The sequence below is a fragment of the Panthera pardus genome, unplaced genomic scaffold (genome assembly GCF_024362965.1).
Source record: "Panthera pardus isolate Hobbes unplaced genomic scaffold, ASM2436296v1 HiC_scaffold_4, whole genome shotgun sequence".
Classification (NCBI taxonomy): Eukaryota; Metazoa; Chordata; class Mammalia; order Carnivora; family Felidae; genus Panthera; species Panthera pardus.
This window is the reverse complement of record NW_026526969.1, coordinates 18,678,837-18,906,134: the sequence shown is the minus strand read 5'-3', so window position 1 is coordinate 18,906,134 and position 227,298 is coordinate 18,678,837. Positions and strand designations below refer to the sequence as shown.

The 227,298-nt window shown below is 57.1% G+C and overlaps 9 protein-coding genes, 1 long non-coding RNA gene and 1 pseudogene across 25 annotated transcripts; 2 read left to right on the top strand and 9 right to left on the bottom strand.

Moving 5' to 3' along the window:
• Positions 1–6,070: 6,070 nt before the first annotated feature.
• Positions 6,071–9,013, bottom strand: LOC109278183 (uncharacterized). The gene is made up of 3 exons (XR_002085529.2): positions 8,015–9,013; positions 6,978–7,065; positions 6,071–6,869 (listed from the first exon to the last, which is right to left on the bottom strand). It is a non-coding gene; the product is annotated as an uncharacterized LOC109278183 (long non-coding RNA).
• Positions 9,014–9,680: 667 nt separating this feature from the next.
• Positions 9,681–33,101, bottom strand: LOC109278180 (brain-specific serine protease 4-like). Its single transcript, XM_019468253.2, has 9 exons — positions 31,299–33,101; positions 30,064–30,263; positions 16,438–16,656; positions 13,679–13,923; positions 13,133–13,159; positions 12,622–12,793; positions 12,105–12,382; positions 10,789–10,946; positions 9,681–10,129 (listed from the first exon to the last, which is right to left on the bottom strand). The coding sequence occupies exons 3-9, from the start codon at positions 16,521–16,523 to the stop codon at positions 9,899–9,901; spliced, it is 1,197 nt and encodes a 398-aa protein (XP_019323798.2). The 5' UTR covers positions 16,524–16,656; positions 30,064–30,263; positions 31,299–33,101; the 3' UTR covers positions 9,681–9,898.
• A 7,828-nt stretch (positions 33,102–40,929) lies between these two features.
• Positions 40,930–48,428, top strand: PRSS27 (serine protease 27). Of its 2 annotated transcripts, XM_019468260.2 has the most exons (6): positions 40,930–41,847; positions 45,095–45,121; positions 45,829–45,991; positions 46,892–47,163; positions 47,358–47,527; positions 48,023–48,428. In XM_019468260.2, exons 1-6 carry the CDS (start codon positions 41,799–41,801, stop codon positions 48,314–48,316), a joined length of 975 nt encoding a protein of 324 aa, XP_019323805.1. In that variant the 5' UTR covers positions 40,930–41,798; the 3' UTR covers positions 48,317–48,428. The 2 variants fall into 2 exon arrangements, with proteins under 2 accessions (XP_019323805.1, XP_053749803.1); XM_053893828.1 differs by lacking the exons at positions 40,930–41,847; positions 45,095–45,121 and having other exon boundaries at positions 45,729–45,991.
• A 3,915-nt stretch (positions 48,429–52,343) lies between these two features.
• On the bottom strand, positions 52,344–77,544 carry KCTD5 (potassium channel tetramerization domain containing 5). Of its 2 annotated transcripts, XM_053893829.1 has the most exons (7): positions 77,256–77,544; positions 67,105–67,213; positions 65,309–65,400; positions 63,314–63,409; positions 60,153–60,278; positions 57,584–57,642; positions 52,344–54,045 (listed from the first exon to the last, which is right to left on the bottom strand). In XM_053893829.1, exons 1-6 carry the CDS (start codon positions 77,505–77,507, stop codon positions 57,598–57,600), a joined length of 720 nt encoding a protein of 239 aa, XP_053749804.1. In that variant the 5' UTR covers positions 77,508–77,544; the 3' UTR covers positions 52,344–54,045; positions 57,584–57,597. The 2 variants fall into 2 exon arrangements, with proteins under 2 accessions (XP_053749804.1, XP_053749805.1); XM_053893830.1 differs by lacking the exon at positions 57,584–57,642 and having other exon boundaries at positions 77,256–77,543.
• Positions 77,545–83,221: 5,677 nt separating this feature from the next.
• PDPK1 (3-phosphoinositide dependent protein kinase 1) lies at positions 83,222–160,730 on the bottom strand. 6 transcript variants are annotated; one of them, XM_053893825.1, is made up of 15 exons: positions 159,629–160,730; positions 158,337–159,150; positions 121,723–121,989; positions 117,658–117,700; positions 117,251–117,388; positions 114,054–114,198; positions 113,202–113,299; positions 103,008–103,083; positions 99,313–99,381; positions 99,006–99,102; positions 97,348–97,521; positions 93,718–93,935; positions 84,863–84,920; positions 83,850–84,002; positions 83,222–83,542 (listed from the first exon to the last, which is right to left on the bottom strand). In XM_053893825.1, the coding sequence occupies exons 3-15, from the start codon at positions 121,930–121,932 to the stop codon at positions 83,426–83,428; spliced, it is 1,596 nt and encodes a 531-aa protein (XP_053749800.1). In that variant the 5' UTR covers positions 121,933–121,989; positions 158,337–159,150; positions 159,629–160,730; the 3' UTR covers positions 83,222–83,425. The 6 variants fall into 6 exon arrangements, with proteins under 6 accessions (XP_053749800.1, XP_053749798.1, XP_053749801.1 ...); XM_053893823.1 differs by lacking the exons at positions 158,337–159,150; positions 159,629–160,730 and adding exons at positions 124,091–124,159; positions 153,450–153,571; XM_053893826.1 differs by lacking the exons at positions 158,337–159,150; positions 159,629–160,730 and adding exons at positions 145,907–146,096; positions 153,450–153,570.
• LOC128774761 (L-lactate dehydrogenase B chain-like) lies at positions 89,484–90,539 on the top strand (annotated as a pseudogene).
• A 3,194-nt stretch (positions 160,731–163,924) lies between the features above and the next one.
• Positions 163,925–174,042, bottom strand: AMDHD2 (amidohydrolase domain containing 2). Its single transcript, XM_019468242.2, has 11 exons — positions 173,835–174,042; positions 172,921–173,057; positions 172,702–172,841; positions 166,827–166,881; positions 166,441–166,653; positions 166,271–166,359; positions 166,035–166,179; positions 165,853–165,960; positions 165,624–165,692; positions 164,521–164,622; positions 163,925–164,168 (listed from the first exon to the last, which is right to left on the bottom strand). Exons 1-11 carry the CDS (start codon positions 173,915–173,917, stop codon positions 164,080–164,082), a joined length of 1,230 nt encoding a protein of 409 aa, XP_019323787.2. The 5' UTR covers positions 173,918–174,042; the 3' UTR covers positions 163,925–164,079.
• A 150-nt stretch (positions 174,043–174,192) lies between these two features.
• On the bottom strand, positions 174,193–179,226 carry ATP6V0C (ATPase H+ transporting V0 subunit c). The gene is made up of 3 exons (XM_019468239.2): positions 178,991–179,226; positions 175,076–175,259; positions 174,193–174,926 (listed from the first exon to the last, which is right to left on the bottom strand). The coding sequence occupies exons 1-3, from the start codon at positions 179,067–179,069 to the stop codon at positions 174,722–174,724; spliced, it is 468 nt and encodes a 155-aa protein (XP_019323784.1). The 5' UTR covers positions 179,070–179,226; the 3' UTR covers positions 174,193–174,721.
• Positions 179,227–185,310: 6,084 nt separating this feature from the next.
• TBC1D24 (TBC1 domain family member 24) lies at positions 185,311–195,064 on the bottom strand. 2 transcript variants are annotated; one of them, XM_019468236.2, is made up of 7 exons: positions 193,991–195,064; positions 193,337–193,354; positions 192,703–192,861; positions 191,566–191,629; positions 190,507–190,602; positions 190,065–190,287; positions 185,311–189,695 (listed from the first exon to the last, which is right to left on the bottom strand). In XM_019468236.2, exons 1-7 carry the CDS (start codon positions 194,953–194,955, stop codon positions 189,541–189,543), a joined length of 1,680 nt encoding a protein of 559 aa, XP_019323781.1. In that variant the 5' UTR covers positions 194,956–195,064; the 3' UTR covers positions 185,311–189,540. The 2 variants fall into 2 exon arrangements, with proteins under 2 accessions (XP_019323781.1, XP_019323782.1); XM_019468237.2 differs by lacking the exon at positions 193,337–193,354.
• NTN3 (netrin 3) lies at positions 194,954–216,260 on the bottom strand. 6 transcript variants are annotated; one of them, XR_008419132.1, is made up of 8 exons: positions 214,781–216,260; positions 214,521–214,709; positions 214,281–214,430; positions 214,085–214,135; positions 213,878–213,970; positions 212,005–212,836; positions 199,794–199,878; positions 196,309–196,415 (listed from the first exon to the last, which is right to left on the bottom strand). XR_008419132.1 is itself a non-coding variant. In XM_053893959.1 (6 exons), exons 1-6 carry the CDS (start codon positions 215,706–215,708, stop codon positions 213,329–213,331), a joined length of 1,752 nt encoding a protein of 583 aa, XP_053749934.1. In that variant the 5' UTR covers positions 215,709–216,260; the 3' UTR covers positions 212,840–213,328. The 6 variants fall into 6 exon arrangements, 2 of the variants coding, with proteins under 2 accessions (XP_053749934.1, XP_053749935.1); XR_008419133.1 differs by having other exon boundaries at positions 213,878–213,952; XR_002085523.2 differs by lacking the exons at positions 199,794–199,878; positions 212,005–212,836 and adding an exon at positions 194,954–195,068 and having other exon boundaries at positions 196,296–196,415.
• A 5,686-nt stretch (positions 216,261–221,946) lies between these two features.
• TEDC2 (tubulin epsilon and delta complex 2) lies at positions 221,947–226,081 on the bottom strand. 3 transcript variants are annotated; one of them, XM_019468232.2, is made up of 10 exons: positions 225,990–226,081; positions 225,801–225,899; positions 225,562–225,632; positions 225,053–225,458; positions 224,598–224,759; positions 223,885–223,978; positions 223,594–223,705; positions 223,404–223,505; positions 222,765–222,952; positions 221,947–222,506 (listed from the first exon to the last, which is right to left on the bottom strand). In XM_019468232.2, the coding sequence occupies exons 1-10, from the start codon at positions 226,013–226,015 to the stop codon at positions 222,369–222,371; spliced, it is 1,398 nt and encodes a 465-aa protein (XP_019323777.2). In that variant the 5' UTR covers positions 226,016–226,081; the 3' UTR covers positions 221,947–222,368. The 3 variants fall into 3 exon arrangements, with proteins under 3 accessions (XP_019323777.2, XP_019323776.2, XP_019323779.2); XM_019468231.2 differs by having other exon boundaries at positions 222,765–222,955; positions 225,990–226,080; XM_019468234.2 differs by having other exon boundaries at positions 222,765–222,955; positions 224,598–224,651; positions 225,990–226,080.
• Positions 226,082–227,298: the final 1,217 nt, after the last annotated feature.

The following is a 227,298-nucleotide window of genomic DNA, read 5'->3' as shown; positions in this document are numbered from 1 at the left end:
ACCGAACGCGCATCCGGCGTTTACCGGAGCGCGTGCAGGGAAGGTGTGCAGTCTCGGGCCTTGGAGGCGACTGCCCTGGGTCTGTTCCCTAAGTGGCTCCCGGGGGGACCGTGGGGCTCTGTTCCCGTAGTCCTGTGGCCTTGAGCCTTGAGCTCAGAGCCTCGACGACCTGTCAGCAATGACCCCACTGTCTTCCCCAGGGCTTGCGGTTACAGTCTCTAAAAGTGACTCCACGGCGGGGCCTCCTGGGAAGAGCACAGGCCACTCAGGTTTCGAGTTCCTGGCCGCAGCCCCCAGACAGGTGCGCCCCGCAGCCCAGGCCGGGCCCGCGGGCCGTGGGGAGAGCCAACGAGGGGTGGCGAGAGATGCCCACCCACCTCAGCTCAGGTCTGGATTTCAGGGTCGTGAGTTCAAGCCCCGCGTTGGGCATGAAGCTTACTTAAAAAAGAAAAGACAAAACAGTTCCGCTCCCGCTGCCCCATCCGAGGTCTCCTACGAACACCTGCTGTTGGAGCCTTCCCGGGGGCCAGGCCTCATGACATCGAATCTCTGCTTTATTCTTATTTTACAGCTGAAGACACAGGCTTGGACCTGTTTTGCGCGAGGTCACTCAGGGAGTTAGTGGCCAAGGCGGAACTCAATCCCGGGACAAGTCCTGAGCAGCCCCTCGCGGCCGCTTCTGCCCTTTGCCGCCAGCCCCCCCTCCCCCTCTCCCCCCCACCGAGGAGACGCCAGAGGAGGGATACCTGGCCCTGGCTCCCATCTCCCCCAGCCAGCCTCTGCCCCTTCCCTGACCCAGTTCTCCCAGCCTGCGCCCCGTGCACAGCCAACCAGCCCCATCCGACACGTCCCCTCCACGCCCCCTCCCCACCGCAGGGCCCCGGCGCTCCCCGCTGAGGGAGGTTGCAGGGGTGAGGGGCAGCCTGGAGAGGCCCGGAGAGACTCCCCGTAGGGCTGTTGTGACGCCAGGGGAGGGGGCGGAGGTGGCCTTGGGGCCGACAGAGGGCTAAGTCCTATCTGGAAAGGTCCCCAGGAGGAGACAAAGGGCTGTTGGTTCCACAGGGCCGAGCCGAGCCAGAGGCTGCGAACTCCTCTGTGGGTTTGGCTGCCCTTCCGGCTTCCTGGAAGGAGGGAGGGAGGGCCAGGAGCAGGTCTGGCTGAGTGCAGGGACTGCAGGGCGGGGTGGGCGGGAGCAGGAGGCCCGACTTCCTTCATCGTTTGGTCCTGCTGAGAGTAAGCGGAGGCTGCCCCATTTTACAGATGAGCAAGCCGGGACCCAGGGAGGGGAAGGGTAGCGCGGGCCTTACCCGCGGTGGAGCAGGAGTCCGTGTCGGCCAACATAAGCCCCGGCCTAGACAGAGCCCGGAGCCTGCGTCCACAAACGAGGAAGCCAGAAACCCCCCAGCCGGCCTGTCCCCACCGGCCGGAGGTCAGAGTCCTCAGCGAGGGGCCTCGCTCGGCGTTTCCAGGGCCTCGTGTCCATCAAAAGCCTGCGGAGACCCACCCAAGACAACCAGCTGGCCGGAGGGATTTCTCTGTCAGCGCTGTTGACGGGGTCACAGGTTTTCCAGGGTAGGACCAACCCCCTTGGTTTAGAGCAGTGGTTCCCGAGTGGGGTTGGCGGTGCCCCCAGGCGACCTTTGGCGAGTGGGGAGACATGGGGTTGTCACGAGTGGGTGAGCGTTTCGGACATCGAGGGGATGGAGGCCAGGGAACTCGCTAAATATCCTACAATGCAGCACGGCCCTCCCATCCACACACGAACAAAGACCTCTCTGGCCCCAAACTGCAGAAGGCCAAGGTTGAGGACCACGGACAAGTTGCTTGGGTGTGCCCTGTAGCCCTCAGGTCTCCCTCTCACCCCACGGGAGTCGGATGGGGGTCCAGAGTGGGGTCCATCTCCCTGGAGGCCTGTGCCCGGACCCCGCCACGCCTTTGGGCAAGGGGCATTTTCTCTGCGCTCCCGCTCTCTGCCCCCAGCCCCCCGTGTCTCTGGGGCTTTCCAGCGGAGGAGGCGTTCTGCGATGTCGTCCACGATCAGTTCACATGCTGTATGAGGTTGGCAGGTATTTTTACTGTGGTGAAATACACATAAAATTTACGATTGAAGCCGGTTTATTTTGTATCATTTTTTCTTTTTAAGAATATCTAAGTTTGAGAGAGAGAGAGAGAGAGAGAGAGAGAGAGAGAGCACGCATGTGCACAAGTGGGGGAGGGGGCAGAGAGAGGGGGAGAGAGAGACAATCCCCAGGCAGGCTCAGTGTGGAGCCTGGGTGGCTCGTTGGGTTGAGTGTCCGACTTGCCTCAGGCCTTGATCTCAGAATTTGTGAGTTCGAGCCCCGCATCAGGCTCTGTGCTGACCGCTCAGGGCCTAGAACCTGCTGGGGATTCTGTGTCTCCCTCTCTCTCTGCCCCTCCCCCGCTCCGGCTCCGCCTCTCGGAAATGAATCGACGTTAAAAAAAACTTTTTTTAAGGTTATTTATTTATTTTGAGGGAGTGAGAGAGCGAGCGAGCATGAGCGGAGGAGGGGCAGAGAGCGACAGAGAGAGAATCCCAAGTAGGCTCCACACTGCCAGGGCAGAGTGGGACCACGCAGGGCTTGAAACCACAAACCCTGAGCTCATGACCTGAGCCGACATCAAGAGTAGGACGCTTAACCGACTGAGCCCCCAGGCGCCCCTGAAATGTTTCTCGTCTCTGTCTCTTTGTCCGAGGACCTTTATGTCACAGCAGCAGGGACATTCGAAACCTCCAACGAGAAAATGAAGGCCTCGGAGAAATCCAGCGCCTATAGAACCAGGGACCAGCCTCACAGCGGTTTGCACTTGTCTGTGGTCTCTGTGCGCCTGCGGGTGACCCCAGGCAGGGCCGCTGGAGCCCCGGGAATGAGGTGTCCGCGAGTCACCGGACCCCCTCCTCACCTGACACACCAAGACATGAGCTCCCGCGCTGCGGGCGGGAATGCAGGCCGGCGCGGCCACTCGGGAAAGCCGTCTTGTCCCTCATGAACTCGGATGCATGCCTCCCGCGTGCGCCCTCCATGCCGCCGCTAGATGGTGACCGAGGGGACTGGAAACTTCTACGTACACTAAGATTCGTGCACGATTGTCCAACTTGTCCACAGCAGCGCTGACACCGCCCCCCAAATGTTCGTCGGCTCGGACCTGGAGAGACAGCACCAAGTGTAAATAAAATGAAATACCGCTCGGCAATGAAAGAGGGACAAACTAGTCAAGTTCAAGTAACACGGATGAACCTCAAAATCCTAACACCGGATGGAAGAAGCCAGACGCAAATGAGTCCATATAGAGGATTTTGTTTGTAGGAAATTAAAACATTTTTTAACGTTGAGTTTTCAGAGGGAGAGAGGAAGATAGAGTGCAAGTCGGGGAGGGGCAGAGACAGAGGGGGACACAGAATCCGAAGCAGGTTCCAGGCTCTGAGCTGTCGGCACACAGCCCGACGCGGGGCTCGAACCCACAGACCACGAGATCATGACCCGAGCCGAAGTCGGACGCTCCACTGAACGAGCCACCCAAGCACCCCTCTATTTGCAGCATTTTAAAATGCGTTTAGGCAGGGGCGCCTGGCCGGCTCAGCCAGAGGAGCGTGTGACTCTTAATCTTGGAGTCATGGGTTTGAGACCCACATCGGGTGTAGAGATTTCTAAAAAAATCATGAACCTTACAAAATAAAAATAAAATGCATTTAGGGGTATAAAAGGGTTTACGCTTCATAAAGCGGACACCCAGCTGCAGAAGGTGCCTTTGGGGACAAAGAAGCAGGTGTTTGCAGAAGATCCTGCTTCAGCTGAGGACGCAGAGCGTGGGGGGAGGGGCAGGGCAGACGCCTTTCCACACCCTCGCGCACACCTGCTGGTGGTGTTGCTCTCCCATTTTCCGGGTGTCCCCGCGCCCCAAGTGCCCGGCGCCTCAGCACCACGCGGCACGGGGTTCTCCTGCGGGCTGGGAGAGACGCTTGTCCCCGGGAGTCCCTTCCCAGGGACTCCGACGAGTCCAGAGACGAAGGCCGCGCGGGACCGGAGCCCGGGGTCCAGGTGGAAGAAGGGACCGTTTATCCTGTGCTCGGTGCCCGCTTCTCATCGTCGCCAAGAACTCGGGCCTTTGGGCAGAAGTCCAGCTGTCAGCCTTCAGGAACATCTGAGTAAATTGTAACCACTTCCTCATCAGTGTACCGGCTCAGCCCTGGACAGACGTGTGTTGGCCCCGAATTGTTCCTCCTTATACGACACTGAGCTGTGCAGCTCCTGGCCCTGACTCGCCCCTGGGAGGCGTCACTAGTCCCGGGGCCTGCCAGAGGCCCACCAGGTACACGGGCTGACCAGGCGTGGCTGGCAGGTGCCCTGGAAAGACATTCAGCTGTGCCTCGGGATGGGCAGGGCGGCTAGGTGTTCAGGAGGTATGGAGTGCCCCTCCTTGCCTACCCCCCCAGGCACCGGGACCCACCCCCACTCCCCCACCCCCAGGCACCAGTGCCCCCCCACCTGGTCCCCCCAGGCACCAGGACCCCCCCTCCCCCAGGCACCAGGACCCTCCACCCCCACCCCAGCCACCAGGACCCCCCCCACCCCCACCAGGCACATGAGAACCTCCTTTGTCTGCTGCAGTCGGTGGGGGGCAGGGGTGGGGTTGTATAATCAGAAAGGTCAGGCTTCTACAGCTCTCCACACACCGCCTCTGGGGGCCAGAGAAAGAGAAGACAAAGGGGCCTGTGTCTGTGCTTGCAGTCAAGTTCGGCTGGGAGAACCTTCCTGCGCGCTTGGCTGTTGGCTCAGGCTCCTTCCCTCTAAGGGGCGGGGACGCAGGAGTCGAATGGGCCCCGAAGAGCACGCACGCAGCTGTGCACACGCACAGACACGGGTGGGCGTGAGGGACACGTGCGCACGCGCCGCACCCCCGGGCGGTGGTCATGGGGGGGAGGTGAGACCTCGGGCCTGGTGGGTGGAGTTGAGGCTCCCAGGTGGTTGGCTCACGGGGGGAATCGAGGCTATTGTCAAATGTTAAGCACAAACGCAGGAGGTAATTGAGGGATTTTGTTTACTTTGAATCCTTTGTGTCTCCTCCTCACTGCCTTCTGGAAGGGTTCTCGCGGAGACTGAGGAGCTGGAGAATTGAGCACAAGAACACAGGGAGGTGATTAGTGAGAGAGGAAGTCCCCAGGAGAGCCAGACTCTGAAGGGCTCAGCAGCCCCTTCCCCGGGAAGGCAGACGGGTGGGGGCGGGGAGGGACAGCGGGGCTCTGAGGGCCACTCCACAGGGCAAGGGGACATTCCAGAGCATCCCGGGTGTGTGTGACTGAGGCGGGAAGCCTTCTGGACGGCAGGCTGCTGTCAGCTTGCCCGAGGCGTTAACTAGAGGCTGCCCGGGGCTGGTCTGTCCCCTAAAGGACAGATGCCGCGGGATTGAGGGGTCTGCCCCTCACCGTCCGCTCCCTCTGCCCAGGGCTGACGGCTGCAGTCAGCCCTGAGCTCTTGGCATTGAACCTGGACGGGCCTCTCGGCCTTTGTCCATAGAATGTTCCAGCCACCTCTAAGGAGGGGAGGCGCCCAGGGGACACGGTGGGCTGAGTGGACTGAAAGCAGGTCCCCTTTGCCTTGAAAAGGTCGAGGGAGTTTACTGTGACACAGAGGGTTCGCACATGCCCCAAATCTGAGCCAGCTTCTGAGACACGGCCAGCTCCTGTGGGCTGTCCCTGTGTTGTCGGCAGGGAGCGGGGCAGGTGGCGGCGTGCTGCTGGCCAGAGCTGGGAGATCCAGTCCGAAATGGCCAGCTGGTGTCCATGGCGAACGCGGGCTGAGCACCTAGAGATTAGAAATCAGGCGGCTGCGAGGGGCCGGGGCCCTTGGGTTAGCGGAGTCACTGTTGGGCGGGCTACATCACTCACCCAACTCTTGGGACGCTTGTGAGAGTATCGATAACGTTAAGGAACAAAATCCAACCGAGTAAATTTGAAGATCGGATGGGCTTTATTAAGCGATTCAAGGATCGGGCAGCGGGGAGCTCCGAGCGGCACAAAATGGAGGTTTTTTTCCCAAGAAGGAGAGGGTGGGCAAGGAGTTAACGGCAAAAGAAAAGAAAAGATGGCGGCGGGCAAGGCCGCTTTCCCTTAGGTAGGGGCAGGGCAGGGGTCTGAGGTGGGTGGTGAGGCCCGGGCGCAGAGGCCCTCACTGGCGCCGACCAGGCCTTGTTTCGTTTCCGGGACAGGCTGGAAAGTGCACCCAGGTCAGGGCTCAGACTCCAGGTGGCAGACTTGACCTAAGTGACGCCATTTGGGGCCTGCGATTTTCTATTTAACAATAATTACATCACGACAGGCGTCGCCCAAGACCGTCCCGAGCACGGCGAGCAGGTGGGGAAGAAATGCGGGTCAAACCACTCAGGGCAGCGCGTCTTAGAGACTCCGGTCGCCTCCCACCGATGCTGCCGTCACAAACCCCACGGACAGGGTGACAAACACTCCTGTCGTCTCAGTTCTGGCTGCTGGGAGTCGGAGATGACGGGGGGTTGGCTGCTCTCCCGGTGGCTCTCAGGGGGCCCCTCCACCCTGCGTGTGCACATGGTCGTATCCATCCAAAAGGTGGTAAACGTGCACGTTTCCCTGACTTCTGGGAGCCGCTCTAACCAACTGGAAGAGCCCGTGGAGGAGGACCCTCCTCTCTGTGGCCTGTGGTTGGGAGCACTGGGGGGCGGGGTGATCGTGTGGGGCTGAACCCCTAACCCGTGGCCCCTGTCGCTGTCCCTGGGTGGACGGTGTCAGGACGGAGAATCCTGGGCACTCTGGTATCCGGGGATCGTCTAGTGTTCAGTGTGGGGACCCCTCCTCCCACGCTGGAATTGGGTCTGGGAACCTTAGAAAGACCGTAACCCACACGTTAATAAGATGCAATAATACAATTGTAAAATACAATAAAAATGAATAAAAAAATGGGAGGGAGGAGAAGACATAAAATGCATACCTACATTTTTTATAAAAATAACAGCAGCTTTTAGCCTTGTGGTGCTAAAGTGGCTGCTGGCTCTTAAGCATCACATGTACATCCAAGACTAGAAGAAGAAAGAAGAGGGGAAAAGGATGCCAGCTGAGTATGTCCCTTTTATAGGGAAAAAGACAAGTCTCCCCAAGAAAACATCGGACATCTGCTTCCCTCTCCTGGGCCAACACTCAGTCCTACGTGCTCTTGTGACCTTGTGGAAGCAGGTGCCTGACTCTTCCGGTCTCTAAGGTGGGGGGCACCAGGGAGGGGCGTTGGCCATGGCAGCAAGTCGCGGGGTGGGTGTTGGCCAGCTTGTTCTGGATGCCAGGGCAGAGCTGTGAGGTCCCGGGGGGGGTGGGGGTGGGGGTGGACGTCTCCTCAAGGGTTAAAGGTCTGAGGACAGAGCATGTGGAGGAACAGACATGCGCCGGGACCTCACAGCCTGCAGGGAAGACGTTCCCGCTAGAATGACATTTGTCACCTTGTCACAGTGGCCAGACAGCCCCGCCCCTGCCCTTGGGGAGGTAAGGGAGCTCTGCAAAGGTCTGTTCCACGAGGGAGGTAAAGCTGGTGGAGACACCTGTCCACTGGGCACGTGGGTGTGCCGGCCCCTTGCCACCGGCTCCTGGGACGTCCCCTTCAGGGGACAGCTGCAAGGGTCTCGGTCTGTGGCCCCCAGAGGCAGGCGGTGCCGGTGGAGACAAAGCAGTGGGTTCTCCCCCACCCAGAGTGGCGCAGATTTGGGGTGTGTTTCTGGGCCGAGGGCCTTCGCTGCCATCCTGGTGTGGACCGTGCCGGCGCGGGGCTGACTACGTTTGCAGCTCCGGGACCCCCCATCCTGACTAGGGAGGGGGTCACCGGACGTGCTGCAGCTGGCAGCCTCGTGTGGTTCCCCACGCCAGGGCCCGGCCTGCCCTCGGGCTCCTCCCGGAGGCTGGCAGGTGCCTTTGGGCTGGGGGGGGGAGGGGGGCGCGGGTGCCTGGAGGCTGATCGCTCAGCCCCCGAGAGCCCACCCTCACGAGTGTCCTGCCACCTGTGAGGCCGCTCCTCCACCCCGGCAGGTGTTTCTAGGCATCTCCTCCGTGGGGCTTCCATCGGATGACACGTGAGGGGGACCCTCTGACCACTGAACGGGGGCAGAGGGCGGGGTGAAAGATGCACAGGCAGGGGAGAAACTGGGGGGCAGAGAGCCATCGGCAGGAAGGGGCAGAGGAGGGAGGGGAAGGAATGGGGGAAGGAGCAGGGGCAGAACCTGGGGGCGAGGAACAGAGGGCGGATTGGGGGAGGGGGAGGGGGTGGGGAGGGGGCAGAAGGCGAGAGCTGAGGGCAGGGGGAGGGGCAGGCACAGGGCGACATGGGGGGAGGGCCGGGATGTGGATTCAGCGCTCACCTGAGTCCCCGCTCACTTCCTGTGATGTGGGAACCGGCAGAAGGAAAAGGCTGGTTCCCAGGGGGGCAGGAGGCCCGTTCAGTGTTTGGTTTTTAATCAAACCAATCCCCCAGCATCCGCTGCGATCTGGTCATGACAGAAGGGCGACCAAACTACAGGAGCAGATGTCCTCCCAGCAAAGGGTGCGAGGGTACCAAACAAACAGCGGGCAAGCCAAAACCCTGCGCTGCCCGCCGCTGCCTTCTCGAAGACTCACGTCGCGTTTCCAGTTGGAGACACGGTGAAAGCAGAGCGCGATCATCTCTCCTATAGCAGGACTGGACCTCTTCGCTCTAGAATTAATCTTTTTTTCTTCTAACGTTTATTTTTGAGGTGGGGGAGGGGCAGAGGATAGGAAGGGGGCTCTGTGCTGACAGCAGAGAGCCTGATGCGGGGCCTGAACTCATCAACCGTGAGATCATGACCTGAGCCGAATTCGGACGCTTGACGGACTGAGCCACCCAGGCGCCCTAGAATGAATCTCTCTGTGTGAACTATGTGAAGTTCACAGTCTCAGGTCAACCACAGAGCCCGGGTCCGCGTATCTCACTCACTGCAGGGAATCCCAGGTGGGCTGGGTCAGGCTCCAGATGTGGGGCCGGGGGTGGGACGGGGGGCTGGTCCAGGAGGCTAGGGCCTGGGCTGCAGAAGGGGGGTGGAGGGCAGTCCTGGAGGAAGGGGGTGTTTGCCAGCGGGGAAGTGGGCAGATCCCTTTGTAGCCTGGGACTTGGTCCCACCTGCTGTAGGCACAGGCCAGGTGACTCAAGCCCGAGGTGTAGCAGGGCCTGGGGACCTGCTGTCTCATCGTTTGGCTCCCTTCTTGGTTGGAGGACTCACAGATGGGCATTGAGTCACTCCGGAGCCAGCTCCTGGGGGCGTAGAGGCCCCAAATCCGGGAGGCCTGGTTCTGAGGGGAGGGAGGGGACACCCCGCTCTCATAGGGGCGGGCTTCTCCCAGCTAGCCCAGTTTTGGAAACACAACCGGCAGGTTGGGGGCCTGGACCGCCCCCCACCCCGGCCAGCACTCCCCCTTTCCACTGGCGGAGCCGGTCTCCCGGTCCGCTGGCCTCCCGCCTCCTTTCTTCCTGGTGGGAGGGGGGCACAGAAAGGAAGTACAAAGGCCAGGGGTCAGAACACTGAAACGCAGGTGGACAGGACGCCTGGGTCCCTGGCCAGGCGACCAAACTCATCCCGACCTGCCCCCATTTTAACCCCAAGCGTACCCTGCTTCCCAATGTCATACCTAGAAAAACAGCAACGGGGGAATAAATAATTTATTGAAATTGGAGGAATAAATAAGATATGAGGGCGGGGTACAAATAACTGTAAAAATTATTAACATGTATATATATACACACAGAGGCGCTCGCGCGGGCGGGGCGGGCTGCGAGGCCGCTCGGTGCCGGCCCGCGGGCGCCCCCCGGAGGCAGATGGCTTACTTACAACGGCGTGGCCGCCGCGTCTCCCCACGTCCCTAACGCGGGCCCCTCGGGGAGGGCGCGCCTTCCCCTGCGGGCCCCCTCCCCTGTGAGTGCCCGCGGAGCTGCGCCCCTTGCACGATCCTCATCACCCAGGAGCGGTGGGCGGCCAGGCTGATGTAGACGCCGGGCCGGTTGCGCTCGGCACAGCCCTCGCCCCAGCTGATGATGCCCGCCAGCAGCCAGGTGCCCTCGACCTGGCACATCAGGGGGCCCCCCGAGTCACCCTGCGGAGAGGGGGGAAAGTTAGGGACCCACGCGGGTCAGGGCTGGGCAGAGCCCAGGACCCCACACAGTGGGGGGGACGGACGGCTCCCTGGGGTGAGGGTCAAGGGGGCACACACACACCCCCCATGGTACTGCGACTCACCAGGGCCGGGAGGGCTAAGCTGGACAGGCCTTCGGGCTCGCTTCTGGTGAGAAGCACTTTGTGCCAGACCTTGTCCCTCACAGCCCCCAAGCCAGGGAGTACCGTTGCTTGCCTTACAGATGAGGAAACCGAGGCTCAGAGGGAAGCCCCGGCTTGCCCAGACTGGCATCCGTTGGCGGCAGACTAGGAATTGCAACCAGGACCCTCCGACGTCCAAGCCCGGGTGCTACCATGCTACCAGCCTGCCGCCCTCCACCGTGGTGACGGAGCTGGTGGGGACCAGGGCATGGGAACCCCCTGAGGAGGAGGCAGGCTCCCGGAGAGTGGGGTCTGGCCCGCCCAAGACGCTCAGTACACATTTGGTGCGTGGCCGCGTGGCCGAACAGACGGATGACTGAGCCAAGCAGAGGCCAGGTTGTGCAGGTGTCTAGGGGCACCTACAGGTCTCAGCTGATGGGGGCGGGGGGGCAGCGGTGGAGCTCAGCGGGACAAAAGTGGGGAAACTCAGGTGCTCACCAGACAGGCGTCCCGCCGCCCCTCCAGATAGCCAGCGCACAGCATGTCCTCGGTGATGGCTCCCTGCCCAGCGCCCCGCCAGTAGAGGCGGCTGCAGACTTCCGAGTCTATGATGGGAACCTCCAGTTTCTGCAGGGTCTGGGGGTGGGGCAGGGGCACTGGGGGCAGGGAGGACAGGGTCAGGCTTGGAAAGCCCTCTCTTTGCTGCCCCTCCGTTCTCCCTCAGAGGCAAGTCTCAAAGGTTAATGGATCAACTCCGTCAGTCAGACTCCCAAATGCCTGCGGAAAACCCAAATTCCGAGACTGCACACCTCTGGACCTACTGGGTCCGAACGTGAATGAGCCGCGTGAGACTCTGAATCTTTCACGAGTCCCCTGATGCCCACAAAACGGTTAGAACTGCTGGTCCCGGCTTGTCCTGCCCCAAGCACTACTGTCTCCAGCAGAGGAAGTGGACTGCCACAGAGGAAGTGTGCAGTAAACGATCCCCTAATGTTGAACGTTACTGGAACTTGAGGAATCCCCCACACTCTAGGGGGACCGCAGGCCCTAAGGTTGGTCTGTAGACCCTCCCCAGCTCATAACTCCAGTTCTCAAAAGAGCCCTGCAGGATGACGATGGGGAGGCTGTCTGCAACCTCAGACTCAGTGGGATCGCCAGACACCTGGTGTCATTTCCCTTGATTTCTTTTGGAATCTGGTTAAAATCCCATTTTTCTGACACTTTTTCTCACTCATTATCTTTCTATTCTATCACCCCCGTTATCTATCTACCCACCTACCTTTTTCTGCTTCTCTGCCTCTTACTTTATCTGCCTTGTGTCTCTAGATGATGTTTTCCAGACCTCCAGACTTGGTCTGACAATTAATATTGTCCAATTCTGGAGCCTACTTCCTTCTGGGAATTTTGCCTGCAATTACGGCATGCTGCCACCAGGGGGTGCCTGTTCCCACTTTGGAATCTCAGGGCTGTTTTACATTCACGTACTCAGCCAGGCCCCACACAGGCCTCCTTCCAGCCTTTCCTAGATCACTTAATAGCCTCGTTGATCTGGCTGTTGTTCCCTCAGAACACAGCCAAGATACTCTTTAACTAGAAAGGACCTAAAATTGTCCACCTAGGTTTCTGGGACTTCACACCTCTGGATCGCGGCTCACTTTTTCTTCCGTCTCTGTCGTCACAAGAAGAGTCTGTCTTTTCCCTTCTGCTATGCCTCTGGCTCCAACCTTTGCTGCCCACTGTACCTGTGGCTCTGAGCGTCTGCCACCCTCTGTCCCCATCCACCCCCTGGCCACGTGGCAGGGGAAAAGCCGCACCTCCATCACGGATACTCCCCCAGCCTGCAACCCAGCAGCGGGTGTTCGGCGGGAGACGGACGGAGGAGTCAGGCAGGCAGATGGGCAGGATTCGCTCAGAGAAGTGGATGGTGTGCTCCAGACGCACCAGGGCGATGTCTGCACGGGAGCCCTCTTTCCAGGAATACACGGGGTGGGACTGCACCCAGGCGATACCCACCTGCTGGGACCTGGGGCCAGGGTTCTCCAGCTGCCAGGCCCCCAGCAGCACAGAGAATCGGGACGGCTTGTTCAGGTTGCTGGGGGAAACAGGAAAGGGGGTGGGGTCAGCCAGGAACCAGGGGTGGTGGGGAAGGGTCAGGCAGGGAGTGTCTGGGGGTACACATGCGTTTGAAGGCCCCAAAACAGAAGCAGGTTCGCTCTCCTCTATGAGAGGCCCCAAGGCCGGACAAAGACCCGGGCGCTGGTGCCGAGTGGGGAGCCCAGGTCCGGGGCAGGAAGCCTGGGGCATCAAGTGGAGGGGACCGGTCGTACACACCCCTTGAAGCAGTGGGCAGCAGTGACCACCCAGCGGCTGGTGAGCAGGGAGCCTGCACAGTGGTGGGTTCCGTTCTTCTGGATGCTCACGACCCAAGGCCACTCGGCATCAGTGCTGTCCTCGCCGCCCACGATCCGGTTCAGCCGCTGGGGCTTCCCACAAGCTGGGGGTGCTGGCGGACGAGGGTCACATTTTCTGTCATCCAAGGGGCACAACGATCCTACCCTGCCCACGCCCCACGCCATTCGTTCCCCGGCCCTTCTCTTCCTCTCCCTCCCCACGAGCTGGCCACCCGTCTCCCCTCATCTGCTGGTGCTCCCCCCGCTGCCTGGGCCCCTCCCCTCCGAGTAAGAGTCTCTGCTCTGCCTCCTGGGCCTTCTTTGCTGCCTGCCTTCCTCTCCCGCTTGACTCCCCTCTGGCCCCACCGCCCCCTTCTGATCTGCTTACCCCACAGACAGACCCAGACGCAGCCCCTCCCCTCAAGCCCTCCCCCAGGGCCCCCCGAACTCACCAGGTATCCTGGCGGCACGGAGGGAGGCTGAGGGCAAGAGAAGGAAGGGTCAGGCCAGCAGAGAGGAGCCCCGGTGCCCGGGGTGTCTCTCCAGGGCGGGGCATTTCCCGGAGCCTGGGCAGGGCTGACGGAAGCCTCAGGCTCGGCCCTAAGCCGGGGCCCTAACCTCCCACCAGCTTCCTGTCGGGCAACCTGAGCCAGGACTCCATCCCACCTGCCTGGCACCTCTCACGGGGTGGGGGTGGGGGAGATGAGAGCGGGGGAGCGCACACCTGCCCCGGCCCGAGACCCTCTCAACCCCCGAGCCTGAGGCCTGTAACGACACTCATGGTCCCAAGAGCCGGGAGGGAAGAGGAGGCGGTGGACTGCAGCCTCCTTGCAGTCCTCTGCTGGCGGCCACCGGACGTGGCTGAGAGCAGGCGAGCACGAGGGGGAGGGGGAGACTGGGTCCAGGCAGGGCCCGGAGGGCCAGTGCTGAGTAGGGGGAGGGGAGGGGGTGGCCCTGGGGGACAGAGGAGGGAGGCGCAGAGGGGCCTCAGGACTCACCTGCAGAAGCCAGAAGCAGAAGGGGGGTTAGGATCCTGAGACAGCCTCCACCCAGGGCCGGGGGAATTCTGGAAACCACCATGGCCGGTGGGGGCGCGGGCGCGGCTGGGAGAGCTGTGTGCAGAGCTCCCCACAGGTCACCCCAGGTTTTATCCCGGGAGGTGGAATGCCGTTGGACCAGTCCCCCGAGTGAGTGAGTGGCTCGGTCTGGCCACCCCGGGCTGTAGGTCACAGGTGGGGCGGGACTGTGGGGAGGAAATGGGCCGTTAAGGGGGCCCAGGTGGGGGCTCTGGCTGAGATCCCTACCACCCCCCACCAGCAGTGGACTGGTTTGGGGGCCCAGGACCTGGGCTCCAGCTGTGGGCCCAGAATCTGGCCTCTGGAGGAGCAGGACCCAGGCCCAGTGGTGCAGGCCAGTGGCCTTGACACTGACTGGGATGGTCCCCAGTTTGTGTGGGGAAGGGAAGACTTAGGGTGTGGGGTCGTGGGGAGGTCCTGGGGCCTTGGGAACACGGGGCTGCCCAGAGGCTCAGTAACGGCTCCTCCCTCCAGGGGCCACTGTGACTCAGCCAGGAGGCCTGACCAGGCCCTGGGCCCTGGGATTCCGTTAACCCACTTCCCAGAAAGCCATGAATCAGGCCCCCAGTGGCCACCTGTCATGTGGGTCCTGTCACTCGGGTGCCCAACAACTCACCCCTCACCTGGACTTCGGGGAAACCCAGGCAGGTGCCCAGGTGGCCGACTGACGTGGCTGCCTGGGAAGGGCTGGGGTACCGTCTCCCACAGCCCGGCCCGGCCCCTGCACGCCTAAGGGTCAAAGGGCAGCTGGGCTATGCAGGAGCAGGGAGCCCGGGTGGGTGCTACCCCGGGGTCCCCCACCCCCAGAAGGAGGGCAGACGGATTCCGGTCCTAGACCCACTGCGTATTCGTCCTCTCATTCACACGATCAACAAACCTCGCGCTGGGAAGGGGTGGGAGACACAGCGGGAGGAGAGTGTACCAGGAGCCCCGCATCGCCACACCCTCCTCCTCAAATTCCCTCACTGTCCCCGCTCTGCAGCTGAGGAAACTGAGGCTGGGGGCGAGCAGGCTCGTGGTGACAGGTAGAGCCGGATTTGAACCCCAATCTGGAGGCGGGAGACTGGACCGTACCCGGTAGATCCCGAGGGATCTTGATCCAGGGGATGGATGGTTTTCACCCAGGGTCCTAGGAGCGGAGTGGGGTGGGCTGGGGCCTCAAGGGCCCGGGGAGGCACCTGACCTTGGGGGGCTGTAGGTGAAGACCGCCCAGAAAGCGGAGACCCGGAGGGCAAGTGGGAGCAGTGGAGAGGCGTGCAGAGGCGGGCAGGGGCGAGCAGGGGGGCTCACAGAAGAGAGGAAGCCGGGCTGGGGCGCAGGACAGGGTGCTGGCAGGAGCTGGGGGCCCTCCAGGCGGACACTCAGCGCACCCCGCTGGGCAGACCGCCTCAGCCTTTCTGGAGCGCCCCGGCCTGGCCAACATGTTCCTCCCCCACAGCCTGGGGGTAGGGGTGACCCCTGTGCTGTGTCCGCTCAGACCCTGGGGCTTTGACAGGTGGCAGGAGCCTGCAGCCGACCACCTCCCCGGAGCCACAAGGGATCGCTGGTGTGTTTTACTGCCCCCTTCCGGCTTCGGCTAGAAGGGCAGGAGGCAACTCGGGGCTAAACTACAGCCAGACGCCCCCTCTCATCAGGGCGAGCCCCCTGTCCCATCCTGCCCCAATACAAGCCAAGGATGGGGGTGCAGGAGCCCCGAACAGCCCCCAGCTGATGCATTATTCTGTCCCAGGACCGGGGTCAGGGAGCTGCCGGAGAACACCCATGCCAAGCAGCAAAGGTGAAGGGCAGGCTCTGTGGGTGCCCCCCCACCCCGCCGCCTGCTCACCACCCTGGGCCGTCTCTACTCCACGGCTAGCCCCAAGCTCCCCCAAACCGCTGCCTCCCTGAAACTAAGGTGGTTGGCCCTCCCCGGCTCACTCGACAAGCATTTACTGGGCCACGGCTGTATGTCAGATCCCATGCCAGGCACTGGGGCACCACGGATAAGACACAGGTCCTACCCTCGGGCAGCAGGCATCTCCCCGGGGGTGGGAGGCAGGTGAGCAAGTGATGATGGTGAAGGAGTCTCAGCACGGGGGAGGGGTGTGGGGAAGCACGGAGGCGGGCAGGGCCCCTGGAGGGCCACGAGAGGCTGGGTGCTGGGAGCTGTGACCCCCCGCCCCGAGGGGAGGGGCAGTGTCAGGTGGCCCAGCACACCCTGGGGATCTAGGATGGCCCCGGTGCACTCCGGGTCTCAGTGGGTGTTTGCCGAACGAATAAACAAGCGTGGCGAGGTGTTGGGAGGACTGTGCCAGGGACCAGCTGTCCCAGAATGCAGCCTCCCCAGTGTCCTATTACGACGTTTCCTGAGAACTGGGCCGCTGCCGAGGTCACCCGAGGGACAGACACGTGTCCTGAGATGTCACTGGTCCCCCAAAAGGGTGGCCAGGTAGAGGGCCTCCAGGAGAAGGAGCCACAGGAAGCCACAGGAAGACCTGAGAAGGCAGTGAAGGCTGTCGGGCACCAGCGCTCAGCAAGGGCCCCAGAGACCGGCTCCCCAGTTCCCAGAGAGTGGGGGCCCCGGCGTGACTTGACATCCACTGGAGACATTTACGGAGTGCCTACTGGATGCTGCAGCCACACCGGCAGTGCCGGCTGGGCATGTCCTCGCCTGGGCCCCAGGTGCCCACCCTGCCACCCACCCTGCCACCCGGCGCCTGTCACGCCATCGCAGGGCCACCGATGATTTGCAGCGAGCTGTGCAGGACGGAGAGGGCTGCGGACGCATCGCGCGAGTGGCAGGTGGGGCTGGCGGGGCTCAGCCCGAAGAAGTGGCACACCAACGCCATTTCACACCCGGGCGTGCTGGAGACACAGCGGCGAGCAGACCGAAGACCGCCCCTGCCCGCACGCTGGGGACGCTGGAGGAGAGGGAGAAACACCATCCATCAGTCGTTTAGTCTGACGGATGATAGAGTCACAGGGAAACCAAACCGGGAGGGGGACGGGGGCAGGGAGGATGGCGATCTCTCCAGCTGAGTCTTCCAGGTGTAGTCAGAGGTCATTCCGGCCCCGGGGAAGGTGCGAGCAAAGGGTCTGCCGGGTGGGACAGCAGATCGGAGCTGGGGCAGAGGACAGGCACGGGGACCGAGGGGGCCCGACCCCACCCAGTGGGCCTCCCTGTGCAGGGGACGAAACGGGGACAGGAGAAGCGGGGAGGCCGTTCCGGGGCCAGGGATCAACCAGCTCATGGGCACAGGGGCAGAGGCCGCCGGACCACCAGGGGCCCCGGGGGGTGTGGGGAGGGGGCTGACAGCTCTCACGGCGGGTGCTGGGTGGCACCTGGCCTGCCCCCGGGTGCCCGCCCAAGCAGGACCGGCACGCACGGTCACGGCAGCACTAGGCACGGGAGCCCCAGAGAGGAAACAGCCCAATGTCCATCAGTGGGCGAAGGGATAAGCAAGCTGTGGTCCCTCCACCCAGTGAGACACGTCACTCAGCCACAGAAAGGACGGACTGCCGCACACCTGCTACCACACCGGCTACGGCGCGGCTGAGCTGGCGGACGTCACGCTCGGTGAAGGGCCAGGCGCAAAGGGATAGATACTGCAGGGTTCCACTTCCACGAGGTCCCTCAAGTGCAGGCCCAGAGACAGGAAGTGGGGGCGGGGGCGGGGGCAGAGTCCTCGGGGAAGCTGGAAAGTTGTGCAGCTGAAGCAGGTGGTCAACGCCTCGGACCCACGCGGGCGCTTCGGGATGGTCACCACGGCAAATCGGGCGTATTCTCCATGTGAAAGAACGGGGGAGAAAATCTGAATGTCCTCTTTCGTGAACGCCGGAAGTGGCGGCACCCGTGGGCCCCCCGGGGCGGAGTGGCCCCCCAGCTGCGTGTGGCTCCGCCCACCCGAGCCCATCCTGCGACACCGCCGGTGCCCCGGTCTCCCCGGTCGTGGGCCGGCTGTGCCAGCCGCCCTCACGCGAGCCAGCGGAGCGCCCCAAGGAGCCGGCCGAACACGGGCTCCTTCCTCCAAGCCCGGCCTCAGTTTATCCATCTGGGAGGAGCACTGGTCGGCCCCACCCTGCCTGCCACCACCGACCAAGGGAGCACGGGCTGCTCGGGTTGAAGGGCTGGTGGTCGCGAGGGGCCCGGGGCCCCATGAGCAGCGTCAGGCTGTGCTGGTCTGCGGGCGAGGTCTTCCGGGCACTAACGAGGCCCTGGGGACACTCGAGGACACTGCTCACTGACCGCGGCTTCATCACTGGGGATGCCCTTCCCCTGGTCTAATCACACTCCCGAACTCTCCTAGCTCTCACACAGGGCTCCCTGCCTCTTGGAGACTTGGGTCCAAAGTGGCTCCAACCCCGTCTCAGTCCCAGGTCCCAGGTCCCACTCGGAGCCCCACCTCACCCGAGCCCAGCTCCCACACCCCGGGCCCCACATCTTCCTCACAGCCTCCTCAGTCCGGATTTATCCACAGCCTTTCCCTCCTTCAGAAAAGCTGGCCGTCCGCTGGATTTCTTAGAGCTGATCCCGTTTTCCCCTATTGACTCCTACGGTTCTCATGGAAAAGTAACCCGTCGGCCCGGGGTGGGAATCTCCGGGGAGGAAGGTGGCCAGTCCTCCTGCAGAAACGTCACCGGACGGCCCACCCTGGGGGCCAGAACCCCTCACCTCCACTCCCAACTTCCCAGGCTACACACGGCTTCTCTGGTTGGTGGAAAACCCCTCTACTGCCCCCCTTCTCCCCGCACAAGAACTTTGCCTAGTGGCTAAGAGTTGGTCACGGGTAAACTTGGAGCCCCCTCTGCTTTGTCTGTTTACCTTTAAAATAGCATGTTTGGGGCGCCTGGCTGGCTCAGTCTGTAGAGCGTGCGACTCTTGATCTCAGGGTCCCGAGTTCAAGTCTCACGTTGAACACGGAGCCCATTTAAAAAAAACAATTGCACGTTTACCACGGGGATGTGTTAACAAGGGCTCCGACTGGCTAGCAGGAGCTGATGGTGAAGCTGGTGGGAAGTTTGCAAGAGCTGACATCACAGCAGTGTCCTGAGACCAGCCGTGCACGACGGGACAATGGACATACCACCAAACTCGGCAAAGGCCACAAAACAGGCCTTCCTCCCCCCCCCCCCCAGACGCCCCACTATGAAGTTCTGCCCCGCATGTCCCTGAGCGTCATCCACCACCTGACCAGCTCATAATAAAGCCGGACTCCCCAGCACTCCGGCATCCCTCCCCCTCCCACCTGGGACCCACTGGAACCTGTTCTGACCACGACACCGAGACCAGCCGAGAAGGGCTGGGCACTTCTCCGCCACCAGGAAGCAGAGGGGAGCTCTGGGCTGGGGAGGGCCGGGCCCAGAGGAGCCTGCTGGGAAGGAGGACAGAGGGCAACGGGCAAGCTGGCTGAGCTGACTCGCTGGGTGCCCATCGCCAGGCTGGGCAGCTTCCAGTACTCGTGGTGATGTAGGAGTGACTCATGGCCCAAGAAGAGAGGGCAGGACCTCAGTCTCGAGGTCAGAAGTCATGGCCAAGGACTCATGGAAAGGAAGTGAATGCTGCACAAGATCCACTAACAGAGCTGGGACTAACAGGTGCTCCTAGCCCTTCCTCTGGGGGTTTCCTACCAAGCCGTGACTAGCCCCCCAGGTGACCCGCGTAGCCACGTCATGCCTGCGGAGAGGAAGCACGGAAAACCAGCCCCGGCCTCCCCCGCGGGGTGGAGAGCCACCTCCGACTACGTTCCGCCTCCCCCTCACCCCCCCCGGGGCAGTGCGTGGCTGCTGGTTACGGCTGACTGATGGCTTCTGGGTAAGTCAGTGTGGTTTCTCCAGCCAGGAGGACACACAGCTCTAGGGCCTAGGTCGGTGGCTGGGATGGGGACACCCATCCAGGTTGGGGGTTGGGGTGAAGGGAGGCCCAGCGCGCCTGGTGAGACACGAGGCAGCCTGCCACAGCCCAAGTCTGGGTGCTGAGGACAAGTAGGGGACCTTGAGATTCCCTGGAACCCCGACCCCCGGGGTCCCCATCTTAGAGAACGGCACCATCCCCCTGGGCGCTCCAGCCGCATGGCTAGGACCGTCCCTGACTCGCCCCGTGCCTCCCACCCACATCCGACTGGAGAGGAAAAACCAGCTGTCTGTAGACGCAAAGTGCTGTCTGGTCCGGCTATGTAGGATTTTGTTCATCAAGCAATTCTCCTTTTCTGTGGACACCAACTGGGTGTCCTCCACATTCACTCAATGCAGACGCCAACTGGAGTTAGCACAGACCCCACAGGGCCAGGGCTCGGCCCCATGAGATCCCCCCACTTCAGAGATGCCAATCCCAGGCGGTGGGTCCGCATCACCCACACTTCTGCCCGACCTGGCTACAAAGCCGGGACTCCCGGGATCCCCTCCTCGGGTTCAAGAATTTGCTAGGATCGCTCAGAGAACTCAAGGGAACACTTATGTTTACCAGTTTATTATGTAATAAAGGATCCAGGGAACAGCCAGATGAGGGGGGCATGGGGCAAACCCAGGAAGGATCCCGAACGCGGGAGCCACCGTGTCGTGGCGTGGGGGCGCGCCACTCTCCCGGCACGTGGATGTGTTCACCAACCCGGAAGGCCTCGGATCCCCACACCTTAGGGATGTTCACGGAGACCCATCACGTGGGCGTGACTGGTGCTCAACTCCATCTCCAGCCCCTCTGCGCCCCCTGGAGGATGGCGCTGGAGGTTGCAAGCTTCTAATCGCGGTTTGGTCTTTCTAGTGACCAGCCTTCGCCCGGGAGCTATCCGGAGCCCACCAAGAGCCGCCTCCTCAAACTAGAAGACACTCCGGCCACCCAGGAAATTCCAAGGGATTAAGGAGCCCAGGGTCAGGCACTGGGGGCAGAGGCCAGCATGTGTATTTGCAACACGAGTCCCTGACACGAAGCTTTGGGTCGCAGAAGCGTCCATTTCAAAGACATCCGTCTGGAACTAACATACCGCCAGCAGCCGCAACACAAAGCCGCTAGTTAACAGCTAGACAAGGGGCCGGGCCGCTCCCCTTGTCTAAAGCTCTGGGGGAGCTAGACAACCACTTGAATGACCCTACTTCTCTCTTCCCGCGCCCTCATTCCCGCTCTCGTTTTAAATTTGCCAATGGAGAGCGAGGCTGTTCGACAGCAGCTGAGCTATGAGAAGAGCCCAAGTGTCCATCGACTGATAAACGGATAAAGATGTAATATATACACGATGGAATATTACTCAGCCATCCCAAGGATGACACCTTGAGGCACCTGGGTGGCTCAGGTGGTTGAACATCCAACTCTTGACTTCAGCTCAGCTCACGATCCGAGGGTCGTGGGACCAAGCCCTGCGTGGGGCTCTGTGCTGACGGTGTGGGATTCTCTCTCTCCCTCTCTCTCTGCCCTTCCCTGTTCAGGCCCTCGCACTCCCTCTCCCTCAAAATAAACATTTACAAATAAATAAATACTATTTTGACAAAAAACAAAAAATGAAACCCTGCCATTCCCAATGACGTGGATGGGACTACAGTGTATTACGCTAAGCAAGTAAGTCAGAGAAAGACAAATACCGTATAATTTCACTCGTATGTGAAATTTAACAAACAAAACAGATGAACACGTGGCCGGGGGAAAGAACAAGAAAAAAGAGAGGGAAACAAACCACAAGAGACTCTTAAAGAGAGAACACACTGAGGGTTGAAGGAGGGAGGTGGGTAGGGGATGGGCTGAACAGGTGATGGGGATTAAGGAGGGCACCCGTTGGGATGAATTCTACTCCTGAAACCAAAATACATAAATGAATAAACAAAGAGACCCAATGTGGGTCTCAAACCCACAACCCTGAGATCAAGAGTTGCACCCTCCATCAGGCCAGTCAGGCGCGCTGTAAATTACATTTTTAACCTGTTACTGTTACATCGTCAGTGTATTTTGTTGAATGAATTAATGAAATCAGTTTACAAATTTGTACTTAATGAAGCAGGCTACAAATTCTGTTTTTCCCTTTCTGTATTATTTCTATCATACTACTACATTATTTTAATCTGCTTTTTACCTTTATTATTTTATCTAGAGAGAGAGCACTCAAACCAGTGAGCACAAGCTGGGTAGGGGCAGGAGAGGGGAGAAGGGGGAGGGGAGAAGGGGGAGGGGAGAAGGGGGAGGAGAGAAGGGGGAGGGGAGAAGGGAGAGGGGAGAGGGGGGAAGGGGAGAGGGGGGAAGGGGGAGGGGGGAGGGGGGAGAGAGAGAGAATCTCAAGCAGGCTCCACACTGAGCACAGAGCCCGATGTGGGGCTCGATCTCCCGACCCTGGGATCACGGTCTGAGCCAAAATGAAGAGTCGGATGCTCAACCGACTGAGCCACCCAGGTGCCCCAATCCGCTTATTAAATGTAACACATTTTGGTATCGCCCGTGTCCGTAAACTATTCATCCATAATATGATTACTAATACGATATAACAGTCCATTGTGTAAGTGACCCAAGGCCTGTCCTCTGATACCGGATATTCATTCTTTTCACTGTTGCATATGATGCTTCCGTCAACCACCTTGTTCACAAATCCTTAAGAAACATCTCTCATCTGTTCCTCACGTTGCAGCAAGAACTCGGCGCCCAGGAAGAGACCAGCGATACACACTCGGGGACAGAAAGGACTGTTTATTTCGCACCGGTGCTGGCCCAGCGGAGTCACCTCCAAAGGCTGAGCACCCGGACTCGGGTTTTACTGACCCTTTAAACGTATGTGCTTCCGGGTTGAGCGGGACTAGGACAGTCAAGCTTCTGGTTCCTGGCTGCTGGCTGCCATAAGGGGCAAGATTACAGAAGCCACAAGCATACAGGGGGAGAATCCGGCCTCGGACACCTGGCTGGCCCTTTTTTATCTGCTCTCACCCATTTTCCTTCTCATTCCCCGCTCTTGATTCTCAAGCTGCTGTAGCAGACTTAGAGAAAATCCGTTTGTGGGGGCCAGGGGGCCCTTTGCTGCCACGGGGGGAGGGGCAAAGGCCGTTCTGGCTTCTTCCTGCTGGACACGGATGTCGAGGGGAGGAAAGTGACCGCCAGGGTTCTTCGCCATCCAAAGGAGAGTAGCGACACTAGAACGCTCCATCTGGAGCATCATCTGGAGTGTTACAGCTTCCAGGCGGGAGGAAACAAACCTGGTTAGCGTAGTCAGAACACAAGGACCAAACAGGAGGGCTGTGACAAGCACCAGGAGAGGACCAGCTAAGGGAGGAGCCAGGATGCCCAATTCTACATGTTCCTCCGACCGTTCCAGGAGGAACCGTTCCTGCCTCGTTTGGTGATTCGCTCCCTTAACCTGTGGACCATACCTCCGACTGTCCCTGACTGGCTGGCACAGAAGCAGCAGTCTTTGTTCAGGAAGAGACACGGCCCTCCCCTTTCAGCAGTGGGAGGCCCAGCCCTCTTCTGTTCCGTAAGACTACCGCTGCTAGGGAGTCTACTTGGGCTTGTGACACCACCAGAGGTTCGATAACCCGTTCTGTGCCGTCTGTCGGGTCCCTGGACAATTCATGGCAGTAAGTGGGTGAGGACACGGTTCCTCCTACTCCGGTGCCCACCCCTGCCACATCCCTAAGGCAATCAGCAGGGGGATGACTCGAGTGGCTCTTTTTGAGCGAGTATATGCTGCCACGGGTACTCTAAGAGACCGATGTTGGGAACAACGTTTATCTTACGAGGAGGAAGGCCAGGGTACAGTGGCCGTCCAGTCAGCCGGCAGACATAGGGAGGCGTCCGTCCCACAGATAAAGAGAAGCCCTGGGAGGGGTCGACACCAGGCTTGGCTCGTAGGAAGATGACTGAGCTCCTGACTGTCAAGAGTTTGGCTGCACTGGCCGATGGTCAGAATGCCAAATGGCTCTGTTCCCCTCTTGTCTGTCAGGCAACTGGGAGCCACTGGGGGCAGTTCGACTCCAGTTGGTACAGGTCTCCCCGTGCAGGGCTCCGGGTCTTTTGGTAGCAGGGTAACATTTACAGGGGCCTGTGTTATCGGACTAGCTGCCTAACGGGTGGGTCCCGCGGACAAGCAGAGCCGGCAGGATTGGTAGCACCGAGGAGGCGATGAGCTGCGTTTAACCTCTGGTCCAGACGGGGACCTAAGGCAAGCGGTCTACCTGATTCATGTCCCCGCGGAGGACGACCCGACAGGCACGGGGAACATCAGGGCAGGTCGGATCGGGCAGCCCCCAGTAACGTTTCATTTTCATTCTTCCCGTCCAGTAAGTTTTCCCACTTCTGGTACAGGGAGTGACCCTCCTGGTATAACATCTGTCCGGCACGTGGGGGTACACAGTGGCACAGGGACACGTGGTAGTGTCGTCTGACCTCTGTGGACCGGAGGGTTGGGGCAGGAGTCGGGAAGGGCACAGGGGGAGGAGTGGCCTCTGTAGGAGGCCGAGCGGGGTAGCAGGCAGTGCAACCCCGTGCGTCTGTTACAGAAGTTTGGCCCTCATGACGACAGATGGGGTCCGGTGGTGGGGAGCACAGAGTGGCTCTTCGGGCCTTGGGGGACAGGCGGGGAGTGACAGGTCGCACATCTGCATGGCGGGAGCGAGCAGACTCTTTCTGAGCAGGTTAGGAACAGGGATATGCGCCACGGGGACGGGAGACAGGGCCAGCCCTTCCTGGGCTGGGAGACGGTTCTAAAGGCAGAGAACAACGTGCAGAGGACATCAATCGCAACTCAGATCGTGCACACCTAAGGAGAACGAGCCATCCTGACACTAGTGAGCAGGGGGAGGCTAACGGGAGTCAGTGACCGAGGCGCCCGTCTGTGGAGTAACTTGGGTCAGCCCTAAGCAGACAGCATGGCAACACATATGGCAAAAGAAACGGGCAGGGGATGACAGGGAAATTCGAGAACGACGTGCTGTAGGTCACTGAAGTCGCTTGGTGATTTCCTCAAGCTTCTGCTTACACAGAGCCCTCAGGGGTTGGCTGCAGGCCGCTTATCGGCGCTGTGCTCTTAAGGGTGGTCTGTAGAGGACTGTTCTGGCTCCCGAAGTTCCTTTCCATTCCAAGTGGTTGTCAGGCGACAGACGGGCCGCCTTTACTTGAGACTGGTGGATCCAGGCGGTTAGTCCTGCGACCTTGAGGGCCGTGGGCGTGGTTAGCACAACGAAATAGGGTTCCTTCCAGGTAGGTTTGAGTGGTTTCCTTTTCTTATCTTTACTCCAAACCGGATCCCCAGGTTTGTGGGATGTACAGCTATTCCACGGGAAATAGGTATCCTGTCCGTCACCATGTATGTATCCCAAATAGTTTTCCCTAATTCTTGTTTCCCGAGTTCTGTCAGGTCCCCCTTGAATTTGACTAGTGGAGGGGATCTTCCAGAGAGGATATCGAATGGGGAGGATCCGATTTTTTGCCCGGGGTGTACAGCGTATTTGGAGAAGAGCTAGATAGAGGTCGTATGTCTGGCAAATTAGTTTCCTGACGCAGTTTCGCCATGGCTGATTTAAGGGTCCGGTTCCATACGTTCCGCTTTCTCTGAACTCGGGCTGGTAGGCTGCGTGTAAGTTCTATCGGATGCCCAGGGATACGTTAGGCATCACCTCGGCCACAAAAGCCGGGCCGCTGTCTGAGCCCATGGTTCACGGCATTCCACGTCTGGGGATGATATCCCTTAGCAAGGCCTTGGTGACTACTCTTGCCTTTCCGGTGCGTGTGGGGTAGGCCTCCGCCCAGCCCGGAAACGTGCAGATGAATAGAAGAAATTCGTATCCTCCGCCGGTTCTCATTTCGGTAAAGCCTACCTCCAAATCTTTGAAGGGTGCCTGACCGCAGCAATGGATTCCCACGGGTCCAGTGGGGCTCCGTCTGGTGTTATTTTGAGCACAGAGGAGGCAGCGTTGAGAGACCGAGGCACAGAAGGACGGGAGCCGAGCGATTACATAGTAACAGCCCGATAAGGTTTCCAGGGCGGTTCTTCCCAGGTGGGGGAGCTCAGGCTGCTGGGGAACCACCTGGCGGGCTAGCGGCTCCAGTACACAGACTCTTTGGTCCGCAAGTACCCACCACCCTTCCGTCTGGCCTCCTGTTTCCCGCTGTGCCCATTCTGTCTCTTGGATCGTGTACCTTGGGGAAGCCGGCAGCTCCGGGGCCAGCGTGATTTTCGAGGGTGCCGTTCATTCTCCCGCTGCTTGTTTAGCTGTGGCGTCTGCCCGTCAGTTACCTTCCGACACGGAGTCCTTTCCCCTTTGGTGTCCCCTGCAGTGGATGACTGCTACCTCCCTCGGTTCCCAGACTGCCCTCAGTAGTTTTAGGATTTCTTCCCAATTTTTTCTTTCTTTTCCTCCTGTGGTCAAAAGTCCGTTCTTGTGTAGGGCCCCACGTGCAGGTAGAGTGGCAAGGGCATGGCACAAGTCAGCGTGTCTGTTGGCCTGTCTGTCCTTCCTGCGTTCTAGTGCTCTCATTAGGGCCCACGGTTCTGCTCTTTGAGCTGGTCGTCCTTGTGGAAGGGCCTCTGCTTCTGTGACCTCGAAATCAGAGACTCCTGCGTAACCGGCGTCCACGAAACTGCTGCCGTCGGTATACAGGGTGAGATTAGGATTTTGTAAGGCTCTGTCTGATACGTCAGGTCGGCTGGAAAAGACTCCATCAAGGACCCCTAGACAATCATGCTCTGGGGGCCCTGCCGCTGCAGGCAAGAAAGTGGCAGGGTTTAGTTTCTACGGCTTCCGATCTGATTCGTGGGACCACACAGCGGTCCCTGATACTGTCATCCGAGCACGTGTTAGCCAGTGTTGCCCTCGGGCATCTATCACGGTAATAACAGCACGGGGAACCTCAGAGCTTAGGTCTTGCCCCAACATGAGTGTGCCTGCTTCCTTGATCACAAGTGCGGTGGCTGCCAGGGCCCTCAGACAGGGTGGCCGTCCTCCCACAGCTGAGTTAATCTGCTTTGAAAGATATGCCACTGGTCTTGGTCAAGCTCCAAATTCCTGGGTGAGAACCCCCAGGGCCACCCCACTGCTTTCACGTACGAACAGACTGAAATCTCGTGATACATCTGGAAGTCCCAGGGCCGGGGCCTCTGCGAGTTTTGTTTTTATGGTTTTGAAATGCCTTTTCTTGATGAGGGCCCCAGAAAAGGGGTGCCCTTTCTTCCCCCTTTGGTGCCTCATAGAGAGGTCCGGCCAACTCCGAGAACCCTGGGATCCATATCCGACAGAATCTTACTGCTCCCAGGAACTCTTGGACCTGCTAGCGAGGAGTGGGAACCAGAATGGCACAGACTGCCTGTTTCCTTTCGGCTCGCAGCATCCATTTGCCTTGAGTAATTCTGAAGCCCAAATATTTAACTTCCTACGGGCAAATCTGTGCCTTTTTCTTTGACACCCGGTATCCCACCTCTGCTAGCGGCCTGAGTGGGGCCCTGGTTCCCTCTCAGCACTGGGTCCGCCTGGGACTGGCTGGCAGGAGATTGTCCACGTACTGGAGGAGGACACATCCTAGGTCCCGTCCCAGAAACCTGGCTGAGTCAGATGCCAGTGCCCCACTGAATAAGGCTGGTGGATTTTTTAATCCTTGCAGCAGTCTAGTCCAAGAGAATTGTTCATTTGCTCCTGTGGTAGGGTTTTCCCATCCAAAGGCAAATAGCGGTTGGCTATTAGGTGCTAGCTGGAGACAGAAGAAGGTGTCCTTTAAATCTAGACACGTGAAACATCCTGCCTCAGAGGGTATGAGTCCTAGCAGAGCATATGGGTTGGGCAATGCTGAATGCAGCCTGACGACTGCTCCATTTACGGCTCTTAGGTCCTGCACAGGGCGGTGATCATCTGTCCCAGGCTTTTTCACGGGCAGCAGGGGAGTATTCCACGGGGACTGGCATCGTTTCACCAGTCCCCATTTGAGTAGCCTGTCCAAGAGTGTCTGGATCCCCAGGCCTGCCTCCCATGAGATCACGTATGGGCATATTTTGACAGGCTGGGCCCCAGGCTTTAGGTCAATTAATATTGGGGAGGGTGGTTTTTTGCAGATGAGAGGGGGGTTCCTTCTGCCCAAACTGAAGGGAATTCAGCTTCTAGCTCGGGGGCCACAGTTGGCTCACCGGGAGGGGAAGTATATAATCTCCATTCCTCTTCCCGTGGAATCATCAGGGACAAAACCATGGGTTGGGCCTTTTCATTTAGGTGCTGTTGTGTCCGTGCATCCAAGGTGAAGGCTATTTGTGCGCCCATCTTGGCTAGGAGGTCTCTACCTAACAGTGACGGTGGGCAGTCAGGTAGATACAGGAATTCGTGAACTGCTTGGTGACCTCCCAGGTCACTGTCAGGGACGGCAAAATGGCCTTCAGGTTTGCATCCCAGTGGCTCCTACGATGGTGACTTCTCGACCCGACAGAGGTGCCACCCTGTGTGTCCCCGCACAGTGTTCGGCCCCTGTGTCGACCATGAAGTCTACTGTCTGGCCCCCCACCTTCATTTTGACCATGGGCTCATGGGGGCCCAGCTGGATACCGATCAGGTCGGCCTCGGGTGGTTCTGGTTGGTAGCATCTTGGTGGAGTAGAAGCTTTTGGTTTCCCTTTTTGGCGGCTGGGCCATTCATTTTTCTAGGGTCCACATTCCTTGCAGTAGACACGTTGACCCTATCCCAGTGGCGCCCTTCTTTTTTGTTCTTGAGCCCCTTGTGGTTTCCGTGCCCTTCCACAGAGGGTGGTCGCCCCAAGGCCGCGGCCAGGAGAGCTGCCTTTTGTTTCACTCTGCTGTCCGCCTCCTTTCTGGCAGCTTGGCCCCAATTTACAAAAACCTTGTTGGCGATTTCCAATAGTTCGGTGGCGTTCTTTCCACCAAATCCTTCCAATTTTTGGAGCTTCTGTCTAATGTCACTATGGGGCTATCCCACAAAGGCAGGAGTGACCATGTGCTGGTTTTTGAGGGCTTCTGGGTCGATGGAGTATAAACTCTGAAGGCTTCACATAATTTTCACAGAAGTCAGCCGGACCCTCTTCTGGCTTTTGACACACCTCAGATACTTTTGCCATGTTGGTAGGCTGTTTGGCCCCTGCTTTTACCCCTTGGAGGAAGGCTAGTCGGTATCTTTCTAGTCTGGCCCTTCCCACTTCTGTGTTCCTCTTCGGGCACAGCCTCCCGTGCCTAGGCCTCAACGTCTAGTTGTCCATCTGGTGCTTGAGTCGGGAGCCATCTTCTGGCTTTGGTGACAATTCGCTGGTGCTCTTCTGTGTTGAAAAGGGGACGCAGAAGCTGCTTACAGTTGACTCAGGCAGGGCGCTGAGACTGGATATGGACTCTAGAAGATCATCGCCTGCGGCCTCTCAGAGTTGGGCGAGTGTGGTGTTTCCCGGTGAGGAGGTCAGTAGTGGAGAACCATTGGTAGTAGAAAGGGTCCCATCGGGGCCTATTCCCTGTAGACCTGTCTCCTGCAATGGCATCTACATTGCCACTGGGGCCTTGGACCTTGAGCCGTGGACCTACGGCACCCTCCTACTGGTTCAGGTGTCCCCGGTGGGGGCGGACTGACTGCTGGCGGGGGTGAGACCGATGGGAGTGGACTGTCAGCCAGGCGAGGTTCCCCTCCCTCGACTGATGGGACTCTGGGGGCCTATGGTGGCAGAAAAGGAAGGATGTCTAAATTTTCTTCAAGGACGGGGGCGTTTTTTTCTGTCGTGAGGTCTTCTCAGCCCGTGCCACTAAGACCCTACGCTGTCCTTTACTGAACCCAAGGAGGCTTGACTTGGGCTATTTCCAGCCACTGATCGATGTATGGGAATTGATCCAGGTGGCTGGGGTCTCAAGTAACTACTTTATAAACAGCTCAGACTGGGGGGACATCTAGGGTGCCCTCAGGGGGCCAGCCTACACCAAATGCAGGCCATTCTAATTCAGAGAGGGTTCGTAATTTCCCGGGGGTCAATTTGACCCACAGTCACCTGAAAATCCCTTTTTAAAATTCTTATCACACATTCCAAAACAGTTGGTTTTGAGGAACCCCCCCCCCATCCTGGTATCCCAGATGGGTCCCTCCCAATGTGCGGTGTCGCAGGACAAACACGAGGGAAGAGGTCGCTTCGTCCACCTGGCCGCTCTCCTCGCAGGTACTCAGACGCCTCTTAACGTTGGCAGGTCAGTATAAACCCGACTCAGATCAGGCCTCGGCGGACCTGATTCTGCCTTGAGCCGTATGAGGCTGTCAAGGAATCACAGGGTAGGACCCACTCAGGCTCCGTGGCCGAGACCGTGTAGCACTCACACACACATTCAGACAGACTACAGACTTCCACCTGGGACTTCCCTGTCCTAGGGCGGGCCTGAACTCGGTGCTGGGTCCCCGGGGACACTCACCCGATCCGATGTCCCGTCCTGGCAGAATTTTCTGACTCCCCTAGAGTCCGTCTGAAAACAGCGGCGGCTGACTACTGTCGGGCCTGGTGAGGGTCGCGGTCAAGGTGGTGGCGTACCTTCGTCACAGGGCCCCGCGATGAGTGGGCTCTCCGTGGCCTCCCACAGTGGTGACTCAAGGGGCCAGCACGGCTGTCGGCTTCCTGGCCAACGCACCAAAAATAATACAGCAAATAGTCCAGCAAAGGACAAGCGACACACACTCAGGGAATTAAAAAAGACTATTTCGCACCGGTGCCGTCCCAGCGGAGTCACCTCCAAAAGCTGAGCACCCGGCTCGGGTTTTACTGACCCTTTATACCTAAGTGTTTCCGGGTTGGGTGGGACTAGTACAATCAGTCTTCCGGTTCCTGGCTGCTGGCTGATGTGGGGGCAAGCAAGATTACAGAAGCCAAAAGCAAGCAAGGGGAGTATCTGGCCTTGGACATCTGGCTGGCCCTTTTTTATCTGCTCTCACCAGCTTTCCTTCTCACTCAAGTTACATTCTTAGTAGGAAAATCACTAGCTTATAAACTTATCTGACATGTACTGTCGAACTCCTCTCTTTTCTAAAGACTTTTCTAGAGCTGTGTAGTGATTTTTTTTTTTTTCTGTTCTTTATCATGAAGAAATAGAACACAAATATTTTCCCTCGAATCGGCAGGGTTGGAAGGCCCAGTCTTTCTTGCCCTTAAGGGCAGAACTAATCCTCCAGCTGCTAAGGACGGGTGTCAAAGCTGAGTTCACCAGCAAGGTGTTGTGAAAGACGGAGCACCAGTGTGGAGAGAGGACAGGAAATGTGTCAGCTAGGAACAGGAAAGGGGAAAGAGTTCCCCAAGTCTAAGATGGGCGGACATGCAAACCTAGCAAAGTTCAGCGAGGGCGCCCCTCAAACACCCAGGAGCCCCAGGAAGCCGAAGCTTCCCTGGTAGAGCCCAGCTCTCACCAGGAGACCCCACTGCTCTGGTGACCACAGAAGGCTCACCTGATCAGGATCTGCCCCCTACCCAGGCCCCCACCTCCGCCTGCCCCACACCTGGGACCCCCACTTCCCTACGCAGGCACATTTTTAGCCGGGAGGCCCTGATAGGGCCCGAACTGAATGTCAACTACAGGTTAAACAGGGACTTCCCTAAATACCCTGCTCCCATAGCCCCCCACCCACCCCCACAAACTCTAGCAATTAAAAACATTAATACCTGTTGAGACGGGGGTGGGGGGCTCCCAGCCTCTCCCGCAAGCCTGTTTTCATGGTTTCAAACTGGTTGTTAAACATGTTTAATGTCGTCCCTGCACCTGTCCTGGTGGGTGGGGTGGGGAGCAGTGCAGGAAATGGATGGAACCAGGTTGAGCTGGGAGAATGGTTAATATCACCTCCATTCTCCTGCTTTCTTCCAAACTGGTTAACACTCCCATTCCTTCCCAGCTTGCTTACTATGGGCCCTCAGTCTGTTCTAGACCCACAAAGTGCAGGGCAGCCCATGCCGGTGAGGGCGAACACTGCTCTAGAATCCTGTGGACTTCAGTTCCGACAACTGCTGGCTAACATATGGCCTCACTTCCTCCTTATCCTGCCCAAAGCACAGTCTTCCCCACCGTACAGATGAGGAAATGAGCTCACAGACCGGAGCAGGGACGTACCAAGACCAGGAGCCAAATGCCCCGGGGATGTTTTAACACCTTGAGAAGCCCAGAGCATTCTTAGCTTTGAACCCCTGACCACACGGCACAAATCATATGAACGTGCACATCTCTCTACAGGGTAAATGCAACCACGCCTAACTATGTGCTTTGAGTAGCAGTTGGCTGGTGGACAGTAATAAGGTACTAATAATAAATCTAGTCTATTGTTTATTGATATATATATATAAATAACCACCTATTCGTTTCAATTTGGAGCTCCCTTTTCCTATTTGAGATAAGGATTGTTTTTCAGGACTCAGACGTTTTTATAAGCCCTGCTGGGCTACCAGAGGCTGAGACCCTGGTTTTCTCAGGGCGTGCCCAGCTCCTCCCCATCCCCCTGCCATATGATCCCCATTTTACACACAACCAAACCACATACAGGGTTTCTGTGGGTGCAAACAACAGAAGGCTGTGACTCATACTGGCTGAGGCAAAACAACCTGACTGTATTATTGCATGATGTCAGGAAACACCTGCCCAGGAAAACAAAAGGTGTCAATAACCTTACTCTCCGGCCTCACAAAAATCCATTGAAAACCGCCCCAACTTTCGACAGGTAGCATTAAGCCACAGCTGAAGCTCCAAGGCTCATGAAATCCTCACGTCACCGGGACCACAAATCCTGAGCTATGCGACCCGATCCTTACCCAACCCTAATTAAAAAATCTTGCATCAAAAAGCCCCCCTTCAGCCTGGCCCCAAACCTCAACACCCCAACTCTGCCCCTCCACCTCCTCTCGACTAACTACCCTTTCAGACAGTGCTCTCCCCGAACAAGAGAAGGAAGCATCGGACTCAGTTTTGTCTTAGCTACAGGCTGTTTCGACGGTATTTTCAGGGAGCCAGCGTTTGACTCGGAGGGCCGCGTCCGGTCAGGCTGGCGGGCAGCGCTGCCCTAAACGTCGCCGGAGCGGGGGGCACTGCGGGCCCCCGAGCAAGGGTTCGGGGCCAGGGGGGCAAGGGCAGCGTGTGCGGCAGAGTGTGCTGCACGAGAAGGGCGAAATGTCTTGCCCAAGGCCACGCACACAGGCCTGCGCCCCGGGAGCAGAAGCTGCCGCCCCCAGGCCTCCAGCTTCCCCGCCGGCCGGGCTTGGCCCTGGTCCGCCCCCGTACGGACGCCCGATCTCCCGGGCGCTGCTGCCTCAGGGTGACTCACGAGGAAGCTCCTGCCCCTCGTCCCTCCGCACTGATCCGGCCGGACTCGGAACGCGGGAAAAGACAAGCAGCCCCGCGCGGTGACTAATAAACGCTTCCCTTCAAACCAACCAGGCGCGCGCGGGACGCCCGGCCGGCGGAAGTGCGGCCGCCGCGCGGGGGCAGCCGGGAAGGCGGCCGGCCGACTTCCGGCCGCAGGGGCTGCCGGGTGCGCGGCTGGACCCGGACCCGCGCTGAGCGGAAGGGAAAGCGCCCCCCGGGCTCGGAGCCGAGGCGTCCGCCCCGCGGCCGTGGTGAGGGAGCGGAGCCCGGCGGTGCGCCTGCCGCCCCGGCGAGCCCCGTGCCTCCGCTCGGCCCGGAGTCTCCCGGCTCTTAGATGCTCCGCGCAAGAGGCCGAATGCGAACCATCAAAAATTGGGGGGGGGGGGGGGGGGGCGATGGTGTGCTGGCACCGGCTTGTCCGGAGTCGCTGGAGCCCCTGGTTACATTTTCAGAATTTTGCAAGCTGCCCGTCAGATGTTCACGATCTTTAAGAGTCATTCTTAAAAACTGAATTCTGTAAACTTACCGTTAAATAGATCACATTAAAAAAAAAAAGTTTTAAGGTTCATTTATTTCTGAGACAGCGCAAGCGGGAGGGGAGCAGAGAGAGAGGGAGACACAGAATCCGAGGCAGGCTCCAGGCTCTGAGCTGTCAGCACAGAGCCCGACGCGGGGCTCGAACCCACAAACTGAGATCATGACCTGAGCTGAAGGCAGGCGCTTAACCCACTGAGTCGCTCAGGCGCCCCGAAATAGATCGCATAAAAAACAAAGGTAGCAAATAAAAATGTATCCCTTACTAATAATTTTGTTACTTTTTACTATTATCTATATACTTGAGATTTCTGTGTCTGTTATGTCGGGGCGATGTGCTTGGTACATTTACTCCCAACTCCACATTCAACGACCTCAGCCCGGGAAGGTTAAGGCACAGGCGAGTCAGGGAACAAAGGAAGAAAGGGGGAGGTGGGGAGGGCTGTTGTAAACTAAAAGGCCCTTGGAGCATTCTAACTATGGAATCTTCTCATTGGCTAGGCTGTGACAGACCCTCCAAGGCCGGGCTGTGACATGCTCTCATTGGCTGGGCTGTTGCCAGGGGAGGAGAGAACCTTCGCGGTAGGGTAGTAAATTAGCATCCACCTGCGAGGTGTGAGTCTCCCTTTTGGGTCCGCTATTCACCCGTGACCGGGCTGAGACTGCCCCCTGCTGGCCTCCCGGCTCCATTTAAAGGAGGTTTCCTTTTATTAATTTTCACTGCACCCCCAGCTGACTCCCCCAGAGCTGGTCGTTAAACATTCACCAGCACACCACTTGAGTCAGACAATGGCCAGGATGGACAGACAAGTAAACAAGGCCCAGGTCTTTTTTGGACCAGCACAGGGGCATAACCACTTAATAAAGAGTGCCAAAGTCCTTATTCAGGCCTCATGCAGGTCCCGACTATGGTGCTGAATGCATGTTTGGAGAAGGGAGGTGGGAAATTATGTGCTACACGGGGCTCTCCGTTTCCCTAAGGTCAGCTTGCCTAATCCTGACCCTGACTGTGACTCTCCCCTTTCTCTAATTGTCCTAACAGCCTCCGCGGTCCGCGTGCAAGGCCTTGAATGCCAACAATCGAGCCTCCGTGGTGAACGTCAGCCAGGAAAGGATTTTGAATTGGGGTGACATAATCCAAATTTTGCTTTCAGATGAAAATCAGGCCCGTACGGAGGACAACTTGAGGACAGGAATGAACAGAAACCAGGAGACCAGCCTGTTCACTCAGGACTTTGTTCAGCACCCACGGTGTCCGACCTGAAGAGGGATGGGGTAGCAGATGCGCGTGAGCCACAACGCATGGCCCCAGGGAGTTCAATCTAATGGGGCGAGAGATAGTAAACAGACAATTACTGTGAGTGTGATAAGTGCTTTGAAAAGGGCAGGTCCAAGGGCCAAAGGGTGAGTCATTCTTTCTGGAGGGGGCGAGGCAGCTGTAACCCAGCCAGGACTAGTGGGGCTCGTAGGCAGAGGGAAGTTGTCAAAAGAAGGAAGAGGGTGGGGCTCCCGGGCTGACAAACCGCCCAGGCAAAGGCCCGCGTTGGTAGAGGGCCCGGGAGACCGGGCTAGAACAGAAAGCTAAGGAGGCGGCCGAGGGAGGTCGCTCGGAAGGCTGAACAGGAACGGTCAGCGGTGGGGTCAGGGCGTGTTCTGTATGATTCTCCGGTCACGAGCTCCGCGTCTGCGTGACGCTCAGCTTTTCATCTGTATCTCCACCTTCCTTCCGGGATGCAGCCAGAAAGGAAGACTGATTCCACTGTATGGCTGACGGTTCCTGACTCCACACCTGGTCCCCGCTGCTCTCATGCCCGAAACTCTCTTCAAACACACATAGGCTCTCTTTCTCTCTCTCTCTTACCCAGGGTTATTATCTAGCTGAATGTATGACTCAGAATCGTTCCCCCGAGATTCTTCTTTGTAAGCAAACTATAGGACAAATTCAAAACAATAAAACTGCCTTTGAATAGCTTTTACATTTATGTTTTTAATCTTTACGATATTTGCATAGTTTCCGTATTCCAAGGTTGTAAACACATTCTATATTTTCTTCCAATATGCTTATCGTTTAGGGTTTTAAAAACATTTTTATGAATGATAGTACAGAGATATGTCTGTACAAATATATTAGCTAACTTCTTCCAGTGATGTCTACTGAATAATCTTTTCATTCCCCACCGATTTGAAGTGACATTAGAATAAGCTACATTTGGGGCGCCTGGGTGGCGCAGTCGGTTAAGCGTCCGACTTCAGCCAGGTCACGATCTCACGGTCCGTGAGTTCGAGCCCCGCGTCAGGCTCTGGGCTGATGGCTCGGAGCCTGGAGCCTGTTTCCGATTCTGTGTCTCCCTCTCTCTCTGCCCCTCCCCCGTTCATGCTCTGTCTCTCTCTGTCCCAAAAATAAATAAATAAAAAAAATTAAAAAAAAAGAATAAGCTACATTTGTGTGTATCTGTTAGAATATACACAAATATATACAGAATGTGTCAGGAACACAGAAAGACTGTGTGATCTCACTTATCTGTGAAATCTGGAAAGGTCACATTCAGAGGAGCAGAGTGGTGGTTACTGGGGCTGGGGGCTGGGGCAAATGGGGAAGCATTGGCCAAAGGGTACAAACCTCCGGTTGTAAATGAATAAGTTCTAGGGATCTAATGCACAGCACGGTAAATATAGTTAATAATACTGTATTGTTATGCTTGAAATTTGCTAAGAGATTACACCCCAAAACGGTAACCAAGGGAGGTGATGGATGTGTTAATTAGCTTGATTTTCGTAATCATTTCACAATATATACGCATATGAAATCACATTGTACACCTTAGATACATACAATTTTTATTTGTCAAGCCATGTGATCCCTGCCCTCGCCCTGTCACCTGTCAGCACCTTCTCGGTTCACCCAGGTGTGCACGGTTTCCCTCATTAGAATTTCTCACCCCCGCCTAAAAAAAACCAACCTCTGAAAAGACCACCTTTGCCCATGAGACTTACGATGACCCTGGGTGACCTGCTGGATCCCTGTTCAGAATAAAGTTTCTGTGGCAATATTCAATCACCTGATATCAAACAGTGCAGAGGTCAGAAGGGTCTGAAAACAATCACAAGTGTTGTGAGAAACAGCGGAACGTATTTTGCGTTCAATTTTGTAATCAGCCGAGGCCTAACCAGGAGAACAGATGTCAAGGATCAGAGCCGTCAACTTCTATCAAGTGGCTTCTCAGAACGAATGGGCTGTTTTAGCTCCCGTTTGGGTCAGAGTCAGAGAGAAATTCCAGGTACCCAAGTGTCACATAATTTTTAGCCAGGGTGAACATTCTCATACAAACCAGTGAAATCCAGAGTGTTGGGTATCTTCTAAGAATTTAACACTTAAGGCTCCTAACAAGGTATCGGTTACTGGGAGTTTGGGTTAACTGAGCCCCCCAGGTGCCCCTTTTTAAAATTAATTACTTTACTAATAGTTTTGGGGAGTACCTGGGGAGCTCAGTCCGTTGAGCGTCCAACTCTTGATTTGGGGTCCAGTCATGATTTCACGGTTCATGAGTTCAAGCCCTGTGTCAGGCTCTATGCTGACAGAGAGGTGCCTGCTTGGGATTCTCTCTTTCTCCCCCGGTCTCTCTGCCCTCCTCTGGCTCTCTCTCTCTCTTTCTCTCCCTCCCCCCCCAAATAAACATTAAAAAGATATTTATAGGGGCGCCTGGGTGGCGCAGTCGGTTAAGCGTCCGACTTCAGCCAGGTCACGATCTCGCAGTCCGTGAGTTCGAGCCCCGCGTCAGGCTCTGGGCTGATGGCTCGGAGCCTGGAGCCTGTTTCCGATTCTGTGTCTCCCTCTCTCTCTGCCCCTCCCCCGTTCATCCTCTGTCTCTCTCTGTCCCAAAAATAAATAAAAAACGTTGAAAAAAAAAATTAAAAAGATATTTATAATTTTGGCTTTAAATGCTCCTGCACTGTAGGGGCGCCTGGGTGGCTCAGTCAGTTAAGGGACCGACTTCGGCTCAGGTCACGATCTCACGTTCCCTGAGTTCGAGCCCCGCGTCGGGCTCTGGGCTGATGGCTCAGAGCCGGGGGCCTGCTTCCGGTTCTGTGTCTCCCTCTCTCTCTACCCCTCCCCCGTTCATGCTCTGTGTCTCTCTGTCTCAAAATAAATAAACATTAAAAAAATTTAAAAAAAAATAAAATAAATGCTCCTGCACTGTAAAGAAATTAAGAGGAAAAAACCCCAGCATTTTATATTTACCAACATAATTTCCATTTCCATGGCTCCTCACCACTTTCTGAAGATGTGTGATTTCATCTGGGGTCATTTATCCTTAGCCTGAAGCCCTCCTTTAGCCTCTCTTGTAGGCAAGCCTATTGGCAACACGTTCTCTTACTTGGTATTCCGCCGAAATTGTGTCTTTCCTCCCATTCTTGGAGAATACTTTCATCGGATACGGGTTCAGTGGAATTACGGCTTGACAGGCATCACCGCCATCACCGCCACCGTCATCATGATGACGCTCCCCTGTGAGGATGTTCCATTGTCTTCTGGCCTCCACTGTTCCTCAGGAGAAGTGGGCACACGGTAGAAGCTTGAATGTTCTTTGGCTTCCCAACTTGCCACAGACAAGAAACAGGTTGGCAGAGAAAACCATTCACCTACAGACGTGGACATTTCCGATGGAAAAGGACGACTGATTCAGAGACCGGAGCCCAAAGCTTGGAGGGTGGGGCTGAGAGTCATGATGAACCGCTTCCAGGGATGCTAGACAAGCCACGCTCCCTGCTCCCAGAGTCTGAGACAGGAGTAGCAGGTGCCCGGCTGGATTTCAGAACTGCTACAGACCAGCGACTGCTATGTGGGGTGACTGATGACAGGTGTCCTGTCCCTTCCTGTCGCCGTGTGTGTTGGGTGGGCAGGGTGAACTCTAGTCCCTAGTTCCTCAGGTCGAGAGCAACCATGCCCGTGCAGCCTCGACAGCAACTTGAATCTGATTTGGTTGACAAGATCCTGGAGTTCAAGTTTGGCTGATGTCGTCACCGGATGAGGCTTCGGAGGTAGAGGCACGCCTTGCCGTGTGCTTACAGCGTTTGCTTCCTTTCTTAACTTTCCCCCCTGAAGTGAATGGTTGCTTTCGTTGGTGGTGTTCACTTCTTTTGTGCCTACCCGCACCCCCCCAACTCCCCGCGAGGTTAACCCCACGAGGGACTAGGTCAGTTTCCTCTTCTCCTTTTCCGCTGCGTCCCTCCCTGAGACGCCCGTGGTCCTCCTCTCTGGGACATCCCTTTCAGCTGTCATCCTCGGAATTCTGTTTGCCTTTCTCCTGGTTTGTGCCCCCTGTCCTGGGTCCCCCGTCTTCCTCTTCCTCAGTTTCCATCTTGTTTTGCTGGGCCACGTCCTTCCAGTTTCGGCAGACTGAGAAGCCCGCGAGGCGGTAAAGCGACGACGTCGGCATTCCTGTCGCTTGTGTCAGGACTTGGGGCACAGCTGTCACTGTGACGTCTCCCTTCACTGCTCTTCTGCGTTTCAGGTCTGTGTCCACGGCCCGCGTGTCCTTACTTCCTGGTGCGTTCCTTCTACAGTCAGAGAACATCTTTCCTCCAGGGGCTGCCCAAGAACAGTGCATGGGGGCTGAATTTTCTGAGACATCCTGGGTCTGAAAATGTCTTTTTTTGACCCTCACGCTTACTGACAGTGTGGTGGCCTCTGCTTCTTACCGACCCGCATCTTTCTCTCTCGTTCCTTTCTGTTAACAAACTCTGTCCTGTGGCCACATGGCGGCCATGTGACCAGCCTGGGGACTGGAGGGCGGAGTGGGCCCTCTAGAGCGAAGCAGAGCATCCTAGGGGTGAGAAGAGAGGGCGTCGGCACTCAGCCCCCCTCCCAGAGCATCGCAGAAAGTTCCCATGAACTGGGTCCCACCAACCAGGACCAAAGGTCCCATGAACCAACATCCTCTGTGTCCCATGGATCTAAGCTGGCTTCCCGTCTCCTGTTTTGGAAAGAAATCCACACGACTACAGATATGCTCCCAGCCAGTCACTGCTGAACTTCCTGCCACCTTTTCTTTTGGATGTTGTTGCTATTGTCTCAAAACTTAAATTTTTTTCCTTTTTTTTTTTTTTTTAGTTTCTTTATCGTGAGAGAGACAGAGAGCGCGAGTGGCGGAGGGGCAGGGAGAGAACGCCAAGCACTGTGGTCAGTGTGCAGAGCCCGACTTGGGGCTGGGACTCACAAACCAGTGAGAGCGTGACCTGAGCCAAAATCAAGAGTCTGTCACTTAACTCACTGAGCCACACAGGCGCCCCAAAACTTAAAATGTTTTCATCATTATTATACTTTCTACAAATCTCTATGCCTGCCCTTTTATTATTTTTTATTACAGTTTTTTAACGTTTATTTATTTTTGAAAGACAGAAACAGAGTGTGAGTGGGGGAGGGGCAGACGGAGAGGGAGCCACGGAATCCGAAGCAGGCTCCAGGCTCCGAGCTGTCAGCCCAGGGCCCGACGCGGGGCTCGAACCCCCGCACCGTGAGATCGTGACCCGATCTCACGACTTGACCGCTTTTTCTGTTGAGACACTGAGGCTGTTCTTCTTGGAATAGCCTGCCGGCAGTGAAGTCATCGAATCGAAGGGAACAACTATTTTGAAAAGCCGAAACCGCAGACCGACACCCCGACTCACAAACGAGCTGCGCCCACCCGCGGCCCACTTCCGCACAGCCCTGACCAACAGCATTCCTCCACCACCCGCCAAGTCGGCCGTGGCTTTGATTTGCATTTACCTGACGAACGAGCCCGGACCTTTCTCAGTAAAGCCTATTAGTCAAATCGGTCTCCGTTTGGAAACACTTTCCACCGCTTACGATTAGGCATTTTTGCCTTTACATCATGCCTCGTCGTCTCCTCCGCACCGAGCTGTGTGTGTTTCGTTTGCCTCGATGTCCCCCACAGCTGGAACGGTGTCGGGCACCGCGTGCGCTCAGAAAATACTTGCGCAACGAATGAACGAATTGGGGGTGACGCCCCCTCCCACCCCCCCGGCCCCCCAAGGGCGGCGGGGGTACTGAAGCGGAGAACTCGCGGCGGGGCCCCGCGCCGCAGCCCGCGGCCACCAGGGGGCAGGCCCGCGCCAACCGGCAGCGCCCGGCGGGCGGGGCCGGGGACCGGGGTGCGGGAGCCAGGGGCGCGGGGGCGCCGGGGTGCCGTACACCCAGCGCGCCCCCAGCCGGCGAGCCCGGCCCCCGCTCGCTCCCAGTCCACGCACGTGCCCGCTGCGCAGGCGGGGAAACGGAGGCAGGGCTCCACCTGCCGCCCGGCGTCACCGCCCCCCCCCCCCCCCCCGCCGCCTTCCCCCGTCCTCCGGCGGAGCCTGGTCGGGGGTGCTGACCCCGTGGCACGGGCCGGGAGTGGCAGCCCCAGCCCCGACTCCGGCTCTGACGTCAGCCCCGTGCCCCAAATAACTTCCCCCGGAGCCGCTTCCGCCGCTGCCGCACGTCCCGGAGCCCGGCCCGCCGCGCCCAGGGCAGGGGCGCCCGCAGACGCTCTTCCCCGCCAGGCCTTCCCAGAAGCCGCTTCCGCCCCGCCCGCCCTGGCCCGAGGGTGCCAGGAAGACCCCCGCCCACCGCCCGCACGGCAGGAGGGTGCAGCCCCGGAGAGGGGACGGGGGTCGGGGCCACTCTGGGGCGCGTCTCGCCCCGGGAAAGCACCCGTGAGCGCTGGCTGGGGTCAGCTAGGGAGGGATACTTCTCCCACGTCCCGATTCCCCACCCGCTTTGTTCCACACGCGCGGTGACCTGGACTTTTCCGCGTCCCCTTCCCTGTAAGCGTAAGCCACAGGCCTGGACTGTTTCGTTCACTGAGGCCCTGATACGAAGTAGGTGCTCAACAAATCAATGGCTGAACAAATGAATGAATGAATCAGGGAAGGTCTGGAAGGCAGACTGTTGTCAGCTTATGCGGGGCCCATGGTCAGGGGGGGTGTTATGGTTGGAATCCCAGGCCACAAGCAACCAAATGGGGCAGACACACCCTGGCCCCAAGACCCTAAGGTATTCTAGGGTGAGGGGTCTGGTCCCTTGTGGTTCAGGGGCCGGTCTGGAGGAGATTGCGTTCTGGGGCACCTCCTTCCGGAGAGGAGCTGGATGGGCCGGGCCGACAGGTCAGGCGGCATAGCCAAGCTGACACTCACCTCCAGCATAAAACCCCACTTCATGGAGCCCCGCACCTTGAGCTCGTGCTCACGGACCTCCCATCGCCACTGCCCCCTGCACCTGGTGCCCCAGCCAGGCTGAGAGGATGAGGCGGCTGCCAGCCGTGGCCCTGCTCCTGCTGCCGCTGTGGTTTGGTGAGTACTGGATGGTGCAGGAAGTCGTCCCCCCTCCTGCCCGGAGGGGCCCCCTCTGATCTGCCTGGAGCTCCAGCCAAGTCGCCTACTCCAGGGTCAGACCTGGGGCTGCAGCACAAGCCTCCCCTTCCTGCCCCAGCCGGGGTCCTGGGTCCAGATGTCCCACCGCGGGGAGGGGAGCGGGGAAGGCAGGAGAGGGGTGTGGGCACGGGTCCCAGAGGACCCTGAGGCCGAAACGTGGGAGGGGCTCTCCTCCCCCTGCCCCCACCTTGTCTCTGGTGCTTGTGGGCCAAGCTCTCGGTTTCCTGCTTCTGCTTCTTCTATTCTCAGCCTCTTTCCAGCCCCCAGAGAAAGACATGGGGCTGCCTGTGTGCAGCCTCTGAACTCCAGGCCACTGGGCTCCAAAGCCTCAGGTCACCATCTACTGGGCCAGGGCGGGGAAGGGTGGCCGAGCTGCCGCCTGAGCCTGGGAGCCCCAGGAGGCTGGTGGGGGCTCACTGGGGAGTGGGGGGCTAGGGGTGCAGGCTCTTGCTCTCACCAGACAGGGAGAGTATGGGGAGGAACAAACATCCCTTTCCCCTCTCCCAATCCTCGGTCAGGGTCAGCAGGTGCCAGCAGGGGCCCCCGCCTGCCAGGCCCCTTCCCACAGGGCGGGCTGCTCCCTGCCAGGGAAACCTTCCCGCATTCCTGGGCTAGCCCGGCCGGCCCCGTGCCACCTCACTTCCCTGTCCTGAATTCACCTCCCAGGGCCGGGCCAGGTCATCCCAGGTGCAACTCAGCTGGGGCTCCAGGCTTCCTACCAGGGGTCAGAGGACACCGGGGTGGCACTTCAGTGGGGAGGTCCCAGTCTCTCCAGGCTCCAGGGGGCTTCCCCACCCCTCACTGCGTGGCTGCCGCCTCCTGACTTCCTGGTACAAGGGTAACAATGTTCTTGGAGGGAGCCCGTCTTCAGTAAGGGTGTAATGCTCTGATTGCTCCTAATGGGTTGAGTAATCACGGTCATTGCCAAAGTGGAAACAGCAGCCTGCATCTGGCTCACAAACAGTTGTGACCAGGAGTTGTGGACTCTTTCAACGCCGGCCTCACCCCCGCCTCCTAGAACCTTCGGTCTCTCGCATCCTTACCAGCTGAGCCCCAACCAGCTACAGGGGCCTGGGGACCCTGGGCCCACACGAGGGGCCTGACATCTGGTGGCGCATCCAGCCCCAGACAGGGCGCCCACCCCGCAGAGCCCGGGCCTTCACAGTACCCCTTCCTGGTCAGCCCTGCCCCCACAGCTGTTCTGTCTCTCTATACATTCCCTGAGCTCAGGCCCCCTGGATGGGGGCTCTGCCTGGACTGAGCTCCTGAGCCTATAGGTTAAGATGAGACTATGACACTACCTCTGGAGCAAGGTGGGCAGAGCTCTGTGTGACCCGGCAGGAGGACGGAGAGCTCAGGAGAGGGAGCCAGGCTTCCTAGACAGACAATGCAAGTGAGGAGGGCTGCCCGGAGGAAGCGGCATTTCACTTAAGCCTCGATCTGGATTAGGACCTGTAGGATTCGGACTTGTAACTACCGGGAGGATAGGGCCTCCAGGCAGAGGGGTGTGGGTAGCAATCACTCAGAGGTCAGAAGCTTCAGCCTGTATGAGAAGCGGTTGCATTAAGCTGGGTTGAGGAAGCCTGCAACAGCACAAGAGGGGGTCCGCCGGGGCACAGGAGCGCGTACATGATCCTGGGTGTGGACCATGGATCAATCTGCATGTATGGGAAGGGGGCTGACTGTGGGGGAGAACAAGAAGACACTGGAAAACTCCCCCAGGGAGGGAATGAGCCTGAAGGAACGTTGGCGCCCACGGGGACAGGGGTGAATCAGAGGATCCTGCCGTCGGGCCTTAGGAAGAGCAGTGGGTCAGGTGTTTACAGTCTAATTAAATTCTATTAATAATATAGGTGAGGGGCTGCAGGGAACAGCCTTCCCAGGGAATATTTGTACTTTAAAAGGGCACCTGTTAACACACATCGGTGAATGGAGGGTCCAGGGTCGACTTCCTGTTCCCATCACTGGGCAGGCACCACTCTTGCCTCCACACGCCTGCCTGTGCCTGGTCAGGCCACCACCTGACCACCACTCTCGCCGTCCACCTCCTCCTGCCCCAGGCCCAGTCCCCTCCTGGCCCCTGCCCCCCCGCCCCCCAGCCATACTTCATCCGCCAAGCCTCATTCCCCACAGTAGGGAGCGCCCCACTCAGACTGGAGTGGGGGTCCTTGTAAAAATCTCCAAGGTCACAACCATTTCCTGCCCCTGTAGCCCCTCCCCTCCATGGGATTGGCTACCTCTTCTGGTCAAAGGGTCAGTCTTAGCAACAACAGCTGCCACACGCTCTAGTCCCCCCCAAAAAAAACGATCCCGCGGGGAAAACGCTGAGGGCTGAAGTAGGAAGAAGCTGTCCTGAACCCCCCACCCCAGTTCTTGCCCCCAGTGAAGCAGATACTCTGGGGGCGCTGGGAGGCTGGCAGGTATTTCTGGCATGTTGCTGACATGGGGCTGGGGTCTCAAGTCTGGGGTGAGGTTCCTGCAAAGGCCAAGTAGTGGGCCCTGTGCCTGTGTCCAGAGCCATGGAAGGTGATGGATCCTGGGGAGATGGGTCCCCGGAAAGTTTCTACTCTGACCCCTCTGCCTGATCCTTCACCGGGGTGGGGGAGCATGGCCCAGCCGCGTGCCTTAGGCTCCAACTGCACAACAGGAGGTGTTGGGTTCTTGGGGGTCTAGAATCTTGGGGGAACTGACCTGTGATGCTACTGGCTGGCTTCCCTCTAGTCCCCTGGAACCACAGACACCTGTGTGGCCGGGGGCCGGCTGGCTCACGTTGCAGCACTCCGTGGGTGTGAAGGTCACACGGCTCCAGCCTGCTCTGGGGGAAACTTCCAGACAGGGATAGGTGTAGGGTGTGGAGAGACAGACCCCAAGGAGCGGAAAAGAAGCCATGCTAGCCCCAGGCAGCAGAGCCAAGCCATGATGGGGGTCCCCTCACTGGCATCTCTCCCAGTCGGCTCCTGGGTGGCAAGGAGTGTGTCTGCCCTTGCAGATACGCTTTGGGCTTGTAAACATGGCAGGGCCCCTGACCTTTCTTGCCAGCTCCCCTGTGGACTGTCCTTCTGTGTCCTCAGGAGGCTGGGTGTGGAACAGAGGAGGTGGGCAGGGGAGAAGCAGACCTTGGCTTTGACAAAGATGGCTGATCACCCCCTTTTTTTCTCACCTCCAGGGACTCAGGGGGCCGAGGCGTCAAGCGGTAAGCATCCTAGGTCCCTGGATGGGGGGACAGGAGGGGGGGCTTTCCTGAGAGCTGCCAAGACTGGCCAGAGACTCACCCCCCCCCCGGACACCCCCCCCCCCCGAGAACGAGACCCAGAACCAGCGGGTGGGGCCTGGGGAATCCCAAAGTAAGGGAAAGCTGTAGCTCAGCAGAATTAGAGCCAAGACAGGAGTGGAGCAGGAGGGTCTGACCTGCAGATGTCACAGGGGCCCGCGGAGGCATGCATGGCGCACAGAAAAGGAGGTCAGGGGAAAGTGAGAGCAGAGAACCCAAGGACACAGTCCGAAGACCATTCTGCTATAGCAATAGCAGAGCCCCCAGGGTCACCTCCCTGTGTGGGGCCCTTCCAACACCTACTGTCCTCCCGGGAGCCCCTGTTTACCAGGCCCTGGGGTAAGACCCTTCCATGTGTTATCTGAACCCTCTCCACATCTCATGACCAGAGAGGGAGGTCTGATGTCACTGTTTCAGAGGTGAAGGGCAGGGGAACTTTCCCACAGCTGGGAGGGGTCTGCCTGTGTCAGAGGCTGACCGGGCACCCACGCCCCGAGGTCTCAGAGTGGGTCAAGGGCAAAGAGAGCTCTGGATTGGGCAGAAGATGAAAGACAGAGTGTGGGGTGGGGGTTGGGAACCAGAGGCGATGAAAGGGTCCCCAGCGAGCACTGCCCGGCCTTGTCCCCTAGTCTGCGGGCGTCCGAGGATGCTGAACCGGATGGTGGGTGGCCAGGACGCCCTGGAGGGCGAGTGGCCCTGGCAGGTCAGCATCCAGCGCAACGGAAGCCACTTCTGCGGGGGCAGCCTCATCACAGAGCGCTGGGTCCTCACCGCGGCGCACTGCTTTTCCAAGTGAGTCAGCCAGCCCCCACGCTCCCCGGCGCCTCGGGGCTCCAGCACCTCGGACAGCGCCGATGGTCTGCCCTCCCAGCGCGCGCCCGCGGCCCTGCCGGGAGGGGTCCACCCCCCACCCCTGGTGTCGCTAGCGAGGCGCTTTGCTAGGCCTGGGGCCCCGTCCCTGCAATGCTGGCAGGCTCATCCCACGTCCTGGCCCTCCTCCCTGTCCCCCTCCCACACCTCCAATCCAGGACACTCCCCTACCGACTGGGATTCCGGTTACAGATGAGTCCGCGGGCTGGAACAGAATGTCCCTTCCTCCTCCTCAGCCTAAGGTCACCCATACCACCCTACTATGAGCCACCTGGTCCCAGACCTTCAGGGTTTCCTGAGCATCTTGGCTCTTGCCTCACCGCAGGGCTGAAATTCTTTTACAGCCTTGCATCTTTCAGAAACGTAGGCTCAGAGCGAGTAGGTCGCTGGCCCAAGGCTCACAGGCACCGCCAGGCCCAGCCCCCAGATGTACCCTGTGGGTGACATCTCTTTCAACCCTTTCAGGTAGGGACTGTTACTGGCCCCATTTTACAGATGAGGAAACTGAGTCACAGAGAACTTGCTAGGTTCCTTGCCCAAGGTCATCTGGCTGGCCAAGGGCGGAGCTGGGAATTAAAGTCAGGAATTAGCTGCTTCAGCTTCTACACCCTTAACCCCTCACCTCCCTACACGTCCCCATGGAGATGACGTTTTTGAAGACCGTGTGCACAGTGGTCAGGCACTGGGGTGGGCCAGGAGGGAGGGACCTGCTAGAGGAGAAACAACCCCAGCCCCTCCCTATTTTGATTCTCTATTAAACCTCCCCTCTCTTTTAAGCCCTAGAGGGGCGGTCTCACACCAGCTCTCTTTCTTTCCCATCAGCACCTCTGAGACATCCCTGTACCGGGTCCTGCTTGGGGTGCGGCAACTGGTGAAGCCAGGGCCCCACGCCGTGTACGCCCGGGTGAAGCGGGTAGAGAGTAACCCCCTGTACCAGGGCATGGCCTCCAGTGCTGACGTGGCCCTGGTGGAGCTGGAAGCACCTGTGACCTTCTCCAATTATATCCTCCCCGTGTGCATGCCTGACCCCTCGGTCGTCTTTGAGGCGGGCATGAACTGCTGGGTCACTGGTTGGGGCAGCCCCAGTGAGGAAGGTAAGGGGGCAGAGCCGGGAGAGAATGGGGGACATTCTGTTGATACTGGCACACGTGGATCTCTCCTCAAACGGGCGGAGGGGGTAAGGGAAAGCCATGGGGAGCGGGGAGACGGGGGACAGAAAGAGCCGAGGGCCATGGGGTCCTGGGTAAGACTGTGCACTGAACTGCAGGCTGATTCCCCCCCTCCCCAGACCGCCTGCCCAACCCACGGGTCCTGCAGAAACTCACTGTGCCCATCATCGACACACCCACGTGCAACTTGCTCTATAGCAAAGATGCCGAGTCGGGCTTCCAGCCCAAAACCATCAAGGACGACATGTTGTGTGCTGGCTTTGCCGAGGGCAAGAAGGACGCCTGCAAGGTAGGGGCTGCGGTGGGCCCTGCCAGGGCTGAGCCCTGCTCCCTAGGCCCACGTCCAGCTGGGAGCCGGCCTGGCTGGGAGGAGGAGGCCCCCAGTAGGTGGGGCCACGGCCCAGACCAGAGCTTGGCATCCCTGCAGTGAGGTCCTGCAGAGGGGGGGGGGGGGGTCCTCCCCTCCTGCATCCCAGCAGTAGGGTCCTACTCCCGGACCCCACCCAGCACAGTCGGCATACTGGTCTGCAGTGGGGCCCAGGAACCTGCACTTTCAACAAGCCCCTCCAAGGTTAAATCAGGGCAGTCTGGGGGTGCTAGAGAAATGGGCACCTCAGGCTATAAAGGGAAGGACCGGCCGGCGGGTAGCAGCGGTGGGCGTGCTGGGCAGGGACACTCCTACAGGAGCTGAGGAGAGGGACGAAGGGAGGAGTGTGTGTGCACCTGCAGAGGCAGGCTCTGGGGGCCACTGTAGGCTCTGACAAGGCCCCTGCTTCCCTCACAGGGCGACTCGGGCGGCCCGCTCGTGTGCCTGGTGGCTCAGTCATGGCTGCAGGCTGGGGTGATCAGTTGGGGCGAGGGCTGCGCCCGCCGGAACCGCCCAGGTGTCTACATCCGGGTCACCTCCCACTACGACTGGATCCATCGGATCATTCCAGAATTACAGTTCCAACAGGCTAGGTCGGGTGGCCAGAAGCGGGGGCCCCGGAACCAGCAGCCCCTCGCTCCGAACTCTGCGCCCTGTCTGGCAGCCCATGTGGCCCTCTTGGTCCTTGTGGCCCTGCTCACCCTCCTCTGAGCCCTGGGGCCCATGGTGTACATTTGTAAATAGCGCTCCCGTTCTTTCCTGTCAAATATCCGGTTATTTTTTATTTATGTTCATCCTCCAATAAAAACAAAACCCAACCTCAGTGCCGGCTGCCCTTTGGTCCCTCAGGGGAGGGAGATGGGTTGAGGCACACTGGACACCTGTCCCTGGACCCCCTCACAGGCAGCTCCCCTGCTCCCACCACTGCCTCAGCGTCTTTACCAACATGGTCCTCGCCATGAGAATCATAGAGGGGCGCCCCTGGGGGCAGCAACAGATACCAGCAGGAAAAATGGGGCCCAGTGGAGGGTCCTAAAGGAGGTAGGCTATGTGGGCCTTGGGAGATCACGGCCCCCCCACTGCCTGTCTGAATCACCCCAAGTCCACACACTGCAAGGGCAGTCAGAGCTGTGCCAGGTATCACACAGGAGGCCTGGCCACTCCAGGACAGGGACATCAGCAGGACAGGCCCTCCTGCCCAAGCCCAGGCCCGTCCCCACTTCCTTCCTCCTACAGGACCCAGGGTTCAGGCCACACTAGCTGGGGTCGTCAGTGCTTTTGTGCACGACCCCCGGGAGCTCAGAAGTGAGCCAGAACCCCTCACCAGCCCCCAGGACTCTGCAGCCCACCCCTCCTTCCTGGCTGCCCTCTTGTGGCCTATCACCACCAGGAATCCAGCACAAAAGGTCTCCAGAGCTTGGGTCCCCAGCCGGCTCCGGCCCTGCTCAGGCCCGCCCCAGGCTGCCCTGGGGAGAGAGCCTCAAGTTAGCAGCCCGGCCCAGGTGCGTCCACAGCAGGACCCCCTGGTAGCCAGATGGTCGGCTCCCTCACGTGGGCCGATTCCTGAAAGGTACCTGCACTTGCCTGTGAGCTCGGCGGCCATCGGCTGAACGGGACTCCTAGGAAGGCAGGGCCAGGTGTCCTGCTGCCCTACGCACACACGTGCACACTCATGCAGATGTGCACACAACCCCGTGCAGACATACCAGTGTGCACACCCAAGCACGTGCATGCACACACGCTTGCTGGCGCACACACTGGGACGGCTTGCCTGGGCCTGGTGCCAGGAAGAAAGCAGACCTGGATATTTATGGAATGAATCAATAACCACTTAGCAAGCACCTGCTGGGGACCGGCCCTGGGGACAGAGTGGGAACAAACACCAATCCCCCTCTGTGCTCCACTTTGTCTGGGCGCGTCCCTGCCGAGCAGCAGGAAGGATGAGGAGAGGCTCCGGCAGGGCTCGCACAGCCCCCACCTCCCTGCTGGCTGCTCAGTGGCCCTCTAGGGACCAGGGCATTTGCGAGCTCCTTCTCCAGAGCAGATGGGCTACACATCCCTCGGGGAGGAGCAGCAGGTGCACTGAGGTCCCAGCAGGGTTGGGGCGACAGGAACTAGGCTGTAGGTGTCCTGAGGGCGGCCCTAGGGACAAGGTCTGGGTCGTCCTGGCTGGGGGCAGGGGCTGGCCTGCGTCCTGCAGCCTGGGAGAGAGGCCTGGGTGAACCCACCACCCCACTCTGGGGGTGGAAGCCTCACGCCCCGTGCGGAGTGGAGGTGGGGATGCTGCTTCAAAGTTAACTGGCCTCTGGAGGCCCCTGTGCTGTCTCTGTGCTGAGAGGCCGGGATGGAAGGGAGTGTGGAGACAGGCAAAGACCAGCTCCCTTCCAAGTAGGAAGGGCCACCTCACCTCTGCCTCCTCTAGCAAGCTGTTCCAGCTTTCTGGGGCCCAGGGACCCCTTCACTCTCCTGCCTCTGCGACAGGGCGGGGTCTGGTCAGGATCCTCTGGGGCTAACAGGGAGGAGGGGCACAGACGCCAGGATGGCCTAGCCACCCCTGTGACACCCCACCCAGTTGGGCTGGGAGGGCGAGCCTGGGGGTTCCTGGGTGGGACAGTGGCTAGCACGTGACCCTAGGGCACAGTCCCCACCCTCTGGACTCCCCACACTCCGGACCACCCAGCCCCAGGGGTAGACATTCGAAAGAGTGGAAGAGAAAACACTGGCGGAGATGAGGATTTAAAGGGAGAGCCGAGTTATTTGTGCAGGTCACATCCAGAGAACCTGCCTGTTGTCACGGACCATCTCCCATCCCGGGCGGGTGGGGGACAGCTCACACGCAACTCGTCACGTTGCCGCGAGTTGTGCCTCAGAGCCATCTGCCAGGGGGTGGACAGTGGCACCAGGGCCCCGGCAGGTGCAGGAAGAACACCTCAGAGAGCAGCTGGCACCAACACAGAACCTGTCCCCCTACCCAGGCTGGGGCCGTTGCCCGCAATGAAATACCCACCTTGAGGCAACACAGGGAGGAGGGGGGCAGCCAACCCTCAGCTGCAGTCCAGCATGGAGATCCACACCCCTGCGCGCATGATGACTGCCCTGGGGGAGCCCCAGGCCCTGGAGCATCTGTGCACGGGCAGGAGTCCACCCAGAGTTCAGGTGCTCAGAAGGCAGGGTAGGCGGGACGCATGGAGGAGAGGAAGGAAAAGGGGTGTATGTGCAAATCAAAGCCCCCAAAGCCAGAGATCGACTCTGCCCCTCTCACCCCACGGGCGGTGCATCCACACGCTGGTGCAGACGTGCGATTTGTCTCCAGAAGTGTGGCCGGGTGCGTGGTGGCGGGGCTGGAGCTGAGCTGTCTGCTCACAGCCACATGGGGGCCTTGGCACCCGGCAGGCCTGAGGGCACAGGCTCCCCAGGACCGACACACAGCTGCACCTCAGGCTCAGCCCTGTGCCTCAGTCAGGCCCGGTGACCAAAGGGCAGTGGGGGACTAGCCAGCCACTGCCTCCAGCTCTGGGGAGGATGGAAGATGCCAGAAAGACCTGCTGGGTGGGCGTAGGGGAGGGAGGCATGACAAGGCGATCAGGGGTGGTGCCTGCCCCTGTGCGGTGCCCCAGAAGGTTCTGGCTGGGGGCCCAGCAGCTGCATACTCCAGGCACCCACCTCCCTCTTCTGTCCGGCCCGCTGGCCTCCTGGAGCTACAGGGCTGGCTGCCCAGAGAGCTGTGCCCTTGCCCTCCCCACACCCCTGACGGCGGGCGGGCTGTGCCTACAGCACCAGGCTCACAAGGCAGAGCTTCCTGCCTGCCTGCCCAGTGGACCGCGTCAGGGCCCTCAGCCTCATGACCGGCGGTTTCCAGTCCTTCGCCTGGACAGGAGACAAGTTCGGGGCTTTGATGGGGAAGACGCAAGACCTTGGCAGAGGGACCTGAAGACACGTTCAGGTTCTGTTATCCCCAGAGCTGGAAAATGTCAAGTTCAGTCTGTGCAGAAAGCAAAGTCACAGAGGCAGAATCTGGAGTCCTGCCCCACGCGCTCCCAGTTGTGCACTGAGCGCCTGAGAATTCAGCACCCCCGCCCCCCGGGCAAGCAGGTCCCATTCCCCAGCCTGGGCTGGCAAGACAAACCCCAGGACCCCGGGGACCCCCGGCCCCAGGCCAGCAGCATGCCTGGAAGCAGAATGGACACTCGGACTCGGCTGGGGGTTTGGGCAGCCAGATGCTCCAGTATTTTGGGATCAAAGGCACCCCTCCCAACCTCAGGGGGGCGGGGCTGCAGCACAGGGGGCGGGAATTTCCCCCAAGTGTGGAGGGCAGCCCGTGGCCACCAGGGGGAGCCAGAGAGGCCGCACGCTGGCGGGACGTGCCCCTGGATGCGGAGAAATTTCCACACAGCTGGTGCCTCTGGCCAGGGTGAGAGACGAGACAGGTGAACACACTCAACGCCGCGAGGCATCAGTGCCTTAACAATGCCACTCGAAGACGATCTCCTCTCCCCGGGGATGGGGGCATGATGCCAGCAAGAGGTAGGGGAGGCGGCCGGGGCTGGCCTGGTGGAGGTGGGAGATGGGCACGTGCTGCTCTGCTGTGCCTTGGTCCTCGCCGGGCCCTCGCCAGGCAGCCAATACACAGGTGGCTCCGCCCTGGCCACTGACTGCGTCCAGGTCACCACGAGCCCAGGGCAGCATTTCTGCAGCAGCTGCTTTTCCGTACATTTTAAGACACTAACAGTTGTTCTGCTCATTCATAAATACACAACTTTATTCGCTATTTTCAGGGGAAACTTAGGCTGTAAGCTGATAAAATACGGATACCTAAAAAAGTATAAAAGTATAAATATCCCCTTAGAATAAATTTTAGTGAATTAAGTCTTAATATCTTTAAATTAAAAAACAACAAGCCTATCTATTATGTCAAGGTCACAAATCAAACGACGCTAAGTGGCCAGCAGGGCCCCCACAGGTACACCCGTAGGCCACTAAGGGGCTGCCCCCCTCCCTGGGGCTCACCGGGAGGGCGGGTCACGAGGACCTAAATGTGCCCTATAGAAAGGTTGCTATGAACGGTTGAAGCCAACAGTTAACAACATACAACAGACCTTACAAAAAGGAGGAGGTAAGTCCTGGGTGCTGGAGAAGTAGGTTAATCAGGTCATTGGCAAAGGAGAAGAGGGCACAGGCGAGAAGCCTCCAGAAGCATTGGAAACGAAGCATGTCAGAGCCTCCGCCCCACCCAGCAGCGGTCAGTGCGCACAGCGATCCTAGCAAGGAAGGCGAGAGCTGCACGTCCGAGCCAGGCCCCCCGCACGCGGACGGCCCCCACGGCCAGCTAAGGAAGGCCTGTCCTCAGAGCATGCGAGCAGCGGTTCCTACAGGGATTCTAGTGGCTCCAATGTCAGGTCGTGTGGGCAGAGCCCGTGCAGGTTGTGTGAAGTCTCAAACACCCCAGAAACACCAGAGAACTGCATAGTTAGACAAAGAAAATGAGAGAGCCGGCAAGAGAGATTTGTGATGCACTGTAAACATCCAATTTTCGGCGTGACCCGGAGTTTCCGCTCCGGAAGCCAGGTGGACAGGCCTCCCGCCCCGGCCTCCATCCCAGGCGAGACAAAGGCACTGACGGGCAACGGCTCCCCACAAGCCTGAGGGTGGGCCGCACGAGACGGACTTCTGCCTCCCTTTGAGTGACTTAACACATCGGTCCAAAACGCAGCAACACTTTCAGGCATTTCTAAAAAGTAAAAACGCTAGGTTGTCCATCCACACTCGGGAAGAAGGGGTGCAAAGTTCTCTTGCCTGGAAAATACAAATGGAGAAGCCTCGACTGTTCCAGGCAGGGTCAGGCCGGGGGAGCCGAGGCCCGGAAAGTAGTGAACACGCGGAGGGCGCCTCTCCCGGGAGCCGCTGGGGCTGCGAGACACTGCCAACCGCTCCCGCCTGGGAGGCAGGGCAGACTCCCCGACCCGAGGACCAGGGCCTGGTGCGCATGTGGGTGCCAGCGGGCACCCAGAGCCTGGGCCATGGCGCTGCAGCCGCTTCCTACCAGCAAGGCCCAGGCTCCACTATAGACTGTTTATGTAGCACCAAGAACGCTGTCCTTTAAATGCTCTTCGGTGATTAGGCTGGCTGGAAGCATCCTGCCTCGGGCCCATGCGGCACGCGGGATACCGAGCGGGGGCCCTGTGGGGACACCCACCTGGCCAGCACGCCTCCTCCGAGTGGGGATGCCGGGCCTCAGACAGCTGGTCCCGTCTCTCACCACCCACCTCAGAGGCAAAAAAGGATCCACACCCAGATCTCTAGAGAAATTGTCAAAAGCAGGTTTCTTCTCACGGCCAAGCTTCCTCGACATGGCAGATCGTTGCATCTTGGGAAAAGATAAAATGTTTCTTCAGCTGTCAACACTATGCTTCTCACATCCTCGAACCCCGTTCTTGCAAAATCTGAAAACGCCAAACACAGAGAGTAAGGACTCAGGTGCCGGACAGGGCTTCGGCCTGCGGCCAGCTGGGAGCCACCAGGCCCCAAAGAGAGGCGCCCTGCACCAGAAGCAGGGCCCAAGAGCCCCAGTCCACGCCCGGGGGGCCCCAGGGGGCCAAAGAGGCCAGCACGAAGGTCAGGGGCAGAGAAGGGCCGGGAGACCCCACTGAGGGGGCCGTCTCACGCACCTCTGGCCCTCTGCCAGGGGCCCTCCGGCTCTCCATCCTGGCCCACGGCAGACATATGTGCCCCCACCTCCCACACCAGTGGCTCCTTATCAAGGGCCCAGAGGTCCTCTGAGAGCCACCCCTGCTCTTCCCCGCCGAGGGTGCCAGGGCTTGTGGGATAGGCACCAAGTCCTGAGTGTCCAGTCTAGCTAAGTCCTGGGCTGCAGACCCGTGTATGACCAGGTACCGTCGGTCCCCCGACAGCCTGCTCCTCTTTCTTTTTCCGTGTCCCATCACAAACCAAGTCCCCTCAGTGTCCCCTCAACCCTGCACTAATCACAAAGCCCGGAAGCCTGAGCCCCCAGGACTACCCCATCACCCCCAAACCCACCAGTTCACCCTGCACGCTGCCCAGCAGGGCTGACATTTTGCTTCACGGTGTGCTGGCCTCCCTGTGACTGGACCGGACACCTCAAGGGTGCCAACCCCTCCTTGCTGCAGCCCCGCAGAGCCCAATGCTCCTCGGCCACGATGCCCGTCCCTGTGTCTGTCACTCCTCCTCGGCATCTCAGGGACAGAGCAAGGCCCCCACTCTCCCTCAGCCCTGGCATCTCTGCTTCCCACCCCCAAACCAGGCTGGGAGCTTCTCAAGGCCTGGAGCCACCTGGGGACAGGCCTGAGTCCTGGCAAACACCTGCGGAGCCGAACCCCACGCAGATCAGGTTGGGGAAGGGACTGCCCTGTGTCCCCAGGTGGGGGCTTCAGAGCTGGCAGACCTTGTGGTTTCGATCAATATGTACGGTATGGCTAAACACCAGATAACCACGAGAAACGTCCTGAGTCCCGGCCTGGCCCAACCCGGCCAAGGTGGGCACCGGAGATAGCCCACAGTGTCGGCAGCGTGAGAGCTAGCCTCCTGGAGGCATCTTCTGCTCGAATTCCGGAGCTTAGTGAGATTTGGCTCTGAGGACACCTTGTTTCTGAGCCCTGGACCCAGGCACAAGGTGGGACTGTGCCCCGGGAGGGGCCAGCCTGCTGGCACCAGGTCCACACGGCTGCTCGGGCCACGGAGTCTCCAGGGAGGCCCCACCAGCCCCCAACCACCTGCTCACAGGCCAGGGTGGCTGCCCAGAGCAGTGTGACCACAGGAACGGGGGCACCAGTCACTCTCTGTCACTTGTCCGGAATCACTGAGGAGTCACAAATTCTTGAGGGTCACTCCAGCCTGTGCCCTGGTGCCTTACATGCCCCTGCTGGTCCCTGGACCCGTGCCCAGCACGTCTCTGAGGGCTCCGAACACCCAGGAGGCATGCTCTCATGCTCTCCGGCCCACTGTGCCCACCACCCGGGACCCCGCTTTTCTTCCTGTACGGTGCACCTTCTGCTGTGATGGGGGAACAGCACCCCAGATTGAACATCCCTCCTCAGCCCAGAGGGACCCTGTCTGAGGGACACGGCCCAAGGAGGTGACCGGGATGATCGTACACACCCACTCAGCCCTTGCAGGTCCCTTCTGTTCCCAAGATGCTGGTCCCAGCCCCAGCCCCAGCATCTTTGCTGTTTGCAGGGCAAGCCAGAATCGGTGGGAGCCCATGAAGCACAGAGCTGCCGCTCACCTTGAGGGAGCCCAGCAGAGGAGAGGAGCATCTGAGATCACAGCGGAAAGGAGGAAGCCTATGCGACCGCAACGTGGCCCAGAGCAAGGTGACAACACAGGAGGGGCTGCCCCCACCAGAGTGAGGCCCAACTACCGCCTCCTAACAAGGATGGAAAATCCCTCCCAGGACCTGTGACAGTCACAGGCCAGGCCACCCAGCATGGGTTCTTACCTGGGCCGCCTCTCACGGACACCAGCTGTGTCCCTCAAGTCCCCGGCGGACGGGCCCAGGCAGGCTGACGCTGCTTCAGCGGGCCAAGCCCAGGCCCCTAGAGCAGCTCCCCGGGGAGGAGCAAGATGAACCGCGGGGGGCGGGGGCTGAGAGAAGACTGACCTCCAGGAGGAGGTGGGTGCAGCCAGTGCCTGGCCGGCAGGCAGGCTCCCCCATGCTCCCCCAGCACCTGCCCAGGCTCCTAGCACAGCTCGGCATCCGGCCAGGCCGATCCAGGAGCCCACGGCCCATGTGGCTGCTGAGCCCCAGGCGCGGCAGCTCCGAACAGGGGGCCACTAACACAAACTACGCGTGTGGTCTCAGAGACTTCGAGGAGGAAAGTAAGTATCTCCACGAGTTCTGAGGTTCTGCACGTACTGAATTGACAGTATGAGCACAAATTTGCCTTTCTTTGGACTTTCTCACCGTGGCTACCGGGGAGTTTGAAGATACACAGCAGACTTGCACTGCAGGTCGCCAGCCCAGACCAGGGCTTGCAAACTTTCCTTAAAGAACCAAATAACAAATATTTAAGGACGGGAGGGTCGAGAGGCAACACCGAGGATGTTGTATACTTATACGATCATCGAGAAAATAACTAAAGATGGAAATGCCGCTCTGAGTTTGCAATCCCCAGTCCAGAGTTCTCAAGGCCCGACGGCCAACCTTTCAGTGCTCGGCTGGCTGCACGCGTTTCCCGAGCTCTTCCCGGGTCAGAGGCTGAGGAGCCCCGACCTGTATGGCTTGGTCCGAGAATGGGGGCCCTGGAGGGAGCAGGGGAACTCCTTGGATGACACCTGGCTCGCCCACCAGCAACCTGCCCTCTCTAGGTGACTTCCTGTGCTCAAGATGAGGGCACAGAGCAGGTGGCCCCTGCTGGTGGTCAACACAGCTGGGTTCTAGAGCTGGGCAAGGGAAGAGGCCAGGAGACACAGAGACGTGGGGAGCAGCTGGGGGCCGAGGGAGCATTAGCGGAGCCCCTCATCATAGGACAAACGGAAAGAAAGTCCTCAGAGACTCCCCTCTCTCAGCATCCCTTGTGTGAAGTTCAGGGTGAGAGGCGCTGTGGGCTTTGGCATGGGGACTGAGGTCCACCCGCTAAGGCACAGCCCTGTCTCTGTGGCCCTGAAACCACGGCAGAGTGACAGGAGCGGGGAGCCAGGGTCTGGGTGCTTGCCAGCCCCCAGGAGGGGCAGGCCCATGTCCTCAGCCCGCTGACCCCCACAGCGAGGAGGTCCTGTCAAGCCTGATACACAGGGCTCTCGGAGACCCCAGCCCAGGTTCCAGGGCTACCCATGCAGATGTCTTAAAGGAAACAGATAGGCTGGCTCCACTGGAGATCTACAGTCAGTGTCAAGCGTGGAAGGTTCTCTGTCAACTACAGGTATGGGAAAAATGCAGCGGAGGAAGGGTTGGGGTCAAGGAAACTACGGTGAGTGGTCAGTTTCAAGGGTGACAGAGCTCACCATGACATTTACACTTAATCTGAGTCATCCCCATCGGGACCCGTCTCCTCGTCGTCGCTCTGGCTCGGCACGCGGCATGCGGCAAGGGAGAAGAAGAGAGGGCACCGTCAGTGCAGGGTGGGGTCGGGGGGCAGCTGGGGGAAGCCCACCCAGAGAGGCCGCGTCCACCCAGGGCGGCGGCACTTGGGGTCAGGAGCTCCCATGGTGCCATGTGGTGACGCACACACGAACCTGCCCCACGTCGGGGGTGGTCCTGGGCCCCGAACCCACAGGCCCAGACGGGCCATGGAGAAAAACAAACACATGGCCGTTTTCCCTGGGCCTGGCACTCCCCAAGTTCCAGAGTCTTCTTTCCCTCTTTTCGGTGAAGAACTGAACCGTGCCCAATCGAGGTCTGGCCTATGCTGCTGGCTCCAGAGAAGACATGACGGTCTAAGAACGTGACAGTGGTAGGGTCAGTTGGCCCGGTGGCTGAAGACTGTGATCAGGCAAGTGGGAGATCGGTCACTGATCAATCATCAGTTGATCTCGTCCAGTTCACCGAGACCAGTAAAACCTCTGGACACAGAGGTGGGGGACATCGCTGGCGGGCGGTGCTCCACATGCTACCACGGGTCCTGAGTCCACAGACTACATGAGGGAGCTCCGTGTCCACCAGGCCTCCTGGCCTCAGCCACCGCCCCCGTCCCCACGCATCCCTGCCGCGGGAGAGTTCCGCAAGTCCTTCCAGCAAACGTCAGATTGGCAGAGGGGTCCGGGAAGCCCTTGAACCTGCGGTCTCCACCCTCGTGTGGACTGCTGCCCTCACTAAGCCCCCGCTTGACTCCCATCTTCAGGACGCACAGCACCGCTGCCACCAGGCTGTCCCCCAGTCCGGCCCCAGTGGTTTTCCACGACTTTCTGGAGGCCCCAACCATGGTTCCGCCTCCTGGGGAGCTCCCGCCACTGCCCCCGTTTAGAAGTCACCGTGGCTGCAACACTTCAGAGCGAGGTATTTTTGGAGAGAAAAATAGGGCCACGTTTTCAAAAGCAGAGGGATTTGGGGTCATGCCTGGAGCTTCCTCATAGCACAGACGCAGCTTTCTGCAGCTGAAGCCCCGCCCGAGGGAAATGAGCTCAGGCGGCTGCCCTGGTGAAGCTCGGCCACGAAAACTTTTCAAGTTCAGAAATAAAACCTTCTAAAAATGAACAACTTACACAAGAACTCCGCCTCCTTATGAGGCTGGGGCCACCTTCCACCCCAGACTCCACGGGAGGCTCGTCCCAGGCCCAGTGCCACGGGGACGCTCCCTGACCCAGAGGCTGCCCTGGATCCCGCACACGAGCTACGTGCCGAGGCCGGGCCGTGGACAGGAGCCCCCCCTTCCGGACGCCCTGCGTCCCAGACAGTCACCCTGTCGTGAAGACACAGAACTTCATGCTGTGATGACCAAGCTGCCTCGAGCCCCGCGGAGATGGCCACTTCGGGAAAGCTAACATGCTGGGGGACGCTCTGCTGTCTGTTCCTGGGTCCACACCTCCACGGGGGCCCCTGAAAGGGTCACGGGGCAGTTCTGGGCCGGTGGCGATCCGGCCGGAGGCCACCCAGGCCACGAATCTGAGGAAGCCTGGGGAGTCCCCGGTTTAAAGTCATCCTGGCTGCGGCCCTTTCCTGTGCTCACCAGGGGTGCCGCCCCAGCCCGGCCCCCACCCGTGGCCGCCCACCCCCCAGGCTGGATGCAGGCCCAGGAGTCCCGCCAGGTGGTGCCAGCCTCGGCCAGTACCGGACTTTGCCACGAACGGAAGCATCTGGAGTCAGTGACCCCAGGAACGAGCCCAGAGGAGAGGCCACTAGAACCTGCCACCTCTGGACAAGGCCAGCCGCGGCTCCGGGCCACGAGGCTACCATGCAAACCCACAGCACGGTCGTCCAGGCATTTATCCCCTGGCCACATTGGCCTCTTTGGCAGGCAGAAGAGCCAGTGCCTGGCAGGGAGCCGGTGACAGTTTACAAGGGGCCGAGCAAGGCGACACTCCCGGTAGTCTGCTGCTTTCACCAGCCAAACGCGGCCCCCGAGACCAGGATGGATGTGGTTAAGGCAGGTGCCACTTGAGGCGGGGACAGGGGGGCGCTCTCCAGCCTGGACGTCCCAAGTCCTCGGGAAAACAACCTACAACGGCACCACTTAAAAGACAGACTTCCAGAAGCAACTCTGCCCGTTAGAAGATGTGCTGGCAGACGGCATGGGCCACGGAGTCCACAGGGGCTCGCCCCACGGGGGAGCCTGTGTTCAGAGACCCCTCATTCCACCACCTGTGACCCACAGGGTCTACGTGTCCCTCCTTCCAGAACTCTGCTTCTGACACGAGGGGAGAACTACGGGACTGCAAACGACAAGCACGAGGTGCACAAGCCTCCCAGCAGCCTGTGTGGCCGGGAGCGCGATACGAACCACGAGAAACGACAAGGCCCTAAGGAGACGAGCTCAGCTCTGCAAAGGGCAGCCTCCGTGGCCACAAGCCCCTCCGCGGGCAGGGAGCTACAGTGTCCACGGCTGTGCCCGGAGCCCGCCAGCCCGCAGTCACCTACCTTGGCCTTCTCACTGGGCTCACTGGTCGTGCCGTACGGGGAGTTGTGCAGTTCCTTGGAGACCACGCATAGGAATTCGGCCTGGTCCTCGCTCCCGTAGTTGTAGGAAGAGCCGATGCTGACCAGCTGGGACAGAGGAGAGCAGCGTGATGGGGTTGGAGCACTGCACACACACCCGCCCCTCCCCGTCCCCCCCACCGCCAGCAGGGAGACCTCGGCCCAGCGCCCACCCGTCCCCTTCCCCCGCCAGCAGGGAGACTCCAGACCAGCACCCACCCCTCCCTCACCAGCAGGAGACCCTGGCGCAGGGCCCACCCCTCCCCTTCCCCCACCAGCAGGGAGACCTCGGCCCAGCGCCCACCCCTCCCCTTCCACCACCAGCAGGGGAACCCCGGCCCAGCGCCCACCCCTCCCCCACCGGCAGGGAGACCCTGGCCTGGCACCCACACCCACGCTGAAGACAGCCGGCACTCGGGAGGTTAAGGGACAGGTCTCGGACGAGAGGTTTCTGACAAACTCACGGAAAACGCAGTCCCACAACATCCACACGGCACACGCGTGCACACACGCCGTCCCACAACACACCACGCGTGCCCATCCCTGCTGGGACATCCGGCTCCGTCAGGTTTCCGGTGGGGCCCCAGGAGAGGGAGCCTGTGCTGGGAGGTCACGAGGGGGCAGCGGCGGCTGGCTCAGAGCCGGCGGCGGAGCACACACACGTGAAGGGCTCCCGGGCGCCCTGCTCGTTCCTGCTGCGGCCACCGGGCCCCCTCCCGCCAGGGCCGTTAACCGAGGAGGGTGCACAGTGGTGCGGGGAGGGAAGGCAGGTGGAAGGGTCAGCTCAGGGGTGCTCGCCGGCACGCTGTGGCCTCCACACACCTCAGGCTCGGCTGGTGCGGGTGCCCCCCGACCGGCCGACCCGCCCGGCCCAGCTTAGCCCGGAGCCACCACAGGCTCATGCGCTTTTAAACGCAAAACGAGTCCAAAGAAAGCCTGACACCGTGGTGAGGTTTTCAAAGGCAGGGGCGCTACGAGCAGCACTGTGGGGGGAGGAGGACACGGCGGGGGCAGCGGGCGAGGCCACGCGGCAAGCGTACAGCCTTCGTGGCCAGACGAGGGCAGAGCAGGCGGCACGGTCTCCCTGCCGCTCCGAAGTCTGTTCTAGGCTCACTAACGTGGGGAGAGGTGTCCTACCGCCCGCGAACCTTGGGGGTACACGGCCCTGGGTGCAGACTGAGCTGCGGGCGTGTGGCCCCTGACAACGGTCTGCACGTTCTCACGAGGCATGCCAGCCTCTTCTGAACCTCCCTCAGATCCTTGTTCTGGCCTCACGGCCGATCACTGATGACCCAGGCGTGGTGGCAGGACCCCTCAGGGGTCGGGGCTCTCGCCCTACTTCTCCCCCAGTGTTTCCCGCTCCTGCTTCTGAGAAGTAGAGCATTTCTCATCGAACGTGACCGGTTCTGGAGTTTTGTAGGCAAGAACTGGGAGGAGGACATGCTCCAGGCACAAAGTGGGCAAAGCAGGTTAAGGTTCAAGGGGAAGAGGGGCGCCTGGGTGGCTGAGTCGGCTGAGTGTGTGACTTCAGCTCAGGTCATGGTCTCTCGGTTTGTGGGTTCCAGCCCCACGTCAGGCTCTGTGCTGACAGCTCAGAGCCTGGAGCTTGCTTCGGATTCTGTGTCTCTCTCTCTGCCCTTCCCCCACTCACGCTCTGTCTCTCTCTTAAAAATAAATAAAACATTAAAAAATTTTTTTCTTAAAGATTCAAAGGGAAGAGAGGCAGCTGGCCTGTGTGATGCAGTAGAGACCCACCCAGAGGGGTTAAGGACAGAATCCTCAGACTGGCCATGATGAGGAAGACAGAAGCCCGTGCAGGAGAGCTGTGCACTGGGCTCCAGGGGAGGGTGACCCGGTCCAGTGACTGCAGCCCCATCTCTCCAGCCCTCGTCTAGGCTGCATGTGAGGGAGGACACCAGGGCCAGTGGGGACTCCTGTCCCTGCAAGGTCTCTGGCATGAGTTTAACGAGGTCAGAAGCCACCTGGACCCCCAGCATGGGGCAGGGCAGGCCTAGTTCCAACATCGTCAGGGACAGAGAGCAGCCCTGGTGGCCCCAGGGACCAACCACTCACCCTGCTGCGCTGCCAGGCTGGAGAGCTGGCCCCAGGTTGGAGGGACGATGCAAACGCCGCACCTGTCCTAGTGACATTTAAGGGCGCTCTACAACATGATCCGCTGTTTCTAAAGACCCGCAGAAAAGATGTGGCCTTAATCAGAGGGGAGGCCGGGTGACGCTGTCATTTCCCACCCTCTCTCTGGGCAGGACTGCGCACCGTGGCCAGAACCCACGCCCGACAGAAGCTACTGACGGAGGAATCTTCCAGAGGCCAGAGGGGAGCCTGGTGAGTGGGGCAGTTGCTACGGGGGGCTGGGGGCCAGGTGGGGTCACAAGTCCCAACCTCAGCCCAGACCTGCCCGAGGGACAGGAACGTGAGGGCACCCGGGACATGCCCCGAGGCCACGCTGGCGCCGCGGCTACACGGGACGGGAGCCGGAGCACCACGAAGGAAGGAACACCCGCATCCTCACGTCAGGCAGAGAAAGTGGGGGACGTGGCTGGGCCGGACCCAGCAGCACCTTTCCACTCGTGGGCGGGATGGGGACTGGGGGCTGCAGGGCAGCCCCACCGGGAAGGGCATCTGTGCCAGCCGTAGCACACAGGGGCCCAAGCCACCATCTGGTCGGCCCTCAGGGGAGGGGACGCGAGGGGACAAGAGGGTGGGGCCAGGCCCACACACACCGTGGCTGTCAATCCCACACACGCAGGGAGAGGCCAGATGGAGACACAGAGAACGGCCCCCCGCAAAGGAGGAGGGGAGCGGGGATGGAGGTCTCTGTGTCGGGGTGGGGGTGGGGCTCCAGGAATAGCTCCCCCCCCCCCCCGCCCCACCCCCAGACACCAGTCCAATCAGGACAGGGCGCAGGCTGCGGCCCGTGAGGTGTCGGAGGACACGTGGGGACGGCGAACCACAGGCCACGGACGCCTCATGACTGGCCCTCAGGGCCAGCAGCCCGAGGACCCGGGTGGAGCCTTTGTAATTAAAGGTTCCACGCAGGCTGGTGGCAACCCAGCCTGGCAGGGGCGTGGCGGGGAGGGGCTCACCTGCTCGAACTTCCAGCCGTCAGACATCGTGGACACCATCTGCGTGAGCTCCTCTTCCTGACACTGGAGCACGCGGTACACGTGCTTCACCGGCACCTGGGGGAAGCAGAGCCGCAGACGAGTCGGGCCGCGTGCCCTCCGGCAGCCCTGCCCCGTGCGCCAATTCTGGGGACGGCCCAGCAGGGGACCCAGGCGAGACTGCCGCTTGCGCCCTCCAGCTCTCGGGCTCAGGCTGTCGGGCGCAAAGCAACCCCGAATGCGTCCGCCAGAGCAAAACCAACAAGCCAGACAGCTGCCGTTTTCCACTTCCTCATCCGCCTCCCCAAGTATTTCTATTTCTAAACTGCAAAATACAATGAGTCACGTTCCTGAAATCCCAAGAGCACCCTTGGCGGGACGTGGACACAAGAGGACACCGTGCGTGAGCGCAGGCAGCTGGGAAGGCCCGGCAGGGAGGCCCGGGGAGCCTCGCAGGACCAGCCTCGGGCTCCGCTGCCAGAAAAAGCTGTGAGACGCTCGAGGCGCTCAGCCCTGAGCCCTCCCTCCTCCCTCAGTGAAGCGGCTTCAGAAAACCGGGCCCACCAGCCGACGCACCCACGACCTGCACTGAGCCGCGGCCGAGGCTCGGTCTCGGGTGCTGAGAGTACCTCGGGGACTCGCCCGCCAGCAGCCTGTCCTTCCCGACCTGCTCCTCGGGCAGGAGGCGGCGGTCCCAACGGAAAGAGGGAGGACAGTGGGGGATGTGACCCGGAGGTGAGCACAGGGACGTTGAAGCAACAGCGGTCACACGGCCCCAGGCCTTGTGAGGAGAGGCTCCTCTACCGCGTCCCCCCACCCCCCGCAGAGGGGGACACAGAGGCAGCCAGGTGCCGGGCTAGACTGTGTCATACAGCTGGATGGAGGGGAAAGCAGTGGCCAGTGGCCGGAGATGACCAGGGAGCCTGTGACTGTGTCCTGCCCCCTCCTTGGATCCTTCCCGACTGTCAGGGCACCCGAGAGGCTCCCACAGGAGAAAGGACTGGGGACGCCGTGGGCCTGGGACCAGCCACTCTGAGCGGCCAGGTCATCAACAAGAGTCTGACGAGGGCCAAGCGCTCTAGCCAGGGGCCTGCAGCGCCCGGTGGGAGAGCCCGCTGGGGGAGGGGGAGCGGAAGGGTTTCATGCGGGCGGAGCCTCTAGATAACTGAGGCAGCTCCCACTCCACGGTCCAACCCCCCCACCCCCACCCCGCCCTGCCCACAGGAGCCGCTCACTCTGCCAGCCAGCGCGGAGCTGACACGACAGCAAACTAATGCCTCAGACCCTTCGACGCCTCCCTCTGCGCAAGATGCCGGACGCAGCCCGCTTCAAACTCTGGCCTAATGGGCAGCAGAGTGGCTGGACTGGCTCCGGCACTGCTGACTGGCCAAGTGCGCATGGGTCCCACGAGGGGATCTGCACCACCAGGCGGGCACACGGAGTGCTGACTGAGCCCTTCTCTCCCCATAAAAGCCAAGTCTTCGTGGAACCTACACTGTCCTGCAGGACCCCCACCTCCAGCGTCTACCCCTGAACTCACTGCCAGCTCCCCCCTTGCTTTCCCTCTGGCCACACTAGCCCTCTCAGTGGGCTGAGCACACGCCTGTCACAGGCCATTTGCACTTGCTGCGTCCCTGCCTACAATGCCCTAAGATGTCCACACACCCACTCCACACCCTCCGTGGCAAAGTCTATCCCCTCCCCCTGGAGTGGGGCTCCCTGAGGGTAGGCTGGGCAGGACTGGACACATGTGCCCAGAGTGCAGGCCACAGTGCCAGCCAGCAGCACCAGAGGAGGCAGCTAGAGAGCAAGCAATGAGGTGCTAGGATGATCGTGGAGAAAGACCACTGAGACAGGACAGCGCCGATCCTGGGGCCTCGCGCAGAGGCTGCCCCCGGTCGGCAAGAAGGGAGGGGTGCGAGCGGTGCCTACGTGTCAGGCCTTGGAAGCTGCGGGCAGAGTAGCCACTGGTCTTACCTGGGATGTTTTGCTGTCTCGTTCTCTAATTTTGTCCTTTACAAGTTTTATTAGTGAGGTGATGTTGTAAAATTCCGCTTCCTCTAACACTCCTGGAATGGAGAAAAATGCCTAGTTTTCACCAGACCCAGGAATAAATGTTTCACCCCTGTCCTGCCGTGGAACCACAGCCCACCTGGCCCGGCCACTGGCAGCTCCTCAGCCCGGTCCCTTAGGCTTCCTGTGGACACTGCTGCCCTCGGCGGGGCTCCCCAGGATCAAGGGCAGAGGGTGCGCTTACTGACCCTACTCCTGGCACGCGTCACCCCGGGTGGGCTGCTGGGTGCACAGTCACACCTGCACCTATTCCAAGCCTTGCACTGGGCACACCGGGGTGGCACTCTCTCCTACCCCAACAGCCCGTGGGCCATCTACTGCCCTGAATGTGTGGCCCAGGCCCGGCCGAGTGGCTTCGTGAAGGGCTGAGTCAGTTGGTACCTCAGTTTCCCCATTAAACTGGAAGACTGTGGCTGGCTGAGAGGGTGGCTCCCAGCCACCCAGGCATCCCTCGAGCTCCAGGAAGTTCTAAGGAACAAACCGAGAAGGCCCGGCTTCAAGATCGCTCACGGGCATTCCAGATGATGTGTCCCGGCCAGACCTCACTCTGTACAACGTGTCCCTGCACGGGCAGCACCAGGAGCTCGGAGTCAACTCCGCTCAGGCCCAACCAGGTCTCCAGGCAACACGGACAGGGTGGGGGAGGGGGTGGGCGGCATCTTTCCTCAGGGCTGCCCTCAGGGAGGCTGCAACTAGAAGGTGAGGCTGTTGGCCGGCCCCTCAGGCCTGTGCGTGGGAGCCGGGGGCTTCACGGCCTGAAGGGCAGGCGGCCCCTTCCCGCGCAGGGACGCTGGGATGCTACGCGTGCTGTGCTCGCAGGAGCAGACGGGCGGCAGCCGCTTGTCTGCAGCCCCCCCAGAAACAGTCCGTGCAGGGAAGTGTCGTCTGCAATTGTAGAGCTCCACGAGCAGAGCACAAAGGCAAGGCACTGCCACCGACACGAGTGCGCGTCCACGAGGGTCACCTCAAGAGAAGACGCCGACCCGGGTCTGGAGGCCCAGAAAAGAAACGACCCGGAAGCGGCGAGGGTGGAAGCAGCAGCCCAGTCCAGTGTGGGCGCTCGTCACGGGACCTCGGTCACAGCCGGAGCCAGAGCGCCCTGGACCTCGCAGGGCCCTCGTGACATTTTAAGCCGCGCGAACGGCTGCTCCCGGCATCTCTACTTGCTGCGACCGCACGGAACGTCTGAGCAGAGACAGGAGTCGGAGCCGAGGGCGCAGTGCTGCCCTGGAAGGAGAGCGCACCCAGACCGAGGAGTCCCCAGGGCTCCCACGGCGGGCGTGTCTGTGACCGCTGGAGCCAAAGCAGCGGTGAGAACTAGCGGCGTCCGTGGGGAGGAGCCCCAGCTCCAGCCACATTGCTAACTAGGCCCCTGGAGCCGCCCACGGTGGGGGGGGCGACCCGGCCCCTCAACTGTAGCAGGCCACGAAGTCTCCGCTTCCGGAGGAAGACAGGGGGAGAGGCAGCGAGCCGGCCCCGTCTCTCGGAGACACACGAGAGATGCTGCCCACGGGGCACATCTGTGAGGCCGCCAGGAGCCAGCGAGGGGACGCAGGCACCTGGGATTTCTGCGGGGATGGGAGTGCTCGGGGCCCAGCACACGGGGCCTGTGCCTCACAGGGCAGCTCAGGCTCAGAGGGGTCTGTGTCTTAGGTCGTCCTAAGGTCCTCCTGTCCACCAGGCCCCTGTCCCCAACTCACCCTCCTCTGCGAGGTCTTTGTTAATGACCAGCTTGCCGTGTCTCAGGTAGTTTAGCACGGGCCCAAAGTAGGTGGGGTCTCTGTCGATTAAATAGGCACCAGTTTCATCCTGCAAAGAACAAAGCATCTTGAGTCCCGCACGAGAAAGCAAGCGTCCCCACGAATGACCCCAGGCCAGGAGGCACGCACAGGGTTGCGGGGGCGTGGGGTCTGCGCGCGCCCCTTAAGCCACAGGCACACGGTGTTGAGGCTCCGCGCACCTCTGGCCATCTGCAGCCTCGCACCCCGGTCTGTCTCCACTCCAGGTCTGGGCCAAGTGAAGCTCTGTTGGTAGCAGAATCGCCTCGCCGTATTCAGGCGGCAAGGCGACCGCAGCGCCACACACACAGCGGAGGAGCTGCTCTGCCTCCTCCCGTCTAAAAGCTGTCCCAACACTCTCCTCCGGGGCGAGCGCCCACGGCCTCCTCACCTCGGGGAGGGGGTCAGAGGCAGGCGGAAGAGTGAGTGCGTGCACAAGCCTGTCTTCCGCTGCAAGGTGGTCCCAGAGCCTCCCAGGGATCTCTGACAAAGGAGCCTCGCCCCGTGCGGCAGTTCCGGAGTCTGTGAGGCCCTCACAACATACCGTTAGAAGGTGCTTCCCTCCTCTAGGTGGGCCCTGGCTCCTCCCGGGGGATGCCCGGGGCCTCTCTGAGGGTTAGGGCCCTCTGCCCAGCTGCCGGCAAGCTTCAACCACGGCCCGGACAGGTCCGCAGACACGCCGACCTGGCACGGGGGCGGGGGAAGTTCCGAAGGACACCTCCATGGAGTAGAGCCCACAGAGGCCCACCCAGAATAAGAGGCGTGGGGGCTATGCCTGTGAAAGCGAGCCACAGCCATCTGCGGGGGAGTGACGGCACCCTGGTGTGGGGACGCTGGGGCCCGGAGCCTTGCAGCTCGGCGGCAGGACCCGGGCCCTCCGCCCAAACTCCGGCCAGGACGGGTCACCGCTTGCACGCAGACCTCCCGAGTCCATCTTCGTGCTCCAACCCCACGCCGCCACCCCCATCTGAGAAGCACCTGTCAGACACTGTCCCAGGACCCCTGCCTCCTGTCTCTCTGGACCCCTATTCTTCTCCACGCAAGGCCCAAGGACCCAAGGTCTAGAAAGAAAGAGACAGTGCTGCCACAACACGGAATCAAGGGGGACTTGTCCCCACCCCCACCTTCAGGTGGGATAGAGTCCAGCACGTGACGTGTGCACATCACCAAGCTCAGGAATGATTCATCGGCTCGCTGCTACCTCAACAGACAGCTGGCAAGTGGTCGGTTGGGGACAGGGCACCCCAGGGAACCTCCCTATCACACGGGGCCCAGGCCTCAGTGGGGCCAGACTGTGGGCTCGAGGACCGGCATCACACCGCGCTTCCCCCACGGGAAGGGTGGGCAGGCTCGGCCCCTCGGCTGCCTCCACACGGACTCCCGCACGCCCGGCCCGGAGGGAAGCAGAGAGTCCTCCTCCCGAGCCTGCCTCGGGGGGAGCCCGCCTGGACCCAGAACAGCGGGTTCACTGACGGGACCCCAACATGCTAAAGAACAAGTGACCTTGTGTGGCAGGCTGTGCCCTGGGTAACCTGACGCCCGGACGTGCCACCCCCACCAGTGAGAGGCCAGCCTGTCCGGCCCCGCCGCTGAAGAGCGGCACTTAAGCACTTTCCCCCACGGAGTCCCACCAGGGCTCTCCGGACCAGTTTATTCCTGGGGGTTCATCTCCGTCGGAGGGACTCCAAGGGCAGTAGGGCGGGCAGCAGCGACAGGACGTGGGGCTCTTACCTGGGCTCACTGGGAGGTTTCAATTTCCACAGGAAGTGTGGGGGGCCCTACACCGAGACCCCAAAAATCCCCGGGGCCTTGATCTTGGGCTACTGCCCAGATGATCAGACTGACTCTCACGCTCACAGGCAGGACCTCCTCTGTAAAAACCCCGTGTCTGAGCAGCCGAGCGTGAGCAGCACGCTCCAGAGCTGGTGAGTGTGGTTGGGCCGTGGACAGGCGGACAGACCCTGGACACGGCGGCCGGCACGCTGACACAAGGGCGAGGGGCCTCAGCACCTCATGTGCTTGTGCTGGGAATGCGGCCCTGGGGCCTCTATCCTGTGGCAGAAATAAAGGAAAGTACAGAACACGGAAAGAGAGAACAAAACGAAACACCCCAATTCCGAAGTCTCAGGCTACTTAAGCAAAAGCCCAGGGAGAAGCATCTTGGCGACACCCACAACGCCAAGTGCGGGAGCGGCGCGGGCGCGGGCGCGGGCAGGACCCCGGTCTGGTCACACTTACGACAGGCAGCAGGGAACTGGAGCAAGACGTCAACGCCGGCTGCTGGCGAGACTCGCGGGTCCCCCGTCTCCTCTTTCTGTCCTGCCCTCCATTTATATAATGAGCGTGTGCTACATTTGTAGAGTGGTGAGGTTTGTGTTTTTTATAAAAGAGCCAGAATTAAGACTGCTTCTTGACAAATCATTTCCCTCTGTTGACCTTCCCCACTTCTCAGTGAATTAGCGTCTGACCTACTTGTTTAGTGCTGGCTTTAAAAATGTACATGTACCTTAAAGGCTTAAAACGGGGGAAGCTGGCCTTGGCTCCCGAACGGTACTGAGCGCCAACGCCCCTCAGGCTTTCAGGCCGCACACCCGGAGCAGGCGGCTGGCTGGTGCGCAGGTCGGCTGGGTGCCACTCCCAGCGGGCCCCCCCTCCGAGGCTGAGCCCAGCGTCTCCATGGGAAGCTGGAACCCTGCCTCCCTGAGCTTAGGCTGCTAGACCGTTGGCCCCACACGGAGAGGCTGCCGGGCCACAGAGATCATCAGGTCCCGGCCATGAGCCCCGTGCTCATAGTCATTTCCCGGAGAGGAGCCAGCGAGCGACCAAAGGTAGGGCCAAGCCCACATCACGTGCTCTCCCAGGAGACACCCAACCTGTAGTCCCTCAGCAGGGAGGCAGGGAGGCCGATCCTGCTTTGAAACCACCCGGGAGCCCCGCCCACCCCGTCCACTCCTTTCCGGGCCCACCAGCCACCCTTGGCTCACATTGCCGGATAGGAATCAATGCTCCGAAAGGGCCGGAAACACAGCGGGCCACCCAATAAACAGCCCCCTAACCTGAGGTTCTCCCTGCCTACTCTGCGCCCAGAAGCAAAACCTGGCTCTCAGGTTCAGGGCAGGATCGAACGCGCTGCCCAGCAAAGCACCGTGGACGAAGTGGGGGCCGCTCACCCCTCAGGGGTCACTCCATTGACACAACCACATGGTCCTGAAAATGGCAATGAGGAGCGAGGGCCAGGGGTGTCAGGCTCTCACACAAGACTCTAAATGGAGAATGATTTGGAGCGCCTGGGTGGCTCAGAAGGTTGAGCGTCCAACTTTGGCTCCGGTCACGATCTCGTGGTTGGTGAGTTCCAGCCCCGCGTCGGGCTCTGTGCTGACAGCTCGGAGCCTGGAGCCTGCTTCCCATTCTGTGTCTCCCTCTGTCTCTCTGCCTCTGCCCCCTCGCACTCTGTCTCTCTCAAACATAACATTAAAAAAAAAAAAAAAACATCGGGGCGCCTGGGTGGCTCAGTCGGTTGGGCGGCCGACTTCGGCTCAGGTCATGATCTCGCGGTCCGTGAGTTTGAGCCCTGCGTCGGCCTCTGTGCTGACAGCTCAGAGCCTGGAGCCTGTTTCCGATTCTGTGTCTCCCTCTCTCTGACCCTCCCCCGTTCATGCTCTCTCTCTGTCTCAAAAATAAATAAACGTTAAAAAAGAAAAAAACACATCAACGACAATAAATGGAGAATGATTCTGTTGACATGTGAGCGCTCTTTGGGGAGCACCTTCAGTCACCTTCACAACCTCCATCAACACCCCGGGAAACAGCGTCACCACCACTTGGGTGCAGGAGAGAACGCACAACCACCAAGACCTGAAGAGGGCGGGGTGTCCTGAGCTAAACCAAGATCAATTCTGTCAAATTTCCCAGTTGAAATCTAAATGCAAAAGCACAGAATCCTTCCTCTGAGCACAAACCTCTGTGATGAACCTTATTAGAAATACTTAGGTTTTACTCTTAAGTTATCCATTTTACGTGACTATTTCACACTCGTACATGAAACCTTCAACCCCTGCCCTCTTCTGTTTTGTTTTCTATAGTTTGTCAAAGTCCTGATCCCAAAGAGGCCTTAGACGTCCCCGATTACGAACGATGAAATGGAGGCACCAGACACATGTGTGAGGCACTGAAATTCACAACCACCCCCACCCCCGCCCCATGCCCAGGAGTGCCAGCTGGTTCTGATTTAGCGCCCCTTGCACGAGCCCCGAGATGCCCTGTGTACCCTGAGAGCTGACACACCCTTGCGCACGTCAGGGGAACACAGGAAACGCAGGACTCTGGACAGAGACAGGGCACGTGTGTCAGGGTCCTGGGTCATTCCGACCCTCGGCACTGCCCGTGGCGACCAACGTCCTCAGACCTCAAACTGCACTCGGCTCGCAGGGCCCTCCCCCCCAGGATGTCCCAGATGGCCACATGTCAATTCAACTTGGAATTTAGGATGACATACACGACTCACAAGAGCTCGCCAAGCAGCAAACCCGAGCGTTCGTGTGAAGGGCCCACCCACGTGGGTCCCGCCGGACCCCAGGGTACATGGGGATGCTCCCCCTGGGAGCAGACGCCGCATCCACCGTGCACGCAGAGGCGGGTGCCGGTCACGCTGGGGCAAGGGGATCGTCCTGGGCAAGATCCCGTGACCGGACCTGCCAGCCCGTGGGCCAACCGTCCAGGTCCCAGCTGCTACAACACTTCTGTCAGGTGCGTCCCTCCCTAGAGACATGCCGGCTGCAGAACACCTGCACGCAAACCCTCCACAGATGCCACGTTACTTGCTTTGGTGGTGGGCATGCGTGTGTTCACTATAAATCTGCTGGCATGAGAAAATCAACGAGCGACGGGAACAGGCGGGCACCATGACTCCCTGTGGCAGAAGCACCACACGGGAAGGACCCAGGGTCCCCGACCACAGTGCCCCCTCCACTGACTCGGAGGCGTGGCCGCCTCCAGGCTGGTCTCCAAGCCCCCGGGTGTCGGCCACGCCGTGGCCGCAGGCAGCACACTGCAGCCAGGGCGCCTTGCCGGAGGCTCACACGGAGCCCGCTGCGGCTCCGACAGCCACCGCCCTCCCTCCAAGGTGGCCTCTGCCCTCTGCCTACACTCGGCCCTGCTGGCAGACCCGGGTCAGAGGATGCCCTTCTTTCCTGCCGGGACCGAAGGGCAGGCCCGTGGCCCCTCCGCTGCCTCAAGCGACGACCACCTGGTGCACCGTGCTGCCTGCCTCTCCCTTGCCTGTTTCACAACTCCTACCTCCGCCTATGCGCTGGAGCTGGTCCAGCTCATCCGCTCCAGCACTGCTGCCACCCAACCCTGACTTGCAAAGATCCTGGAAGCCCAGCTGCTGAGGAAACGAGAACCCCCCGGGATGTGGACGACGGGAAGAGACACTCGTGTCGCACCCACACTTGGATGCCTCAAGCCCATTTCATTCATTGGGCTGGATGGTACCTGAACCCTGGAGCTGCGCTCTCCAGGCTCAAAGACCTCAAATTTCTTGCAAGAAAACTCGGTAGCTGCCCAGGAAGCTGTGTCCCTCCCCCATGGCACTGGTGGAACTGGGGAGCCGCCCTCTGGGGCCTGCCCTAAGATCGGCCAGGAGCTGTGGGGGGGGAGGGGGGGGAGCAGGGGCAGCAGGAGGGCCAGGCTCCCACACGCTGCCCTGGGAGGCCGGCCGAGGCTTGCGGTGGTTCCAAGAGTATACATAAGAAGCAAGCGGTAACAAAACAAGTTCTGAAGGGGAGGGAAAAGAGTTCTTTCTGAAAACCAAGCAAACAGTTAAGACTGCCACCGGTGCTCTCCGTCTACTGCAAGGAGCCCACACAGGAGCTGGGTGGAGGTGCTGTGACCTACACCCTCCTCCTGAACTCATAAGGCTCCTCCACAACTCAGGCTCAGAGAGGTGCACCAGCTTACCCCAAGGCCACACAGCGGGTTACGGTGTGTCCAAAGTCAAAGTCAGGCCCGAGTCCCCAGTCTACCTCTGCCATCAGAGAAGACACTCCGTCTCCCCAGCTCCATACCGAAATGCTCTGCAGCATGGGTGGAGCACCCTGGCCATATACAAACGTCCCCTGGTGCACAGTCAGCTCCTTTAATGGACTTTAAACACTGTCGGCCCGGAGCGTCCTGGGAGGGAGTGGCGAGCGCCCACTCACAGCCGACGCGCAAACAAACGGGCACCAGGGCCTTCCCATAAAACTCGATTTGCAAAATCAGGCAAGACACCTGATGGAGGGTAGTTTTTTGACCACTGCTTTAAAGCAAACTCGTCACCGTCCTGCTGGGCAGGAGCGACCACAGGCTGCATGTGCAGAAAGAGGAAGCGGTCCGGAGGGCCAAGCGTTTCCTCCTGGGCTGCCCTTCGTAGGCTGACAGCGGGGACAACCTCAGGCGCCGGCAAGGCAAGTCCTTTCTCAGGGCTCTCCGGCCTGGGCTCACGGGCTGGTCCAGGTCCGAGGGCCATCAGATCAGGTGCCCTGTGAAGAGGAAATGTGGGCACCACCAGCAAGCACCTGCTCTCCCCTGGGGGGAGGGGAGAGGCTGCTCCCAGCTCAAGGGGGGGCCCCTCTCGCTCGGGTCCCAGACCAGCCACAGCACGCGGTCGGGGCTAAGAACACGCTCAGAGCCACATCCTCAACCAAAGCGTGAAATGCAACGCACCCAGGTCTCAGGACACCCACTCAGGGCCTCAGACAGGACGACACAGCTGTCACCAGTGCCCGGGATGGTCTTAAAAATTTGGGGAGTTAGCCTTTCGCCTCTGATTTGGTTACACGGAACATAACCTGCTCTTTCCACTCTGAGGAATCCCCACTGCTCTTGCCAAGCGACTTAAGAGTTCGTACCTCCACCCACACCCCCGTCACTTCACCCTGTCTGTAAAATCCCTTCCACTATATTTCCAACCGAAACTCTGTCTGAAACTCTTGCCAACACCGAGTCTACCCGGAGTGAGCACAGGCAAAGAACTGCGAGTGACGTGTCGTCAGAAGCACTGTGACAAGCCCCACCCCTCCAAAACTCATCTGACGCCACAGCATCTGCAACCCCGGAGCCAGGACAATGGCCCCGTCAAAGGACAAAAGCTCATGTTTTCTCCGGGCCTGGCGCGGCAGCAGACACTGAACCCACCTCAAATCCTACTTAATCTGAGTGGTTTCAAACCACCAAGCAGCAGTATTTCCTGTTTCCCTTTCAACTCCTAAAGCATCTCCACACTGCAACAGGGGCTGATTCAGCTCTAAACAAACTCTAACCTGTTTTCAACAATGTCTCATGGGCCAGGTACCACGGAATACAAAGAGACTTAACCCAAATGAATCACACGTCAAGTATTTACAAAGCACTTCCGGGAAGAAGAATCACGCCTGCCCTGCCCCTTACAGGAGCCTGGGAGAAAGATGGCCCAGGACAGCAGAGCACATACCGAAATGAACACCCCAGACACAGCCCCGCCGGAGGAAACCCCAGGAGGAAGTGAGAATTCGTGCTCGGGCTGTCCGTAAAGAGAACGGCACGGCAGCAGTGGGCCCAGAGTCAGAACATGAGACAAGAGGGTAAGGGTCTGGAGTTCAGAAAGGGTGGGCGGTGGTCCCAGGCTCAGTCCTGAGACAGGGAACATGGATTCGGGGGGAGGGGGACCGGTCGCAGCCCCACCCCCCACTCTCCCCAACAACCTGTCTGTCCACATCTTCAGAAGACAACCTGTCTGTCCACCCTTGGTGCACATCTCCCACACGGCTTCCAAGCTCCAGGCACTCTCCCAGTGAACTCCAAACCCACGGGTTCCTGAAAGGTTCCCGGTCTCCCATTTCTTGGAACAACTGCCCTTCAAGTCTCCCCACCCAACGCCTAGCCACACACCAGCTTGCTGGAGCCCAGGAGCTCAATCGACACTGGTCAAACGCCCAGCTGGAATCTTCCACTTGGGCTGTGCTGACGTCCAGTCCTAGGGATATCTGCCAGGTATGCTTTCATTCGCTTTAACTACGGGCCGAGGGCTTCGAGGTTCTGACACGTGCATCAACATCCTGTTCCTCGTTCATCATGGAATCGCTGGCATCCCACTTCTCCAAACACCCTTCCCCTCCGCCCTCATCCTCTGTATCCTCGCTCAGAGTCTCAGCATCTGGGAGCAAATACGGGAGGCATTCTTTCATCGGAACCAAGAGGGGAAAAACTGAGAGGACCCAGTATCTTCCACATTTTCTTCTCTTTGAAGTAAAGGTACTCTACCACCGTGACCGGTGTGAATTAACACTACTCCCTCTGGCAAATTCCCATCATCCGTGACAAAAACTAACCCTTATTTGCTAACAACTACTCTGTGAGACAAAATCTGAATCTGCCGCTTCGTGTTCTAAATTTCGGTGTTACAATTTGGAAATGAGATGTGGTTGAGTGGATGATGATGACAGAAAGCAACATGGATATATGCTGCTAGATTAATTACCTCCCCCAAAGGACGATTATTACAGTCATGCATAATTTTTTAAGTAGTCTTGAGACAGCAAAATAAAGGGATGAATTGACTTAACTGTGCAAGCTATCGTTAATTGGGTCTTAATTGTATTAGTGAATAGAGAGACTTTGCCTCAAAAAAAAAAAAGAAAAAAAGAAAAGAAAAAGAAAAAAAACCCAGTGGACAAGAGCAATTTCAAATCTGATTCAATACACAAAACAGGAACTCTCGAGTAGAAATGCAAGTGAATGGCCACTGTGACCCACTGTTTTTAAAAAAAAACAAAAACAAAAACAACACAGTAAGACATACACCCATGCTATAAAAGGAAAATCACAGCAAACAAAAGGCTATTTCTACCCTGGAGATGACTGTCATTTTCTGGGAGGTCAATTCTCTGAGAGTGGAGAGCTCGGTCAACTAAGCAATGGAAACCGCTGGGGGTGGTGACAAGGGAGACTAGACTGCCAGCAACTCCAACCCTGATTTCTACCAACGACAAGTGGTGTGGTGGTAACTCAGGGGCTCTCGTTTCCTGATGGTAAGGTCATGCCACACCAAGGATGGTCTCTGTCAGCCTTCTTGAACCTGAAAAGGGATCTGAGTCCTTCTGGGAAGACTTATGCCTGGCAAACGTTGAGCTGGCGAGGCACAGAGCCCAGTGCAATTATGTAGGCTCAACTGAAAAGACCCAACAAAGTTAAAAGGACGTGAGCTGCCTGGGATAAACGCAGGTAACAATTATTCTTACAACAGAGCCTTTTCGGAGTTTCAATCCAGACAGCTCCTGAGAAGCTCTTCCTCGGCCACACAAGACTTACAGAGGTGATAGGATAGTTTCTGTATCGTCTGCACAGGAGTACGAACGCTTGCGGAGACGAAAGGCACGCTGCAAACCTAGAAGCTGCTATCCTTTCGGAAGAGCAGGGGAAAACAAAAAAAAATCCTACCTAGTCCCTCCTCGCCACCCCTTAACACGAGCAACATTTTCTGTGAAAAATTATTCGACGGGCGGCACCTTCTGAGTGTTGAGTGGGTGCACGTTGTGGCCGTAAACGAGGGAGCGCCAACTCTCTAAATGCAAGTCACCGGGAAAGGCAGGTCACCCGTGTCAACACCCCCACCCCACCCCCACCCCCCCCACGCCAACGTTAAGTCAAACGTCTGGAATGCGAAAAGATTAGAAGACGCCAGGGTCCTTCGATTCCAGAGCCAGTTAGTACACGAAGACACAGAAGAGAAGTTCACACACCAGGGGCAAAAGAACCCAGAGGGGGAAAGAAAGTAGGTCCACGGCACGGTCCGGGGTCTGGGAAACCTCCGCCGAAGAGAAGGCGAGAGAGAGGCGCCCGAGGTGCGCCGGCTGGGAAACCCGGAGGGTGGTGGGCGACAGGGCGCCGTCCTCTCCTCCCCCGGCCCAGGGCGGGGGGGGGGGGGGGGGTCGGGTGCCCTCGGGCCGGGCGGGTGACAAGGGGCGCGCGAGGCTCGAGACCCGAGGCGCGTCTCCTCAGCGCGGGCAGGGGGCGTGCGGCGGGCCGCTGCCAGGGCTGGCCCGCGCGGCCCTCACCTTGTCCGAGTCCAGGTCGGGGTCGGCCTGGCACAAACGGTACAGGAAGGACTTCGGGTCCCGGCACAGCGTCTGCCGGGTGGTGAGGAAGTAGGTGCCGCCGACGTTGAGCCGGACCCACTTGGACACGCTGCCGGGGCGCTGGGCCAGGGCGCCGAGCCCCGCGCTGCAGCGGCGGCACAGGCCAGCCCCCAGCCCCGCCCCGAGGCCGCCCGGGGCCGGCGGCAGCAGCTCGCAGTGATTCTCCGCCATGATCCCAGCAAGCCCCGCCACAGCTGCCGTCTACCGGAAGCGTCCAGTCTTTAATACCGTCCTCCGAACTCTGTCCCGCCCATGGGTCCGCCCTCGTAAAGCGCCCGCCCTTGTGTCACGCGGCGGGCGGAAGTTCCGGTCCGGAAAAGCGGCCGGCCGAGCCCCCTTCCGGCCGGAGCGGGGCCTCGGGCTCGAGGGGCTCGCCGGCCTCCGCCCCGCGCGTGCGGCGCGCGGCCGCCGGGTTCCGGGCCCGGAATTCTGGTCACGCCCGCGCCGGACCCGCGCCCCCATCAAAGAAGAGTTACGTCAGCGAGCGTCTACACTCTACATGCTTTTTTATTACAAGACTACCGAGCATACGTGGAAAATTCATCATCCAGTAACTACGTCTACAGCACAAATATTTGAAAAAAAGAGAAGAAACAGATTCATTAAATTATATGATTAAATCATTGACCAAATAGAAAATTTATATAATAAAGCCAGAAAAAAAGTTGTAAAATATAGTTTACAATAATTATTCACATTCAAGGCTGTACATCAATACATACAACAACGTGGCCCCGAACATGAATTCAATCCAAATAATTCATATATTAGATTTTAAATAACACAGACTGAACTAGAGGCCAACAATAGCCAGCAAATAACCTTATATAAGAATAAAAATACAAAAGTGTATATCCTAATATCATTGCATTATTTGTTTTCATAAGTTTTAAATTTTTGCTTTGCCTGTACATCACAGTTACAGCTACAGACCAGGTAGAGAATTTTATACATGTCCTAACTGACTGCCACCAACCTGAAAGACAGCTAACATACTACCGATTCATCCTATTTTGTGTTAAGGAACAGCTACAGCAGCTCTAAAAACTGCAAAAATTTTTGTCAATGTCCAATCAAACTTCTGATAACGCTAAAGAGGCTTTTCACCAGCAAAATGACCCCTTTTCGTAAGTCATTCTGCCAGATGGGTTAGACGAGGATGGATCACGCACACAAAAAAAGGTCTGCCTTCTGTAAAAAGTTCTCTGTACATGAAGTTTGGTGTTTCTTCGTATTTGAAGAAATGGGTTCTGTGGAAAATTCAGGTATACGTGTAGGCACGGTCAGTTGCCCATCACAGCTGTCTCAGCTACAGATAGGACTGCTCTTTCCTGGAACAGCTTCTTCCCCAGACCAGTTCTCCACAGGCAGCCTGATTCACAACTCTGCAATCTTGGACCAGCAGCCTGCGCCCCTCAGAGGCTCTGGGAGTGACTCCCGCCCTGATTTAAGGCACCTGTCACAGAGGCTGCCTGAGAGGGAAAGGCTACATGAGTCCCCATCAGTTCACTTTAGCTCTGGGTGAGATGAAACAATGTGGAAAGACCTATATGGCAACATCTCCGAGAACAGTGCCCTCACCACACTCTACGCCTCTTCACGGCAGCTGCAGCCTCCGCGGACCGGGCGGTGAGCACCCAGTCTGTGGACCGGCCAGGGCACAGGGGACTTGGGGTGTCAGAGGAGGGCAGGGAATCTCATTCTGCACAATCCAGCCATAATCTCTGGCGGACTCAAGCAGCACTGACCATGGCACCTAAAAAATCTCTCATGCACCTCTCCTCAGAATCAGTGGACCCCAAACTAAAGTGGAGAAATTAAGAATGAAACCAAATTGGGTGGTGTGGACTCGATGACCAGCAGACAACCTGAAACAGTGTGAGAGGTCCTTAAACCGTGTCGGCCAGGACAATCACATTCCACAGTGAAAAGGCCTAGCCACTGCACGCTACTGAACCGCTAAGACCTTCTTACTGAGTCCCACCGTTTGGAGAGAATGAGGGCAATGAGATTTCCGCAAAACCCAACTGTGTACGTGGTCTCTTTCAAGTAGAGAATTTGCTCTTTTACTGATTCCGAAAGGCCCAATGTACTGAGTGTACGAACTTGACTACAAATCATCCAGTAAGCATGTGGCAAGGTCAGTTCAACACTTTTCCTCTCAGCTGACTGTGCAGATGCACATTCAGTACCATTGTGGACACAAAGCGCGAGCTTCTGACGAGATCACGGAGCACTGGACAGCCGCAGCAGCGGGGACGGGACGGTAACTAACATGCAAGCATAACCAGAGTCTTCAATGAAGATAAGGAAATTAGCTTTTGAAAAAATCTGCCACAAACGGACCTAAATAAGGATGTCATTTTAGCATTATAAAAAAAGAAAAGAGCAGTCTTATTAAAACATTCTTTGGAACACACCCCTTACCAGAAACTGATTTGTTCAGAATCCTCAGGACACAACCAAGGAGGCTCTGCACTGAACTCTGAGCATCTAAGCATCAGATGAAGACGGAGGAAGGACTAAAAAACCACCTTTAAAACAAACTCCTTAACCCAAAAACATGACTTCTAGGAATGGGGGGGGAAGGGGGAGATCAGAGTCAAAATCAAAGATTTAGGAAGATATTCATCACAGCATTATTTAAATAGTGAAAAACCAAAAACCATCTAAGTGTTTTACAACAGGGAAATGGTTAGATAAATTATGATAAAATTTATAACCATTAAGCTCTACAATCACTGAAAACAATGTTTTTTTAATCATTGCTCACGACATGGAGAAATGCTTAAGATAAATTATCAAGTGAAAAAAGCTGAATGCAGAACAGTGTTTTATGTTCCCAGTTTAGTTTAAAAAGAAAACAAATGTGTGCATGGGGGGAGGGGAGAAGGTGGGCTATACACCAGAACGTTCACAGTGGTCTTTTCTGGGTTGGCAAGCCTACGGTTGATTTTTTTTTTTCCCGAAAACAAATGTTTTAATAGAATACAGAATCACCTGGAGCCCCTGTGACAACACGCGGCCCTGGGCGCGTATGGGCCACAAATACCACAGCGTGGCCTCCGGGGGCCGGAGCAGGTGCGGGTGCTGTGAGCTCTGGCGTGACCGTGACAGGCATCTTTCCCGAGCAGCTCTGCAACAAACTCCTGAGAGCCGAGGTTCAGAAGCGCAGGTGCAATGCAGTGCCATTCACCAGGTGGGGCTCTGTGCACCCGACGGGGCTGCAGGCTACCACCACCCACCACCCGCTCTCCTGGCGAGGTCCACACAAAGAGGGCAAGAGACAAGTGCACCCAAACCTGGCTTCCTGGAGTGCCCAGAGAGGGACGAGGACAGCGGGCTGTACGAGCCCACGCAGACCACAGCCCCGCTCCCTCCCCTCCATGCCAGCGAGGCCACACGGTGCGGGCGGGGCGGGCTCTGCTTGGCGGCTCTTCGGATTGGCACTTACACTTCCCCTTGCCCTCTCGCAGCGGGACACACGGCTCCTGGATCCATCAAACAGGGCATTTTCTTTCTCGCCTTAGGTACATCATTTGCATTTCCGTGTATGTCTGTGTACGTACTAGACTAACAGTTACGTCCACATCTTAGAATGTAAGGCACCTGCATGCCGGGACAGGAGCTCTAAGGACAAGCTGGATAAAACTAAAGCTAACACGAGTAAGCACAGGGTAGGAAAAGAGGAAGTATAGGCCTTAAGAGGGGGGGGAGGGGGAGGAGAAGGCTCTGAGTGAGAGGAGAAACGTAGCCTACAGGGAAGGGCTCAGCTGTCACTGGCTCAGGCAAGGGCAGTCACTTCAACTCTGTCAGCTGCGAGCTCGACCCCGAACCCCTCGTTCTCTGGTTTTGGAGGTTAAGATGGAGCTTGAGGGGTTAGCCCGGGAGGTAGTGGCGCCAACCAGGGAGAAGAAGGCAACGGCCGATGCGTCTCTCCCAGAGCAGCCCAGCTGAGTGCTCTTGGGAAAGCCCGATACCAGCTCTGCTCGGGTCCCTGTAACCAGATCCCAGGATGCTGTGCAGGAGCAGGCCCCTAACTCTCTTAACGGCACAGCCACAGAAGCGGTGTGCTGACAAAGTTAAGTTATCGATATGGGGAAAAAGCTGCAAACGGACTTCCTGAAAGGGCCAAGCGAGACGGACTTTCTCAAAAGCAGGTGAACACAGGTAAGCTTTTTCACAAGCAAGAAAGAGGACGACAGGAGGTTGACCTACGACTCCAGCCCAGAGCAGGGTCCTGCTCCCTGTGGCGCCCCAAGGGCAAGCACGCCGACACCTTGCCACCCACCTAGGTGGCACTTGCTTGCGCACTTGCTTGCTCACGTAAGGCTCGTAAGGCTCGGCTCTAGTGCAGAGCAGCGCACGCAGCCCGGGGGGAAGCCATCGGCAAACCTGGCAGCGCCTCTGCTCCCAACCACCACCCGCCCCCGCCTCCTGCGCTGCCCTGAGGCGGGACCGCCACAGCCACGCACTCCTCCCGGGCTAACCAGTTTGAGAAGAACCTCTTTTCTCTGGATTTGGACCGCTTGTCAACACAGGGCAGCGGATGTTTTTGCTCCAGATAGGCGGAGGGTCGAGGGGGAAATGGGCGGCGGGGGACGGTGGTGGATCTTTTCCACGGGAGCCTTCCGCTGGTGCCTTCCTGAAAGCCTAAAGGACACCTTCATCCCCTGGGGACAGAGGTGTGTCTGTGAGCAGCCTGCAAGCAGAGGGGCCTCCCCCTCTCCGACAGGGGACTGAGGATCGCCCTCCAGGGACAACCTGAGCAGGGAGAGAAATGCAGAGCAGTGACCACCAGGGACTGGCAGCGAAGAAAATCAAAGGACCGGTAAATCCTGGACCCCCCCATGGCGTACAGCTTCCTGCTGCCTCTAAGGAACACAAGGAAGAACCCTGAAACCAGGGAGCGAGCAGGCGGGATGCTCGGGCCCCAGTGTGGCGTTCCTACCCCTCGTGCAAGGCGAACGTTTTCTTCCAGGCAAGGTCCACATCTTGATGGGGACCAGATGACCTGGCAGCACGAGGCAGCTTTTAGACCCTCGCCACCGAGATGTGCAAGCGCTCAGAGTTTCGCCAGGAGAACGTTCGATCGCGACGGAAAGGGTGCATGTGGCAGCCGGGAGCCTGCTGGCGCCCGGAGTCTCTCGGCCCTACCGAACCGACCAAGGGGAGGCCTGCAAAGCTCGCCCTCTGAAAAAACTCTCGGGAGGAGCTCACCAAGCGGTGCCTCCCTACATCTGCCCTGCCACCCTGGCCTCACACGGAGCAGGACGGAGCCCTAACTCCTGGTGCGGCCGGGTGCCCGCTTCTGCCAGTGCTCTTTCCGGGCACGGGCCTGGTTTCCAGCCCCACAGGGCCACACCGCCTGGAAGGCTGTTCGGTCGGAACACCCCGCTGGCACCCTCCAACCTCAGCATCTCACCCCGACGGCCCGGGCCACGTCTCACCACCTGGAGCCTGCCCGCCACACGCAGCCCACAGAGCGAGCACTCACAGCCACAGAAATCTCACAGCCAGAGCTGCGTGAGAAGGCAAGCAAGGGGCCCTGCTGGGGCACAGGGGGGCATCAAGTAGGGACATGAGAAAGGGAGCACGCGGACCAAAGCCAAGAACACTCCCAGCCCGCAGAGACCAAGGCCAACTCCGGGCGGAGGGTTTACAGCTCCCTGCCAAAAGGGTTCTGCGACAGCCTCGGGGCGGAAAGAGCCCAGACACACACCCCGTCCCCTCGGCCACAGGTGACCAGGGCGTGTGGTGCAGAGCTGGTGACTCAAGTCTGTTCCACTTGCCCGGGAGGGAATCAGGCGGACGTGCACGGTGCCGGGTCCCCGTGGCGAGGAGAGCTTGGGGAGCCTCCACAGAGCACAGAGAGCAAGCAAAGCGACCCTGAATTCCTTTTCGTTATTGGTTTTGTTCTTTGTGTGGTTGGGTATTTTTTTCTTCTTTTCTTTTAAATAAAAAAGCTGCAAGGTTCCGCCGTCTGCGTCCCCCTTGAGATGGCTGGCAGGTGGTCTGGAAGCGTCCCGATGGCGGCGAGCCGCGCTGGGGCACGTGTCCTGGCAGCGAGGGCAGCAGCCTCGGACGTGTCACTGCACGGCGGCGTCCGGGTGGCTCTGGTACCTGTGTCTCCACACTTCCTGGATCTTTTTGCACCATTTGTGAGCATTCCCACTCGGGTCCATCAGGTAATACGTCCTGTTCGGCTGTGGAGACAAAACCGATTTAATGAACCCGAGGGAATCCCGCCAAGACCAGCACCTCGACCTGTCGTGTGAGAGAGCAGGAGACCGTCGTCCCGCTACAGCCACTGCCAATGCCGGTGGAAGCACGCGAGCATGTGGGGTTTTCCTTCCCATATGTGCAGCCCTCACCTCTGCAGGAAGGGTCACAGACCCCTTAGAAAGACAAGCTGGCCCAGCTCAGGGCTGAGCCGAGAACATGGGGCCCCCAGGACACAGGAAAGGGAGAAACACCAGCCCCTCAAAGGAGAACCCAGAGAGACAAACTCACCGTGTGGACAAAGAAGGTTTTAAAGTTCTTGGCCTCTGGTCGGAGTTCTTGTGACCACGGAATTTCGCCCTTCAGGACTTTGTTAACAGGATCCACATAATACAAGTGTGGCCCTTCTGTGAGCAGTAGCTGTCGTCGTCGTGCAAACAAGCCCTGATGCAAAACGAAAAGAGGCTGCTTGTCAGGGCCCAGCAGTGACACCTCAGGGAGGAGGTGGCACATACCGCTGCCCCTGAGGCCAGGCCGTCAAAGCAGCTCCGGGCACCGGGCCCACTGCCCACCACCCGCCCACGCACTCAAGACACAGCCTCCCCACCACGGATCGGCCTCTCGTGCCACACAGGCGCAGGAGGAATTGAGCGCCCAGCCTGCCTAGCCTTCTGGAGCTGGATCCCAATGTCCTCACTGGGCGTGCCGCCCCCCCCGCCCCCCCCCCGCCCCCCCCCCCCGTGGCTGCCACACGGGGCAGGGGCAGCGGCAGCACGGGCAGGCGAAGACGAGCCGACTCTGCTGGCCCACCATCACCGCAAGGCCCCGTGTTCCTGACGGAAGCCCTATCTGCTACACCGCACCGGGCGGCGTCTCTGGCACAGCCAGGAACGGAGACCGGGAGCCTGACCTCAGAAGGGCCCGTGTCGGCAGATGGGAGAATGTTGGTGGGGTCTGATATTTTTGACACAATCCATTTAATTAATCCATAACAAGGTCACAAATAAATAACAACTTGGAAAAACGATTCTAATGAAAAAATCAACAACTCGTGAGGATATGAAAACCCCGGTCCTGAGCCCGAAACGAGAGGTTGTATTTCTATTTTACCACAGCCTTCCTGTGTGGTTTCAAACGGCTTCCGCTGAGTGGCTGAGTCTTCCTTAGCCATCAAATCTAGAAATGCTCTTTTAGAGAAAGGGAACCAAGACCAAGGACGCCGTGTGCAACCGAAGGAGGCTAGGCCCTGACCAAGAGCAGACAGGGAGACGGGCAGCCGGTGGTGCGGCGGGAGTCAGGCTTACCTTTCGCTTATCTACCGGACCCATCTTTAGTATCAAGTTATTTTCTACAAACTGGTGCCTATGAAAGGAAGAAAGCAAGAATGAGACGCTTGCCCTGAGTCAGGGACGGAAATGCTCCCAACTCCGCTCAAAATGAACTTCCCGAGGGCATCTGTGAGCTTTGCTCAAGCCTCCTCACAGCCCCGACTCGCTCCGGTGACTCGTGAGGCCCAAGTGCGACGCACCGCGCAAGCGGGCCAGCATCCACTCCTGCCAGCACGGTCGCCTGCTGCTAACTCTCGCACAGCGGTATTCGCGCAGCAGCACACAGGTGGCGGCGAGGCGGCGCTGCAGACCCGTACCGTGACACACGTCCTCTTTAATGTGAACAAAGCTGAGGCGAACACAGAGGCCCCCAGAAGGGTGGAGGCTGCTGAGAGTCAACTCGGGATATTGACTGCTGGCCACGTGTTCCCTGCCCAAGCTGGGACCCCCGACTGGATACTCAGAAACCACCGAGTAGCCGAGAATCACAAATCCCTAAAATTAAAGTGCTGGACTCCGTCTGAGAACATCTTACTGGTAGGGGCGCCTAGGGGGGCGGGGGGGAGGGGCCTCAAGTAAGCATCCGACTTCAGCTCACGTCACGATCTCACGGTTCCTGAGTTTGACCCCCACATCGGGCTCTCTGCTGTCAGCACAGAGCCTTCTTCGAATCCTTTGTCCCTCTCTTTCTCCGCCCCTCTCCCAACTCAAGTGTGCGCACGAGCGTGTGTGTGCTCACATGCGCGCGCGCTCGCTCTTAAAAAAGAAACCTTAAGGGGCGCCTGGGTGGCGCAGTCGGTTAAGCGTCCGACTTCAGCCAGGTCACGATCTCGCGGTCCGTGAGTTCGAGCCCCGCGTCAGGCTCTGGGCTGATGGCTCAGAGCCTGGAGCCTGTTTCCGATTCTGTGTCTCCCTCTCTCTCTGCCCCTCCCCCGTTCATGCTCTGTCTCTCTCTGTCCCAAAAATAAATAAAAAACGTTGAAAAAAAAAAAAATTAAAAAAGAAACCTTAAAAAAAAAAAAAAAACTTACTGCTGTTTCTACCATAGTAACAAAGCACTCCTAACCCAAATACGGCAGGAATTTGGAAGAGAAAGCAAGAAACATGACTTTGACTTAACACACATTATTAGCAAGTATGCTTCACTTTGACTCCTGGGAGTTTCAAAGATGTCGTGTTAATGTCTAAAGGTTATATCTCTTTTGGTTAAAGTGAACGGTTGCCGGTTTCTGTTGTGTGTGACTTTACGGAAATTCTTGGTCCGGGGGACCTACTGGAGAACATAGCGTTTTATGTTTGAAAAGGCATAAAACAACTGTTACTTCAAACAGTGACAGTTTTACCATTCTGTATCTGAGCCGGGGCGCACACGGGACACCTAGTATGTGTGCGAGGCCAGCCAAGCTGGCAGACCAGTATTCTCCCACCAGGCTCAACTGGGCCCGAGAAGTGCCCCCAGACTAACCCAACCACACCAGCGCCCGCTCCAGAGCCCGCTGTGGCCCCAGACTACTTCTAAGGGGACGTAGCAGCATGTGGATTTGTAAAACTAAACAAAATTTTAACGAAAAAACTGGTCTATGAGGAAAAGCGCAGTACCTCCCTCTCAAAGTACTTAAAAACAAAGCCAACAAACAAAACAAGACTTGGAAGAGGAGATATAATGATCTCCTGCAGCACGGAAATACACGCATCAAACAGAAAGCCTCTTCTAGTCAACAAGCCCCAACACAGAGCAAATGGATGTGACATTCAGGACCACAAATAATACGGGGAGACTTGAATTAAATTACACTGGGTGTGGAGGGGAGCTCAAATTCAGCCCAGGCTTGTGAAGGATCCCACCGCCAAGCCCTCCGGGCAGCCGGGCCGCAAGGGCACCGGGCCAAGGGCGCCACGGCACCAGGGAAGACGAGCAGGAAAGAAGGAAAGACATGGCCTCACGGCATCTTCGCAGCCTCATGTGGGTCAACGTGAGACAGAATAAAATATTCTGGTTTTCCCCGAGCTTGAGAAACTAGGGAAGATTCTTGTCGAGGACAGTTAACTCTGATCCCAGGTCACCAGAAGCCCCAAAGCGATCCAGCTCCTGGCAAGGGAAGAGCAGGGAAGGAAGGGCCTGCAAGGAGGAGTTACTTTGTCAGTAGCGGCCAGGACCAGGAGAGCACAGAAAGCACCTCGGAATGCACACCAACCAACGTGAACAAGGAGACCGGCTGGAGAAACCTTCCGCAATCCAGGGTCAGCACGTGCACCGCACAGAGCACAAAGTGGCGGGAAAGGCTCAAAGCTTCAACAGAAAACTGAGCAAAGGACACAAGCTAGAAATTCCCAGAGAGAGTAAGCGACCTCGCCACATTCTCAACGGCCCTAAATAAACCAAAAGCTCCCCTTCCCGCATGCCCTACTGGGGTGCCCTGGCGTGTGTGCGAGCGCCCCGGGACAACTCTGGAAAGGGACGCTCCCGCACGGCACCGGTGCCTATGGCCCTGAACTCAAGGCCCGCCAAAAGGCAATCTGGAAATCGTGTACTGAGAGGTGAGCCCACTCCCGGCTACCGGCCCTCAGGAAGTAAAGAAAGACAAGGAGCAGGAGCACAAACGTCCCCAGTGGTGTTTCTGCACCAGTGAAACTGAAGTCACGGCACCGGCTCAGCCACAGAACATCGTGGCACTGCAGGGAAGCCCCTTCCTCATCCCCGTGGTGAGGACCCCACGGACACACCCCACGGATGGGCCCCGCCCGACTGCGCGAACCAGCACACACCTTCCCTGCCACACGTGTGCAAGCAGGAGGCATGGAGCCACACGGCCCGGAGGTGACAGCTGGCGCCGGTCGACTGGACCCAGTGGCTGCACTGAAATGAACCCGAGGCAAGACGCAGAGGGTCCGAAGCTCCATTACGAGCACAAGTGTCACAACCCAGTCGCACAGCGCGCTCACCCAGGCTTACAACAGGCTGCTGGGGATCTCCTTTGAAAAGTTTAAGTAGTTAAGGCATCGCTTTGAGTCTTTTCCTTCCAAAAGTCAATTCCCGCTCCCCTAAAAAGGCACCCCCAACTCCTGCACGAGGCACCTTTCCCCTCTCTGGCCAGCGGCACGTGCCCCTGCACCCCCGAGCCCGGGACTCTCGGAGCGCGGTCGGCAGGCAGGCGGGGCTTCACCGCAGCCCTGCTCCACACACGGGGACGCTCGTTTCTCGAAGGGTGACGGGGTTAAGACGCTCCTTCCTGATTCCACAGCCACGGTTCTCTCCTCCTCACACCAGCCCAGCAGCACCCCCCCATACCCTGAAAAGATCACTTTCGAGGATGCAAGCCTGAGGCCACAAGCAAGCCTGAGCCGTTTCAGTGCACGGTCGCACCCAGGAGAGCCGAGCAGGACTGCCAGGACCCCGAAGTGGCTCTCCTGACCGCCTCAGGAAGGCTCCCACACTGGGCTTTGACACAGGTGATGGAGGAACAAGTGACCGTGGCCAGCTGGCTCTAAAACACTAGCTCTTGGGACCCCTTCACACCCTCAAACTTTACAGAAGATCCCGAAGAGACGTCCTTTATATGGGTTTCAGCCACTGATATTTATGTATGAGAAATTAAGACAGAGACATTTTCAAATATTTATTTAATTCGTAAGATACAAAAATAAACCCATCACATACTAACATAAGCACCATTTTTATTCGAGAGTAACTTTTTTCCAAAACGAAGATAATTAACGCGAAGCATGAGCCTGCTGCACATTTGCCAAACCTCGTTAGCACGTGGCCTCACATCGAGAACCGGGGGCTCTGGCCCGCCTCCGCCTCTGCTCGGCCAGTGCGGCTCCTGCCAGGTCCGCTGCCGTGCGGAAGCGGAGTCCCCAGCAATGGGCGTTTCGGGCCCTGGGACCCTGCAGCTCATCGGGGCACCTGGCGCTCTGAACGGCTCTGCCGCCCTGACGCGATTTTACAGCGGCACACGGCACTCACCTGAAAGACGGTGGTTCGCTGGGTTACGATGGAGACCTTCTCAGTGCTGACAAATTCAACATATTACCATCGCTACTTACCTCCTCAAAAAAAGGCCTGAAGCACTGGGAAGATGGCAAGGTCACAGAAACAGATACCGTTTCCCAAAATTCTAATTCCGATTTTGTCACCGGTAACAAACACTGGCAGCTGTCAGTCTTGACAGGCTCATGCCGCTCACCTCCCAGAAAAAAGGGCCACACGGCCCAGTTGGAACGACCATCGTTCGCCAGTAAAACTCTGTGGTGAAAACGGTCTTCACGGAACGAGAGGGGGTCTGACTCCCGGCGCCAACCAACAGCCAAAGGCTCGGCCTGAGGCGGCTCACAGCTGGGTCGGCGGCAGAGACGTGTCCCGCACACTTCCCGTTGCGCTATGCACACGACTAACAAAACGAGAGTTCGGTGATGACTACTTACAAGTGTGGAGGGGTTCTTCCCTCGCCATGAGCGCGTGCTGGCTGTAGAGAGCCCAGGCGCTTGCGCGCGGCTAGGTGCCACGGCCTGGATTCGTGACCTGGCACCCGTGGCTTCACCCACCGCTGCCTCTGCACCACCGGCACACCTGTCGACGCGTTTGTTCCAGGACAGACAGTAAGAGTCACAAGATGCACTCCGGGCAGCTCCTGCGCCCTCGGAAAGACACGCCGCACGCCGCCGACTCGGCCGCCTCTGCGCGGCTCTTCTGGCTGTCTCTCCGCTGCCACGGCGGTGGCGCTGGGGAAAACCGGACCGCCACCGGTAAGACCATGGCAGCGGGCGTTGCCCAAGTTGGAGCGGCCTGTGCCGTCAACACTCTGGGAGAGTCTCTCGCTGACCAACTTGCCCTGGTCGGGATGTTTCGGAAGATGAACTCAAAGGAGAAACGCTGGGTCTGCTACGCGGGAGCTGCTTCCTTCGCACGCCTGAGACTGTGGCCGACAGAAGACTCGGTCACCGAGACCGGGCTTGCGGTGGTGGCTGCAGGGGTCTGTCAGCAGGAGGGAGAGGGACGGCTCAGTCTAGGCCAGAGGAGCGTGAGCGCCTTCAAATCCACCGTTCCACCTCTAGTCAAGCTGTGTCGTGACTGTGGTTTCCAACCCAGTGGATACTCTCCTACGTGACCTGGAAACTAAGCGGACCGCCCGGACACCGTCTGATGGGAAGCGGGTGTGATCTGGATTCCGTGACATTTCGCCATCTTCCAACTGAAACCCTGGCATTCATCCCAGCGGCAGCCACGGATGGATTCCGGGAGAACGTGGCAACTCTTCGTGTGGCTGTGTGGAGTGAACGTGGCAGACTTTTCTCTCCGGGAACCGAATCCAGGAACGGGAGCAGACAATGACGGTGAAAACTGGAAGAGACCTCCCGGGATGGCGGTTGAGGGTGTCTACAAAGTCTTCGAGCTGAAAGGATACAAACCGCGTTACTGGATTGGCGTGGCAGACCTCACTGAATCCGTGCTGAAAATCTATCCAGGACTCCTCTGGTGTCGACGGCGGTGAGGGGCACGTGTGGCGCTGACGAGGGAGTCTTCCCGAGTCTTCCCTGTGTCCTGAATGCCGGGGGATTAACCAGTGTTATCGACAAGGAGCTGAAGGATGGTGCGGTGCTCAGCTCAAGAAACGTGCAGATCATCCGTGGGACTTCAGCTTCCAAGCCGTAGAGATTCAACACGACGGTGGGATTAACTGCGAGCGTCTAGTTTTCATCCATGTGCAAGGATCACAGTTTGCTTTTCTCTTCCTAAATATGCGAATCTGGGCTCACAGACTCAAAGCCAACGCTTGGCTTAATGCTTGCAATACAAGCAGTATCTGGGGATTCATCCACATGTGAGGCAAAAGTACAACTCGCCGGGAGGGATGCAGCCATCTCTTTAACCCAGCGAGCCGCCGCGCCACGGCCTGTGGCGGCACCAAGCCTCTTTACCTGTCACCCAGTAGCATCCACGGCCCAACGCTCGTTGGTCTCTGAGCTTTCACATGCACTGCTCCAGCCTGGACAACGTGACTTCTCTGTAAGACGCCACAGTGGCTTTCTTTCTTTTTTTTTTTTTTTAAATGTTTATGTGTTTTTGAGAGAGAGAGAGAGACGGAGACGCAGAATCTGAAACAGGCTCCAGGCTCCGAGCTGTCAACACAGAACCCGACGCGGGGCTCGAACTCACGGACCGTGAGATCGTGACCTGAGCCGAAGTCGGACGCTCAACTGACTGAGCCAGCCAGGCGCCCCAACACAGTGGCTTTTTATTAATGTGTGGCACTGAAAGAGCTCCTTGTGTACAATTACAACACGAAATTCCTTTACTGTTAAAACTCCGAATGAGGGGCCACGGAGGCTGCAGCCCCACTGGCGCCATGGCAGGATGCCAAACATTCTGCTCAGAGACACGACCCGGAAGGTAATGACACCCGTGGGTACGCGGTAGCTCCTGCAGTCCGGCCCAGGTTCCGTGGGCGGCCCGCTCCCTCTCTCAGAGGCAGGGCCTCCTCTTCAGTCCCTTCAGACGTAGGTGGGGCTGCTATGGATCAAGAAAGCAGATCGTCTCCCTTTTTGAGGCGATGATTCCTACTTAAATGTGGAAGATAGGTGATAAACGTCCTTTTATTTTAGACTACATCATCCGAATCTAAAATAATAGTTTCAGGAGCGCCTGATGGCTCAGTCAGCTAAGCATCTGACTCGGCTTAGGTCACGATCTTACGGTTTGTGAGTTCGAGCCCCACGTCGGGCCCTGGGCTGACGGCTCAGAGCCTGGAGCCTGCTTTAGATTCTGTGTCTCCCTCTCTGCCCCTCCCCCAGCTCATGCTCGGTCTCTCTTTCTCAAAAATAAAATAAACATTAAAAAAAAAATTAAATATGGAAAAAGAATAGTTTCAGATAAAATTCAGAAATGTTTTTCACAAATTTTAAAATTTTATTGCAAAAAAAATCAGCAAAGTGTACTCAGATCCTGTCGGGTGTCTGTGTAGGCACAAGGAAAATTTCACAATTTCAAAGCAAGGATTTACTGGATGGCACGGAGTTACAGTAATGACAGCAGGTATAACTGACGACAGCCACTGAGTGCAGTAGAAATACTGAGAGTTCACTAAATTTCTAAAACTGCACCTACTTCTACTGTAAACCTACTTCTTCAGAAAATACAAAAAGAGCACACCGTCCAGAAACCGCGTCACCGTACAGCGTGGGGCCCCTGAAGAAGTGCAATGCCCGCTCACAGAGAACGGGAAGGAGAGAGCACACACCATCTCAGCGGTATCACACCATTAGCGGTAAGCCCTGCGCGACCTACACCGGGAGCCGCGGTTCCTAAGAACAAAGTGTTTGACAGATCTCGCGCTGGCCAAATAAAGGGTGCCTCGAAGCTCCTGCCGTTACCAGATTCCAAATAGGCCTGAACCTGGAGAAAAGGGAAGAGAAGCCGGAACAAAGAGAGGCACAGCAAGAGGCCTCGGCAGGGCCCAGAACCTGGACAGAAGAGCCTCAGGAAACGCCAGAGGCAAAGACACACAGTTTTCTGGGGAGTAACCCCGCGCCTGCAACAGAGCAAGCCCTCGTCAGGGACCCCAGCACGCACGGCCCAGGACGCTCCCGCACAAGCCGGCATGGAGGCGTGCAGAGAGTGTGCGGCCCGGCGGTGCTCACACTGCTTGGACCAAAGCCCCTTCCTCCCTGCTCAGCACACAAGCCTAAGCGATACCACCTGAGAAAAGACAAACTCCAGAGAAGTGTAGAGTATTCCAGTTGGCCAACATCACCGTCACTTTTTCTAGAAACGATAATTTCTAATGGTACAAAATCCCAGCTTCACCACGCGCTCCCCTCTGGGCCCTGCCTTCTCACTCCTCCACACTCTGGCCCAGCCCAGCCCTCTGATCGCCCACCTTCTCCCTCCATCCCCACTCCTACCCCTACACATCTCCCCACCCCATCCCCAAGGTGGACTCCCCTCTGCCCAAGTGAAAGGTGAAACCATAAAAACACATCAAGAAAATGTCAGGGTACAGACACTCTTCTCAACATGACTAAGGTGGAAAACAAAATGCAAACAGACACATGTAACTTGGTAAGAATTTGTAACTTCTATTCAAAAATACACACAACGTAACTGGAAAAGATAATGCAAAGATAACTGAAAAATGTGTGCAAAACAGGCAACAAACATATTCTTCACGTCTATGGTTCTCAGAAGTCAATTTCAAAAAGATGGAAAACGTACAAGAAGAAAAACAGCCAAAGGACATACAATACCTCAAAAAATAAATACAAATGGCCAACGAACACAGAAGATGATTGCCTCAGTAACCATACAAGTGCAAGTTCCCATGAGCCCACTTTTAGAGCATCAAACGCGTAAGGCGAGGCAAGAGAGCTGGGAAACAGGGGGTTCTGGGCACTGTGGACACAACGCATGTGCACACCGCCACCCCGTCTGCCACCCCAGGGCTCCACTTTTAAGAAATACCCAGGCACGTGGGAAAAGCTACAGGCAAATGACGATCTGCAATAGCTAAAACTCTGGAATGTCCCACACGCCTCACCAGGGGCGGTGGCCATCCAGTCTGCCACGAATCCACAGCATCGGATCACGGGCAACGGCAGGCCCGGCCCGCTCAACCCCAAGGGCTACGGCCCCGACAGGCTGAAACCCACTCATCCCCGGGCCCGACGCCTCCAAACACCCGTTTCAAGCTGGACCCTTTGAGGGCCCTCGTTTGCAGAGCACGCAAGGCAGCGAGGGAGGTGTGAGGCAGTGGGGGCTTCGGCAGGCAGCGGCGACGAAGGCCGGGCGCCCCGCGCCGGTCAGTGGAGCGCGGCTTACGCCTGCGAGCTCTTACCAAGGATTGCCGCTGGCCTGCTTCTCCAGCAGGAGCCTCTTCTCGTCTTGGGAAAACTGGAGGTCCAGCTCAAAAGAGTTAGTGTCCAGGTCATGGATGTACTGCTCGATGTTGCTGCCCGCCGCTGGCGGCAGGCCTGCGTCCGAGGCGGGCAGGCAGTGTGACGACGAGGACGTGGACACTTGCATGCAGCCAAACTGGCTCAGGAGGTTGTCGTACTGCAGAGAGAGGAGGGGAGAGTGACAGCCGTGCACCACTCCCCTTGGGCCCGCAGCCCACACCCTGGAGGTCCGGAGGCCCCCGCGGCAGCTCCGAGTCCTCCTGCGCTGGCCGGCGGCCACGGAAGCGGGCGGGGCCGGAGGCTGCCAGGTCTGGTCTTGCTCCTGACGGGCGAACCTCACCCCCGGCCTCCGAACCCAGGGAGGGGAGACCCAAGGCCTGGGGCCTGCTGACCTCTGCAAGGCCCGTGCCGCCCTGACCAGAGGGGCTAGGAGGAGGGACGGGTGGCCACCTGGGGGCACCCTCTTGTGAGCTCGGGAGCCCTCCTCCTTTGGCCCCGTGGTTCTACGTTGCTGAGTCTGTGGTTGTCACTGTATTCAATTTGACTCGATTCAATTCAACTCGACTGTGCTCATTTTTTTAAAAAAATTCCTTTTAACTGCAGCAAATATTCATTCATTAAGCTTGATACAAAGTTGTCTGCCACTCTGGACAAAGCCACAAACTGGTGGGGCCACAAAAATGGATGTACTCACAAATGTGCCGACCAGGCACAGCCTGTGCGCCCACACGCCCCTGGGGCGAGTGACAGGGCCAGAGAGCCCCTAGCGAAGACCTGGGAAGAGAGGTCACCCTGGGCAGCCTTCTCCCCACAGCTGTAGGCCCCACGCCCGAACCCCACCGCAGCCAAGTACGAGGGGGGAAAAAAGCCACTGCCAATGGCTAAGAGTCAGCGTATCTTCCCGGTGCCTCCAGAAAGGACCCGGCTGCCCCCCACAGAGCTGGGTCTCAAAGCCAGGGCCCTCGTGCAGACCCTGCAGCCTTGCTGCCCAAGCAGCCTTCTCCCTAGGGCTCACGTGGCACAAACAGCAGTCTCGGTCCCACCGTACCGGCTCCTGGCTGGGAGTGACACCAGGACACTCCCATAGCCCTTCACTTAAGGTCTTCTTCTGGCACATTCCCTGCTTCTGCTCTGTGAGGAACTCCCCAGGCCAAGACCGCCTCTGCGTAACATTCCAAAGTTTATACAGGCTTCCGTGAGCCACCCCAGGTGTCTCAGGGGGCTGCAAGGCCAGTGAGACGGCTGCCTCCATCATCTCAACTTCCGAAACAGGAAAACTGAGGCTCAGACCTGCCCCAAAGCCACACCCTGCTAGCTAGCACCACATCAGAACCGGTCCTCTAAGTCCTTCGAACGCAGCAGCCCCTCTAGTCTTGTCACGGAGCTGTAGGCTTCCCATCACCACCGCCGCTGTCTGGGTGATTCCTGTCTGGGGGGCTGCACTGCACTGCTCCCCGTGGAAAGCTCCAGATGCTGTATCTCAGCTCTCTGCTCTTCTCTCCTCAGCATGCCTAGGACAACCCACAGCACAAAACACAGGCCCAGAAAGAATGTGTGACAAGGGGTGACACTGGGCTGTGCACGGTAAGGAAACTGCCCCGGCTGGTCCGGCCCAGAGCACTTCTCCAGGGGCACCACACCCAGCACGCTCACTCCGGAGCCTAACCGCCAGCACTACCGTTAGCACCCCAGGGGGTTAGGGACACGCAAGAGAACCGAGTGCCTGCTTCTTCCCTCCCTGAGCAGAGACCATTCCCTGCTCCTCACCCCCAGATGGAAGCCCCCTCACTGCTGAAAAGGCCCCCAGACTCTCTCGGAGCCCCTCGAGGGAAAACTTGCCCCCGAGAGGCTGTCAACACCCGCAGAAAGGGAAGGCCCCCTCCTGTATCTGGTATCTTTCCAGGCTTAAGTCTTTTTCCAGGCTCACTTAAGTGTCCAAATGGCAAGTCTAGCATAGCGAGCGCTGCCCGAACCCCTTCCAAGGCAGCTTTTAAAGCAGAGGATGAGCCACTTAACAAAAAGTAAGCCATTAACAAACGGAGCTGGTTTTAAGATGGTACCACTCGAGTACCGAGAAGCCAGGGCTCTCAACACAGTGAATGCGATGAAACAGCAGAGGGCGTGCACGGGACACTCCAGGGTGTGCGCGCGCACACAGCTCCAGAAAGCGGAGCGCCCCGGGCACCGAGATCTGAGCCAGTCACAGCACGTACAGCCGCTTCAGAGCTGGCGGGGAGGGCACACCGCTTCCCCGGGACACCCCTGCCAAAGGCACTGGAGACCCCAACCCACCCCGACCGGCCATGGTTCGGGCAAGACGTCAGGCCAGGGGCAGAGTCCTGGGGCCGAGTCCCCGGCAGTCTGCACACATGGAGGCTGCGGGCAGCTGAGGCCACCTTAGAGGGCTTCCCACATCTGGCTCCCCTCAAGTCTGGGCACAGAGGATACTCGAGGATAACAAAAGGGTGATGTTTTATTTACAACAGTAAGTAAGAGACAGAAGAAACTCAGTCTCTGAGAGACGATACAAGTAATACTTTTGACTAAGCTCTGGGTGACTTTTACATAAAATCTCGAATCCGCCAATCAAATAAAGGAGAACTCGGTATGTGGTCACTGGTTAGGATAAGCCACAACGACAGAGGTTACACAATGAGAATGGATGATCGGTGAGAACAGAAACGTGCGAAATCCTATTTAAATACGAGGATCACAGTAAAGGGTGAGGAGGGAGCACAGGACTGCCGGTGAGCTGGTCACCCAAGGTGCGAGACAGGTGCCCTGTGGCTCACTGCACTCCTCTGCCCAGTTCCGTGTTTCGCACCCTCCAGAAGAGAAGCTCAAAGAACAAAGTATACCTAAGACCCCTGCTTCTCCCAGGCACTAAAAGCCAACAGTGACCAATGTCCATCCCGAATGCCATGTCTCCAAAAAGTTCAAAGCAGGAGCATCCTGGGCTTCTCTCGGAAAGTTAAGTATTCCAGAACGTCTGTAGACACCCGATCCTAAAGACACCGGCCAAAAGCTGAAGACAGAAGCCTACCGGGAGACTCAGAACCCCCAAGCCAAGGGGGACGGTGTGCAGGGTACTGCTCCCACAGCTACCGTCTCCCTGCCCCGACACCGGGCTCCAGTGTGAATCGTCCGGGCAAAAATTAACAACAGGAAATAAGAAAAGGAGACTGCCCTCACCCTCCGGCAGATGTGCAGGCGGGAGCCTCCTCGGCCCCGGCCCTGGGGAGAAACTCCGACCCTGGCCACAAAGTGTTCAACCACCAACAGGTCAATGCTGGCTTCCCCTCCAGCCGTGCACCCCACAGGCTGGGCTCCCAGGGCCCACGGCACAGACTCCCCGTGCACACAGCACAGCTGCACACAGCACAGCACGTGCGATTCCCCTCGGCTGGGCTGTTCCGGACACACACATACTCCCCCGACACCAGACACAGAAGCACACCCCCCCCCCCACACACAGACACACACCACACAGACGCACACAAAGACACGGACACACACGGACACGCACACACCCCCCACACCCGGACACTGCGTGCGTGCCACCGGCTTACGTTCCCGTAGCAGTCCTCGTCATCTTCCGACATGGCCGGCAGGTAAGCGGTGAGCTTCGGAGGCGTCTGATGCTGCAGGTTCTCCCACGAGATGGACTCGAAGAAGGGGTGAGCCTGCAGAGGGCCGTACCCTCCCATTTCCTCGCAGCCTAATCGCTTCGTGGCATCTAAAACCTGAAACAGAAGTCAAAACGAGTCAGTGTCCGGAACAAAGACTAATCCTGACCGACAAATTCTTTCTGCACGCTCTTCCCAATTCCCATCTCTGGCCACAGAATGGCCCCACGGCCCGCCCCGCCCCCACCCCACAGAGCGCCGGGGGGACGGCGGATTCACCCCCCGGGCGGCTTCTCCTCTCTCCAGCCTCTAGCCTTCCCCCCCGCACAGGTGAAAATAAATCAGAACTTAACGAATAACAACAAGTGTTCCTGGGGCGCCTGGGTGGCTCAGTGGGTTAAGCATCGACTTCGGCTCAGGTCATGATCTCACAGTTTGTGGGTTCAAGCCCCGTGTCCAGCTCTGTGCTGACAGCTCAGAGCCTGGAGCCTGCTTCGGATTCTGCGTCTCCCTCTCTCTCTCTGCCCCTCCCTCGCTCTGTCTCTATCCCCCAAAAATAAACATTAAAAAAATAAAAAATAAAAAAAAAAAAACAAGTGTTCTTTTTTTTTTTTTTAACGTTTATTTATTTTTGAGACAGAGAGAGACAAAGCATGAACGGGGGAGGGTCAGAGAGAGGGAGACGCAGAATCTGAAACAGGCTCCAGGCTCTGAGCTGTCAGCACAGAGCCCGACGCGGGGCTCGAACTCACGGACCGCGAGATCGTGACCCGAGCCGAAGTCGGGCGCTCAACCGACTGAGCCACCCAGGCGCCCCAACAAGTGTTCTTTAAAATACACAATTAAAAATCCCACAACAAGAGCCAAATGAACACATTGGCTCTCGTAACAAAGACACCCAGAATCCGTCTTGACGGTGAGCTATCAGAGACCAGGAACAGAATGCTGTGTTCTCCCGCCCACGCTTCATCTCCAAGGGCTCCACAGCCGCCACCTCCCAGACCCAGCCTCACGCCCCTGGACCCACAGAGCAACAACACGCCGCCGCGGATGGCACAGGCACAGGAGGGGCAGGCCGAGATGCGCTGACCCTGCTCCCCAAGGCCAAGGAAAGGGAAGGGAAGGTCTAGTGCCCGTGCACACCAGGGCAGGGACCCTGCAGGCTCTAGAACAATCACACATCCTTTTCCCGGGTACATCTGCCTACCTCTGCTATAGTACCTGAGGTGATCTTTAAAAGCTTCAGGTGGCAGATGTTAAAGTTGACATCCACAGATGTCACTAACGTTTGCAGCCACGTGCCGCTGGAATACACCCAGCTGCTCCAGCAACGAGTAATTTAAGTGCCACGCACGTTGACGAGCACGAGCAAAATGATACAATCATCTCCTGTGTTATTAAAGAATCAGCCATTTGCAAATTAAAAAGGGCTTATAGAGATGAGACAGAAGATACAAATCTATCTATAATCATTATCAATCCCAAGACCTCCTTTTGTTAAACACAGGGGCCTGCAGTAAAGCTCCTGTGACCACAAGTGCAGAAGGACTCAGTATGTGGTCATCAGATCATCTTACCAGAAGAAAATTCAAAACATTTACCAAAAGTTTTTCCACAAGGTCTCTTGCCTTAGGGAAGAATTTTTCAGGAAAGTCATACTCCAGCTTAATGATCTTCTGAAATATAAGATATTCATTTCTGTAAAACAAGAAAAACCATCACTTTGCACAGAGTACACAAACCTCCCCTTTCCCGGGACAGCAGTCACCCTCCCTCCCTACAGAGACACTGTGGTCATCGAAGGACCACGCGGAAGTCCCCTCTACCCTGGCCCAGCCCTGGGGGCTGCCCCCTCCCACCTCGCCGTCAGCTGCTACAATGGTTTCGGGGGGCGGTGAGTGGTCTTACCCCGCTCGAAAAGGCGGCAGTCCTGCCACAAGCTGATATATTATACATCCGAGAGCCCAAAGGTCCGAACTTTAAGGGAGGGGGGAAAAACACAGAAGAAGGACATCTGTAAAATTTCAGTGAGAAGCACAGTTCACTTCGGCCCTGTGGGCTCATACCACCCCACTTCGGTCTCTGATCTACTTCTCTCTGTTACGACCAGGTCAGCGTGAGGGTGGGAACCTGCTCGGAACCCTTCTTGGGAGGGGCCTCCCTGGGGACCCGGGCTCAGAGGACCCCACACACAGCAGGCACTACTGGGCCAGGCCACGCAGCCGTCCCCACAGACCCACCACGTCTGGTGGGGGCTACCTACTTCCTCACAGGGCCAACGTGGTCCCGAGGAGGGAGGAGAGGTCATTCCTGACCACAGGAAACACGAACACCGACGGAAAAGCACCTTCTACTAATGCAGGGGGAGGGAAGGTGGCTCGCGCCCCGGTCACCACAGGTTGGTACAACTGGGAATAAACTCGGATTCTCCCATAACTCACTTAGAGTTTACCTGTGGGACACAGACGCAAGCTCACGTGTGCCAAGGAGCCAAATCAGACAAACTACAGGATGTGCACAAAGCAACGTTTAACTGTTTCCCTTCCTGACCTTGCTGTGAAGAGCCCTGCCCCTCCTTTAAAAACACTCTGATTACACACTGAAAAAGAAACCGTTCTGGGGCGCCTGGGTAGCTCAGTCGGTTAAGCATCAGACTTCAGCTCGGGTCACGATCTCACATTTCATGAGTTCGAGCCCCGCGTCAGGTTCTATGCCGACAGCTCGGAGCCTGGAGCCTGCTTCGGATTCTGTGTCTCCCTCTCTCTCTGCCCTTCCCCAGCTCATGCTCTACCTATCTCTCAAAATAAGTTAACATAAAGACTTTTTTTTAATAAACAAAAAAATTAAAAAGAAACAGTTCTAAAATTCCCTAAGTCGTTTCCAGAGCCAGGTGGCAGGGACAGATCCCGAAGAAGGTGCGCTCCTTGCCTGTGATGTTGCCGCCCATTTCCCACCCCGTTCACGCTCTCTGCTCAGTGTCTGAGATCTACTTTGCATATTTCCCCTGAAAGTTCTGCATTCTATTCCCAGCTCAACACTTCAGAAGCATCCAGATGCAATATACCGCCCTCCCCCCGCCCCCACACCACCAGCTGCCTCCCCGTCCAGTCGTCCAGTCCTAGACCTACGAGGGCTCATGGGTTGCTGGATACAGCCAGCTTCTGGGGGACGCCGTAGCCTGGCATTCAGAAGATGGGGCTGTAGAGTGTGGGGGGAGGGCACTTGACAGGGGTTAAAAAGTACAACAAATCAGAAATCTGAGGCACAACATATGGATGGAGTGAAGGACGTTTATAAAATGAATCTATATTCTACCCAGTAACTAGATTTTACACTTGGTTTTCTCTACCGTTTAGGTCAAATGGGGATCCACACAAAACAAACGCAACAGAAAAGCATCGGCCCAGTGGGGGGGCAGCGGCCAGAGACGAGGTGCAGGGCTGCGGGCCAGCTGTCATCTCCAGGAAGCGGGACACCCAACAGGGCCGGCCCCTGGGCTCCCCTCGCCTCTGTGATTCATCTGAGTGTTCAACACCAGCAGCTATCTTACCATTTAAAGTGGTTTTTGAATAGAATAAAAACTCAAGGGGGAAGGCAGGGTAACATTTCTGGAAAGCAATATGCACCAAGGATCTTAAAATACGAAGTTAGACCAAGTCATTCCACTTCCTGAAATCCACAAAGAGGAACGTGGGGCAGCCCTGGTGCCCCCCGGCAGACAAGGGGCAGGAGCACCCTTCCTCCCGGGACACAGGATGTGCCGCACCTGGCAGACACGCCAGATCGTGCAAATAAATGAAAAGCACCTCTGAGTCCAATAATAGAGGAAGAGCTCAATGAGCTCCGTCAGACGCACATGCCGGAAGCACACGGCTGTTAGACGTCCACGGACGATTTCAGGGATGTGGGGAGGTGCCTGCTCCATGATCTCAAGGAGCAGGGCTCAAAACTGGTCATTTAGCAGGACTCCAGTTGAAGAGAAGTCACACGAACACACAGAAGACAGGCAGAAATAACTAACTGGAAGGACGCGCCAGATCACTATCTGGTGTCCATAAGCAGGATGCAGACTATGAGTGTTCCCGGTCTTTTATTCTCCACGTTTTCTAAGAGTTCTTTACAATACAAAGGTGCCACTTTTAGAATCAGAAAACTATTAACTATTTATGCATAAATACCACACAACTTAGACGTTTAAAAGCATAAAAAGATGCTCAACAACGTCTCCCTCACAGCACTCTCCCCGCGGCCGGGACACCCACCGAAGACAGTTTAAATGGCAGGCAAGCGAATGTGGGCAGACACCGTCCTTCCAGTTTCCACACAGAAGGCGGCCACGGTGTCTTCCTGATCTCTCCCGGTAGAACCCAGAGACCTTCCCCCATTGGCACTGAAGGGCTGCTTCATCCTAAGTGCCCCAAATCGAGGACAAGCTAGTCCTCAGGCAGCAGCGACCTCGGCTTTGAGAACCTGGCCACCAGCATCCACCACCCAGAGGGTTCCTCAGCCTCTGCGCGGGGGACACCAGGGGCCGACTCATTCTTGCTGTGGGGCCATCACCGCACCGCACCGCACGATGCTGGGGAGCGTCCACCCACCGGACGCCACTAGCACTGCTTCCCCGCTCCTGCCAAGCTGTGACACGGAACCGTCCAGACACGGTCAAACACGCTCCAGGGGGCAGAACCGCCTCAGCTAAGAGGCTCTGCCCTACATGGGGTAAAAGCTCAGAATGTGCTGACTGAATTAAAACAAAAACAAAGAACCGGGAGACTGCTAAGATGCCCACCGGCAGCATGTGAGCCCTGGGGCTCCGCCCCTCGAGAGTTCTTAACAAGCGGTCACGCTCAGAAACACAGGGCCGCCCCCAGAACCACTCACCCCTCTGCCGCCTCTGACAGTGCCATCTTTCTAGCAAAGGGGCCCCTCGTGGCCGTTACGGGACCCTGACGGCGTGGCCGCAGTGAGGATCCAGGGAGAAGCTGCAGCCACACAACCTATCGTCTGGAAGTGCTCTCCAAACTGAGACCCCAGACGCCACTGCCGCCTCAGGCCCACCCAAGATAGCCCCCCAGCTTCTCCCTGCTCCTGACCAACGGCACCCCACCCCCTCTCTCCCACTGCACCTCTGCTCCTTGTGAGCAGAGCCTCACTCGTGCACTTCTGATACTCAAAACTCAAGCCCCTGCCGGGCCCGACCCAGTTCTGAGCACTGGGGAGGGATGGCTCACGCTGGCTGTGCCCCGGCCAGGAAACCGCCTCCCCCACGCGATGCCTTCTGGGCCTCTTCCCACGGTCCGCAGGGTAAGGCCAGTGGCGGCACTAAGGACCCGAAGGCTCAGGGACACAGCTAGGAATGTGGACCTCCCGGCCCCACTCTCCCCCACTGAATAGTTGCTTCTGAAGGAACAAGATCAAATATCAGAGCGTAAAGCAACAATGGTCCCGGGAAGTGTATCGTGTAACAATAAAGCAGCACAGAGGTTGGTTATCAAAGGCCATAAAAGGCACTCTCTTAACTAATTAACTTTATATGAAAAAACATACGTTAATAGCCACTGTAGAGAAAAGAGAATATTCTGGATCAGATGAAAGCGGGTTACCTTTTACAGGCCGATTTCTCTGTGAGCAGCTCTGGAGACACATACTGGGCTGTTCCTACAAACGAGTTGGCCCTGGCTGATGAGAGGAGGGAAAAGGGAGAAAGGTCACGCTGAGACACAAAGCATTTGTCATCGACGCTGCACCCTGGACGTTCATCCATCAGGATGTCGTGGTTCACGTGGGCCTAAGTGGGGATCTGTCCCAGTACTGGCCCCCTGGTCACGTGGAATCAGACTAAACGGTCCCAAGAGCCTACTTGTCCAGGGCCCTCCCCTCGAACCCCCTTGCTGGACTCTCCGTCCAAGGCCGGCTCAAAGGTCACTTGCTCTGTGACAGCAGCCCTGGCCACCAGGGCAGCCCCTCCAGACCACCGTGGCGCACGTTCTCTGGGCACCTCTCACTGACCCGGCGGTGTCAGCTGGCAGTGTCTCGAAGAGAGAGGGCTTGTCCGTTTGGTCCACGAATGGTGCCTCAAACAGACCCAGGCACACGGCAGGCACAGATGGGACACACGTACACGTGGGAAAGGACTGGTCCCCTGAAGGCCACAGGCCTCCTTAACCAACAGCTCAGGGAAGCTAGGGGCTGCAGGTGGAATAAGACCTGGGAGTCCCGGCCAGGGAAGCTTCTCGATACCCCACTGCTGCCAGTACCGCCTCTAGGACTGTGCAACACAAGGATCACCAGGTTCGCCCACAGACTCAGAGGCTCAGTGGCAGCAGGAGCCTCTAGACCCGCTCACCACCAAACAGGAGGTCCCAATACCTGTGTCACCCCAGTGGCTCCCAAGGACCTCGGGGGCTCATCAGCAGCTGAGCAGCCCCGACCAAGCAGCGCCGAGGGCGCAAGTCTGCCCGCGCCACCACATTGCTCCGGAGGCACCCCCACGGGGTGTCCTCTGACATCGGAGACCGTGCGGCCACTCGGCCTTTCCCCGTGACCAACGGACACAGGACCGGGATTCCTGCACGAGAGGTGCCCACCGTCTGAGAGCAAAACGCTTCCCTCAGGAGCGCATGCAATGCTGCAACCCTTCCAACGGTTCCCTGGAGATGCCCCACCTCACCTGCCGTCGCCTGCTTTGCCACCACCTCCCACGCTGGCCCCACATCAACGGCACTCTGTACCCAGCACTGGACGGCTGCTGGCAAGGCCGTGGTGCTGCTCGGACAGGCCCAGGGAGGAGACCACCTTTCCCTGCAGCACGTTCCAGCACGGCCCCGTCTCCTAGCCCGGCACCCCAGAGCAGACAAGAGACAGAACACCACAGTCGAACATCATTTTGTTCTGGACAAATAAGCTGTGTGACCTAGCCTGACCCCTCTGCAGATCAAGCAGTTCTTTTTCTCAGTATCTTCAGTGATCCACACCAGAAAGTATTTGTCCCTAAGGACACATCTCCCTGAACCAACCTGAGAGGTAAAACCTCACACCAACACACCTACCACCAAATGGTCTCTAGTCTGCCAGGCCCCTTCTGAAACCAGGTGACACACAGAGCGGTGACCACCCCGTGCAGGGTCCTGCTGGGTGGGCTTACTGATGAGGGCCCCAAGTGCTCTACTCGGGTTGTCACATGGGGACATGTGGGCCCCCAAGGGATGTCTGGCAATGTCTGGAGACATTTCTGGCAGACACCACAGGGGAGAGGGAAGTCGGGGGCTACTGTCACCTAATGGCCAGATGCCAGGGGTGCAGCTAAGCACCCACAGAGCACCAAAAAGCAGGAATCCTCCAGCCCCCAAAGAGCCCAGATCTTGAGTGCCCTCTGTACAGCCTCACTGGGACCGCACCCTCCTATCCTCCAAAAACACAGACCAAGATAGAGCAGGAGCAGCCAGCTAGGTTCTGGAACATTCTGGAGCAGGGGGAGGTGGGGAAGGAAGATCAGCTGAAAGTGCCTTCGTCTTTCTTTCTCAAAATCGCCTACTCTGCTCTATGTTCGGTCCAGGGGAAGCAACCTTCTTCTTCTGCACTGACCACGAGGCTCTGTACTGGGCACATCAGCCTGGTCCTGACACAGAAGTGATTGGGGGTTACAACTACCTGGGACAAAACACAACAGACCTATGTTTGGCGTGTCTACAAAATTCTTGACGGTATATGGCTATAAGCAACACAATACCCGAATTAAAATGCAAAAAGAAACCAGGGCCCCTGGCCACACCAATGCAGCATATGGTCATCTGGACTGAGAGGCTCATTGGTCATGGTGGCCATCATATCCTGCTCACCATCCCTGGGGCTGCCTCAGAGCTGGAGGCGCTTGCCATGGGGGACTTCCTGACTGTTGGTCCAAAGGCCTCCAAGGGCAGACGCCCAGGAGGAAGACAGACAAAGCCAATGTGCTGGCTCTTCCCCATTTATCCTCATATATGGGCCCCGTCCTCCCGAGTACTGAAGCCCTAGAGCCAGCAGGAGCCCCAGAGGGAGGAGAGGAGAGTGTGAGAGCCTACCTGAAGCTGGTCCTCCTGCCTCACCCTTATCCCACCAAAGTGGTTCCCCTGGGCCCTGGACCCCCTCACCTGCCCCACCTCCACCCGGGGGGCAGAGGGGCTCACGGTGCCATCGAGGAGACCCAGCCCTGTTGCTTCCTCGGCCCTGCTCTCTGTAACTGGTCCCCTCATTAAGTTGTTTTCCTGTAGAGACGCTGCAGCCACATTTGCATCCTGCCAGGACCCCAAGAGATACTGCCAAGAACAGTGAGGTGATTCACATGAGGAAAAAAAAGAAACTGAGAACCAAAACCAAATGAATCCATTCAATGGTGCAATGAATCAAAGAAACGCAAACGAACACACAAAAGCCTATCAGATCAGCAGAGGCACAAAAGGAAATACAGTGTTGGCAAGGATTTGAGGAGACACACACTCACCGTGCTACCGGTGGCGATACGGAATGGTGTAATTTTCAGGGGAGCAATTTTCCAATAAGCATCAAAATCCAGAGAGCACAGGCTTGCGCTCTGACCCAGCAGTTCCACTCCTGGCACCTGAGCCTCAGGACGGATCCGGCAGTGACAGCAGGACCACACGCAACGCAATGGCCCTGGGAACCCTGCCTGGTACTTCACTGCCTCTCGTGTGCTCCCATCCTGCATAGGAGTCGTGTGCAGCTTCTGTCATTTGTCTTTTGTTAATGCTGCTATTGAAAAGTTCTGGAAATGTATTTTTGTGTGGAAAGATGTCTGTTATGCATAATTAACTAAATTAAATCCAGCTATCAAAACAGTACATAGTGGGGCACCTGCGTGGCTCAATCGTTTAAGCGTCCATCCCGCTCTTGATTTTGGCTCAGGTCATGACCTTAACAGTTTGTGAGTTCCAGCCCCGAACGTTTAGAGACGTTTGTGCCTCTAAATAGCTACATGATGCCCAAAATAAAGTCTAAAAGGGTCTACACCATCCCCACCCCCGCCCATGGCTAGGCTTCAAACAGTGACTCGTGATGTAATTAGGACTGTGTTGCTGTTTTACAGTCTCTGGGCCTGGGTCTGCTGGTCTCCCGTGACACCTGCTGCTCCCTATTACCAGGAGCCTGTGCCCATCTTCTTGAAGGCGGGACTCCAAGTCCCTGGGGAGGTGTGAAATCACCCCCTTGGAAAGGAGCTCTCCTCTAGTCCTGAGATGAAGGAGGCCTCTGGCATACGGAAAAGAACAGGACTGCCCTCAGAAAAACGTTTGAAAGGCATACAATAAAATAGGACTATAAATGACCAAAGTGTCAAAATACTGGGGTAGTGAAAGCGTGCCACAATGATGCCAGGCTCTCTGTATCAGCGCGGTAGGTCATGAGGCCCATCAGGTCTAACAACGCAGGAACTCGGAAGCAGCGAGGAACACACACAACAGAGCAAGACTCTGTGACAATCTGTTGCCCACCTTCGTAATTAAAGGAAACATTCAATTTCACTGAAAGGTTGGTGAAAATCAGCCACTTTCTCCTCCCCAGCTTCACGAGAGCCGACTTCCGTGTGTGACACGAGGGGAAGAGCCCCCAAGAGAGCATGAGAAGCGCAGAGAGAATCTGGTTACCTCCCCCAGAGGCTCAGAGATTAACCGAAGGCCAAACTGCTCCACCTATTGGAAAACCAGGCCCAGAAACCCACCGTTAGTCAGAATGCTGCCTATTCCACACCACTAACCCACTAAAAGTGGGCCACAGGGTCAGGGTAAAGAAGAGGGTCTTGAGCTGTGCTGCTGTCTCCACCCTGAAAGTGATTCAAGCAAAGTGACCAGCATCCCAGGCCGTGAAACACTCTGGCCACCACCTCGGACTCGGACGTGCCTGTGAGGAAGGACAAGCCCCAGGGAGTGCTCCTGAGGTCAGAGGACACCCACCCTCTCTGCAAAGCTGAGAGTGCAGAACTGCAGTGTCTTACTCATAAGCCCCCAAGTGAAGCAAGCAGACACACTCCCCAAAAGAGGCTTCCCTCTTGGACAAAAGATGAGCAAACTGAATACAGCAACACATCAACAGGAGTACGCACCACGACCGAGTGCCATTTATCCCAGGAATGCAAGGGTGGATCAACATACAAAATTCACTCAGGGGCGCCTGGGGGGCTCAGTCAGTTGAGCGTCTGACCTCGGCTCAGGTCATGATCTCGCAGTTCACAATTTCGAGCCCTGCATCGGGCTCTGTGCTGACAGCTCAGAGCCTGGAGCCTGTTTCAGATTCTGTGTCTCCCTCTCTCTCTGTCTTCTCCCACTCACACTCTGTCTCTGTCTCTCTCTCAAAAATAAATAAAAACACTAAAAAAAAACCCAAAAAAACCCAATATAGTACATATCATTAGAATAAAGAACAAAATCCACATGATATCTCAGTAGATTCAGAAAAAACATCTAATAAAAATCCAACATTCCTTCATGACAAAAATACATCACAAAGTAAGAAGAGAAAGGAACCTCCTGAACCTGGTCAAGGCGTCTATCATCAGCCTGGATGGTCAAAGACTGAAGCTTCTCCCGGAAGATCAGGAACAAGACAAGGATGGTCAATTCCATTCGACATCGTCCTGGAAGTTCTGCCAGGCCCGCCAGGCAACAAGAGATAAAAGGCATCCGGAGTGGAAAGGAAAAAGTAAAACGTATCTCGAATCACAGACGGCCTGATCTATGTAGAAAGTTCTGAGAATTCACTACAAAACAGTTACAACTAACAGATCCAGCCAGGCTGCAGGACACAAGGTGAGAGCACAAAAGCAAATGTATTTCTACACGCTTGCAACGAACAATGTGAAAGTAAAATTCGGAAAACAATTCCACTTACGATAGACTCCAAAATAAAATACTTGGGAATAAATTTACTAAAAAAAGGAAGAAAGCTTGACACCAAAAACTAAGACAGACTTTGGAAAGAAATTACAAGACCTAAATGGAAAGACGCCCCCCACGCCGACCCCACCCTGACCCCAGCCGGCGTCCACTCAGCACGACGCGTCCTACTCCATCGATGCTAGTGTGGACCAGAACTCCACTCCTCTTTAAGACGAATCCTGTTTAGCCATGTGCACGCCGGGCACCTGAGTTGTCTCCACTGTCTGGCTATCGTAAATAAAGCTGCTAGGAGCACTCCTGTACAGCGCTTCTGTGGACACGTCTCCACAGCGCTCAGATACATCTGCGAGAAGAACTGCTCACTTACAAGGGACGACGCTTAACGTTCTGAGGAACTGCCAGCCTTTTTTCAAAGTGACCGTACCATTTGACATTCCCACCTGCGCAGCACAGGGTTTCCATTCCTCCACGCCCCTGCTAACGCCTGATATCGTCTGTCCTATTTCTTTTTAATGCTTACCCTTGAGAGAGCGCCCCAGCATGTGTGCGCATGAGCGAGGGGGGTGGAGGGGGGAAGGGATCCAAAGCGGGCTCTACGCTGACAGAAAGGAGCCTGAAGGGCAATGGGCTCACTCGAACTCACAAACCGGACCAAAGTGACCAAACTGAACCGTGAGATCATGACCTGAGCCACCCAGGTGCCTCATTGTCTCTCCTTTTGATCACAGCCATCCTAGAAGATGTGAAGTGGTATTCAGTGTGGTTTTCATTTGCATTTCCCTAATGACACTTAGCACCTTTTCATGTGTTTATTGGCCATTTGCTTTGTCTTCTTTGGAGAAATGTCTATTCAGACCCTTTGCCTGCTTCTACATTTTTAATGTATTTTCTTTTTCTCTTTTAAAGTTTATTTACTTATTTTGAGAGGAGAGTGCGAGCAGGGGAGGGGCAGAGAGAGAATCCCAAGCAGGCTCCACTCTGTCAGCGTGGGGCCCAACACGGGGGTCAAACTCCTGAAACCATGAGACTACAACCTGAGCTGAAACCAAGAGTCGGACGCTCAAACAACTGAGCCACCCAGGGGCCCCAATTTCATTTTACTTCTTGTCTTATGAGTTCTTCAGGCACTCTGGGCTAAGTCCCTTACCACATACATGTTTTTTGGTTTTTTTATTTTTTATTTTTTTTTAATGTTTATTTATTTTTGAGACAGAGAGAGACAGAGCATGAACGGGGGAGGGGCAGAGAGAGAGGGAGACACAGAATCGGAAGCAGGCTCCAGGCTCCGAGCCGTCAGCCCAGAGCCCGACGCGGGGCTCAAACTCACAGACCGCGAGATCGTGACCTGAGCTGAAGTCGGATGCTTAACCAACTGAGCCACCCGGGCGCCCCACCACATACATGTTTTGAAAATGTTTTTTCCTGCTTCGCTTTCTGAATGGCATCATGGCACAAGTTTCCCAACTGGATTCAGTCTATGTTCCTTGTGCTGCCCGTGCTCCGGATACCGTATCTAAGAAAGCGCTCCCTGCCTAACTCATGGTCATGGAGATTTACGCTATGCCTCCTCTCAGAGTCTCAGCTTCTAGATTCTACATTCAAGTTCACTTCAGAGCTAACTTTTGTGTATTATGGTGTGAGGTAGGGGTAAATCATGTTTTGGGGGGTGCTTGGGTGGCTCAGTCGGTGAAGCGTCCGACTTCGTCTTAGGTCACGATCTCACACTTCGTGGGTTCAAGCCCCACACTGGGCTCTATCCTGACAGCTCAGAGCCCGGAGCCTGCTTCAGATTCTGTGTCTCCTTCTCTCTCTGCCCCTCCCCTGCTTGTGCTCGCTTGTGCTGCACTCGCTCTCTCAAAAATAAACATTTAAAAAATTTAAGTAAAACAAAACAAATCAAAAACTCCATGTATCATAGCTATGACTAAACAAATACCAATGTTGAGAAGACCAGAGTAAACCATTTCTTGATGTTAAGAGTTATATATGCTGGTATAAGTATAGGGACTTGACTTTCCCCTCTATCATGTGAACTCTTCTTTTGTGGTGGGTGGGGCTGTCCTGCCCACACTACAGTGGGGGAGAGGCAGAAATGCTGGGGCAGGTTCTAGAGTCCACAGCACACCAGGTGGGGGGGATTTGATGCCGCTCTGAGGGTCTGGACGATGGCCCTCCACAGAAGGTACTGCTGGAGTGAGTGACAGAAGTGACTTCGGCTCTGTAGCCTCCCCCTCCAACCTGTCTCTGGTCATCTCCCACTGCACACCTGCCAGACCTCCCCTCCTGTTTGGCGAGTGGAACCTCCATACCTGGCCGCATACCAGAAAGGCCTACACAGCTCACGACATGAGTTTCTAGACACAAACCCCAAGTCCAAACCTCTATGGCATCCCAAACTCCCCAAGTCTCTACCAAAGACAGCAAAAGCCAGTGACACAGCCACACACAAGGGGCTTGCTCTGCATGATTAAGTTGCCTCTGCCCAGACATGTCTGTGGGAGCTTGGTTAGAAGTCACAAGTCCTCTGTGCCATAAAGTCCTCATCAATCCCACATACCCTCAACAGCTGCCCTGCTGTTTCCTATCCTGCTCCTTACAGTCACAAGGCTACTAGGATGCCACAGGAAGCAATAAGGGAGAGACAGAGGGACAACCCACTAGGACAGAGGTCTGTGAAGAGACAACCTGCCTCTTCTAGGAGGGTAGAACGTGCTCACAGGACAGTTAAGGAACCTGGGCCGTGTCTCCACCAACGCACGCTCTCTGGAAGCCTAAGATGTTTTATGGAAATCATCTCTGCACAAAGGTTTAAAAAAAAAAGCTAATGCAAGAATAAATTCTAAGAGCCTGAACTACTTGAAACAGAAAGCGAGAGCAAGTCACTAAAACCAATCATTCACATAGTTACACGTTTTCCCTTCCTCTAGAAGGGTGGGAAAAAGCCAACTCATCTATACATACAAGAAACTGTCCCTGGTTTACAACGTAAGGACGTCTACACTTCTACTCCCAGAAAGAAGAAATGCAGGCTTATTTCTCCAATGCATTTAAATTCATCCCATTTTTTAAAATGGCTATAAGGTACCAGGACTAGCTTGTGCCAAATATCAGGTTGTGAGGCAAATGGACACAGAGGAGAAACAGCACAGACCCCGAGGTGGCTGGCTCCCAAGGCTGACGGGGGAGCCCCATGGCGGACGGTGACTTGTCTCATGGGAAGTGACACATGACGGGACAAGGACGTTTGGGGCCATGGCAGTTCCTGCTTGGCTCGTGTGTGTCATGGGCCACGCCTACGGTCATGGGTTATACCACGTCCACAAAACACGACCGCCGGCCGACACAATGTTCCTGTGCAACAGCAACGAGTCAGGTGGATCAAGGTTTTGGGGCATCTCACAAGCGCCCAGAGAACCTCTCCGAGGTGGGAAGGAGGGACAGGGAGCTGCAAAAAGAAGCTGAGTGGCACCAGGACTAAAATTTGTCAAGACACAAGAGTATCTTCCTCGATCACAAGTTCTGTTTCAGCCCCAAAAGGGTGGCGCTTTAAGATTCTCGAAGAAGGTCCCAAATCCGAGAGGCAGTCTTGGCGATTCAATGAGAGTCTGCGCAAACATCAAGGCACTGACAGGATCTTCCCAACAGAGAGTTTGAAAACCTGGGGCTGCAAAAACACCAGGAAAGGAAACAGAAGGCACCCTGTGGGACAGAACCTACCCAGGCCCAGGCAGGCGCAGTCAGGAGGAGGGGACCCCAGACATCAGCCCAGCAGCTGCCCTACGTGTGGTCGCCAAGCAGGCCTCAGTCCGACCTGAGACGGAGCAGACCTGCCTGGCTGAGCTGCAGGGCTCCTCGGAAGCCGAGCTGCTCGCGCTGGGGCCTGGAGCTCACAGCTCCCCTCCTCCACAGGAGGGCCGCTGCAGCAAAGCGGAGGTTTCCATCTGAATCTCCCTTCCGCCAACGACCCCAGCAGTCGCACCTGCTCTGGCCGCTCCCCAGCCCGTCCATCACAGCCCTCTCACGGGTCCCCACAGGGCCTGGCAGAGCTGAGCACACTGCCCTAGCCTCTCGGGCCAGGGTGGCTCTGTCAGTTACACTTGTCCTGACTCAAGGTTCATTTTCAAGGTCCCTGATTAACTTCAAGGTCCCCACTGGCTAGCTAAGACACTCAAGGCCCACTGTACTGTCAGCAACTCGTCTTCAGGTGATGGAGTGGTCACAATACGTAACCCGGCACCGGGAATCACCCTGAACAAACAGTGACCGGGATGGCTTGCAATTGTAAATGTGCACTTGACTAGCAGCTTCAAAATCAGCCCCTACTCGTTCTTTGAGTTCGTAGAACCTCACCATCATCGGGGTGCCTGGGCCACCACTGGCAGCTACACAGAGGAGACGGGAAGACAGGCAGATGGCGGGCACTGGGACGGAGACCGTGCTCTCACAGTTACAAGCCACAGTGCCACGGGAAGAGCCGGGAGCTGATCCCACCGACTCCACACCCCTGCTCAGAAGACCAGGAACAAAGCACCCTGGCATCTTCTAGGACTCGGAGTGGTGAGCCCCAGTGGACACCTGCAGGTGCTCACAAAGACCTGGGACGACAACGTGCAGAGTGGCTGGCAACCCAGCACCCCCTACTCAAGGCCAGGCAGACCAACCGCAGGCCTAGAAACCTAGTCGCCTCCCCCCACAGTCCAGACCAGACAAAACCGCCCAGACCTCCAGCGAGAGCCACCACGTGAGGCAGGGCCTTCCCATGTGAAAGCTTCAGCAACTATCTTACAACAGCACAGGTGTTACAAACATGTCACTAACAATGAAGACAGTACAACACAACACATTTCTAAGAAGTTGTTTTCGATCTCAAGCACTGAGCCAGGACCTGCTGGAAACAGAGCACTCACACACCTTGTTTACTCTCCGGGGATAAGACTTTCGCGGTTCCAAAATCTGTGATCTGGATGTGCATGTCTTCATTTAACAAAATGTTTTCCGGTTTCAGGTCCCTGTGAAAGCAGATTTTTTACACTTGAGGTGAAATATTTAAACAGTTACGCTCTTACACACTTTACAATTTTTCACTGAAAACAAAATGGACTGATTAACGCTTATAACCTTTATGGACCGACAACCAAGAATGCGAGTCTTTTTAAAAAGTTCACAATGAACAAATATTAACTGCACTTAATGAGTACCTTCAAATTACATCACTTCAAAAGTACGTCTATCATTTTCAATAAACTTTTTATTAAAGTGTAACCCATCATTTTTAGCCCATAAAAGGAAGATCTTTGAAACCTACTGTGGTCATCATTTCACAATATATTTTAGTCAACCATCCTGTTGTACACCTTTGATTTACACAGTGACGAATGTTGTTCGTTATTTCTCAATGAAACCAGAAAAAAGAGTTAAAATGATAAATCCTGTTAGATGTCTTTTACCACAATAGAAAAACGATCAGTAACCACAACAAAAAGAGCTCGTATGAACGCTTTTAATTTGACAATGTCAGAAAGTCATGGAAAATAAGATCAGAAATAAGTACGCACAAAAGCTATCAGGCAGGAAATAAAAGCACCCGGTCAGGATGGCTGGGAAGGCCACCCACCCACCCAGCAAAGACATCTGACCAACATCACCTGGGAAGTCTCATCAACTTCTTAAATCTCACAAGGAGGCCTCCCACCACTCCAGAAAATAAAGCAGAGCTGACCCTGGGGCCTGGGGAACAAAGCCCACAGGCCCCTGGCATGGTACCTGTGAATGATGCCCTTGCCATGCAAGTACTCCAGAGCCGACACCATCTCGGCCGTGTAAAACCGGGTGCACGTCTCATCGAATGAGCCAATTTTGCGAATGTATTTAAGTAGTTCTCCATTTTTGGCATAACTAAGACCAAAGTCTAAATATCACGTAGTTAAGGAAGAGTGCAAAAGTCATTCTTTTAAACTAACCTTATAGCCCAATAGGAATTTCTTAAGTTTCATTTATTTACTTGGGGACGGGGGAGGGGCAGAGAGAGAGAGACAGAATCCCAAGCAGGCTCCACATTCAGCGTGGAGCCTGACTCAGGGCTCGATCTCATGACTGCGAGATTGCAACCTGAGCCGAAATCAAGAGTCAGATGCTTTACCAACCAAACCACCCAGGCGCCCTAGAATATTTTTCATTAATGAAAACTGAAGGTACCTGTGTCTTAAGACAGCTGTCCCTCTTCAAGTCGGACCATGGCATGATCATACACACAGCTGCTGGGTGTGACAGGAATCCCTCGCCCCAGCTCCACGAACAGGCCCCAGCATGGGTTTCTCCCCAAGAACACAAAGACACCCATCCCTCATTCCGACTGCCACTTCTGGACACCACCATCTCCACAAAACACCCACGGGCTCAGTGAAGGGAAGCCACCAGAGACGGCAGACAGAGCCCGTGGCACAAATGCCTCTTTGCAGCCAGGGGAAAGGGCCCTCTGTCATAACAGAGCCTCCAAACCTGCATCACGACAGGCACACACTTACTGGGCACCCGCTGCTTTCCACGGTGTGCTAAGAGTCAACTCATGTAATGGTTTCTCAAATGCAAGCTCCTTTCCACATATAAAGCAATGTGTTTCATAAAGAAATGCCACTTTCAGAGTGCTGGGGACAGGGGTGACACCCCTAAACGAACCAACAGAAAGCCCTCTCCCCACCGCAGCAGCCCTTTGGTACTAGACCAGGTCACTGCTCCCCTGAAGACGGAACCACTGGGAAGAGCCCAGTGTGCATGTGTGTCCTGCCTGGACAGCCTCACCTCTCTCTCCTGAAACCCCCACCTCACCCCCAGAACAACCTGCACAGGAGCCAAACCACAGGTCGGGCCCGAGCCCCAGGTACTGGACCAGTCGGCAGCATCTGGTCTGGCTGCCAAGCACCCCTACCCCAGAAACCCTGGGGCCCCGGGGAGTCTGCCTCTCCGCTCACTGGCAACACCCCACGTGCCACTCTCTGTGTGGGGGTGACTTGGGCTCAGGCCTCGGAACTCTCCCCTGCTGAGCACGCTGTGGGGGGCCGACCAGCCCGCCGACACCCCTCCCACCCCCCTCCGACCCTCAGTTTGTGAGCTGCCCTGACTCTTCGCGGAGCTCTGCCGGCAGCCGCCCAGCAGCAGCCGGCACCTACGGATGCGTCGAAGGCCAACGCCACGCACACTCCCAGCCTAGCCTCTCCCTCAGACTCTTCCGGCTCACCTACAGCAACCCTGCGCACCCCGACTCTGAGGCCTCACGCCCGGAAGCCACCCTGACCGCACTGCCCCTCGCCCGGCTCACCTGCAAAAACCTTCACAGTGCAGCGCCGGCCACGGTCACGGCAAACGGCTGCTCTGCTCTAGCCTCTCCAGGCTCCCCGCAAACTTGGAAGAAAATCTGTGATTCTCGCCAGGCCTCTGAGGGAGGAGGAGCTGCCCCTGCCCAGCCTTTTCACCCCACCTGCACAGACACGCTCCTGCCCTTGCTCCGCCCGGTACTCGGGCCAAAGTCCATGGGTCCCCTCAGACCAGCAGGCTACAAAAGCAGCACCTTCCGGCGCCTTCTCACCGGGCCCTTACTACCTTTGTTCCCTCAACACATACCACATGGGCGCCCATCATCAGCGTGTGCTAACTCCTGCGCAGAATGCAAGCTCCGGGAGCGCTTCCCTTCTTGACCGGCATAACCCCATCACCTGGCACTCAACAAGAACTTCTCAACAAAAGGACAAGTTCAGCTGACAGTTGAAGGAGCCAGAAAATGGTGTCGAAGGGAGACAGGGATAGAGCAAAGATTCAACCCAGAAGAGTCTGTGTAGAAAGAAGAAAGGGGAAAGCCCGGGGCAGGGGGTGTGTGTGGGGGGGAACGGAACAGCCAAGCCCTCACATGGACCAGCTTTAGCGCCAGGCAGCTGAGGAGACCGGAGGGCAGGAGGGAAAGAGCTAATGTCAAGACTGAGGTTTAAGCCCGAACAAGTCCTGAAGCAACTACATTTGACAGCCTCCTTCTCAGTGGAACAGAAGCCAAGAGCATCTGCTGGGACTGAGGACAAGAGTCACTGGGACACATAGGGGCTGAGGAAGTTCTGGTTGGGAAAAACTACAGGAAAAGTCCATGGAGTGAGGAGAAACTGGCCAGCCAGACCCCATGATGGGCAGACCCTGGGACAAGCTAGACAACACAGTCGTGCCCCCCCCTACCATGGTGCCCTACCTCCCTGCTCCCTAAGCAGAGGTAAAAGAAGGGGGAAAGAAAAACATTGCCCCAGGGGTTAGAGAAGTCAGGGAGCAGGAAAGGCCCTGAGAGGAAACAATCAGCAGGGTGTGACAGCCCTGCCTGAGAGCCAGAGGCACTGGGGGATCAGAGCCATCCACAGGCCACAGCAGACTGGGGAGGGTCCATGGGGAGGGGGAGAGGAGAAGGCCTGGGGAGGGGAAAGAGTTTGGGTCCCTGCGGTTACTCCCTGGACTTCGCACTTGGGGGTTAAGCCTGGTAAAGACGTGCATTCCAAACAAACCCCACAGCCCTGGGCCAAAGAGAGCAGTGAGGGGCCCTGGATGTCCGAGATCCTTCTTCCTCTCTCTCACTTCCCTGCCTTGAGAAGAGACTTGACGGAATTCCAAGGAATAAGGGAATGCCTTTGAATAAATATCTAGCAACCACAGGGTTAAAACAGTAACAATCCTTTCGATACAAAGCTTATCAACAAAAAAACCTCAAAAAAGTTTGTGCTGATCTCCCTTGAAGTACATTCCACTTCAGTGAACGTCAGCGATCCCAGGGGCTCCCACAGCAAAGTGATGTGAATTCATTTGTACTTAGAATATGCCACCCTTGCTTGTCCTGTCCAGGGAGGGACGACTTGTGAAAATACACACTGGGGTCATGACTCCAAAATAGCACGGGGTCACTGGTGCAATTTCAGGTGCGACTGTTCAAAGGATACACAGCTTTTCATCATCCTGAAATGTGAAGTAAAGTTTAACAAAGAACGGGTGATCCAGGCGTGACATCACGTCTCTCTCTCTGGTTACATACGGGACCTTGTTCTCTTTGATAATGTGACGTTTCTCTAGAATTTTAACTTAAAGTAAGAGAGAAGCAAGTTATTACGATTGATAGTGGTGAAAACAAAACAAAACACCACACTAGAAACAAAACTCATAAAGGTAACTGGAACAAATTGAAGTTTTTCACAGAACATACCCACCGGCTCCGTGGTCTCTAAGACCACAAGTGCCTGACCCTGAAATGAGCACAGAACCTCCAGGCACTGGGCAGCCAGGTGGCCATGTGCCTGCAGGCACCCCGCCCTGCATCCCAGATGCGCGGCCCACTGGACTTAGTACTTACTAGCGTATTCCCTTGAGGTTGCCAGTTCTCGGGCCAGGACAACCTGGTTTCAGAAGAAAAGGGGGAAAGAGGAGAGAAAAATCACTCAATGAACCAGGGCAGTGAGTCTCACAAGTCACCCTGCAGCCGACAGAATGGGCTAACATGCCCCCACCATGAAATTACATTGAAATATTTGAAATTACATTAAAACGTATCTGGTCCTGTGCTAACAAATACAATGGATGTTAACAACAAGGTGAATATGTTCTAATAAACAGCAAACGCATATATCAATCAACTGCTTTCAGAAGGTTCTTGATCAGCTGCTAAGTTCCCCTAGTGCCATGAAGTACACATGCAGGAACATCTTAGACTAATGTAACCCTCACAAATAGTAGAAAGCAGCAGCAAATAATACCTCTAGAAGTGAGTCCTGGGAATTCCCTTAAAAAATAATTTTAAGAGGGGCACCTGAATAGCTCAGTCAGTTAAGCATCCGACTTTGGCTAAGGTCAGGATCTCGTGGTTCATGAGTTCAAGCCCTGCGTTGGGCTCTGTGCTGACAGTTCAGAGCCTGGAGCCTGCTTCGGATTCTGTGTCTCCCTCTCTCTCTCTCTGCCCCTCCCCCATTCGCACTCTCTCTCTGTCACTCAAAAATGAATGTAAAAAAAAGTTTTTTAAACAATTTAAAGAATATATTCTCAGTATATGTTCATTGTTCATTCTGCCCTGAATTTGGGCTTTTTCAAGTAACTGTTATCATACATTTCTCTTGATGCCCCTCTCAGGTACTGTAAACACTATCCTACCATCAAGGGCACAGGAAGCTAAACCACGAGTGGCCCACAGGGAGCGTCTCCTGGAAGGGTACAGTCACACCCCAGGCTGGGTTCTCTCAGTAGCACACCTAAGTCTTGTACTCAACCACCACTTCAGGGCAGAGAACCAAGAGGGCACAGCGTAACGTGGAAAAGATAGTTCTACACAAGCAGCCTCTGAGCACAACCTGGGCACCAACTCCCACAGGCCCAGCGAGGCCTGTCTGCCGGGAAGCTGAGGCAGCCTCCACCCACCCCGGCCAGCTGAGGCAGGTGCCCCTAAGAGGCCTGCACAGAGACATGGCCCAAGGCCCAGAGAGCAGAGGGAAACCTGCCCAAATCCTGGGAGAAACTCAGGAGGCCGTGGGCCGGGATCGTCCTACAGTATTCTCCGGCAGACGCACCAGAAGTGATGCTGGGAGAGCACTGCGTGAAACGCCCTGCAGTTATTAAGGAGAACAGGGTTAGATTGTACGACCTCAAGTGCAAAGATCTCAAAGATCTTTCTGGAGGAATGTACCTGTGTGGACTGTTCTCAGGCACTGGGGGGTTGGGGAGGGGCTGGGGAAAGACCCCTCTCCTTATGTTATGTGTTCATGAAATGTTAAATCTCTTCACAGGAGCATGTCCTAGCTACCTAGTAGAAAAGAGCAAGAAGAAACTATTAGTACTAACACTTAATGGGACCCTTTCTGAAGGAGCTATTTATGAAATCCTTCTGTTGTGTGAATTCAACATTTCACATGCAGGCCTCCTTATGGGCACAAGGCAGGAAGTATCCCTCTTCCAGAGAACAAGGCATGACGCATGCCCCCACGGCCCTCCGGGCTGACAGCAGAGCTAATCTGGACGTCAAGATCATCCCCAGGGGGCCAGGCAGCAGCAGGCCAGGCCTCTCTACTCTCCAGGGCCAGGCTCGGCCAAGAGCAGATCCTGCCCAGCCTGGGAACTGCCCCTTGTCCTCCACCCTCCCCTGGAAATCTAATTTTAAGAGGTCTCTATTTCAGGAGTGATGAGGAATACCTGAGGGTAGCACATATAATTTGAGAGCCAGGCTACAGGACTCCCAACAGTGCCAGGAAGGAGCCTCCAGCTCATGGTGCTCTTCTCTGGCACCTCCCTGGCACAGGGGTTCAAAAGGCACAGGGGTGACAAGAAGTACAGCTGGGGCTCTTCAACAGCAGGAGTGCGTCACCCAGAATGGACGGTGCCCACTTTTACCCACCATGGAAACCCGTGGACCAAGGGGAATTTCACAAGTAAGGCTTCATTTATTAGTCAAGATAAATGTCCATGAAGTAAAACTGAGAAAAGGAGAGAATGCTTCTTCTTTTACTGGACTATTTTAAGTAACCATGCAGAACACCCAAGGTTCTTTTCAAAATAGTTTCTTCTTTCTGAGAGGATCTGTGAGTACCAGAACTACTGGCAACTATGCTCAGAGTTAAAGATTTTTATCATGAGGGCACAATTCTTTCATAATTTAAACAGAAACTGCCAATAAAAAAATCTAAATTAAAAACATAAGGAGAAGGGTGCCTGGGTGGCTCAGTCGGTTGAGCATCCACTCTTTTCAGCTCAGGTCATGAGCTCACGTTTCATGATACTGAACACAGAGTCTGCTTGGAAAATTCTCTCTCTCTCTCTCTCTCCCTCCCCCCCCCCTGTTTGTCTCTCAAAATAAATACATACATACATACATACATACATACATACATACATACTTTGGAAGGGAGGGGAGGGGAGGGGAGGGGGAAGTGGAGGGGAGGGGAGAGGGGGGGAAGGGGAAAGGGAAGAGGAAGGGGAGGGGAGGGAGAAAGGGGAGGGGGAGGGGAGGGGGGGAGGGGAGGGGGAAGGGGAGGAGAAGGGGAGGGGAGGGAAGGGGGAGGGGAGGGGGAGGGGGAGAGGAGGGGGGAGGGGAGGGAGGGGGAGGGAGGGGGGAGGGGAGGGGAGGGAGGGGGAGGGGAGGGGAGGGGAGGGGAGGGGAGGGAGGGGAGGGGAGGGGAGGGGAGGGGGAGGGGAGGGGGAGGGGAGGGGGAGGGGAGGGGGAGGGGGGGAAGGGGAGGGAGGGGAAGGGAAGGGAAGGGGAGGGGGAAGGGAAGGGGGAAGGGAACCTATAAGGGGAGCAAAAGTTAACATTGATTAAATGAAGCTGGGAACATGGGTGAGCTATAATATTTCATGTTCTTTGTATTTTATAACATTTCATAAATGTAAAAAGACAAAAGGGGAAAAAAAAAAAAAAGACAAAAGGGAAAACACATTTCACCTGAAGTTTTTTCACAAAGGCCAGGCAAGAAAGCCCTGCCAGCAGGAGGCCGCTGCAGAGCCGCCCTGGCCAGCCCTGGCCATCCGCAGGGCCCTGCTGGGTCCAGGCACTCAGGCCTCCCCCAAGCCTGCACAAGTCCCGTCCCCCCCCCCCCCCCCCCCCAGGCCTCACCACAGCCACGTGGAGCTGCTACCTCAGCAAAGGGGCTGCTCTGAACCTTCATTCTTTGCTTTAAAAGGAAAAATGCCACAAGACAGGCACAGCTTACTCAGGTAGCAAACAGAGGTACCCAGCATGTGACCTGCTGGTGCTGATTGTGAAAATACTATTGCTGATTGTGAAACTGAGGCCACCAGAATGTGGAGGCTAGCAGGTCCAAAGGCTGCGCCGCTAGCAGCTGTCAAGACTGTGCTGTTTTACACATTGTTTTAAATAAAAGAGAAATAATAAAGGTCACTCAATGTTTCCCAAAAGCTCTGAAGAGACACTGATGCTGACACTTACAAGAGAAAGGGTAGAAAAACTTGGCAGGACCTTGCTAATGGGACACAAGGACACAGGATGTAACTTGTTGATGAATAAATTAGAATCAGAATAAAAATTAGGATAAAAATTAACTGCATTAAAAAAAAAAAAAACCCAAAAAACAAAACAGGGGCACCTGGGTGGCTCAGTCACTTAGTTGAGCATCCAACTCTTGATTTCAGCTCAGGTCATAATCTTACAGTTGCTGGGCTCAAGCCCTGGAGCCTGCTTGGAAATCTGTCTGCCTGTCTCTCTGCCCCTCCCCACTCACATGCTCTCTCCCCCTCTCGCTCTCAAAAATAAAATAAACATTAAAAGAAAAAAAATAGAAAGATCGAAAGATACCTTTCAAAGCTTTCATGCACAAAATCACGGCTTAGATATTTTAACCATGTGACCCACTTGGCGTTAGCCAGCCCCCAAATCACCTTCACAACAGGAGCTGAACCCCCGAGGGTGGCATGTACTCACTGTTGAGAAAGAGCCTTCACCAAGAATTTTCCCAAATTTGAAGTCTTCGGGCCGTTTCTTCCGAGGCTGTGGCGGTGGCTGTGTGGTGTGCTGCAGCGAGTTGGCGCTCGATCGGGACTCAGCCGCGGTGCTGTCCATGGTGGAGCCCTGTCTGCTACCACCACTGGGAATGCCAGGGGCCGAGCCGGACTCAGTCTGGGTCCTCACCATTGATGGGGACGGGCAAGAACATAACACCACGCTGGACTGAATAGGAACGGTGTCATACTGGTGGACACAGGAAAAAATGGTAAGACTCCAAGCAGCTCACTTCTTCTAAACATGTGAAGTGACGCGCTGACGTTGTTGAAACACAAATACCGCCAAGTACAGGATAAGCCATCTGAATTCGGCCGCAGGGTTCAGGCCACTGCCCTCCTCTCCCAAGGCCCTTCCCTGCTCAGATCCCAGCCCCCACCCTTGACCTGCATGCCCACCAACCCCACCATCCAGCACCTGTCCACCATCATCCCCCTCCCTCAGGGTGGAGTGAATGTCGAACGACCCCCCGCCACACACACACCACTGAAGCCAGTTGGCCTTCCCATCACTGCCAAGCCTAAACAACACCTGCAGCCAACCCATCCACAGAGGAAGTCAGTCCAAACTCTCTGACCACAGTGTCCCCATCCCAGAATTCCCTGCCTACTCACCCACCCGCACCTCATACAAGGCTGCATACACAGAAGGCATTCAATTAGGACTTGAACAAATAGACAGCTTTAACACTGCATCCCACAAATGAATAGAATTTTAACCTAGCAGTCCTAGAACATGGAAGCATAACCTCGTGGAAAGAAGAGTCCAAGAACCATCAACTACAAAAAACAATTTACAGTTGATAAAAATAAATATATAAGCTTCTCAAAAATACAGAAGTTGAATAATTGGTTAACAATTTGGAAAATATCTGGGGCACCTCAGTGGCTCAGTTCACTGAGTGTCCCAACTCTTGATTTCAGCTCAGGTCATGATCCCAGGGTTCATAGGATCGAGCCATGTATCAGGCTCTGCACTGGCAGCATGGAGCCTGCTTGAGATTCTCTGTCTCCCTCTCTTTTCTGCCCCTTCCCTGCTCACTCTCCTGCTCTCTCTCTCTCAAAAATAAACATTAAAAAACAAAACACAATTTAGAAAATATCTTATTTTGAGCCCAATTGCACACTCCACACCAAACTTACCTCCAAACCAGTTAAAGTGTTCTGTTTTTAAATTATCTAAACAAATTCAAAAATTTAACAGATTTTAAAAATTATTCAACGTCGGGGCACCTGGATGGTTAAGTGACGGAATCCGTTAAGTGACAGATTTCAGCTCAGGTCATGATCTCTTGGTTCGTGAATTCGAGCCCCACACTGAGCTGTGCTGACAGCTCAGAGACTGGAGCTTGCTTCAGATTCTGTGTCTCTCCCTCTCTCTGCCTCTCCCATGCTCACGCTCTGTCTCTGTCTCTCAATAATAAACGTTAAAATTTTTTTAAAAAATTATTCAATGCAGTCCCTATTAAAATAGTAGGTGGCTTCCTTGCAGAAATTGACAAGCTGATCCTAAAATTCATGTGGCAATTCAAGGAACCCAGAATACCTAAACAATCTCAAAAAAGGAACAATGCTAGATGACCACCTCACACCATCTGATTTCAAAACTTACTACAAAGCTACAGTAATCAAGGCAGCGTGGTCCTGGCACAGGACAGACAGAGATGGATGGGATGGAGTTCAGAAGCATGCCTAGACATCTACAGCCCAGTGATCTTCAACAAGGGTGCCAAGACCCTTCAGTGGGGAAGTACAGACTTTTCAACAAACGGTGCTGGGACATATGCATAGCCACATACAAAAAGAATGAAGCTGAATGTCTTTCTTATATCATATACAAAATTAACTCAGATGTGCCAAGATCTACATATAAGAACTGAAAGTATAGAACTCTTATTAGAAGACATACCAGTAAACCTTCCTGACCTTGGCAGTGGTTTCTTAGATATGTGACCAAAAGCACAAGCAACAATAGCAACAAAAGCAGATCAAAGAGACTTCATCAAAATTAAAAACTTTTGTGCTTCAAAAGCACCATCAAGAAAGTGAAAAGACAACTCATAGAATGGAAGGAAATATTTGCAAATCATGTATCTGGTAGGGGCTTGTATCCAGACTACATAAAGAACTCCTACGAATCGATTAAAACGCAACCGCGCGCGCGCGCACGCACACACACACACACACACACACACACACACACACACACACAGTTAACAGATAAGGGATCCAAATAACATTTCTCCAAAAAGATATACAAATGGCCAATAAGCACATGAAAAGATGCTCACCATCATTAGTGATTACGGAAATGCATATCAAAGACAGAGTGAGATTCCTCTTCATACCCACTAGGGTGGCTAGAATTAAAAAGATCAGAACAAATGTTGGTGAGGATGTGGAGAAATTGGGACCCTCACACACTGCTAGTGGGAATAGAAAACGGTGCAGAGAGAAATCTGGCAGACAGTTTGACAGTTCCTCAAAAGGAAACAGGAGCCATATAACCAAGCAATTCCACTCCTAGGCGTGTACTCGAGAGAAATGGAAACCTATGTCCACACAAAACTTGAACAAAAATGTTCACAGCAGCATGATTCTTAACAACCAAAGGTGAAAACAATCCAGATGTTCACCAATGGATAAATGGATGAACAAAATGTAGTCTAGCCATAAAACGGAGTATTGGGGCTTCTGGGTAGCTCAGTTGGTTAAGCATCGGACTTCAGCTCAGGTCATGATCTCTTGGTTCGTGAGTCTGAGCCACAAGATGGGCTCTGCACTGACAGTGTCACTGTCAGTGCAGAGCCTACTTGGAATTTTCTCTCTCCCTCTCCTTCTGCCCCTCCCCTGCTCATGCGTGCTCTCTCTCTAATAAACTTTTTAAAAAATATGGAGTATTACTCAGTCATAAAGAGGAAGAGCTGACACATGCTACAACAAAAATGAACATGAAAACCATGATGCCAAGTGAAAAAGGCCAGACACAAAAGGCCACATACTGTGGGATTCCATTTCCATGAAATGTCCAGAACGAGCATATCCATAGACAGAAAGCAGATAAGTGGTCGTCAGGGATGGCGGGGGGGCAACAGAGAGTGGCTGCTAAAGGCTCTGTGACAAAAACATTCTGGAACTAGGGGCACCTGGGTGGTTCAGTTGGCTGGGCAACCAACTTCAGTTCAGGTCATGATCTTGCAGTTTGTGAGTTTGAGCTCCGCATCGGGCTCTGTGCTGATGGCTTCGGATTCTGTGTCTCCCCCTCTCACTCTGCCCTCTCCCCTGCTCATGCTCTGTGTCTCTCTGTCTCTCAATAATAAATAAACGTTAAAAAAAACCCAAACATTCTGGAACTAGATAGTGATGATGGCTGTGTAACCTTGTGAATACACTAAAACCCACTGAATTATTTAAAAAGGTGATTGTATGGTATATGAATTATATCTCAATAAGTTGTTAAAAACAGTTGTATTACAGGGGCGCCTGGGTGGCTCAGTCGGTTAAACGTCAGACTTCAGCTCAGGTCATGATCTCGCAGTCTGTGAGTTCAAGCCTCGCGTCGGGGTCTGTGCTGACAGCTCGGAGCTTGGAACCTGCTTTGGATTCTGTGTCTTCTTCTCTCTCTGCTCTACTCCCCCACTCATGCTCTATCTCTCTCTCTCTCTCAAAAATAAATAAACGTTAAAAAAAAATTTTAAGCAGTTGTATTACATATGACTGCATTTATTTATACACAAGAACTCATTCAAATCTATTAATCATCAAGACTATTAGTCATCAAATCTACTAATCACCAAGAAAACTCAAGGAACCAAGAGATGTAAATACATGTAGTATTCAAAGACAAATGAAAGCAACCAAAGATAGCACTGTACGTTTTTAATTAGGGGAGAGGTTGGAAGATGAAAAAACAGGTAATAACAATGATTAAATATATTTACAACACACACAAACAGCAAGTGCTAGCCAGGCCAGGCCAAAACAAGAGCACTCCTGTAACTGCAGCTGGCACTAGTGAGCCCACGATGAGGTTATAATGCTTTTGGAAAGCAATTTGGTAATCCAGCAAGAAAGCAATGACAGAACAGCTGTCAATGAGATACAAAGAAATACTAAGGAGAAGGGAGTAAAAATAGTTAAAAACTTAGGTAGGCATTACGAAAGGATTAGAGAGTTTCAGAAAAACAACCAAGTTTACCCACAACCATAAAAAGAATTCTCTTTCTCTGGCTCTAAAGTGTTCTAGCAGTGACATCATTAGCCTCTCCACCACCAGACTGTTGTAGAATACCACAAAACAAACCCAGAGCACCCAGATTTATTTCTAGTAGTACTCCCCGTTGAAAGAACTCAGGACAGCACTTAACTCCATATCTTAGAACAGAAAAAAGAGAATCAATCGATATGGTACTGGAATCTGGGGCGCCTGGGTGGCTCAGTCAGTTAAGCGTCCAACTTTGGCTCAGGTCATGGTCTCGTGGTTTGTGAGTTCAAGCCCCGCGTCGGGCTCTGTGCTGACAGCTCAGAGACTGGAGCCTGCTTCGGATTCTGTGTCTCACTCTCTCTCTCTGCCCCTGCCCTGCTTGTGCTGTCTCAAAAATAAATAAATAAATATAAACATTAAAAAACATATATATGGTACTGGAATCCCTTGCTATGTCTGAAAAGGAGGTCTTCACATGTGTCTGTGGTAGTAAGGTGGGGGGGAAGCTGGCCTGGAGGGACTGTCACTAGCCAAGCTGTGACCCTGTAAACCCTAAAAAGAGATAAGTACAGGAAATCAGAATATTCCCAAACTGGGAAAAAACATGAGCCTGTAAGGATACACACAGGTGATAAGTGTATCAATGCTATAACTATAAAAGCAGGATGCATACGATTGAACACTTAATTTCATATATCTGAATAACTAAGGGAGCAGCGTGGCCATAGAGAGCTCTGTTTCTTGTATTATGTTTGTTCATAAAGGATAGATAAACATTTCCTCTCCTTTTAAACAGCGAAGGGAGACAGGGAACTATGAAGAAGCCACAATCCTAGAGAAAGTACGCCACAGACAGGACGGACAGGTGGGCGCAGTAACCAAGACTTCGCAGCGGATGACAGCTCAGCCACCACAAGAAGAGAGCTGAAGGAGAAGCTCCTTTTGAAATGCACCAAACACATAAAGTCAAAAACCAGACTAGACAGGACGTCCTGCACCCCAGACATAATGAGCACAGATACAGAGAAGGGAAGAGCAGATGGCAAGAAGAGGCAGGAGCCTGGGCAGGCCCCACAGGGCCGCATGAGCCCCTCTCTATGCAGCAGACCAGCCCCAGGAAGGCTGGCTCAGGCCAGGTCAGACACACACACACACACACCAGACCCCAGCTCCCAGACAAGGAGGCCCCATCACCGCCGGGGCTGCACCACAGCAGGGAGGAGGCAGGCTTCTTTCACGTACAGGTCTGTTGAGCATTAGAACTGCAGGCAAGGTGCAGGCCTACCTTAGGATGTTGAAGGTTCAGGTTCGGACCACTGCAGTGGAGCGAATATCACGATAAAGAGATTCAAACTTTTTGGTTTCCCGGTACATATAAAAGTTATAGTTACACTCTACTGGAGACAATATATTAAGTGGTAGTAGCGTTATGTCTAAAAACACAATGCCCATGCCTTAATTAAAAAACACTTTAGGGGCACCAGGGTGGCTCAGTCAGTTAAGCATCCAACTTCAGCTCAGGTCATTATCTCACGGTTCATGAGTTCGAGCCCCGCATCGGGCTCTGTGCTGACAGCTTGGACCATGGAGCCTGCTTCATATTCTATCTCTCCCTCTCCCTCTCTCTCTCTGTGCCCCTCCCCTGCTCACACTCTGTCTCTGTATCTCAAAAACAAATAAACATTAAAAAAAAAAAAAAAGTCTTAAAAAAATCTTTTATTGGTAGGGTGCCTGGGTGGCTCAGTCGGTCTGACTTTGGCTCTATGTCTCCCTCTCTCTCTGCCCCTCCCTTGCTTATGCTCTGTCTCTCCCTCTCTCTCCAAGATAGATAAACATTTTAAAAAATTAAAAATACTTGACTGGTTAAAAAAGAAAAAAAAAAAAGCTAACCATTGGGATGCCTGGCTGACTCAGTTGGTGGAATACATAACTGCTGTTCATGAATTCAAGCCCCATGTTGGGCAAGTAGAGCTTACTTCTTCTTTAAATATTATTTATTTTGAGACAGAGAGAGGGAGAGAGACAATCCCAAGCAGGCTCCATGCTGTCAGTGCAGGGCCCAATGCAGGGTTCAATCTCATGAACCAAGAGATCGTGACCTGAGCCGACATCAAGAGTCAGACGCTTGGGGAGCCTGGGTGGCTCAGTCGGGTTAGCGTCTGACTCCCACTTAGGTCATGATCTCATGGTTTGTGAGTGCAAGCCCTACATCAGCTCTGCACTGATGGTGCAGGGCCTGCCTAGTATTCCCTCTCTCTGCACTTCTCGTAAGCGCTCTCTCCCTCTCAAAACACAAAAAAAGTCAGATGCTTAACCAACCGAGCCATCCAGGCGCTCCAAGAAATGGATTTTTTAATGTAGTACATGGTACAAATGGGACCAGCAGTATAGGTCCTCTAGCTAGACTGGTAGCACCATTTATTTATGGCGACTTGCTGTTTTCAACGCTCCACAGCTTGACAGTAAGCCGAGTGTGCTTTACACATTTCATAAATACTCCATCTCACAAGAAGTACCAACGACTGGACCAAGCTCTGGGGTTCAGTCAGCCCCTTAACGGTTTGTCCCTATGAGCAAAGCATATAACAGAAGCATATCAAATCCAGTAGCTTCCCTTGGAGATTAGCAGGAACTTCTCTGTCCTCAGGGGCAGTTCGTGGGGAAGAATCATGGTCACCATGCTAAGGCCTATCGAGAACTAGGACAGGCCCGGACTGTCCTCACAAGCCGGGCCAGCGATACTGCGAGTGAGGGCTGTGCACACGGAGCCCTGGGGATTCATGGGACTCCCGGACACAACCAAGGTCACATGCTCCTTGGGTCATCCTGGGTGCAGACCCTCAGGCCTGGTACAGAGGAGCAGCCAGACTGCGTGACCTAAGGGGCACACGAAAGGGACGGAAGTGGGAAGGAGCTAGCACTTCAAACAGCAGAGCCCTGGGCATCACAGCAGCGCTGTGAACTGATCCGGCCACAGGTCTGCTGAGCAGCCACCACTGCCCTATGGGGCAGGGGAGCGGGGACTTCCGCCTGTCTCTGTCATGGCCGCCCCACCCCTGCACCTGTCCCAGAAAGTGTGTCAATCAGATCAACGTGGCTTCACCTAAATTCACCTGTGTGCCCAGGCTCCTGTCAAGCAAGACTCAAGGAAACAACAGGAGACACGCCCAAGACAGTGGCAAACAGTGCTTTTAATTCAAAACTGACAAGTGAAATAGTGACTAAAATCTCAAACATTATTTTTTTTTAATGTTTATTTTTGAGAGACAGAGACAGAGTGCAAGCAGGGGAGGGGCAGAGACAGAAAGGGAGACACAGAATCTGAAAGAGAATCCAGACTCTGAGCTGTCAGCACAGAGCCTGATGCCGGGCTTGAGCTCACAAACCGCGAGATCATGACCCGAGCCAAAGTGGGACGCTTAACCGATGCAGCCACCCAGGCACTCCTCAAACATGACATTCGTGAAGAACAAAATATGACAGGCTGATTCATGGACCTGGAAAAATGTAATTGTATACCAACACCTTCTGGACTCAATGACATTTCTGGCAAAGGCACAGACACATCTGTCACGTGGTTTGGAACACGGCCGGGGGATAGCCCAGGGCTTCTTCCCAGTAGGCAGAACCTTCACCCTGGGAGGTGCGGTAAAACAACACCCAAGGTCAGTGAAGAGTTTCCGAAGGGTCAGCGGCGAAGCCTGGGAGGGCGGGCAGCTCAGGCAGCAGGTGCCCACGACCACAAAAAATAAGGGGCACTGAAGACCTGGGTGTGACAGTTCCCCATCAAACTAGCTATGCTGGGGACAAAGGACCCCGATATCAAAGACCCTGGGAGGCTGGCTGCAGAGCACTTACCAAGAAGAGCACTCTTCAGCTCAGACTTCCTGAGGGCAAACTCAGCAAACATCCAGCCCGTGGACAGCAGTCCCCCCAAAACAACTACCAGGTTAAGTCAGACAAGACTCTGGTTACAAGCATGTGTTCCTGAGAACTTTCATCAGAGTGGTTTCTGTGATTGTTAAAAAAGCTTCCAGAACAGATCCTCAAAGGAGGGCACTGTCATCCCCTGGAAAGCATGAGTTTGTATCAGACCCCACTCAGCCAGGCCATCCCCAGGGGCAGGCCCCACCCGACTTGGCAGCCCTTGGCACGCACCTTCATCCGCTGTGAGGCTCTGTGGCAGGCTGCTGGCTAACCCGTGCAGCGTGCTGCAAGCTGATGGGCTGTCTTGACAGACAGGGGCCTGACCCTACAGACCCCATGACAGACCTGGCCAGGCACTGCTGAGGGAGGAAGTAGAGCACCATGCCGGATGAAACCTGCTTACTTCCTCTCCGCCATCCATCCGCATGTGAGGATGTTAGGTGCCACCGAAAATCCCCAGGCCACCTGAGCAGGTGCGAGAGGAGACAGCTGGTGCCATGAGAACAGATCTGAAAGTCCGGAGGTGTGTGTGTTTGATGTTACTGGTGGTGTTTGCTGGGGGTGGCAGAGTGAGACACGATCTGGACAGAAAACAGCTCCAGAGATGGGACCTGCAGAGCAGCCACTTTCCCTGCAGAATTTCAACGTGAGATGTGTCACTCCATGCCACACGCTTGATGTAGGGGACTTCAAGCCTGATACTGCAGCAACCCAGCGTCAAAAACACCTGGTCGGCCCAGATGTTCTAGGAAATGAATGCATGTTTCCTAGCCACAAGAAGTGAACGGGAGAACGGGCAACGGCCTCGATCCCGTGGCTGCCCCAGTGGGGCTCATTCTAGGAGTTGCCAGGGCCATACTTAAGCACAGCCCGCCAGAAGGGAGCCCACCACCATGAGCTCCCAGTCTTTAGGAAGTCTGGGGCCACTGATACATATTCCATCCCAGTGGTTCTCAACTAGGATGATTCTGTGCCCCGAGGGACCCCTAGCAATGCCTGGAGGCATTTGTGATGCCATAACTGGGAGAGGGAGAAAAGTGGTACTGGCATCTAGTAGGTAGGTGCAGAGATGCTATAAACATCCCACAACGAAGAGGACAGAACACAACAAAGAATAATCAGGTCTGAGTGTCAACAGTTCCTGGGTGACAAGTCCTGCTCTATTCTGATAAGACTCAATGCTCCCTTTCCCAGGAAGAACCTCACCAAGTGTTCAGTGACCACCCTGAAAGCACTCAGCGCTAGTGCAGGCCCTGTGTGCAACAAGGTCCTGCAGCCACCGCTTAGAGCAGGAGTGAGAGGGAAGTATGAGCACAGGAAGCTGGGATCAGGGAGAGTGACAGGTATCCCCAGGTTGAAAAAGACATGTTAAAAAACCCTAATGCAGGGTGCCTGGCTCAGTCAGCTGAGTGTAAGACTCGACTTCAGCTTAGGTCATGATCTCACCAGTCGTGGGATCAAGCCCTGGGTCAGGCTCTGCACTGAGCATGGAGCCTGCTTGAGCTAGTTTCTCTCTCTCTCTCTCTCTCTCTCTCTCTCTCTCTCTCTGCCCTTCCTGCATGTACCATGCTCTCTTTTTCTCTCAAAATAAATAAACGTTAAAAACAAAAAAAACAAAAAAACCCTAATGCCGTGTTTGGGAAACAATACGAAACTCCCATGACCTAAACAGTATACATGGCAGTGCTGACGAGGCTTTCTCCCAACCACGGTGTGGATTCACACTGAGAAGGATCAGACTGGAGCAGAAGAAAGCACCCCACAAATGTGCTGCCAGCCCTCCAGAGTCCAGCACAGTGCAGGGAAGCGGGGCAAGTGGCTGCCGCAGGAGCGGGAGGAGACAGTCAGAAGGGAGTGGGCACACCCCTAATGGGGGGAGCTAATACCCCACTCCCTTAGCGGCCAGACCCACATTCAACTCCCAAGAGGGTAAGAACATCAAGCCGGCAGAGATGGCCAAACGTGAAATGTCTCTGCACAGCGCGTGCTCTCGGGAAGGAGTCAGCCACTCCAACAGCAGCAGCAGGGCCCGGGCCTGGGCACCACAGGGGCGCAAGCCCTGGCTTTCTTACTCGGTTTCTCCATGGCTCTAGGCTCAGCGGGCCAACACGCAGGTTTTGGCTGGAACTCTGCTTGACAATGCTGTTTCCAAATGCCAGCCTTTGACATTTCGCTTGCTGTAAGATTATACTCAATAATTTCTCTGATTTAAGATGTTTTTTTTAAACTAATGAAGCAAACTCTCAACTTGGAGCTGGATGAAAAACACAGCTAGGAGCCCACTTTGATTGCTGTAAAGAACACCCTGTTTATTCCACGGTAAAGCAAGCCAATGCAAAATGAGACACATCCAGCCGGAACTGGCACATGAGGGGAGAAGCAGCTGAGCACGCTAGACCTGCAGCCTCTCAGTGTGTCCCGGAGTGACTGTTCCCGCAGGGAATCACCTCTCTTGGAAGGAGCCCCCAGAGACAACAGGTAAAGGGGAATTAAGACTTAAGATAACCCCACACACAGTATTCTTTTTTTATTTTTTTTTTCAACGTTTTTAATTTATTTTTGGGACAGAGAGAGACAGAGCATGAACGGGGGAGGGGCAGAGAGAGAGGGAGACACAGAATCGGAAACAGGCTCCAGGCTCCGAGCCATCAGCCCAGAGCCTGACGCGGGGCTCGAACTCACGGACCGCGAGATCGTGACCTGGCTGAAGTCGGACGCTTAACCGACTGCGCCACCCAGGCGCCCCCACACACAGTATTCTTAGCACTGTACCTGCAGGTGGTCTGGGACTGAGGTCTTGGTAGACAAACACTGTGTTCTGTATACATGTCACAGAACCTGTTACAAGATAAAAGTTGAGCCCAGGTTTTTCCCACCTGTAAACACTAATGCACCTGATACTCTTACCTTTACTGGCAAGTTCACCCTGCCCCAAAGCACAATTCCAATGAGAGGTTTGAAGGAGTTAATAAGCCTCTCCTTGAGAGACACACACACGTTAGTATAAATTAATATAAATTAGCTAGTTGTCTTACTTTGTTGTTGGCGGCTGGCTAAAACCGTCAGCAAGCTCTGGACAGGTGCAGAATGCTCTGGAGCCTGAGCTGAGCCAGGCCTGCTCTGGCTTGGCAGGTATTGAGGTAGAAGGCTTTGCCACAGTAAAGAGAGAGAAACAGAGTGCTTGCTCTGGAGATGCAGGAGGTTGGGGAGTGGCCCCGGGGCCAGGCTGAGAGGGGACAGGGAGAGGACGCCAAGTGCCTACACACAAACCAGCGGGCAACACCTGCTTAAAACCACCACCCCCCTCTACCTCGAACTCCCGGAACCCCAATGTTCTCCCCACCCCAGCCTCTGCAGCCCCTTCACCTCAGCAGGTGCAGCAGGTTGATTCTGTCTTTTGCTGCAGCCTAAAGCACATCCAGCAACTCCTGCCCACAGTCCTGGGAGGGTAAGGGGAACAACAAGACCTTGAACCCACCCTGTGCAGACAACTCAGGTCATTGGGCATACTCTCGTAAGCACATCCTACTCTCCCAAACCACAGGTTCTCTGTCACTTCATAGGAATATTACACACTCATTTTGCTCATCAGAGTTTCTTAAACGAAATAAACTACGTTATTTACGCGATTACTCAATAAACATTACCACTGTCCTAGCAAGGGTCCAGGGACATGGCCATCGGCAGACATGATCCCTGCCCTTAGGAAGTGACACCCAAATAGGCAACAGGCCTGATGTCATTTACAAAAGCGGCTGGCTAAAGCTGTGAGGTGGCCAGGACAGAGCAGACAAGTACTAGGGGTACAAAGCAGACTTCTGGCTACTGTGGGGCTGAAGCATGAGTGGGCAAGAGGCTTGATGAAGAGAGTACCCTCAGGTGCTGGGAGTGGCCTCCAGTGGAGGGTTGCAGCACTGTTCAGGGGACAGTGATGGCAGCTTAGATGGTGCTGCTCGGCAGGGAAGGAAATACTCACGTGAAGAAAATAAAATGTAATAGCTAAACATGCATCGCACATTTTAAAGTTTCACTTTCCCCTAATGTTTCAGATTCAAAATACAGCAGATTCAACATCCAAATGAAGCAGAGAAAGGACTCTGGATTTGTGAGACATCAATAACAGATGCCACGAGACAGACAGACACATACACACACAAACACACACACCTGCTTGGCCGTCACAACGTCACATGCTTTAAGTCAAACGGCAGGGCCTCACAGCAGCTTCAATGATTTCAGTCAAATGCAGCACCCTCGGGTGCACACTGCTTTATCCACTTCATCAGCACAGGTTCACGGAGTACCTGCTACGTGCCACGTACTGCTCTAGACACTGGAGGCACAACAAAGAACGAGGCTAAGCCTATACCCTTAAGAAAGCGACATTCTGATATGGCACATGGATACCCCGAAATGCAAACAACAAGTAAGCATCACAGTGTCAGATGGTGATAATTACCATGAGAAAAATACAGCCAGGAAGGAAACAGAGTAGTTTGTGGTAGTTGTATTTGATGTGAGTAGTTGTGGGATGTGCAAATTCAAACACAGAAACCCTGAATGGGAAAGTGACACCTAAGCAAAGATGCAAGAAGGGGAAAGCCCTAAAGAAATCTGGGAGAGCCTTCCCAGCAGAGGACCGGCCAGTGCAAAGGTCCTAAGACAAGAGCATCTCTAGACTCAACAGTCTAGTGTGACCCACAGTATGGGCCATCTCCAGACAGAACTCCTCAGTGTCAGGCAGGGACCTCAATGGCCCTGAAACGTCCCTTCTGGGATCACTTCTGGTACCCTCTGGGTGCCTCAAACCACAGGAGTGGGATCCTGAGAAACGGGGCTGGCCATAAGGGCCCAAGCATGTCCTGAACCAGAGTGTGACCCTAGCCTAGCCAGGGCTATTTATTCCCTCCTATCACCAGGCCTGGGCTCCAAGATGGTGGCCACCAGGCCACTGCTGCCCTGGTGGTTTTCTCTGCTCCGGCAATTATGGGCACCATGACACAGAAACCTGTCAGGGGCAACCTTCCCCCTTTGTGGAATTCTGTAATTTCCTTCCTGCCTCGGCCACTGCAGGCTAACAGAGCACCTCAGTGCAAGACCAGCTCTCAGGGCCCCTCCGTGACGGAGAGGTTTGTAGGGTCAAGTGAACGCCCGTGCTTTCTCTTGCCATAGCCGTAACTCACTGGCGTGTGTATGTTTTAACAAATAATTTTACTTCTGGAGTTAAGAAAGACAGCCACAACATTACTCTTTAAAGCATTTAAGCATCAATTGCACAGTGAAAAACCTAAGAGAAAAGCCTTCTTCCAAGTGTGAGAAGTCCAAATGTTTATTCGAAAGGGCTGATTTTTTTAAAAACATCTTGAGGTGGTACTTAAGCAACATAAACGGCACTGAGACTGTCGGCCACAATCTGGAGGACACTTGCCGACTGGCGGCCCCGCGGGGTGGGGTCTCGTCCCAAGGTGCCCTTTGCAGCCTGCCTGCCCTGTGCACTGTGGAAGCAGCACAGCCCCCAGGGATCCCAAGTGACCCAGGACCTGCGGGTGACTCATTCCCTCTCAGCACAACCCAGTCAGCTTGCCACCCACCTGATGACCCAAAATTGTGGTAAGTAAATAGTTTGGGTTACTCAATAGCTTCTGAAATTGAAATCTCTGAACATATTTTTTTTTTAATTTTTTTTTTTAACCTTTCATTTATTTTTGAGACAGAGAGAGACAAAGCATGAACAAGGGAGGGTCAGAGAGAGGGAGACACAGAATCTGAAACAGGCTCCAGGCTCAGAGCTGTCAGCCCAGAGCCTGATGCGGGGCTCGAACTCATGGACCGAGAGATCATGACCTGAGCTGAAGTCAGCCGCTTAACCGACTGAGCCACCCAGGCACCCCTGAACATATTTAAAGCAACAAAACCCTAGTTATGACTGTCCACCATCTCCATCCCACCTAATAAAATGGAGCTGAGCACAAGAGAAGTTCTCAAGAACATGACCCTCTGCCTGGCCCTGCAGCCACCACGTCACCACGAGAGTTACGACTGCTTGCCTTTCCTACACACACGTGCACATACCCCAAATCCAAGCCCCTCACACCCGAGGACGGTCGCCAGCTTCACACCAGCAGCTGTCCTTCCCCCCACCCCCGGCTGGCCAAGGCTGCTCCTTTCCCGTCAGCAGCCCCCCGCCCCGGCCGTCTCCAGCCCTCACCCTTCCTCCCCCACTTCCCGGTACAGCACCCCATCAATGCCCCCCCCCCCAAGAAGGAGATCCCCCTGTATGTTTCTCTCTCCTTCCTCCCGTGTGGCTGGCCAGGACAAGGTTCTGTACCTGCTTCACTGCTGAGAAATGTGGGAGATGTGTCCGGGGCACAGCTCTCACAAGAACAAGGAAAGATGGCTGTTCTCGATCGAACTTGGCTATGGGAAATCAGTGCCACTGACATCCGGCACCTTTGGAGCCTCTGGAATAGGGTATCACCATGTCCCCCCTCCCCCCTCAGCAAGAATCTCTTTCTGTCCACATCGGTGTGGAGGTGTGGAGGGAGAATCTACGTACAAGTGCCACCTGCTGTGTTCACCTCACCTCTCGGAGCAGGGACCACAACCAGCCCTTCGCAGGAGTGGCTCTGACAGGAAGACAAGCCTGAGTCTTATACAGTTGATTCCAACTGAACTTGTAAGAATACAGTCCATTTGTGAACTGGGCATTTTCTGTGGACTTCAACTTGTTTCACACAATTTGTAAATAAAAACTTAATGAGTTTCAACTTCTTTGACCCCATGAGCATCGAGTTCGACAGTCCCCTCTCAGAAGTAGAAACTTTCAAGGGAGAATTAATTTGAGATCAAGTTACATTTTCATATCCACCAAAAACATATTAAGGCTCAACTGAAATGCACAGTACACTGGTCACCCACTAAGAGTTAAGGAAAATATCAACATCAAAATACCCAGTATCCACCATTTAAAACCACTAAATATAACAAACATTTTTAACACAGGGATTAAAACACAAATAAACTCATGGCAAAGGAAAACAAATGACCCACAGTTTTCTTTCCCACCTCCCACCAAGTCTCATGCACCAGACAAGACAGCTTCACTAACCCTTAGGAAACCAACTGCCAGGTAGATGAAAGCTTTTTTTTTTTTTTTTTAAGATTTTATTTTTAAGTACCCTCTACACCTAACATGGGGCCTGAATTCGCAACCTCAAGATCAAGAATTACATGCTCCACCAACTGAGCCAGGGAGGCACCCCTGGAAGCTGATTTTTAAAACACAGAGCCACATATTTTTAAAGCACATCTCACGGTCAGTTATCACCTGGTGGCAAGACAGTACCCTACTGGGCAGGTGGGAAAGTGCAGGCAGGAGTGAGCGAGCTCACCAGGCCACAGGAGGCTCCTGCCAGCCTCTGGGGAGAAGCCACAACTACTCCCAGGGCTCCTGCGTCTACACAGGGGATAAGGCACGGCTGCAGAGCAGCTTTCTTGCTCAGAGTGCTTCGAAGAACTAGGATGGGAGACATGATTTTTCTTCTTTTTGTTTGAAAATGTGCTTTAAAACATTTCACAATGCGGAGTGATTTATCCACTCATCCCGCTAACAGACATTCACTGAGCACCTACCAAGAGCCCAATCCTACCTGAACCCTGGGGACTAGGAGAAAAGGAGACAGCACCTGCGTGGATGCCAGGAGGCAGAGGAGTGGGATCTGCAGGAAGAGGAATGAATGGCTGCCATTCCTCAGATCCCTCCAGAAATTTCTCCCCATCTTATCTCTTCAGGAAGGATAAAATGCAAATTAAACAAGGATTTCACAAAGAAGGAGCTTGGGGAGTCTGAGGCTGCACTCAGGGTTGGTGTGATGAGAAAGTCTTTGCCCTTGAGGGGAAGGCCATGGCTCTGCACCAGATTCACAGCAGGGGGACTACACACTCCCTCTCTGAGCAATCACAACTAGGTTCTTTAAGAATGCCTTGGCTCTTAAGGGTTTCTTACATTTCTACAAACACACTGAGGAAGAATCTAATTCCTTGATATCACAGGAATAAATATCGGAAAGCTTAATCGTTAGTTACTAAACTGCCTACACCTTTTGCCTGTGAACTAGTCTCGGCCTCGGACAGACAGACAAAAGCTACAAGCACGAGTGAAGAATTAGCACGAAACGGTTAGAACTCTCACTCTGCAGGTTCGGATCCCAGCCCTGCTCCTCACTGGCTGTCTTACCTTGAACAAGTTACGTCTCCTCTCTGTGGCTCAGACTCTACCTCACAGCTAGGAATAAGGAGACCAGACCTCCCAGGCTTGCTGTGAGGATTTAATGAGTTAATCTACACAAAGCACACCAGCCAACTCAGAGGGAGTGCACTAAAAACACTTCTACAATTAAATAACAGAGGAGAGGTTTCCATTCCAAGGGCCATCAGATCATAAAATAAGCCTTTGGAGACAAAAATGAAGCCCATCCCCTTTCCAAATGTGTGGTTTATGTATCTGAGTAAAACTGAATTAAATATACACTGTACTAGAAGGTCCGATTCTAACTCTGAGGCAAACAAAATGATACAGGGAGGTTGAGCCCCCAAACACACTGTGAGAGAAACCAAGATCAAAATCAGGCCCTTCTGGGGTGCCTGGGTGGCTCAGTCAGTTGGGCGTCTGACTTCGGCTCAGGTCATGATCTTGCAGTCTGTGACTTCAAGCCCCAGGTCGGGCTCTGCGCTGACTGGAGCCTGCTTCAGATTCTCTCTCTCTCTGCCCCTCCCCTGCTCTCACTATGTCTCTCTCTCTCTCAAAAATAAAATAAAAACATTAAAAAAACCATTTTTTTTAAATAAAAATAAAATCAGGCTCTTATATGGTCAAGAGGCAGCCATGCGGTTTAAGGCTCCAGCCGGCAACTTTTCCTTGGGAGAGGATCCCAAACTCAAAAAGCTAAGTGGTCTTTAAATGCCGCCTGGGCAGAGTGTGCTCTGGAGCCCTGGAACACACTGAGACAGGCACAGCCAATGCAGGACACAGTGGGGACACCTCCCTCTAGCTCCCTGCATAACCAGGGGTGGGAAACTGCCACCAACCCCGCCGGCTCATCCCCAAAGGAACCCTGCTCTCGCATCAACCAGGCTCACTGTAAAAACGTCCTCTCACCCCAGGAGGTTCCACAAAGCCCAGAATCAGGCCCAGAAACCACTGCTGCCGCCCCACCCCCTACTTCCACCAAGAGGAACAAACCGTGGCGGAGTAGCAAAATTGTGGACCCAAGTTCTAGATCTGTGACTTAGCTGAAACCAGGGATAACCATGGGTAAGCCACACACTCTGAGCCATAATTTACTCTTCTGTAAAATGAGGTTGGGGGTGTCTAGGTGACATAGTTAGATGTCTGTGGATTTTGGCTCAGGTCATGATCTCATGGTTCAGAGGATCCAGCCCCATGTTGGGCTCTGTGCTGACAGCACAGACCTTGCTTGAGATTCTCTCTCTCTCCTCTCTCTGTCCCTCCCCTCACATGCACTTCTCCTCTCCCTCTCTTTCTCAAAACGAATATTAAAAAAAAAACAAAAAACCAGGGGGCCTGAGTGGCTCAGTATCTGAGTGTCTGACTCTTGATTTCGGCTCAGGTTCATGAGTCTGAGCCCCAAGTCAGGCTCTGCACTGACAGCAGAGCTGGCTTGGGATCCTGTCTCCCTCTCTCTCTGCCCCTCCCCTGCTCACACTCCCCCCCTCAAAAATAAACAAACATTATTTTTAAATAAATAAATAAATAAGCAAGCTATTTTCAAAAAAAAAATTTTAAATAATAGAATGAGGTTGATAACATTCACCCACCTCTTGAGGGCTGCTGAGCGCCTGTAACAGACAAGTGCAGGAAGCACTCTGTGAGGTGTGTCGTGGCTCACGTGGCTGCTGCCTAAGGTGGCAGGAGGGGACTCTGGGGGCCAGGTGTCTGTCTTCCTGAGCTCACAACACACACTGTGCCACATGCTCCGCAGGCCACACAGGTCTTCAACCTCAGGCAGACAGGGAGCCGGCTCACGTAAGACAAGTGGTCACCAAGCTCTTGTGCAGCATGACACAAAGCAAAACACAGCTTGTGCTAACCAGTGTGGAACCACACTAACCAGCTGAAGCTCCAGGTGGTCAGCTGCCTGGCTCTCAAGAAAGACCGGAGTACGACTGTTTCGACTGTTTCTACTGTTCCACAGAATAGGGTGAAGAAAGGGCAGAAAGGGAAGGGAGAAGCATTCAGTGGGTGATCCCTGAGGGTGGCCACTTATCTGTCTTCCCACTGTGTCCTTCAGTCCCTTGGAGCCTCTCACCAAGCAAGAAGCAGGAGAGGCAGGTAGAGGGACACAAGGTCGGGGCTGCCATCCACCTGAAGTCTAGCCTTCAGGCTTCGCAGATGGCAGGACTCGGCCAACACGGTCTCCGAATCTCACTAACCTGTATCTTCACTGTTAACGCTGTACATACGTCACCACAGGTTATGAAATACAGAATCTTTTCATGGACACAGAAGCTCCTGCACTTGCTTGCTTCCTGCACTTTGGAACTGCCTAAAGGCATACTTCACACACCATTAACTTGATTAACATGAACATCAGGATGTCAGTTACCTCTGGACCGCTGGGCATGAGATTACAATCAGGAGGGCCACTCAGAGGGCTTCCAAAAACCTGGTGAATACCCTGTGTTTAAAGCAAGGTGGTGGACACATGCAAGTCTGTTTATGTGTTCATTCTTTGAATTCTCCAAATAATTACACGTACCCTTTACAGATACAACTTTAAATACCATTAAGATAGGGGCGCCTGGGTGGCTCAGTCGGTTAAGTCCGACTTCAGCTCAGGTCACGATCTCGCGGTCCGTGAGTTCGAGCCCCGTGTCAGGCTCTGGGCTGACAGCTCAGAGCCTGGAGCCTGCTTCCAATTCTGTGTCTCCCTCTCTCTGCCCCTCCCCCGTTCATTCTCTGTCTGTCTCTGTCTCAAAAATAAATAAACGTTTAAAAAAAAAAATTAAATACCATTAAGATAAAAATAATGAAATGCCATTTTTCTCTACTTCTATAAACGATAACATTTGTTAAGTGCTTACTGTTTGCTATGTGCTCCTCTGACCATTTTATGCATGTTATCACGGTTAGTCCCCAAAACAACTCAGGGTGAGGACCGCCCACATCCATTTTTTTTTTTTTAAAGATGGGGGACGCTGAGGCACAAGGCAGGTCCTTGGCCACAGTTACACACCCAGCAGTGAAACCATATCCAAATCCCACCCCGCTTAGCAACAGGCGTCTCAGATGCCGATATTCCATGTGAGCCAGGTAAGTGGGGCCCTCACCTGGCAGGCTCTTCCTGAGGTGTGCCGAGCAATCACTACCATATCCCACGTTAGGCTCAAGTCCTCAACGGACACTGATGGTACCACATGGGACCAACAGACCCTTTGAACTTCCTTCTAGGTTCACCAGCTCATTCACTCACATCAAGGACTCAGGACGTGTAATGAGTTTTTGCTAATGAGCTGAGTAAACTCATATCTTTCAGACACAGATCCTATGTGGGAGGGAGAAATCATTAACTACCGGGGTGGGGAGGTTCACCATGGAAATCATATTTCCGCTTTTCAAGACTGCCACTCTGGAGCTGTATCAGAAAAACAGCAACATTTCAAAGACAATTAGTCTAATCATATACTTAAGATTTCATTTCACAGCCAAATAACCTTGGATAAAATCTAAAACGAATATGCATTAAAAGCTTCACTATTATTAGTCACAAAACAATAACACACTCTTGCCTTCTGTTTTGCTAAAAATTAATAACTCAACATATTAAAGGTGACAACTAAAAAGACTGGGTTTCTAACCTAAAGGCACATTAATTATATAACACTTAAACATGAACCTCTCGCTGGGAATTAAGTTTATTCAACATACGTTTTCGCCATCATCTAGGCTGGAAATCTGAGTGATACCTAACTTGATCAAAAGGTTACCTCATGATGCCCTAAAGGCCAGGAGGCACCCAGGTGTTCGCTGTCCTACCCAGGGGAGCCAGATGCTGGGGGCCTCCTCTTTCCCACTCTCCAGCTACCAGGTCGACACCATCTCCTTCGAGGAAACCTCCCATGGCCTCCAAGACTAAAAAGTCAAAAGTTAAAAAAAATCTACAGCATATGGGCACTTCCAATGCCCTACCAATCCCTCTCCTCCAGAATTCCCCTCCTCTCCGTTCTGCTGGGCTGGGGACCCTCAGTGCCTCCCACATATCTGATCCAGCTAGCTGTGCCCTCTCCTCCCCCTGTGCCCTTCAACCTTAGTGTGGACAGTGCTGCACTCTGTCCTGCCGGCCCACAGCTCATGCACCGCCAAGCGAACATCTCCCCTGGCGAGGCACAAGATTCCTGAGAGCAGTAAAGGGACCAACAAAGAAACTTCCCACAGTTCCTAAAAATGTCCTGGTTTTGCCTTCCATCAGTGTTTCCCACACATAAACATATAAAGCACGGGGACATGGATAACTGTTCTAGTAACTCTAACACATCATCCTGTAAGGAAAATGCCAGATTGTGGTCAGACTTGGGATCTCTAATCCTCGGAAGGTTCTCTCTCCTTGAAATAGGAAAAAACAAAAACAAAAACAAAACCAGCCCCCAAAATGCCACTGGCCACATGAATAAATGTCACCTAGCAGGAACACCCATCCAGTGGTAAACACTTGTGTGGTTTGCATCAGCAGAAGAGACAGCGATCTCTAACTGAGGATGCCTCCTCTCCTGACAACTGAAAAGGCACTGTAAGCAGCTGCCCTCCCTTCCTGGACTCCGTATCTGCAAAATTTGAATGAAGAGTTTCTTACTGGGAACAATAACGGCCAAGCGAGACCCAGAGACACTGTGTCCCAGTGTTAACGGCTAACTGCCACAGCAGAGCTGCACACCACCATCGGCACGCGGGGAAAGATCTATTTTGTCTAGCACGACATTCATCTACACCTCCTCCAACCACCCATTTAGAGGCAGTTGCCAGAAACAAGAGAAGGAGGAATATGGCAAGAAGGGTGCGCAGGCACACCAGTCTGTATTTCACCTTGTCTTAGCCAACTCTGCCCACCTGACGCACCCCTTCTGCACACCTCCCGAGACTGGCCCCAGCCCCAGGGCGGGCCCTCGACACCCTGAGGTCTATCTGCCTGTGGCCGGGGGCTGTCACCATCATTTTCTTTGAAGTGCTTTCCCTTAGACCCCTGCCCTGTTCTCTCTTCCTACCAATTCTTATCTTCATAAAGGTCTTGTATTTGCCGTGTGTAGATGGGAGGAGAAAAAAATGAAATCCACGATTTTCCGAAAATGCTTATCCTCGGAGTTCCAGGCTAGAAAAACACTCCAAACTCTGCTCTGGATTCACTCTACAAGCCCCAAAGAACAGCCCACAAGTTAGACTGCGACTCAAGGCAAAGTCTTCAGACAATGAACAACGGCAGCTTCACCAGAAAGGAAAAAAGCCAGGGGCGCCTGGGTGGCTCAGTCGGTTAAGCGGCCGACTTCGGCTCAGGTCATGGTCTCGCGGTCTGTGAGTTTGAGCCGCGCGGCGGGCTCTGTGCTGACAGCTCAGAGCCTGGAGCCTGTTTTAGATTCTGTGTCTCCCTCTCTCTGACCCTCCCCTGTTCATGCTCTGTCTCTCCCTGTCTCAAAAATAAATAAAAACCGTTAAAAAAAATTTTTTTTTTAAAAAGGAAAGGAAAAAAGCCAGAAGAGAACGAATCAAAGCTGACCACCTAATTTTCACAAGGGCCAGGTGACATAACTCCATCCTCTTGCCTGCAAAGAGAGCAGGAAGGGACTGGGCACAGAGGACCTGAGCAGACCGTGGCAAATGCCCAGTGGATCACCGACTCCAAAAACTCCAGAGGGGCAGGGGCCTGGACCGGATTCGAAACCAGTTCTATCAGGGCATTCGGGTTCACTCCGTACCTGGGAACATCTCTGTCCCTGTGCTATCCCAGAAGTGTTCATGTTACCAGAAAGCAGTCGAAACAAGTAGGTACCTGGACCCAATGCCAGCTCTGATCCAGTGTGTTAAGTTAGAAGCCCTGCGGGTCCCAGGTATCTTCACGTGGAACTCAGGAGTATCCAACTGGGTGAGTATGACAGTGCCTTCCCAAAACAGAAACACTGTGGGGGCACCTGGGTGGCTCAGTCGGCTGAGCGTCCGACTTTGGCTCAAGTCACAATCTCACGGTTCATGAGTTCAAGCCCCGTGTCGGGCTCTGTTCTGTCAGTGCAGAAACTACTTTGCATCCTCTGTCCCCCGCTCTCTGCCCCACCCTCACTTGCACTCTCTCTCACAAATATGTAAAATATTAAAAAAAATAGAAATACTGTGGTCATCCTATGACAAAATAACAAGTAACAGAGAGCAGAGCAGGGCCATAGACCTAATTCCAGTCATTAAGACCTAATCCTGTTTTGTCTCACCAGTAATAAGGCACATGGACCCCTGACAGGATGCACTAGAGACACCCCACTTCTGTGGGATTCTTCCAGATCCGGTAACTCCAGTGTCATCACCAAAAACATCAGACAAAACCAAACTGAGGGACAGGCTACAAAATACTTGACCAATACTCTTCAAAAGCATCAAGTTCATGAAAAACTGGATGCAACGAGAATCTGTCCTAGACCAAAGGAAATCAAGGAAACGACTAAATGAACGTGGCTCCTGGATGGGATCATAGAACAGGAGGACAGTGGTGGGGAGTGGGGGCGGGGGGGGGGTGGGGAGGACTGATGAAACCCCAACAGGTCTGCAGTTCAGAGTGTGGCACCAACATTCATTTCTGAGTTTGACAGAAGTGATATGCTGTAAAAATGTTAACATTAAGGGAGGTGGGATGATGGGTTTTATGGGAACTCTGTGTTTTTCACAACTTTTCTATATATCTAAAATTACCCCCAAATCAACTTTAGTTTATTTATTTTTAAAGATCTTATTTTTAAGTAATCTCTACATCCTGTGTGGGGCTTGAGCTCACAACCCCGAGATCGAGAGTCACATGCTCAACCAACTGGGCCAGCCAGGCACCCCAAGTTTATCGGGGTGCCTGGGTGACTCAGTCAGTTAAGCATCCAACTCTTGATTTTAGCTCAGGTCATGATCTCATGGTTTGTGAGTTCAAGCTTTACATTGGGCTCTAGGCTGACAGTGCGGAGACTGCTTGGGATTTTCTCTCTCCCTCTCTCTCTGCCCCTGCCCTGCTTGGTCTATCAAAAATAAAAAATAAATTAAAATATATTAAAAAAAAAAAAAGTTTTTTGTGGGGCACCTGGTTGGCTAGTCAGCTGAATGTCTGACTCTTGATTTCAGCTCAGGTCATGATGCCTATCCCAGGGTCGCGGGAATGAGGCACTGATCATGCTTCACACTGAGTATGGAGCCTACTTAGGATTCTCTCTCTCCCCACCCCTGCCCCTCTACCCAGCCCCTCTCTAAAATAAAATTTTAAAAACTAAGTTTTAAAAAAAATGTTTCTTTGGAGGCTATTTTGATAGCTTCAAGTAAACTTAAACAATCTGAATGAAATACACTTAAAGAAAAAAACTAACAGAAAAAGTTAAGAATAAATTTCCTAACACCCCCACCTTCTTTAGCTTGCATCGTCCAAAAGCCTTCTGTTTTTGGAGCAGAGAGGTCTCCCTGCAAAAGCCCTAGGCAAGCACAGCCCTCCCGGTCTTCCCAACACTAGACATGCGCTCCCTCCTCAAACTTCCTCCACACTTGGCTGCCCCCTGCTCCCTTACCCTCTGGGTTGCCCTGCCAGGAAAGCCCCGGCTCAGTGCACATAAGTCCACGTTCTTCTGCCCTCCTCTCTGGAGCGGCCCCACTAAGGCTGGCAGAGCAATTCACTGCCCTTGGGGCCAGTCTCCCCTCGGCCCCTGGGGTGGGGCTGTGGCTGGTGGGACTCACAGGGCTGGGGGCACATGCAGGCTGTCCCACACCCGCTGAGCAGCCATCTTTTTCACCCAAGGACTCCTTCAGGCCACGAGTGTGGAGGCCTGGTTCTGTTGAGGTCTCTTCTCCATCACCAGACCATCCTCACCCCCTTCCACCCGAGACACAAAGCACAGTGCCAGCAGCTTCTGGGCAGGAGACTTTTCTAAGATTAAACAACAACAACAAAAAAAACATTTAGATTACAAGTTTTGTTTTCTTTTTTTAGGAATGAGAATAAAATGCATTCACAAATAAAATCTATATTTAGATACACATTTTTAAAGCTGTATATCTGATAATAACCAGCTATGTACACACAATCAGTAGAAGACTATAATTTTGACGAATGAAAAAAAACCCATCAAAGAAAAATGCCAAACTGCAGGAAGAAAAAAATGAGTTGACAATGGAAAAGGGGGGCAGTAAATCCTGAGCTTCAGAGATCATGCACTGAGAGGACAGATTATTCTCTCAGCCTCCTGTCCAGCCTAAGTCATGGGCCATTCACTGCAGAGAAAAAATGCAGAAGAGCTCAGGGCTCACCCTCGAGGAAGGAAGCCAGTTAATAATGACAAGAGCCCGGAAACAAGCAGTTATCAAGCTTCTTAGCTTTCCTAGTAAGTTAGCTTGCTACCTCACCTGCCCCCACAGGGTCTGGCTGCTGTGACTCTCCAGATCAGACCTTCCTAAGAGCAGAGCTGAGCAAAACCAGCGTCTGGGCAACTTTCCCAAAGAATGGGCTGGTCCCATCATTTCCCGAAGGAGGAACCCATGCTGCACTTCTTAACGGCCAGCGCTGGCCCATGCTGGGTCTAACGCTCCTGTCACTCCTGCCCTCCTGCTAGGTTGGTGGCTCTCTCCCTCACTGAGCATCCATGCGTAAGTGCATGGTAGGAACCTCTAAGACAAGGGGGGCTGCATGGACAACCCCCAGAACCATCAGCCACACAACCATCCGAGGAGGGTGGGGCTTCATGCACCTGGATGAAGAGCTGTGGCACTGGATGTGGTCGCACCTAGCCACAGAGCTTATGCCCCTTTTAGGACAGGATACTTTTATAAATCAGAGCAAAGTCAAGGCCTGGGGAAAGCCCTCACTGACCTCGCCTAAAGCAGCAGAGAAATATGTGTCATTTCCCCTAAAGGCCCTATATCATAAGAGAATAGCAGCTTGGCTTCTGGGCAGAGAGACTGCTAGGGTGACCCTCATCCTCAGGAATCTTCAAAGAAAAAGTCCTCCTAACGGGAAAGCAACTGCCTTGAGAGTAGCTGTCTCTCGCGCAGAGCCCACATCACCGACACTGGCGGCTGGCACTTCTACAGGTTCGGTACTCAGGGTCTGGCTACGTGAGGACAGTGGTCCACGGCAGGCCTCGCCCACCACGGCGGTAGTGCCAACATGAAAAGCCTCAGCTCAAATACTGTATGTTTGACGTAAGTAGTTTGCTACTCCAGATTTAACCCAACAGTTGGTCCCCAACCTGCAAGGAGCTATAGTTACGAAAAGAAATGGGTACCTCTGAAATATAACCTCTCAAGGGTCAGGTAAGTGATATAATATATACATGGAAAAAGAGAGTATCTCCTTCTTAAGTTGTATTTCCTTAGACAACAGAAGAGTGGAACATGAATCCATGTTTTTAAGCGTCTGACTTCTTCCTGGTTCGGAATGCTTGCAAACGGGGCATTAAATAGGGAACAAACAGTTTCTGATGAAGCCCTCCACCCCTTGAGCATATACAGCTCTAAATGCAAGGGAATCAGAATGTACATGTAAGATTCTGACATGCTTTTAACAAATGGCAAAAATGGGAAGATACACGGGTATGTGACAAATACTACTGGAAGTCCAGGCATGAGAACCATGAAGAGAAAAGATGAGACAGTAACCAAAGCCATCCAGAGCCTCAAAGTTCAGAAAGACAAGGACAAAACAAGGCACAGAACCTGTTTCAGAACTGACTATATAATAAAACTATTGCAGACCAAAGCGGACAGGGATGGGGCAGGGGTGGGTGGGACACACACAAAGAAGCTGATCACTCAGAAAAGGCTTCACGGTCACCAAGGGGGTAGTTTCCACTGGGGGAATTTCTTCAGGCAAAGAGGAAGAGCCTGAAGAGGAGAAACCGGCAGCTTAGAACACCCTGGACACTACCTGGGCTGTACAGGGCACTCGGCAGGTGCATCCGAGAAGGGACTCTCATCGAGGAGGAGCAAAGGGACAGGCTAGGAGAGACAGGGAAGTCCTAGCAATGCTGGAACTGAGGCACCCTTCCAGCAGTGCTCACTTCCCAGTCACCGAGAAAGGGGGACTAGGAACAAAGTGTGTCAATGTTTTCAGCCCTGCCAGGGGAGAGTGTGTGATGAGAATGCGATATGGCCACCCCTTGAGATGAAGCCACTTCCTTCACTGTAGGGGAGCATCCAGAGCCAGGCCACAACTGAATACATGCCCTCTACTTCAGACTGGGTCTAAGAGCAAGATCTGCAAGGTAGAACCTTTTCCTCCTGGGTGGCACAGAGCTCCCAGGTCCACTGCAGGCTTTGTCCTCCCAGCTTCTCAGAAACAGGGAGGGAGAACAGAAAAGTTAACTCCAGGCCCCTTTTCCCACAGGTACCACGGCAGGTCAAAGCACATAACAACAATTTCTGTAAGGCTTCAAGCTTCCCTGCAAATCTTATCAGCCTTCTCTGACAGCATCCAATATACAGCTGTCGCTTTGAGATACAACTCCCACTGCAGTACAATTAATTCCAAAAGAGAAAAACAGGTTGAAGAATGAGACTTTAACAATGATTTCATTGTAACAGCTAAGCTTCAGCCAGATGAATTCTGAGATACTTCCGAGATGCACATACATACACACACACACACACACACACACACACACAACGCAGCTGCCTGCACACGGGCCTCTCCAGCCTTCTCCAGCGCGGGCAGACCTGCCACCTCCAGCTCCAGCAACATGCAGAAGGCACACACCCCCAGAACGACCCTGCTTGGCATCCAGACACACCTTCACACATGCCTTTAAATATTGTGATTCCCTGAAGGCCGCAAGCTGATTCAAAGCACAGCGGCTGGTGCAGAGGACACTTGATCTCGTCTGTGGGGCAGAGGAGGTCACTAGGCCACCAGGAACTACGTGCCCACCTTCATCAGGCTCCTGGGCAACAGTCCAAATGCAAACCATCCTTGTCTGCTTTGCGGGCCGTGCGTCCGGGCAGGGGCTGCTGACGCAGGCCGTGGCCGTCTATTCCGCGCACCGAGCTTGCGGTGCTGTCAGTTCTACTTCTGTGGGCCTGTGTGCAATCCAACTATTTGCACAGAAACCTGAATCGGTTCCTCTGATGAGGGATTTGAAACCCACAAATGTAAATCCTTTATAACAAACTATCTCTCTTAAGACATTCAAAAGGACTTGGAATTTCTTGGGAGTAAAAATTTCAGTTTAAGTAAGGAAAATTTTCCAGTCTAAGAGGATGGAAACAGACTCTGGGCAACTACATAAATGCAACCAGTCAAGCAATGAAAACAGATCCTCAAGAACCATCGCAAACCTGAAAGGCCTTTCATATCCAAGGCACTATCAGCAGAACATATTCCCCATCACTCGAAAATAACGCACTCTGGGGTGCCTGGGTGGCTCAGTCAGTTAAGCATCTGATTTCAGCTCAGGTCGTGATCTCACGGTTTGTGGGTTCAAGCCCCATGTTGGGCTCTGCGCTGGCAGCGTGGAGCCTGCTTGGGATTCTGTCTCCCTATCTCTCTATCCCGTCCCTACCCACACGCGCACACACGTTCTCTCTCGCTCGCTCGCTCTCTCTCAAAAATAAATACATATAACAGGAAAGGAAAGGAAAGGGGAAAGGAAAGGAAATCAACTCTGCCTGTCGATTCAGCTAGAGACTGGATAAAAACCGGTTCTCGATAATCAAGCAATGTTTTAAAGGGTCCGGTATTAAACACGACCCAGTTACAGAAGAAGGCACTAGTAAAAAGGCCTGAATGATACCCGTCCAAAACTTCGTTTCCACACCAGCACTTCCTCCCCGGTGATTTGCCCTTTGAACCTGCCTTCAAAACAACTGCACTCCTCACCCCTTCGGCCAGCTGTCATCAAAAGGGCAGGGGCAGAGCTCGCACACGTCCGTCCCAGCCCTCACACCTGCTGAGGGAGTCATTTCTGCATCAAATGTTCCTCAGCCACACATGGGATCCCACCAAAGTCCATTTCCACGGAAAATTCTCCTCAGGAAAGGTCCAAGTGCACTGCCAGGGAGGGCTCTCCACACTACCGACTCGGAGGGGACGGAGCGCGCTCACCCCGTTTCCGCAGCGCTTCCCCCTTCATCACACCCTCGCCCTCCACGCACCCAAACCCCACGTCGTGCGGCTCGGGGATGAGGGATGAGGGATGAGGACGTGGCACGAAGGGAAGACACGCCCTGGGGTCGCCTTTTCTTCCTCGCCAAAACCGGGCTACAGGCGGCCTAGAGGCCGAGGCCTGCTCTGAAGAGCTGCCCAGGGCCTCTGCGCAGGCCCCGCGTCTACACAGGCTGCCGCCGCGCTCCTTCCCCCAAGACCCTGTCGGAAGAGGGCAAACCCACACTCCCACCTCTCAGTGTGGGGACCTCACCCTGCCCGCTCTGCAGGGGCGTCGCGGGGACAGAAACACATCACACCGCCCGAGACCACGATGAGAGGGAGCTACCCGAAAAGGAGTGTGGAAATCAGAACCCACTCCTCTCCATGTCCCCCGCTCTCCCAACCGCCTCCCCGCACAGACGCGGCCACGCTCGCAAAGCGTCTCCCGCTTTACCTCCAGCAAAGCCACTGCAGCCCTGGTCTCCCAGAGGGAGGAACCCAAGCCTCCCCCACTCAGAACAGCGGCCCCCAAACACAGACGAAGCGGAGCCTCTTTCCAAACAGCTGCTTTCTGACAGTGCGAGGCCGAAACGGGCTCCAGGGGTCACAGAGTTCAGCCATCTGCCCCGAGAAATAAGTAAGTGTGCGGTCCTTCCACGTGAAGAGGTCCCTCCTGCCTCCAGCACGGCACTGTCGGGACACTCAGGCACAACCCCGGGAAAGACGTTCTGGGCAGTGGCACCGAGGACCTCCTCAAGCCAAGTGGCGTCCGAGCCCCCCGCCAGGCCGGCCCTCGGGGCCCTCCCCACGCGAGGGGGCAGAGGGGAGCCCGGGGCCCTGCCGCGGCTCAGTCGTGGGTTCAAGAGGCGCTCGGTTTAACAGGTAGATACTTACCCCCCATCCATCGGTCTCCCGGTCTCCACACCCGTAAAACGGGAACGACACCGACCTCACCCCACCCTCGACACCGACCTCACCCCACCCTATCAACGGAAATCAAGCAACACGGCGGGAGCTATCTGGAAAAGTGCCTGCTTTTTAAAGTAAGTGTTCCACAGGGGACCCCGGGTGGCTCAGTCGTCCAAGCGTCCGCTCTCGATTTCGGCTCCGGTCGTGATCTCATGCTTCGGTCAGGATTTCAGTTTGTGAGTTGGAGCGTGAAGCCGGCTTGGGACTCTCTCCCTCCCTCTCTCTCTGCCCCTCCCCCCTCAAAAAAACCAGAGAAAAATTTAAAAAACAAAGTCCGTGCTCAGCACGCGCTATGGACAGCCTCCGGCCCACCTGAGGATCCAAGCAGGCTAGGCCACGTTCAGACCTCACGGTAGCGCCCCCCTGCTGGCGGCGCACGCTCAGGAAAGTGGCACGATCCACAGCGGGGCCACGGGCTTCTCCCACAGTGCCACCTTGAAAATCCAGACCCGAACTGTCAGAAGCGCCAAGCCTACCTGTCCTCGGATGAAAAAGCCAATACTGGGGGCACCTGCGCCATCACCGAGGGGAAACACGGCCTATCTTCACCCGGCAGGGGGGACCCAACAAAAGCCTTGCTCCTCTGGCTTCCTGACGGCGAGGTCTCTCCGCTGTACCCAGATTCATTTTCCCTCCATGGATGCCAGCAATTCCGCGCTAAGAAGACGACTTACTAGAGAAAACTCCCGATGTCGACCGCCCATCACGCGAAGGGCCAAGACGGTGAGGAAATGTGCTCTCTGCCCCTTCCGAGGACTCCAGCAAAGTTTGCACCTTGCGCCCCAACAGCACCGCCGTAGGACGGTTCGTGTTACACGCTTTCTGGGATCGTGCTCACCCCCGGCCTCCACTGAGGCTCGCCAAAAGCCTCTTTCGTGTTTTTGCCTGTCAGCCCAGACACCCCAGGGTACGGCCACATGTCGCAACAGCCAAAGACGGCCCCTTTCCCTTTCACCGTTTTCTCAACTGAACAGGTCCTCCTCTGCGGCTCTGGAGCGTCACCCATCCCTACGGTGTTCTCCGCCTGAAGTCCACTGAGGAGTTGCAGAAGGTTCAAGAACCAGCGGAAGTAACTACAAAATGCGGGGCGGCTCTGTGTTTTAATCTCAGGAGAGGATTCATTCCTTCCGTCAGATTCTCAAAGGGGTACAAGACACCCCCCCCCACCCCCCCACCCCCGGCAAAAAAAAAAAAAAAAAAGATTAAGAACCGCCACCACAAAGCTGTACGCTGCAAAACAAGGAGTCGGGTCCATTTCCTGGGTCTTCTTTCATTTAAGTGATTTTCCCTTGCCTTTGGAACCTAATTTTGCACCCACTTCTCAGTTGCGCCCAAGGTATAAATCGTGAAAACACCTTCGCAACTCCCCAACTCAGACACCGGGAAAACATCAAAACGCTCAAGATACTTTTAGCAACACAGGGAAGGGGGGGGGGGGGGGAGACGTGGAAACACTTTTAAGCAAAAACATTCAACCCCACAAGTGCTTTTCCCGTTTATTTTCACCCCTCCTCCCCGTCAGGATCACTCTCCCCCCACCACCAAATCCCCTCCCCCGGTAAGCAGGTTCAAGTCCGGCCCCCTTGGGGCTTCCCACTCTCGATGCCGGGGCTGGAGAAGAGCCCCGAGGCAGGAACAGCACCCCTGGCCGCTCGGCCGGGCCGGGACAGCAGTCTATCACATTCCATCCTAGGCGTGAATTCGGGGGGCCCGGGGCATCAGGTGCTCCGGGCAAGAACTCGTACCTCCTGCTCCGCTGCGGCAGAGGCACTGGGACCCCCCCCCCCTCCAGGTGAAGGCCCAGGGCGGTTCCTCCGCAGACGGAACGAAAGGTAAGCCCAAAGGCTCGGCTCCAGGCCGCGGCGCGCCGAAAACAAACTTTCCAAGCACTTCCACCGCGACAGGCCAGTGACACCTCCCCGGCCTCCCCCGCCCTCCGCGCGTCTGTCAGCGCCCCCGCCGGGCAGGCTCCCGCCGCGCCGGGGGCCCGGGCTCCCCGCGACGGCCGAGCAGCGCCCTCACGAAGCCCGCGGTCCTCTGCCCGGCCGCCCGGCCGCAGGTGAGGCGCCGCCCGGCCCTCGGGACCCGGGGCCGCCCCGCCTCACCGGGGCCCGGCGGCCGCCGCGCTTGGCCGGGCGACGGGCCGGCGCGCCCGAGCGGCCGGCGCGCACTCACCAGCTGGCTGGTGGTCCTGGCCATGGGCCCCGCGTCGGCGCGGGCGCCTCCCCCGCAGCGCTGCGCGACTCCGCGCCTCCTCAGCGTCCTCCTCCCCGCGGCGGAGCCCCAGCAATGGCCGCCCTCATCCTGCGCCCGCCCCGCCGCCCGCCGCCCCCGGCGCCGCCCCGCCCCCGCGCGACGCCGGGCGGGACTTCCGCCGCCCCGCCGCTGCCGCCGCCCGCGCCCATTGGCCGAGCCCGCCGTCGCTCCGCCGCGGCTCGGTCAGCCCTGCCGGCGCCTCCGAGCCGCATTTCCGGGTTGGGGCCCGGCGAGCGGGAGAGGCCCGGCCCCGTTTCGGACGCGGGGGAGACCCGCGCGAGCCAATCCGGGGGCCGTGGGGCGGGGCCGCGCGGGAAGAGAGGGGAGCTGTCATCCCTGGCTCCCACAGTGGGAAACTGAGGCTCGCAGGGCCCCCCAACACCCAGCTGGCCAAGGTCACGCCCAAGGCAGCGGCGGGGCTGGGCTCGGACGCGTGGCTCGGACCGGGAGCCGGGCTCTGCGTCAACACCGAGAGACGCAACTTTGCTGGCTACAAAACTGAGAAGTGTTCACAGACGGAAATTTGGGCTGCAAAATCAAATATAAATTTGGAAGAAAACAGTCCCATCGCATCACTGCTGACAGTCCCAGGGACACCTTCAGAACTTTCTTCTTTGCTTATGGTTTGGGGGAGGGGGGTTGTAGTTGTTAATGATGATGGTGTTGAATTTTTTTGTAGTTGTTAATGACGATGGTGTTATTGTTGGGTTCTTTTAGTTGTGGTAAAATATACATAAAATTTAGCACCTTAACCATTTGAACACATGCCGTGTGCACAGTTCAGTGGTATAAAGTACATCCACATTGTTGTGTTGTGACCAGGCTGTCTTAAAAAAAAAAAATCAATCATCTTCGTTACCTCAAGGTTGCATACTTTTAAGTAACCTTTTCTGGGGCGCCTGGGCTCAGTCGGTTGGGCTCTGACTTCAGCTCAGGTCATCTCACAGTTCGTGGACCTGAGCCCAGCATCCCTGACAGCTCCAAGCCTGCTTGAGATTCACGCTCTCTTCCTCTCTCTGCTCCTCCCCTGCTTGCTCGCTCTCGCTCGCTCTCAAATATAAACATTAAAAAAAAATGTTTAATTACAATAAATAAATAAAAATAACCTTCTACTTCCAAAAGAAATACGTTTATTTTTTAATAACAATTTAGACAGTACAGAGACTAATTAGATAAATTAATCCATAATCCCACTAACGAGAATTAATTCTTGAATAGCAGTGATAGCTGCTAACGTTGAGCCAGCACTTACTCTTAGTAAAGAATTTTCACGCCTAATCTCTGAACAAGTATCCTTGCTAGTACTGCCCCACTTTTCAGATGAGGAAGCTGAGGCATTCTGAGTTCTGTAACTGGCCCTAGGTCTTGTAGAGCCACAGCCTGAATCTTGACATCCATATGCCAGAGACTATGCGTTAGACCGTCCAGCCTCTACTTGTCCAAACTTTGAGTGTTCTGCACCTTAAAGAACAGTAAAAAAGTAAATGTAACTCCTACTCCCCAAAAGGGCTTATGCAGGTTTGACGCTTTTTTCTCTTACCGCTGTCTTCATTTCGTATCCTGTACAGCTCTCCTGCACCTGACTGCCATCTTGCCCACTTCTAAGGACTGCAGAGGACTCCACTGGAGGAAGCCTAGAGTTTACAGACCCATGTAATGATCAAGTTCCCTCCTGACACCAAAGTGGTTCCCAGACGTCTTCCTCGTAGACAAAGCTCTGCACTTAAATTCAAGCACACCTTTATTTCCTTCGGATAAATTCTTAGCAGAAGGAATTGCGGGGTCAAAGTACAGGGATTCCTCTCAGGACTTTTGATACATGCTGCAAACTGCCAATTGCTTGCCCCACTCCAGACACTAACCCTCAGTGAACACAAAGACAAGGTCAAAGTAGGTACCAGCTCTTGCCACCAAAGCAAGCCACATTCAATACTTGAGAGCACTGGAAACATTCTGCATCATAACCCTTACTACCTATAAAAATCAGTATATCTGATTTTACCCACAACAGCTCCATGAGCAGTAGGTACTATGACCATTTCTATCTTGTACTTGGGGAAACTGAGGCTTCGGTGCCTTGCCTACTCTCAGCCATAGAGCTACTAGGTCACAGAGCACAGAACTCCAAACCAGCGCTGACCAGCACCACCGCCTTGCTCTTGGCCACTGCACTCAACTGCCTCCCAACAAACCCTTCTTTTGTATTTATTTGAGTCCTCACAAAGTAATAATAACTTCTCCTCAGAGAACGCTGACCATTACACGTATGTTACTAAATTCTCATCACAATCCTATGAGATACTCAGTATTTATTACCATCTCACATGTGAAATTTGCCAGACTGTACACTAAATGCAATTGTAAATAAATACAGAGCTTGAGAGTCTAAAGAATACACATCAAGAGCGATCTTTCCCAGAAAGTTACCGACTGATGTGCTCCACCAAATGACGCGGTAAACCAAGAAGACGCGAGATCGGGAAACAGGAAAAAAAACAAAACACACAGGAGGGTGGTGAATGGAAGTCCCAGGATCTGTCCATCCAGCAAGTAAGCACTGAGTCTCCCCTCCATCCCAAGCACTGTGCTAGACACTGACAATTCACCAGTGATTAAAACACAAAAATCTCTGCTCTTGTGAGAGTCAGATGCCACTGGGGGCTGGGGGGGTGCGGGGAGGAAGGGCAGGGTGGGAGAGACCATCAAATAAGCAAGTCTTACGACATATTAGAAGATAGCAAGTGCCATAGGGGAGAAAGAAAACCAGTGGGGACTCAGGAGTGCCTGGGGATGGGGTGCAATTTTAAAAGACTAATGAGAAACCCCAGGATAAGAGCAGGGAGGAAGCACATTTACAGTCATAGTACAGACGCACTGCTTCAACCGGCAGTTACCACCCTCTACCTCGGAGGGACCCGGAGAGGAACGGGGGCCTGAGAGAGCTGAATCCTCATCCCTTGTAACAGAAGGGCAATAGACAGTGACTGCACGTGAGGAGTCAAGACATAAAGTACAGGGGTGCCTGGATGGCTCAGTCGGTCGAGCGTCCAACTTTTGATTTCAGCTCAGATCATGATCTCACGGTTCATGAATTCAAGCCCCGCATCGGGCTCTGCTCTGACAGCACAGAGCCTGCTTGGGATTCTATCTCCCTCTCTCTACCCCTTCCCCACTGGTGTGCCCGCGCTCTCACTCTCTCTATCACTCTCAAAATAAATAAACTTAAAAAAAAAAAAAAAAGACAAAGTACAAAACAACGGACATAAACATCAAGAAGAACACTTAAAGAGTAGTAAGCAGGATGTGAGTAAGGAGAGGTGAGGTGAGGCAGGGGCTGCTATTATTACAAGCCTGTTTAGAATTCCCTGGCCTCTTGGGGAACCTGGGTGGCTTGGTCAGTTGAGCATCTGACTCTTGATTTAGGCTCAGGTCATGATCTCAGGGTTGTGGGATCGAGCCCCGAGTCAGGCTCTGTGCCAGACATGGAGCCTGATGCTTGGGATTCTCTCCCAATCTCTCTCTCCATCCCCCCCGTCTCTCCCCGTCCCCCCCCTCCTTGCCCCTCTCCCCGCCATGTGCACATGTGCTCTCTCTCCCTCTCTTTCTCTCTCAAAAATAAATAAACATTAAAAAAAAAACCAAAAGGAAGTTTCTGGTCTCTTCAACACTGATGCAAATAAAAATTAATAAAATGGATGTATCTTCTCCCTGGAAATTGTAAGCAGCTCTCACTCATGACTGTAAAACTGTGCAAGGATGTTTATAACAGCATAGCTTTAACAAAAAGCAAGAAAAAAAAAAGGAAAGAAAAGAAAAGAAAAAATAACCAGAACATTCATCAACAAGAGAATGGTAAAACACATTATGGGATATTCATCCTGGAAAATTCGATACAGCTACGGGAAAGAAGAGAGGGAAGGTCTAAGCGAGAGCCCAAAGGCAGAGAAGCAAGTCACAGAATAGGGACCGAGGTCTTCAACCTTTTTTTTTTTAGTTAGAGTCGCTCACACCAAAGCAATTCAAAGAGAAACGGGGAGGGGGAAAACCTTGAGGGAAAAGTACACGGAGAAGGCCAGAGCCCACCAGAGCAGCAGGTGCAGTAGGCACCCCTGCCGGCCTCAGGGGAAGGGGTGAGAGGAGAGGGGAAAGCAGGGGAGCGGGCTGCAGGGGCAGGGCAGGGAGGAGCAGTCGAAAGAGGAACGAAGGACAGTGCCTAGTTCTCGTGGGGCCTCAATGGCAGCCAGTGTGCAAGCCAAGGCCAGGCCAGGCCACCCCTCTCTACCCAGAGAGAGGCAGGCACCCCTCTGTGGGTCAGGTGTGGCTGCCCGTCCCGGGACAGTGGGCAGCAGGGGGGATGGACTCACCTGGCACTACACAGTTCACTGTCACCCCGGCTGGAGGAAGGAGAGGGACAGCCCATGGCTCTCCTCTCTCCCTACCCTGCCCAATGCCTCTGTCCCTGGTGGAAGGGTGACCCGAGGCCAAGAATGCAAGGCCTGGCTTGACATTGTGAGGTCATGTTCCACACAAAGAGGAACGGGGGATGCCCATACCATCCTGGGAGGGGCTGGAAGGCTGCCTTATGTACATGGCCTGGGGCCGGGGGAGCCCCCACTGCAAACCGGGCCCTGTGCCCCCCATGGTCCATGGTATTTTACCCATCTCTCGCTCATTCCTCAAACCGTCATGGCACAAGGGAGAAAACCCTGGTCCAGAGGCTGTGGCACTTGCCACACAGCTCGTGTATTAGTTACCTAGCCCCATGTAACAAATTATCCCGAAGCTCAGAGACATACAACGACAAACCTTTATGATCTCATGGTTTCTGTGGGTCGGGAAGCCAGGAGCAGCTTGGCCGGGTGGTTCTGGCTCAGGGTCTCTCAGGAATGTGCAGTCGAGACGTCAGCAAAGGCTGAGTCATCTGAAGGCTTGACGAGGACAGGCGGGACCACTTCCAAGGTGGCCCATTCACTCAGATATTGGTGGAGGCCTCAGTTCCTCACCATGGTGGCCCCTCCACAGAGCTTTCCCGAGTATCCCTATGCTATGGCAGCCAGCTTTCCCCAGAGTGAATGGCTCCAGAGAAAGAGAGCACACCAGCACAGAATCCACAATGACTTTTACACCCCAATTGCCAAAGGGATCTGCCTCACTTCTCCTACACTCTACTGGTCACACAAAGGCGCCTAGCACCACATGGGGGGAACTCTGCTAGGGTGTGGATCCCCGGAAGTAGGATCGCCGGGGACCATTTTCAACGCTGGGCACCATAGCTAGCTGAGGGCAGAGCCAGGATTCCAATTCTTCCGGGACGTACGGAGACATGGGGAGAGCCAAGAGAAGAAAGGCACGCCCGGCCTGCACCCCTGGAGGTTTCGAGGCAGGCAGGGAAACCAACGAACACACATCCAGTTAGGAAAACAAGGAGACTCTTCAAAGATGAGAATGTGGTTTCCTGCCTCTGCTCGCTGAGTGCCTGGTCACCGTCCCTAAGCTCCCAAGAGGCATCCAGCTGCACGTGGACGGATCAAAGGTGCCAGCGCCAACAATTTCCCAGCCACCTGGGAAAAATGTCTTCCTGTATAAATTGTGCTCCGTGGGTAACATATTTTAACTAGCCCTAGAGACAGGAAACAAAAAAGTTGCATCAAATCTCAGGCAAGTAACCTTCTTTCCCTAAGTCTCAACTTCCCCAGCTGTAAAATGGGCGGACTCCCAAAACTGGCCAGATCCCAAAGACTGAAACCGTCTGATGTTAAGCACATCGGGAAATGAGCACTTTCATGCACTGATGATAGGAATGTAGTATCTCCTTCAGACCCAGGCAGTAGGGAGGCCTGGCCGAGGCTCTTCTCTCTGGAAGGAACGCTGGACAGAATAGCGGCCCCTCCAAAAACGTCCACGTCTTGTTCACCCAACCTGTGAATATGTTGTATTACACAGGGAGAGTTATGGCTGCCAATAAGCTGACCTTAAAAGAGGAAGATTATCCAGGATTACCCAGCTCGGCCCAGTATAATCACAAGGGTCCTTAAAAGATGGAAGAAAAGGAGTCCAAGTTCAGGGGAGACAACACGGAAAACACAACTGGCCCGCACCGGCTTTGCAAAGGCGGGATGCCACGAGACAACCAGGGTAGACGGCATCCGGGAGCTGGACATAGAAGATTCCCCCGGAACCTCCAGGGACAAGCAGACTCTGCCACCACTTTGATTTTGGCCCACAAGACCTATTCCTGACCCCAACCTCCAGAGCTGCAAAATAAAGGTGTGTTCTTTTGAACCTCTAATTTGTGGTAATTTGTTACAGGGAAAGAAAACTAACACGGGAGGCCCTCCTGTGGCCACACAGAAACCGGGAACCCACGGGGACAAAAGGAGTGCCCACACAGGGGGCGCTTCTGCCTTCTAGATGCACTTGTGCATCTGGGCCCCCAGAATTCCTTGCGCGTCACTCCACGGTCCCTCCTCCTCAGGGCGGCTGGGGTGCTGGGGGAGGAGCCCCACTGGTCCGTGGTGGGATCTGCTTAACGTTACGAAGCATCCATCTTGGAGAACACGGAGCATCTTGTTAAAATAGTGACACATTTCGATGTGTCCCCACCCAGGGAGCTCACCATTTCATGCTGCTTCACTAGAAAATACTGAAGAGCAGAACAGTATCAAAAGTTCAATTCCAGTTCATAAGACAAACCAAGACACGAACGTAGGGACAGGGACAGGATCACGTTGGAAGGATCACACCAAGCTCTTCACGGTGGGAGACTGGGAGGCAGGCAAGGCTCAGAGAGGGCCACCGCTCAGGGCACGGGGCTGCCCCCCACCCCGGAGCTGCCTGCGGACGACAGGGGCACATGGAGGAGGTCCCAGGGTCTAAGCAGAGCCGACCCCCATTCACCCTCCTGGTGCCACACCTCCTCCCGTACCCACCCGCCCCGCCCCCCGCGACCCGGAGCAGGCTCCGAGCTGGGGCGAAGCTGCGACAGGCAGTGGAGCCTGCCCCCAACTCCCCAACGCCAACGAGGGCGGGGAGAGAAGGGGCGCAGAGGGGGGCGGAGAGGAGCCGTGGGGCAAGGGGGATGCACATGGGCGCGACTGGAAGGAGAAAGAAGGGGAGCGGCGAGGCCGGAAGGTGTGCGAAGAGGTAGCCGGGCAGCTTGGGGCGCAGTGGGGTCCGGGGCTCGTGCGGGCGCCGGGGGCCCTGGCCCCCGGCAACCCCCCGCCCCGTGACGCGCAGTCCGGGGCTCTCCGCTCCGGGTCGGCCCTTTAACCGGTACTGGGTCAGCGAGCGACGCGCGCCCCGGCTGCTTTGCCGCGACTCTTCCCTCCGCAGAGCAATCCTCATTGGCCCCGGCAGAGGCCCGCCCCTTCTGACACTTCAGAGCCCGCCCCCCCAGGGAGGAGCCCCTCCCACAGCAAGTGAGATTCCTCCCGCCCCCCCCGCCCTGTGCGCCGCACCTCTTACAGGAGCAGTAGGTCCGCGTAGGCCCGGCTCCTGGGCCGCAGGCCGCCCCGCGGCGGAGCGGGTCGGACCGGACTCACTGCGCACGCTCTGCGGTTCGCGGCCAGCCCCTGTTCGGGCGCCGTTTCCCCCCACCCTTAAGCCGCTTCTCCGGTCTGGACCACCCAGATCCTCTGCACGAATCAGCGCTGGGACCCTGCGCTCGGAGCCTACGGAGACCGAAGTTTCGGAAGGGACGCCTCGGCGCCTGGACTCGAACCTGTATGCACTCTGAGCAGTCCAGGACCCTCAAGTGGACGCCTCTGTAGTGTTCAGGTGCGGCCGCCAGGCGGCCCTCGCCCCACTCCGCGGACTCACGACGCACCCGCCCCTGCATCGGGTCTCGCCACCAATGGGCCTTCTGTTCCTCCCACTCACGTACAACACAAAGCAAGCCACGAAGGAGGTACGGATGGCGCGCCAGGTCACCTCTCCAAGGACCCCACCTCAATGAAAGTCCCCCCCACCCATCAGTGACTCAGCCCCCCCCTCCCCCGCCCTCCAGCGTCCGGGTCTACACCCACACTAAAACAAGCACGTTTCCACTTCACTTGTCTCCAGCCCCTTTGCCACCCTAGAGCCAGTCCCTCAGGGTCTCCTTGCTGGGGGTCTTACTTAAAATGGCAGCATATCTTCTGTTCAAAACCCAGCAGCCTCAGACTGCAAAGTGGCACAGTGGGCGCCAGGGCTGGAGGAGGGGTAACAAGGGTTAGCAATCTAGTGGGAACAGAGTTGCTCTGACGGGCGACGGAGACGTTTTGGAGGCCACGGTGGTGATGACCACACCCCTTTCTGGCGAGGGTGGCCGACTGTCCCACCCAACACACTAAGCCTCTGCCACTGGATCTCTGTGGGGCGGTTGCCCTGGCCCGGGTGCACGTGCCAACCAGCACCGGCCCCTGCCATCCCTGGTGTCACCCTTGCGGACCAGTAGCGCGGTTAGTCCTTCCCGGATGCTCCGGCCAAGAGTCGGCGTGCTGACAGGTTTAAGTGAGGCCCCCCGAGCTGAGCAGGCCAGGCCAAGTCCTCGCTCCGGCACTCACCAGCTCTCGACCTGGGAGCCCCACTTTCCCCGTCCGAGAATGGGGAGGACCCCTCTGGATGTCTGGCAGAGAACGGGTTAACACTGGCAATGCACATGGAATAAAACCTAGCACCAAATAAGGCAAGTGCCCACTGCTCAGCCTCTAATAGATCTGGGAGCACGGCCTGCTCCCTCCCAGCAGGGTGAGCTCTGAGCTGGGGGAGACCCGCCCTGCCCCTGGATCACTGGCGCAGCCGGCTGGCTGGCGCCGGCATGATGCAGGAGCTGGTCGGTCACCTGTTAGGTCTATGATGTCCCTGCTGCCCACAGGCATGTGGCCAGAGACCCAGCCCCTTGGTACACCGAGAGGTGGCTGCTGTCCCAGGCCTTTCCCGAGCCCTGCCTTACGGTGTTGGCTCTTCCCAGACTGTTCACTCAGCCTGGAACACAGCTGGGGCCAGAGGCTGTTTTCGTCACTTTGGGCCTGGACACGCTGTCTGCAGTGGGCTCTGTGGCAGAGGCAAAAGGGATGGTTGCCAAGCCACACGAGCTGGTGACCTGGGACGTTTGCCTTGACCTCTCATTCCAAGAACTTCACCCATTCAAAAGGGGGAAGGTGCGGCCCGCCCCAGCACGCAAACGGGGACAAAATCAATCCCAGGGCTGGGGCTACGCCAACCCTGGATGTCTGATTGCCACATCGCGGCTGCCCTCGTGACCTGCAGGGCTCCCCAAAGCCCACTTGCCTCAAAGCGGCCCTATCAGCCCCTGCTCCCAGCGTGGGGGCACTGCTGCCGGGCCTGGGGGACACGGACGGCCGCGGGATGACACTGACGGGCAAATAGTTGCAGGGCTCCGGACACTGGTGATCCCCGAGCTTCCCACCAGCACCAGGCAGGGTCACCCACAGCGGTGCAACCCAGGGGGCACGTGGGATCCCCGGGCCCACCTGGGAGTCGGATGAGGAGAAGGGGATGTTCAGAAAAGGCCCCAAAGGAAGCCGAGCCTTGATTACCCCGAGGGCTCAAAGAAACAGGGCTGCGGGCTGGGCAAGGAGCGGTGGCCAGGGTCACCTCTGGGCCCCTCGGCCACTGCATCCTACACTCAGAGCCAGGCAACCTGGAGTCCTCTTGAAGGCCGAGGAGAAACGGCTCGCAGTGTGCTCAGGCCCAGCACCATGGCCTTGGCCTCTGCTTCACTGGCCCACCTCAAAGGGGCAGAGGGGAGCCCGTGGGCCATCCTCACACAGCCGGCCTGGCCTCCAAATGCCCTGCACGGCCCACCCGAGGCCCCTCCCACATCCAAGTCCTCCCAGCCCCAGCTCCTAATTGTCCCCACAATCAATTCTCCCACTTAAAATCCCAGAAAGCACTGGGGTGCCTGGGTGGCTCAGTCGGTTAAGGGTCCGACTGGATTTCGGCTCAGCTCACAGTTTCACAATTTGCTGGGATCGACCACCAAGTCGGGCCTTTCACTGACAGTGCAGAACCTGCTTAGGATTCTCTATCTCTGCCCCTCCCCTCCTTCAAAATAAAATTTAAAAATCCCAAGAATACCCTTGTCCTCTGTCCCCTGACATGTAAACTTCTGGAGCCCTCCACACTCACCGTCCCCAAGCCCGTTCCTGTCCGCTTTCCAACCTGCGACCCAGGACTTTCCCCTCCCGCCCTTCATTTCCAACCAGCACAACTGTGTGTGGGGCTGCAGGCCTCAGACACGACTGTCCAACAGAGAGGGGCCCTGTCACCTTCACTGGGGCCCCCCAAGGCTGGGATCAGCTAGAATCCAGCCGCTCTCCTCCCCACCCCACCCAGAGAGCCACCGAGGGGACGGCGCTCTGCCTTGAAGCAAAACTCAGACACGAGACAAGTCCCTGCGGGGCGAACGTTTATCTAGCTGCCTCCACCTGGCAGGCCTCCACCTGGGGCAGGGCTCCCACTCGCTCCCCGGAGACCAGCTCCTCGACGGCTCAGCCCTGACAGTGTCCAGCTAAGGCTGGTCGTCCCTTCCAGCCGTGGTCCTCAGTCACTGCCTGGCTTCCTCCGCCTGCCACACCAACTCGCCCGAGATGTAGGTGGCCCGCACGTGGAGGGAGTCATCGAGCACCACGAAGTCTGGGTCAGAGGCGGCCGGTGAGACAGAGGCAGGGGTGGGTCCACCACCACCCCACACCCATCCAGAAGCTGGTGGGGAAACTGAAGCCTGGGACACGACCTGGGCACGGCCACCTCACCCCATCAGAGGCTGACCAAGGCCCTGGAACCCATGTTCCTGGAAGCAGGGCACACGGGACAAAGACCCCAGCTGCCCCTCACCTGACCCGACAGGAAGAGGAACCCGGGCTGAGGTTGGTGGCCAGGTAAGGCCACCTGGGCGCAGGGAAGATCCCACCTGCCCTGGCACTGTCCCGAGTCCCTGAGCCCTCCCGAGTCTTCACCGGCCCGGGTGCCCACGTCGGGCCCTGACCTGCATCAGCCCCGAAGTCCAGGGTCCCCTTGTGTTTCTCCAGCCCCAGCAGCTGTGCGGGGTGCAGGGACGCAGCCTCCAGGGCCAGCTCCACACTGCAGCCTGCTCAGGGGACACAACCGGGCAGTCACCCCCCATCCCCAGCTGGTTCCGTGGGCAGCCTCTCCCCCAGCCCCAAAGCTCCAAGTCCCAGAGAAATCCCAGGTCTCTGCAGCAGGCTGACAAAGCCCCGCCTTCCCCCTCATCTGAGGACACTGCCAGGTACCCTATTCCTGGTCACTCACCCATCCCAGCTCTGCAGGGCTCCCCGCCTCACTGACAAATGCCCTGGACCCAAATGGCTGCAGGCCCCTCCTCCTTCCGGGTCCCGGGAAGAGCCCCCCAAAAAGCAGCAGTAGCCTGGGCATCAACGAGGCCACCTGGTCTTGGCTTTCCGTCCCTGCTCCCTCTCAAGAAGCCACACACGACCAAATCGTTTTTCTTCTGTTCCCTACCTCACCACCCCTCCCCCCAACAGCCAGCCTACAGCCATTTCCTGCCTCCTGGCCTGTCTCCCTGCTGCTCTAAACAGCATGTTGAACCCGGGCACCCCCAGGTGACACCCCAGCCCCGGGCACTGCCAAGAATCCCGCAGGGCCCGGCCAACCACAGCCTCTGCCAAATACCCCTCCCTGCCCCCCCCCAGACACGCCTACCCCCTCAACAAGCCCGAAGCGCTGCTCTGACCGCCCCCCTCCCCTCCCTAAAGCTCCGTACCCACGGAGTCCTGCGAATCCACAGGCCCCAGGCCGAGGGCCTTCCCGTGGGTACGGTGAGCACCCTTTTCTCGGTGCCGTGGCCTCACTGCCTATAACCCTGGGTCCCAGCCACATGCTTGCTCCTCGCTCTCCGAACCTGCCCCTGAGCTGCTGCAGGGGGCCTCAGCGTGTTCCTGGTGCTCCACTCCTAGGAATCCCATCCCACAAGGGGTGTCGCTGCAAGAGCCCAGGGATCTCCGTGCTTCCCTCCAACCTGTCCCCCCGACACATATGTGCACATGCGTGCATGCACGCACACACACACGCGCGCGTGAGCACACACCTGCCCCCTCCAGCCTCACCAACCTGTAGCCTGCAGGAAATGCCGGACGCAGACATCCATCGGGGCTATGCTGCCGCTCAGTGTCTTGGTGCCTTGAGAGTGAGAGAGCAGGTTCTGGGGGGACCAGGGGCTACTGGGCACATGGGGGGTGGGGGGCCCACAGGCCGGCGGGGAACGCTCAGATGTCTGCGTCCCACAAGAGAGGCCAAAGGGCCGTTGTCGAGGAGTCAGCGGGACGAGAGGGTCACTCACCGGCCACATAGGCTGTCAGCCCGTCCACCTCCACCTCCTGCTGCCCCAGCGTGTGACGCCCATTGCCCAAACCCAGGGCGGGAACGGCGTCGGTGACCAACACCAGCCCTGCGGAAGGAAGGGGACTCAGGAGCTGCCCGGCCGAGTCCTCCCACCGGGCCCCGCCCCACCCTGCCGCTCACCCTGGGGATGGGCCCGGTGGGCGATGCGCAGGGCGGCCGGGTTGGTGTGCGTTCCATCCGCGATCATCCCGTAGAAGATGTGGCGGCCGGGAGGCAGCCGGTCACTGGTCAGGAGCCCCACGATACCAGGGTCACGGTGGTGGAACTGGACAGAGATGGGAGGGCAGCTGAGCGACGGCAGGAGCCCTTGCGCCTACCCGCCCAGGGAGTTGCGGTGGGGGGCACGGGGCACTCACAGGCAGCATGGCGTTGAAGAGGTGGGTGATGAAGGTGGCTCCATTCTGCACGGCTTCCTCCGCGGCCTGCAGGTCGGCCACCGAGTGTCCTGCATAGGGGACCTGGACTCAAAGTGTGCACCCAGCCCAGGACCCCACGTGGGCCCAACCCTGGAGGTGGCAGTCCTCACCTAGGGACACACAGATGCCACGGGCTGTCAGCGCCTGGATCACCTCATGGCTTCGGCCCAGCTCGGGGGCCAGCGTCACAATGCGGACGTTGTCCAGGGGCCCGTAGGTGGCCAGCACATCGTGGAAGGCGTTGGCCTCAAAGGAGCGCAAGTGGGCTTCGGGGTGTGCACCTCGCTTCTCCCGGCTGATGAACGGGCCCTCCAGGTGCACCCCTGGGAGAAGAGGAGTGGACAGCTCCAGCGGGCCTCTGGCCCTGCAGCCCCCGCCCTGGCCCGTCACCTGCCCGACCTCCCTCCCCAGTTGGGCCTCTGGAGGGGGAAGGGCTGCCAACAGGTCCCCAAGGAGCCTCCCGGGGTGGGGGCAGGGAGAGGGGTCAGCCACTCACCGAGGACCCCTGCCCCATGGGGACCACCACTCTTCACAGGGATCTGAGGAAGGACCTGGGGGGAACCAGCTGTTAAAGCCCTGCCCCCTACGGCCCAATGCCCAGAGATCACAGCCCAGCCGAGGTCAGAGGTCAGAGGTCAGAGCCCAGCCCCCGATGGCCTTCCGTCAGATAGCAGAAGGTAGTCGAAGGCCCCCAACCAGAGTCAGGGAAGGCACAGCGCTAAGAACCATCAGGACGCGGAGGAACACGCAGGGGCGGAAGGCCAGCTGCCAGCAAGGAACAGGAATGGACAAAAGGGACCTGACCTGGCCCTGCAACGTGGCCAAAGGGTCTGGACCCAGCCAGACAGGGGAGCGGGCCCGGCCTCCTGAGCTGCAGGACCGCACACACGGCCAGGGTCAAGAGGAGGCGTGCAGTCCAGGCAGCGCGAGCACAGAAGCGGGGGTTCGGGGGCCAGAGAGGTCGGTGCACGCGGGGCTGGGGGCTCAGGCGTCAAGGGCACAGCCACACGGTGCCTGAGCCGAACACAGGTACTCACATGACCCGTCTTGGAGGCGGGGCGAGCTGCCAGAGAAACCTGCCGCCCGCCGAAGGGCCCTGGGGCACCCTCACCCCAAACCAGATACAGCGATGCGTAAAGAGGCTGAAACCCTGGGAGCCTGATGGGCCGACCCTGGGCAGGTGTGGGCAGGGGCACGTGGTGGAGACACCGAGGAAACAGGCAGCGCCTTGAGAAGTGGGGTCGGGGGGAACCACAGACACCATTAAAGGGCAGCTGGGCCCGTGAATGCGCCCTGCAAGCAAACCAGAAGGGCTCCAGGCGAGAGGTGGGTGGAGGCACAGCCCCTGCGATTAGGTTAACACTCTCAGCACGGAGCCAGTGAGGCTGTCCCCTCGGCCCAGGGACCTCAACTAAGGGCGCCCCCAGGAGCCCGCTCCCAGTCCCGGGGCTCCCAGCAGCCTGCTGGCGCCTGATCTCAAACACAGCCGACGGCCAAGGCTCAGTGGCAGCTCGGGGAAACCTTGGGGAGACAGAGGACGAACAGGGCAGGGCCGGGAAGACACGTGAGGAGAGGTCCTGCACCCGTGAAACAAGAAGACGGTGTCAGAAAAAAACACTGAGAGAGAAAGCGAGCTCTTCCAATTAAAAGTATGTGAGGGACGCCTGGGTGGCTCGGTCGGTTAAGCATCCAAGCCTTGATTTCGGCTCAGGTCGTGATCTCGCAGGTCACGAGATCAAGCCCCACACGGGGCTCTGCACTCACAGTGCAGGATTCTCTCTCTGCCTCTCCCTTGCTCACACTTGCTCTCTCTCTCTCTCAAAATAAGTAAACAAATACTTAAATAAGAAATAAAATTAAAAAATACAACTTGAGCAATAAAGTAAAAAACAAAACAAAACAAAACAATAAAACCCAAGTCAAGAACCGGAACATAGAAACACAGGAAACATTCAGGAAGCGGAGTCGCAGAAAGAACCAGAGACGCCATCCAGGAGGCCCAACCATGGAATGATGACTCCCAGGAAAGACGACAGAGAAACGAGGGAGAAAAATCACACACGCGCTGTGATCAAGGAAAGCAAACAAAACCAAAAACCAAACTTCAGACCGACAGGGTGTGCCAACGGCCAGCACAATAGATAAATTCCCCACAGGCCCCACACGTGTCACCCTCAGACTTCAGAACCCAAGGCCAAAGGGAAGATTCCACGAGCTTCCAGAGGGAAGAAATAAGTCATGCACAAAGTATCAGAGGTCAGGTGGCTTCCGACTTCTCACCAGCAACCCTGGAAATGAAAAAACAATACAGCAACGCCTTTAAGAATTCTAGGGGAAAGTCACTTCTAACCTACACCCAATCAAGAGAATAAAAACCTCGTTAGACCTTCGAGATCTTGAAAACTTTGCTCTCTGCGCCCCCGTCTCTAGCAGAAGCTGGTGGATATGCTCCAAAACAAAGGCAAAAACCAGCAAAGACAAAGGCACGGGAGAGGGGATAGAGGCCCAGCAGAAAGACGCCAGGGGACCCCCCCCAGGTGACGGGAAGGAGCTCCCAGGACAGCTCGGTCCAGTGAGGCCGGCAGCCAGGGCCGCGGAACAGGTCCCTAAAGCTGCCGAGGGAAAACGACGTTGATAGAGCGCTGGGCGCACCCACACGTCCCGCAAGAAGAGTGAGAAACGGGCAGAGGCGGGGAGTGGAGTCGCCAGCTGAGAGAACAAACAAGGAGTCCCAAAGACACAGGGCAGACGGGTAAGAAAACGGGTCAGCACCGAGTCCTTTGCCCAGTCCCACCGGTGGGTCTCCCCAAGTCGGCAGGCTGCTACCCGGGGAGGGCGGGGGGCCGGAAACCCACGAAGAGGAGTCTAGCCTCAGCTCCGCTGGTGGGAAGCAGACACCCCTGTTCACTGCCCTAAACCGGCCTGGAGCTTAGACAGGCGAGAGCAAATTCCAAGGACCGGCTGAGCTGAAGGTGACCGTCTCCAGGTGGGAGCTGGTGGGGGCAAAGGGCTGCTGTTTCTCCTAACAAGCCAGGAGATTTCGTGTAAGTTCGCTAAAAATTAAAAGCAAAACAAACCAAAAGGGGCGCCTGGATGGCGCAGTCGGTTAAGCGTCCAACTTCAGCTCAAGTCATGGTCTTACAGCTTGTGAGTTCGAGCCCCACATCGGCCACTGTGCTGAGGATGAGGACCCTGCTTGCAACTCTCTCTCTCCCCCCCCCACCCCGATCCTCCCCTGCACTCTCTTTCAAAATAAATAAATAAACTTAAAAAAAAAAAGGTAACGGCTGAGTTTTTCGGGAATAGATTTTTTGCTCGCGAACACACCCTCTCGACCCTCGCCCTCAGCCCATCTGTGGAGGACAGGCCCACGTTCCACCAGGCGACCCCGTCGTGACCAGTGTCAGGTCCCGTCCTGAAGCTCTCTCCAAGTCTTCCAAGAGAGCTCGGTGCCAGACACGGGGCTACGGTCAGACGGCCGGGGAGGGGATACCCCAGCCCACGGGGCAGATGAACTTGTGGGTGAATCTCCGGATCCCGTCTTTCCGGGGAGCCCACCTTGTGACACGTTCTACGGGGTTCTGCACGCGGTCGGCACTGGGACTCCCGCACAGGGAGGGGGGCCCCTCTCGATGCCGTGCCCGCCACTGGCTGTTGTCCCCACCCAGTCTCACAGGTGCCACTCTCACGCGGATGCCTCCAGGAAGGTACACGGCCCAAGTCCAGGTCTCATGTTCTGAGCCCGAGGTAAGGTCTGAACCCGACGCACGGGGTTCACTTCGTACTTCGAAACAAAACTGAGTTTTACGGGGGAGAGACAGAGAGCGCTAAGTAGGGAGAAGGCAATGAACGACAGCACGGACGGCAAGAGAATGGGAAAGGTCAAAGTGCAGAGGGCATGGTGAAAGCCTGGCTGCCGCCTGAGGAGGTAGCAGGTCTTGGCTAAGCACACGATGGACCAGAAGCCGAGAACACTCCAGCCAGAGCTTCCTCCTGGGAGAGTATGAAAGGGTAAGACTGAAAGAGGCCCCCAAAAAGAGCAGGTGGTCTCAATGGGCCAGAACACGATGATAAGGGATCCGGGTAACTTCTGACAGAGCAGCGATCCAGTTCTGCCCAGTGTGAGCCAGCCCTGGAAGAAGGTGGGTGGACGGGAATCGGGGAGATACCTAAGCGAACAGCCCCGTGGCGCCTGAGATGACACTGGATTAAATTTTCACATTCACGGCCTCCGCGATTTTACTTTCTGCTGTCCAACGCCTTCATCTTGCGAGTGTTTGTGGAGACTGACAAGTATCAGCAGGAAGCCATAAACCAGAGGGGTGCCTGGGGGGCTCGGTGGGTTAGGCATCCGGCTCTTGCTTCCGGCTCAGGTCATGATCTCACGGCCTGTGAGGCTGACCCCCACGTCGGGCTCTTGCTGATAGCACGGAGCCTGCTTGGGATCCTCTCTCTCTCCCTGCCCCTCCCCGGCTTGTGCACCCACGTTCTCCCTAAATAAGTAAACAAACATTAAAGGAAGAAAAGAAAACATAACCCAGAAATCCTAGTGACCAGAAACTCCCTGTCCTAAAAAAAGAGGTCTCACGACCTGTATCACGATGGTCAAATGTGCTGTCGAAGCCACGGGCACAGCAGAGTCACAGCTCCAAAGAGCAGGCAACAGAGACAACAAGATAAAACAGGGCAGAAGGCCTGGGAACAGGAGAGAGAATGGCCCAGAACGGCTGGACCATACGTGGGGAGAGGGCCGAGGCTGGGGCGGCTAGGGAGGGACTGCTCAGAAGGGTAAAAAGGGGGTGGGGACGCCTGGGTGTCTCAGTCAGTTAAGCGTCCAACTTCGGCTCAGGTCACCATCTCACGGTTCATGGGTTTGAGTGGTTAGAGCCCCGCGTCGGGCTCTGTGCTGACAAGTGCTTCGGATTCTGTGTCTCCCTCTCTCTCCGCCCCCTTCCTGCTCACGCTCTGCCTCTCTCTCTCTCAAAAATAAACATTTAAAAAAAAAAAAAGAAAGATAAAAGGTGCGGGGCTGAGTGATGTGCTATGCCCTGTCCCCTGGGAAGGCCGCTGCGGCAGGACTCGGAGCAGGGCCGGCAGTCGGGAGACTAGGCAACAGTCAGGAAGCCTCACTGGTAGGTCCCGGGAAGGGGGAGGACAGTAAGGCGGGCGCGTTCCCAGATTCCAGGCAAGAGAAATCAGGGATTGATGACCAAGAGAAAAAACACAGAACCAGGTGGCTTGAAGTAGGAAGTTTTTAACCTCTGACTTTGTGATGGGAGGCCTGGGGGAAATTTCCAGAAAGATGTCCACACATGACAGCATATCAAGTTTTTAAGAGGTACTGCACAGAGCGCTGCCTGCCCCACAACCCCAGGAGACGGACGTGGTGCTCATTCCCAACTTGGATTTGAGAAAATGGAGGCTCAGAAAAAAGTAAGGATGGTCTCGTGTCCCCCAGATGACAGATGAACTTAGGGGGCCAGGACCCAATCCCAAGCCCACACTCAAACTCCCGCAACACGCAACTCCAACTGTGCGCCCACACACCCAGGAGGGACCTCCCCACCCATGACCGGCAACATGACCCATAATTGCAAAAAAAGCCCTGTACTGCAGAAAACAACAACGCTGGGGGGGGAGGGAGGGTTAAAGGGTAACTGCTGCCCTTCCCCAACTCGACTCGGGTAAGGGGACGTCCACGCTTTTCAAAACCCACTAAGCATCAAGCGGTAAAGAGGCATGATGAATACCACCTGCTTTCCGGCGGTTACCATGTAAAGTCACCGCCCCAAAGAAACCCAACAAGATGCTGGGGTGAAGAATAAAACCGGAGAGCCCGCCTGGGTGAAAATGTCTATAGGGCCATGCAGAGAAGAGAGGAAGTGGAAGGGTGTGTGGGGGCCACGAGGGCAGCAGCGGGGACGGAAGGGGGCGGCAGGGGCAGACAACGAGCTTCTTTCTGGAAAGCACATTCAGTGGAGTCACACAGCACAGACAAGTTAGGGGGGGTGAACCTGAGGAGATGGTACAAATGTGGCAATCCAGAAAGTCCCAGCAATCGGTTTCTGGAGCCAGGGGGTGGCCAGGGTGTGAGGCGGAGAGGACTTCTAGCCCCGAAGACACCGCAACAATAAACATGAAGGCCTGTGGGAAGGGCTGCAGAGGCAGTGACCCCCTGCGGGCGGGGGAACACCAAAGGAGAGCCTAGGGGCAGGACCCCGGACCCCAGGCCCCAGGCCCCAGGGGGTGGGGGAGGCTAAAGGGTGAGGCCAGACCCAAGTGCCAAGGGGTTTGTGGCAGGAAAAGTTTGAAAATTAAAGCGGTGCTACTGTTGAAGCCCCCTTCCCTTGAGACCGGAAGCCTGACCTCACCTTGTGATAAACCTCCGGTGGTGAGGTGACCAAAGTGGGGCAGAAGGAGGTGACTCCATGCGACAGTATCCTCTGGGCCACCAGGGCGACCCCCGAACCCACGTCCTCCGTGGCCTGAGAGAAGTCAACGCCAAATCCACCTAGGGCCACAAAGAGGAAGGTTGCACGGTGCCCGGACCACCTTCTCCGGGTCCCTGTCCCCTAAGCCCTAGACCGCACCGTTGATCTGCACATCGATGAAGCCAGGCGCCAGGATGCAGCCCCCGCAGTCCCGCTGCTCATCCGCCATTCGCCGCTCCTCGAAGAACAGCTTCTCCGGGTCCAGAATGCGGCCTCCGCGCACCCACAGATCCTCCCTGCGGCCAGAGCCGGACAGAAGCTAGGACGGCCGGTCCCTGGGCCCACCAGAGCAGTGCCTGAGCCCGCATCCCGACCCCGCACCCCGCTCGGCTCCGGGCCCCACTCCAGCACCGCGCGACCCCGCGCCCCGCGCCCCCACTTCAGCAGCTCCCGCACCCTGTGCCCCACCCGGCCCCGGGCCCCACTCCGGCAGCTCCCGATCCCCCGGCCCCGCGCCCCACCCGGCCCCGACGCCCACTCCAGCACCTCGAACCCCGCGCCCCGCCGGCCCCGGGCCCCACTCCAGCAGCGCCCGGCCCCGCGCCCTGCGACCCATCCCAGCAGCTCCCGCTCCCGCATCCCGCGCCCCACTCCAGCACCTCCCGACCCGGCATCCCGCGTCCCACTCCACAACTGCCCGGCCCCGCACCCCGCCGGCCCCGCACCCCGTCCAGCAGCTCCCGCACCCCGCGCCCCACCCGGCCCCCGGGGCCCAATCCAGCAGCTCGCGACTCCGCATCCCGCGCCCCACCAGCCCTGGGCCCCACTCCAGCAGTGCCCGGCCTCGAGTCCTGCGCCCCATCCCAGCAGCTCCCGATCCCGCGCCCCACCGGCCCCACGCTCCACTCCAGCAGCGCCCGGCTTCGCGCCCTGCGCCCCACTCCAGCAGTGCCCGGCCCGCACCCCGCCGGCTCCGCACCCCATCTAGCAGCTCCCGTCCCCTCACCCCACCCGGCCCCGGGCCCCGCCCGGCTCCCGGGCCCACCCCCGCAGCGCCTGACCCCGCACCCCACCTGAGCAGCGCCCGCCCTCGCAGGATGCGGCAGTTGGTGAACTGGAGCACCGGGGCCCGCCCCTCGCCCTGTGCGTCGCGCATCGTGAGCCACCGGAGCCCCGCCGAGCGGGCGCCGCCCGGAGCCCCGCCGCCGAAGCCCGCTCTCCCGCTCTCCGCGCACTCGGCCGACTGCGGCCCGCCGGGATCCGGCCGCACCCACGTGACCCTCAGCTGACTGAGGCGTGCCACGTGACCGGCCGGCCCACGTGATCAGGGCGCCCACGTGACCGGCACGCCCCTGGGCCGGCAGGGCCGCCGCGGCCGCCCCCGCCCCGCCCCCGCCGGGCCCGGGCCCACACAAGCGGTCCACACAGGCGTCCAGTCACAACCGAGAACTTTATTGGACACGGCTCGGCTCCAGGACCTCGCAGGCCCAGCACACTGGCCCGCGGCCCCCGACAGCCAGGGCTGGAGGAGGGTGGTTCGATCCAACGAGTCTCGGAGCAAACGGCAACCCCACAACGCAACACTCGACCTAAGATTACTATATAGTTGGGGACGGAGGGCTGCTCCACAGACGTATGAACAGATCAAATCTTTATAAATAAGAAACATCCAGTGAAGAGAAAATGACAACTCTAATTCACCCTTCTACAGAGCGCTCTAGGGCAGATGAGTGGGGGCGGCCGGAGGCCCGGATGGGGAAGGAGTGGGCCCGGATGTCCACGGCACGGGGCGGGGCGGGGGCGAGGCCGGGGTAGCAGACAACGGGCACTAGGACACTGCGCATTTACAAGACCGACTACTGGGGGGGCGGCGGCCCCGTGCGTGTGTGTCAGGCTGTTCATTTCGGAATGAGGGGTGGTCTTTACATCGTGTTCTGTGGCTGGTGCGCTCGGAGAGGGGCTACTTTGTGGAGAGGATAAGGGCAACGATGAGACCGTAGAGGCCGAGCACCTCGGCGAAGATGAGGATCAGGATCATGCCCACGAATAGCCGGGGCTGCTGGGCAGTGCCACGCACACCAGCGTCCCCCACGATGCCAATGGCAAAGCCAGCTGCCAGCCCGCTGAGGCCCACGCTCAGGCCAGCACCCAGTTGGAGGAAACTCCTGGGGGAGAGAAGACACCGGACAGACGTCAGCCACCTGCCAGGGGAAGCAAGTCACCAGCCCGACGCCCCCTCCCCAGCCCTCCCAGCCCCGTGCGGTGGCCTCGCCCGAGGCAGGACATGACCTACGGGGAGGGGCCCGGCACTCACCTGTAGAGAGTGATGCCATCATTCAGGGAATTAGCGATGAGGACGGCCACCACCAGCCCGTAGATGGCGATGATACCAGCCATGACCACTGGGATGATGGACTTCATGATCAGTTCTGGCCGCATGACAGACATGGCCGCGATGCCAGTGCCACTCTTGGCTGTACCGTAGGCGGCACCCAGGGCTGTGGGGAGGGGGCAGGAAAGGCAAGGTGAGCTCAGAGCACCTGGGGCCAGGACCCTGGGGGTAGTAGCTGTGGCACGGCCGAGAGACGCCGTAAGTCATCACCGACAAGGTGAGATGAAGCCGGCACCCGGCTCAGGGCAGGAGGTGGCCCTCGGGGGCAAGAGCTACAGCTGGGCACGCAGGGAGCTCAGGCAGCTGTCTCCTTCCTCCAACAGAGGCCCTTAACGGCTGTCCCGCCTGTCTGGGCTCCTGCTCCGCTGTTTAACCTTGGCCCCAACCTCCCAGAGACCCCAGTACAGCTGCCCACGGCCTAAAAGGTGGAGCTCTGACAGGCCCAGCAGAGCAGCCCAGTCACATGGAGAGAAAGCTGAGGGCATCCTCAGGCACACAGCAGGACTAGGCTCTCAAGTCTGGAAAGAATCCTCTCTGCCATCACCCAGGTGGACCATGAGGCCTCGACAGACCTCCCAGAAGCACGCCTGCGTGCACAGAGGCCTTGGGCTCACAGAAGCCTAGATTTCCACCCCCCCAAGACCTCCAGCAACGAAGCGTGGGGGAACGGGAGGACGCCCGGTCTCCTCTGATGGTACTCCGCCTCCTCTTGCCAGGGTGTGCTGCCTTCCTCCAATCTCCCTTCTCCTGGCCTCCACGCATGGAGTAACTTGTGCACAGAATAGAGCCACAGCGGGCCCAGGTGGCTCTTCCGACTCCTGCCCTCCAAGGTCTTGCTGCACTGCTTGAGCAAAGGATAACATGGCTCATGGGTTTCAGAAAAGATGTGGACACTCTTGACCATTCCTCTGCACGTTTTATTCACCTATCTGGGCCACAAAAATGCCTCCTCTCTGTGTTCATCACTGAGCAGGGAGGAAGTCAGAGGAGCTCTGGCTTCCCGGGGCTCCAAGCCCGGTGAGGAAACACACATGGCCCCTCCAAGCACAGCAACACGTTCTAGAAGAGTGGGGAGGCCCGTGGGAGTGGGGGAAGGGCTCCATAGAGAAAGTGACGTTTGAGGAAGGGGCTTGAGTGAGCAAAAATGATTGCAGACTGCACGCACGAATGGAGACGTCCCCCAACGAGGCATCACACTGGGAGCTAGCAGAAAGAGAAAAGAAGTAGGGGTGGCAGCAGAGGGATTTCCACTCCAACACCACCACGCCTAGACACTCGGCACCTTTAACCTGGGGCTCAGGGCTGTTCTTCACGAAGCTCTTCCGGCAACTCTCCTGGTTGCAGTGCATTCTGGGGGCTGCTACTGCAGGCCCCGCACCACATCGGGCTATGTCAAGTGCATGCAAGGAGCCAGTGCCATGGTTTGTCACTCAAGCAGGAGAGCACAGGCGATGAGTGTCACTGAGTAAGGCTGTCACTGAGTAAGGCACCGATTACTGGGAAGTTAGCATCCCAGGTAGCAGGACACGGGCAGAGGTGGAAAGTGAGCGGGGCCCTTCTCTAGAAGGCAGCAGGGAGATCGTGTGGCTGAGGGTGGGGCCGCCACGACAGGAACAAAGGGAAGAAACAGGGCTGACCATCAGGATGGAAAAGCAGCCTGGCCTGGGCAGCAGCAGGTGTCCCGGAAAACCCTGGATGCCAGCTCTGGAGGCCAAGCCTCACCAGGTCCCAGATCGAGCAGGGAACAGAAAGTGCAATCAGGAGGCAGTTCCAAGAACAAAGCACCAAACGCAGGGTGCCTGCCAGCAGGGAGGAAGTCAGAGATTACGGTAAAGGAGCAACTGACAAACTTGTGGAAGACTTGATGAAGAAAGAGTTGACAGGACTTCTGTCACAAGAAAAAAGGGGAAGCAGGAAGGAGATCGGGCCCCACAGGAGCAGGCAGCACCAATCCTCAGGGGCCTGGGGCCACAAAAAAGCCCTAGACCAGTGATACCCTGTTCTCAGTAACTTCCAGAGACCTGCTTTCTGATCAGGCTCCATCTGAAAGTATCAAGTTAAGTTCCAGAAAAGGAAGAGATGTACCTGATGACTAGAGCAGGCCAGGAGCTGGGTACAGAAAAAAGGCCCAAGGGGCAAACTCAGGGCTTCGGGAACAAGCAATGGCAGCCAGAATTCAAGGAATTCTGGGGCGGGAATGTCTTGTTTTGTTCACTGATGTTCCCCTGTGCCTGGCACACAGTAGGAGCTCACTTGACATTTGCTGAATGAACGAATGACAGCCATAAATAACAACGCACACATGGCCAGGCACAGTAGAATCTCAAGAAGTGTGGAGGCAAAGAGCAGAAAAGGGGTGGGGGGTTACAGCAGCCTGTCCGTCCAGAAGTGCTGGAAAGCAGACAGCCCCTTAAGATGTGGAAAGAGCAGGGTTAGCTGGGAGAGAAGGGGAAGTCCAGATCACTTCTCCCACCACAAATGACCCCTTATGTGCACGTGATGGGAAGGGCAGGGTAGGGCTCACTCAGTAACTCATGACTGGCAGACAGGCCCAGGCAGAGGGCGGCCCTCAAGACAGCAGAGTCCCCAAGCCCCCACCTCACAAGTGTTTACAGACAGCACAGGCTGTTTGGAGTTCAAACCCGCCACATACTTGCACGGGGAGCCTCCCCAGCCCACCAGGTAGGGTGGGGCAGGGCGGGGTCATCCAAACCAAAAACCAGACCTACCTAAGGAGGCCCAGAGGAGACCAGGCCAGACCAGTCTACAGGCTTGCCGCAGACTAGGACTCACCTTCCTGGGTCCCACATTCTTGGGCCTGGCCCACGTGCCTTTCTCTCAGGTAGACCAGTTTTCACCGAATTCAACACCCATTACCGTCAAGACCTAACTTCAAAAGCAGGGTGCCATCAAGAACCTGGAAGGCCCCTTCTCTTTGCCTAGGGGAGCCCTCCCAATTTCGGACCTGGGAAAAGGGAAGTCATTCATTCATTCATTCATTCAGGCCTGAACCAGACGACTCCCTCCTAAGGACAAAGACCCAATATGACACTCTATGCCACTCTCTCATTCACCCAGAAGTAGACCCCCGACAGGCGTGCACACACATAGCACTGATGCTGGCCTGCTTCCCAAACACCCGTCCTTCGCCCTTAGCCTGTCCAGACCCCTGCCCCATTCCACACAATCCTAGCCCTGGGCTCCTGCCAGCTGTCAGGACCAACCCCTCTGCCCCATTTTCCCAAACAACCCACACATCCCACAGGGCTACGGGGAAACAGTGACAGGCCGTAACCGGAAGCACCTGCCTCTGGGTACAGACCCACCTGACCCCCGTCGGGGGCGGGCCGCCACAAGGGCGAGAGCTGTGTACCAAGGAGGGGAGCGCCAGGGCCTCATCCCCCGACACCCCCGCCGAACAGGGGGAGCTTCCCGAGGTGTGATGTCACACCTGCCCGCAGGATGGCGGTGGGGGGTGCGGAGCAGGCGCAGGACCGCGCGCCCCCACCCCAGCCTCCCTCCCGCCTCTCCTAGGGCTAAGATGGCAGCGGCGCCGCCGCCCCACCCCCGCACCTACACTGACGGCGGCAGGGCTGCCGGCCCAGGATCCCCGGGAGACCCGTGAGACCCGCACCCCCGCCCAGCCCGCAGGCCCTGCGACCCGCAGCCCTCGGGGCCCCGACCCCCGCCCGCGGTCACATGAGGCTCGGGACCCCCCCAACAGCTCGGAATTACGTCAGCGTGACGTCACACCAAGAACCCTAGGGCGACGCGGGCATAAGCTCCGCGAGTCCCGGCGCCCCCAGCCTCCCGAGTCCCTCCTGCCTCGGCGCTCACCGCTGAAGACCATGGCGGCCGAGGCGCCCATGACCGCGAAAAAGGAGGCGTACTCGGGGCCGCCCTTGGCCTCGGACATGTCTGCGGGTGGGGAGAGGGCGAGCTCAGCGGGCCAAGACGGGGGCGAGGACGGGCCGGGCACGGCAAGCGAGCGCAAGGAGAGCAGTCAGGCGGCTGCGAAGGCGACCCGGCCCGTCAGCGGCTGCGCTCTAAATACCAGCACCGCAGAACAAAATGGCGGCCGCAGCCGTGTCACATGACCCGGGCTCCGCCCCTGCGGGCTATACCACTTCGTGCAGGCGGGGGGCGCCACGGCTTGGTACGCCCTAGCGGCCCTCTGACTGCTCCTGCACCGTGCCGCCGCCCAAGCGACCCGGACTCAGGCGTTCCGCCCCACCTCGGCCTCCGCGGACGCGGAGCCGGGCGCTGGCAGCTTCTCGCACCCCTTGGCGTTGGGCCCGTCCGGCTCCCGGGCGGGGGCGGGGCGGTGACCCTCGTATTAGCATATGGGGCGGGGCGTGGGGTGCCCCGCCTCCTCTGCGGCTGCGAGGCGCCAGCTGGTGCGGCTTTCCTTTACGTTCGCCGAGTGGATTCGGCGGCGAGGTTCTCGCGGCCTTTCTCCGGGCACCCGGGACCGAGGTCTCCCCGGGAAGTCTTCATACTTCAGACGGAGTATGAACAGACGGAGCCGAAATCCCAAGGCCTGGGCGTCGGCCTTTTCTTCTGCTCCAGTCCCCAGGAAAGCCCCTACCCCACCTGTGAACTCCTGGCCTCTCCTCGCAGCCCTCCTGTGCCCCCAGGTCGCCCCACCCCGACCATGTCCCCAGTCTCCTCCAGACACAGACCTACCGGCCCCCGTCCCAGCTAATGGTGACTTCTCTCCTGGCTTCTGAGGAAGAGGAGCCCCCTTCCCTGCATCTGTCCCCTCCTTTGCATCAGGGACCCAGCCTTCAGTTGGGGGGCTGTCTCTACCCCCTCAAGATGTAAGCCTGGCTGGTTTGAAACCCTGTCAGTGCTGCGACCTGTGGATGATTCCCCAGATTTCTGCATATTCTGGGATCCATTTCCTCCAGCCTGTCCTCACGCAAAGCTGACACCTGCAGGGCTGCATTTATTTCTGGAACAACAGCCAGTGGTTCCTTCCCATTCCACCCGGCAGCTTGGCCTGGGGTTGGAACTGTCCTGCTGATCCCATGAGGGGTTATCGGCACCCCGACTGGCCGCCTTCTCTCTCCCCACCAGCTGTGGTTCCCTTTGCCCTCTTGTTCCTTGCCTTTCAGAACTACCTGGTCCTTGGTCTTCCTTGAGCTCCTGGCCCTGGTCCCAGCACTAAAGGGTTCTCCCCGGAAGTCCTGGGTGGCAGCCTTCTCCATGTGGGCAGTGTGGGGTCAGCACCTCTGCCCACCGCCCCACCGGACTCAGCTCCACCTTCCACAACAGCTTCCCTGTGGCCCCTTCCCATTGGCAAGACTGGGTCCTCCACCATGCCAACTGGCAGCCTGCAGATGTGTCTGGTCTGTCCTGTTTCAAAAGGGAGGAGGCTGCCGTACCCCCGGAGGCCTCTCCACCTTCCTCCGCCACCCTCTTCCCAGACTCTGACTTCTGCAAAGAGAAATCTTCACTCGGTGTCTCCACTTCACCCGCCCTCCCTCCCAACCCCTTGCCTTTGCCAAGGTCACCTGGGACTTGCCGTTTCTCTAAGCTGAGAGGCGTTTGTCAGGCTGTATGGGGGGGGCCTCTTTGCTGCATGGCCCGCTGCCCACTCCACCACACCCTCTCCTCTCTCTCCAGCTCACCTCCGACAGCCCGACGCCCTCATTCCTTCTTCCTGGGGTCACAAGGAGGACCAAGGACAGGCCCAGGCCCCGCAGCAGCCTGGCGTCCCTGCAGGTGTCTGGTGAGCCCAGGGTTCCCGCCGCCCGCCCTACCCCTGGGCGGTCACGTCCAGCATCTCGCACCGTTCTGTCCCAGCCCTGATGGCACCCAAGTGCCTGCCACAGGCCTGCCCCTCACAGCTGCAGGCATTTAGGGTGCAGGCCAGGGAGCCAGTGCTGGCTGGGGAGTGTGCAGGGGGAGACTTCAGACCAGAATTCCTCCGCCAGGAAACCACGCAAACACCCAGAGGTGGGCAAAGCACGCCCCCGCCCCCCGCCCCCCATGTGGCTGAAATCCTAAGACCCAGGGTGACAGTTCCCTCCTTGGGCTCAGGGAGTATGTCATTGATGCTCACTGTCGTCTCATTTTCTGCGCAGGGTGAGGGGTCACACCAGGTCTCTGGGGGGGACTGCTGACACCTCCAGCCAGCACGTCTCAAAGTGAGCTCACCCCACCCCCACCTGCTTCCACTCTGTTATTTCCATTTCGGGCAAAAGACGCTCAAACCAGCAGCCTTGAGTCACTCCACTGCTCACTCTTTGTTACTCACCGAGCCCCGAGCTTCTGCTGCTTCCTGGCCGCTAGCTCTGCCCCGCCACCCCTCCCCGCCCCCCGCCACTGCACCTCCCTCGGATCGGGCCTTCCCTCCTGGCCTGGGTCTCCTCACAGCCTCTAACCGGGTCCACCTGCTCAGTCTTAACCTCCCTCCCCGCAGTGCATTCCTCACCCTGAAGCCGCAGGATCTTTCTAACTGGCACACCTGACCAGTCTCTCCATTCCTGGAATCCTTCCTGTCGCAGGCTGGACCCTTTGGCGGTCCCCTCCCTCTTATCGCCAGCTCCAACCGCCTCCCCCCTCCAATCTCATCCCAACTGCTGCTCCTTCCTCCCCTGTGCCCTGAGCCTGTATCCCTCTCTGCACCAACTGCTCTCCTTCCCTTCTTGCGTAAGGAGTGCTACTCGGATCTTTAAAACACCACCTCCTCCAGGAAGCCCTCCTGATCTCTCTTCCTTCCTTCTCAGACCCTTTCTTCATCCCTCACACTCCATCATTATTTTTTTTTTTCACTCACTACCTCCTCTACTGAGGGTCGCTGTGCCTCTTTTTCTGTATCTCTGATCCCTGGCAGATTAGCTTTAGCACATAAAGCTAATGTTTAGTGGTCACCAAGTGTGTGTCACGGCTGTCCTAAGCCTTTTTAGGGTATTATATAATCCTCATAAAGACCTTTTGAGGAAGATGCCACCATGACTCTCATTTTGTGGACAAGGAAACGGGCCTAGGAAGGTCAAACTTCTTGCCCTGGTCAGCCTGCTAGAGAGGAGTGGAATTGAAACTCCAACTCCTGGCTGGGCCGAGCTGGTGTGGCTTTCCTCCTCCTCTCGTCTCCTCACAGGGGCTCAGGGAGCATCCAGTGATCAGTGAGAAGGCCAGAAGGGACCCAGGGCACTTTCCCTTTGGCCTGTGAGCACCGGGCAGGTGCTCGGGGCTGTGTGGTGTATGACCAGGGACACACGTCTCTGCCTTCCCCCTCACAGCTAGGTCCCCAGGTTGAAATCACAGCATTGTCAGCCCCTGGCCTGTCATTGCACAGTGGGGATTTGCAGAAATAAAGGAAGGGCTTTGGGAAACTCAAGCCAGAAATCCCAATAGGGAGAGATTTAGATAGATGGGGTGGGGGTCGGGAGTGTCCTGAGCCCCCGAGGATTCTAATGAGGATAAAAGGACCCACGGTCCCCACCAAAAGATGGTGGGAGAGGGAAGTCCAATGGAACTCGACAGAACCCTGAAGGAAGGGAGGGGGACAGGTGGGGAGATAAAGACCAGGAATAAATTTCCAAATGATCGGAAAGATTAAATTATCCCAAGGAAGCAATTTCAACAAAGCAAGAAGTGAGTCTGGAGACGGTGGCAGCAGCCTTATCAGGAACATGAGGAAACTGCAGACAACGAAGCCTGTCACACGGCGTGCCTTCTCCCTGGGGACAGTTCCATTCTTCCGAGTCACAGTGACCACATGCCAAAGGCACAGAGCTAAGAGATGTGGCACCCTCCTCTCTTGGCTCGGCTGGATAAGAGCTCCATGTGGCCCAGGCGAGACAGGGGTGAGGTGAAACGGGACCGCAGTAGTTCCACGGGAGGGGAATGAGCAAAGGCCATTTTTCTTCTACAACTGAAAAAAATTAGGGCTTCTATTTGGGGCAGTGGGGCACAGAACTCTTGATCTCTGCATCATGAGTTCAAGCCCCACGCTGGGTGTAGAGCTTACTTTTTAAAAAATAGGGCTTATAAAATGACAAGATTTTTTTTTTTAATAAAAAGTGTCCAGAAAATAAATTTCAGATGTCCTATGGGAAAATCGAGCAGGGTACAACGAGGACCCGACTCCCGCCGCCATCACTGGTACAGGGAGCCCGCAGGCCGGACCTGACCGCTGGGGGATGGTGTGCGGCCAGGGCCTGGCACCCGGCCTGGCACAGGGTTCTCAGAAAGGGTGCCCACAAAGGGGATCGCCTGCCCTGGACCCTCCGCCCGGTCTGGGCTCACTCAGCGTTTGCCTCCACCAGTCGGGGGTTACGACGCCCTCCGACCCTCAGCCACTCGTCTAATATTTATCGAGCCTCTACGGTGTGCAGGCAGCAAGCTAGGCCCTGGCGAGTACAGAATCAAGCACGAGGGCTCTTACCCCCAGGGTCTCGCAATCCAGTGGGCACTGGCTGTGCAGACAACGAGGTCCCGACGCTAAACCAGAACTGTGGTTACTGGACACACAGATGACGGGAAAGGGGGGAGGGGCCAGGTGGCTCGGACGGCCCCCGAGGGGTGATCTCTGAACAAGGTCTTAAGAGATGAAGAGGGCTGGGAGCCGGGGAGAGGCACCACCCGGTTTGTACTGGCCTCACAGAGGACGACAACCACGGGGCACAGGGCAGCTGCCGCACTGGGAGCGGGTGTGCACGTCTGCGTGGACGGTCCCTGAAGTGGCCAAGTGACAAGCAGGCGGCTGAGGAAGGGTACACAGGCGTGTTCCCTGAACAGGCACGCAGATGCCACCAACAGCGGTGACCCCCGGGGTGGGGGGCAACGGCGAAGATGTCCCTCGTGGACATTCCGGGACCGTATTGCTTTTCTGCCCGGTGCACACTTTGCCCTTTGAGAAACTGTGAGACGGGAAGGAATGGGAAGCACGTACCCAGGGGGCACGGGTTTCCTTTCGGGGGCACAACTAGGTGGCCTGGTGGTTGCACAGCCCTGCGAATGTACCACGTGCCACCGAGTTGGTCACTTCAAAATGGTTAGGCTCAGTGTGAAAAAAGCCACTAAAACAAAGCCCTTCCATGGCCACCTAGAGGTGGGGACACAAGCTGGGACACAGCTACCGTGGACCAGGCCCATGAAGGGGCCCACGTGAGGGCAGGTGGGGGGGGGGGGGAGTAGGAGACGAGGGCCCCGGGGAAGACACCGGTCACCGAAGCTGACCCGGCCGAGGGAGGCAGGCGTCTGAAACGTCAGAGGCCAGGGTCTCAGTGTCAGTCACAAAACGGTGCTAAGCACCCTTACGGAAGAAGTTGTTGCCGCAGGGAGTTTGGGGACGTCCCCCAACCGTGGGCCCCAGAAGCCTGTCTCACCCCGTCGCCCATCCAGAACCGCCCTGGACTGGACACCGGCCGCACGGGGACTCCTGCTCAGGGGCTGACGGTCTCGAGGGGAGGGGATGGGGGGGCTGTCTCCGTCCTGGGGCAGGGGCACCCCAGCCTACGAGGGCTGCGAAACCGCAGGCTGTGTAAGGGTCCGAGGCAGCAGAGGAACTGGAAACAGCCCATGCCAGACAGCCGGTAGTGTTGGAGGCCAGTGCAAACCCCGGGCGGCAGCAGGAAAGTGGGAGGGGTGCGGGGGGGGGGGGTGCGGGAAGCGGGGGGCGCCAGGACCCGCACCTGCCCGGTTGCGTTTTTTCTTTAGGGGATACAACTGCACCCAACGGAAACGCCAGGGGTTAGAAAAGGCATTAATGTTGACTTATACAGACTCCCAGATAGAACAGTCTCGTTTTTGAACGAGTAGGACTTTTTGATACTGGGCTTCACGTGTGACAGGGACCCGTGCCATTCTGGACGGAGACTTTGGACCGGGATTCCTGACGGCCACTCCCCTCACTGCTCACGCCGGCGGTGTGCGTCCTCGTGATGGGTGCTGAGAACAAGCGAAAACCAGATCAGGAAGGACTCGGTTCGCTCCGGCCACGGCGGCAAGTGCGGGAGGGGTGTCTCCTAAGGGAGAGAAACTTCTCTCTCAGGATCAGCTAGCGCAGGCTTTGGAAGTCGCCTTCAAGGGAGTAACCCCCCCTCGTGCCAGCTCGCCCTCGCCCTCCGCGACATCAAGGTAGTCACCCCCAGAGATGACGCACCCACGATCCCCCAGACCACTGACACGTTTCACACCAAATATTTCAGCGTAGTGCATTAGCTCTCATCGATTTTTATTTAGGACTCAAATGAACACTGACCAACCACGTTACAAAATCCTTTATTTTCACTCCTCCCAACTTAGACTCCGCCGCAAAGGCGACGTTCGGTCGCCACACGCCAGCGTATTTTCACTTGGCCTCACGATTCTTTGTGACACTCGTTCAGATGCTCCATTTTCCGGCCAATAACCGGCCTGCGCAAGAACGGAAGGTAAGATCACCCACACGACTTCCTCCTCTTCAGTCGTGAGCTCGCTTGCTTTTGCTGAGGTGAGCCCTCTGTGAATCAGCGCACCTCAGCGTGAAGTCGAGCAGGGCCCACTCCCGGCCATCACGCGGCCACGGCGTCCCCGGACCAGACCCGACTTGCAGGCCCCCACGGTCAGCGGTGCTTCTCACCGATGAAATGGCTTCTAGGTGCCCAAACTAACCGGACAACCAGGGAACACGCTGTGGATTCAGCAATCCGAAGCAGGTTTTTGACAGCTGGTGCGTCTCCGAGGCACGTCACGGGTCAGCGTGTCTGCGTGACCGCGTGTCCACTGATTTTGCCTCTTCGGTCGCAAACGCAGTGTTAAATTCCATGCGGCTGGGTCAAGTGAGCACGTCGGCAAGTGTGTGAGGCATTTCGCCTTTAGCAGCGAATCACGTGACACCGCGCCTAACTTCAGGGCACAGTCTGACACTAACCTGATGAAGATCGCAATTCTGTTTTATGCCGGGTTATTTCTGAAGATCCACACGCTTTCCTGCCTAACTTAGACGCTGCAGGGTCAAGCGCTCGTGAGGAGTCCTTGGTGCTCCTGGCTTCACTGGGTAACTTCCCCACGCAAACGGGGTTATTTGGGCGAGGACAACAGTCAAGATGTGAATCCATGTTTGAGACCGGGGGTGTGCTGGCTAATTTATTTTTTTGACCAGTGTTTAGTCTTGTGAATTTTTTCTTAATGTTTATTTTTGAGAGGGGGCGGAGAGGGACAGAGGGAGAGAGGGAGACAGAGAACCCAAAGCAGCCTCCGTGCTGTCAGCGCAGAGCCGGATGTGGGGGTCGAAGTCACAGGCTGTGAGATCATGACCTGAGCCAAAGTTGGACGCTCAACCTACTGGGACACCTAGGCAGCCCTAGTCCTATGAATTCTGAAGTCACTCTGGATTTAATAAAAATGTAAGTATCTATACAAATTAAAACTATTCCTGGTACAGAGAAAGGGCTGTGGGAAAACTCAAGGAATCTGATTAAATCTGTGGTTAAGAGCATTATATCCCAATATTCATCTCTGCTTGGATACGTGTGCTGTACGAGGCCTCTGAAAGCTTGGTAGGGCCCATGGAAACCCGCTGGGCCACCTCTGCATCTCATCCATAAATCTAAAATTATTTAGAATGAAAAGTTACGAAGCCCAAATCTGGTAAATAATAAATACTAAAAGACACTATACAGGCCTTATGGCTTCAGGAAATGGATAAGAAATTTGAAAGCCTAGGATCTTCAGAATTTTCTGCAACAAGTTGCCAGGAGAAACTCAAAAAATTAAGCACCCCGCTTATAAAAGTAGGAAAAGTTGAAATACTAATTTCAATTCAGCAATTAAAACTCTGAAAAATTCATAATACAAATGCCTTACTCTTGTATTATAAATTACTTTTAAAAAACTGACGTTCTGAAGCCCTAAACGCATATAGTCCACTTCAACAAATTAATTTAATGAACTGATTCAAACTATGTTCTGTTTTCTTTTTAAGTTTTATTTAAGTAATCTCTACACCCAGTGTGGGGCTTGAACTCACGACCCCGGGATCAAGAGTCGCACAGCACACTCTTCCAACTGAGCCAGGCAGGCACCCTCAGAATAAACTTTTAAACGTTTCTAGAAAAACGGGTGATAATTCATCATGCAATTCCATAAAAATTGGGCTATTTTTAACATCAAAAGCTAATTCTAGGTAATCGAGAAGAAACAACAAAGAATATTAACAAAACGTGTTCTATTTGGGAACACCTGACATCGCACAACAAGAATAAATAAGAATTAAAAATGAAGGTAATAGTCACATACCTTTTAGTTCAGCAGGACAGCTCGGGAGACAACGTCAAAGTGGAAGAACCTGGGCGCTGCACGTGCACACAGAGACCGCACGCTATAGACAGAGACCCCGTGACTAAGCCATCATCTCCCTCCTGGGCTGGATTTCTTCGAGGGCCAGGTAGGGGCCTCAGAGCAGCCACAGGGACTCCTCCAGACTCACTCACCAGCAAAGAATTCCCCAGGCTCCAGAAGTTTGCAGAGGGAGCCACGCAAACAGTGCTTGGATATACCTCCAGTGGCTTACAGAAGGCGGTATTCAAAGGCCCTCAACACTCCACTGGTGACGCAGACAGGCATCGTGAAGGTGCAGCCTCCTGTGCCCCATTTGGTGGCCCGCCCAGGGGAGCCCCTGGAGGCCCCTCTGGTTGAAGAGACCAGACTTGGACCCTCAGAGTTCATGTAACAAGACCGTGTTTAATGAACACCAAAGTTGCGCCACAGGAGGGCTGGGGCTGGGGGGGCAAGGGCTGCCGTGGTGTGTGTGTGGGGGGGGGGGATGAACTGTGATACTGCCTCCCGGCACCTCTCCACTCACTGGAGACTCACGCGGTCCTCCTCAGAACCTCTGAACAGTCCCACGGGGACAGCGGTGCAGGATGACTGGCCCCTTTTTATGGTTGGGGAAAATGGGTTCCAGGCAGATCCACAGGCTTGCCCGAAGCCACACAGGGCTCCTGGTCCTTCCTCCTGCGCCACGGCGGCCCAGCTCAGAGGAGACTGAACTAGGAGGGCCAGTGCCCCACAGGAGGACCAAGCAAGATGGAGACAGCAGAGGCATCACACGTGGGGACGCCAAGAGGCTGGCTGCAGCCACGTGGGGGCCAGGACCCCAGCACCTGTGGCCCAGGCTGCCAAAGCCTCCAGCATGGTTGCTTGGGTGTCTGTCTGTCTGTCTGCTCCCCCCCTCCCGCCCCCTCCCCGGGTGCCCAGGCCCTCAGGACCAGCTGAGGGAGGGCATGGGGTGGGAGGTCACTCCCCACAGCACCCCCTGGCAAGTCTGCACGTGGTCCCTACAGTCTGCAGGGTATGTGCAGAGCCAGGTGGGGCAGGGAAGTGGGGGACAGGCCGCAGCACGAGGACACCACACTGTGTACCCAAACACAGGGCTGTGAGAGGCGCACAGAGGGGCATGTGGTGAAGGCGCTGTGTGGGAAGGATCTGGGGGGGGGGGGGGGCGGCAACCTGGGGCCCGTGGGGATGGACAAAGACGAGCATGCCACGCTGAGGAGTCTGGACAGGATCCTGGGGCCACTGCAGGGACCGAGGGGAGCAGAGGAGGCCCCCCCTCCCCCGCAGAGAGGAGGAAGGCTGAAGAAACCCCCAGGGGTCTGGGTTTCTCTGGACAAGCCTGTGGAAATGCAGCTGGCGGGTTTGGGGTCAGTGGCAGAGGGCCCGTCCCTGGGCCGTCCTGGGCAGCCTCTCCAGTTGTGAACCCACAGAGAGGCCCCGCAGGAGCGTCAGGCTCTGAAACACGAGGACACATAACGTCCTCTCCAGCCCTGCATCATTCCGGCTCTCCCTCCCTCAGGAGGGGCCCAGATCCTGCCCTTCCCTCTTTCGCCTTGCAGCTCCTGTCCAAGAGGCGGCCACAGGAGGCCAGCACCAGAAGAGGACACTGGGTGAGAAGCCCTGGACAGCGGGAGGGGATATGGACAGGGGGCAGCCGCCAGGGCGTCTGTCTCTCCTGCGGGGCCTTCAGCAGCCCACCAGGTGGCAGCCTCAGGGCTCCGTTCAGAGCCGTGCTAACAGGCCCCAGCAGGGGGCGCCATGGACCCACACTTGCCGGAAGGTTCCTTCTGCCTTTCGGAGTCCCCACCTCCGCACCAAGGGACTAAGACTCAGGGGCTGCAAGATGTAGCCCCTTCCAGGCGTTGGGCACGGGATGCTCCACAGAGAAGCAGGGCCTGAGTCCAAGCAAGTCTGCGTAGGTCTGAGTAGGGCAAGGCTCAGCCAGCTGAGGCCCGGGCACCCCTTCCCGGCCCAGCACCAGAGCCCCAGCTGCACTCACATGCTGCCCACCACACGGAGGGGGGTTCTTCCTTTACTGCCTGCCCCATGAAGAGGGGGCCACTGCCCCACCCCCACCCCACGGTGACAGCTCCGTCCCCACGTGCGCAGGCCTGTCACTGGGTGTCGGGGTCTTGGAAGCCCCAGGCCTCCACGGCAGCGATGAGGAAGTTCTCAGAGCAGAGGGGCTGGTTGTTGAAAGTATCGCAGTGGCCAGTGCGGCCCCGGTTCAGGTCCCCATCGATGTAGAGCGCTTGGCCGCCCCCTCCACCTGTGGGATGCTGGGGTCAGCGTCTGTCCCTCTGTCCAGCACCGCCCCCTAGAGGCTCTCCTCCTGCTCCTCAGCAGCCCCGCTCGGATGGGGACCCCGCCCCAGCCCTGCCAGAGACTTCTCTAAAACCACAGGGCTGGCCTTCAGTCCCCCTGGCTGGGGCCCCCACCGTGCACCCTCCGATCCCCGCTCCCACCCCCGCACCCGCTCCAGCCCCAACAGTCCCGGCTCTCTTCCTCTGCCTGTCCCTCACGCGAGGCACCCGCCACGGCAGGGGCTTCGGTACCCCCCACGACTTCGCACCCATCTCCTGGGCTACGTGACCGAGGGCAGGGAGGAGCCCGGCCTGGAGTGCGGGGAGGCGCCCACCTACGATGAGGCAGTCGTTGCCCCCAGCCATGAACATGGACTCGGTCTTGGAGGGCAGGTTGAAGTGCCGCGCGGACAGGAAGGGCGAGAGGCGGTCGGCAGGGTCCGAGGATGTGGGGCGGCCGAGAAGGGATGGAGCGGCAGCGGCCTCCAAGGACACTGGCTTGGTCAGCTCCGGGTGTTTGATGACCACCCACTCGTAGCGCTGGACCTCAGGCTGCAGCTGAGGGCGGAAGGGCAGCGTGAGTCACAGGCACACGCCCCCCACCAGTCTTTATCGGGGCCCGGGCCGGGGAGCCGACTGCACCCAGCAGACGAGGCTCGCCTGTGCGGTCGATGGATCACAAACAAGAAGGACGTGGGGAGGCACTCTGTGGGGGGAGCACTAGGAGGAGTGGGAGGCAGGGTCTCGTGAGCAGGGCCCCCAGCCGGACTCACTCACCCTGAACACGAAGCACTCTCCCGTCCCAAAGAAGCCCACTTTGCCTCCAAACTTGTTCCTCTCACTCCAGTCTGTTGACAGGTAAGCCCCACACACCTGGGGAGAAAGGCCGGTGGTGTGAGGCTGTGCCCCACCTGCAGGAGCACCCTGGTTCAGAGCCTGCTGGCCCCCCCCCCACCCCCGTGGTGGTCACTGACAGGGGGCGCTGTTGGCGTGCCCGAGGGCAAAGGGTGGAGGTGGACAGTGGGGTGGGGAGGTCGGAGTTTGCAGGGCATGGGGCGGGCGGTGAGGGTGGGTGGGTGGCTGCCTCCGCCATCATCAGCGTGTTTGGGATATTTCTGTTTCCCTCCTTGGCCCTCAAGCATGGGAAGGAGCCCACTTCCACACTCTGACTTTGGGCATCAACCCCAGGGACGCCCCTTACACAGAAGCTTCTGAGAGGTGACCCTGCTCGAGAATGTTCCCTAACCTCCAGCCAGCCAGCAAAGTGCCAACTCGGTCCTTGGAGGGGCTGCAGGCGGTGTGGCTGCAGGCTTGGCCCGAAGCGTCTGACAGTGAGTCACCTGCTAAAGTGCAGACGCCCAGGCTCCTCCTGGAATCCCAGACGTGGAACCCGGAACCGGGTGAGGAACCTACCACTCCCGTGGGTGCAGGTGTGGGAGCCACAGAACCAGGAGCCTCCACCGCGTGCACACGCCGCTAGGATGGGGGCGCGTGAGTTCCGACTTCCCTGGGTGCCTCAGAGCACTTAGCAGAGGACAGGGCCCTGAGAGTCGCCTGTCATGGGTGGAGGCAGGGCCCTGCTCACGGGGTATTTGTGCAGGGCTCGCTCCTTGAAGCCAGGCTCTGTGCCACCAGGCTGCTCAGCAGGGGCCCGGAGCCCCCAGGGAAGCGGGAGGCCCTGGGTGGCTGGGGGTCAGATGGAGAGGCTGGATTCACCTCTCTGTGGAGGGTGGGCTCCACTCTGCGCCCCTAAGAGAAGGAAGCCTGGGTGGAAGCTTCAGGGGGGCACCCCCACCCCTGCCCCAAGGCTCATTAGTGGCAAGGGCCTCTCCTCACCTCCTTTTGCGTGGTCTTGATGAGCAGGAGGGTGGGCTCATGTCCTTCACACTGGAAATAAAACCTGGGGGCAAAGACCACACACGCCAGGCTTCCATCCCACCTCTGGCCACGGCAATCTGGCGCCCACAGCATCTGAGAAGCCCAGGCTGTCTGGGGGAGACGGGTCTGGGAACTGTGCTTCCTCATCTCCTGGGGACCGGGTGTGGTGGCCAAGGACCCGGCAGCACCCTGGCCCAGACATTTCTCAGCCAAGACGGAGCCCAGGCCTGGCAGTCTCAGGGCCGAGCAGTCAGCTGGCCAGGACCGTCAGCGCTGCTGCGATGTGGGGAAAAGCTGCATGACGGACGGCCCTCAGCGGGCACAGCCACGTGTCAGGAGCTTCAGGGAAGCAAAACCCGAGGAACCTGCTCTCGGAAAGCTCACAGGTGCCCGGGGGGGCCTGAGCCTGTGGGACACGGAGTGCACGAGGAGGCTGGACACAGCATCCTGGTGGCACCAAGTGCCCGGAGCCTTCGTGGCATCCCTGGTAGCCCAGCCTGGCTGTCCCACAGCAGGCCTCCCACGCAGCACAGAGGCAGGGACCAGGCGAACGTGTCTTTAGCTATGCTGTAACAGTCACGTGGGCTGGGACAGCTCTGCCTATATCACCTCTGCGGGGTCACCTGTGACCTGAGCCAGAAGCTCCTGAGGCGACCTGCCATCTAAGGCCGACTGGGGCCGAACCTGGCAGAGCTGCCTCGGGAGGCAGGGACACCCTGGACTCAGCTGTGGACCAGCCAGGTGGGGCTTGGGCAGCAGGGGCCCAGGGCCTACAGCCACAGGTCTTCCTGTGCTAGGATGAAGTTCCTGTGTGGGGGTTCCACCTCCCAGGGTCGTCACACCTACACAGGAGCCTGGATCGGTGCTGTGTATTCAGGGCAGCGACCCCTGAAGTCTGGGTGGCAGGGGAGTAGGAGAAGCCCAGAAAAAGGGCTCTCAATTCTAAGGCCCCTGAGGAAAAGGCAGGTAGATCCTGGGGCCCATCCTCAGACGCTACCCACACTTCCGGGGTGTCTCCACGGCTTGCTCCGTCCTCCCGTGTGTCAGGCCCTTGGAGCCCGTGCCTCGGGCCGCTGCCAGGCTCCCGGGTGTTACCTGGTCAGGCTGTACCCGTGCTGCAGCGAGGAGAAGAGCAGGAGGGGCTGGCAGAGGGCAAAGCGCTCAGGGACCCATGACCAGATGTCTCTCATCTCCTTCACACTGACGATCTCTGAGTGGAAGTTCTCCGCGTGCACCGCCAAGTGCACAAACTGCCTGGGGAGAGTGGGGAGGGCTCAGAGTGCAGCCCTGACCACGCCCTGGCCACGCCCCCCGCCCAGGAGAATTGCGGAGCCTCTCGGGTGAGCTGTGCCCGAAGGGGGCTTCTCTGCTATTCCCGAGGAAACGGGACTGGGGGAATGGCGCTGAGCCCTGGAGCCCCGCTCCCATCAGCTACAGAGGGGAGAGCACTCAGCCTGGATGGGGACAGAAGCACGTCTTCTCTAATGAATGGGGACACAGAGTGAGCCAGCTCTGACAAGACAATGCTTCAGAGCCAGCCAAGCACGGACAGGCAGCACGTCTGAGGCAGCTGAGCAGACAGACAGACAGACAGCTTGAAGAGCAGCCAGGGTTTAAGGCAGCATTGCCAAACCCAGCCCCAAGAGCCAGAGAAAGCAGCTGGGCCCTGGGATAGCCAGGAGAGGAGATGGAGAAAAGCCAGGAATGAAGATGTGGTTTCCAGACCTACCTTTTAGAAAGTGAAACACTGAAAAACAGGGGGAAGCAACGGACACAGAGAAGAGGAAGAAAAATAAAACAGACAAGGACAGGTTAGTGGCAAATACTGATGGCCAGGACGAACCTGCCTTTGGCCCAGGAGAAAGGCCTCCACACCAAGGGCTCGGTCGCTCCGAGATGGTGTTGGACACCGCGGGCCCCTCCCAGCCTGGCTCCCCTGGGGCGGTACCCAGGGCAGGGGGACATACCCAGCAGCCGCAAGAGCAGCCGGCAAGGGAGCACAGACCCCAGGTGGGGGACAGAGCAGGGGCTGCTTTAAAATGATCTGAGGCAGTCAGCCGGGCCCACCGCCAGACCTTCTGACTCCACGGTCAGCATCCAGCGTCCATCTCCGCCACCGGCCTTGACCCTGAAGGCAGGACCCTCCCTGCACCTTCTGTACCCGCAGCTGCCTGAGCAGCCTGTGGCTGTAGCCAGAAGGCCCCCTCCTCACTCCCATGGCTTCCTATCCACGCAGGGCTGGCTGCCAGGAGGCAGACCAGGAGCCTGGCAGGACTAGCTCAGGCCCCAGCCCCCAGGACGCATCCCACCTACGCCCTACCCTAGTGGGCCCCTCACCTACCCAGGGGCGGGCCACACCCAAGGCCCCAAGGGGCCTGCCTACCTCTTCTGCTTGACGGTGATGCCTTTCTGCTTCAGAGCTTTCTCGTTGGCCATCTGCAGGAGCTGAATCTCCTTCCGGGAGAAGAGGCGGATGGCGAACGCTTTCTCCAGCAGCTTCTCAGGAGACACGGTCTTGGCGATATCCCTGACGAAGGTGCGAATGTCCTGCTTCACGCTGTCTGACTCGAGCGGCTGCCCAGCCCTCACCTTGTGGAAGAACTTGAGGATCGCCAGCGCCACGCGGTACAGCACCTTGTAGCCTTCCACCAGGAACACGTCGAAGACGCGGGCGAAGTGGCCGAGGGGCAGCTCCCCGAACAGCCAGCGCTGCCAGTCCGCGTAGACCTGCAGGACGTCCTCTGACACGGCCACCATCAGCTTGTGGGCCGCCTGGCAGTACTTGTTCACCAGGTCCCCAAACGTCATGCAGGAGGACTCGAAGGCCAGGAAGCTCTGATCCACCAGCTTCCGGCTGGGGTCGTTGCAGGCCAGGATGCGGCAGGCATTCTCGAAGCACTGGGCCTCGTCCGTGCTGTAGTGCAGCAGCAGGGCCACGACCGCGGGCAGGGCGGGGCAGAAGGACACGTCGGGGAACTGGTTGGCGATGCACAGCAGGATCTTGCGCACGGCATCCTCGCCCCGCGCGTTCAGGCAGTAGCTGGGCACCTGCGTGTTGTCCACAAACTCGGGCAAGGGCAGGCTGCTGCTGCTGTGCTTGCCCACGATCTTGCCCACGATATCGCTGTATACGCTGGCGTCCGGTGTGACCGTGCGGCAGGGGATGTCCCGGATCAGGCGCTGGTACACCTTCCCCCGCAGGGCGTAGCTGCGGGCCCAGTAGCCCTGGCGAGCCAGCTGCTTCAGCTCCTGCGGCTCGGTGCAGCTCAGCTCCTTGGGGCCCAGGTCCTGCACGGCCGCGTCCATCCTGTCTCTGTCCACAAAGCAGTTGTAGCCCGGGGGATCCATGGTGCGGGGCGCCCAGCACGGGGATCCCAGGCTGCCGGGAGAGGCACGGAGCAGCTAAATCCCCCAGCCCCCTCTCCTAGGCTTTGCTGCTGACCTCTTTGCCATCCTGTACCCTGTCGGATTGAAAGTCAGGCTTAATGTACGCATAGGTTATATATTAACCATATACGACAGTTCACATTTATTTTTTTAAATTTTTTAGATGTTTTTATTTATTTTTGAGACAGAGAGAGACAAAGCATGAGCAGGGGAGGGGCAGACAGAGAGGGAGACACAGAATCCGAAGCAGGCTCCAGGCTCTGAGCTGTCAGCACAGAGCCTGACGCGGGGCTCGAAATCACAGACTGTGAGATCGTGACCTGAGCCGAAGTCGGACGCCCAACCGATTGAACCACCCAGGCGCCCCGAAAGTTCACATTTTAAAGAGCATGTTTTTATTTTCATTCCTCTATGAAGTATTAGAAGGGCTTCTACTTAAAATAAGTGGAGGGGCACCTGGGTGTCTCAGTCGGTTAAACGCCTGACTGTTGGTTTCAACTCAGGTCATGATCTCGCGGTTTGTGGGTTCGAGCCCTCCGTCAGGCTCTGTGCTGACAGCTCGGAGCCCGGAGCCTGCTTCGGATTCTGTCTCCTCCGCTCTCTGTTCCTTCCCCTGTTAGCTCTCCCTCCTGCCCTCTCTCTCTCTCTCAAAATACACAAACATTTAAAGAAAAACAAGATGAGTGGATATTTTGAGAAGTCACTATGAACTCTGGAGTAGAACTTCTTTTCATGCAGTTACTGGAGTAGATCACACAGATTCTGAGTAATGAGAGCCTAAGGCTCAGATCCCAGAAGGGCTAGGCCAGCCAGATCTTGCTGAAGACAACTCTCTGCCGGGTGTGGGCGGGCCCCCCAGCCCTCCTTCCCCCCCCAACACCGGGGCGGGGGGCTCGCTGGACAAGAGCACCCCAGCCAGTTAAGAGCTGCCCAGTGTCTACTCCCTAAGGCTCCGGGCCTCTGCAGCTGCGCCGAGCACGGCACCACACAACTGCTCTGCCCCACCGGCCCTGGGTCAGAAGCCACAGGCCAGCCCTGAACTTTCTAGAAACGCCAGCTGAGTTTCAGGTAGGCCTTCCAGAGAAGACTTGCTGTGGGGGAGTAAATGGGAGGGCTGAGAAATAAACAGAAGGTGTCACTGCTTCAAAATTAAGACATTTCTGGGTCCACAGGAGCCAGAAGTATCACACTGGGGGGTCTGGGGACTGTCTCTCCATTACGGGAAACTAGTGAGATCCAGGCGGACGTTGCACACAGGGAAGGTGTGCTGACACACCCAAGAGCAGCGTGTGCCCACGCACCTCAGACTAGCCTTTCCGCCTGGGACAGTACAGGGTCCAGAGACGTCATAACGGTTTGCTTCAGCAAGTTTCAGTGGATGGCCAGATCATTCCAGTTTCTCCTGCATCTGTAATATTCATCTGAAAATACAAAAAGGAAATAATACCTTAAAAACGTGGAGTGGATGGGGCGCCTGGGTGGCTCAGCTGGTTAAGCGGCTGACTTCGGCTCAGGTCATGATCTCGCGGTCCGTGAGTTCGAGCCCCGCGTCGGGCTCTGTGCTGACAGCTCAGAGCCTGGAGCCCGTTTCAGATTCTGTGTCTCCCTCTCTCTGACCCTCCCCTGTTCATGCTCTGTCTCTCTCTGTCTCAAAAATAAATAAACATTAAAAAAAAATTAAAAAAAAAACAAAAAAACGTGGAGTGGAAATTAAAGAATTATAGCCTAAAAGCTGTATATGTGAGAAGCCCCTTGGTGCAGTGTGGTTTTTCTCACTGTGGGAAAACATATGTAGAATTACCAGGGTAACCGTCTCTGAGTCTACGTAACCGTGGCAGGAAGTGCAGTCACACTGTGCCCTCACCACCACCCGTCCCCACAACTCTTTCGTCTTCCCAGCTGAAACTCTGCCCCCAGGACGCATGGACTCCCCCTCCCCCAGCCCCTGGAGCCCACCCTTCTCCTTTCTGTCTCTACCAAGGCAACAACTCTAAGAATCTCACAGAAGTGAAATCACACACATTTGTCATTTTGTGACTAGCTTATTTCACCGAGCATACTGCCTTCAAGGTTCATCTAGGTTATTTTTTTTCAATTTTTTAAAATGCTTATTATCTATTTTTGAGAGGGAGAGAAAACAAGTGGGGGAGGGGCAGAGAGAGAGAGGGAGACACAGAATCCGAAGCAGGCTCCAGGCTCTGAGCTGTCAGCACAGAGCCCCATGAGGGGCTCGAACCCACGAACCATGAGATCATGACCTGTGCTGAAGTCAGACACTCCGACTGAGCCACACAGGTACCCCGATTCATTTACGTTTATAGCATGCATGTATCAGGATTTTTTTTTTTAAGATTATTTTTTAGAGCAGCTGCAGGTTCACAGAAAAGTTGAGAGGAAGGTACTGAGATTTCACACATACCCGCTCCCTCGTCAACACCCCCCAGGGGAGTGGGGCATCTGGTCCAGCTGAGAAACCTGCATTAAGACGTCACCATCACCTAAAATCGGCAGATTCGTGAGGGTCTGCTCCCGGTGTGCATTCTAGGAGTTTGGACAAACGTGTAACGACACATATCCTCATTACAAAATCATAGAGAGTAGTTTCACTGCCCCAAGATACCTCTGCACTCCACCTACGTGTCCTGCCCCCCCATTTACCAGAATTTCATTCCTTTTTATGGCCAAATGATACTCCATTGTGTGACCAGAACACATTGTGCTTACCCACTCATCTCTGAGTGGACACGGGCTGCGGCCACCTCCTGGCTATTCATTGTAAGTAACACTGTGAACACCGAGTGCCCGGGTCTGGTGGAGTCCCGGCTTCTGGCTCTTTTGGATACGTATCAGTTGACACTGCTATTTATTTTTTTTAATGTTTACTTATTTTTGACAGAGAGACAGAGCGACCGTGAGTGGGGGAGGGGCAGAGAGGCAGACACAGAATCTGAAGCAGGCTCCAGGCTCTAAACTGTCAGCACAGAGTCCGATGTGGGGCTTGAACCCACAAACTGTGAGATCATGACCTGAGCTGAAGTCAGATGTTTAACCCACTGAGCCACCCACGTGCCCTGACAATGCTCTTTTTTTTTTAACTTGTTTTATTTTTTATTTTTTAAAATCTACATCCAAATTAGCTAGCATATAGTACAACAATGATTTCAGGAGTAGATTCCTTAATGCCCTTTACCCATTTAGCCCATCCCCCCCCACAACCCCTCCAGTAACCCTCTGTTCTCCATATTTAAGAGTCTCTTCTGTTTTGTCCTCCTCCCTGTTTTAATATTATTTTTGTTTCCCTTCCCTTGTGTTCATCTGTTTCGTCTCTTAAAGTCCTCATAGGAATGAAGTCATAGGATATTTGTCTTTCTCTGACTAATTTCGCTTAGCGTAATACCCTCCAGTTCCATCCACGTAGCTGCATATGGCCAGATTTCATTCTTTTTGATTGCCGACCAATACTCTGTTGTACATTCTACCACATCTTCTTTATCCACTCATCCATCCATGGACATTCGGGCTCTTTCCATACTTTGGCTATTGTCGATAGCGCTGCTATAAACATTGGGGTGCATGTGTCCCTTCGAAACAGCACACCTGGATCCCTTGGATAAATGCCTAGTAGTGCCAGTGCTGGGTGGTAGGGTAGTACTATTTTTAGTTTTTTGAGGAACCTCCATACTGTTTTCCACAGTGGCTGCACCAGCTTGCATTCCCAGCCCCATCACTGCTCTTATAGGAGCTTCCCCATAGGGAAGATTAACTAAGGTTTTGTGACAACACCCATTTACCAGGTCCCAGCGGAAGCGCCTAGTCCACAGCAGGAAACTAAGGTTTTGTGACAACACCCATTTAACACATCCCACAGCAGGCCCTCATCCACAGCAGGACCCTGTGTGGGGCTGGGCTGGAGTCTCCCTGCTCAGAAGAAAGGAAGCTTTAATGGAAGCCTGGGTGGGTCCTAGGTGGGAAAGTAGCCAGGGGCACCCCCTCCTCCCCAGGCCCTGAAGGTTGGGCTTATGTGAACCCCCAGAGCCACACCCAGGCTGCACCCCACAGTCCCCATGTGCAAACTACCTATACTTTTCGTATGTATGTATGTACTCATTCATTCAAAGTAATCTCCACACCCAGTGTGGGGCTCGAACTCACAACCCCGAGATCAAGACTCTTGCGACGGAGCCAGCCAGGCGCCCCACCTGTAGGGTTTCCATCCCTCATTCTAGGTTCTGAGCCCATTACCCTCTAAAGGGGACCCCAGGCCCTCCCTGTCTGCGTGAAAAGCAGCAGCTTCCTCTGGGGGCAATAAACATGTTTATGAACAGAACAAGATCCAGGCAGGACGGCACCAATCCTCATTCAACTGGCCTCACATCCGGGTTGAATATTAAACTGGAAACTCCAAAAACCATTATCGCACCTACAAAGTTCCTTCAGAAGGACCTTCAGCGAGAAGCAGACAAAGCGTTACAGCAAGCAACCCAGGGACACCCTGGATTCAGGGCCTCCGAGGCAAGGACATGTTCAGGAGACCCCGAAAGTGCTCCCTGGACCCCCACAGGCCTCCTCCTAAGGTCCCCACCCAAAAAGAGACCTTGGCATTTCTGAGGTCGGGCAAACAAGGTTTGCGGTGACATCTTCAGGCATCTGTAAGACCAGCTCCAGGGTCGTTTCCTTAGTTGTTGCTTTTAAACAAAAAAGGCAACTAATACGAAATTACAGAACAAAAATGTCAAGCCCTGTTTCAGCTATCCCCCCAACTGTCCCTGCTCTTGTACCTGAAGAGAATCACTACTCACATTTTAGTGCATATCGCGCAAAGCCCTTTCCTTAGATTGACAGATACACTCATTCACAGCCAGGCTCCACTGTTTAAGCTTGCTGCTGGGAGGGAGAAGCCAGAGGGCAGGAGACAGACCAAAAATTTTAAATCATCGGTCGAACATCACGCTCTGGAGGTCAGCTTTGGAGCTGCTGCGCCCCCTCCACAGGGACCCCTCCCCATGCACCTGTGACTAACCCCCCTTCCCCCTCCCCACAGGAACCAGGCCACACCTGCTCCCCACGCTTCCATATCCCTTCCACGTCCCCCATCTGTACCCGGCGGTCAGGGGCAGAGAAGGGAGGCAGGAGCTAACGCAGAGACCATCTGGTTTTCGGTCAGTCAGGCCTGCCTTCCAAGTCCAGCTTTGGTGCTTGTTTGCAGGAACCTCACACAAGCCATGCCTCGTCCCCAAACGGCGGGTGCCAGTGCGAGACACGGAGCCGACGGATATGACCCACCTCGTGCAGCCCCTGCCGCTCACCCTCGGGGCTCACTGGCTGGGGTGTGAGGGCACGGTGCAGACAGGCACACCCCCACTCACTTCCCCTCATCTGTCTGTGCTCTGGCAGCCCGGGAAGGGGAGGGGGGGGATGGCCAGCAGGTGCCCTGGAACCCCGCCTTCCTTGGGCCTCCAGATGGGGAGGGAGGTATGCTTTTTCACCACTAACACTGCACTCGCCTAAAGGCCACCCCCCCACCACTCTCGGCAGGGGAATGAGGTGGGGGCGGGGCTGGCTCTCTGAGGGGACACCGGTCCATCAGCCCTGTGGGAGGAGGCTGACCCCAGCTGCCTGCAGCTCCCTGAACTTGGAATGGAGGCAAGTATTTTGTGTGTCCTGTCCTCGGTTCCGGGCCTAGTCTGCAATTCCGGGAAAATAGAAACAATTCCACTCATCATCCTTTTAGACTCACAAGAAATGCAGACAGTGATCATCTCAGACACTGGGGACACAGCACGTCTGGGGGGTGACAGCTACTTTATTAGGGTGCCCGGGGTGGACCTCTCCCAATTTGAGCTGAAGTGACGAGAAGGAAGCAGCCGGGAGGGCAGAGGAAAGGTCACCACGCACAATGTGGAGAGCAAAGGCCCTGAGGCGGGACCAGGCTGGTGTGCTCCAGGAAGAGAAGGGCGTCCAGTATGGCCAGAGCACAGCAAGCAAGGGGAAGAGCACAGAGACATCCAGGGGCCGGATCACGCATGGGGAGGAGTCTGGATTTTCTTGTAAGGGCAGCCAGAATCGGGGAAGGGAGGCGATCCAACCCATGTGCCGATTGTTGTGAGGATTAACTAAGTCTGCTCAGAGAAAGCACTCCGCCTAGCCTGGCACGCAGGGCAGCTCAGATGTCCCTAGGGCTTCTCATTACCGCCCCACAGGGTCTCCTGGCTTGGCGCGGGCTCAGAGCCATTTGGGGAGTGACCGGGACCTGGTGGGCCAACACGCGATCGGTCCGGCAGGGGGGCCCGAGTGTGGCTCCTCCTTGTGGGGTATGTTCTCCCACAGCCCCACACAAGTCCTCTGCTCTCTCTTCAGGGACAGTCCCTCCAAATGGCCTGCTTCCCCCACCCCTAGAAGCCCCTTCTTCCGGTGCTCTCACTTCCCTTTCCCTCACACACACCGGGCCTGTTTTCAGAGTTCAGGGTAGCTGTAAATAGGAAGCAAGAATTTCTTAAACGGAAATAAAACACAACTTTCAGTGGAAACGCATGACCTCTCTTTCCCCCAAATATTATATTGCTATGTTGGTGACACTTTGGTCCAGCTCCCTTTCCTGTCGTGGTGACCACCATACCCTCGGGCCACGTACACCATCCTGAGTATGCCAAGTCAAGTACACATCAGGCTCCGGTGGATCGGCCGCACCGGGGCGGGGGGGGGGGGGCCCTTCCCACAGGCCCCGGGGCCAGGGTGGCTGTTTTCCTGGGGAAGGAGCTCCTGTGAAGCAACACCCTCACTGGGTACACCTCATGGAGTCAAATCAACTCCGCCCTCCAGGGCACAGGAAGAGAAGGTGCCGGCCTGGGGTGGAGGAGCCCAGGCGCCCCAAACCTGTGGGCTCTGGTCTGTCGGGTACGCGGTGGCCCGGTGGACAGGAGCTGGATGAGAGGGGAGAGCAGACACGGCGGGAGGGACGGCGGGGTAGGAGATGCCCAGCAGCAAGCCCCTGGCACCACCTGTTCAGGTAGGACCCATCCCACCCGGGTCCTCAGGGGCCACAGCGGCTGGCTGCCAATGGCTTCTGCTTTGCATTCCTATCTCCCTTAACCCTGACAAGTCAGCAGTGTGGGGACTGGCTCCACGTTATGGATGAGGACACCAGGCACAGAGAGGGGCCCCTGAGTCCTCCACACAAGGTGGTCCATCCCAGGTCTGTCAGCCTCCGGGGAGCTCCCAGTGACCCTGCTGTGCCCACCACCCATCTCCCACTTCAGGAGTGGACAGTCACCTGGAGGGTCAGCCCCACCCAGGCTCCCTCCTCAGCACATGCAGGGCCAGCTTCTCAGGGTCTCACTGCTGTCCCCAAACACCACCCAGGATCTGATGAGTCATGAGACCTCTGCATTTCCCACCTCTCGGGTGGGGAACGTGATTTTCCACAACACTCGGATGTGACAAACACAGATGTGCACACGAAGCCCAGGTGATTCCATCGTAACCACTCACTGACACTGGGTGCTGTGCCTTCCTCCCAGGCCGTGCCTCCCAGGGGTCCGGCACACCATGGCTCCCCTCATCCCAAATTTTTATTCATTTGACAAACTTGTGTTGACATGACTCTTCTGTGCCATGAGAGGCCAGGCGGGGCAATGGGAGATGACCGAGGCAAGGTGTAGACTTCACACGAGCACAGCAGCAGGGGCGATGGTACCCCGAGTGTACAAAGATGGGGAGTCAGCCAGGTGCAGGAATGGGGACGGGCACATGGGGCAGACTGAGGCAGGTGGTGGTGAGTGGCCAGGGCTGGGATAAGAGGGGGCTGGCCGATGGCCCTGCGTGCCACCTGCACTAGGAGACTGGACATCACCCCACGCAAGGGGGACCTCTAGGAGAGTCTCAGCAGCAGGTGGCATGATCAGAGCCACTTTTCTTTTTTTAAACATTTATTCACTTTTGAGAGTGAGAGAGACAGAGCATGAGCAGAGAGGGGCAGAGAGAGGGAGACACAGAATCCGAAGCAGCTCCAGGCTCCGAGCTGTCAGCACAGAACCCGACGTGGGCTCTAACTCACGGACCGTGAGATGGTGACCGGAGCTAAAGTTGGACCTTAACTGACTGAGCCACCCAGGCGCCCCAGAGCCACTTTTTTTTTTTTTTTTAAGTTTATTCATTCTGAGAGAGCGAGCGAGCATGCGCACACTCAAGGGCAGGGGAGGGGCAGAGAGTGAGAGAGAGAATCCCGAGCAGGCTCCACCCTGTCAGCACAGGGCCCGACACAGGGCTCGATTCCATGAACGTGAGATCATGACCTGAGCTGAAACCAAGAGTCAGACATTTAACCAACTAAGCCACCTAGGTGCCCGATCGGATCCACAGGCTGGAAAAAAAAAAAACCCTGGTGGCTGAGAAAGGAGGGCAGAGTCCAGAGAAGAGGCATGAGGAGTGGGATAAGGCCAGCCCCTGAGTGGACCCAACACACTTCCACCAGAAGAGGTGACCCAAGGCAGACACCCAAGCCAAGGACAGAGAACCTGGCCCAAGGCAGGGGTGAGTTGGCAGAGCAGAGGGAAGTAGGCACTCACCAGGATCCTGACCCCCCCTCCCCCCCCACCGCAGAACAGCTCAGGCTGCCAGGGCTGGGCCTGCTGGGCCTTAGTCACCGTGCACAGGACAGGGTGGCTGGTGTCACAGCTGTGTCTCAGCTCTTCCTCCACAGCCTGAGCAATCCCACATCTGTTCAGGGAGCGGGACCAGGAAACAAAGGACGGAGAAGGAGGAGGCTGTAGCCCCAGCTGCGTGTGCATGCGCGTGCACGGATGCCCTGAGTCCCAGGAGAGAAGGGACGGCAGGACGGGGAGGGAGAGGCAGTGACGTGCTTGGTTCTGGGCCTGCGGAGCTCCACGCGACAGGGAACTGCTCCCCTTCCCAGGCAGTGCCCCCGAGTGGAGTTCAGAGCTTTCCCCATCTCTAGGTGGCCCCTCAGCCTTAGAGATCATCATTCCCTCTCAAGGTGGCGCCTGCAGAAAGGCCAGGGTGCAGCAGAACCAGGAGCCCCTCGACACGTTCTTGGCACCAGAGCCGGGCACGCAGAGGTGACACCGTCCCTCTCCATCCCCCCCAGGGTGTCTGGACCAGAAAGACAGAACCATCACGGGACGTGTTTACTGCCTGAGACTGAGATGCTCCGAGTGCAGAGGCCACCGGGCCAGGCAGGGAAGACAAGCTGCGTGGGAGGCGAAGCGGAGCCTCCGGGGAAGGAAGAGGGAAGGAGGTGGGGGGTCACGACATGTCCCCGAGGCCGTCTGGCTCACACAACCCAAAGGGGCAGGGATAGGCCTGGGCACTGGAGCAGGCCTGGAGTGGGGCATATTCCAAGGTGGGCGATGACCACCGTCTCCCACTACTCTGGAACATTCTTCTCAAGTGTGAGTCAAATCTGACTTCTTCACAAGGTCCAGTCCTCCCACCCGTCTGTCGGGAGGCCAGGAAATGCCCCGTTCTCCCCCAGGAATCTGCCGGAGGCCACGGGGACAAAGCTGCAGGACACTGCCTGGAACCTGGGTGGGGCACACTCATCTTCCCATCTTCGCCCTCAGCTGTAGGAGGACTCCCGATAGGGCAGATGGCTGGTGGTGACGGCGTGGTCCACTGGGGAAACCACGGCCACCGACCCCCCACATTCCTTTACTGTACTGCCCCGCATTCACCCACCCGACTCCAGTCTCTTCTTGCTCTGGAACTTGTCTGTGACACACAACACCCAACTCGTCACCCTCTCCCCAAATGTCCTTCTGGCCAGAGGGGACTCCCCCCTGACCTTAACCCCTCTGTCTGGGCTCTCCCCGGACCCTGCCCCCCTCCATCTGGGTTAGACATGACCCCCCCCCTCAATCTGGGCTCTCCCAGGACCCTCTATCTGGGCTCTCCCCAAACCCCACCCCCTTCTGTTTGGGCTCTCCCCGGACCCCACCCCCCTCTATCAGGGCTCTCCCTGGACTCTGTCCCCTCTATCTAGGCTCTCTGGACCCTGCCCCCCTTCTATCTGGGCTCTCCCAGGACGTAGTTCTCCTCTATCTGGGCTCTCCCAGGACCCTGCCCACCCGCACTCATCCCAGCTCAAAGCCTTCGCTGCAGGGCATCAGAGGGCAGAGTAGGCACTCTTGGCTTGATGATCCCCAACTTTAGAAGCCTTTACATCTCTAACGCTTCATCCACATCTTGGTCGGCCCTGAAACGGCTCCACCCAGAGATGGTGTGTCACCAGCACCCAACTCTCGGAACCCCACCCAAGCGCTCTTTACTGTCCCCCCCGGCCCCACACGTCGTGACTCCATCTCCCCTCACCCAGCAGCCCCTCTTCGATCTACTTCCTCGCCCACTCAGCCTAGACCTGCCCGCCGAGCCCCTGGTGCGCTCTCTCAGGCTCCAGGCACACCTACAGGAGGAGTCGGCCCTGCACACCATCCGTAGAGGGAAAAGATGATGCTGCCCTGGTCACGGCCCTCAGAGCCGCCGGCCGGCACCCTCTTACCCTCCACACTAGCCGACAGCTGCACACTGCCTGTGGCCCTCGCCCTCCCGCTGTCCCTCCTCTCCACCTGACTCTGCATCCCGCACCTTGGCCCTGGATCTCACCTCCTGGGCACCCCAAGCCACCTGCCTCCTTAGCGCCCCCTCTCTGCTTTAAGAGCCCCTATGCAGCTCCAGCTCTGTCTCCTCTTCTTTCCCTCCCAGTCAGGCTTCTGGAGAGAGCAGGGTGCACCCATTTCCCACCCCTCCCTTCTCGCAAGGACACCCTTGGGCTCTTATCTCCCTGAAGCAGGCGCGGGGGACCCCACTGTTCTGATCTCTCCTCTCCCTCCTGTGTCTGTCCGCTCCCCTCTCAGCTCCCGCTATCGTTCCTCCCCTTGTCTCTTAAATGTGGCTTTCACAGGGGTCCACGCTCCTCTCAGCCTGAAATCGTCTTGTGAGCTCAAGTCCTGTGACTCCAACTGCTTTCCTAAGCGTCTCTACCGCTGTTGAGCAACGAGCAACTCGCAACTCACCTCTGGACGGCAGCGGAAAGCCTCCCCGGCCGCACCCTCCCGCGGGACCCAGCCCGGCGCACGCGCCCCATTGAGAAGGGGACCAGGCAGGACACACCGACCTGCTTCCCGCCTCTGCCCGAATGCCCCCTCCTTCACGGGCTTTCTCTGACCTCCCCGGCAGGGCCGAGGGCGCCCTCACTGAACTCAACCCCCTCCTGGCATTGGCACACTGTTGTGATGACCTACCTGCTTATGAGTCCAGCTCTTCTAATACACGGTGATTTTTGAACCTGGGTACCTCACACCACACCCAGCGTCCCCAGGAAGGAGGAAACAAGAGAAAGCAACATGGAGACTCAGAAAAATCCCAAACTGCTTTAGCCCAAGAAGAAAATTTAATTCTAAATAACAAGAGGGAGCATTTGCCAACTCGTACGCGTGTGACCTTCCCAGCAGGCATGTTCGCACAACAGGAGAGCGGGCTGTGCTCTGTCGCAGCCCGGAGACACAACACAGGGATTTTTCAAATATTAATGGCAACTGGCATATTGCACAATGACCGCCGGGCGGCCGGTGACTGGGGAACTTGATAGTGGGCGCTTTGCTGCTGGCACACAACAAAGGGCACGTGCCAGGTACAAGGGGTGTGACCATTCACGAGGCGTTGATTTTAGCACAGCTGGCTGGCCTGTCTGCCTGTCTCCAGGCAGAAGTTCAAATGCAGGTCTTACAAATGGCATCTGAGCCTGCGGCATGGGACAAGGAACAGGTCCCTGTTGGCCACTCAAAACAGTTCCCTGTGTCCCTGGGGGGCAAAACACCTTTCCCCCAGCCTGGTCTGGTCTGCCCACAGGCAGGGGCTGAGGTTCGAATGGGGCTCTGTTAATTCAGGATCTTTACCTTCTGAGCAAAACAGGGTTCTCCCAACAGGTCTGGGAAAACACCCCCAGGGCACATGGTAAATACGCTAGCAGCACAGAGTGAGAAGCAGAAGAGAGCCCCGCCCCCGTCAGCAGCATCAGAACGCTGACTGGTCTGAATTCCAAACACGGTGCCTGGGACAGGTGTGCCTTAGACGGCTGGCCCACAGAGCAGGTACTCAGCAAGTATTTTTAGACCTGACAACAAAGCTGGGGCAAGAGGGAGTCCTGCAGCTACAATGATTTAAATAGGTATTCAAAACACTTCCTGGGCGCCAGACTACCCAATGCTAGAATACAAAGATGCAAATTTTCAGCGAGCTTCTGCCTGTGGGACCACGAGAACAGACTGACCACACCAACCCAAGCACAGGCGTGAGGAGAGGAAAGCACAGAGAGTCTGGGACCTCAGCTGGGTCCTGAAGGATGAGGCAGCCCCGGCCCAGGAAGCAGCAGCAACAGCACAGGCACAGGACAGGGCCTTGGAACACAGCCGCTGCGGGGCCAGTGAACCCCTCAGCTGTTGAAGAGGGCCGGGCAGCGATCGTCACTCACAGCGTGGATGACAAGACAGTTCTACAGACCAGCCATACAGGCTCCAAGAAGCCAAAGGGCCCAAGAACGAGGCCTGGGGTTCACTGGGAGGCACCTGCTCCCCTGTGCTGGACAGCGAGGGGTGGGCCAGCCCGGAAAGGCGGGACGAATTAAGTCATAAACCTGGATCCTTCTAAGGCCGGCAGCTCTACCAAGATACAAAGGCTAGAAGGATCCTTGTTGGAAAAGCAATCACTGAAAATGACTAGAGAATGCCGGCAAAATGAGACAAGCAAAGGCTAAAGGGGCAGAGAGGTGAGGTGAGCTTTTGGCGGGAGCAGCCAAGGAGCTCCATCTAGAACACGAACAGTAAGGCACTGATTGGTGACAGAATCACCCACAGGTAAACGACAACCCTCACTGCGAGGGGTACCCAATTAAAAGCGTGTAACGATTAGGCAGACACAGTTTCAGATGATGGGAAACAAGCCAAGCCGTGCATAGTGTGTTCCCGATCATCTGTAAAAGGAGAGGGCACGTTTGGGTGGGATGGAGGGAGAGCCCATGAGTGCTCGCACGTGACCTCTGCCAGCAGATCCTTGTGCAATACCCAGGGGAGACTGATAAGGTCCCACAGCCAGGCAGTGGGGGACAGAGCTGACAGGACACAACGAGATCTTGTCTCCGGTGCCCTAAGTGAAGAGCATGTTCCGTCAGAGGCAAAGATAATGGCTAACAGCCCCCTGTGCATTTATCCAAAGGCCAGCCCAGCCCTGGGGGGGGCCTACGCCTCCAGCCCTGTGGGGCCACATGACTCCTGAGGGCAGGTAGGGGCTCCTTTTGCAACACTGGCCTTTCCCCACCCTCTCCCCCTCAGCCCCCAGGTGTGGGAGGCAGCACCATACACATGCTCTCTGCATCCTCAACAGAGTCTTTCCCAAGTCCCGTTTGCTGCCAATGCTGATGTAACACACAGAAACCGGGGTCCCAGAAGGACAGCAGGGGGACCCTGAGACTTCTGTAACTTTGAATGCATCTCTGGATCTGAAAAACACTTTCTTCAGCATTCTTCATGGTTAGAAAAAGTGTTTTTCAGAGATCTAACTGTAAAGAATGCTCCAAGAGGACCAACCCTTGGTCTAGAGAGAAACGAGTCTTTTGAGATGAGTGACAATCTGGAAGTTTCCCAAAAGGCAACTAAACACCAGGAAGGCCCTTGGAATCAATCATCTGACTTTGCACCTCTAGACTCTCACATTTTGCTGAGATGATTCGTTCGTTATAACTAACAAACTGGGGCTCTGTGACAAATAAAAAGCCCACTATCCTGCCCCCAGGCCCCAAAAGGCAAGCGGTTATTGATTAGACTTCCATTGTCACCTCCCCGCTGCTGTATGAGAAAACACCAGCTGTCTCCAGACTTCCTTCTTCTCTTGCTTACTCCACACACTCTCCTGGTGAGGCCCACCCCAGTCCACGTGGCTTCAGCACCATCGGAAGGAGTCCCCAAAACGCGGTCGAGCCCAGGACGTTCTCCCTGGCTCTAGATCCACATATACCCACCTGCCACCGGGAAGCCTTACTTACTGGGAAGTTCAGCATCTGCAAACTCAATGTCATTGCCTGCCCCCAAGCCAGCCTCCTTCCGGCACCCTCTGCCTGTGTCATGGCAATGGCAAATGCTGTCACCCAATCTTGGGAGTATTCCCTACACCTCCTTTCTCCCTGACCCTCCCCAGCCCTGAAGCCACTTGTTCCAGGGGCCCGCTCTCCTTTCTGTCCCCCACCACTCTTCCTCTGTGCTGGGCCTACGTTTCAACAGGTGGGCAGCTTCCAACTCCGTGCCACCCGTCGCCAACCCACCATGGACATCGACGCTCGGTCACCCCTGGAGGACACAATCTGATCAGTCACACACAACCCCAAGATATCCTGGTGGCTTCCCACTGCTCTCAGGGTAAAATTCACACTTGGGCCTGGAACTCAAGGCCTCTTCCGACCTGCCACCGGCCTCGCTTTCTCTGGCCTCACCTTCCTCTCTTCGCTCCACCTACTGGAGTCCCCACCACCCTTCTTGCAACAGCAGGTTGCAAAGTAGCTGTGCCCTTGTGACTTCAGGCAGGCATACGCTGCCCCCTCGCCCGGAAGGCCCTTTCCCTCATGTGGCCTTGCCACATCCATCATCTCCATCATCTCCTCGTTCTCCAAAACGTAGCTCACGTCCTTCTCCAGAGTCCCTACCAAAGGCCAGCAGGAGGCTACCCCTCTCTTTCCATCGCAAACCCCAGTCCACCTCTGGCGGCGCGCTGGCCACCCAAACGCGTAGCCACAGAATATGGGCACCCGGCCTCCTCAGGTGAAGTACGACTTCGGTAAACCTGTGCTGAAAGCTTAATGAAAGTTACCAAATGAAGAAATTCAAGTGGATTCTTCATAAAATGCCCTGGTGTTTTTTTTTTGTTTTTTTTTTTTTCTTTGGTCTGTCTGTTTCCTTTGATATTATCTCCATTTGCAAAGTGACACTTGAAACAGCCACTGAAGCTGCTGCTTTGAATCGGAAAGGGCTTCTTTCTTCCACAAGCGGAGTTGTCATAACAGGAAAGGTATGCCTCAGCAGGTAAAACATTGAACAGGGTGAATGTTAAGTGCTTTTTTATAACCTGCTTCATTGTTCTTATGTACTTTAAAGCAGAAACCATCTCAAAGCAAACACTTAAATCCGTCTTCTGAGGCTGGCTCAGACGGTAACGAGAATTAGGAGCGACACAGTGTGCCCAAGGTCACTCGACCTGCCGGACAGTCCTGGCAGCAGTGGTCAGTGTAAGCCCACGAGGCCCACCTGCACGGGAACTTGCGGATGCAGGGGGGTGAAGTTTACGACTGTTATGAGAAGCCTGCCTAGATGGCGTCTGCGTTTCCCCGAAGGTCACCCTTAACCCACACGAAAACTAGTTTTAGCACCTCGGTTCACTTCACAGCCTTTCAGAGAGACCCCCCCGCCCCCCGGCCCATTCCATGCCAGACAAGAGGGGACCAAAGATGAATGTGACATGGCCCTCGCCCTGTCCACGGGGAGAGACAGGCTTTAAACAGAGCACTTGCCATCCGATAAGCACTTCGGGTAAAGGCTTTATCTGAGGGCTGAGAAGATTAGATGAAGGCCGACCTCCAGCATGAAAGGAAGTGCACATGGGGGTCATACCACTGGCCAGAGAGAACTGTTAAACCTTTGTGAGATTTCTTCATCTCTTCTTATCTGGGGTGGTTTCTCCCAGACTGGATCCCCTAAAATGAACAGACCTTGCAAGGTGGTCTCCAAGACAGTGAAGCAAATGTTTACAAGCAGCTGCTACGTGCCAGGGACAGAGAGGGAAGATGGAAACCTCGCTCTCCAGTGGAGGAAACAAGCTACATCTGCCAAATAAAGGGCTGTTTTATTTTTTCTGCATTTGCCTGGAAGTCCCTGCCGACTCCAGAGCAAACATACATCAAAATAACAAAAACCACCTTGGACTGCCTCTATTGGCCCTAGAAAGGCAGACAGACTCCTGGCTAGGAATCGGAAGCTGGGGAAACACGGAAATGGCAGCATCACAGCCACGAGGCCCACGCCACCTGAGCACACGGCTAACCTAACAGTCTACCTGTGCCTCCCCCCAGCTCAGGTGGCTCTTAGACAACCTTTGGCCTTTAATGTCAGGCCAACGAGTGGCAATCCAGGAGACCCAAAGCGACCCTTTCTGCACTGAGTGAGGTCATCAATGAAAACCTCTTGCCAAGCCACCAGCACCCCTGCCCAAAAAAACCATGACCAGGTGCAGCCTATCCCCGCCCTCCAGCTGTGCTTACTCAAGGCTCAGGAAAGCACAGCGCCCGGGGCCCTGTGGAAATGCTTCCTTCTGCCGGCAAGGCCTGCAGGACAGCTGCCGCCTGGCACAGCAGCCCGGCCAGCCGAGGGCTCCGAGGCTGGGTAGACACACCAGTGGCAGGTGGGCGGGCGTGACATCCTGGGGCAAACCGAGGGCCCAGAGGAAAGCACTTGCAGGTCTTCAAGGGCAGAACGTTATCAGAGAATCTGTTGCAATTGCGAGTCCAGAAGAGGACTTCCTACCCCCGCAGAGCCGGGAAGTGCCCGGAGAAAAGCCTGACACAGAACAGCTCTTTCCGACGCTTTGCCCCGGGCCGGCCACCCACCACGCGGCTGATTGGGGGGGGGGGGGGGGCGCCGGCCCTGCCCCCCGAGGTGGGGGTCCGGCGGGGCCGAGGTCGGCCCCGGTCCCGCATCGCGCCCTGCCCGGCGCTCGGTCCGCGGGGTCCGGCAGGGGATGGCGGGCACCGCCAGGAGGACGGCCGCGGGCCCGAGAAGCACGGGTTCCGGACCCCCGACCTGAGCCGCGGCCGGCCCCCGCGCCCCGCCTGGGACGGAGGCCCAGAAGCCCGGCACCACCTCCCCTCCCTCAGCACTCCCCTTCCACCGTGACAGGCGGAGAACCGGCCCCGTGCCGGGCCGTCACGCCCCCCGCCCGCCGCGCCGGCCGCGCACCCACCTCCGCCCGCCGCGCCGCTTCTCCTCAGCTCTCTGTGCGACTGAGCGCGGGCCGTTCTGCGCACGCGCGCATGCGGCCCCGCCCCCGCCGAGCACGCGCCGCCGGCTGCCCACCCCGGGCGCCTGCGGGTCTCGGCCGCAGCGGGCTCTGGGCATGCGCGCTGGCGCCCCGCCGCGGGGCAGCGGGAGCTTGCGGCCGCCAGAGTCGGGTCCCGGCACAGGGGAGCGTGGGCTCGTGAGCCGAGTGGGCGTGGGATGTGGGGTCCAGCCAAACGCAAGGTTGGGGGCGTCCGGAGCCGGGGCTGCCAGCCAGAGCCGCCGTCCGGCCGGGTCACGCGTAGACCTGGGAACGCGCGTCCGCGTGGACACGACGTCTAGTCCCGAGCGGGCGGAGAAGGGGAGAAGGGGGTCCTCCGGCAGCGACCTGAGCGGAGGATTCCGGAGACCGAGAGAGACAGCCGGAGACAAGACAGGGACACAGCAGGCCGAGAAAGGGGCCGAATACAGGCAGAGACGCAGAGGGGACAGGGATACGGACGTCCAAGCGGCAGAGACAGGGCAGGCAGAGGTGACAGGCGTGACAGACCCGGACCAGAAGCTGCCTTCCTCGCTGGGGGAGGAGTCACAGCGCCCTCTGCGGGTCCTGGCAGGGGGCGGGGGAGCCAGTGTCACCGAGCCCCATGGGGGTCCACAGGCGTCTGTGATGGCCACAGTGCCTCCTGGGGAGTCAGACCACTCCCTGAAGATCAGAGTCCGTGGGGGTTGGAGCCACCGCGGCCCTGGGGGTGTTCTCAGACCTTAGATGGGTCCTGGCATCACAAAGGGGTTCATATCTGTTGGGAGAGGGTCACAGTGCTTTTTAGGAAGGTGAAAATGCTCTCTGAGGGATCACGACATCACGGGTGTGTGGGGGGGGGGGGGTAGGCTGGGGGTCACAGCGTCCCTTAGAGTGTTCTCGGAGCCTCGAAATGTTGTTCGGCCCCACAGGGGGTTCACAGCCTCTTGGACCATCACGGGGCCCGTAGGAGGGGGAAGATAATGCGAGGATGGCGGGCAAGGAGTCCGTTGGGATGACAACTGCCCAGTGGATCCCTGAAGCAGCTCTTTGGGGCTGTCACATCCCTGTGTGTCGGCGCGGGGTGTCCCTACATCGGTCACACCCCTCTTAGGCATGGGCGCGTGGCATCTAGGGAGTCGCTGGGCAGGGTCGGGGCGAGGGCCCAGATGGCGACGCGCGCGACGCCAGCAAAGACTCCTCTGCAGGCAGATGCACCGGACGAACGTGCGCCTCAACGTGGAAGCAGCGCCGCGCCCGCGCTGCGGGCTCAGGCCGTCCCGCAGCGCCCCCGCCGCTCGCGCCGCTGCAGTCTCCGCAGGCGCCTCGTCCACGCATCGCGCCAGGGCAGCACGAGGCTCCCGCGGGCAGCGCTGAGCCCGGGCCCCCGGCCCCCGACCGCGGTCCCCGGCCCGCCCCCCAGCAGCAGGTAGCGGCGGCCGGGCAGCAGGCGCGGGCAGCCGCAGGCCGCGTCCCGCGCCGGCACCCACAGCGCGCTGCTCCCTCGCCTCGCGCGCTCCTCGCCGCTCCGGAACACTGCAAGCACGGCCACCGGGAAGCGCGTCCACGAGCCGCGCGCCTCGCCGCGCGCGCCCACCGCCACCTGCACCGCTGAGGGGGGCGGGGGGAGGGCGAGATGGGGCGGGGTCAGGCGGGGCGGAGCCGGGAGGGGGCGGGCCGCGCGGAGGAGCTCTGGGCGCCCGCGGTGTGGGGAGGGGGGCACAGAGAGGGGACCGGGGGGTGACAGGGCGGGGGCGGCGACAGTGGGGGGCCCAGGGAGGGTCAAGGGACGGTGAGAAGGTGACGGCAGGAGGCCTACCGTAGTCTTTCCTGCAGAACTTCTTCAAGCTGATGCGGTAGCTGCCGCGGGCTGGTTTGCAGTGCACGTCGCAGTCTGGAGGGGGTGTGGAGGCTGGCACAGATCCCTCCCTTCTTACCCCGCCCTTTCCTCCTCCCCCTCCTTGAACCCCAAGCCCCCTTCCCCCACAGTCATGCCAATCTGGGCCCCTGTTCTGTGTCCACTCACCCTGGGGTTCCACAGAGCTGCTCTCCTCAGTGGGTCCAGGGACAGGCGTCTCTGCGGACAGGGTGAGAGAGCCGCCTGCATTTGAGGGGGAGGATTCGTAGGGCTCTGGGGGCAAGCGGGGAGCAGCGGGGAGGGGGGGTGTGGAGAACTGGTGTGGTTTCGGCTGAGGTGGCGGAAGCAGGGCAGGGTCACTCACTAACGCAGGGTGCCACGGGAGAGCGGCTCTGCTGGAAGCCGGGGGCGCAGCGATTGCAGGTGAGGCCCGTGACACCATCCTTGCAGGGACACTGGCCTGTGGTCTGGTTGCAGGTTTTGCCAGCAGCGCCAACAGGGTGACAGTCACATGCTGAGGACAGAGATGGGACGGTCAGAAGCCCATCTGGGGAGGTGGGAACCCAGAGGGTGAGGACGTGCAGGCAGCCGGCGGCAGGCTCACCCCTGCAAGCGCGGCGGTCACTCAGGGCGCGGCCAGGGTCTCGATAGAAGCCCTCCCGGCAGTAGTGGCAGTGGCGGCCGGCCGTGTTGTGCCGGCAGTTGAGGCAGACCCCGCCACTGCGGCGGCCGGATAGTCGGTACAGCTCCATGTTGAAGCGGCAGCGGCGCGCGTGGCCATTGCAGGAGCAAGCTGCGGGAAGGGATGGGTCAGGGGCAGGCTGGCCCAGTCCAGGGTCCCCAGGCCGCCCTCCAAGGCCTCACCAAGGCAGGCGTGGGCTTCCCGGGCCGTGGCCCGCTGCCACGGCCTGTCGCAGTAGAAGGGCTTGCAGCGGCCGCAGTCGGGGCCCTCGGTGCCATGCTGGCAGTCGCAGATTAGGTGGCCCTGGGTGTCCAGCAGGCACCTTGAGGCATGCCCATTGCACTTGCAGCGCCCGCCCACCTGGAGCTCCGTCGCCGAGTAAGAGTAAGGGACCATGGCCACGGAGTCCCTGGTGTCCCCCAGCACGGCAGGCCTTGTGAGCACTATTCGAATGTCTGTGGCAGTCACCCAGTCTTGGAGCACTGGGCTGCTGTCCAGATCCAGGCCTGGTGGGCTTCCGTCCTGCACGCTGAAGGCCAGAAGGCCACCACCATCGGGCTGGGCCTGGGGCTCCGGGAAGCACAGAGCTTCGGGCCCTGGGCCTGGTGGGCCATCGGCAGGGACAGGCAGGCGGCCATAGTCCAGGCCACAGCGGGAGGAGAAGAAACCCAGTGGGGCCCAGCTGCGGCCATGGTCCTGTGACTTGAGCAGGGCCACCGAGGCGGGGGGCGCAGAGCAGAAGCGCAAGCTCACGAACACCAGCTCAAAAGCCTTGCCCAGGGGCACTGTGAGGGTCACGTTGAAGGGCGCCTGCGTCAGTGAGTCCGAACGCCAGCACACAGGGCTTGTGGTGCTCCCTGCGGAGGTCAGGAGGGCGGCAGGGTGTGCCCGCCTCGGGTCGGAGGCATCACAGGCCCGCGTGGCCGGCCGCCCACACGTGCTGGACGCCAGTACCTCGCGGCCCAAGGCGGCGTTCACCAGGCCCGGCACGCAGCCGCGGGGCGCGCCCCCCTCGTCATGGCAGGGGTCGGCGGGCGCCTGCGGCCCCAGGCTCAGCGCGGTCGAAAGCGTGCCCGCGGTCAGCAGCAGCCCCCAGGGCCAGCCGGGCATGGCCGGAGTCGCGGTAGATCCGCCGGCCCGCCGGGCCCCACGCTGCTGCCCTCGGAGTGGGGGTGGGGGGCGGAGAGCGAGCCCGGGTCCGAGGCTCTGCCCGCTGGCCCGCAATGCCAAGCAATCCCGGGCGGCCCCAGCCGAGGCCCAGAGGTGGGAGCAGCCGCGGGCACGCCCCGGGCCAGGCGCAACAGCGGGGATGCTGGCGCGTCCTCCCGCTGGGCCTGGAGCGATGACAGGAGTCGCCCCCGCTCCCGGCGCCTCCGCCCGCGGAGGCCCCACCCGTCGCCCGCCGTTGCACTCACCCACAGAGGGCCGGGTCGAGCAGGTCTCCCGGCCTCCCAGGAAGGGCCGAGGGCGGGCGGGGCCTGGGGCGCCCCGGCCGCCGCCTCCTCCCGGCTGTAGCGACGACGGGCGAGCTGTGCCAGGAGGGGGTGGGGGGCGCAGTAGGCGCAAGCCCGGGCCCGGCCGGGGGCGGGGCTGCTCGGGCCGGGAAGGAGGGAGGAGAGGGGAGGGGGCCTCGTCGGCAGAGCCGGAATCAGAAGCAGATTCAGACACTGGCGGGGCCAGCGGGGGAGGGGGCTGGGAGGCCCGCGAGCCGGGGGAGGGGCCGGGGAGCCAGGAATGCGGCTGGCGGGAGGGGTCTGGAGGGGGCGGCTCAGCCACGCAGCCCGTGGGGGACCACCCAGCAGGGTCCCCGGCCTGCATCCAGGCCCCGACTGCTCCTGGGGCTGTGCCACGTGCTGGGCGGGGGTCTGGCCGCCTCCTCCCTCAGGCCCATCTGGCAGACTGGGCTCTGGATCTGAAGGCTGGTGCCCCGATGCTCCCCTGGGTCCCTACAGGCAACACTCAGCGCTGGGGGAGCCAAGCAGCACTGGTGGTTATGGGATGTCCCCAAGGCAGTGGTGTGCACGAGCAGAAAAAAACCGCACCTTTGGGACCACGTCTGATTTTGAATCCAAGCTGCTCCGACTTCTAGTCCTGTGGTTCAGGTTCCTTAACCTGAGACTGAGTTTTTTCACTGGACAGATGCCTGTGACTCAACTTTGCTGAGCCATTGGGGAGGTTTGATGAGCTACCTAGGTGTTGGACGCAGCCAGGGCCTCTACAGACTGGAGTCTCTCCTGCTTTATGTTCAGGAAGGATGCATCCTCCCCGTCTGAGCTGAGCTTACCTAAGTGATGAAATTGGCATACCCCCTCCACCCCCAACCCCCAGATCAGGCCAAACTCTTGTCACAAAGCATCTCTGGGTCTCTGTCTGATTGCCTCGCCATGATGGGTCCAGCCCCCAGAGCTGGCAGGGAGAGAGTGAAGCCGTGTGTGGGGGCCGGGGAGCCCACTAGGTAATAGGGTTCCTTGGGGTTCAGGGGCTTGGTCAGCAGTTGAGGATCCCTGTGCAGGGTAGGGAGTGGAGTCTGGTCCATGGGGAGGGCTTGGTCACAGACGGCTCAGCGTCAGAACCCCTGAGCCTGGCCCACTTCCCAGCAGGTCTGGGTAGAGAACCTGAAGTGGGAGCCCAGCTGGGCAGCCTGGTCATCAGGTGGGGAAAGGGCAGCTGCAGCTGACAGTGACCCAACCAAGAGAGACCAGGGATTCCTCTGGATAGAGACCACTTCCCCTGTTAGGTCTTTGATGGACAGGGCCAAGCATCCCAGGAAGGGGCAGCTGCGTGCACGGGGGCCAGGGAACACAGGGACATGTGTGACCTGAGAGAAAGTCTGAGTCCTGAAGGTTCAGATGGCAGGCTCACCTCTGGCCAGGCCCTGCAGCTGGCGGAGGACGAGGACGCCATGCAGATGTGTCTGTGTGTGCAGAGCCACACTTGCAGCCAGGCCAGAGAGACTGCGAGCACCCACAAGGAGAGGGTAGGGGGAAGCAGAACCTTCGTGTTCTTCGGGAGGGGAGGGACAGGAGGACGCTGGGACCTCCCCTGGGAAACCAAAGGAGAAGAGGAGGGAGCAGCATGAAGACAGGGTGATGGGGCACCTGAAGTGACAGGCACCCTCCAGCACAAATGCAGGGGGGGGGGGGGGGTTGGTGGAGGGGCTGATGAGATCACAGGAGACTTGGGAAGGATTGAGCCAGAGGGGCTGCTGGCTTCTCTCCCTTCACCTTTGGCAGCAGCAGGGAGTCTGCAGGTCCCCTCTGCCCCACAGAACAGGTGCCACAGTACCTCACCTCAACTTCCCGATAAAAAAACACGCCCCTCAACAACAGATAGGTGCGCGAATAAGGGAGCTGACAGCACATCCTGCTCCAGAATGAGTGACATTTGGAATTGGCACCTTCCCAACCACCCCCTTCAACATCCCTTCTGGTCATCAGCGTCCAACTCAGCCTGGGATGAGCAGAGCCCTGGCAAGAGAGTAGAGGCTGCAATAGAACCTTCTGGGTGACTAGCTGGCCACGGTGGGGAGTCGTGCCCAGGCCCAACATGCAGGTTCCACAGAGCCTGAGACAAGCTTCCAGGGAGCCCCTGGCTGAGTGCGCTTCAAGACTCCTGGCAGGAGGGAAGAAAGGAAATCAGGGAGCAGGCTCCCCTCCAGCTCCGGGCCAGCCTGTGCAGGCTTTGTCTGCAGCCCAGCTTCCTCCTGAGTCGGGCGAGGGGCTGCAGAACATCTGGTGGTTTCTGGTGTGGGTGGAAAGAGGCCCCCAGGGCTCAGCCTGCTGCCAGTGTTCATCCCTGTTAGCAAGCTGCGAGTTGCGGGCCCAGAGGGCGGCGGTACCACCAGCTCCCCAGGGAGGAGGCTGCAGGCAGCCCCACATCTTCCCTGCAATGACCCGCCCGCCCCCCCCCCCCCCACCGCCTGCACAAATTCTCTTCTGGCCCCTAGGATGGCCCTGGCAGATGGCCTGATGAGAGTTAAGCCCAGCCCCCAGTGCAGGCTCATGGCTCCGGAGGGCTGGCTGACCTGTCCCCAGCCTGTCACACCTTCTCAGCCGGTCCTGCCCCATTCTGGCACCTTAGAAGCAGCTCCACCTCCCTGCGCCCCCACCCCCCCCCCCGCATCTTCTCAGGCCACTACAGTCCTCCCATCCCCACCGCACGGTCCCCCCCGCCCCCCGTCGGAGTGACAGCTGCTGGCTTTGGGGCAGGCGGGGAACCCATCCAGGGGAGAAGGGGCCCAGGGGGCCAGACGTCCCAGGCCTCAGGGGGCTGGGGTCTTTCCCTTAAAAGGCCAACTGATCTAACACTCCCGGCCTAGCCCAGGACCTACTGTCCCCTCCAGACCTTTGCAAGCCACAACTCGTTCACACATGGCACAAACATTTATTGAGCGTCTATTATGGCGAGAGGGGCTTCCAACCCAGCAGTGAGGACAGACAGCAGGGGGAGGGGCGTACGGCACGCTGCGCCTCGACCGGGAGCGCGGCCCCCGCCAAGTCCGTGGCCTTCTTGCACCCTGCATCCCCGGCAGGGCCCCCGTGCCACGCAGGCTCTCTCTGTGGTCGCCACCCGCTCTGCACGCCAAGCAGAACCCTGAAAAGCAACATTGGGAGGAGGGGGGAGAGGCGAGAGGGGAGAGCACAGGGAAATGTCTCGTAGCCCGCACGCCCTTGGCCTCCTAAGGGCTCGGGAAGAAACGGTCGAAGGAGGGGGCCTCCGCGACCCGACACCCGCGCGCTGCGCTGCGCGCGCCCAGCCGTGGCGAGGTCCGGAGGGAGGAGGCGCCCGGCTCGCGGTGACTTCGCTGGGGAGGGGGCCGCCCGCGCGGGCTCAGGACGTCCCCGGCTCCCGCTGCCCCGCGCGCCCGGCCCGCCGCCGCCGCCGCGCGTGCCAGCACAGGAAGGCGGCGGCCAGGAGCCCGAGGCCCGCGCCCAGCGCGGCCAGCGCCACGCCCTGCTCCGGGTCCAGGCGAGGTCCGCGCAGCGAGAAGGTGATGGCTGTGGCAGCGGCGCCGGTCACCAGGGCCACGACGCCGAACGGCAGGACGCAGCGCGGCCAGGAGCCCCCCACGCCGCCGGTGGCCAAAAGCAGCGCTCGCAGGGCCCCGGGGGGTTCGGGGGACGCGAGGGGCTCGGCAGGGGCCGCCGGTGGGGGCTCGGGTGCGCTCATGCCGCCGACGCGGGGGCCGCGCTCAGGGTGGGTGTGGGAGCCCGCGCAGACCCCACTCCCGTCCTCGACCGCCACGTCAGTGCGGATTGGCCCGGGATGCGGTGACGCCACCGGGACGCCGAGGAGAGGAGTTCGCTGCCGCCTCCTGGCTTGGCGTTGAATCTGGGTGGGCGGGTGCAATCTAGAGGGGGCGCCTACCCAGACCTTTGCTCTCATCCTTCCAGACGCTACGGGGGGTCACCTCCCTGCCCAGGTGCGGGCAGGGCAGCCCTCCACAAAGACGTCACCAGGACTGGTCCTGATAGGTGGGTCGAGTCCACAACCTTTGGGCACCCATCTGGGCCTGGCCAGGGATCAAGGTGGACTGCACCCCCGCCCTCATGGGGCAAAGGTCCAGTAGGGAAGGTGCACAATAAACCCAGTGAACTGGTGGATTAAATAATTTTGGTGGAGGCCACTGGTTATGGAAACTGATTTTCGGGTGGCCAGTGACAGGGTGGTGGTGGGACTCACCCTGGATAGGAAGGGTTCCTCAAGATCAGAGTAACTGGGCATGAGCTCTGGAGACAGTGATGACAGTGGTCAGGAGAGGGGGGTGGCTGTCCCCAGGCTCCCTATCTCTTGGCTTCCCTTCTCTGTTCCTGCCCTGGGCAGTGGACAGTGCTATTCCAGTCCCTAGAGGCCCCTCAGTACAATGAGGAGTGGTTTAGGTTTCCTACATTGGTCTATCATCTGGTTCCCAGCAGGCCACAAAACCTGGCATTCCTGCTGCGGCCCAGAGCTATCTCGAGGCTGCTTCAACATCACTCGGTCCTTCCCCCATACCTACTACCCCTCATCGGCTCTCAGGAAACCGGGGCATCTCCAGGGGTTTCCTGGGTCTGGATCCCCCTGGGGCAGAGGCTGGTTTTATTCCCTAATTGCTCATCGCTGTCCACACAAAGGGCCAATGCCCCAGCTCTGAGGATTGTGCTCTGCATAGGTGATCAGTAACGGTTTTTGTTTAATATAATGCTTATTTTTGAGAGACAGAGATGAGCGGGGGAGGTGCAGAGAGGGGGACAGAGGCTCTGAAGCCGGCTCCATGCTGACAGCAGAGAGCCAGATACTGGCCTTGAACTCACAAACGATGAGATCGTGACCTGAACCAAAGTCAGATGCTCAACCGACTGACCCACCCAGGCGCCCTCAGCAAAGGCTTAAAGAACACCAGACTCCCAGGCCTCACCAGGGCCCAGCACTTATGTAATCTGTCCTCACCCCCGACCCAGCGGTAATAACCACTGCTGTGGGTGCACAGGCTCCTTGGGAGCATCCGGGGGTCACCTGACACTGGCCCCCACGTGCAGAGGGCAGGGAGAAACTGAAGGAGGAGGCAGGCCACTCCAGCCGGGCGGGTGGCGGGGTCAACAAGCAGACGGGCCTTACCTACAAAACGTGTCCTGGGCTGTGGCACCCGCCCACCAGAGCTTAAAGGCTGATGTCGTGGGAGGCCCTCAGCGGGCTCAGCCGTGTACCCCGTGCAGGTGTTTAAAGTATCACGTCACTACCTCAAGGCTGTGTCCTCGGAGCAGCCCCTGGGAGTGATGAGGCAAGTGGAACCCACATTCCGAGGACAGGGGAGGACAGGGAGGACAGGGGAGGCTCCTCGCCTCCCGCTGCCCAGATCCAGCTCACGGGTCAACGGGTGGTCACGTCTCTTCAATTACCTCTCCCAACGACTAACCCCAGAATGACAGTGAGGACAACGCTGGGCCCTTGAGAATCTTGCTAAAAGTCCCACAGCAGCAATTAAGAGTAAGCCCAACCCTGTGACTGGTTTAAACCCAGAGGTGGTGACCTTGACCTGTAAGTTGTTTTTTGTTCCACAAAGCAAGGATTCCTTCAGCAGGGGAGGCAGGGGGGAGTGTGCCCACGCTGGCCGCAGCAACAGCTGTGGGGTTGGTGAGCACAGATGCCACGCGGTGCCCTCCCACTCTGATATAGGCTTGTGGCTTTTGTGTTTTCCCATGAGCCCAATACAGTCTAGGGGATTGGAGGGAGGGGTTTCAGGTGTGCTGGGGCCAATGCTGGCAGAAGTCCCCAGTCCTGCTCGCCTTCAGTGGCCTTTCCCTCCCTTCGGTACGCGTTCTCAGTGAATACACCTGATGCGCCTCGGTGAGCAAAAACACACATCAAGTCCCATCGTAGCGTGATTTCAATATACGTACTTGCCAAAGTAGTGTTAATGTCACACAAGCGGCTTATAGATCTAAAGCGAGAAGAAACAGAAGTACCACAAAAAGCCCCAGAAAGGCCTCCGGTCTCAGCCTGGGGAAGGCGAAGCCGAGCGGAGGTCTGACTACTCGCTTTAGCTGCTGTGAGAAGGGCCCTGGGTTCCTCGGGAAGAGCCAGGGGACTGTCCTCAACCCACCTGGGAGAGCTGGTTCCCCAGGGTGGGTCCACCATCTCTGCATCGGAAATCCTCTCAGTCCCTGCTAACTAGTGGGGGGCAGGGAGTGCTCTCCCAAGAGTCTCAGTGTCCGAACAAGGTCACCCTCATGCCAGGGTCCCGAGGCCTGGGAACGGGGCTCGGGGGTGGCAGCCGGCCACGGGAAAGGTTCAGTCGGCAGGTTCATCTCGAAGGACGGTGAGGAAGCGCTCCCCTCCCTCGCAAAGCAGGCTGTGCACAGCTCGGCAAAGCGCCAGCCAGTGTGGCCCCTGTGTGCCCACCAGGGGGAGGAGTTCCGCCATCAGGACCTGAGGGGTAACGAAGAGTTAAGATCTCAGGAGGGCCCTGTCCCTGTCTGGGGAGGGCTCACAGAAGGCCCGCCCGCCCGTGAGGCAGTTCCAGGGCGGGCTTCAGGCATGTGTTCCAGCCCCTCCCACCTTCTAAAGCTCTGCCCCTGGGCCAATGCTGTGTCAGCATGCACACAAGCCCAGAAGCCCCATCTTCAGATGGACCCAAGCCCACGGCTCCCCCGTCGCCCAGTCTCCACGCCCCTACTCCGGAAGTACCTTTTCCAGGTGGATCTGCTGGTCTAGCATGGCCAACCGCAGCCTCAGGGCCTCTAGAGTCTGCAACTCCTGGGTGCTGGAGTAGAGAAGAAGCTGGGGGCTCCAGAGAGGGTCTGTTCCTCCTCCGCAGGGCAGTGAGGCTCCGGGGCGTCTCCCCACAGGCCACGGCCCCAGCTGCCGTCCCACCACTGCTGTGAAGGCAGGGGAAGGTGGACTCATGGGGTGGCAGCCAGGGACCTCCTCCCCATCTGCCTCTGGGGGGCAGTGCAAAGTCAAAGGTTTGCCTCCTAGACGAAGCCTCGTTATCCGTGAAAAACCATCTCCAGTGACACGAAGCAAGCCAGGGGCCGGTATGTCTCTGCTTCTCACACGCCACCCTCAGTGACTAGGAAAATAAGCCGACTGTTCGCAGAGCCAGGGCCCATCAGGGGAGGGGCGGGGGGGGGGGGGGCAGTTCTGGCTGGTCCCGTGGGACAGTTCAGTGGGGGGGGGGGGGGGGGGGCTCCAGAAAGGACCTGCCCTGAGTGTCCTTGCTCCTGAGCAGCTGTTAACGCTGCCTTTTGGCTCCAGGACTTCGACCACTGACAAGACTTCAGCACATACCGAGGGGTGTGTGTGTCGGTGGGGAGGGGGTCTCACCTGCACGCAGCTCCTGCAGCCTGTGGAGACACTGCTCCGTGATGGCCTGCAGCCCCTCCAGGGTAAGCAGACAGCGGTACTCCTGCATGCAGTCAGCAGGGTCTATGCAAAAGTCAAGGGAGAGCAGAGGTCAGGTCCACGACAGTCCCAAGCCCTCCCCGGCCCAAGACACGCAGCAGGGCCCACTGACCTGCCGAGAGCACTTCCTCCATTCGCCGTCTCAGCAGCAAACAGGCCGTCCGCAGGAGCCCCACCTCGGCCTCCACCGCTGCAGCACTGAGCCCAGAGCCGGGCCCGCCGGACTGGACACGGGTCAGGGAAACTGCTCTGTGGCCAGGTTCCCCCCTCCCCCTCCCACCGAGGACAGGGCCCCAGAATGGCTCTGGCCCTTCTTGGAGTGGCTCCTGAAACTCACCAGGCTCAGAGCCAGGACCACCCCCCACCCCCACCGTGGAGGGTCCCACAAGCCCGGCAAGAATACAGTCATCTGCATTTTCTGGAGGAACTGGGTTTTGGCGGTGGCAGCGGCATCCATGGAGTCACTGGTCTGTGCAGAGCTGAGCTGGGCCCACAGGCTGGGACGGACACACAGGCACCCGGGAACCAGAGAGGGACGCAGTTATGCCATCCAGCTGGGCCTCAGGAGGCAGGGAAGGGCCAGGGAGGGGCCCCAGTTAGGGGTGTCTGGCTCTGCTGAAAGCCAGGAGGGACCTCCGGAGGCCTTAGAAAACTGAGAGGACACTGTCCACGAAGAGACGACAGAGCCAACGTATTCTCGGAAATACCCAGAGACAGTTGAAGGAGAAAGGGGAGAGAGGCTGGCAGCGACTGGTACCGGAGCCTCCCTGGGACAATGGTAAAGAACTCCGGGTGCAGGCACAGCACACACTTGAAAGGCACTGTCGTGTTTAACCCCCACAACACCTCTCTGAAGCTGATACCATCATTCTCTGCTCCACAGAGAAGACAAATGGGGACCCGGGGTCTCTTAGCTTCAAAGCCTGCAGAGTCTAAGGTCATGAGGGCAGTCCTAGCTGATCTCGGAAAGTGTCCCACCCAGCCAACAAAGCAGAGGGGCCTGCTGGAAAAGTCTTACCGAGGAGGCCCTGCGCTGCCGGGAAGCCTCGGCCTCCCCGCTGTCCACACTTCCCTGGTCTCCCCTACCAGCCCCACCCAGCTGACGCTCAGCCTTACCGGGAGTTCCGGGAAGCCGCTTTCCTGTAGGCCATGGGTAGCCGCAGCAGGATCCTGTCAGGGAAGCCAGTGCTCAGAGAAGCCGCGCTCTGGGGGCTGCCCCCCTCAAGCCCCGAACAGGGCTTCCAGAGTGGCTGTGGGAGCCAGCAGTCCACGTCTGCCCTGGCAGAGAGAAGAGAGGGAACCAGGAGCAGAGCCCGGGCTCTCCAGAGCCCATTTGGAGCCCCTGGGCTATATGGATGAGACAACAGGTTACTGGACAGGCCCTAGTGATGTTGCATCCTGCCAGCTTTGGGGCATGGGTCTCATGGGATGGCACCCTGGAGGCTCCCCTGGCCCGCATCGGGCTCAATGCCCTGTCCTCCCTGTCACCCCACATCCCAGACTCCTGCTGCCGGCAAGGGTCTGATCTAGAAGAGACAACAGTTCCTCCGGGAAGAGTCTGGGAAACCTACCCCTTCTCCTTCAGTGTGAAAGCTTCTGGGGCTTGAAGAGCAGCCGATGGGGGTATCTGTTGGTCCCTGGGGCCTGGTCCAGGCTTGGTGGCTCGGGATCCTCTCCCCATACGGGTGCGATCCCCCACTGACAGGAGCCTGGACTCAGGGAGGCCCCTAGCAGGCACCACAGTCTGCTGGATGCCCCTGGGGGGTTTTGTCTCTGAGACTCGACAGCTAGCCTGGCCAGAAGGCCGGGACGGGGCAGAGGCTGTGGTGGCAGAAGTGGCAGCGGACCCAGACTTCAGGCTGAGGGCCTTGTGTCTTTCTCCAGTCTTAGAGATGCCTTTTCTCACCCGTACAGCCTTCTCCAGTGCCTGGGTCAGAAGCTCCAGCTCCTTGAGGTCTTGAGAGCTGGGTGTGGATTCTGCAAAAACCAAAGACCCATGCGTGCAGTGGTCACTCACCACTGCTTGTCAGGAAAACAGAGCAGGAGTGGCACCAGGAGAAGGTGGGTGCTGGAAGTTTACCCGGAGACGGGGCCTCTCCACTGGTTTCTGGCGCTGGGGTTGGCTGCGGAGCCGGGGTCTCGGCTGGTTCCCTGCGAAGTTTCACAGTACAGTCATGGCACGGCCAAGAGGCAGGGTTCAGGCGCAAGGGACCCCAAAGGGGCCGCCTGGCTTTGCGGCGGTGCCCCAGTCCGGGGGCTCCGAGAGGGGTTCCCAGGACCCGAGGGAGGCCTGGCCGGGCGGTCTCGGGGTCCGCGTACCAGGTCCGCAGCAGCCGGCGGGAGACGCGCAGGCTCCGCTCCAGCTGCCTCTGTCGCTCAGCGCAGGCGTCCAGGGCGTCCCGCAGCTCGGCCACCAGCCTGGGAGGGGCGCACCGGCGGCTCAGCACCCCGGCCGGCCTCGCGCCGCGCCCCCTCCCGCCCCGCTCCCTCCCTGCGCGCGGGTCTCACCGGCGCGAGCAGTCCGCGGGCAGCATGAAGGCGACAGCGGCTCCTCCGGATTTGCCGCCTCCGGGAAGTCCGGGCCTTTCCGGGCTAGAAGACCGCCCCCTTCCGGCCGGACTACCCAATCCCGAGCCCAGAGCGCAAGCCCCGCCCCCGCCGGGCGCGCAGTCATTCCCGTTCGGAGCAGGGCCCCGGGGCAGCAGAGGGTCCTCACGTGATGCGCAGACTTGTGGTTTGAATGGGTAGACAGACTGTGGCACCTGTGGTCACTTACGGTGGACTTTGCCTGTCCTTATGGAAGGTGCTCTAAAGCGGGGCCGAGCTGCCTTGCGGACCCCAGGCCACCTAGCACAGGGCAGGGGACGTCGAGTGACCCAGTTTACTGGGGTAACAGTCGCTAGAGGTGAGAATAACGCGTGTTAGGGGCAGAGCTAGGGAGGAGGGAGTGTTCACTTTTGGACATGCTGGTGATATGATGACATTCGGAGGTGGCATCAGGTAGGCACCTGAGCATAGGCTCCTGAAAGTCCAGGAGAGCTGGGATTGTGGCCCGTGAACAGCAGGTCTGGGCAAGAAGGTCCAAGGTGGGGCAGGTGTGTTTAGACAGGGACAGGTGAAGGATGGGTGGTGCAAGGGGAGCTAGAATCCAGAGGGGTGGAGGAGTGGAGCTTCAGATCTCATAGAAGCAACGGGAAGCAGTTCCAGGATGGAGGACCCTCAGTGACTCAGGATAGCTGGGGTGTGTGTGTGTGTGTGTGTGTGTGTGTATGTGGACAGATGCTAGCTGGGAGGAGGCGGGGATAGATGCTAGCTGGGGTGTGTGTGGGGGGATAGATGCTAGCTGGGAGGGAGGACAGATGCTACCTGGGAGGAAGAGGGGGTAGATGCTAGCTGGGAGGAGGGGGCGAGAGATGCTAGCTGGGAGGAGGGGGGATAGATGCTAGCTGGGGTGTGTGTGTCAGGAGATAGATGCTGGCTGGGGGGGGGATAGATGCTAGGTGGGAGGAGGGGGGGGTAGATGCTAGTTGGGGTGTGTGTGAGTGGGGAGATAGATGCTAGCTGGGAGGAGGGGGGATAGATGCTAGGTGGAGGGGGAATAGATGCTAGCTGGGAGGAGGGGGGGATAGATGCTAGATGGGAGGGGGGAATAGATGCTAGCTGAGAGGAGGGGGGGATACACGCTAGGTGGGAGAGTGGGGATAGATGCTAGCTGGAAGGAGTGATGAAGACAGCAGGACCAATATAATTGGGGGTAAGAAGTAGGAAAGCGAGCCCTGCAGGGGCTGGGAAATCTCAGGGAGCTGGAGGGATGACA

What these genes read in the sequence shown, in the direction of transcription:
- PRSS27 (XM_053893828.1), top strand. Translation starts at nt 45,744, where the DNA reads ATGAAAGACAGAGTGTGGGGTGGGGGTTGGGAACCAGAGGCGATGAAA. An exon ending in GCGGCGCACTGCTTTTCCAA is followed by an intron (nt 45,992 to 46,891) that starts GTGAGTCAGCCA and finishes CTTTCCCATCAG; the next exon opens with CACCTCTGAGACATCCCTGT. An exon ending in GGGCAGCCCCAGTGAGGAAG is followed by an intron (nt 47,164 to 47,357) that starts GTAAGGGGGCAG and finishes CCCCCTCCCCAG; the next exon opens with ACCGCCTGCCCAACCCACGG.
- TBC1D24 (XM_019468236.2), bottom strand. Translation starts at nt 194,955, where the DNA reads ATGGATCCCCCGGGCTACAACTGCTTTGTGGACAGAGACAGGATGGAC. An exon ending in GAGAGTGCTTCGTGTTCAGG is followed by an intron (nt 190,288 to 190,506) that starts GTGAGTGAGTCC and finishes TTCCGCCCTCAG; the next exon opens with CTGCAGCCTGAGGTCCAGCG. An exon ending in CAACGACTGCCTCATCGTAG is followed by an intron (nt 189,696 to 190,064) that starts GTGGGCGCCTCC and finishes AGCATCCCACAG; the next exon opens with GTGGAGGGGGCGGCCAAGCG.
- LOC109278180 (XM_019468253.2), bottom strand. Translation starts at nt 16,523, where the DNA reads ATGCGTCCGCAGCCCTCTCCGTCCTGCACAGCTCGCTGCAAATCATCG. An exon ending in TCTGCTTCTGGCTTCTGCAG is followed by an intron (nt 13,160 to 13,678) that starts GTGAGTCCTGAG and finishes TCTTGCCCTCAG; the next exon opens with CCTCCCTCCGTGCCGCCAGG. An exon ending in GGGGAGTATCCGTGATGGAG is followed by an intron (nt 10,947 to 12,104) that starts GTGCGGCTTTTC and finishes CCCTGCCCCCAG; the next exon opens with TGCCCCTGCCCCACCCCCAG.
- ATP6V0C (XM_019468239.2), bottom strand. Translation starts at nt 179,069, where the DNA reads ATGTCCGAGGCCAAGGGCGGCCCCGAGTACGCCTCCTTTTTCGCGGTC. An exon ending in GGCCGCCATGGTCTTCAGCG is followed by an intron (nt 175,260 to 178,990) that starts GTGAGCGCCGAG and finishes CCCTCCCCACAG; the next exon opens with CCCTGGGTGCCGCCTACGGT. An exon ending in GATGGCATCACTCTCTACAG is followed by an intron (nt 174,927 to 175,075) that starts GTGAGTGCCGGG and finishes TCTCTCCCCCAG; the next exon opens with GAGTTTCCTCCAACTGGGTG.
- AMDHD2 (XM_019468242.2), bottom strand. Translation starts at nt 173,917, where the DNA reads ATGCGCGACGCACAGGGCGAGGGGCGGGCCCCGGTGCTCCAGTTCACC. An exon ending in CACCGGAGGTTTATCACAAG is followed by an intron (nt 166,882 to 172,701) that starts GTGAGGTCAGGC and finishes GGTTCCCCCCAG; the next exon opens with GTCCTTCCTCAGATCCCTGT. An exon ending in GGACTTCGGGGCTGATGCAG is followed by an intron (nt 164,169 to 164,520) that starts GTCAGGGCCCGA and finishes CCTCTGACCCAG; the next exon opens with ACTTCGTGGTGCTCGATGAC.
- KCTD5 (XM_053893829.1), bottom strand. Translation starts at nt 77,507, where the DNA reads ATGGCGGAGAATCACTGCGAGCTGCTGCCGCCGGCCCCGGGCGGCCTC. An exon ending in GAGACAGCAAAACATCCCAG is followed by an intron (nt 63,410 to 65,308) that starts GTAAGACCAGTG and finishes TGCTTCCCCCAG; the next exon opens with GTGCCGGTGAAGCACGTGTA. An exon ending in ACGGCTGGAAGTTCGAGCAG is followed by an intron (nt 60,279 to 63,313) that starts GTGAGCCCCTCC and finishes CCTCTGTCCCAG; the next exon opens with CTGGTCAGCATCGGCTCTTC.
- NTN3 (XM_053893959.1), bottom strand. Translation starts at nt 215,708, where the DNA reads ATGCCCGGCTGGCCCTGGGGGCTGCTGCTGACCGCGGGCACGCTTTCG. An exon ending in TGACCGCCGCGCTTGCAGGG is followed by an intron (nt 214,431 to 214,520) that starts GTGAGCCTGCCG and finishes CTCTGTCCTCAG; the next exon opens with CATGTGACTGTCACCCTGTT. An exon ending in GTTCTGCAGGAAAGACTACG is followed by an intron (nt 213,670 to 213,877) that starts GTAGGCCTCCTG and finishes CGCCCCCCTCAG; the next exon opens with CGGTGCAGGTGGCGGTGGGC.
- TEDC2 (XM_019468231.2), bottom strand. Translation starts at nt 226,015, where the DNA reads ATGCTGCCCGCGGACTGCTCGCGCCG. An exon ending in TGGAGAGGCCCCGTCTCCGG is followed by an intron (nt 225,459 to 225,561) that starts GTAAACTTCCAG and finishes TGGTTTTTGCAG; the next exon opens with AATCCACACCCAGCTCTCAA. An exon ending in TTCACACTGAAGGAGAAGGG is followed by an intron (nt 224,760 to 225,052) that starts GTAGGTTTCCCA and finishes TCTCTCTGCCAG; the next exon opens with GGCAGACGTGGACTGCTGGC.
- PDPK1 (XM_053893822.1), bottom strand. Translation starts at nt 153,473, where the DNA reads ATGGCCAGGACCACCAGCCAGCTG. An exon ending in ACGAGGACTGCTACGGGAAC is followed by an intron (nt 93,936 to 97,347) that starts GTAAGCCGGTGG and finishes CTCTCTCTGCAG; the next exon opens with TACGACAACCTCCTGAGCCA. An exon ending in GTCCGGTAGATAAGCGAAAG is followed by an intron (nt 84,003 to 84,862) that starts GTAAGCCTGACT and finishes GTTTTGCATCAG; the next exon opens with GGCTTGTTTGCACGACGACG.